This window comes from Syngnathus leptorhynchus, chromosome 18 (assembly GCF_054491065.1).
Source record: "Syngnathus leptorhynchus isolate UIUO chromosome 18, UIUO_Slep, whole genome shotgun sequence".
Lineage (NCBI taxonomy): Eukaryota > Metazoa > Chordata > Actinopteri > Syngnathiformes > Syngnathidae > Syngnathus > Syngnathus leptorhynchus.
Window position 1 is genome coordinate 6,799,547 of NC_141212.1, and position 287,711 is coordinate 7,087,257.

At 41.7% G+C, this 287,711-nt stretch overlaps 13 protein-coding genes across 34 annotated transcripts in view; 8 read left to right on the forward strand and 5 right to left on the reverse strand.

The window, feature by feature from the left end:
* Positions 1–23,255: 23,255 nt before the first annotated feature.
* thbs1b (thrombospondin 1b) lies at positions 23,256–32,433 on the forward strand. Its single transcript, XM_085937560.1, has 23 exons — positions 23,256–23,452; positions 23,555–23,637; positions 23,766–24,325; positions 24,666–24,741; positions 24,953–25,030; positions 25,109–25,218; positions 25,309–25,434; positions 25,745–25,841; positions 26,647–26,820; positions 26,895–27,071; positions 27,170–27,343; positions 27,420–27,547; positions 27,621–27,773; positions 27,850–28,068; positions 28,142–28,249; positions 28,594–28,753; positions 28,819–28,937; positions 29,410–29,644; positions 29,715–29,942; positions 30,010–30,281; positions 30,358–30,455; positions 30,523–30,662; positions 30,748–32,433. Exons 2-23 carry the CDS (start codon positions 23,574–23,576, stop codon positions 30,753–30,755), a joined length of 3,504 nt encoding a protein of 1,167 aa, XP_085793686.1. The 5' UTR covers positions 23,256–23,452; positions 23,555–23,573; the 3' UTR covers positions 30,756–32,433.
* An 18,454-nt stretch (positions 32,434–50,887) lies between these two features.
* On the reverse strand, positions 50,888–56,410 carry gpr176 (G protein-coupled receptor 176). The gene is made up of 3 exons (XM_085938207.1): positions 55,855–56,410; positions 54,242–54,494; positions 50,888–53,574 (listed from the first exon to the last, which is right to left on the reverse strand). Exons 1-3 carry the CDS (start codon positions 56,060–56,062, stop codon positions 52,359–52,361), a joined length of 1,677 nt encoding a protein of 558 aa, XP_085794333.1. The 5' UTR covers positions 56,063–56,410; the 3' UTR covers positions 50,888–52,358.
* A 383-nt stretch (positions 56,411–56,793) lies between these two features.
* acot20 (acyl-CoA thioesterase 20) lies at positions 56,794–59,379 on the reverse strand. The gene is made up of 4 exons (XM_085938209.1): positions 59,159–59,379; positions 57,940–58,451; positions 57,616–57,818; positions 56,794–57,538 (listed from the first exon to the last, which is right to left on the reverse strand). The coding sequence occupies exons 2-4, from the start codon at positions 58,388–58,390 to the stop codon at positions 56,948–56,950; spliced, it is 1,245 nt and encodes a 414-aa protein (XP_085794335.1). The 5' UTR covers positions 58,391–58,451; positions 59,159–59,379; the 3' UTR covers positions 56,794–56,947.
* A 584-nt stretch (positions 59,380–59,963) lies between these two features.
* On the forward strand, positions 59,964–77,921 carry susd6 (sushi domain containing 6). The gene is made up of 7 exons (XM_085937753.1): positions 59,964–60,221; positions 64,906–65,079; positions 73,664–73,858; positions 74,193–74,387; positions 74,469–74,607; positions 75,365–75,822; positions 75,902–77,921. The coding sequence occupies exons 2-7, from the start codon at positions 64,947–64,949 to the stop codon at positions 75,925–75,927; spliced, it is 1,146 nt and encodes a 381-aa protein (XP_085793879.1). The 5' UTR covers positions 59,964–60,221; positions 64,906–64,946; the 3' UTR covers positions 75,928–77,921.
* Positions 77,922–78,276: 355 nt separating this feature from the next.
* Positions 78,277–82,082, forward strand: srsf5b (serine and arginine rich splicing factor 5b). 2 transcript variants are annotated; one of them, XM_085937989.1, is made up of 8 exons: positions 78,277–78,408; positions 78,657–78,790; positions 79,086–79,156; positions 79,410–79,532; positions 79,608–79,680; positions 80,850–80,923; positions 81,001–81,108; positions 81,257–82,082. In XM_085937989.1, the coding sequence occupies exons 2-8, from the start codon at positions 78,665–78,667 to the stop codon at positions 81,756–81,758; spliced, it is 1,077 nt and encodes a 358-aa protein (XP_085794115.1). In that variant the 5' UTR covers positions 78,277–78,408; positions 78,657–78,664; the 3' UTR covers positions 81,759–82,082. The 2 variants fall into 2 exon arrangements, with proteins under 2 accessions (XP_085794115.1, XP_085794114.1); XM_085937988.1 differs by having other exon boundaries at positions 79,410–79,680.
* Positions 81,592–85,417, reverse strand: slc10a1 (solute carrier family 10 member 1). Its single transcript, XM_085937990.1, has 8 exons — positions 85,340–85,417; positions 84,374–84,593; positions 84,208–84,294; positions 83,968–84,080; positions 83,315–83,519; positions 83,029–83,207; positions 82,592–82,791; positions 81,592–82,378 (listed from the first exon to the last, which is right to left on the reverse strand). Exons 2-8 carry the CDS (start codon positions 84,542–84,544, stop codon positions 82,317–82,319), a joined length of 1,017 nt encoding a protein of 338 aa, XP_085794116.1. The 5' UTR covers positions 84,545–84,593; positions 85,340–85,417; the 3' UTR covers positions 81,592–82,316.
* A 2,925-nt stretch (positions 85,418–88,342) lies between these two features.
* max (myc associated factor X) lies at positions 88,343–94,039 on the forward strand. Of its 5 annotated transcripts, none has more exons than XM_085937708.1 (5): positions 88,347–88,574; positions 88,863–88,889; positions 91,121–91,261; positions 92,249–92,384; positions 92,471–94,039. In XM_085937708.1, exons 1-5 carry the CDS (start codon positions 88,539–88,541, stop codon positions 92,656–92,658), a joined length of 528 nt encoding a protein of 175 aa, XP_085793834.1. In that variant the 5' UTR covers positions 88,347–88,538; the 3' UTR covers positions 92,659–94,039. The 5 variants fall into 5 exon arrangements, with proteins under 5 accessions (XP_085793837.1, XP_085793834.1, XP_085793835.1 ...); XM_085937710.1 differs by having other exon boundaries at positions 88,348–88,574; positions 91,121–91,228; positions 92,246–92,384; XM_085937707.1 differs by having other exon boundaries at positions 88,352–88,574; positions 92,246–92,384.
* A 47-nt stretch (positions 94,040–94,086) lies between these two features.
* On the reverse strand, positions 94,087–98,234 carry fntb (farnesyltransferase, CAAX box, subunit beta). The gene is made up of 12 exons (XM_085937705.1): positions 98,006–98,234; positions 97,776–97,840; positions 96,512–96,584; positions 96,316–96,407; positions 95,942–96,088; positions 95,791–95,874; positions 95,629–95,715; positions 95,436–95,565; positions 95,226–95,358; positions 95,052–95,163; positions 94,842–94,956; positions 94,087–94,356 (listed from the first exon to the last, which is right to left on the reverse strand). Exons 1-12 carry the CDS (start codon positions 98,102–98,104, stop codon positions 94,243–94,245), a joined length of 1,251 nt encoding a protein of 416 aa, XP_085793831.1. The 5' UTR covers positions 98,105–98,234; the 3' UTR covers positions 94,087–94,242.
* Positions 98,235–98,851: 617 nt separating this feature from the next.
* Positions 98,852–103,579, forward strand: rab15 (RAB15, member RAS oncogene family). The gene is made up of 7 exons (XM_085937922.1): positions 98,852–98,975; positions 101,685–101,745; positions 102,007–102,067; positions 102,337–102,414; positions 102,575–102,664; positions 102,771–102,836; positions 102,924–103,579. The coding sequence occupies exons 1-7, from the start codon at positions 98,852–98,854 to the stop codon at positions 103,083–103,085; spliced, it is 642 nt and encodes a 213-aa protein (XP_085794048.1). The 3' UTR covers positions 103,086–103,579.
* A 4,930-nt stretch (positions 103,580–108,509) lies between these two features.
* On the forward strand, positions 108,510–136,725 carry sipa1l1 (signal-induced proliferation-associated 1 like 1). 2 transcript variants are annotated; one of them, XM_085937529.1, is made up of 24 exons: positions 108,510–108,774; positions 119,436–120,927; positions 121,008–121,230; positions 121,326–121,456; positions 122,165–122,353; positions 122,451–122,625; positions 122,881–122,984; positions 123,055–123,212; positions 125,021–125,600; positions 127,423–127,521; positions 127,612–127,787; positions 127,865–128,152; positions 128,209–128,358; positions 128,590–128,717; positions 130,156–130,253; positions 130,984–131,069; positions 131,235–131,465; positions 131,533–131,706; positions 131,961–132,129; positions 132,218–132,458; positions 132,529–132,696; positions 132,779–132,890; positions 133,077–133,155; positions 133,281–136,724. In XM_085937529.1, exons 2-24 carry the CDS (start codon positions 119,551–119,553, stop codon positions 133,422–133,424), a joined length of 5,280 nt encoding a protein of 1,759 aa, XP_085793655.1. In that variant the 5' UTR covers positions 108,510–108,774; positions 119,436–119,550; the 3' UTR covers positions 133,425–136,724. The 2 variants fall into 2 exon arrangements, with proteins under 2 accessions (XP_085793655.1, XP_085793654.1); XM_085937528.1 differs by having other exon boundaries at positions 130,984–131,465; positions 133,281–136,725.
* A 1,601-nt stretch (positions 136,726–138,326) lies between these two features.
* On the forward strand, positions 138,327–169,219 carry rgs6 (regulator of G protein signaling 6). Of its 6 annotated transcripts, XM_085937234.1 has the most exons (21): positions 138,327–138,437; positions 140,543–140,643; positions 140,740–140,870; positions 154,280–154,506; positions 155,922–156,160; positions 158,057–158,153; positions 158,927–158,977; positions 159,049–159,155; positions 160,537–160,588; positions 161,256–161,320; positions 161,466–161,542; positions 161,804–161,885; positions 162,007–162,081; positions 162,415–162,516; positions 162,592–162,653; positions 163,242–163,352; positions 164,458–164,583; positions 164,665–164,851; positions 165,001–165,090; positions 165,299–165,352; positions 165,419–167,524. In XM_085937234.1, the coding sequence occupies exons 5-21, from the start codon at positions 156,158–156,160 to the stop codon at positions 165,467–165,469; spliced, it is 1,392 nt and encodes a 463-aa protein (XP_085793360.1). In that variant the 5' UTR covers positions 138,327–138,437; positions 140,543–140,643; positions 140,740–140,870; positions 154,280–154,506; positions 155,922–156,157; the 3' UTR covers positions 165,470–167,524. The 6 variants fall into 6 exon arrangements, 5 of the variants coding, with proteins under 5 accessions (XP_085793360.1, XP_085793363.1, XP_085793359.1 ...); XM_085937237.1 differs by lacking the exon at positions 155,922–156,160 and having other exon boundaries at positions 165,419–167,523; XR_015068855.1 differs by lacking the exons at positions 154,280–154,506; positions 155,922–156,160 and adding an exon at positions 168,032–169,219 and having other exon boundaries at positions 140,543–140,870; positions 165,419–165,713.
* Positions 166,861–241,438, reverse strand: lama2 (laminin, alpha 2). Of its 3 annotated transcripts, XM_085937229.1 has the most exons (73): positions 241,178–241,438; positions 229,303–229,473; positions 228,299–228,411; positions 225,478–225,529; positions 225,102–225,292; positions 223,306–223,485; positions 223,127–223,216; positions 221,626–221,743; positions 219,539–219,717; positions 219,363–219,462; positions 218,856–218,913; positions 218,154–218,256; positions 217,792–217,932; positions 217,014–217,178; positions 211,120–211,221; positions 208,910–209,121; positions 208,711–208,822; positions 208,489–208,602; positions 206,181–206,308; positions 204,188–204,274; positions 202,117–202,328; positions 199,769–199,875; positions 198,623–198,803; positions 197,908–198,044; positions 197,629–197,760; positions 195,795–195,899; positions 195,560–195,703; positions 194,683–194,859; positions 194,418–194,603; positions 194,231–194,349; positions 194,031–194,148; positions 192,971–193,123; positions 192,097–192,221; positions 191,876–191,962; positions 191,549–191,742; positions 188,534–188,676; positions 188,350–188,448; positions 187,747–187,858; positions 186,445–186,607; positions 185,321–185,399; positions 185,108–185,239; positions 184,889–185,005; positions 184,649–184,812; positions 184,431–184,569; positions 183,982–184,084; positions 183,623–183,739; positions 183,270–183,452; positions 182,146–182,300; positions 181,930–182,073; positions 180,912–181,045; positions 179,936–180,095; positions 179,744–179,868; positions 178,957–179,119; positions 178,697–178,841; positions 178,484–178,622; positions 178,372–178,383; positions 177,602–177,722; positions 177,034–177,189; positions 176,757–176,807; positions 174,353–174,504; positions 174,103–174,279; positions 173,333–173,516; positions 172,457–172,537; positions 170,444–170,556; positions 170,220–170,313; positions 170,058–170,153; positions 168,567–168,647; positions 168,395–168,472; positions 168,234–168,312; positions 168,021–168,152; positions 167,809–167,939; positions 167,519–167,738; positions 166,861–167,435 (listed from the first exon to the last, which is right to left on the reverse strand). In XM_085937229.1, the coding sequence occupies exons 1-73, from the start codon at positions 241,245–241,247 to the stop codon at positions 167,275–167,277; spliced, it is 9,498 nt and encodes a 3,165-aa protein (XP_085793355.1). In that variant the 5' UTR covers positions 241,248–241,438; the 3' UTR covers positions 166,861–167,274. The 3 variants fall into 3 exon arrangements, with proteins under 3 accessions (XP_085793355.1, XP_085793356.1, XP_085793357.1); XM_085937230.1 differs by lacking the exon at positions 178,372–178,383; XM_085937231.1 differs by lacking the exon at positions 172,457–172,537.
* A 23,682-nt stretch (positions 241,439–265,120) lies between these two features.
* Positions 265,121–287,711, forward strand: part of ptprk (protein tyrosine phosphatase receptor type K) — a 63,860-nt gene continuing 41,269 nt past the window's right edge. For 5 of the 9 annotated variants that reach the window (XM_085937842.1, XM_085937845.1, XM_085937847.1 and 2 more), the window contains exons 1-2: positions 265,122–265,448; positions 270,172–270,195. In XM_085937842.1, the coding sequence (XP_085793968.1) occupies positions 265,367–265,448; positions 270,172–270,195 (106 nt within the window). In that variant the 5' untranslated portion in view covers positions 265,122–265,366. Of the gene's footprint in view, positions 265,449–270,171; positions 270,196–287,711 lie in introns of all 9 variants that reach the window. The other 4 variants (XM_085937839.1, XM_085937841.1, XM_085937848.1 and 1 more) reach the window with 3 other exon arrangements.

Below are 287,711 nucleotides of genomic sequence, written 5' to 3' on the forward strand. Positions count from 1 at the left end.
AAGAATCTCTTTGTGATCAAGAGCTTTCAGTGACTCTTTGATGAGCTGCTTGTGCAAGCTTTGCAAATGCCGGTTAAACCTCCGATGGAAGGTAAACAGTGAGAGCTGGCAAATAAGCAAAATTTAGAGTTGATTCATGCTGAGACAGGGAGGATTAGACCTGCAGACAGGAACAGATGAGAGGAGATGTCTTGTGAAAAGGCCTCTTCAGTGGCACACACTTCTTCATGTACTCCATATGGGGATCAACCCGTGTTTGGCCGAGAGGTAACATGCTGCCAAAGTCAAAACTCAACGACGCTCAGTTGAATGTAATATAAAAGGAAAATACCTCTGGGATTGTTTTCCTACTTCCCAACAACACAAAGTAAACATATCGTATTTGAAGAAGCACGGTGGAATAAAAAAAAAAGCAAAAGTGTTAGTGACTTCAATTTTTATTTTGTTACACAAGCTAAACACAGCTAACTGAGACCTTGGGACACCCCGGTCGATTCTTCGAAAGATCAAATATGGTTCTGCTCATTTTCATTTTTTGGCAAAGTAAGCATTGTAGAAAAAGAACAAAATGTGTTTATTTTCACGTGTGAGAGAAAATCAGCAATTTGATTTGAATTCATTGCCAGTTTCTCTTTCCAGCGAGCTACTTGCCATTGCATAATGACCTTAGGACACCCCGGCCGATTCTTTGAAAGATCAAATATGGGTTTGCTCATTTTCATTTTTTTGGCAAAGTAAGCATTGTAGAAAAAGAACAATGTGTTTATTTTCATGTGTGAGAGAAAATCAGCAATTTGATTTGAATTCATTGCCAGTTTCTCTTTCCAGCGAGTTACTCGCCATTGCATAATGATGAAAACAACTTGTCTGTCAATCACGCAGACAGAAGCAAACTTGGCAGGCGGGAAAAATGTATAATTGCAGCGGAAAGAAAGGGGAAAATATTTTAGAACACTCGGCAGCTGTGCACGCTTTCTGTTGAAATAATTTGGCTTATTAAACGTTTTGGTTTTCAACATCATATCCAGAGATCATATTGGCAGGTCTTGAATTATTTTCTCTTGGGAACCCGACAGAAATTACGGTGCAGGTGATAAGATAAATTTACACTCCATCAGAAATACACAATTGAAGTGCACAATATGTACAGTACATTTTATTTATATAATCTAAGGATTGACCATCAATCTATGTGATTGGATATTAGTTTACAGATTGATGAAAAAAAAATATATCAACTAGAAAAACAAAAGGAGTGAAAACACATTTTCCTGGTAAAATGAAGCAAACAACACAAGGAAACTATTTGTTCTGAGACTCAGGAAGTTTCCTCACCGGAACTAAACCAATGTTTACCTTATGTATGCACAGCAGACGCCTCTGAGTGGAGTTTGCACATTTTCCCCATGCTTACATTTTTGTGAATGGTTGTTTGTTTGTCGGTCCAAGGTGGATAGGGTCGACCTCTCACGTGATCCTGAACAGGACAAATGGTAGGAAATACAAAATTGGATGTTTACTTAATGTACGTATATGAGGAGGAACACCTACATCTAAAAAGTAGAGATGTAAGTAAAATCATCATGCCAGACATTGAGGTAGAGTCAGGATCGTGAGCTCGGTTTGTGTGAGTCCACTGAGTGGACCTCGTACAAAGCCCCGCTCTGTCTGGATTTTCCAGCCGGCTATGATGGGCCACTCTCACACATACCCAATTACCACCCACCTTACCACCAGATATGTTACAGAACCACACAAAAGGGAGGTGGGCAGTTGGGATTCTTGGTATTTCTTTTTATAGTCTCTAGTATGCTCATCAGAAGAAGAACAACCAGGTGACGTAGTGGACTGTTCGACAGATATGTATCAGTTGGACTTAGGAAAGCGACAGAGCTGGGCAAAAGGGACAGTCACAGAGAGCATCTGTTGGTTTCTTACGTAACTTTAATGAGGCTGTGGGTTTTTTAAGGTTTGGCATCAGACAGAGCAATGCTATGCTCAGGGAGAAAAACTTCCTCATCATATTTTCCATATATTTCATATATTATATATATATATATATATATATATCATTTCATATTTTTCATATATATATATATTCCTTTTTTTGCAGGCACAATGTGATTTATCACACATGGCAGAAATTCCAATAGCGTTTTTTTTAAAACGGCAAAAATTTAATTTGGCCCATAAAAAAGTCAAACCACTCATTTCAATATGATTTAATGCACCAATGATTTCAGGAATATAGCGTGACAGGATCCTCTCCAGTCCTCACATAATTTTGCAGATTTACTGAAGGGCCGACCGGGTCAACAAAGCACAAGTGTTCCGTGAGCGTGCTGACACTCACACACACGTGTCCGTTGTTTACGTTCACGATGAAAGATGGAGGAGGCAGCCTTACACCAGGGTGCACTAAGCCGCTGGACAACATAGTAGTAAGAAAAAGAAAGCCCAGTTGATCCTAAACACACAGACCCACCTACGCCTCACTCGCAGTGTTCCTCTAACTGACATCTCTCAATAACACACCCCATCCAGTGTGTCAGTTTATTCTACACATGTCACATGTGTGCTAAGCCTCGAGAAACTCTGAAAACAGACTTTGTGGGGAATCGAGGGGCCTCTGAGAGAAAACACAGGGCAGCTTCCTCACAATGTATGGATGACGTTGGGACTTTGCAAACAATCACAGCTGACTAAATGTTCGTACACACTCCTTAATAAGAAGTGTGAATGGTTTGTATGCCATTATTTTTCAATTGTCTTCTCTTTTACAACATTTTATTTCAACAGTAATATTTTCCAGGTGTTTGGTCAATGTTTGTGTTCTTCACTTACAGCTATCGAGAGAGACTTCCTGTGGTTTTATGCCATTTTATTTTCAATTTGATACAGTTCTAATCTGTATCATTTATGATCATTTAGAAAATCCCCATTCGAAATAACATTTTTGCTGTGCATGAGTGGTTATCTATTGTGATTTTGGATATTTTAGAAGGATATGATTAACAAGAACAAATTTCTGGTGTATGAATGAATGTTCTTCATCGTTATTATAAAGTCATGTTACAGACAATATACAATTGTAATTTCTTTGGCTCATTCTGTGTAAACACACATGCACACAAGTTTATAAGTTATTGTCTATATTTCCCAGAAGTAACAACAAAGCAAATCCAAATTCTGGGATTGAGATTTTCAGAGTGGAATTTTGGACAAGGTAAAGACTGTAGATACATTTCAACAATATTCCAGTCAGGTCAATCAAGATTTGCAGGATTGTAGTCAGACAGGAAATAAATGTTGACAAGTGGTCTAAAATGGAAAAAGCTACCGATATCCTCGTCAAATTTAACTGAAGGTTTGCTTTATAATGTGACACGCATATACACGCATATGTGTGTGTTTGTCTCGGTGCCTCCTTTTGCAGAAATCTTTGTCATCAACTTTCCATCTTTTGTTACATTTTATTATGTAACAAAGAGAAACACCCATCCAAGTGGCTGCCAAAGCAAATGTGAATGGCCCGAGCAGGTAAATTTTGCTGGAATGCTTCAGTTCCCTCCTAATTTTACACAGGAAAACACATTTTCCAAGGGTGGATTAGTGTGATTAAAACCAGTTGTGTTTAGACCAGATCCTGTATGTAAGAGATGCTGATGGTCACATGGATATTTTAGGAGGCCCAACTAAGCAGTGAACCCCTCGCCAGTTGGTTATGATGGACCGTCTGCAGGAGATTGAACTGTGAGCAGAGCGAATGAAACCATAACACCCAAGGAACGCAAGACACACACAAACCCAGCGACTAAACATTTCCAAGGGAGGTAAATTTACAATTGCACATAAGCTCCTGTGCATTCTTCGTTCCCCCCACTCTTCTTCATCCCTAATGCACAGAATCTCACGCTTAACGCAAGAGCCGTGTGTATAGATTTAGTAGCCGAGCGCTGGAATATGGTGGTTTATTTTTCATCTTTGAGAAAACATTCCAGGCATGAATGAAGGCAGATGGGAGATTGAAAATAAGGGAAGCACGAGAGATAGCATGAATGTGCAGCTAGTGATTTGTCAAGGTGTCATGAAAGCTGTTTGGTAACCTCAAAGTTCAGCCCCGCAGTGCTGATTTTCCTCTCCTGATACCTGAATGATGAAACGGGCAGAGGGCAAACATAACCCATACAGACATTTCTTTATCGTACACCTGCAGGGGAGATGGTGGTTCTTGAGCAGACTGAGGTCAACATTGCTTCACAGTGGACCCAATTATTCGCTTCACAGCTAATAAAAACTGTATGTGCCACAGGTGTGACCCTGTGAAGTTCAAAGCTCAATGGGTGAATCCATCCAACGAGGAAGTGGAAGTTTAGGTTAGATAACTGCAGCAGAACACAGCTGGTCAAACCTCACATATGCATATGAAAATTAAGATTTGCCCAGGAAGACCTCCCAATAGTTCATCAAACACTCAGCGTTCAGAGTTCCACAAAGAGCTTCTAAAAGGATTTTGAATCGGAGAAGGTCGGGCTTGAAAGGTTTTAAGGTCCGAACTGGAGGTCTCAGTCTCTAACTGTTGGAGTCTGGCGAAGTTGGCTAGAACTGTTGCCGGTCATTGGTGCCCAATTGATGTGGTCCATGCCAAGAATACCTAAATACGGACACCCGGTGTTTATTTTGGAGAGGTGAGACGAACAAGCTGCTCACTCGAAGGAAGTAGAAGGGATGTAGCATTGCAAGAGAGGGTAGGGCCGTTAAGAGTGATTTATTAGCTGTGAAGATCTGTGAAGTCAAACTGAATTTTTTTGGGAGGTAGAAGATGCAATTAAATTCTGAATCAACAGTTCGTTTGTAATATTCAAACTGCACTCTCTCTTTCCCTCTCTGTAACCGACATTTGATACGTAAAATGAACATCGTAAGAAAGGCTGGCGATGTTTAATCCAACATCTGGAGTCCACCAATCAATTGCTTATTGACGGTAATAATTTCGATGGGAAGAATCGTGAATAGCCCTCGCCATTTTGAGTCAGACTGACCATAACACCCTTTCTAAACTTCCTTCTCTCATCAGTGCGTGAGGTGAGGAGTGCTGGGCTCCCATACAATTTTGAACGCACCATCCCTGTGGCTTCTTTTTCCCCATGCCAAGTATCCCTAATGGGAAACCGGTGTTTGTTCAAAGACAAGGATCGAGAGTCCTGTCTGGGCAGATTCCTAAGGAAAGCCCAGACTTTACTATCAAAAGACAACTGTTGGGTGAGTAGAACACCATTATCCAAGTTTCCACCGAGCAATACAGTTCATTTTGCAAAAAGTATGGTTGGGAACACTAAACCCTGGTCTGGCTTATGTGATGGCTGCACTAACCCACACAATTTACCAATATGAGGCAAATGCTAGGTGGCTAAATGCTATTGCCTTGCTTCCTATTACCAGGAAAAACAAATGTATGCAATTCTATTGATAAAGGCATGGTTATAAAATAAAAGCAGGACTAGTTATCTCATCAGGATTTAACCAATGAGAGGCTTGGAAGATGAAAAGTCTTCTATGTCTCCCCTGAATATCGTACTTGCACGTTTACCAATGTGACGATGAAGCGCGCGCTGACTTGCTTTGATTTATTTTGCCAACCTTTCACCTTAACATCCAGAAAACGCCTCACCTTGTCAAAATATTGTTTCAAAGGGCAGCGAACACCGGAGGCTCTGTGGTTTTGGCAGTGAAGAAAAAGTGTCAGGTGGGGCACACCAACTGGATAGAGTATCCATTTATGACCAAAGATTGATCTTTACTACATGCAGACAGGCATAAAAATATGACATCTAGCCTGTCTTTTCTCCCCAATAAAATGTTTTATTTCACAGTCCGGAAAATTATGGTTGTTTCTCAGATAAAAATATGATTTTAATACATCATAATTTTTGCATTGCAATTGGAATCATACAAAAATAGACCAACAATGCTGCCAAAGGATTCTGTCAATATTTGTTCAATGACTGCCAGTGAGGTCATCAAAGTTCATTTAATATAGTTTAATATCTAAAGCATCACTGGGACCGAAACCTATCATGGTTAAACTCTGTGGAGGGTTTCTCATTTTTGTTAAACATTATATCGGGGTGAGATTAGTGAGTGAAAACCTTCAACCTCAGTGAGTCACCTGTATACTACAATAACAATTCATTTGAATGAATGGTAATTCCCAGAAACAACATCACAAATCTTGATGAATCTCGATCGTCTCTCACGTCAATGGTAAACTAGTGGGAAGGAAGAGGCGGAAGACAAAATGAAGCAGACACAACAGAACTTTTGTTCTGTCTGGCAGCAGTCCGAGGTGCTGCCTTCCACACTCCTCATTTAGTTTTGGAACGGAAAGAGGAATGTGAAATTGGGAGACACACACACACACACACACACACACACACACACACACACACACACACACACACACACACACACACACACACACATCCAAAGCATTGCATTGCATAAACCAACCAACCTGCAATATTGATATTAATGTATAAGTGTGGTGAAAAATTACAAGTTCCACCCCAGTAGTGTTGTTTTATATGTACCTAGTTTTTCATGAATTTAATGATATTAAATTTGTGGCTCTAACTTCTTTTCAGGTCAGTTATTCCATTGGAGTTATTACACATTCTCTTCAATCACCAACCTGAATGAGAGATTGGTATTGGAATGTAGTAATTGTGCTCAAATAGTGTGATATTTGAATTTTGGGGGAAAACAAAGCCCTGGACGACCAAGGTAAACTGGTGAAGGATTCTTGCTGCAGCTTCATAAAATCGCAATAGCATGTGATTCCACTCAACTCCTTCAAGTACATGATGCCTGTTTGACTACCTCACAAGAAGGTTCAGACCACATATTAAGTGTCTAGTCAGTGACATCATTCTGTCTTGGCAGTGAAGGACACCACGAGATCAACTAGCCATACATTCCTGGAGACAGTGAGCTACTGATTGTCTTAACCATGTGTTTATCACCGCTACTGCAAGACCTCCTACTCAGATAGTTTAAAAACGTGCTTGGAACAAAAGACAGGCCTCAATTTTTTTTTTATCCATCGAATAATAATAATAATAATAATAATAATAATAATAATGATAATAATAATAATAATAAAAGTTAAAATTAAAATGTGTTACTACTACTACTGCTGCTACTACTACTACTACTACGACTACTACGACTACTACTACTACTACTACTACTACTACTACTACTACTACTAATAATAATAATAATAATAATAATAATAATAATAATAATACATACATGCATTTCAGGTTTTTGGTAGACAAAAATGTGCAAAAAAACCGACTTCACCAACGGCCACTGAATACGATTCTAAGCAGCATTCCAGATGCGAAAACTACTCACTGAAACATGTATGTGCTCTTTGTTCTTACAATTACTTCATTTCTGGCCCCGAAATTGACATCAGTTGAAGGCAGCCAAATATTGCTTCTGTTTTGCTTCATTATTGCTTGATTGGATTGTTTTTCTTTCACTGCTAGCATTCACATGGCACAGCAGCGTTTGGATATTAACCCGAAGGTTATGAATTTCCCAACAGCGGGACAAATAAAGGATTGACCTGCAATTAATCATCATAAGAAGCTGCCATCTATATATCATGCCCTGAACATTTTTACTGAATAAAATCATACTGGGAATAAGTATTGAATAAAGTGTGTTTACATTGGTGATCTAATTCACTTTAGTTAATTCAATTTGATATTTGCTGCTCCCAGTTTTATTAGCTATTCTGTACCGTAAAAGCAATGTGAGCAACATGTGTAGTGTTAAGGATTCCACAAAGGTCAAGTTGCAGACTTGTCATGACTCAGATGAGGGAGGGGGAGGGGAAGGGTCCTGCACAGTCTTATCATTCTTCATAAAGATAGAGCCCCCTGCATTTACCCAGTAAGCAAGGAAAGTCTTGTCCCTCCCTTCCCTCGCCACTTTGATGTGTTTTAGTAGCTGCAGTCAGGCGCCCTCTAACATCCCGCGTGTGTGAAACTGCTCTCTCCCAAATTCATCATGTGAAGAGAGGAAATTCCTTGGACAGTAAGTGGAGACATTTTTGGAGCAGATACGCAGGGAGACCGTCTTTGTTTCGTCTCTGTTTGACAGTCACTGACAATTTCAAGAGCTCGTTTGTATGGACCTTTTCCATTTTTGTCAGCGAGGGGCAGCCAAGTGCAGACGACTGGAAACCACACGAAAAAGTTAAGCCAACTTTAGCCTGACCTCACTAGACGTTTTAGAGAAACGTAAACAGTCTTTCGCATTGAGACAGAGTAGAGATGTGAAGAGATGAGGCCGCAGGGTTGCAGCACAAATTGGGGAAACCCAAGGACAAACTGAGTGTAATGTTTCGTGTATGTCGTGGTGAACATGTGTTGAAGAAGATATGTTTATGCGATCAAACACAACGCTGGTGGAAAACACACACATGCACGCACACGCACACAAATATCAATATAGGAAAGTTCGGCTACACTTATTTTAAGTATTTTTTTTCTAAATACAGCAAATGTCGGAAGTTAAGTCATAGATGTGATAAGACCAACGTTTAATTTTCTTTGCGGGTTCAAAAACATTTCTTCACATTGAGCCAAAGTTGGTGAGCCAACAAACTTCGGGTATAAACGAGGATTCACACTCTCACTCCATGTGAACTTTAAATAAGTTGTTTGTTTTGCCACGGCTGCCAATGCTTGGTCAAAATGAAATACCCGGGGAAACTCCCAGACAGAAGCTCATCCAAAGCTTCGGAAATGAGGAAGCATTATACTTTTGAGTTGTTCTTATGATAAGACTACCTAATGATGACGGTACAAAGAAAGAAACTCACGGGGAAGCCATGCAAGGGGAGACCAAGTGGAGTGGAGGAACCGAAAATGTCAGTATTAGATAATTTACTTGAGTTTGTCATCATGCCATCACCATGTAAATCTTTGTCAGACTTAAATAACATTGCACTTGACAAAACACTGTGTTTTCTAAAACAGATGGTATTTAAAAAAAAAATACAAACACAGTTTTGGAAGTCTGCCAGTAAAATGAAGTATCAAAAGGTATTTAACTGTAAAGTACAGCTTAAATAAATGAATAAATAAATAAATAGACAAATAAATAAGTAAATAAATAAATAAATAAATAAATAATGCACGTTGTATTACTTTCAAATTTAGCTTTATTTTGATTTTCCCCACATATCTTTAAAATGTTTTTGGGAGCCATGTTTATCAAGGCAAAAATGTATAATCTAAATTAATTTAAAATAATAGAAACAGAAAATCAAATGCAAGTCAAAATTCCTGAAAACTTGTTTTCAGTTTATAAATGTACCAGCACAGGCAGCATCACACCTAAATCACACACTGTTGTAAATGACGAGCAATAAAAAAATGAGTCAATGATACTTTTGCATGAGCCATTCAAATAAACCAAATTACTCTCAAATAACCTGGTCTGCTCTTGTGAAAATATCTTGCTGTACAGAGAACTAATTAATATTTGCTATAATAATATTCTAATAATAACAATATAAAATACCTGTAAATAATTCACAGTCTACTATGCACCTTGCTTTGACCTTAGTGTTTCTTTGCTTTTATAATTCTACGCACATTTTCCAATGTAACAAACAACCTCTTTAGCTGCCTGAAACCTTGGAATGAAAATGAATGGATGGATGTTTATTTTTAACCATACTGGTTCACAAGTGTAACCGCAGGCCTATTATTCCTTATCTTTGCTTTTAGATATCGTCAAGCATCGCCCTTACTTGCAATAATATTGCCTCAGATTGTAATTTAGAGACCCCCCCCCCTCCTCTCTCAATCATGCTGTTTTCTTGTTGCCAGAAGTAGTGGGAAAACGCTTGAGGGCTGTTAACAGGAAGTCTAACGTGTGGGTGTACTTGCAGTGTATTTCGGTTCAGTGAATGTTGACATTCCGCATTTAGTTAAGTGACGCTTAGTTGCGTGGAGCTCGAGACAGAATTCTGGAATGTGACAGATGATGGCAAGGTCAACATTACTGCGATCATGTATATAAGTGTGTGGAAGTAATATATATATATATATACATTTGCTATTTAATTATCTTACCCATAAAGCCCATTGGTAAGCTTTCTAATAAATTCCAAAACTCCAACTATAAATCAACTTTCCACGTTTGTCTGGCATGCTTTTCAAGCTTTCCTAACTCAAATCAAGACATTGGAAATGTCTTAAGGTTGCCAAGCATATTCCTCTGATGAAAGACAACCAAGACAGAGAACAGCTTTAACTTCCCAGAATTCTCAAGTGATGTGGCATCAATAAGTCTCAGGATGACATGACGATATAACTATTAGACACACTTAAGGGGAAGACTCGTCTTGAGTTTTATTGTCTGTGGATCTGTTCCACAACCTGATCCGTGGACAAGTATGGACGTTACTGAGACATTTGAGGTTTTGCTCACAATTAATCACAGGCAAAACACATACGTTTAGTTATTCACCATTTTGTACAAGGCCCAGTCCGAGGAGTGTTTCTTAGGAGAGAGATGGGAATGCATTTGTTGATTATTTGGGGGAACGTTGACGTAACAGTCAATATTAGGACGACCTTTTTAATGGCTGGGCACACATAAATAAGATAAAACACACATTTTTATGACAAAGCCTGACAGTTATTCTCGCTAAAACACTCATGAGCATACTGAGGCAGTTTTGTACATTCTCAGAGTGTACACAGATTACAAATTGCCATTTATCGCTTGAACCTAATGACGTCAAGCTGCTTTGTCTTTTCATTCTTTGGCTCAACATTTGCGTAATCAAATAGTTTTTACGGTAAAACATTGCAAGGGACTGTCTAATGAGCTACCAAGAGACAGTGGACGGTGTTGCCCACCCGCCATCTCATTACGACAGCAAACTGAACTAATCAACAAGCCGCCTCTAAAGCGCTGATTATTGTCAAATTAGAAACAAATAGCGACACTTTGGCATACAGACACAAATATTTGGGCATGACTATCTTCTATCACCGAACTTTAGACAATACATGAAATAAATCAGAAAAAAAAACAAAATTACTATTGAAGCAAGATGAGAAGAGTTCAGTAGAAAGAAGCTGTGATGTGAATGAAGGTCAGTTTCAATTATTTACTCAGCTATTAGCTGTTGTCTAATGTCATGACTCATAAAAATACAAGACAGATATTGTCTTGACCTATTGACACAAAAGAGCTTTAAAAAAATGTGAGTAAATTTCTGCCCGAGGCTGAGCACTTCACAGATCTCGTCCTTTTCACAAGCGAAGGACGGAAGCTCAACAGACAGGTGTAACATGCACATCGATGTGAAACCGAGACATACAGCTCAGGGAACTTCAGACTCTATAACTGACAGTCGGTGTGAATGTGAGTGGGAATGGCTGTCTGGTACAATGTGTGCTGATACGTCCAAGAAAGGTCACTGATATTCTGATAAGTCATTGGAATAAGTGCGTCCATACTTACGTAAGTATAAAGCGTACTGCTGACGTACGAAGTTTGAATATAAAAAAATGAATCACAAAAAATTAAGCCAACACGTTGCTAATGGTCGGTTGATTCATATCCAATTATGGGGATGAGTTAACTTTGTTTCAATCTGCTAAAAAAAAAAATACTTTGCCATGACAAAATGCACTCAGTCGGCAAATTCAAGAAATGTCTCTAGTGCTACGCAGAACTCCAAACCGCATCAGCACACAAGCAAAGTCCCTGTGGACAGGATATGTGGGACCTCCTTAGAGCTCAATGAATCCAGTGTGTTGCCTGAATAAATGCGCTGACATCTGGTTCATCTCAAAGGTGTGTCCTCCAAATCTTGGAGTCGTTATGTAACGTCCAAACAGTATGGATTACATAACAATTACCCTCAAATCGTCTTACCTTGGCTGGCTGGACACCTAAAGGCTTTGATGGCGTACGTACGTGTGCAGTCTCTTTGTTTTAAATTAGTCCAGTCTACACGGCAAGTACTGACTTCCTACTCATAAAGTCCCTCTGTAAAAGAAGATCTGTATATATATATATATATATATATATATATATATATATATATATTTTTTTTTTTTTTTTTTTTTTTTTTTTTTACAATAATGATAAAAGTACAATGACCTTGTTTATGGGAACCTTTTACATCTAAAACATATTGAACACAATCAGCTGCGGAAAGAATTAAAATAAATTGTTTGTTTTAAATGTTATGAAGAAGTGAATGCAAGTATTTACGACGGCCTTGTGTGAAGTATTTCTTACAATGTTCTTTGCAGCTGCAGCTTAATTTGTATACTTTCTCTTCCGCACTCAAACTGATCTTGGATAATCCCTGGAACTCGTGCTTCTTCCTGCTAGCAGAATTTAAAACTGAAGGTAGATTGCAATATTTTTGTGCATGTGGAATACTGAATGAGTTGTACTCGTTTTTATTTTTACCATATACCTTGAAATACCAATAAATAAATTTCATTCAATCATCATTGTTAGTCACATTTTCTGTGAATCATTCATTATATTCATTTCTATAGTTTAAACTGAGAAAATGCCTCAGCAGCTGCCAAAATCTCATTGTACTCATAAAGCATTTCTGAAGTAGCTCATTATACTCTGACCCAAATTAACCTTCCACAGCATTCTCTTAATTATTATGCGAACTGGAGGAGGGGGAGGGGGGCCACTGCTCAGTAACAGCCGGAACGCCGGGATCTGTTTTGGTTTAGATGGAATCGCACTGGGAGTGCTGAAAAGCACACATTCCATCACATTTTGCCAACGGAAGGCCGCTGTGATTTGTTCTGTCGACTTTTATTTGCCTTATCTGGCCTGTTGCTCACACTTACCGCCTGCTCAGTGTGTCCGAGTGCTTGACACCAGATGTAATGGAAGCTAACCGAAGTGAACTCCAGCAGCGCAAATCCCATCAGCATGTTCAAAACTGACTAAAGAGTTATAAGGTTATAAGTTACCTCCATTCATAAGTGGCAGAAGCAAGAAATCAAGTGCAGAAATCTGACAGCAAAAACAGGCCATCAATGACAATCCCCAAATTATAAATTTGTTTTTTTCTCCAAATGAAATGGATTAAGTTGACCCAGGCTATGTTACATTTTCTCACTTCCAGATTGAAGTACTTATCGCCAATCAAAGCCAAATCAGCTCAACTACAAATTCAAAAATGTTCAGGTCTTTGTCTGTTTAGTCCACGATTGTTTTTTTTAACTTAGTACTCGCATGAATTTCCCTCCTGTACTCCTCAATGAGTCATTATGGGCCATTTTTTGGACACAAACGCCCTTTAGTCCACCATGGTTCCTTTCAGGAAGAATCAATCCAATTTGAGGGGGAGGGCAAAATAAATTCCTCGAAGTGTTGATGTTTCCAGTGGAGTCGGACATGGTTCAAACAAACATAGCAGATGTTTTCGAATATTATGCAATTTGGCTTCATTAAATAGAGGTGTTAAATGGGTCTGGGAAATCATCAAATTTCCATCAATGAAATTTTAGCAATTACCACTAAATGTTTTCATTTTTTGTCAAATTTGAATATTAAAAGAAACAGAGGGTGCAGATGCAAAGGGTGCAACAAAAGACTGTCACGGTATGGGAATGTAATTTAAATAGTCTTGAAATACTAACAGGATGTTACAAATTTATATTGTGCATCATTAGCTAAATGGGTTTTCTTAGCCTTCATTTGAGAAGACTGTAAGATAAAATCTCTTGATTGTGCATATGGAAGTATGTTTCGTGAAAAAATCGGATACAACCATAACAAAGGACATTACCACAAAAAAAAAATTCGAGAATCCTAAAATGATTTTCTCTCCCGGCTCATGATTTAATCTTGTAGCTGGATTATAAGGAAACAATGACCCTCTTTGGCACATTTAAACGGACACAGGCATGTTCTTTGGCTACCTCGGAGGACATCAACCATAAAAGCTGCTCTCTTATATCGTAATCTTCGTATCAAAGCAACACGGAAGCCAACAGACCTGCACTGCTTCCAGAAAGAGTGTTGTAGAGGGATTTGGAATGAGCCTGCGTGGCTTTGTTAATTGATAACGCGACCCCCCACATCGACTAATTCTGGTCTCTTACGCAACAGTGATCAGGCTGCCTCATTTTGTGAAAGTTCACTGCCTGCATGATTTCTTTTGAATCAAATCATCTGTGCAAAATTTCGATTTAAGGAAATTCCATTAGCACACTACACTGTGATACAATCAATTACGAGACATCTTTTATTTAATGTTTTTATGACAGCATTTGCCATAACAAAGTGCTTTACAAAAACATAAATTAAAATACATCAGAAAACCTCATATAAATAATTGCCAATTATACACCTTTTCTATGTCATTTTAAACATCTTAAAATGAAACCTCCAGTTTTAAGACAATCCGAAAATCTTTTGGGAGTTCTTAAAAATGTGATGTCTACAAAAAGGATCATCTCCCATGAAGATCAGAATTGTGTTATTGCAGCCACAGTGACTTCAACATAGCAATTTCTCTACCTTTACATAATGACTTCAAATTTGATGCGAAATAATCTTGAGAAAAGTGATGAAAGTGATGACCACAGCCTGTCATTGTAGTTCATATTTTCCCAACTATTACTGTCACTATCTCCTTCCTCTTGAGTAATCATGGCATCAGTCACAATGTGTGTAATTACAGCGTCTTGCTGGGCAACATGGTGGTCATCGCTATATTCACTTTCTAATCCCACTTCTCATACTTCAGTGGGATTTCTCACCGCCAATCACACGCTAATTATTTTTGCTTTCTTTTATATCGGTCTGTTCCACAACAGGCTCTTTCTCCTACTCGGTTTCCTAGGGTCGGCCACTAAGCGCTTTAATGATGCATGCAGGCGTGAATGAATTGTAAGTGAAAGAGTGTCACATTTGAGATGTGTGAAAGCAAAAGCTTTTGGCCTATTACAAATCACTCCCTTGAAGATATTCAAGTTGAATCAAAGGTAAACTGTATTCTTGCGTAAAACTCAAAGTGGGGATCAAAAGCCCTCCACCATGGGAGTAGAAATAAATGAAATTCCAAGACCTCTGTCCCTGGGAAGACAAATCCATGAAACCGTGATGGTAAATACATGAGATGTGTGCAGCAAACTAATGCTGACTTTTTACGGTTCTACACTCAAGTGATGTTTTTCTACAGGAACAATTAGATATTATTTTTAGATGTCAGGTTGATGTCATGTGGATGATATAACAGACAGCAGATTTGTGATGCTAATGCTAGCTTACCCTGTTACTAGATGCTGCGGTTATATTTTGAGATGAGCTATATTATATCATCTTTAAACTTAGGGCAAGTATAAGACGAAGCATTCATCACTCCCCACCCCCAGAATTGAGCTGAAGAGGCAGTGATTTGCTTGTCAGCAACCCTCTTTGATAATCAGGCCGACGCATGAGCCAGACGATGTGTCTCGACACACGGATGGTGCAATGTCAAGAGCTCAGTCTGCAGCTTTCACCATTAGCTCCAGATAAACGTGCACATCCAAAATTTCACAAAGCACCAAACTTTAACTCTATTATTGTCATAACAAGAATCTTAGAGAATGATTTGAAATGGAAGAACCCATTGTGGTAGTTGCAATTTATGATATATAAACTGTTGGTGGTCCCTCATAGCAAAATACTTGCTGTATATAATTACACAAGCTGCTCATTGTATTATGTAATCAGTATATAAAAGTTCAAACATGAGAGTGGGGAGGCGCAGGTATAATGGAGATCAGGCCATTGAAATCCACCAATTACATTTACTTTAGTTTTTGTTTTGTTATTGAATGGCTTTGGTACATAAATAACCCGAAAGACTGTTTATTGCTCACAGACTGTCTGTGTCTTCAAGTTGCTCTCCACTTTGTGAAATTGTAATCGCGGTTAAAAATGAAATGAATGTGGAAAATAGCTCACAGCACAGAAGAACATCTGTCTGTGTTCAAGATATAATCCTCAACTGCTTATAGTTGTCCATTTCTTGCTAAGAAAGTCAGGCTATGAGATACTAAATGACCAAACCTAAGACAACTTTTATAGTAAATATTTAATATTGTCGAGTCATGCTGTTGCTCTTGATGCTATCATGGCTCCCCAAAAGCAGATATCACTGCTTTGCTTATATTTATTTTGCTTACCCTGCAGCATTCAAATGAAATGCATAGAATCTATATAGATGGAATATTAGAAGTTTATTAAACTAGTGCCGTTTTATTGTGGAAGCCTCTTCCGATGTGAGATCAAGATTTAACATTCCGTCCTTTGATGTCAGTACGAGTTAACCCCCAAGAACATTATATGGAGAGGAAGGGAAAACAAGCATGTTGTAATTATGGGAGAACTCATTTCTCCTGACTTCCTGTTATTGAGAACACGCGGCAAATAGGCTGATGGCACGGTATCAGCCACATTAAGATTGTTTCCCTTAGACCACTTTAATGTGCTGAGAAAAAGTCACACACAATGCTGGTTTCACAATGAATCGGGGTGTGTGTGGGGGGGGAGTAATTGGTGGCAAGTAATCGGAGGGATTCAGTGAAAAGAAATTGGGATGCTGATAGTGTCTTCTGGTTTTAATGAACTGACCACAACGTTGTTTGAATCTGCTTCAGATGTTTTGAGGATAAGGCTGAATGAAACAAGAACCTGGTTCAAGTCTGGTTCAGGTTGGGAAGAATCCTCCAAAGTATGCAACCAAAAATTTCATTTTTTTGCAGCTGGAAATCTACTAGTGACCACCTAAATAGAAAATTATACATCTTGCACAACATGTAAGTAAAAAGGAAAAGACACATCCAAATATTATATTTAACCCAGAAATTGATATGTTTGCACATAATATTTCCCGAGAAGCTGTGGTTCCCCACCGTCCTCTGGATCGATGAGCCAACACTATAGCGGCACGCAAGCTGTAATTTTAACGCAAACACCGCCATAAAAGTGGGCTCATCCGCTATTATTAGTGGTGACAATTTGAAAGTCTGCAGCAGCCACAACTCTGCAAGAAGCTCGTATTAAATCACTGCAGAAGTTGTCGTTGTAGCGCTTGATCAGAGACGTCCAGACAGTTTGGGGGTAACTAAGGATTCTGGGAGCTAATAATCCCCAACATTGTGGAAATCCAAGAGGGAATGAGTAAAAGAAAAAATACAAGAAAATTGCCATACAACTTCCAATATTTCCAAATTAGTCCGACCAAATCCAGCCAGAAGTGAGCACATAAAAACATGAGGTGCAATTTAACATCAATTTTCAAATTGTTTTGCTGTTCCGTTCCCATAGTTTCCTATGATGTTTACGTTATACCGTTGCTCAGAAAAAAAAAACCATTAAATCACCAATGCTACATCTCTAAGGAACAAAATAATAATCAGTGCAACCTCAAATTATGAGTCAAATCATACTCAAAATGTGACTGTATGCAATACATACATTTTTTCTTTTGATGCAATATCCTCCCAGTTTTGTTTTGATTAAGGTGTGGGGAATAATACAAACTTTCCCATAATTGCTGAGTCAGGCATTGCTATACATCAGAGGGAATCTACTGTCTGATGGGTTTTATGAACATGTGTCAGTTTAAAACAATAAATATTCTTCTTCCACGTGATGCTCCAATGTCCTCACAGCATAAATGTGATGCCCAATTATGGGCAAAACTACAAACCCAGACGTGCCATTGAAAGAAAATTGGTGCCAAGCTGTTTCTTATTCCCGCTAAATTAACTGTGCAAAATATGCCTCAGCATGAATCAAAATGCTCACTCACAGGGCATGCAACGTGAGCACTGTGCTTACGTGGGCAACGTGCTTGGAACTTGGTTCACAAAAAGAAACAGGAAAGAAACAAAAAAAAAACAGTCAAAACAAGACAATATTTATTCAGGTGATCAAAATAATACTCAACTAAATGCTTGGTGCAGTTATTTTTTGCCCAAAAGCTCCAAGTTATTGAATCTTTAAAATTGCTTCACACTGCAGAGAAAAACAAAGTCCAAATATTAACTTTACATCAATCCACGGGTCTCTACCATGAAAGCGTTTCAAAGTCTTGCTGAGATGTCCAATCCGACATTCTTCACATTCCTGCTCCCATCCAGAAAACACCCAAGGGGTGCGTTAAGTGGCATGCCATTTCCTCTCGGACTCCCTCCGATAGCATCTGATGATTTTTTTTTCCATCCATTGTTTGTCTGCATGTTGAGCATCTTTTGAGAAGCTTTTTGTAGTTTTGCCAACAAAACAAGACGCCTGAGCTGAAAATACTTTGTGCTTCCAAATTGTCATCGTTCAATACTCATCAATCATTTCAGTCTATTTTGTCACCATAGCAACATTATGGGATTCTCACTGCATCACCTTTGTCATAGACAGAAACTATCCAGGCATAATTTAGAGGTTGATATTCCAAAGTAAATTTTCTCAAGAAATCATTATTTCATGATGATGGAATGTTTCAAAACAGAAGCAAACACCTCCATGATATGGCGTGCACAGAACAGCTGGAGCACATGTCCAACACGTGGTGCTACTTATGCAACAAAATTACCTGTAGATGGTAGTTGATGTATTTTGTTGTGTTGGCTGCAAAGCACCATAAATGCAAAGAGATGCAAAAAAAATAAAAAATCTAAATTCTATTCTTTTGAAACAAAAATACAAATCATGTATTTGTCAGTGAGAGTCTAACAGTTAACCACAAAAATAAATAAAAAATATTAAATCAATGTCTGAGTTACTGTAAAAAACGTATCGCTTTTTCTCGCCCTAAGGGCCAAACAAGCAGTTTCAGGCCATGACCGTGACAGGAAAAAACACTGCCGCACACCCAAACAAACGATTCTGTTACCTAATGTCGGAAATCCCTCATTTAGAAAGGCTGTTCTTATCACAAAAGAGGCCAAGCACCTGCAGAAAAAAATATATTTTCAATTGCCATTTGTAATGGAGTAAAACCGTCCATCTCACGATGTGAACACATGTTTTGGATTCAATTGAGGGACTTCACGCCATCCCTACAAGGACAGAACTTTTCCAGCGCCATAGTTTCTCCTTGAGGATGAAGATTGCGGTTTGTTTATTTTGACATCTCCACGGAAAAACAAAACAAAAAAACGACGCAGATTAAAGGAGCGCAAACAGCGCTCGTAGGCAACATTTCAGGCTTTGCTCTTTCCAAACACATCATCCTGTGTTCTCATGTCAGGGACACTCAACACTCTTCAGATATTCACTCAAAGCTACCACAGTCCAAATTTTTGATTAAATCTTGTTTCCTCATTCCACCTTAACCACGTTAAAAGCACGGAAAGAACGGTAGAAGATAAAAACAATTGTTCAGTCACTTTGCTGAAGGAAAATAAAAAATGAAACTCGAATGGAATTAGCAAGTCTTCAGTTGTTGTTATATCATTGTATTGGTTGTTTCATATCATCAGTCAAACCAGATAACAAATTGTATAAACCCCCCCCCCCCCACCCCCCCAATTTCCAGTAAATCCACACGATATTTTCATCAATTAACATGTGAAATATCCAACATAACAGTTCCAGAAATTGCAGTCACTGTTTGTCTCTTTTGGACAACATGGTGGCACGTGTGGTTAGCACATCTGCCAAGCAGTCAGAGGTTGTGGCTTCGAACCTCAGTTTGCAATCAATTGAGTTTGGATTTCTATTTTACATGTTGTTATCACTGAATGTGGTATTAATTATTACTAGTGGATACTTTCTCCGCTGCTGCTTCTCCTGCTGGTCGACAGGAGACTCACCTGACATGCTCCCTGTTTGTATTGCAATGAGATTTTTTTTTTCCCAGTCACTTTGGAATATTTATCAAGACTCAGAGTGTTTTCCTTTTTTAAGCGCCGGTGTCTGGCAGGGGCAGCAATCAACATCTGTTTTATCAGCAGCAAAAACATTGAAGGACATTCAGTGTTTAATCTCAGCGAGGCTCGATTTAAGATTATAGCAATAACGAGGGCAGATAAAGTTGTATGTCATATTTACATATAATATCACTAAGAAAAAGCATGTAGATGCTAATCAATACTTTTTTTGCTGTGATAGGCTCCAACAACAAAGCTAACTCTAATGAGGACAATGACACGGGAGTTACCCGACGTCGCCATGGCAACAACAGTGACGCTATTCTCCTTATTGCAAATCAGCGTTGCATTAAATTGATTTTGAAACTCTTATTATGAAATACAATTGCCACATAATGTTTTTATAACTTTGTACGTCACCTTTACATTTGTTTGATTGCGGTTTTGGCAAAGTTTATATAACGTCCTTGACACAATACAATGGCCAACTGTGTGCATATCAACATCTAAGGGCTTCTCTTTTGGCTCTAGTCTTTAGTTTGTGGTCATAACCCTGAAACAGCTCCCTGTGTTACCCTCGAGTGTCCTGCATCGCATCGTTGCTCAGCAACTCCATCAACACCACCGTTAGTGCAAACCTGCTTTTTGTCAAGTGGGACTCGAGAGGAGGTACTAAACTAGATAGCCTGGGAGATATTTATCACTCTGTTGTTGATATATTTTAAAATAACTGACTTTTTGGCCAAAATGAACAACTGTACATTCAAGACTTTCCCCTTGCTGATACTAAGGAATGCAAATGACAGAGGAGTAGCAGACTGTGATACTTGATACTCGTGGCCCTAATGAGGACAAGCGACCCAGAAAATTGATGGATGGAATATTTGGGTTGCCCTTTTTTTTGGTTTTGTTTTGTTTTTTAGGTCAGTCTGGGCAGCTAAGCAGGTTAATTTTTGTGTCTGGTTTGTTTAGCATTTTATCTTGATGCCAATTGTTAGTATTGAATCCAAAATGCTTCAAAATCAGTAAAAACATTTTTTTGTTAGTTTTGTTTGTTATGAGAACTTCAGTCCCCCTTTCTAATTTCTTTAGCCCACAAATGTGATGTTGACAGTGCCAATTGAAAGGCGCAGACAGCAAATCAAAATTATTTAATATAAAAATTTATTTGGGATGTCCTTTTGATGATGTCCTGTTAGTGTCCTGATATTCCCGTATATGAAGCTTGACAACAGGGAGCAATGTCAATGTCTGATGAGGGAGCCCCTCCCTGGTTGGAGGGTCTATTGAACCGTCAGTTGCTCACTCATGCACTAAATAGATCCTGAAAGGTCCTCTCACTCCCAACCTCCTAACCTGGTGACCATGACAGGGTCACCAGAATTTTTCTTAGACGTGTTGTTAATGCAACAAGACAACAGTGATGTTATTAGAAAATGGTTCGCGGCTCTTGCGTGATTCCAAGAATTACTTATGAGCTGTTTCATACAGAGCTAATATTTCTCCGACTGATCACGAAGGAGTCTTTGCATTGCGTGACTCAACTGGCCATATGGGTTATTAAAACCTTTTTGGCATATAAACAAGCTAAGGTATGAAGAAAAATGCTCCCTTACATTTATGAATGTTGCAAAGATATGCCAGGAATGTGTATGTGGCAGGTGACCTTTCTATATCTCCAAATAAGGTCAGCTGACAACAGTTTATTGCCGCCTGAGCCCAGGTCACCACAGTTTGTGTTGGTTTATCCAAGGAATGTATGCAGAGCTGTAAAAGGATTGCGCTGTTTGAAATTCTCAATAAGTTATATTCATGCCGAACAAAAAACAAAATTTGTGGTTCTTAAAGTGTCCGATGTGCCTGTACATTGTAATTTATTGGGTCCATAATAGTTCTCCATATTTAAAGAAGCAGTGATACATTTTATGGTTTTCATTCTCTCAAGTCAATAAATTTTAGCCTCAACTTAACCTGACCAACTGGTTGATCATTTTTCTTTTTTACATCACTTGGCCTATAGTCAAAGCTTCAAATTTTATGGCAATATTGCGTGCAAAGCCAATGAGTGTTTTTAATGTTTCTTTTCAAAACATCTCAAATTGAAACAGTGTTTTAAAGGTTTTTCAACTGTTATTGAATGCAAACTCACAACTCACAAATTAAATCAAACCAGTGGCTTAACTCTGGGCATCAATTACATCAGTTGTTTGGGAACACCATCATGCCTATTTCCTCCTCTTCCTGCTGTGCTCTGGAATGTAAATGACATTGTCCATGGAAGCCTATAAAAAGAAGCTGGTGCGCCGTGACCTGATAATAGACTGAAGATGGCTCAAGAGTACATTCCTAGACACTTTGAGATATTTAGGAGTTGCAGAGTCAGCTCGTTGCGTTTAATGTCTCTTGTAAAACGTATCGTGCCGAGTCATGAGTGTGCATTCTTTAAGTGCATGTGCAACGTTCAGGTGCTTTTATGCGCACCTTGTGCACCATAATCTTGTTTGATGAGACGCGTGGATAGATTATTCACTCGGTCGTTTACATTCCTTCAAGTTGCCAACAGGCAGTGAAAATCTCTTGCTCAGTTGTCAATGCTCGAGTCTTGAAGTATACTTAGTCGAAGACTACACTCATGCCCTGCACTTTGGTTTGTACCAAGAGACCTCAATTTAACCATTACTTCAGGTTACTGTGTTTGGTCGACTCCTGGCGGTTCAAAACGAAACTGCATGCATTTAGTGCTGTCCAGCTGAACCTGTTTGTGATCAGTTTTCTATATAAGGCCTACAAATTACAACACATTTAATTTAAAATGCATGAAACTTAATCAGGCATAATTACTATTTAATTTTGAATCGATTAACTTGCATTTAATGTTAGAACATAACCTAATACCACATACTGTGTATTAATTAAATGTGCAACTGCTAGGTTGTGGCAATGAATTGCAGGCACAATAATATAAGCACATGCATGGATAACACACTTAATTAGCCTTTTTAGTTATGGGAATTTGCAATGAATCTCAATCTCTCTCTCTCTCTCTCTCTCTCTCTCTCTCTCTCTCTCTCTCTCTCTCTCTCTCTCTCTCTCTCTCTCTCTCTCTCTCTCTCTCTCTCTCTCTCTCTCTCTCTCTCTCTCTCTCTCTCACCCGCTCTTTCGCTCACTCTCTCTCCCCAATGGATGATAAACTCGACCCTTCTCTTCTCACCAACGATTGGACGAGGCCACTTGTTGGGAATGGCATTAAACTATTTAAATAGCACTTTGTCCCCCCTCAGCTTATAAGGGGCTTTTTATTGCGACTGATCACATTCAGGACTCATTTTTCTTCATAAAATGTCTAAATGTTGCTGATGTCCAGTGGACCTTTTGTCTTATTTTCCCAAAAAATATTAGGCCTACATACCAATTCCTAAGGATTATTTCTGGATTTTTATTATATTTGTAATTTCCCCCTCTAATTTTTATCGATTCTTTGGATTTTTTCGAAACAGGTGAGTTAAAGAATAAATATTTGATTGGGTGGAACACTGTTTGCATGAACGCATGAACTTTGATAATAAGTTCATCATTTTATTTTATTATTTTTGTCCTAGGTAGTTAAGTTGTCTCATCATGATGCTGACGGGGATATTTTTATTATTGATGCTTTGGACTTGTGAAGCGGCCAGAATAGCAGGTGATCCATTTGAACTTGAACTGTATTACTTGATGACTTGATATTTGTTAAGAGTCTTTTTTCTGTTTTAAAGAAGCAAAAATAAATAATAAATATATTGAGCGCAATTTAAAATTATACAATCACAGAAAGTGGAGAGGACAACAGCGTGTACGACTTGTTCGAGTTGGTCCAAGTCCCTAAGAAGAACCACGGAGTGAATCAGGTGAAAGGAGACGACCCGTACAGCCCCGCCTACAAGATCCTCAACCCAGACCTGATCCCCCCGGTCCCCGAGCGCGCCCTCCGGGACCTGATCGACTCCATCCACGCCGAGAGGGGCTTCCTCTTGCTGCTCAACTTCAAGCAAGCCAAACGCACCCGGGGAAGTCTCCTGACCATAGAGAAGAAGGATGGTTCCGGTCCAGTCTTTGAAATCGTGTCTAATGGGAAGGCGAACACTTTGGACATTGTTTTCTCCACCGAGAAGAAGCAGCATTTGGTCTCCATCGAAGATGCGGATCTTGCCACTGGCCACTGGAAGAACATCACGCTGTTTGTGCAGGAGGACCGGGCTCAGCTTTACGCAGGATGCGAGGAGGTCAACAACGCCGAGCTGGACGCACCGATCCAGAGCATCCTGACCCAGGAGACGCCTGCAAGTGCGCAACTCAGGATCGGGAAAGGAGCCGTGAAAGATCGGTTCATGGTGAATACGGCACACTAAAAAAACGGAAAAAGAAAGTAAAGAAATTTACTTTCGTGCACCTTTGCGCTGTCTTATCCACGTGCGTAAAAGTGTTACAAGTGCGCAAAAATACGCATACAGACGACATACGTATATACACGGAATGTATCCTCGTGTGATAATGCCATGCATGAAAAGTAGGTTAATTAAAGCGTCACATAAATATACAAACGAGACAATAATAAAATGCAAATTAATCTTACAGTGCTATAAAGATACAACACGTGCTGCTGAGTTTGATAAACAAATGAATGCAGTCGCACAACATTTTATAGCTGAACTTGCACTCTCGTGTTTCCAGGGGGTCCTTCAAAACGTGCGCTTCGTTTTTGGAACAAGCTTGGACGCCATCCTCCGCAACAAGGGATGCCAGAGTTGTGAGTAATTTATCACGAGTATGTTTACCCTCCCACTCGCGTCCTGTCGGCTTTATGTCATACTCAACGCTATCATTTGCTCGAATATAATATTTAGCTGCATAAAAACGATTCCCCGGGGTGTCCTTAACTGTGTAATGAAAATAAATAATCACACTTGAGTTGTGGGATCACTTATTTCATGTGATGTGTGGTTTTGCTCTACCTCCAGCACCAGATTCAATGATCATAGAGAATCTTAATGGCTCCTCAGCCATCAGGACGGAGTACACTGGTCATAAAACCAAAGGTGAGGAATCTCTCATGTGGATACTGTACACTACAAAGGAAGGAAACATAAAATGATTTTGTTTTTTCTGTGTTGAAGATCTGCAGATGGTCTGTGGCTTCTCCTGTGAGGACCTGATCAGCATGTTTAAAGAGCTCAAGGGTCTTGGTGTGGTGGTCAAGGAGCTGTCCATTGAGCTCCGCAAACTGGTGAGCAGAAAACACATAAGACGCACACATGTTTAGCAAAGGAAGTATTTAATTGTGCTTTTATTCACTTCCAATATGTTTCTCTTGCAGACAAATGAGAACAAGCTGATTAAGACTCGCATCGGCATCCATAGCGGCGTTTGCATCCACAATGGCATCGTGCACAAAAACAAAGACGAGTGGACCGTCGACGACTGCACCGAGTGCACTTGCCAGGTATCCTGTCTTAAACCAGTCTCTTTTTATGAGGGGTTTGGCTACATTCCCACATTCTGCTGACCTAGTAAGAGGGACTGGTGCCAGCAGGGGTCTACATTTGCAGACACACACCTGGATTTTATTCTAGCATGTTAGACTTGGGGAATTATTCCAAGAGCAAGGGATTTTCTTGCACGGAAATGGATCAAAATCACTCGGTTATGCAACAAGCCATCCTACAAGACATGACTCAGTCATTGTCCCTTTAGTGACATTTCAAAAAAATCTTTGTGGGGCAAAACATAACCAACAACTGTTTTTATTGCAGAACTCCGCAACAGTCTGTCGCAAGATCTCATGTCCTCTGATTCCGTGTGCTAACGCAACTGTTCCAGATGGAGAGTGTTGCCCACGCTGTGGAACACGTAAGGATTTTACTTTTTGTGCAATATTTAGATTCAAACAGAATTTAAGGATAAAATATGCATCTGAAGTCACATTGAACAACATAATTATAATTTAAAATACCTCAGCAAACGTTAAGAAGAAAGGTTTTATAGTGCAACAATTTATTTACGATAATTATTTTTGTAAATACAAATAAACCATGTATTTGAACAGATTGGCTCCACTGTACATTTTAATTACAGCTGCACAAACATGCCTTGCAGTACTGTAAATGCTGTGTCAGCTAAAATGTGGAAGGGGTAGTCATTGAGACACAGCTCCAGTCATTCCCTAAAGAGATTCTGAGTAATTTCCCATATAAAAGCCACAAATATTTCCCCCACATGTAAAGGTTTCTGTTCAAGAGAAAGTATGTTAATTTCAGAGATGACTTACTAACTGCGCTCACGTTGGAATAAATAAAAGGGGTACTTATGTGTTTGGAACATTGGTGCTTTGTGTTCCAAAAACATCTTTGAATTCTTAAAGTTGAGATGGCTGCAATTTGACCAAATTGGTTCAAGTGGGGGAAAGAAAATTGACTGTTTGGTAAAGGCCTCATCCACATGATGACGAGTGACATGTTAGTCATACCTGTTCCGCCTTGCCGAAAACCCAGAATAAACAACATTTATGTGGATCTCGGCCACTTGTTGAAGTCAGTCTCTGATTTTCTCTGCTCATTTAAGCTTGAGGGTGTTGTGTGTATTTGGTGACGGTGTGGGGGGTGCCGCATTCTCTGCTACCTCTTTCATTGTGTCTTGCCGTCTCCCTCCTCCTCAGCGAGCGACTATGCAGAGGACGGCTGGTCGCCGTGGTCTGAATGGACCCATTGTTCCGTGTCATGTGGGCGGGGCATCCAGCAGCGTGGACGATCTTGTGATCGTATCAATAATAACTGCGAGGGGACCTCCGTGCAGACTCGGGATTGCTACCTCCAGGAGTGTGATAAGCGCTGTAAGTTGTATCCAAATGTGATACCAACAAGAGTTGCTTTGGTTTCTTAAGTCTGCTTTTTCTTGGATGCTCAGTCAAGCAGGATGGCAGCTGGAGCCATTGGTCGCCGTGGTCCTCGTGCTCGGTTACCTGCGGGGCCGGTGTCATCACTCGAATCCGTCTCTGCAATTCCCCAACCCCCCAACTTGGAGGCAAGGACTGTGTGGGAGAAGGTCGCCAAACAGAAAAGTGTCAAAAGTCTCCATGCCCAAGTGAGTTTCGAGTCTCCTCGTACTTGTGTGTTAGTAAGCTAATTTCTCAAACAACAAAAGCAAATCATCACGCAACCTTTCTTCCTCGTGTTCATCAGTTAATGGCAATTGGGGACCCTGGTCGCCGTGGGATACGTGCACTGTTACATGTGGAGGTGGTGCGCAAACTCGTAAACGCCTATGCAACGACCCCGCGCCACAATACAACGGCAAAGACTGTGTTGGTGACGGGAAAGAAACTCAGACGTGCTCCAAGCAAACATGTCCAATTGGTGAGGAACTGATTCTTTAGACAAAAACATACCCAGTTATACATATACAACCTTGAACAACAAACATTGTTTCCAGATGGGTGCCTATCCAACCCTTGTTTCGCCGGGGCCAAGTGCACCAGTTATCCTGACGGCTCCTGGAAGTGCGGAAAATGTCCCGTTGGTTATACTGGCAATGGAATCAAATGTAAAGACCTTGATGAGGTAAACATTTCACCAAATACTTCTTTGCTGGTTGCATCTGCTGTCACTTATCTTTATACAATCAACAAAACAGTGCAAGGAGGTTCCCGATGCTTGCTTTGAGTTCAACGGTGTGCATCGCTGTGAGAACACAAATCCCGGCTACAACTGTCTTCCCTGCCCACCGCGTTACTCAGGACCTCAACCATTTGGTAAAGGTGTGGAACAGGCTGCCGCTACCAAACAGGTATGTACATAAAAATCGACAGGACCGCCTGTCAAACATGGATTTTGCAATGGAACGTCCTGATTCCCTTTTACAGGTGTGCTCTCCTCGAAACCCATGCCTGGATGGAAGTCACAACTGCAATAAGCATGCACGCTGTAACTACCTCGGGCATTTCTCGGAACCGATGTTCCGATGCGAGTGCAAACCAGGGTATGCTGGCAATGGACACATATGTGGAGAGGACACCGATCTGGATGGTTGGCCCAATGCTGACTTGGTTTGTGTGGAGAATGCCACCTACCACTGCAAAAAGGTAAGTAGAAAGCCATTAGTTATCAAACAACATTTTTGCATAGGTAGCTGATCGTTGTGTTCTGTGAATTCAGGACAACTGCCCCAACCTGCCCAACTCTGGACAAGAAGATTACGATAAGGACGGCATTGGAGATGCTTGTGACATTGATGATGACAACGATGGCATTCCTGATGACAGAGTGAGTAGTGGTACATTTGCAACTGACTGAGGTTTTTATGTTCATCATTCATGTGCAATACGAAGCAAAGGTGGATAGAAGGCGGGGCTCAGAGAGGAAAGCAAATGTTTTCCCTGGCCAAAAACTCTAATTCTATCACTGAGGTACGAGTCTGAAGGGACTCGACTGTGCACAAATTCCAAGTGGGATTTGACCTAAAAATAAAGCACCTTTTAATTCCATGGACCTCCTTCCTTCTAAATAGATGCACTCAGTTAGTCTGAAGGCAGATGGCGAGTACCTGCACCTGAATACATACCCATAACCCCCCGCCCCCCTCCCACATCTCTTTATCACCCACACAGGACAACTGTCCGTTCATCTTCAACCCGAGGCAGTACGACTACGACCGCGATGACGTTGGCGATCGCTGTGACAACTGCCCTTATAATAGCAATCCCGACCAAACCGACACAGACAACAATGGAGAAGGAGATGCCTGCGCTGTGGACATAGATGGAGATGGTAAGAACGACTAATCCGAGCCGGATATTCGGAATAGCAAATAACGCTTTCTGTTCATTCTCCAGGCATACTTAATGAAAAGGACAACTGTCCCTATGTGTACAATGTGGACCAGAGAGACACAGACTTGGACGGGGTGGGAGACATGTGCGATAACTGCCCTCTGGAACATAATCCCGATCAGGTGTGTGTGCACTCCTCCCTCTTTTCCTTCCAGCTCATCCAGCAACAACAATACACATTCACCAAGAGTCTTTCGTCTTAGCTCAGCATGTCTTGCTTTGGATTGCCTGCAAAAGATTCACACGCAGACAGCCAGACAGGGACAGAGAGTTTGAAAAAGAGAGGAGAGAGGTTCAGACACTAGATCGTGTCAGTCTGGTTGACGGAAAAGGTTAACAAAAAAAGAGGCCCTCGGCGGGATATTACTACGCAGAACTGGGAAGAAGGAATGCAACGGACAAGGGTGCTTGAATATTTCCACTTTTAGGAATTTTAAAGGCAAGTCTAGACATGTAGGAAAAACGCAATTTACCCAAATGATTACCTCAAGCATAAATTTTGAAGACTGTCCAATCGCAACATACTTTTTATCCTGACAATCCTAATCTCCCATTGTCATCTTTAAATTCTGATTGGATCATTTTCAATTGCAGGTGGATTCAGACGATGACCGTGTGGGAGACAAGTGTGACAGCAACCAGGATATTGATGAAGATGGACACCAGAACAATCTGGACAACTGCCCATACATCCCCAATGCTAATCAGGCTGATCACGACAAGGACGGCAAAGGAGATGCATGTGACCACGACGACGACAATGACGGCATCCCGGATGACAAGGACAATTGCAGACTCGCACATAACCCCGACCAGGTTGACTCAGATGGTGAGGACGATGGAAGAGATTGAAATAGAATCTGCATACTCAATCATTTGTACACATTTTCTTTTTGCAGGTGATGGCCGTGGAGATGCGTGTAAAGACGACTTCGACCAAGATAATGTTCCAGATATCTACGATGTGTGTCCAGAGAACTTTGACATTAGCGAGACAGACTTCCGCAAATTCCAAATGGTTCCTCTAGATCCTAAAGGCACTTCCCAGATTGATCCCAACTGGGTGGTTCGTCACCAGGGTAAAGAACTCGTTCAAACCGTCAACTGTGACCCTGGAATTGCTGTTGGTAAGTAAAAATATTGTTATTGTTATGATTCATGAAATGTTTTCTAACTTGAGTCTTTCTTCTGTAGGATATCATGAGTTCAATGCCGCGGACTTCAGTGGGACCTTCTTCATCAACACCGAGAGGGACGATGACTATGCCGGCTTTGTGTTTGGTTACCAGTCGAGCTCCAGATTCTATGTGGTCATGTGGAAGCAGATCACTCAGACCTACTGGTCCAACAAACCCACAAAAGCCCAAGGCTACTCTGGCTTGTCAATCAAAGTGGTCAATTCCACCACTGGCCCAGGAGAACATCTCAGGAATGCCCTGTGGCATACCGGGAATACCCCAGGACAGGTACAGTGTTCATTCTTGTGACTGATGACGACTTCAAGATGATTAGGAGAGCAATATTTTTTTTTGCCTGCTCTAGGTCCGCACCCTCTGGCATGACCCTAAGAATGTCGGATGGAAAGATTTCACTGCCTACAGATGGAATCTGATCCACAGACCAAGAACGGGCCTTATCAGGTGGGCAGATGAACACATTTAAGGTCCGATGGATTTGATCATTGCTCATCAACATCTTCCCACTCAGGGTTGTCATGTACGAAGGAAAGAAGATCATGGCCGATTCTGGTAGCATCTATGACAAAACATATGCCGGTGGCAGGCTAGGTCTTTTTGTTTTCTCCCAGGAGATGGTTTACTTCTCAGACCTCAAGTATGAGTGCAGAGGTAAGAACTTTGGTCTCGATTAACTATTCAGTGGAACCTCTGAGCCATGCATAATACGCAACATAAATGTCTTTTCTTTTCACAGATGGATAAACGCACAGCGCTAGATGTTCAGAGGAATGCACCTTTTAGTAGTATGAACTATTTTTTTATTCTCTTGTTAAATCCAGGGACTGAATTATCTCCACAATGCTTTCTTGTGCAATGCGCGCACTCGTTGACGGCGAAGGGCATGTGGGCGGCCTTAGGGGTAACGTGAAGCCGCTTTGGGCCCAAAACCAAATGGCTGAGTACCGTTTGAGGATCAAAGTGCCCTTCTCCTCCATCCTTCTGCGAGAGTGGGGAAAGCTGGAGAGAAAAAGGAAAATATTTCCTCCCTCCCTCCCTCCCACCTTTGCCTGTAGGACACCGGCACCTTTCTGTCCCAGCTCTCCTTGCTTTCTTACTTTCTGAAAGACCTCATTCATTTCTGTGCGACTCGAGCTCCCCGTAGACAACTATGCACTTCCAAACTTTTTTTTTTTTTAACATCCTCTCTCAGCTTTTTCTCTTCAGCCTTCCTCACCTTCTCACCCTCCAGATGGACATCCCAAAGAAAAGACTGAGTATATATATTCCATTTGCTTTACCAAGTTGCACATTGTGAAAGATGCTTTTGGAGGACTCAAAGGATGATGGCAGCAGCAACATTTTAGGAATCTGTTGTAGTGTTAGAAATACAGTGGACATAATTTTAGGAATGTTTGCGTTCATGCTTGTCCGTACCTAAGACTCCATGAAGAGAAAACCCAAGAAAAGGAGAAATGTTATCCAAAAATCAACGTAATACAGTATGCAGAACGGAATTATGTTAGTCCTGAATTGTTTAACAACTCTCAGGTAAAATGAGTATCTTGTAAAAAAAAAAAAAAAAAAAAAAAAAAATAGTCTGCATTCCCTCCATCATGTCAATGACAAGATTATTAATTTCATCTATTGAGGTTTGAATTTGGTATGATGTAAATACATGTAATTTATTGACTCTTGCCTACAGTGTAGGCAAAAAAATACTTTGAAAAAGTACAAAATCTCTCTGATAAACAGGAACAAAATTAGGCGTAATCAGGTTTCAGAAACTTGTGTTGCTCTTATCAAGTCCAAATTCACATCACGCTAATAACTTTGTTTTGATACAACCATTTAGCATGTAGCGAAACTGATTAAATGATGTACAAATATTACCTCATTGCAGTTGATCAACACAAACACATGCATTTTATTTTTCCTTGAAAGAATTGTAAAGTGAATAACAACCAGCTCCCAAAACTACCCCAGCAAGAATGCCAGTAAAATGGGAGATTTCTTCTTCTTCTTTTTAATTAAAGAATATTTTTGCTTTATCGTATCTGTCCAGTGCTGTTTTTAGCAGATAAATTATTGTTGGTTGTTCTTAGCAGTTTGTAAGAGGTCAATGAGCGTGTGCGTGTGTAGATAAATGCTATTTAAATAATTTATCGGGATTTGTTGCCGTACAAAATGGCACAAATCCATCTGTATAAACGGTTTGCACACTGAGGTGAGGATGTTGTATTCGTTACCATTTTTATTTTGGGGGGAGGTGGGAGGGAGAGGTGTGGGTTTTGTTTATCTATATTATCATTATTTTTGTACAATTAGTTTTGCTTGTTTTTAAACATGTTCTTAGTTGTAAAAATGCTCAGATGCAGTTTTTTTTTTTTTCAATTCATGATTATTTTGTAACGTACTTCAAGATAATAAATAGTTAAAAGTCTCATGATGGTGTGTATGATTTTTGTTTAAGTCGTGTTGGTAAGACCCAGATAGAATTGCACCGTCAGGTCTCAAGAGGTGATGAAGGCCACATGAGGAATGTAACATCCACTTCTGCACTTTACCTTCAGCGACCAGGTGAGCACGTTCGACAAGACTGATCTTGTGCTTCGGGATGGCCAAGGTCAAACTATTGCAAGTTCATTGTCACAAGTGCCGTCCAAGGGAAGTCAAATACTTGCAGTACACCAATCGGGCTCTCCGTAATGGCCACTGCAGTTCTCACACAGGTGTATACAAACGTGCCTGTGTTTACTTTTGCACCATTTAAGGCTTCAATGGCCGGGAGAGAGACAGCAGACTCTTGAACTTTATCATGCCAGCGTAACCTCGAAAGTCGAACACAATCTGTTGCAGCTGGGTTTGTCATGGAAAATAACAGAAATCAGAAAGGCTTGTTTTCCAAAAAGCTTTACAGGCAATTAAGGTTGTAATAATGACAGCCTTGCCAAAAAACATGACAGAATTTGAATCAAAACTAAATCAATCTGAAAAAAGTCTGCAGAGCACAAATTATGACACATATTTTTATAAAGGTCCTTGCTTGATGGTGAAAATTTACAAAGAGAACAGAGTGTACTGTTTTGCAACCTTCCGGTCCACACACCCAAACACCTCCTTAAATAATGACAGAGCCAAGCTGCAAAAGACCCACCCAATTACCGCCAAGGTTCTTTGATATTCCTTCAAAAAGACCCCCCCCCCTCTCAGTAATAGTCAACGAACGATCAGCCTTGAAGTGTTGGACCAAAGTGCTGATGAATGGAACAGGAGAAGTACAACAGTCCTATTTAGCTCCTCTAATTCTCACAAAGAAGCAGACGGACTGCGAAGCTACCGGACTGACCTCAAACCTCAAACTGACATGAATTGGCCTCCCTGCCTGCTCCCCTCATCTGTCACATGACACTTGCGCACTGGCTGTGTATGTGTGTTGTGTTAAGAGGAGGACCCCCACCACCACGAAATACCACCGCCTTTGCACATGAAGGGCTGCAGGACAACACCTGAATATACAGAATTTGACGCTCGGATAATATGAAGTTGCTGAAAATAAACCAGGAATCTGTTTTTTTTTCTGCCTTACCTGTTCTTATTTGGGTCTATGGTAAAGGATGTGATAACAATAAAATGATGAGTGTGCACTGAAAGTGAAAATAGCTTAAGTCGTTAAATTGCATAACTGCAAAATGTTAGAAAAGGTCTTGAGCCGTCTGAGCTGGTCTAAAGTGACTTGGTTGTCAGGTTGTCAAGCCTGATCATGTTTCCTTGAGGGCTGTGGTAGCATTGTGCTTATTTGCATTTTCTGAAATTTTGATTATATGGGGGAGGAAAAAAACAATGGCGAGGCCTTTTGTGAGACCATTTTTGATCACCAAGCTCCATTTAGGGCTGAGAACACAACTTTGAGAAGCGAAGATATTCTGAGGATGTGGCCCTGCCAGAATTTTGTCCAGTATCTTATTTCTCAACAGGCTACATGTGTGTAGCTCATATAAAAACATCATAACCCTATGTCAACCTGCAAATGTCTGAGTATTGTCAACTTTATTTTTAACAGAATGTCATCATAATATTCAATTATCCTTTTGTCTAACATCAGCAAAGAATACAGAGTGACCAACTTCACAATTGCCTGAAACCAGAATCAGCTTATAAAAATCTGCTCTCTAGCCTCCATCCAATAAAAAGCAGTAACCCCCCCGACACGATCACAGTGCATGGAAACAGATGAAAGATGACGGAGAGAGTGGAGGAAGAAGAAAAGGCTTTTCATTTCCTGCTGTGAGGACGCCGTGCTACTGTTGGGTCTCCCCCGCTGATCCAGCGACTCTGCGATCCCATCTGACCTTGTCTTATATTACATCACCACTGTAGACGTCAGCACAGCACAGATGTCTTAACCAATCATCAATAATGATCACACGTAAAAATATCAATTTGATTAAAAAGTGAATGAAAGTTCATGAATGAACTACTGAAGGCCAAAAAGAGTTTGAACAGCAATAAGTGACGCCGACAACCTCGTCAGCCAAGCCAGAGGAAGTCCTCCGCGTTTTTTGACCACTAACTTGGCAACCCCCTCAGACTCAACACAAAGGTGTGAAATATTAGGGATAGCTGCTGCAGACACATTTTCACACCACTAGCAAACCCCTCCACAAGCCACATGTTGTGTATGAGGCCAAGATGTAAATAACTCAACTGCTGACATTTGTGTCGCGCGTCTGCGTGGAGTGATGTCGGATATGAGCGGGAATTGATTTGATTTGAAATGTGTTACTGTGGTGCAGTTTTTGCTAGAAACTCAATTTGGTTTGATTTGCTAAATGTTTGTGGATGCAAAATCAGGCTAAAAAAAAATCAAAACTCAATATCAAAATAATCATGACCAAAAGGAAGTTGACTTGCAACAACACTAGAAACAGAAGCAATGACTGAAGGAAACCAGGTCACTAAATACCGTAATTTTCGGACTATAAGTCGCTCCGGAGTATAAATCGCACCAGCCATAAAATGCACAATAAAGTGAAAAAAACATATATAAGTCGCACCGGAGTATAAGTCGCACTTTTGGTGCAAATTTATTTGTCAAAATCCAACACCAAAAACAGACATGAACCAGCAACAACAGGCTAAACGATACGGTATGCTAACGTGACATATACACAAACGAGGAGCTGAGAACGGGCCTGACGTAACATTCAGAGTTATTCAAGTAAGTATTACATAAATAACACGTTTATCAAACCATCTGTGTCACTCCAATTAGCAAAATCCATCGTTCGTGCTTTATGTAAACAATGCCGCGTGTCAAATTTCTCGTTCTTTATGTCAACAACGCCGCGCGTGCGCTGCAGAGATCTAGTATATAACTATATTGTAGCGTTAACAAAGTACCAGGAAAGACGTGGGTTTATATAACAACAATATTATCAAACCATCTGTGTCACTCCGAATCATTAAATCCATCGATCAAATTCCTCGTTCTTTATGTCAACAACGCCGCGCGTGCGCTGCAGAGATCTAGTATATAACGATATTGTAGCGTTAACAAAGTACCAGGAAAGACGTGGGTTTGGTAAACGGCTCTTTATTTAACAAAACAAGAGTTCAACGAGCCAACAACTACTGAACTTCCAGCCACGGAGGTGAAAGAAAGCTCCGTAAAGTATGACCGGGCGTGCGTAAAAGCCATGTCCGAGCCCCATCCACCGTCCCCGGACAACCACCCGGGCAAGCGCCGGCCCCCGACTTCCATCCACGGAGGTGAAAGAGAGCTCCCGTCGAGAAGGACCGGGCGTGCGTAAAAGCCATAATAGTTTTTCAAACCTTCTGTGTCACTCCAAATCATTAAATCCTTCAAACTCTTCGTCCTCCGTGTCACTTACAAACAAAGCCGCTAATGATGCCGGTAGTACGTGGGGCCCTTCATCATCTTCGTCATCCCGTGATCGAATCCTTTGTGTTTTATGTAAACAACCGCCGCGCGGCACGGGTGACGTCACTTGCAGTTCAAATGACAGTAATCCCTTGCTACATCGCGGTTCGTTTATCGCGGTTTTTGAATTTTGAAAATTTGTGAAAAAAATCACATATAAGTCGCTCCTGAGTATAAGTCGCCCCCCCACCCAAACTATGACAAAAACCGCAACTTATAGTCCGAAAATCATGGTAGAAGCAAACTGATTGGACAACAAGGATCCCCTAGACGACACACCAGAGGCCGAGCGAGCTAATTGGCAAATGCAAGGCTGGCAAGAAACTGAATGAATGGAAACAAATACAGAAAGAAGGTAATTAGAACAAAATCCACACGGGGAAAACATGAATATTTGATCAAAACCAAAATCATGACATCTTCATCTTAAAGATTAGTTGTAACCACCATGTCATCAGCTGCCGTTTTACATTCAGTCTTGCTACCACGAAAGATCTTGTCAGTACAAAGCGCCTTTGATTTTAATCTCTTTGAATAGTTGAGTTAAATATGCTTTTCTTGTCCGAGCCAGGAAAGAAATGACGGTGAAGAAGCAAAGTTCCAACGTCTGCATGAGCCTCACAGGAGTGACTGATGTGGGCATTCAAACGGTGACACGCCAGCTTTCCACTTCCAAGTGCCAAAGTCTTCCACAGCCTTGTGCCATGCTATGAGGGACAGTCATCATTGGAGAATGTGGATGGAGGTGGGGGATGCTCTCTGCGAATGTGCTTAACTGGCATTTAGCAGTCCATCTGATAGAAGAGCTGGATAGTAAATGCAAAAATAAGACTTTTGCTACCATTGCACCTGTGGGATTCATGAGAATGCTCATTCCTGCAACAAGTCCTGACAGGGGTGATGAGAAACGTGAAAAGTATTGGGTTCCCTCAGACCCATTTGCAATCCTCGATCGGTTGCGCAGGACAAAAGAAGCACCGAAACCAGAGCTCGGAGAGAAGAATAGAGTCCTTTCTCTGTCCAAGCCGACCGGCTGTTGTGCACCTTGGAGAAGCTCTCAACACTGAGGGCAGATGGAATAGCTTGATAATGGACACTCCTCCGCTGGGTCCCCTTCAGCCTCCCAGTGGAGGCAAAGAAGGCATTTTTGTGTTGATGTGTGAATTTTCCCTCGTGGCTGAGTCACAACAAACACTTTCAAGGCGGTGAAACACAAATTTAGAAAGTGCGAAAAGCACCGTTGTCCCGTCATTCGACGGCAGAGACATTTTTGCTGATATACTAAAATGACTGAATCCATCTTGTTAAATCTCACGGCTGTAAAACGGCATTTTGCAGGCTAACAAGATAGAGATGCTAAGAAAAGTATGTCGGGTCAGGTGAGGGAACGCACACACGCTGGAATGCGTGGAATGCTTGAGGAACACATTTGATTCACAGTATGCCAACCTGCTGAGAGAAGATATGGGAAGCAAATATCAATTCATGATCATTTGTCCTTCTTTTTCTGTTTTACTTCACTTGCTGTTTGTATTTGAATATAATCTCATTTAGAATAGAGAACACAGTTGAGTGCCGAAGACGTGCACACTGAAGACTTTCACACAGCGATAAAGTCTGCTTTCCTGAAGATTTCCTTGAGCTTATGATTACTGAACTAATTACAGACATTCCATGGATTATTTACAGACTCCGGCTCAGAACGTGTCCGTCTAAAAGAACAGTGGGCTCCTTATACGGTGCTGCAGCTGTAGCCAGGCACATGTACACAAAGAATACACAGGTTGGTCTAACAAAATTTGTGTTTGGAGACATTTATAGTAATTTGGAGTGGATGAATAAATTTCAAGGAGAATACAATATTTTTTTTTTTTTTTAAAACTTTTCAAATGACATGCAAGGATGAGAAGTGCTGTAGTGGTACAGTCCTGTTCAATGTCTTTCATTTATTTGACTACCTGTTGCACAAGACAAAGTAAGGAAAAAAAGAAAGATATGGAAGCTGAGAGTTTGATGGTCACTCAGATTCTTCCTAGTATCAACATTTATGAAAAGAATACAATCTAAGCAAGTATTGTGGGTATATAATGTTTTTGTTTCGAACTGAAAGTTTGTGCAACTTTTCGGCCCTTCCCATCAATTATCCAATTATGGGATTTAGTCTTTTTAGAGTACAAAGTGGACAACGCCATCCTTAAGATATGAGATTTTTTCTTCGATATAAATTGTTGATATTTTTATCTGTTCTCCAGCTCCTGTAATTATATTGTTGAACTTTTAAAGTGTTCCGTTCACTTAGCCAGCATGTAGTTATGTTGTTATCTACACGACTGTTTCGAAAGCATGACAACCACAAAGAGGCAGACATGCGCTGGCTTTTTCCAGTCCCTCAATGCTCCAGGTTGTATCAAATCCAATTGACTAACCAAATATTTAAAAAACTAAAGTTTACATCCTGTCACACCATCGTCAATAAATCCATTTCAAGCTGTTGTGCAATCGAGATACAATATTTCCGTAAAGACAAATTAGTCTCTCCAGTATAAAGTGTAATCTAACACAGCGATCTTGTTGCCCGTGATTGTCAGTGTGGAAATGATCTTTTCAAATCTGTAGCTATCATGTCTCGAGTTAAGTGGGACATGTTGAAAGCAGTGGGTGGTTTTCAGTGGACCACAAATAAGCTTTCGATGGGTCATAAGAGCTAAAAACAAAACAGCTGTGGGTCTGAAACGTGTGGTCCACGCCTCTTGGCATACAGCACAGACTGTGAAAAGTCAAACTAGCTATTTCCCTCGAGTTCTACTACAAAGTAAAATGGGATCGTTTCTTTCGGAAGGCAACTGTGCAATGGTTGGCGTAACATTTTATTATAATTTGTCGTTCATTGAATTGCATATATATATATATATATATATATATATATATATATATATATATATATATATATATATATATATATATATAATTGCATATATATATATATATATATATATACAATGCAAGTGCATATATATAATTGCATATATATATATATATATATATATATATATATATATATATATATATATATATATATATATATATATATATATATAATTGCAATTGCATATATATATATATATATATATATATATATATATATATATATATATATATATAATTGCATATATATATATATATATATATATATATATATATATATATATATATATATATATATATATATATATATATATATATATATATATATATATATATACACACACAGACAGAGTGACACTGATGAAGGCGGAAGTACATGCCAAAACATGTCAGGTAATGTAACCTAAAATTAAATTGTTTGTGATAAAAGAACCAAAAAAAGTGATTGACAAGGGAAACAAAATGCACTTAGTACAACCATTATAATTATTATAAATTATTATTACATGTACGTAGTGTACGTATATGTACAATGTATATATATATAAGTATATGTCTAGTGAGAGATGGCTATAAAATCGTGTTTGCAACTAATGCGAGGGAGAGCAAGACCATCTGTTTTCTTCTCTCTGCCAACTGTCTGGGAATGCCTGGGGGAACTCCGAATGTTGGGCTTCTGGATGGCCTGCATGCAGTTAAAATCCAATATGGTTGGCGCAGAGTAGCCAGACTGGGTGTGCATTGTGCAGGTGTGATCTGTTCTGAGTGACCTGGTACAAACCACTCAATTAATGTCTGTGATGCCGCGGGTTCGGGGTGTTTCAGGTGGTAAATGTGTGTAAATAGAAAACACAGACGCTGCATTTTATCTCAAGGTAATGGTTAACCCAAATCGTTACTTTTTTGTATATAAGGCATAAAAAAGCTTATATAAGTAAGCCCAAGTGAAACTTGGAGCTAAAAATATACTGTGGAAGCAGCAAATATTTAAAGCAGAGTAAAGCCACAGGTTGAACTTGCACTATTGCATGGCATAAAGTTTCAAAAACATTTTGATTTGATGTCACTACGGTTACATGTTGTTATTCTATATTTTTCCATAATAAAAGAGCGAGTTCAGTAGTGAACTTCTTTCAACCAAGCCTAAATTGAACCCCCTAATCTGCAACGGGAAAGGAAGTGTTTGGTCTCTGAAAAATAACCCTCTTAAATAAGATTAAGGCCTTTTGTTTCAAGGTACACAAAAAATATGCAAAATGTCATTCCTTTTAAATGATAGGATCAAAACAAGGAGTTTGCAAAAATTGCTCCACTTCCCCTTTGCGCTGATACAAGAGGAGTATCAGTAGTCTGACAGGCTTTAGCAAGGTGTCACAATGACGCAAAACAAAATTACACTGTGAGAGTCTAATGCAGATTAAGTGAGAGATCAGCACATTAGCTACTGTAGCACCACGACTAAGGAGATTTAGTCACTAAGGTGTACAAATGGCCATTAATCAAAACAAAGGGTCATTTAAAAGTAGACAATTTCTGTCTATAAACAAGCACTGTACTATATCTCCTAATGACTCAGAGTGACGTAACTTGGCAGTTGAGAGCTGTTATGTCACAAATGATATATCAGATGTTTGGTAACAATTGACCAGCATTGATTATGTTCTTGTTTAGTTGTTTGCAATCTAGACTGATTTGTTGTGTAGGAAAGATAAAATTGCAGTTGCAATCATGAACAAATTTTTGGTTTGACCCATGGTTTTAGTATGTGACCAAAAATGGTCATCGCACTGCTATAAAGGTAATTTTATCTTGAATGACTCATTTCTGTTTTTGTAGATTGAGAGATTTTTCAGAGGTTGCAACAATATCTTTTGTGTGTAATGTGTGGAAGACAACTTTGCCATGTCTTTGTCCGGACCAAACCGGCTTCAGTGACAAGAATTCCCATGCAAGAATGCAAACTCACAAATGTCAGTGTATGGAGAAATCAGGTCACTAATCGTCTTTTGTCGCCTGGCGACATTCCTTATGTTCCACCCTGGCAACCAGGACTTAGAGAAGCACTGGGATTTTGTTTGACAGCCATGTCACCCGTTTCAGGGAGGGTCCGGCCACCTCCCATTGGAGACCCCCTTGGGCTGTGTTTGGGTGAGGGGCCAGAGGCAGACGTGATCTCATATCAGACAAAACAATGTTGTCCAGCCAGCATCTATAATGGCTATTCTGAAGACATTCAAAACAAGGAAGCACATTTGATTAACGAGCTGGAGTTTCTCATCCACTTGAACAAGATGTTGACAACTCAAAGACTGATTGAGTCCATCAATCTAAAACACTGAAAATCTCGACTTGAACAATGGGCTCTTTCAAAATCTGTAAGTTCCAGTTTCAAAACAAGTATCAAGCACCTCAATCGCAATAATAACATTTCTGAAAAAAGAATAGAGGTCCAGAATGTAAAGTAAATCCAGGTCCAGAAAGTGAAAATCCTGCCACAGGTGTTTCGAAATAACCGGCAGGTACATGAGGGCGGAGTTTGTTTCGATTGATGAGAAGCATGTGTAGAAATGTGACTAAAGTCAAATTGTGGCAGTGTTTTTACTTTCTTTCAGTACTTGTAATTGATACTTCTGAGCAAGAATTTCTCAAGTTTTACTCAAATGACATTTGTGCCAAAATTTAAAGACTTATATTTTTTTATTTTTTTTTTTGCTCTTAAGTGGCCATGCCGTCTGGCTTTCTCTCCATTCACACATTCAAGGCAGACAACAAGTCACTCTAAGTAGTTTTGCTAGCTCAAAACTCACTTTGGCTGTTACATCAGACATTTTTTCAACTTGTGCAGGTGTACCCACCAAAGTTTTCATTGAGTGTATATGCAGCTGTTTTCAAATTGTTCATTTTTTACCATCAGCTCAGCAGAAAAAAATTAACAGGAGCCTTCATGTTCCTATGATTAGAGAGTTTGGAAAGACTCTCAAAATAGACGCTGAGGCTCCTGACTCAAAATATCCCTTAAGTCAATGTGTAGCTCCGGTTTGACCAGCAGAGGGCCGTTTCATGTTGTACTGTCACTGACTTATTCCCGTCCACAAGCTCATGATAAACACTTCCATTCCACAATCCTAAAGACATAGTAGAAGAAACCATGATTATAGCCTCCGGAGTGTTGTGTATATATATCTCCACTGGGAGGGAGGGACTTCCTGATAACCACAGCTTCTCTTTTTTGACTACATTCTCACATGACCTGTGAGGTGAACTGCGTGCGTCTACTTCAACTTCTACATCAACATTACCAGAGACGTCCTTCCTGTGTCTCCTTAGCATCATCATTTTTGAGACCCACCTATCCTGTTTCAACCCAACCATCATTACATTTGCACCAGAGAGTAAATTTATACCTTGCATAGACGATACGCATCGTGAGGTTCAATGAATATTATAATTTGCTTTGGGTAAAAATGCAATACATCACTTTCATGTCATTTTTACCACTGTGACCACACTTGAAAAGTAAATCTGAGCACAGCAATCCACCATGACATGACGCGACAGGGGACAAATTATGAGTGTGATTGCCAAAACCGCAACAGTGGTCGTCAGGGCCAAATTTGAAGCGTTGGGTTGCCATGTCCCGAGGGGAAACAAAAGGATGTAACAGAGCAGTGAGACAAGGCTCAGTCCCGCTAAATCTTGTAGAAAAACATTGTATTTGTATCTCTCATCTAAGGATTCTAATTGCTCCTTGTGTTCAGTTTGTCGCAAGTTAAAAGTTGTTGTTTTTTCTAACTGCATACCACCAGTGAACTTCTACGGTTTACAAGTTTCCATTCTTTATGGAACCACTGAGGTATTTCTTTGGGAAGATGATGTTTTCAAATCCTAAAAAACAAAAAAAGATCACATTTTTCTCAGGTTGAAAGAGTCTCGTTTACATTTTTATTTTTCATGTCTGGTCATCATTATAGCATGAAAGCGAAAATAACGTCAGAGCTCCATCCAGAAGAGTTTAATACGTTGCAGATCTACACGAGCACAAGAACGGTCTGACTTTGTTCTTACAGATATTTTGGCTACTTCTTTTGACTTTGCAAACAAGCACACCTTTTCTTTTCACATTGTTCCTCGATCAGAACAAGGTGCACCAATGCATGCTGGCCCTTTTGTTACACCGCAGACAGCAGGTGAAGTTGAACGCTTTGTAGAGTGTTGCCTGTAGTCGTCGTTACGTGCCGAGGAAAGATTCTCGATGAGTGCGACTGCCAACACACTCTGAAGTGGAAGCCACATGCAGCTGAAGCTTAAATAAACAAGACAAGTAGCCCTGCACACAGTCTGCCATGGATGTGACTTTCATTAGCACTTTGAATCAAACTATTGGCTACTTTCATTCTTACAACAACAAACAATGGGATTCATTCATGAACAGCTCCTACCACCTAAATTAAATCCTACTTTTGCTTTGTCATTCCAAAGGTATAATTTACGACAAACTCATTGCCAGGATGTTCACTCTTGTTAATTTACCTGCATTTGGCTTTACTGTAACTCTGAAAAGGTACAAACTATGTATTCTTTGACCTCATTTTAAACTGTAGAACCTCATAAAAGATATTTTTTCCGCACATCCTCAAGTTGAGCTAGAGCAGATACAGATGGTGGTGTCATCCACTTCCTATTTCTATTTCAAGTCGAACAAGTTAACCATCCATTATCGTCAAATGTCTCCATTAAATCATAACCTGCTTATACTGTGTTCCCCATGGGCCTCAAAATTGCCACATTTATGTCAAGGCACATAACCACATAGCTCAACATTTAATACACGAGCGCTTCCAAAGGCCTTGCGGGTATCCGCATGTAAATTTACAACCTAGCAGCTTTTTCAGTTCACTCATTTTCCAATAATTAGATTTGTGCTGAGTCAACAATCTGTGAAAGATGATACTAAATAGGGAAATATAATTCAGATCATTCAGGAATCCAAATACCTGATCAGGACATATCAATGCAAATTCCAAGTTGGGACTTATATGCCGGTTCACCATAACGAGGCCTTTTATTGTTGATTGAACATATAGCGGTGACTGACATTTTGATGACAGGGCGTGATGTCTAAATGTGGCCGGGAGAGTGGAGTCCTGAGGGCGGCCTCGTCTTCCATTTCATAAACCGCGATGGGATACTGGATTAAAGGCCAAGGGTTGGTATAGGGGTGAGGAACTTATTTGATGGGGAGCCAGTCAAACAGTGGCTGTATAAGTACTGACGTCACCATCAGGGCCTGCCATCGAGTACATATATTTCATGTATGTTAAAGATTAAACTTGAAATCAATGCATATGTCTCCAAACTGAGTATCTTCTGTGAAACTGCATTTGTTTTTATCGGTACTATTTTTTTTAAGCTACTCATGTGTCGTCAAGGAATGAAGGTCCTCCCTTGAGCATGTTGGGTTTTTTATTTATTTATTTTTTTACAAGTATTGTGTGTACAAGGAAACGAGAAGAAAAATCTAAATAATAGAGGTCATTATCCTCACACTTCTTGTTTGTTGTGTCTCCATGAAGATTTAAAAATCCGGAGCTATCATTATGGTTGACGGTTAATTGGCTACTTCCAGGATGCGGTCATAGTTGTACACTCATCGGATAACCATGACTTCATAGTCACGGATTCAAGTAAACATAAACAAAATCTGAATGTCAACTAATGCATCTGATGAAAAGATTTCTTGAGTTGTTCCTCTCTACCTTTTGCACCTTCGCTGCTGTCACTTGTTTTGGGGATCACGTTGTCTTCGGTTAGTCCAAAACATGCCACTCGTGGGTCACATGACAGGACACGGCTGCCGAGGTTTGACAACAAGTCCAGAGGTCACAAGCTGCTCATGCAGCTTCGACCAAACCTTTGCTGGACGTCCTGTACGTGCCAGGGAAAAAAAACACTGCCTCCAAAGTTACGCATAGTGGTTTTTACCGCAGAATGTGACTCTGACTTCCTGAAATTAGTTAAATAAATGGAACAGTGCTCAAATTGGGACATTAGGAAGTAAGCGAGTAAATCATTAAGCATTTGATGGATTTGTGCTGAGTCACCAGATTCACCAGACATTTTATTTTAATAAGGAAACACCTGTGCAAAACTGTGTCCATCCATGCAATTTTTTTTTTTTTTAAATCTCAGTGCGTCACAGATGGGAATAAATGTCATGGGAAAAAAGCCATGCATGGTGATTATTTAAATGTACACTATATTCAAGTCCCTAAAATGAATTCCGGATTGTGAATGAAATTGCTATGCTTGATATGAAAAAGGGTCATGAGAGTTTGGGAACCCACAGAGAGGCCAATGCTATTTACAGACATTTAATTTCCTTCTTGGCTCCAGTTGACCTTATTGTTCAAGAGGGTAGCTTAAATATATTTTTGGCAGCTCACATTTCAAACCAACTTGACACATCAGAAGACGCCAAAATACGGAACATTTTGTTCTAACGAGAAGATCTGAGGTTTAATGTGTCATGAAATGGAATTTGTTTAGCTATTTGAGTTTTTCTCAATGGCAGCAACTGTGGATGATGCCAATGGACAACAAGTGTCAGCAATCCAAAATCAGTCTGATTTGTTTAATGTTAGCCTGCCAAACAGAACCAAAAAAAACTATAATGGCAGTTAGCAGCAGTAAAAGATAAACAAACAAAAAGTCACTTTTGATTGTCAAAACCTAGCATTTATTTTGTCTGTAAAGACACTAACTCACAACACATCACATCCTTTTTTTTAAATAAGCCTTTTTTTTTTTTTTTAAACAACAACAACAAAAATATCCATCCATTTTCTGAACCGCTTTGTCCCCACGGGGGTCGCGGGCGTGCTGGAGCCTATCCCAGCCGTCATCGGGCAGTAGGTGCTAACCAGTGCATCACCGAGCCGCCCAATCTGGAACATTACAACACAATATCTTTAAAAACACACATACACACAGGTTCAGGTCAGGGCCAAGTGCACTGCTGATCAAGATCTTCCTCCAAATCCCTTGGTAGCCACATGGCCGGGCAATAGACCCAGGTGATGATGTAATGCCTATATAGGCAACAAAGACTTTTTTTGTGCTACTGTGCTACGCAGAAGCTAACATGCAACAAGTCCTGTTTAGGATTATGTTACGAGGAAAATCCGTTGCATGACCAAAACTGTTTCCTTATGTGTCTTAAGGTCTTAAGTTTTAGCCATTAAGGTCTTAATTAGCCATTGCATGGACATTTGTGAGTAGGTATGGTGTAGCAATGGATCGGCTTTCTAAATTTATTTGGTTAAATGTATTTTTGTTGTGTAGCGGCTCGGTGATGCACTGGTTAGCACGTCCGCCTCACAGTTAGGAGGGTGCGGGTTCGATTCCACCTCCGTCCTCCTTGTGTGGAGTTTGCATGTTCTCCCCGAGCCCGCGTGGGTTTCCTCCGGGCACTCCGGTTTCCTCCCACATCCCAAAAACATGCTTGATAGGCCGATTGAAGACTCTAAATTGTCCCTAGGTATGCGAACCTACGGTTCAGGGTGTCCCCCGCCTACTACCCGATGACGGCTGGGATAGGCTCCAGCACGCCCGCAACCCCCGTGGGGACAAAGCAGTTCAGATAATGGATCTATGGATGTTCCAGATTGGATGTGCAGGTAGCCGAGGCCTTTGAACTGGCAGGTTTTTTGGGGGTTTTTTTTTGCATGGCACCGCATGCCGTTCTCCATCATTGCCCGTTTGCCCGAGCTCACTTTTTCCATCCATAGCTCGGTGCCGCAAATTAGGACACGAGGCACTTGCCAGTTTGTGAGGGAAACAAATTCACATTGCGCCGCACGTTTGTGTGGACGCATACACACAAGCATTCACCTTTTGACTTGAGTGATTGGAAACAACTGCAATGAGTGTTCATCACTCATTCCAATAGGATGATTTTTTTTTTAATTATGATCAAACTTGACATATGGTAAAGAGAAAAAAATGGCTGTGAGAATTTTTTTTTCCTAAACCGCTTAATAATAACACTCTATTGATTAAAACCCAAACACCTCACTCACGTGTGCCGGAGAGACATTAGTGACTCATTAATTCCAAAGCAACACTCACTCCTCTGTCACTAAACGGTGAAGACGTTGCGGCAAACGTGACAAACTAAAGGTAAAAACAACATAAAGTCATCACAAATGAGTTGAGCCAAATGCATGTCCTTTCCATCCTTCCAAAATGAAAAAATAATCCATTTAGGTTTTTCCATGATTCCAAGTAGCACAACAACAATTTCTTCTATCTGAGCTCATCCCTATGCAACCTGTCTCTCTTGTTTAATGTTTCTAAATAAAGTATGAATGATGCACAAGTATTTTTTGCAGGCGCTAATGCGTTCAAATATTATGCACTACTGCCCTCTACTGGAGAAGGATATGATCAATTTTGCTTTTTTTTTTCCTAATGCATCATACGAGGTGCAGCCAACGAAACGACTATTTCTGAAAATGTAATAGGTAATTAAATATGGTAAGAGGAAAATATTTTTTTTATTGCTTTTGTTGCTCGATCTATTTGGAAACCAAAACTGAACCAGCAGACAAGACAAGGACATGGAACCCAGGAAAGCAAAACAAAAACAAAAACATCTGAACAAAAACAATGCAAAAGTTAACGTAAACATGTCAACATTTCACAGATGTTACAATTGACTGACCGCTTCTCAGCACAGAAGAGAAAGAAAATAATTTGAATTGCTCTTCTAAATTGGAGGCAAAGGTCGGCAGCTACCTACATTTGTCTGTTGACATGATAATTGATTTATTTAATCGTCGCTCTGAATCCATCACCACAAAGAGCTTGTGTAAAAGTAGGACCATGGCACGCCACATACGCTTGAGTTGTGTGTCTCTGCTCTGATACTTGAAATCACTATATCAAAACAGTTTTATTTTTATTTTATACATCCATCTAAAGTATATGCAGTTCCTGCTATGCTCTCCTGTCAATTAATAGTGAGGCCGTTACCGGCTTTCGGCACCGCTACTCTTCTCAGAAATACGCGTTGCCTAGGGGATATTCGATAGTCACCATTCACCTGAAGAGAGCCAATTTGTTCCTCTTGCCTGTCTTCTTCCTCATACGCATTCACCACTTTACTCACTGCTGAGAGTCATCACCCATAATAGCACAAAAAAAACATATTTCTTCCATAATATTGCATACAATATGAGAGCAGAGGTGTTTTATCATGATAGCTTTAAGCCTAAAGATTGAATGAAAACTGGATAGCTCGATAGCTAGAAATAAATCTGCCTCTGAAATGAAAAAATGTTTAATCTGTGTATTTGAAACTATTATTATGGTATAATGATTCAGAGCTGCATTGCATCATACTGAGAAGCGAGAAGCTACAGCTTGCAGTTTCTTGCATATTTCCTGGTTCTTAGACTCTGCGTGTGCTTATGTGATTATGGGGCAGAGCCTTCCTGAATATGGGAACATTTTCTAGGTTATAGAAAGAGCCATCAGAATTGTTTGTTCCATGAATATGTTGCCTCAGACTTGCCTCAAGTGTTTTTTGGGGGGAAGTTCACAGTGAGAGACTGTAGCTGCCACAGGATGTACTCTTCAGTAACTGGGTTACCTGTTGCTAGGCAACCATATTAATTAACTTGATCATTGCTTTAGTTATTGTGAGTAATGGTGAGGGTGGAAGGGAGATCAAGTTGAATAGAAAAGAAAAAAAGTATTTCATCATTCAATGTCCTTCGTGCAATTGTATGTGAATGAGTCCATCGAGACACGCGTGTCATGCATTTGGAGATTAATGTTCTTGAATTAAAATAAACTGTGTGATCGTCAAAAATAATTACGACTGTCCATTTGCATGGGCCAATCACGAGTAATGATGTGCTGCTGTTTTTGTTCATTCATTTGAATGCAGAGAGAATTACAATATAGTGGAATAAATTACACCACCAAAAATATGTAATATGAATATAATAAAATATAGTGTGTGTGTGTGTGTTTTATATATATATATATATATATATATATATATATATATATATATATATATATATATATATATATATATATATATATATATATATATATATATATATATATATATATATATATATATATATATATATATATATATATATATATATATATATATATATATATGTGTGTGTGTGTGTTTTAGATATTAATCAAGGTACTGATTTTTTTTAAATTATAAACTCCTTACAGTGTGGATTATCCTCAACAATGGGCACATGGCGCCAGTACATGTTACCTAAACAACATCTTCCATTGAACTTTACAGCTCAGTCAAAAATGGCTTTGTTAGGTGACAAATGGCCAGCAAACAATGTGACTCTATGGTTTTGTTTTTTGGAGCTCAAAGGGAAAACTAGGTCAGAAAAACAACCAACCTTTAACCAAGTTCTTATTCAACATTTTTGACCCATTTTTGTTTCAAAAGCGACAAACACAGGTCAGACGATGATTATTTTAGTGGATGCTGTGTTTGCACAACACATTTAGCTGCTCCAGTGCACATTTTTATTGTGGTTTTCTCAGCTCAACATCCTGTGTGGAAGATGCCAATAAGGTTGAATTATTTGAATGACAATACTCTGTTAGAACACATCAAATGTTAAAGTGGTGACTTTTTTCTGCTGCAGTCATGCCGCAAACATTCATCATGTGCTTGGTCTTTCTATAAAGCAGATTACATAAAATGAAGATACAGCGGCTCTCATTTGCATAAAGCATGGCGACTAGAATTCCTTTGGCACTTTCTCTCTCAGAAACCACTCTAGCTGCATTTCAGCAGCACGGACAAATTTAATGGAGACGTCAAATGTCTACCTTCAAGATGGCTTTACAGTTCAAGGATTACAAATGCAAATAGAGTCAGTCAGCACCCACCCTTGAATATTCAAGATTCAACGGAATATTACATCCAACGACTTCCTAGAGTGGTTGTTTCAATAGAGTAAAAAATAATAAACAATAATAAAAATAATAAGATGAATGAAATAATGTTGCAAGTATTTTACAGGTATCAGTACTGAATTTTGTCAATGATAACACCAAGTAGTAATTTTGTATGGAGTGGAGTAAAAATCTTATTTTCATTTGCTCAAACCAATTAATGGGCTCACACAAAACCTTACAAATCTTTTGCATGCATTTTAAATAATCCTTCCTAATCCAGATGACCTATTGCCCCAAATCAACAATATTGTATATTTATTTATCTTTTTATTTACTTATTTTCATACGTTTTATGTACCGTAATTTTCAGACTATAAATCGCTCCGGAGTATAAATCGCACCAGCCATAAAATGCACAATAAAGTGAAAAAAGTCGCGCTTTTGGGGCAAATTTATTTGTTAAAATCCAACACCAAAAACAGACATGAACCAGCAACAACAGGCTAAACGATACGGTATGCTAACGTGACATATACACAAACGAGGAGCTGAGAACGGGCCTGACATAACATTCAGAGTTATTCAAGTAAGTATTACATAAATAAATCGTTTATCAAACCATCTGTGTCACTCCAATTCATTAAATCCATCGTTCGTACTTTATGTAAACAATGCCGTGTATCAAATTTCTCGTTCTTTATGTCAACAACGCCGCGCGTGCGCTGCAGAGATCTGGTATATAACTATATTGTAGCGTTAACAAAGTACCAGGAAAGACGGGGGTTTATATAACAACAATATTATCAAACCATCTGTGTCACTCCGAATCATTAAATCCATCGATCAAATTCCTCGTTCTTTATGTCAACAACGCCGCGCGTGCGCTGCAGAGATCTAGTATATAACAATATTGTAGCGTTAACAAAGTACCAGGAAAGACGTGGGTTTGGTAAACGGCTCTTTATTTAACAAAACAAGAGTTCAACGAGCCAACAACTACTGAACTTCCAGCCACGGAGGTGAAAGAAAGCTCCGTAGAGTATGACCGGGCGTGCGTAAAAGCCATGTCCGAGCCCCATCCACCGTCCCCGGACAACCACCCGGCCGGGCGCCGGCCCCCGACTTCCATCCACGGAGGTGAAAGAGAGCTCCCGTCGAGAAGGACCGGGTGTGTGTAAAAGCCATAATAGTTTTTCAAACCTTCTGTGTCACTCCAAATCATTAAATCCTTCAAACTCTTCGTCCTCCGTGTCACTTACAAACAAAGCCGCTAATGATGCCGGTAGTACGTGGGGCCCTTCTTCATCTTCGTCATCCCGTGATCGAATCCTTTGCCTTTTATGTAAACAACCGCCGCGCGGCACGGGTGACGTCACTTGCAGTTCAAATGACAGTAATCCCTTGCTACATCGCGGTTCGTTTATCACGGTTTCACTACATCGCGGATTTTTGAATTTTGAAAATTTGTGAAAAAAATCACATATAAGTCGCTCCTGAGTATAAGTCGCCCCACCACCCAAACTATGACAAAAACCTCAACTTATAGTCCGAAAATGACGGTATTTACTTATTTTCATACATCAAAAGGTTATCGGTCACAATCAAGAGATCCCATTTTAGCATTTAGTCCAGCAGTTTTAATGAGCAGGGTCCCCAACCCAGTACAACACAATAAATCTATTCCTCATCTCCTTCTTTCCCTTTTTAATGGTAGCTATTGTGCAGTCAGGCGTTGTATGATTGCCCAAGTGTGATGATAACATCACAGAGCAGTTGATGCAGGTTCAGGTTATTTGTAGACACAGAAAGGTATTGTGCTAGACCCTGAGACGCTGTGTGTATGTTAGAGCTTGATAAATATTTGCTGGTCAGGTTAAGACGTGTTGTCTATATGCGTTACCACGGAGACACAGGTGATGGTACAGTAACAATGACAAATTGAGAAACAGATGTTGTGAACTAGAATTGTGGTTACGTGTGTCGACCGACATTGATTTTTTTTTAAGCCTGAGGAAAATCAATAACATCAGTTGACAGTTGAATTGCAGTATCAACCTCGACGATTTGCCTCGAGTACGCCCGCTCCAATTACAGAACAGAAGATCTGAAAACCTCAGGGTTTGTTGTTTGTATTTGCATAATGTACATCAGCAATTACTGACACAAACGTACAAACGATGACAACATCTACTACATAAGCTCTTTTAAACATGGTACATTGTTGGAATCACGTTTTAAAAAATGCTGATTTACTATCAAAATATGCTCAACGGTGCCTTGATCACAGTGACAGAACACTTGTTTGATTGTATTGATCGGCTAAGCAGACACGGCAAAACAAAATGTACTGTACAAAGAAATTTCATATAGAGTTTATTCGAGCAGTGCCACTTTTAACATATTGTGAAAAAATGTAAACAGGTTTAGGTGTGGCCCAAAGAGAGCAGGACATTCTGCATAGACCCAGTCCCGCTGTTGACGGTCAAAATGATCTCCCTGTATAGGTTGGAGTGCATTTTTGATTTTATGCAGAGTTGTGCAGTTCAAGGATCAACAGCAGAGATGGTGCTGACCTTGTTGTTCCTGCTTATTCGCCTTTCGGGCCGCGGCTTGGGCAACTTGGTCTGGATGAGCTCCTCGGGTGTGTTACCCAATGGCGGAAGCAGCCTCTTCTTGCTGTTTCTGGTCTCAGGTAACCACTGAGGGGGCAACTCAAAGGGTCCGAACCCAAACTGGGTTGGGTCTTCTGTTTCTGGAAGCGTAGCTGGCGCTACCTGCGACGAGGAGGTATAAGCGCACGTGTGAACTGGAGATGAGCGCGGCGCCGTCAATGGGGGTGTGTCGTCATTTGTGAGCCCGCCTCCGTGTCTTTGCAACACATCGTTTTTGGTCATAATGTGTGCCCGGAGGCCTCTTTGTCGAGATCCGTTCTCATGATCCTCATTTGCCACGTCTAACCCCTGAGTAGGGAGCTCATTCGCTACATTTTCCTCTTCTTCGTCGGAGGGACAGAAAATGTGCTGTTGTCCAATGTTGAACATCTCCAGAAGTTGGCTTCCAGAACGACCCGCTGTCTCCAGTCCTACCGGTTCTCCTATCACAACCTCCCCGCCCAGAGACGCCAGAGCCCCTGTGCTAACCATGTTCCGTCGGCTGTAGCGTCTCTGGATCCTGGCTAGCAGTTCCAGGCAACCGTGGCGTGCCGAGCGATTAACAGTCAGGAACAAAAGCGGGTTGGTAAGGAGGGACACCTTAGGAAGCCATAAGGCTGTGAGGTACAGAGATGCCGGCACCTCTTTGGGATCTACCAAAAGGGTGCGATAGACAACTAATGCCCCATAGGAGGCGCTGCAGGCAGTGAAAGCCAGCACAACCGCCAGGAGACTGGCGTGCAGTTCGGCCTCCCGTCGAGACACGTACGGGATGGAGATGCTGTTCTGCGGCGTCCGCAAGGCTGCGATGATCACCTTCTTTTTCTGACTGGCGCTGAGCGCTCTTCGGATGAGCAGCATGAAGAAGAAAACCAACGCCAGAGGGAGGATGACCGTAGTGATATTGTAAATGAACACATACAGCGTGTGCCCCAGGGAGCGAGCGTGGTCTTCTGAGCAGGACGAAGTCACGTACACGTCGGTGACGTTGGTCACGGCAAACACGGGAAGACTCACCACCACTGCGTGGACCCAAATGTAGATTACCAGATCCCTGGATCTTGCATCTGAGATCTTCCTTTCCAGTGGGTATAGAACTGAATAGTATCTGGAGACACAATAGACAATTAATCAGCCATCAAAAACAATACAAAACTAACTTCTTTATGTAGGTGCAGCTGTAACAAAGCACTTCCCATGTAGCCAGTTATGAGGCATATATAGTTCACATTCACACCTACGGACAATTTAGAGCAGTGGTGTCAAAGTCAACCACATGGGTCCAGCTGTGTAAACACAGGCCAATACACACGCGATAGGCAACGTTTCCTATCAACTTTGTCAAAGCACCACCATTTTTAAATAAATAATATTCCAATAACAGCCTTTTTCAAATGAGGCGATGCATTGCTCACTTTCAGCGACACAACGTGCAAATACAGATCGAAGCATTGACGTTTGTCATTTGAAAGCAGCATTGTTTGAGAGTGACGTACTTCAGAAGCAATTAAGAGCTTAACGGCATTGCTTGAATGCGCTTAAACCTTTCACGTCTCTGAAGTGCACTTTCAAACTGAGTGAAGCGAGTGGGAGATAACCACCAGCTAAATTCAAATAGCATTTAATGGTCAGTAGTTATGAGGGTTTCAAAGTGGTTATTTTTAACACAATCTCTTTTCTGGAGTGCTTTGTCCTGAATAGGATGCTAACTGCACTGTGAGCTAATCACTGCTTCTTATAGTTTTTTTAGTTTTCTAATTTTAACATAAACTGACCTGTCTAGCGCAATGGCGCTGAAATTGAGCACAGTGACCGAGCAGAAGAGTTTGTGAAAGAACTTGATGGTCTTGCAGAGCAACAGCGTGTGAAGCCACCAACAGCAATGAGGACTGGAACCTAGCGCCACGTCGAAGGGAACGCACACCAGTCCGGCGCAGATGCCCGTGCAAGCCAGGTTTTTGATGAAGCGATTGGTTACGGATTTGAAGACATTTGTGGAGCAGGTGCACCACACAACGGTGGCGTTCCCTGTGGGGAACAGAACGAAGAGCTTTTAAATCATAACATTTGATTCCAAGTGTCTAAACATGCCTGGTGGAGGAAGCACATCATAGATAGCTTGCCAGATGTCACATAAGATGTTACATGATGACACGGTTCGCAAACAGGTCACTGAAGCTGATGTGGAAAAGAAATGAAATATCTTGAATGAAAGCATATTTTTTATTATGTCCTTTAATTCTAATGCATGGAACTATAGGAGTTGCCCTTTAGTTCACACCTTTAAAGCAACATTAGTGTGAAATTGCACCCTCTGAGTTGTTTCAGTAATGGCACAATGCTTTTAATCTCACAAAGGAAATCAAATGAAATCATGGCCAGTTGCCATGCGTTAGACAACCACTGAAATGCCTTTTACGTTTTCATTCTCAAACAATAATAGTACAAAAAAAGGTTGAATTATTTCAAGAATGATACACATTTACTTCATATATCATTTATTTATGTGTATATATTTGGGAGGAAATGTTGGGAAATGGCTTAGCTCCTGCTGTGGACTTTTGTGCTAAAATACATTGCAAAATGGCAAATGTATACTAATTACAAATATCTTTGGGGGACCTCATGTTATTAACAGAGGGTTTGCTAATTAGGTAGTGTGAAGGCAAAGCGACAAATATTGTGACTACACTTAGCAGCCTGAGTCAACATTATCAAAACTGTGAAACCTCATTAAGATGTGTCACATATTTTTTAAATATATTCCTGTGAATGAGACTTTTTTTTATCATCGGTACTGTAAATATTGCACAAGTGGGTACAGTTTGTGGATCTTATTTGCATCATAGGATGCCAGTTAAAATGTTTGAGTAGGCACACATTTTGCTGTTTTATAATAATATACTTACACACATTTAAAATAAAAAGCTCAGAGTTATGAGCAGAACTAATGAGCTGTTTTCCCCTCTCCAGTTCCGTTGATATGATTTTTATTCAGTGATTTTAACTGCAACACCTTTTTACCCACCATACAGTTGTATAAATAATTGACCACTGTTCAAATATCATGCTGGTGTTTCCAAGAGATTTGTTAATCAGCACATCTGTATGGTGTCTCCCAAGCGACTTCATGGCTCAATATTAATTTAGACTTTGAAAACAAAACATTTTACGGTCAATGAAAGTTAATAAGAGACATAAATAACTCCAGCCATTTCTTTCAATGGTGCTTGTCCTCATTAAGGTCATGCGCGAGCGTTCATTGAGTGGTCACCAATCAATTGCAATACAATATAGACACACATCACACCTAACCTGCATGCTTTTGGAATGGATAGGGATCAATCACAGGGGGGGCTCATATTTTTTATCCAGCCTTTGGACTTACCGAGTAGCGACCCTATGAGGATGAGAACCTGGACGGCAGTGGTGAAGTCCCGGTAGGCTTGCTCTCGGATCAGTTGGTCCCGGTCGTCCAGCGCTGTCCCCTCGGCGGGTGGATGGCTGGAGGAATTGAGGACACTCAGCCAGATATGAGCAGCTGTCTTGTTGGCTGCGCCGTCTCCGACCATTGCAGCCCAACTCCCACTATCCATATCGTGATCCAGCTCTGTATTGTTTAGTGGTGTGTGTGTTTTTCTTTTTTTATTCTGAACGCTGGCGGTACTTCAACTGAAACATTGTAGGTCGCAGCGATTGGAGACCATGGCCAAGGATGCAGCAAAATTCGTACGCGTACATCACAAAAGACAAAAAGCAGTCATGTACGTCCATGCGCACCGGAGTGCGCGGATGGATCCGATGTGTCCATTTCGTAGATGGAGCTTGCTTCTTTTTCTCTCGTTCTCTCTGTGGTCGCCAGACTCCTGCTGCACCGTGAGAGGTTGCCCATTGGTCGACTGGCTGGTGTGGAGATCCCACGAATAATGAATATTTCACAGCGCAATCCGCGCGACTGGCAAGGAGGGTGGGGGGTGGGATGTGGGCATGAAGGAGGCGCTCCTCCTCCTCTATGATACCATAATTGCATATTGATGCATTTCAAATCTTATCAAAGTTATATTATTAAAGTTTTTCTTTGTCGTGAGTTCACATATTTCTTTGCTTTAATGTATATTATTGAACGACCTGTCTATTTTGAGTCTTATGTTGAACACAGTATTAGTTACTGTATTGATTATGGTTGGCTAAGGTTTAGCTTGACTTGTTGACTTGCTCAAAGAAATATTATTACCTTGTTCTGTTTGTTCTCTCACAGCAGCTTGTGACATTCCTCTTTGGTTTGTGCAAATGGCCGAAATACGACGCACACACAAAGATAGGGACGGTTAACATGATGATAAATATGTTTCTTTGTTGATCTTGAATTTAAAAAGCATAAACCTTTAGACCTGTATTTAAGTATTTACTCATCATAGATGCATTGACTTAATTTTGTTTAAAATATGTGAATCTTGGATGCCAGGCACACTTGGTACTTGCTAGTAAGTGCTCATGGTGTTTAAGTGTCTCTTAAGGAACTCTTGGACTCGCTCCCACAGGTCCAGCTGAGCTGCCGAGTGGGCTTTTGGCTCCCCACCAAAGACCACCGCTCTTCCCACTGCAGCATGGAAAGAAGACGGACAAAATGGCATGTGAGGAACTTCCAAAAAGTGTCCAGCCTTGGGGTAAGAAACCACTTGAAAAGATTCTTTGCCGTGGCTTTTCAAAATCGCAGCGGCTTGTTTGGCAAAAAAAGCGCTGTTCCAGTTGCGGTCATCTTCGGAAACAGCAAACAGGAAGTGGCAGTCGGCCCTCTCTATGGGAATCAAAGACGCTCGATTTTTTTTCAGGGTTGGATCTGGCGTGACATCACGGATATCAATCAGCCAAGATTTCCTAATTCTTGCTTTCCATACGACAGGTCGGAGTGGCGGCATAACAATGTCTTTGTAGTGTAGTGGAATCACAGTATTTCCATTGCAGCCATTTATACAAACAGTTGCAGTGATTCCGGAGAAATAGGACGCCATTGACAATGCCAAAGCAACACTATGGGACATTGATATCACGCCTATCCCAGGACCTTGAACCTGCAAAACAAAAGACACCGAATACTGCAATGTGTTATCAAAATCACATCCCCTCTAATATTGATTAATTTACTGACCTCTGGATGTTTCTGTACAAAGTTTGCAGCCTCTTCAAAGTATTCCAAATCCAAGTTCTTGGGATTTTTGGGTAAATCTTGGTAGCCATAATAGGCCAATGCCAGCACAACAAAACCTTTGTTTGCCAAGAGGCTGGCTCGCTGCTCATTAAGGCCTCCGCCTAAAGTATATAAATCTATAATTCCAGGAAATGGCCCCGTCCCTGAAATTATACAAGAGAATAAAGGAAGTCAGGGTGGAAACAATATTGATGTACTCCTTTTTCAGTAGTTCAGTAATTAAATGGCCCTGCAATTATTTGACAAACTACAGCAAACACATACCTGGTGGTATGAAGAGGACTCCTCGCACACGTCCTTCTCGCACAGGAATTCTCCTCACGCCCTCCATCATGTATTCTCTCTCATTGGTTTCAGAGACTAACATTTCCCCTGTGCCACTATTGTGCACTGCTATCTCCACGAGAGTTGGGGTCAGTACATTTTTCTTCACAAGTTTTTTGTGTGGGGTTTCTGGCGCCATGGACCACCATAAACCCATGGGCTCCACTCCAGTGTAACTTCCTCCTAGAGAGGGGCTGCAACTCACATCTACCAGACCCTTTTCATCTGCTTGGTAGAGGGCAGAGGCTTTGAAAATCACCCCTTTGTCGTCGACTAACCTCGACCTTAATTCCACCTGTTTGTGGGGTGCAAGACCCTCAACTTTGACTTGAACAAGTTTGTCAAACAGACAGCGGACACCGGGGAGGATTTTGAGGCGGATCTGAGCCATTAAAGTTTCAAGGCAGATTTGTGACTCACACAAATTGCTTTCGTTGTCGTTGCCACAGCGTCTGTCAAAACAATCAAGATGACACAATTGAGTATATCTTTGCCTATGTTAGGAAAAGAGAAAAGGTCAAAAGAAGGCGCAAACACACTTATCATCATGCATTTTCAAAATCGGCTTGGAAAGACAGTTGTTGAAACAACAAATAAGTAAACGAAATAGATTGAATATAGTTAATGATCTACTGAGAATTTTAAACGTTCTTTGCAATTTTAAATAAATAAGTAATCTGTAAATAATTTTATACAAATTGTTCGAACATTGTTATTTAATATGACATGCATTTAATATGCCGGACGTGCATGAATACAATATCTAAACGATTTCCCTGATATACAGTATACATAAATAATGATGTTGATCAACGTCCCCTTTGCTTACAACTGAAATTTTGATCCCGCTCAAGGACATGAACAAAGACCGCAGTGATGTAACTGGGTAAAAGTTCATGCTCACAGAGTCCACCACTGTTTTGTTGGACAACTTAGAAGAAACTCATGGAAAAGCCACATCTAATTTTGCAGTTTTGCGTTGTGCAGAACGTCTTAAGATTGATTTGAATGGAAAACATACAAGTTAAAACTTGATGATCATTGTTTTGCTTCGTTCGAGGGAAGATGGTTTAAGAAGATTTAAACAGAGACGCGCATCGAAAGCCACGCAAACACACCCCCTGAAATAACTCTCCTTGCAAAAGCAATAAAATCATACCTTTCAAAAACATAAATATTGGTGGATAAGCAAAGTGAAAGCACCGTGCAACAGAAGCTAGGAAGGAACCACTTAAGAGAAAAAAGAAGGGGTATTTTCCGAAACGCTTCTATTACTTTTTTGTTTAACTAGTTGAAAGGGTTTACTTTATTTTCACCAAAATGACTTGAAGAAATGTATTATTTTGGAATCTAAATATTTATCGGGGAATCAACGTTTGTGTCGTTTAATCAAGGTGGCAGTGGTACGCACCCGGAAATATGAAGCCAGTCAGAAATAATAATATTTTGTACACTTAATTTTTATCCGTCTCAACGTAGACTAAAATGTCGACTAATTTTTTTAAGTAATTATTGTTTAGGGTTCTTTAAAAAAAAATCCTACCTCAAAAATGAACACTCGCTACTTTTTGTTGAGTATTTTTGGTAGCCACTAGATGGCAGCATTGTCTGCAATAGCTATAATAAATGTCCAATACGTAATTGTCTTTCTTTAGTCTGGATATCTTTGGGGCACTGACACTATAGCAGTACGTTGAAATAGGACTACAATAAATCCAAAATTACACAACAAATGAGTGTAATTGCCGTAAAAAGAACAATACATACAATAATTTACAAAGACAAAAGCTTTTCATACATTAGTGCATTGGCATTATTTAAAATTGTCATCCCTTTGTGTGTTTAGCTCATTTTTCTTTGTCTCTATGTGCTCTTACGCTGAAGGGTATTGCCTTTATTTTGAAGGGGTCCTGAGGATGACTTGACAGATTAGGACACGCCCTTTTCACGGAGTAGCCATGGAAACCGCGCGAGAGCTAGGCAGCTGGTCGAGTTCTCACACTGCGAGTGTTTCCGCTCACCTAAAATAAAGAACTGGCGATCCGATCCCAGCCGAGGACAAGGAAACAACAGCTCGTCGCAGGGGAAATACAACGACAGAGACAACACAATTTGATCATTTTTCCGTCACCGTACTGCGTCGTGTGTGTTTGCTTACACCACGGTTAAATGCGTCGAATGTGAATAAAGGAGGAGCGCTTGCCGCTGGTTACCTATTGTCGGTAAGTCGCTTTTTATTTTGCCAACCAAGCGGAGAAAGGCCACTCCGAGAACTGCATTTGGTCCAATGTTTTGTTTTTTGTTTTTATAATAATGAAATAATGATGCATTCTCTAGTTTCTTATTTATAAAGTTGGTACTACAGTGCTGTTAATTAAACTAGACCAAAAACAGCGAGCACGCTATACAATGCTGTCAATCTACTGAATTAATTTTCTGCGAGCTTTTATTGTCTTCTGCTATGAGCGTGTGTTCATGTTCATACAAATGTGCACGTGCGTGTGCGTGTTTTCTCGGCAACCCATCACGTTCTTTGTTTAAATATCTCGCAGTACATTTGCACGTGTCCGAGCGTGTGACTGACTGCTGCTGCGAAGGCGGCTGGACGTCTCCTGCGACTTGGAAGTGATTTGTTCTGGTGTTGACATTGGTGGGGTTGCTCATGTGTTCCCCCAACACCACTGTCCTTTTGTTCCATGAATACAGTGTGAGTCCGTTTCCTCTTTGCTGGAAAGGACAAAAACGTCACGCACTTACCGTACACGAGGATGGAAGTGATTACTGCCTGTCTGGTTGTAATGTAATAATGACAAAGCAAAGAAAAAGGAGAAAGAAACAAACTTAAGGGCGACTTTGGGTATGATGAAATGTTTAAACCTCTAGGTTCTTCAGATTGTGCCAAAGGTTTTTTTTTTTTTCTGGCATAGTGGAACCTAAGGTCGAACAAAATGATGGTTGGTCTGCAGCTTGGTCTTGGATCAAACTGTCACCATCGACGGCCCAATTTATAAGTGGCATTTTAACATTTATCGAACCAGAAGTGGAAAGTTTATAAATATTTCAATTTCCCCCAGTTTCTCAAGTCCGCATTCTGAAATGAGTAATTAAACGCAGCACCAAGTTTATTTCCGAAAAAACTAACTAACGTAAATACCGTGTGACGTCATTTTGTCGGAATGTTTTGTGCAAATGTGCGTCACGTCACAGACACATTCCATCAGAAGTCGCATTTGTTTTCGGAATGTGAACGAGTACATAAAAAGATTGGATGTAACTCTAAATCCGAATTTGGCATCATGCCCTAGCCAAAATGTGTGTGTGTGTGTGTGTGTGTGTGTGTGTGTGTGTGTGTGTGTGTGTGTGTGTGTGTGTGTGTGTGTGTGTGTGTGTGTGTGTGTGTGTGTGTGTGTGTGTGTGTGTGTGTGTGTGTGTGTGTGTCAAAGTCCGCTTTATTGTGTATGTATATGTATGTATATGTATGTATGTCTATGTATGTGTGTGTATGTATGTGTTTATATGTATGTATGTATATGTATATATACACATCATAATGAATTTTACGTAATGTTGCACCGTGGTGTTTTGACACCTCTGCGCCCAGACTTTGAACAAAAGTTTTTTTTTTTTGTCTGGCCTCAGCCTTTTTCCATACTTGTCAGCATTGGATAATGATAGTCTATTATTTCTACTTTTCTTTTTATGCAACGTTTGGATTGGTTCACTTTATACCGATCACAAAGAGTGACTAGTGTGTGCCATGCAAAGCTTCATCTTTGCGTTCCATCCACAAGCTCCGGTGCCTCTACCAATTGCGGTAGCGTTGGGGCCTATCGTGTGGAAATATCCTCTCGGCTGTTTCTTTGGCACAATGACTGCTTTCTGTCCATGCTTGTGCTGCTGCTTTCCTTGGACCGCTCACATTCACGGAGCTGCAGGCAGCTGAAAAGCTGCGGTAACAGCCTGCTGGATGGGTGCTTGTCAGGCTGGTGTCTGAAGTGGACAGTTGCCTAGTTGAACATCTTATACAGATCCATTATTTGTTACTGTTCGACCATTAATTTAGTCATAAGAACAGTAATAGACGTCAGACGTCAACATCACATGGAAGAGACACTGGCAATATGCTGCAACACTTGGGTAAATTAGAATAAACTGTTTTATAGTTTAAACAATTTATATCATTGGTTGGAAGAACCTAAATGCACTAAACAAACGTGTATTGATATTGATTTGGTCGTTTGAGGTGTTTGTTTACACAGTTCTTTGACCTTTATTGTATACATACTAAATGGTTTATGATTGACTCGTATTGGGATTTCAAATGGTTACATTACATTTTTCTCCTTGTAATTATATTTAGTGTCTCTGTAAGTAGTCGTTGTACTTTGTAGTTGTCTTCTTGCTATCCTGCAATGCACAATGGCGCAACAACTTAAGCGATAGCATCGGTAGCTAACAGGATGAAGTGAGGTGTTATTGATATACTCCCATCATGTCCGATAATCATTACGGTGACGTAATTGCATGTGACGTGTGAACAGATTAGACCGTTGGTTTACCGGACATGTTTTTGGTTTAGCATGTTTGTGGTTAGCATCCTCCAACATGCTGAGATGGGATGTAGAGAGGATATTAAAATGCAGCTCAAGCACTTTAATCATATGCTCAAATCCTGCTTCCAAAACGACACAGCACTGCATATTTCTCATGATAACCCCCCCCCCCCCCCCCATGCTTTAGTTATAGATGCCACCCTGCGTGAACCTGCATAAAAACACAATTTAAATAAAGTGGCAAGTGGGAGTCTGTTTTTTTTTTTTGCACAGACTCATTTCTTCGTGCACTGTCAGCAAACATATGCTGGCTCAAACAAGGGCTGTCACAAGTCTTTTTAGAATCTATAATTTCTTCACTTTTGCATTCGATACCTCATTGTGTAGTTCATGACTTATCTGAAAGCTTATGTGTGAAACTAATTAACATGATTGTGCTTAACTTTTCACTTTGCAAACATAGAGGCCGCTCAATATTACTATGACCTCCCCCAAGAGCGCAAGCTTTCATTAGAAATGCCTTTCCAGCAGAATCTCGTGAACGTAAAGCTTTTTTTTTTTTTTCCTCCGTTTGACTTTAGATTGTCCTTAATATTGGAATTGCTTTTCTATATAGTTCAGCTCAACCGCAACGTCTCTGAATCAGACCCATCGGAGAAGAGTCTTAGTGTATTTGTCTTTGTGTTTTTCACAGAACATAAAAAATGGTGTAAATGTGCCAGGTGCGCATTTTCACACATAGACATTGAATAATAATTAAAAAAAAAGACAGCCCCGTAAGGGTGTTTTGAAGAGGCTGGTGACACCAGATTAATGTCAGCAACTCCTACTACTGTTATTTGGAGCCTGATGTCAGTTTGAAAGTCACGTGTTTACAGTATCACCATCAAAGCAGCTCTGGGTCATCTGTCAAGTGGCCGTACAGCAGATCTGCAATCATATCCGCTGCCCTCAAATTGTAACCTTGCCATTACAGTTGCCATTAGCTCAGCAGCCGTGTGTGTGTGTGTGTGTGTGTGTGTGTGTGTGTGTGTGTGTGTGTGTGTGTGTGTGTGTGTGTGTGTGTGTGTGTGTGTGTGTGTGTGTGTGTGTGTGTGTGTGTGTGTGTGTGTGTGTGTGTGTGTGTGTGTGTGTGTGTGTGTGTGTGTGTGTGTGTGTGTGTGTGTGTGTGTGTGTGTCCCCCCACTCTCTCAGTCAAGAGTACACTGTCTGTCTGCAAATTCCACATAGATAACAAATACTGCTCCCTCTTCACAATCTCTCAGTAGCAACCGTGGCAAGATTTAGAGTCGTCTGCAGTAGAGTCTCAACGATGTAATAAAGACCAGTTGTATCATCAGGGTGGGCAAGCTTTCTCATAATTCAATTTGATTACAATTCAGAGGGCTAAGATTTGATTTAATTAGAGTCTTGATGCGATTGGAATCGATGCATGTTTGAAACTTTATTTGTAATTACACCAATTTTCATGATTAGTTTTGAAATATAATTTTTTATCATGTTTTTTTTTAGTTATTTTAAAAGTGAGATTTGAAAATACTCGCTGAGTGTCATTAAAAGCAAAGACAATTTGCAGTTTGAGTATTTTAGCTGGAAGCACAGTCAGCACACGTCGCGGGCCACATAGAACAATGTGGTGGCCTGAGTCTGGCCCCTCGACCTTGAGTTTGACATCAATGCCTTAAAGTATTGCATGATTATGGTTCAATAGAACGGCACACCCATCATGTCATGTTTCATTCCTCGTCGCCACTTACCGTCACATGCCGCACCACCCACCTCAATAAGCAGGTGCTTGTCCCAAAATAAACACATTGGCGTCAATTAATCGTCCCGCCTACCTTTCACGTGTCTGTAATGCTGCTTGGTCATTGCCAGCTGGGATTTGTTTTCCTGTTGCATCATCGCTACCGGAGCATTAACCGTTAGTTTATTTCGATCTTGGTTGAAAGCCAAGAGTTCGGACAGAAGGTTGACTACGGGAATTTTCGTGCTGCCAATGTTTCGGACTCAAAGCCTCCGGAACTCAAATAGCAAGTCATGCAGTAATCAATTAGTGGTCTGATGGTGCACTTTTCAGTTTTGCTATAGCTTCTAATCGGAATATCGTTCGCCATCCCCCCCCAATTGTCTCTGTTGTGGTTTACATAATCTGATCCTGAATGTGGATAATAATCCCTGACTGTTTTTCTCTCTCTCTCTCTTTCTGTCTCTCTCTCTTTCTGTCTCTCTCTCTTTCTGTCTCTCTCTCTCTCTCTCTCTCTCTCTCTCTCTCTCTCTCTCTCTCTCTCTCTCTCTCTCTCTCTCTCTCTCTCTCTCTCTCTCTCTCTCTCTCTCTCTGTTCATGGAACAGGTTAAACCGTAGCGGACTCTTGCCGGTTGTTGGAGGAAAAGATGTGCAATGGAATGGTAGCGTTACATACGAGAGCCCCATCCTCCCTCTCCTCCTCCTCCTCTCTATCCTACAGGCTGGCCTTCCTCTCACTTCTCCTCCTCTTCACCGTGCTCCCCTATGGCCGCGCATCAGGTAAGCCACACACAAAAACAAAATTACAGATTTAACTGGGTTCCACTGACCTTTGACCCTTGGGTCCACTCAGCAGTCCTGGCTCCCGTTCATCATCTTAATGAATCATAACAGTCCCATCAGCCGTTTTGGTTGAAATGGAGAGATGATGTTGTCTGCGCCAGTCATATGTTTATAATCAGATGTGACAACTCATGTCCTCAGAACCTTTCTCAGAGTAAGCAAGCGTTGGATTTTAGTCTGCACCAATCCAGGTCAGGTTTCATACCTCAATAGGACAAAAAAAAAAAAAACTTTCATTCGGTTCACGTGTGAACCTAATCTAGTTTGATCAAGGACAATACACTTGTATGATAAAATACAACTACGTTGTTGACATCGCAGGCGTTCACTTCAGCTCTCTGATGTCCCTCCTACACACACAAGCACACGCCATCTGCAAGCACACTCGCACACACAAAGGCAGCTCGTGAAATGTGCCAGATGTCCTTGCTGCCGGGTTCAGGGCGACTATGGATGTGTTCATTTAAATAGGGTGGATACAGTATGTAATGTTTGGCTGCCCATTGGGCTTTGCTGGAAGTGTTAATAGGTTTACTTTCCTGAATTCCTTGAATAAATCAATGTGTTTGTGTGAATAAGTGTGTGTGCAACACAATAGGAAAAGAGGGAGGTGGCACTGTGTAGCAGCTCTCTTATGTAACACGTGATTTTTCTGACGCTCACGTTCAGGGTCCAATACACTGCCAAAGCTAGTCCGGGCTAAATGTAGCCTTAAATCTGTGGATCACGTGTGTGTGTCTGCTCAGCTGTTGGTGGTGCATCCTTTTTGCTCGCCCCTGACATATTTTTAAGCCTTTTTATTTTATGATGTGCAATTTTTCAATCGGTTTCATAACAATGTCCACCTTGACACATTCAATGTGCAATAATAACATGCAAGCTCACTGTGACATAAAAAATAAGAGCCCTCCAAATGAACATGAGCTAGCTAGAAAATGTTTTTAATGAAATCTCAGTATACATAATTCACTCAGGTAATCCCCTTGACAGATTTCAGGGATGGAGATTGCACTGGACATTTTCATGAATATAAAATCCCATTACTAAAGGAGACACTTTTGGAGTAGACCATGTAGTCTTGCTTCACGTTGCATCAGTTTATTCTCTACGCTAGGTTCTTCGTGAATTATATTTGTCAACAGCATTTTGGGGCCTGAAAATGCAAAACCAGGGTTCTGCAGCCGAAGTTGACGAGCCGTAGAACTAATGATAGTCTTTGCCATAGACAGTGAGTCAGAGCTTCAAGAATAAAGACTCAGCTGGGTTTTATTCACATGATCACATGCCTTGTTTTCTGCTGTAACAGCATTATGAATCAGGAGGCTCAGATGGTGTTTTTATGGGTCCAGTTAAGTAGATAAACTAAACACCAAAACCCACATAAGTCTCCCACAAACAGACCCTGCTGTGTTGCTAATATTTATATGTGAGAACAGGAAATGGCTGCCCTTGGGCCAGAGCTAAAAATGCTGTAAAAGGTTGAATATACATCTGGATTTATTTGGGGGGGAAAAAATCCGCTTGGGTATCAGAATGTGTCTATTTACACACTCGAGGCTTGCGGCATTTCTGAAAGCTTTTTTTTTTATTTTATTTACACACACCGAAGCCTGGGGACAATAGCTCCTGCACAATTAACTGCGGAGGATTAATCCCTGAAGTCCTGTTATCCCGGCGGTTTGTAGGCATGCAGGCCAAGGCAGTATGTTGACTACGACCCCCCACCCCGCCCCACTCTGAAATGGGAGAACAAAGAGGGCTTTGAGGGGGGTGTTGGAAGCCACAGGCCAAAGCACTGCAAGCTGTAGCTCCACTCGATCACCAGCCTGCAATTACCAGTGCTGCGAACACAGCGCTGCCCTTGCCCCCAAGATATCTCTCTGCGTTTTCATTTCAATCATTATCCAGGTGAGACCAGGGGACCATTTGGGGTTGAATCCTTCAGTCCCCCATGTGTGTCATTGAACAGCTTTCTAATCCAATCTAGCCCTAAAGGGAACATTAAAGCACCTCACCGGACAACAACATGCTCCACAGAAGCAAATTGAGCAGCAAGGCGAAACATCACGTACGCCATTTTATTCACTTTGAACAGTTGAGAGATGTTGCTGGCTGCTGCGACGATAAACAAAAGATTTTGGGGGCACAAGTTGTGATCACTGTTAAAACATAAAGTAAGCCAGTGGCGGTTATGCAGCGCTAGTTACTAAATTGTTTCCTGGTGAAAGATGTGCGGTCGAAGCACCAGGCAGTCATAATAATTTCCAATGGGCGTCATCTAAGGGATCAGCCTGCTGAGTAGAAGACATCCCTGACTAATGAGCTGCTATATATATCCCCCAGTCTCTTCTCTTGTCTTCTTGCCTGCATATAGCCTTTTTTCCCCTCCAAACTTGACTCTGACATTACATTTCTCGTTTGTCATTGTCTCCTCTATATCATTTTCTGATTCTAACTTATGAATCTTTCTTATTTTTCTATACGTATATTGAAGATGTAGTTCATCCTCCATTTTAAAAGGGTTCTTCACAGGCCTGGTAAAAAAAAAAAAAAAAAAGCAAAAAGTATGGTGTTGGATCACACTGTATGTCAACATAACTCGTTGAAACAAGTCATCAAGATTTGCAACGGCAGACCCTGACTGCTTTAGACATTTCCATTCCGCAAGGCCTTGGGCAACTCTAATGACGCATACAGCTGACTTCTTCTGCTGCCTGTAGGTGGTCTCAATCTTGATTTTTATTCTCCTCTACTTAAGTACTTAATGACCCGAAACTCACTGATGATAAAACTATGCACAATGCGTTCCAAAGTACAGTCGCTTAGAAGTGCTAGGTGTCCCAAAATTCGCCTCGCTAAGCCCTAATCGACCGCACTGCTCTTTACAACATTATGGATCGATTAATCCTTCTATTAGTTTCTGTCTAGCATCAGCATTGTTGGACGCTTTTATCATAAAAACTTGCCCACTCTTCCAGTGAAGCCGTCCATAGTGAGTGCATAAGGGAAACAAAGCGCACGCAGAGAGTGAGACGCTCTTCTGACGGATTGATTATGAGCTTAGGGGAAGGGCCGGGGCCTGTACATGCACTATCTTGCTGCATTTTTGTTGATTGCTGTCATGTGACAAGGCGCTGTGCCCTTCGGTTTTACTAAACTCACCGCTTCGCAAACATCGTCAGTATTGCTGCTGCTGCTGCTGCTTTGGTGTTTTTTGTGTAGACTGTGGAAACTTTAACACCGCCAGCTCGGTTAAAAATAGAACTTTGACGTCTGTAGCAGTCATTGGCAGCGAATGAGTTAAATGTAACTGGCCATGCATGATACGACGACTTGGTTTTCTTACACTAGTAATGGTGGCTAGTTCTTGCTCTTAATGACCTTATAAATGCTCTGAATATCCCACAAACATCACATCTATTTCCTGTCTCTATTACTTCCTGTTTAGTTTTTGAGCTGTCGGCTCCCATGCCTCATAGTGTGGCGCTTTCTCAGTTAACCTGAATTCTTTCTGTCCAGTGACAGCAGTGAAAGGCACATTTCTGGGGGGGGTTTTTCTCCAAAACAATCAGTCAGCACTTCAAACAAAAGCAAAGACAATGCAGATGTGGGGTGCAGTCATGTTTTTGTTTTAAATGGTCTCTCCCCAGTTGGAGCAGAATATTTATGTGCTGTTTATTACTCTGTAAATTGAAGGGAATTAACAGCTTCACACTGACTCCTCCGTTTAATAACACTGCTGTACTATTGATTTTGGTCACTGTATTGGACGCATTAAAAAAAAAAAAACATTCTCAAGGTTTGCAGTCTGCAGAGGTTATTTGACTTCGATGGTAAGGTGCCAGACTCGATTAATCGCGCTGCCTTTCACCTTCGGCAAATGTCCTCAACCCCTTTGCAAGCTGGCAGGGTTTGCCTTCTGAAATATGATCAGATCACAGTTGTCACAGTTCCACTGACAGTCTGGGAGGGGCAAATGGAGAGTGTGCTCAACACATGCACATGTGCAAAGGAAAGGGGGGGGGGGGTCCCCATCACTCTCTTTTGTTTTCCCCCTGTAAACTGAGAGGAAGGAATTCTGCCTCCCAGCTGTCCTCAGTGTTGAGGATGATAGAAGAGACTCACTGTTAGCCTTTATCCCATCTGTTCTTCAGGTCAGTGTGTGTGTGTGTGTGTGCGTTGGTTGGGGGTGGGGGGGTGGGGGGTCACACAATAGTGCCCCCCCCCCTTTCCCCTGCCCTCAACCGCTTTGGACTCGCATGCATATCCGACGCCTTCAAATGCAAAAAGTGTCTGTTGTTCTTTAGGGAGGAACGCTGCACCCTATCCCTCTGCAAGCAAGAACAATGGGATGCAATCACAGCAGCACACGCGGCTCGCCTCAATACATTGCAACACCAGGGGCGGATGGGTGGGGTGGGGTGAGGTGGGGGATGTCTCTGTCTGTTTAGAGACTTCCTTCTCCCTGGGTGGATGTGTAATGTGTTCACTTTAGTCCCCTACAAGGACAGATTTGTTGGTTTTTGTTTTTTTTTAAAACCACAGCTGTTTAAGAGTTTCTGATGTTTTTCTGGGGCTGGTTTTAGATCTTAGTGGTTCAGTTCAAACGGTTTTATCTTCTGTGCACTTTTCTCCACTCCCTCCTTGTGGTGCAGTTGTTGTCAGTAGTGTTTTGTCTATCCACCCATTATCAGGGTAAACATGAAGTGTCTCTTAATGCTTAGCTAAATATTAGTTGTCCAATATTACGATGTGTCCTCCCTATTTGACCAGTTCTAAGTCAAAGTGTGAGTTTCATTACGACAGCACATTGTTCAACAACAGTGAAGAAACAATAAATAACAGATAGTTATGGTGACATTGTAATTTATTATTCATGTAGAGTTACCACATAAAATGCTGCTCTTATTGTTTGTTTTTGCCTTTTTACGTAAATAGAGATTGTATTTCTGGGCTTTATTGGTATTCAATATTTTATATGACAAATTATGGCCTTTACTGTGCATTTTTTATGTATTTTTATTTTATATGTGTATTGATTACAACATTTTGGCTAAGTAGAAGAGTAGGATCCATTGGCAAACCTGGAAGTGAGGAAAAAAACAACATCTAAAACATGACATATTTCATCAAAAACAGCAGCTCTGCAGAGCAAAAACAAAAAACATATTTACAAGGCCAAAGAGAGCATCATCATCCTTTACGTTTTAATCTTAATCCAACCCACGCATAAATTCCCCTGATTCACAACACACACACACTCATTTAGGGTCTATTGTTCAGGAGAGCATCGAAACAGCTGGTTGCAAAAGTCATCAGTATCTGATCTGCTTTAGAGCGCGCACAGTTTGTAATAGAGGATAATTAGAATTTTAATTTGCCTTGAGGGAAAGACCGTTTTAACCCCCCCCCCTCCCTCCCCAATGGTGTTTTCCCCAATCTAACCCCCCTCCAGCGCTATGTAGGCTGGTGCCATTGGTAACAGATGGGGAAAGGGAGATATTCACAGCCATTTCAGAATAAGTCGGGGGATTTTAACACCACCCCCACCCTGTATGTCCCCTACAATGCTTAGGGATCGTACAAAAGTGTGCTTGGTGTGTTTACATTCGGGATGGAAATCTTCACCATCAAAGCGATACGATACACGTCTCGATACACTGCCAACGATTCGATGCATTGACGATTCATGGAATTGCCAATGAAAAGAGGCGATACGATTCTCCCATCTCCTGCGATACGGTGCCATACAGTACGATTTAATGTGATACGATGCAACTGCATCTTACAGATTGTATCGATTTTCCGATGCATATCGGTGAATCTTCCCAACCCTAGTTTACGTGTTTTCAGTTCTTGTTCAAGAGTGAGGACATGACAGCGTCGTGAGTGGATTTGTCATAAACTTGTTACGGCCACAAACAAGTAAACGGTTGTAAATTGAAACAACACGTCGACTGTCTTTATTCAGTAGTTCTGCTATTTTTTTTTGTAATCCCCTCCAATACGTTCTCTTGTTCATCAAGCTGACATCAGACTTATGAGAGAACATTTTGTGTTTAACGGTGACTCATTGGAACAAACCAGGGTGGGGTGAACTGGTATTGCTTAGTGTTTTTTTTTTTTCCTTCTATCTTTTCCATAAAAGAAAGAGACAGATACTGGAACTAGACCAAGATTGTACTCATATTGCTTCAATAGTTTGACCAATTTGCATTTTGTTGACACAGGCCAGTTCTAACCAAGCCTTGTTGTATGAATCTAAGCCTTCTCAGATGGGAGTCAAAACGTTTTTCCAAAACAAAACAGTCCAGTTTCGATTGATTCAAAACCCTGAGAAAGAAACGACCTGGATGAAAGAGAATGTCTACAAGCAAGTTTCTTAACACAAGTGGATTTCTGCGGTCACTTCCTTGTTCTCCTGGTCATAAACAGACTCCACCCCCAACTCTCTTTCTTTCTCTCTCTCTCTCTCTCTCTCTCTCTCTCTCTCTCTCTCTCTCTCTCTCTCTCTCTCTCTCTCTCTCTCTCTCTCTCTCTCTCTCTCTCTCTCTCTCTCTCTCTCTCTCTCTCGCTCTCTCTTTCAACATATCCAGCCCCCCCATGAGCCTTTGCGTTTATTATGGGCGCAACTTCCTCCGGGCAGCGCGCATGTTCAAAACAGTGCTCTTATAGCTACTGATTTAACTGCTTGTTAGTTTACAAGCTACACCAGACATGGTGTATTTAGAAAAGGAAACAAAGACAAACAAAAAATAACATCAACACTTCTGAAGTCATTTATTTTTGCACACCGAATGCAGGAAATAGCCATCTGCACTGTAGCGGTACAATTCACTTGAAGTGTACTCATTTCTATGAATTCATCTGATGTGGTCTCTTGGGCTAAATTGCCCAGCGCTATAATGACATTTGCTCCCTAGAGCCTCTGTATGAACAGCACAAGCTTTTCCTGGCATGAGAAAGGAAGCTTGGCTGACTGGGTTTCTTATATGGACCACACGTTTCAAAACGGATTCACATTTTCCTGGCTTCAGGGTTCGTTTCGACTGCACCCACTAACCTCGGCGAAATGATCTGCGTGCCTGACTTTTTAGCCCTGGGGAGTTAGCATTGTTGTCCTATAATGCAGGACTCTACAGAAGGTTTAGTAATAATCTGCTAGTTAAAAACATGTTGTTGTTTTTTTAAATGGATGGAGTTCTGTTGATAGCAATAATTAACATTCCTTTGTTTTTATCAGTGTATTTACATATAGAATGGACATTGTAGAATGTTTTGTTTGCAAGAAAAGAGAGTCTTTTGTGTCCCCTGCAGACTCACAGCTCGAGGTCATCAATTCATCACCTTCCCTCATCCCATTAGCACCCTCTCGTCTTCTCTCTCACTCTGCGTTTAAGCATTACGGCCTCCAGTTACACAAGCCATAGGAGCGAGGACTTGAATGAGAACAGTTTATGACTCACAACTCTCAACATGTTCTATAAGCTATCAAATTATGTTCGAGGCTCATAACATGTTTGCCTAAGATGATTGGTGTGTACAACACGTGTAAGCAAATGATATCCTCTTGTTTTGGTCTACTTGGCTTTGTTTTTAGTACACAAAGAACCCCCAAATGAGTCCCTAGACGGATTCAGGAAATACACACTTGGTTTAATGTGTTTGTTTGCAATTTTGCGCCGACAGTCTAGAGTCCAATTTTTCCTCAGAAATTGCAGGAAGTAGGATGAGTTGTTCTGGGAAAATAGTTTCTCGCAATGGTTGTGTTTATTCAAGAAAAGAATTCGCATTAAGGTGTTTTTATCTTTTACAAATATGTTTTCTTAGGATATTCAATCAGCAGCTTGTTTATTCCCCTCCCAGAAATCTTAGACCCTTCACAATGCATCTTGGTATGCGTGGAACTTAGTCGCACACGTCGAGCGGTTTGAGTAGAAATGAAAGTAAAACCTTTCTTGCTACTCTCATTTACACAAGTGCTTGGATATCTAGTCAGACCTGCTCAACCGAGCAGGACATTCACAGCTCCAAATGTGTTTTTTGTTTTGTTTTTGGGCTTGTCCTCACAGTCTGCAAGACTATATCTCACACTACGGTTGAGCAAATAGAATTTAATGAATAAAGTGAAACAATTCACATCCTGTTTTGAATCCACTTAAGGTGCTTGAGGTCGTGATAGTCCTAAACAGGGTCGTTCGTCTTCACCACTCCTGCCATTTTGATACAGTGCCTCGCTCTCCATTGTGGCGTTAAATGCATCCTAGATTCAATTCCCTCAAGCTGTAATTATCTGTTCAACCTGTCAGCTTGACTGACTTTCCCCGTGAAAAGTTGTTTGACCCATCAGTTCCAACCCACAGAGACCCGCAGACATTCAGAATAATGAAGTATTCCACATATTCATACTGCAGTTGAAGTTGAAGGATGACTAGCATACCAAAAAATTTTGTATTTATTTTTATTGTCTCTTTAGCAGTCATCTAATTCCAATTCTTGACATGTTTCTGTTTTCGTGTAGGTTGTGCGCAGCCACCCGCCGTACAGCACGGAGACCTGCTGAACCTGACCGAGGCTAACAGGGACTCCTTTCCAGCGGGTGCTGTTTTGACCTATGGCTGTGAGCCTGGATACATTGCAGATGGATCTACCAGCATCATTTGTGACAGTTCCGGATCGTGGTTCAGTCAACCCCCACGCTGCATTAAAAGCAATGGTGAGTGGGTCAGGACTGCTTGGGTTTCATGGAAATACTTTCTGGACGGTTTTAAAAAATCTTTTCTGAACCATGGACCGGGTTCAGGTCAAAGCGTATCTGCCTTCAGCCATGTGTAGTAAAGCCATTAATGTAGCAATGATAACAACTCAATAAAACGGAATAGAGCCCTAAGTTGGTCCTAAGAAGGGCGGAGTTTGAAAAGTGTCTTGACCTCATTAGATAGTTGCCAAAGAGCGAGATGTAGTTGTCATAACTTGACCTATAAATCAAGACCAGGCTTGAGTTAGATTTTGTTTATGATTGTGAAAATGACTCTCCGCTGTGTCTCCAGTGTGTTTACCTCCCAATGAACCGGAAAATGGCGGCTATCGTTGTCACCCACCCGGCTGCCACCGGCTCACCCACAAAACCGTCATCGAGTACTTCTGCGACGAGGGCTACGCTCTGAAAGCCGACTACAAATTTCTCACTTGCGAGAACGGAGAGTGGGATAGTCCCATGCAGATCAGCTGCCGACTCACCCAAGGTTTGTCACCCACACACAATTTTTATTTTGGCCAACCAGTATTTGTGTGACATTCCAGCTCAATCCTGCTTCATCCCACAGACAAGGAGCCGAGCTCTCCACTCGGCATACCAGCGCTGTCTATTGTGGCGTCCACTGCTAGCTCAGTGGCACTCATCTTGCTTTTAGTCGTGCTGTTTGTGCTTGTGCAACCCAAACTCAAGTCGTTCCATCACAGCAGGTAAGAAATACGTGAAATTCATTGTCATACCAATCATAAAAAAAAATTCTTTTTATTTTGAATATATTATTGTTTATTAAAAGCTATCGGCATATTACACTGTTAACTTCTTACAAAACATTGAGTCTGACTCCTTGAGCTGCTTGCCATAATGGACCCGACTGCAAATCCGTTGCCAGTAAAGCTGTCTTCATCCAACAGATTGCTACAATAAAACTGCTAAATAAAGTGTCATCGTCATTCGGGGTCACATTGCCCATCCATTTTGATACGTATCTTACTGTGGCTCTGCGACTCGCTCTTGTTTTATCTTTCAAGAGGTTAGAACTTTTTTTTTTTAATTGACATGTTCTCTCCTCGAAAGCTTTACTGCTGCTCCAACCGCACTTTGATATTGGTTCTCGTAAAGAGCCTCCATTTCACCACACGGAGACAAAGCAGATCTGTCTTTGTTGAAAAATATCTGAAAATCAGCCTACTTGTTTTGCAATCTTGAAATACTGAAGAAAGTGAGCATTTGTGACTTTAATGATTAAAAGCCACATTAGTTTGAGCCAATGCTCATCAGCATACTTGTTCGTTGCAAAAGACTGCAACATAAAGGGATTGTTCAGTCAAGGCTAATCGCCTCCACCCACTTCTGTGGTATGCAACACACGTGACTGCACAGTACCTTTCCACCTGACCCTGCTTTTGTGATGCTATGTCTGGCTTGCCTCTCCGCCTGTTTCACTCTCTGTGTCTGTCTGGCCGTCAGGAGGGAGCAAGGAATCTCAGGCCAACCTGGTTCCATCATGGTTGAGGGGGTTCAGGTGGCACTGCCCTCTTATGAAGAAGCTGTGTATGGAAATGGGTCAGGCCCTCCTCCTCCTGCTCCACCTCCTCCAGCTCCTCCAGAGTCCAGAGTCCCTATCGTTCTATCTGAGGGTCTCCCCCAAGGGGCCACGGGAGGCCAAGATCCCAGCGAAACCCTCCACCACAGAGACTTAGACTTGTGTTTCCCATCCACCTCTTCTTCCTCATTCCCCGCCCACCATCACGCAGAGACGGTGCTTGTTCATCAGGCACCCTCCTCTTCCTCTTCTTCCTCATCATCGTGGGCTCGAGAGCACCCTGGGGGTGCGTGTGCAGCCCCTCTACCTCTCCGGAGAGACTCTGAGAGCAGCGACCAGCACAGTCTGCTCTCTGTCACCTCTGCGGATGACTTTTCTGATGGTAAATACAGTCGGAATGAAAATACAATACACTTAGTACTATTTTCAAGTGATGAATCCTGCATCCTGTCTCTCTGCAGATATCCCCTTGCTGAAGGAAGCATGAAGCCTGCCAGCGTGCTAGCAGCGATCTCCTGTCTCTCTCTTTCTCTTTCTCTCTCTGCTGACCTGGACCGAGTGTGTCTGTCAACCCCCACGTCCTCAAACACCCCTCACACGCCAGCAGAGACAGGACTAAACCATGCCACGTGCAACTGCTTCTGCTACCGATGCACAACAAAGCCATCTACCAGTACATGCTGCACCACAAGCAGTGATGGAACGCCAGAGGAGCCAACTCGAGACGAGACAAAGCGGCGGCACCTCATTAAAAAATCCTTTCCAGCCTTTCTATACAATTCAAACGTACATACTCAGTCAAGGCTATGGGCTACACTCACCTCCTCCTCTATATTATAGTTGACAGAAGCTTTCCGTCTGAGGACAGTATAGCGATCAATGGATTCAAAACCAGAAACGTGAAGAAATGTGCTCCTGGCTCTATAGTATTCCGAATTGTCTTCCCGCTGTACGTACTTGAAGAGTTGCGAGTGACAGTTGGGATGTTGTGGCCCTCTTTGTGAATGCTGCATGTTGTTTTTAGTGATGGCTGTCACTGCGCTGTGGCCCACTCTGAATTAAGCATGAAGCCTCTTCTGTATGTATCTCTCTCTCTCCTCTCTTGCTAGCTGTCTCTGTATCCAGGCAACATCCAGCATATGGATGAACGGGATCAGTTGGGAGGAGTTGAAAGCAGTGTGGAGACCTGCTTCTAGAACCTGGAAGAGCTTTCTTTCCTCTTCTGAGGCATGAGGACGATTGATTGTTGTCTTGGTTCCGAGAAGCGACATTACACCGGAGATCCTGGTTTATCTAAGAGCTGATTGGTCATGATTAGACCTAAATTTACAACTAGCTCGGACAAAATGTTCCTTTAGTATTTATTGTTTGACGTGCGGCTCGGTTTGTTCTGCTTTGACGAGTCTGACTGTGTGCGTGCGTTTGCGTCTGTGTATGAAGGGCATTGCCTTTCAATAAAGTCCGCCTCGTAACAGCCATTTATTGACCGCCCGCTCCTCAGACTAGAGGCAATATTTCGTGATACTTGACCAACGTTTCATGAAAACATCAAATCGCTCAAATAGTACAGCAATGAGCCCATTATTTTATGAATCAATATTGATGCTGACTGGCTTGTCACCCGCCATCACACTGAAAAGAAAAAAACACATTTGTGCATTACTGACATAACTGCAGCTGGTTGCAGTGAAATAAAAAGTGGAATAATTATCTTTTGTATACCCTGGCCCCAGAGCATAAAATCGTAAAGCCAAGAGCATATTTAAAAGTCAAGCTTTTTGTCACCCTGTCTTAATGTCATTAGATGTTTTTTTGTGGTTGAGCTGTCCAACATGAACACAGCATGACCCCACACACCCCCACCACGCCCAAAAATATCAAACCCGATGTGAGTTATCTGATTTTTTTTGGCTTTTCATTATTATTGCAAACAGAATGTTGCCTTAGACCTGTACTTTCCCCCCCCCCCCCCCCCACCCACATGTATGATCGTAAGCATCCGCTTTGGCGATTGCTTTTTCACTATTGCAACATTTCCTGTTTTCCCAAAGGCCTTACTTTATTTTTTCTATTCTATGCATACAATTGTCTTTATTCATCACTGTTTATTTTGTCGTTAAAAACTAACGTCCATCCTTTTTGGTCCTTCCCTTGTTTTCCTGCTACTGTGCTGATGACACTGATGATTTTTATGCGCCTCTGTGTTTCATAATTGCTTCTCTTCGCTACCTTGCGTAAACAATTATGGGGTTAAAGTTTAATAAAAACAAAGCAAAAGCAATTTACATTGTGTTTAGAGGCACTGTTGTACAGTGTCTCCTACAGTACACTTTCATTCTTGGTTTGAATACTTTCAGCTTCTGATCTTCCCCTGTACATGGCAGTGGGTGTGAGAATATTAATTTAATATTTGTATAAAGTTTAATTTAATTTTACAGTGTGTATATAACTTTCTAAATAAAGCTTTCTTTTGAATGTGAATGATGTGTCATTTATTCAAGTTTATGTAAGACGTTTGGAAGCCAGCTAGAATGTTGATTAGCTGTCACTTATTGTGGTTAGTTATATTGGCCATATAGTGTCAAAATAATAAATTGAAATTATCAATGGGTCAGTCCTTTGGGGGCATAACAATGTGCAATTTAGAGTCCTCAGATGACCTGTGCAGCAGAAAGTATTCCAGTCGAAAGTCAAAGTTGACTATTGTGCTAAAATACTTATACAATGCAGTTTCCTGTCCTCATCATGGATTGTATGGGAACGACACCTGGTGGCGCGTATGTGAAATAACTCAACGATTAAAAAAATAAATCATTGCCGATCTCGGGACTTCGACTTTTTCCGGCCTTTTCCGGCATCCGCATTCGGCGTCACATGGGCGGAAAGGCGCATGCACGGGTTCCATTTTGTTTAGTCTTCACTTTAACTCCTCGCTTGACGATCTGAACATCCCCCTCTAACGCTCAAGGTATTTATTATTAATATTACTATTATTCTTATTAACCTCGAGAATTCGTGGTTAATGATTAAAATGACACGCACAATTCATCACATACATGACTCCGCTATCTGTATTCTTGGTTTGTTTTTAGATGCTAGCTAGGCCGCGCTAGCTTGCGTGCTGCATTACGAGAACTGCGAACAGCGACAGAACATTAACTTGTATGAGTCATATCTTTGCGAATTATGTTTGTTTGTTAATATTTTGGGCCGCAGCTTTCAAGATGAGTGGATCTCGCATATTCATCGGCCGACTGAACCCCTCAGCCAGGGAGAAAGATGTGGAGAGATTCTTCAAAGGGTACGGACGCATCCGAGACATCGATCTCAAAAGAGGTTTTGGCTTTGTGGTAAGATATGATAGAATTTATTCAAAGGATGCTTTATTTTAAAACTACGTTTAATTGCTTATTGGCGGATACGTCAGAAATGCTTACACTAGAACAGTACTATTGGAATTATTTGAATAAAACAAATAACCGCGATGCAAGAAGAAGTACACCTTCAACTACTTAAATAAACGTCCTTTTTAGGGGGGGGGGGGGTCTAAAATGGACGAAAGTAAAAAAAAAAAAAAAAAAAAAGTAATTATATCAGACCAGACCTGTATAGAACAGTTCTTATTCTGTATTTTATTTAATGCAGGAATTTGAGGATCCCAGAGATGCTGAAGATGCGGTGTATGATCTTGATGGCAAAGAACTGTGTAATGAAAGGTGAGTAGTAATTGTTGTTGTTTTTTTCTATCAATAATGGATGCTGTGTCTATGGAAGGGTTAGAAATTTTGGCTCATGGGCTATATATGGCCTATCTGTGGTTTTGGTTTTGTTGATTTAGTATAACCTTTCTGGACACAATTGTTTAACCCAACTTTTTAACTCCAGGTAATATAGGACCCTTGAGCCTGGAGTATGACACGTTCATTATTCTGTAAAGCTCAACAATGTTTTTATTGTCTGTGATATCAGAGTGACCATCGAGATTGCTCGTGGACGTCAACACCCCGGCAGAGGAGGTAGAGGAGGTGGCGGCGGCGGTGGAGGAGGCCGCTTCCCAGATCGTTATGACCGAGGCGAACAGAACAATCGGAGGTATCACATATTCTTACTTCTGCATAAATCTAGGAATGTTGCATGGCCATTATTCATGACGTCTCATTGTTTCAGTCGCAACCCGCCTCCGATGCGTACTGAGAATCGTCTGATTGTGGAGAACTTGTCCTCCCGTGTCAGTTGGCAGGTCAGTATTGCCACTTTTTATTTTTTTTTATTTTTAAATTCATTCGAAGCGAGTATCTTGTACACCAAAAAATGCTGTGAGAACATCTTTAGGCGTCTTTAATAATTCCTGTAAATGTAGAATTTCTAGTGAAAATATTGTAGTTTTGCAGAAATTATGCTAATACAATTGCATCAGATTTTTATGATATTTGATATCTATTTATCTTATATAATAAAAATTAAGACACAGCAAAAAACAAAACACAAGTAATCTGTTCCTTTGTTCCAATTTTAACCAATTCTTCACCCCTTTATTTGCCAGCCTGACTGTTGTGTCATGTGGAAGAACTCGCTTATGGTGGAGTTAACCCCTTCTGGGTCCTTCTGTCTGGGTTGAGCCTGTGCTGTCAGCCAGTCTGTCCTACTCCTACTAGTTGAAGCCTGCTCGCTCCTCACTCGAGGGGAAGCGCTGGTGGCCCCTTCACTCACTTTCAACGCCCACTGTCCAAGGCAGGGGGCGCCAGGCAGTGGGAGAGGAAACAGAGAGTTGACAGAGAGAAAGCAGAGGAGAATGCGCGAGTCGATGGCCGAGTTGATCGATGGTTCGTTAAATTGAGGGGGCTTCAGTCGATCGATCAATCGATCGATATCCCCACCTCCCCTCCCCACTCTGGTGGTCCCACACATCGCGAGAGAGAGAGAGCGCGTGCAAATGCCTCCCCGGTGCCTGTGGATATAATCTGCTGTTACCCCAAAGGGGTTCGCTCTCAGGTAGTAGTTTCCTCTCTTCCACCCTGTTCACTCTCTTTGCTGACGCGGGGTGCCGAGGCAGGGGCGGGTCCCGGTGTCGAGCCCTGAAAATAAACAGGGTTTGTAGCGCCAAATTCTGCCCAAGTGGCGCCACTGCATTTTAATTTATGCAGATGGTGTTCATCTCTTTGTAGTTTTAATCCGAGGACGGCCCAAGAATCTCAAAACTGCAGCGAATTGGCTGATCCTAAATTTTTCATGGTTGTGTTTGGGTCCTAAACGCGGTCGTGTTGAAGACACGACCGATTGAGAGGTTTGAGGTTCCTGGCCCCCTCGTGTAGCCTCGGTAGTTATAATCTAACTATCTCTTCTTTTGACAATTCGATTTACCGACTGTCCTTAGTCTCTTCCAGCATTAACCGCCTTTTGCTTGTGTAGGACCTGAAAGATTTCATGAGGCAAGCAGGAGAGGTCACATTTGCAGATGCACATCGACCGAAACTCAACGAAGGGTGCGTGGTAGTCATTTTCTTGTGTTTAAAGTGTATGACTGAACTGACCCAGAAAACGTCTGTCTTTATCTTTCCAGGGTGGTTGAGTTTGCCTCTTACAGCGACCTGAAAAATGCTCTTGAGAAGCTGTCTGGAAAGGAGTTCAATGGCAGAAAAATAAAGCTCATTGAGGCAGCCCAGAAGAGGTGACCTTTCCTTGAGAATTTACATTTATTAGATGGTCTTTTTTTTTTTTTAATGTACCTGCCTATCTCGATTATTGGTACGTGCGTGTCAATCTTAAATGACTACCTTCTTACTATAGTTATTCTTCACTGTTGTTGCCTTCTAAAGGTCCAAAAGCCGTTCCCGCTCCAGGAGTTCATCTCGCTCACGATCCCGGTCCCGTGATCGCTCTTCATCAGGCAGTCCCAGGCGGGCTGGCAGCCCCAGGCGGTCTGGCAGCCCCAGGCGGTCTGGCAGCCCCAGGCGCTCTGGCAGTCCCAGGCGGTCCGGCAGTCCGAGGCGCTCCGGCAGTCCCGGGCGCTCTGGCAGTCCCAGGCGCTCCGGCAGTCCCGGGCGCTCCGGCAGTCCCAGGCGCTCCGGCAGTCCCAGGCGCTCCGGCAGTCCCAGGCGCTCCGGCAGTCCCAGGCGCTCTGGCAGCCCGGCCAAACGCAGCAGTCGCTCCCGTAGCGGCTCCCCAATCAGCAATTCATCCCCCACTAACTCCAAGTCAATTGATCCAAACAAACATTCCCTCTCTGCTAACCCTCTTCCTCCTTCTTCTCCTCCTCATGATAAAGGCCATGGCTCTCGTTCACACTCTCTTTCCCCTTCCACCGAAAGCCAGCCTTAACTCACCCCATTGTCTCGGGAGACTCCGTTCAAGGTTTGTTAAAGCTCAACACTGTTTAAGAAAATATCAAGCTTGGGTAGAAAGGTATGCTTTTTTTTTTTCAAGTGATTGTTAGTTGTTTTTGATATGTAAACAAGGTCTCTTGCAATTTCTGTTCTTCCTCTTGAGTCACCCTGTTCTCCTGCCCTCTCTGGTGAGTCACTATTGGTTTTTGGATGCTTGAATTCATGATGCCTTTTGTATATGAGGGTCTTGTTTTCAATAAAAATAGGGAAAATGTATGTGGGAAATGCCGTACTTATTAAAGCAGTTTTAACAGTGTTACACACTCTCCCTTTGTCATTGTGAATATCCAGCCACTACAGTCTACCATTATCCTGTTCAGTGTCACTAACACTCCAACATCGTCACTGAACGGGAACTGAAAGTAGTAATAGTGAAAATTTATTGCGAAGCAGTCAACGCGGAAGTCCGAACATGAACATTTCAAGTACAACATAAGTCCTGTTAACCAATTCAGACATACGTTTGGCATGAAGGGGAAAGCTAGCTCGGCCGTCATACCGTACCATCTGAAAGTGCTTTCAGTCCAGCATCAGTCTTGGCAGGCTGATACGCATCTGTAGGACAAACAGCGCACAGACTCAATTATTAAAAACTTTCTACTAAATTCTGTCCTTTGCAGTCACAGTCTATTATATTAAGTTGCTATTTAGTTTTATTTAACATGCTGATAGCCACCATTGTACACACCAAAGACAAAGTCTCTATATTCCAATAAGGAATCAAGTGAGAAAATACTTTTTGTATTGAACCAAATGGCCTTTCCTTACCTTTGCCTTTTGTCTTGAGCCTCTGATGGCACCTGTAGATAACAATAAGCGCAATGGCCTCCAACAACTGGAAGGATATGTACACCATCGGGAAGAGGAAGAGCGGGCCGATCACATCCGGTGGAAAGGCTAGCTTCAGAATGGTTGAGCACAGCTGAATGTTCTGGCAGCCTGTTTCCATGGCGACAGTCCTCCGCTCCCTGGTCAGTCGTTCGGGAGAATACATTCATAAGTCATGAGCACTTAAGTGGTGCTCAGCAGAAAACCTAGAATTGTAATGTGGCGAATATATATTTGTAACTGAGGTGAATATAAGAAGTCTGCACACCCCTGTTTAAGGTTTTCACTGGTGGTAACTTGGAACAGTTCATAATTTCCTTCATCTAATCCCCCAGTCCAATTCAGTAACAACAAGCTTTTTCATTCATCTCACTCACGCTTGGCTGAGTCTGAAGATGGACGAAATGACGTAGCCGAAGGTGAACCCGATAAATGGCATGACGGCGCCAGTGGCCAAAAGGGGAGGAGACATCACCGCTAGGATGGCGCTGCGGATTGCTACGGTGGCCACGACAGCAATCGCCACAGAGGAGATGGACATGATGGTCAGACCTACCTGAGAGTAGATATAACCATCATTTGTTTTGTTTCTGCTGTTGATTGAGTCGTACATATGTTTGTACTGGCTAGTCTTTGTGATCCAACAGACTACTTTTGAGCCACCTTGGTGATGATCTTGGAGTATTGCGGCCTGTAGTGGTTGATGAAGATACCGATGCCGCAGGGCACGAGGATCATGGCCAGCGACACAGTGATGTCAACGTAGGGAACGGCGTTCTGCAAGTCGCCAAAGCCCTGACAGTAAAGGTAGAGTAGTAGCGGCATCATGCCCAGAGCCAGCAAGGTGGAACAGGACGTCATCACAATGCTGCGGAGAGGAACATGTAACTTCAAACCTTCAAAGTACACTGTAAAAAAAAAAAAACAATGACTATTTAGTCTTGTGGGAGCGCATACAACATATATTTTTGGACTGGATTCCCTCTTTAATTTATCACCTTCAGCCCCTTGTGTCACACAATAATTCCCAGTTGTGGACAAGATAAGATCCCCAACCACCCCCTTCCAGACAGATCTGATACAGCAGGAATGCACTGAAGAGCACAGGACACACCTTACTTGATAAAAGAGGATCGGGGTGAATGGCCGACAAGGCTTTGCTTTCCACGCTGTGATAAATATTACAGTATCATCATTTTATGACGATGCAGGTCAGTCAACTCTAATGACGGCAGAAAGCGTGACTATGCATCATTAAGGTCGTTGAACTGTTTAGTGAAATAGAATAATCAACTATCCATTTGTGTTCTGTATACCTTAGGTTCATGTCTCCGTTTATAGCCAACGCCAAGATGTTAGAGAGGGTTCCCCCTGGGCAGCACCCACAAATCAAGACTACCACAGCCGCCATGTTAGCTAGCTGGAAGCCCTGGAAGCAGCAATAATGGCAACTGCAGACAGTATCTTTCAAGAAAACATCTTTATCTGAGTTAATTATTATCTCATCATTAGCAACAATGCAGTGCATTCAGTTATTATGTGACCATCAAACCAACCTTGGCTAAGCAAAATGCTGTAAGTGGCATGACGCAATACTGGGCCAGGACTGCAATCACCACCCCTTTAGGTTTCACTATATGACCCTGAGATGAGAATGTAAACACAGTGATTAAATAGTCAATTGTCAGAGTCATACACAAGTAAAAGAGCTGCTGGAGTCACCTTGATCTTGGACACCTCCATGGTGCATCCCAGGGAGATCATGGTGATAAATAAGACCATCACCATGAGCACGTTAATAGTTTTGTCCACCACGGGCGACAAAAAGGGCTTAAAGAGGACAGTGCTGCTGTTTGTGGATGTCATGTTGAAGGCGTCCATGGTAGTTTGCATTGGATCGGAATCCGATAACCAGCCCACGATGTGATTTGTGCGCAATGATCTAAGACAGACAATACAAAAAATCAGGCATTATTGTTTAAAACCATTATTCTTAGAACAATCTCAAAGAGTACTTTTTAAAGTTAAGAAATGCTTTTCTGCAACGGGCAGGAAGGTCACAGTTTTATTGATAAGCGGTGCTTTGCTTGAGAGCAGTAATCAGTAGCCATCAGTTCATAGTACACATTGTATGGCGCAGCGGACCTTTATCCTAATATTCATTGTGCACAGTTCATTACTTTGAAAATATTTTGCCAAGTAGAATGAAGGCATCCTTTACACAGATGTACATATAAATTAAAGTACACATTTCGAGTAACCAATATATTGAATAATTGTGAGTGTTTCTTTGTTTATTAAAGCCAAACAATTTTAACTTACTTGTTCTTGAATCTTTACACGTAATTACAGAGTGTGAAAAAAAAACGTGTTTCCTCCTCCCAATCTTCACTTCATCACTGACAATCACATCCTCCCTACAGAAAAACCCCAGCACACACAAAGCTGACTGTCTATCTCCTTTAAAAAGACAAGAAACACTTTTGACGGCAAGAAAATCCTCAAGTGTTTCTCGCCATCACATGTTGCCATGTGGATTACTGTGAAGGTGACAATTACACACCTTCTCCAAGAGGTCAGTCTGTATAAAGTGATAGAAAAGTCCCATGTGGACCTCTCTAAAACAACCACACTCTGACAGACAGACAGACAGACAGACACAGTCTCTTACACACTTGTGTTGTTTACCTCTCAAAGCATGTGCACCTCTTCTCCTCCGCTCCCCAAGACTAATCTTCTCCCATCGACACTGACTTTTATGCCTCTCACTCTCACTGGTGCACTTTGTGGTCGTGCACAGGTGCCATCTAGTGCATGTTTCGAGCACAGTGCAAGGCCTGCAACAGAGCTCGGCATGGCTGGGGTAACAAAGACTCATTTTGGCACTATTGTTTAGCAGGCCTGTCTCACATACCAAATACAAAATGGCTTCGTGTATCTTAATTCAAGTAAATATTCCACTATAAATGTGCAGATACAACAGTTAACCACAATGTGGTGCTGTTTTCTCTTGTTTGTAGCTTTTTTTCTATTAACGGTCACGTAGAGTAGAGAGAAGCGGTTATTATATAATTACTGCGCTGTAAGTTATTTATTATTGGTGTATTTTCACCAGAGAATGTCAGTGAGCTTTTATTGAGAAACCTGGAACTTGTTTCAAATCATTGAGAGGAAAAAATATATAATTTGGGTGTCGGTCTGACCTCCTACTAGTTTTGTCATTGAAACATCCCGATCGAGCAGTTGAGCTTGAACTCCGCCTGGTAACAACAAGCTGCCACGCAAATTAGACTTGTTGATCCGCATTTACGCTTCTGCTTTATAATTTTAAAAAAATCAGTCATAAAGTTTTACAATAAATCATGAATGATTTGTAGTATTTTTAACATTAGTGTTGGAAAAGAAAGTGGAACAAAAAAACATTTAGGCAGTAAGCGTGAGTACAGTAGTTTTCTTGGTATGTAGGCGGTGACTGACCCACCCTGTTATTTCCAAACAAAAACGCTACTTTTGGGCCATAGTGCAAAAGATCTAACGTATTGGTCATCCATTTACATTAAAGTACACGATTCTTATATAATGACATGAAATGACAGCATACAATTAGCATGGAAACAAATACAAATGAGATTTTTTTTTTACAGCTTTAATTGAGTATGATGACCATGATGCTTTCTATGAGTCATTGGCTAGCAGCACACCACAGTAGCCAGTGCCAAGAACAAACGCTGCATGCGATGGCCACGCTCGACAGACTGTTAGTCCAATATTAGTGCCAAGGTTGCTGATGACTTTCATGCGCTGCCTGTAAAATCTCCTGCAGAGCAAAATGAAGCACTTATGATGCTGAAATGCATTTCTGAGGGGAGAAAGTGGACAGTAAATAGATGAATGCAATATACATGTATAGTATCTAGCTGGCTTGCTAGCTAGCTAGTTACTGAACCATCTATCCTTTCATCCATCACACATCATGGTCAAGGCATAGGTCCTCTCTGTGTTTTCTAGCTCGTGCATGGTAGGGGGCCAAAGGAGGGCATAGTGGATAAACAGGCCACAATCCTTGTAAAGACATGGGGGAGGGGTGATGAACTGATCAGCCTCTTGAGTGCTATAATTACAGTTCCCTGCATCACATGCCTGCGTTTTTTGTGACTTATTTGGTTTCCCTCTGCAACTCCAGACACGACTAATCAATGCACACTCTTGACGAGCAACCTGCAGGTCGTGACCTTGCGGAACTTGAATTGTATCCAGAAACCCGCGAAGGCCACGGGGGAGAGATTAGCGACGAGGGTGTGGTGAGGTTTGTTTGTGACCAGAGTGAAGGCTCGTGATCATATTTTATGAGAAGGGCATGTAAATGTGATTGCTGCCGACCACGGTGACTTGGCTGCAGCAAAAGCATGGCCCCATTGTGTTGTGACCCTTGAAAGTAAATAGGATCCCGAGTGACCTTGTTTGCCTCTGCTGCTGCGGGACATATCTATATTAAATAAGTGTACAGTATAGTATGAAAGGTTAACACACAGAAATGACAATGGATGAGTGGAAGCTTTTCTTCATTGATGGAGGGCAGGGTGTCGCCCACAGCTGCTGTGGCCTCGTGACCTGCTGAGGGGCATGAAGGCTTTCATTATTTATTTAGTTACACATTTACTGAGCTGAAACTAATCCACAATGTAAGCTCCTTATCTATAGTACAATTTTGACCAAAAAAAGGTAAAACCTGAGCAGATTATTTACAGTTTGTCCCACAACCCAAACCCTGTTTATCATCCCTCACAAATATAGAAGTGCCTCAGTATTATTATTTTTTTTCCCATCCATCCAATTTCAGTTCAGGGTCACAGGAAGATACACACACATTGGGCAAAAAGCAGAATATGACAAACTGGTCAGCCAGTTGATCACAGTGCACATGTGGAGAGGACAAACTGATATTCGTACTATCAAATGGGGTGAATTGAACCCTTGCAGCCTGCATAAAAGATGCATACAAGTTAATAATAATGATATTAATAATAATAATAATAAACGTTATTTGTATAGCACCTTTCATACAAAGCGCTTTACAACAAAGAAAGAAATTATAAGCATTGAATGCTTCACATAGGACAATGTATGCACACACAATTAAAAGTCTAGGTTTCTACTAAACCTTCGTTAAAAAACTTAAGACTAAAGGTTTCTACTAAACCTTAGTTAAAAAGAATGCATTTTAGAAGAATGAAACATGAAAAAACAGATGTGTGTGATATATGAGTACAAAGATGTGAAAATATAGGCAGTCATGTCATATGAGGTCACGTAACAGTATCAGTGTTTTGGATTTTTCGAGGGTTGTGCCTTTCCACGTGTCTGCTCTGGCCCTCTTTTTCCCCGTAACAAAAAACTACAACTAAAAAACTACATTTACCACAAAGCTATCGGCTAAAGGGGGCGTTGTAACGTAAGCATCTGCCCTAAATACCTTATGGGAGATGCAGTTTAACAAACATACTCACGTGACTGTCGGCATATAAATAAATGTATATTTAAGCGAGCATGAAACCTTTGAGTCCAACAAATATGTTTAGATTACCGTGAGTTTCAAAAAAAGTGTCTGTTACACTAGTTATTGCAATATCTTTCGACGTCTCATCTAGAAAAAAACCACAATTCCCAGAAGCCCCTTGGATTTGGCGCATGCGTAATAAACACGGTAGCTTGGCGTGTGGAGTTTAGTCACGTGGAGATGGTCTACCTTGATTCTGTCCAAACAGAACGTGTGAGTGAGTAGCAACTCTACAAGCAGCTCGTCTGTAGGAGCGCCGCTGGGCTGCCAAACCGATCCATGTTGTTTTTGAGCCACGCGTTCCTTTAAACTTGACCATTTGATCGAAGAATGAGTGATAACGATGATATCGAAGTCGATAGTGACGTGAGTATGACGCATTTCTACGCTTTTTAGTGATTGTATTTCGCTTTTTGTGTCGTTTTTCCCCCTCTAGCCGAAGTAGCTCATCTGCTAGCGTTAGCTACCCGATAAGCTGGGTCGCGGTGCTTCACTGATAAGTATTTGAAAAAATAAAATAAGTGCTAGTTTTCTGTGGTCAGAAGCATTTAAATTACTAGATTGTTGATTACATTCAAGCAGCTTCGGCCAAACGGTTACGCTTCTGAACAATTATGGCTACAATTGTACTTTTTGTTCTGTTTTTTTTTGCAGGAAGACTCACCGAGATATCACAATGTGGTGCGTAATGCTGTGGGGGCAATTTGTCCATTTACTATAATTATTATACTGCACATTATTTAGGTTATGTTGTATCTTTTTTTTGGGCCATTTTTGTTGTTTTCATGATAATAAAAAAAACCAGTCGATATTTAGTATTCAGGCGTAGGTGGACTTCAAAATCGAATGCGAAAGCAATGGGTCATATGATCGAGCGAGATAAGACGTATTTCTCGTGTATGGAGGGCAATATTTGCATGGCTGGAACGATGTTATGCATTGCAGGCAGGGTATTCCCTATCCTGCGTGTACACGGTAACACGACGGCTATATTTAGACCAAAAGCTTTACCGAGCTGCACAGCCTTTTGTCATTGTCCATTGGTTATTATTTTCACCAATACATACGCCGAGTGCAAATCCTGGTGCTTCTTCTTAGCACGACAGGGGGATTCCGCTTTTGCACATTAAGGTCACCTCAACAGAGAGATCTTGTTTGACATACTGCTGCATCCATGGCGTAGAACGACGCTCGAAAGATGCGTGCATGCAGGCATAGAGAGGGGAAAGCCTTCGTGTCAGGAAGGGCTGCAGCGGGATGTTTTCCTGTGTTGCAGCTTGTGATTAGAGCCAGTCGGTCTTCTCGACATCCCTCTGTGGGGCTGGCAGGCTCAAATGAATGACGTTATAGCTAACTGCACAACATAGTGGTGAAGGGGAGAAAACAACACATGCACACACACCCTGCACGACGCACCACCAGTTCAATTTGAATGCAAATGCATGATTATTTATGTTTCCAATTTAACCATCTTAATCTAATTCAGTTTGATAAGCTTTGCAAAGGTTGATGCATTGCATTGTATTGTATTACCAAGTACACGTCAATTTAGCGGGCCACATGAAGAAATATGGCTGACCAAATCCGGGCATTGAATATGACACCTATACTCTAAATTGGCAGGTGTGATTGTGAGTGTGAATGTTTGTTTGTGTATATGTACCCTATAATTGGCTGGCAACCAATCCAGCGTGTACCCAGCTTTAGACCAAAGTCAGCTGGGATGGGCAGCAGCTCACTAATGACCCAAATGAGGACATGTGCAACGGTTCATATTGTTGCACATGAGTGTTTTATTTGGGTCGGTTTTACACCAGGTTTTATTTTTCTCGCCAAGAAGCTGCACTTACCTGTCTTTCCTCCCTCTCGCCCACTTGGTGCACTTGCAATACATGCCACAATCAGGTATGAATAGAATGGAGGGAGCAGCTCACCTAGCGTGTGGTGCCAGAGGATGGAGGGGGAAAAAAGGTACCTGTTTTATGACAGACTTCTAATGGTGGCGCTGTAATTGGACACCTGTTTGTCATGGTGACGTATGTGCTGTGCTGCAACTCAGCAGTCACGTTTTCAATAGTAGCGGGACACAAAAAAAGTCATTTAATGCTCTGCATATTTTTCCACTTTACCCTTGATTTTTTTAAATCTTAATTTTTCTAAAATTGAGAGGTGCACCCATTCGTGAAGAATGCTATTGTGCATTTGAACCTGCTCAAGTCTTTAAAGCAGCTATGTTGCTCCATTGGTGTGGGATGTAGTCTTTACACAGGTTCTAGCTTGTCTTCCATCTACTTATCGTGGGAGCAGGAAAATGGCTGCCAGGACTGTAATCACATGCTATCAAGAGCACACGTGTTCAGTTTAGTTTCATTCTGAGAAGGAATTGTAATTTCTCACTCAAGGAAAACGCTGACAGTCCAAAACCCGGCACATGTGACATGCACACACATTGAGGTTTATTACGCTTTAGTTGGACGGGACCCATAATTTTCTCTTCAGGCTATATACATGCACAAGGTGTCTTACTGAACTTGGATGTTTATTTCAATTTGTTGTGTGCGCTCCATGTTTGGAGTAATTGCAGACTGCCCTTAGGTGTGAATGTGAGTGAATGGTGCAATGGTATAAAAACAACAAACTGGAGTCTTACCCCAATTTAAGTGACTTGCTATGAGAGTAGATATGTGTTTTCAAATGAAATCAATTATTGGAGAATATTGAGCTTTTTCGCATCAATAAGTCTGCCTATGCTCATTGTCCCAATCTATGTCAGTTGTTTAATATAAAAAATAAAAAAAAGGCACAATTCTTGTGTCCCAAAAGCAGAACAGCACTCGGCAGCAGGCGGGTTTTCCGTCCTGCTGTCCCCGACCCACGTTGCCGGGCTGAAGGCCTTGTGACTCTCATTGCAGGCAGACAAACGGGCACACCACAATGCGTTGGAGCGCAAGCGTAGGGACCACATCAAAGACAGCTTTCACAGCCTCCGGGACTCTGTGCCTGCCTTGCAGGGCGAAAAGGTTGGTAACAGTACTGGTGAGCAACCCAACAGTGTAAGAGACAATTTTTTTTCCTTCATTATGTTTGTTCAATGTCACTTGAATGATGAGACGAGGTAATGACTTGATGGGATAGAGTAGTGTACATTGAGAGGCAAATGTATGCGTGTGTGTGAGCAGAGAGCAGATCGTAGAAGCTGCATGTCTTAACTGCTTGGACCGGCGTCAGGAAGTTATTACGAGGAAATGTCGCTACTCTCTTCCTGTTTTGACATTGGCAACGTGGAGAACGTTACTAGCCCTCCCCTAGAAACAAGCTGGGTGGGTGGATGGCTCGGTGCTGGGAGGCGGAGTGGGAGTCGTTCGTGTTGTCCCCGAAGGCTGTCATACAGCCAGGAGTACTGAATATTAGCTTGCTTAAGCTTGGGCCGCAATTTAATGATGAAGTGATAAGATGTATTTTCGCCCGGGTTGCTTATTCTGGCTATGTATTCAATTGTGTTACATGTTATTGTTTTAGTTATTATTGTACAGGAAGCTTCTTTAGGTGTTCTGTAACTGTAAAAAAAAGAAAAAAAGTCTCGTGGAAAAAATTTTTTTTTAGATTGAATGCCTGGAGTCTAAATCCAACCTTGTCTTGAGCTAAAAGTAAAACTGGTTATAATTGTAATAGGTGCATTGTCTATACTTGTGTGCTCATTGAAGCGGAAGTCAAATCAAAACGTTGCCGTCACATGACTAAACCCAGAAAACAGGTGAACCGTGGTGGTCGTCACCTGAGCACTTTGGCACACAGCCACACACAGCAAGTGGCAGTAGAAGGCAAAAATGGCTGCCCACTGAGATCCATAAAACCAAGTCACATACCATACACGCAATATCAATCAGGATGGCAACGCCTAGAGGATATTGTAAATGCAAGTTTTGACTTGACTTTCCCCCTTACAGCAATGGTGTTTTTGTATGTTTTGTATAAATGTGTGAAATGTGAATTTCTCTGCACACACGTCACTTTTCTTTTGCATGTGTCACTAACAGCAGTCTACCAAACAGGCGTCTCGAGCTCAAATCCTAGACAAAGCCACAGAGTACATCCAGTACATGAGGCGAAAAAATCACACGCACCAGCAGGACATTGACGACCTAAAGAGGCAAAACGCACTGCTGGAGCAGCAAGGTAATGCTCCATCTTTGCGTCCTCTGTGTCTCTCTATCAGGTTCATAAGTTGAAATGGTGCTGATTGACCCTTTTCTGTCGGCCAGTGCGTGCCCTGGAGAAAGTGAAGGGCTCGGCACAGCTCCAGGCCAACTACTCGTCGTCCGACAGCAGCCTCTACACCAACCCAAAAGGCAGCACCGTGTCGGCGTTTGACGGCGGCTCCGACTCCAGCTCCGAGTCAGAACCCGAGGAGCCTCCCAACCGCAAGAAGCTGCGCGTAGAGGCCAGCTAGAACGCGCCCGGCGCTCCAAAAAGCAGGTGAAAGGGCCGGAGTTACCGCCTCGTGGGAAAAGCGAGCGAGAGGAAGCCTTTAAACGCTCTCGGGGGCTCTTTGACCTTTCCACCTGACGCCCACCACACATCCACTGTTCTTGCGCCCGACCCTGCCCCTCCAACTGGGTGGGCTCGCACTGGAGACTCATGACCCCCTTCAAAACTCCTCACAACCGCCACCACAATCACCTCCTAGAACAAGGAGGGGGGAGGCCAGCAGGACGGGAGCCTTTCAACAACCCTCTACCCCCTCCCTTAATATTTTATTCTCGCAACAATCCAAAACCCCAAAACGAGGCAGCTTGGTTACTTCAGAACTTTTTCATGTTCCCCCGCCCTGCGTTTGTGTGCATAGCAGGCATACTCCTAAGCACTGTTAGATTACTTGCGCAGTGGATCTGGCTATTGGCTGCAAATTATATTGTTAGGGACCTAGCCCGACTACAAATAGTTGACACTCCCTAGTTTATTATAATTCCTATATTATCAGTCCACCTTAAATATTAGCGTCAGGCGTTAAATTGAAAATGTCAACTCCGATTTGTAAATTTGTAGAGGGTCCTCTGTATTTTGTTTACCCTAAAGAATTGTTCGAAACAAGTTGATCTTTTTGAAGTACCACAAACATATTGTACATTTGTAGCTTTTTTTCCACATAAGAATGTGACGACCCTCCAAGGAGAAATGTTTAGTGACACCCACCTCAGGCCCACTGGATTGCAGATGTTTTCTGCTGCAACACATTTGTTTATGAGAAAGAAAGAAAAAAAAGTTCCTATTGTTGAAATTGATGTTTTGGAAGATTTTGAATATTCCTAAACTTGTATTGTATTTTGTCCTTTAGCTTGAAGTAGTGAATGACTTTAGGTGGCTGAACACATTAGGCAGCTTGTTTGATAGACAAAAAAAAAAAGACGAGTAATAATTGGATGTTTTCAGGATCAAATGTACGTTATGCATTTTGTAGTCATCTCACAGGTCACACGATATCACCTAAACCGGAATGTTCCAAATTAGCTCCTGTCGTTTGCAGTACATGGAAGCCAATGAAGCCCCCCCCACCCCACCCACGTTAATGTGTTGTGCTTTACAAAGTTGCTGAACCTTCCCCAAGTTAAAAAAAAAAACAAAAAAACCTTTGAGTGTCTAGGAAGAATGTGTCTGCACATCATTTCCATTTTCTTTTCCATTCAGGAGGATATGATTAGTGTACCGGGTCTTTGTCTGATTCCATTCCATGGAAATTACAAGTATGTTGTACATACTGCCTACAATTGTCTTGCAAAAGTTGAGGCCTACCTTTAATATGAGACTATAAAATAAACTATTTTATCCTTTAACGCTCTTCTTTGGATTTTTCAGTTGTGACGAGATGTGAAGTAAATCGCAGAGAATTTGGTGCTATGCAAAGATTTATTAACGTCAGCCATATTGAAAGAGTGTCATTCCAGAATGATAACAAAAGGCATCAAAAAAACTTTTTTTTTTTTTTTTTGCTGCTTCCAGTCTTGTCTTTCCTCACCACCAAGGGACTGTATATAAACTAGGACCGATGGTCAGCCGAGGACTTTTCCTTCGGGACGGGCAGACGGTGAAAGTGCTGCAAAGCCTGAGCCACCTTCTCTGGGCAGATGTTGTAAACTGGATGAGTTGGAGCCTACAAAGAAGAACAAAAGTGGACGTGTTTTATCACAGCGCTGTGGATGAAACCCCGTCACTCATGGCGCTTTTCGGAAATTGCAGGAAGGCACTAACAGGTAACCTGTTGTAACACCACCACAAAGAAATTTGCCACACAGTCGAAACAACACAGAAGCATGTGTAATGGACTTTGTCGCTGTCGCCAGCCGAAGGTGCCGGTGACGAAACCCAAACCGGAAAATGTCAAAGTGACACGGCAGCTGGTGCCCTTCACATTTTTTAAAGTGAAACCACATGTACACTATGTCCCCCACAATTTCAATGACTTCACTTCTCAACTCCAGCCAACGCCTCACATCTGTCAAAGCCTCTCATTCTCCATTTTCAAGAACATTAAAAGTGCAGGCACAGGCCATTTTGCTCAAAATAAAGTCACATTCTGTGTCAATGGACTACCAAAGTATGACAACTCGAAAGGCTAGTAGATGACTCCAGCCTCACCAATCTGTTCTGCTCCTTGCCGAGGATGCTCTCATGATGGCTGTCGGTGTTCCCAAAGTGCTGCGCTATGGAAAGGCCGCTCAGGCAATAGCACGTATGGTAAAAGTCTCGAGATCTGAACGGGACAAGAAACAAGGTGTCAAACCATTTCGGTCAGTATTATCTCGTGTTAATGTGATTGTGTGTTTGTTTGCTGTGTGTCTTACTGACTTGCCAGGCTTATCTAGTAGCCCCCCGGTTGGGTTCTGGCAGCAGAGTAGGATGTACTCCTGCAAGGCTTGCTGCTCAAACATCCACCTATGTCGACTCAGCTCCGACTCGCCTGCGCAAAAGCAGTGAGTCAAACTCCGTAACCGCAATGAGCGGAAAAGCGATGCTCGTTACCTTCTTTGAAGAAAGCTCTATGTAGGAGTGGAAGTAGCCCAGCCTGCCAATAGGAGTAGCAGCCATCCACCAGTTTGTTGCAACGGCCCTGGAAACCTCCTTCGAAACGCATCTGTCGGCTGACAACCCACCTCTGTACACCACAACATGAGATGAGGTAAAAGTATTTTAAAAGGGTTTAGCTCAGACTAGTAAGGTCATGTTTCTCACCAATAAAGCTTTGAGATCCAGCATGTGCTCTTTTCCCAGTATGACCAGTGCAGCGGTGCCGCAGAATGTGTACCCGCCGTGAGCCTCCAGACCCGGCACCCCACTGAGGCCGCCCTCCCAGTTCTGACAACTGCGCAAAACCCACAATTGAGTGGTCATGGATGAATAAAAATCAAAATGGCGACCCAGTTACCTAATGATCCAGTTGGTGGTGTCTTCGAAGAGTTTGGGTGTGATGATGTTGGTTAGCGATGCTACAGAGGCCGCACAATACGCACTCCTGTGAAGGTACACGCACACAGTCATTACAAATCCAATATATTGTAAAGCGCCCGAGAAGAGGTTGAAGTCTCACCTGACGTCCACCTCCCCTCCCACATGCATTACAAAGGAGCCATCAGGCTGCTTCACTGACCATAGGAAATCTAACAACTTCTCCCTGGAATCGAGCAGAAATATTACGGTAAAATCATCCCATGTCTTCAAGAAGGATAACAACCGTCTACCTATCAATAACATTGTAAGCTTCCTCTGTGCCGATGATGCAGAGGGCGTTGACGGCGGCGTAGGTGGGCGCCAGATGGGCATGTTGTGAGGGTCCGCCACCGAAACCACCCGTCGGGCTCTGACATCGAGCCAGGAATTGACACACACTGTATTGGAAGCAAACAGCAAGAGTAAATATTTTTTTCTTCACAAATGAATTCCCTTCTATCAGAATCACTACTGTAGCACTTGTTAAAAGGGAAAAAAAAAATCATAAAGGTTACTGCGGTAATGATAATGAGGAGAAAACAAGAGACTCCCTCAGTACAAAAGTGAGGCTATATTTAGATTGCTGGTGGTCGAGTGCTTGTTAAAGAGCACGAGCGCGACTCACTCCGAGGCCACGGTGGCAGGAACAGGTTCCTCGAGTAACTCCAGACTGTGAAGAATCCAGAAACAAAGCCAAGGTCTGCTTGCGTCCAGGCACTACACACAAAATAAGAAATAACGATTGATGAGAACTTTAGGTATTGCACTGAGGTAAAAATGAAGCGTCAACGATTATCAGTGACTATTGCATGACTTTGTACCTCATAAGAGTCTGATAAATGCCGTAAGCCTTTCTTGAGATACTGGTAGTGTTGCTCCCGCAGCAAAGTTGGCCTGTGGAGAAAAAAATTGAAGCATGCTTGTGTGCCAATAAGATCCGCATAAAAATCAAAACTGAGGGAAAAAGTACTGCATAATATTTAGCACAGCCGATCTAAAAAGTCCTACAGGTGGGTGACCTGCCGAAACAAAGTGTTCTTTTCTGTCTGCGGTGGCAGTTTGATGCAGTTGTCATAGAAATTATGATTCAGCCCTGTTGAGAGGCGACCACTAATAGCACGAGAAAACGTGGGATGATTGACGCGCCAACTGATCATGGATAGTGACAGCACTCTTACTAATGTATCATAATCACAGCAAAAGCAGCCAGTAAAAGCAGAGGCCCTCAATTAGTCATGAGCGTAAATAAGCATGCTAATCAACTCTATAAATGCTATTTCACAAATTGATGCCAATATTTGACAAAATGGTAATAGGAAACCACATTTAAGCCATTTTTTAAGTAGGCAACAGATAGGGACTCAATATTGTCTTAATATTTTGCAACAATGTTATTACACATAAAAAATTTAAAGTTTGTATTGACATTTATAAGATAAACACATAAATTACAGTTATAACGTTAAATTGTTATTCGTTTCACAAACTTTATTATTGTGGTTGTCTGTGCAGAGTATTGCGAGTTGTTGATGTGATGTCAAATATTCTCTTCTTGGTGGCGTCACATCCTCCAATGAGGGAAACTCGTTGGTTGTCACGGGAACACAGAAAAAGAAGCTATAGGTCTGAGATGTGAATTTTTTTTTTTTACTCATGTTCCTTATTCATTATTTTTGCTGCCTAAAGTGTTTCAAAATTTACCGTTTAATGAAGGCATATTACAAATTTGAAATGGGACAATATGTGCTAAGTTGCAAACCTACCAAAATTACTGACATTCAGTTGAATGTTGTTTTTCAAATATGACGGCTTTTCATGTAGTAATACACGCCAAGGGACACACAGGATTCAATCTTTTAGATATAGCATTTATAGTAATTATTTCCCAATACAATGACTCGAGGTGACCAGCAGGTGGCAGTGTTTTACCAAACATTGCCTGCTACCGCTCAACGAATAAGTGAGGCTGTCATTTTCAAAAATATGACAAAAGCATCGTTACTGCAAGTTAAAGAAACGATTTATTCTTGCGGTTAGGAATTATGCATTTTAGTGGGGAAGTAATGACACACACCCCGTACTTACTGTGGTATGCTGTGGATTTGCTTGTAAACGTTGATGACTTCTTCAATGCTCCGCTCGACCCTTTTCTGTTGCAAACAAGGAACAAACAGAAAATAAATCAGTTAAAAAAACGATACAGTACTCCTAAAAGGTAGCACATGCATACACGGTTAATGCTAACACAAATGACCCCCGTCATCTGAGGCAGATTTAGCATTCTGTATCATCCAGGAGGGCTAATCGCCGTTTACCTGCTCCCGTGAGGTAACGGTTCCCAACCCGTCATCTGCAAACATTTCAGCGGAGTGACACTCCCGAAAACATCGCAAAGGAGTCTGTACACCGTCCATGATGATCAAGAGAAAATCGAGACGGTGGCGTTGGTTTGTTTTGACTGGTTTCCACTCACTTTCACTCTGGTACGCTCACTTCCTGTTGGGTTTGGTGTGAGCGGAAACGACGTTTCTTAGCCAATACGGGGTTACCAAGGGTACAAAATATTTTGGCGATGATACTTACAAGTGCTTTATAACTCCATTGCACGCGTTGATTAATGCAAGTCAAGTCAGCAGTTGTAATTATATTTTAGTTGTCTCTCAGGTTTCCAATGTGAGTTTGCACAAAAGTTACAATTTTAGATTTTTTTTTTAAATCATTCGCATTTCATTGATGTGCAAGAACCGGATAACGATGGGTTGGCATTTCGAAATAAAGTATGGAAGTTAGCGGAACGGTATCACGAAAGCAAGCATCTTATCCTTCTAACACGGTTGAATTTCTTTTTAACATGACACGTGATATAGTTTAAATTTATTTGAATGGATCTATCAGGATTTATCACAAATTGTCAAAGGCAATAACCGGAAGTCACTAAGTATGTAATTCTTTCTACATGACAGTGATACACCGCACCCACTGGAGGCAGAGGAGGCTGCCTCGAGCATCCTTGTTTTGTCTCGCAGTCCACAACAAGAAACACGTTCTGACGTTGCCCGTTAAAGCAAACATGGCTCGTGAGTGGAAAGGGAGCCATTTGTCGCTGAGTTAGCCGACTGGCAGCTTCTATTTACTTCCTCCCTTTCTTTTAATTCAACATCATGGCTAAGCAGTACGATGTGCTCTTCCGACTCCTGCTTCTCGGAGACTCCGGGGTTGGAAAAACATGTTTGCTGTGCAGATTCACCGACAATGAATTTCACCCGTCTCACATTTCAACTATAGGTAAGATCCACTATGTTTGGAATATGTTGCAATATAGGACTCAACCAGAACAAACTGGCAGGTTTTTGTTTCAATATCCATTTTCTATGTAATACAGAGGGGTTATCACACGAATGAATGAATGAATGAATGAATGAATGAATGAATGAATGAATGAATGAATGAATGAATGAATGTTTCCATTACTGTTGCTGTTGTGTTGAATTGTGTTTTACAATTTTTCCTGTGATTGGCTGGCGACTAATCCAGGGATGGCTGTGAGCCATGATTCGAACCTGCAACATTTCTCCTATATAATACAGACAAAATTGTTACCTGGAAGATTTCTACCATTGCTCAACTTTCCATGTATCCGAGGTGATGCTCTTTCTCTTTAGATTCAAACTAGTTGAGGCTTAATTGCTGCAATTAAAAATCAAGTATTATTATTTATAATTAATTTTGAAAAAATAATCTCACTATGTGTATATTTTTTTTCAATGCTGAAATAAACCATTCATTCATTATCCTTTTTTAGGGTCACCACAGTGGGGATACCAGACCACTTTGGTTCTGGCTGGTGCCAGGGATTTGGCATAAGGGGGACTGGGTGTCTGTAATGTAGGGCATTCATCTCCATTGCTTTTGGCCTATATTTTCTAATGAAGAGGTGAGAAAGGACCTTGGATTACATTTTGTGAATAATGAGGCAGACATTGAGACAGAGCAATGTTAAAGTCCCACAGAGAAAACTTGGGAAAGCCAGAATACAATATACTGTACAATATCTCCTTCAAATGGAACAATGTCTGCCTAATAACAAAAAAGTCTCACTGTGTGTTGCCGTTAATATAAAAATAGTTTTGATTCTGAAAGATAACTGTGACGCACGTAGGACCTTTCAGATCTATTTTTGCAACCACATTCAATTAGCATGTGTTTCTTATTGTGATTATTTACTGTGGTGTCGAACTGCGCTACATCAGACTACTCTGCATAGTGTTGTATTGCAGCTGTCTTTTCTTTCCACTGTGGACAGGAAGCAAATATTTTGTGACATTGGTTGCCGACATTGCCTGTAATATTGTCAGTAACACAGTAAAGAGAAACCTCTGGCCCTGGGTTGACATTATTAAGTCGGGAAATGACAGCTAAGTAGCTTTTTATTGCAAAGAATGACCCCGTCTGGACAATGCAATTACTAATGTGAATTGAGAAAAATTTGCAAGCAGGCTGGTTAGACTTACTAATTTGCAAAAACAGAGACTGTTCAAGTTACGCAAGTATATTTGGACTGTGAAAAGGTTGTGAGTGCGATTCCCGACTCTTGTGTGTTGTTTTGTATTCTCTCTACCTACTGTATATAAAAAAAATGGATGCACTCTAGATCTTCCCACATCAATAATAAATGACTGCCACCCAGAATAGTCCGTCCCCGAGTTTAGTGGGAGCCTGTAATATATTAAACCGTCGCCAAGCCTTAACTGACCTCACAAAAGTCCAAGGAAAGGTGTAGTGGGATCTTGAGTGGCCATTGTCAATGTCCTTCTCTCCTCTGGATCAATAAATAATTTCTCAGCCTTCACAGTGACCGAAGTATTCCAGTAAGTCTTTCCTTCCACTAAATCATCAATCTGCTTGTCCACATTTGTGCTTTATTTATCTACAGAACAACAGCTTTGGAATAACTTTATTAGTTTATCCTGTGAAGATCAGGTGGGAGCAAAAAAAGAGGCAATTACAAGCATATAAAGAGAGACAACGTAGCATTTAGAACGCATAACATTGTGGATTTGAGTCCTCGTGAAGAATCCATTGAAATTGATCTTAAACATCCACATTCTAAATAGAAACAATTTAAAAATATTTAAGGCATTTTTACATTCATGAACCAGTCCACAACCTTGTCCACCAACACAGTGAGGAATGTCACCACCTCATCTATAGCGAATGCCGCAACACGCTTGGTTCGTTTGTCAAGTCACTTTGGGATTTGTTCCCCTCGGTTTACGCGAGGCCATCACTCTGCTGATTGCGAAGCTCTGCCATCTTCCATTAAGTGCAGTCTGCCGTATTGTTCCGTTCCCCATTGTTACAAAGCAGCGTCTAAGCCACGGAAATTCAATCTGCTGTTTTAAGATTCACTGGAAGCACGGCTACGAAAGATTGGTCTTAATTACATGCATTGTTAATGAATGTAAAGTTTTTGAGTCGTAAACTCAAGAATAAGCCCGTATGGCACGAGTTGCTATGCAGCTCTTGGGGACTCTAATGAGACCGTCACTGTACAGAGACAGTGCTAACGATGCCGCAATGTCAGTGAACTCTTGCTGCATCACTCAATTGGAGCATCATTGCACGCCACATTTACCTTCTCCCTTTAAGTATACATACACAAGTACAACTATGAACTTAGAAGTGGAAAGAAAATGACAATCGATTAAAGTCAGACGCCTCTCCTCCAGGATGCTTGACCACTCGGTGTGAGTCAGTTTAACTGAGATAAGCTGTTAATTGACTTCTCAGGGAATACAATGTGGTATGTAGAAGTGGTGCGGTTTTACTTTATACTTGTTTTAGTGGCATTAGTCAGTGGAGGCGAAAAAGTAACAAGGAAGGCATTCAATGAAGTGCCCTGCTAAAGTTGTATGCAAAATATAGCCTGTATTGACGACAAGTCTCTCAAGATGCAGCTCTGTTTATTCACACCTCGCCTATTGTCTCTTGCAGGCATTGACTTCAAAATGAAGACACTGCTAATAGATGGTATCAAAGTGCGAATCCAGATATGGTAAGCATTCACAACGTGGGTGATATTGTCTATTAGTACAATATTCTAGCTTCACTATGTAGTGCAGGAGCAGGGGTGGACCTATGTGGTTGCCAATGGGGGCCACGGCCACCCCAGTCGCAAACCTCATGTACTGAGAAGATTTTGACAAATGGGATTCTGTTCTGTAGTTTACCACCTTATTGTAACCATTGTTTATCATACTGTCCACAGTCAAGGTTTTGTGAAATAATATTTTAATTTTGTTGTTTGGTTCCCCAGGGACACTGCAGGCCAGGAACGGTACCAGACCATCACCAAGCAGTACTACAGGCGAGCACAGGTAGTGTTCTGTGTTTGTTGCAGATAGGAAAAGTGCATTGATGTTAATCTTGCTAACAAGTACTGTCACTATGGAACTGCGCCCGCAGGCAGCACAGAACATCCAATCCACTAGAATTGAATTTTCTATTCACTTGGAAAACTGATAATGAATTTGGAAGATGCTGTTCTTTTTCATGCCTCCCACAATCAGTAATACGTAATTTATAATGCTTCGCGTTCTCTGGTGTCTTGGTAATTAAAATCTTGCAATCTCTGATCTGCCCTCAGGGAATTTTCCTGGTCTACGACATCACGAGCGAGCGCTCCTTTCAGCACATCATGAAGTGGGCCAGTGATGTGGACGAAGTGAGTGGCGTTTGATTTTATTGCATCATTTTTTAATGAGGTCTTTGGTTGTATGTGTGGCTTCAATTTCATTTCTGGCTCAACTGTCTGATCTACAGTCACTATTTGTTGCCTTTGTTTTTAGTTATGGCTCTCCATTTCTCATTCCTATAATTGCTAGTACGCTCCAGAAAAGGTTCAGAAGATCCTGGTCGGGAACAAGTCGGATGAGGTGACCAAGAGGCAGGTGCCCACAGAGCAAGGGGTCAAGGTTTGTGTTGCCTATTATCTGTCATTTTATGAGTTGTGCAGTGGTTTTCCATCTAATGTGCATCGTATGTGAGAAGAAATAACAACCCTATATGTGTATCCTCCAGCTGGCCCGAGCTTATGGAATGGATTTTTTTGAGACAAGTGCCTTCACCAATCATAACATAACAGAGGTGAGAAAGTTTTCAACGACAAAAAATGATCCACCAAAAGAATCACCATCATTGATCTTTTCTCTCTCTCTCTTGTGCCCCATCAAGACTTTTACACGGCTATCCGAGCAAGTGCTGGCGGCCAACAAGAAGGACCTGGACCTTCTGCGGATGTCTCAGAACGACGAGTTGAACTTGGCTGCTCTGGAGGAAGAGGAGGGACTGTGTGACGGGGGGTCTGCCGACCAGGGGAAAGGCTGCTGGTGTTAATTGTGACAAGAATGACAGAACCCTGTTGGAAATTGTATCGCGGAAAACTGTTTGACCATTTATTGGACCGCCTTGATATCCAATTTCAGGTCAGTGTCTCAGTGCGCTCTTTGTCCTCTTTAGTACATCAGCTAGGGAGCAGTAGTTTATTGAGTGAAATCTATGATCTCTAATGCCGATCATTTGATAACCTTCCTTTTAAATTGGAAACAACAGATTTTTCCAAAATCCAGAATTTATTAATTTAATTTATACTATAAGGTAGAGGCCCATAATAATAATGTTTTTCAAAAGCCAATAGCTTTGAAAAAAATTCTCACCTATTCTGGAGACAAGTGAAAAGTTTTTGCACGGAAATTTGATTTGATTGCAACTTCAGTGAAGTTAAAAAATCAGTTGGCTGTAAATTCAATCATCATTCAACCAGAGATGCCTCTCGGAGACAGAATGAACATCCACTTTGTGTGCATCATTTTCGTATTCTTAAACGCTACTTGTGGGTTTGAAATGACTGTGTGTGTGTGTGTGTGGGGGGGTGGGGGTGGGGGGGGGGGGGTGGGGGGGGGGGGTCGGCGGTTCTGGATCGTAAACTCCGGAATCATAATGCAGATGTGTTGTTTAAAAAAAAAAATCTTCCTTCTTCTAATCTACTTTCCTGTATCTGTGAAAATATATGATATTGTACAAGCTGAATGCAGCATATTATTCTTGAAGAGAAGTTGTCACATGTTTATGAGTAAATGCTCAGAGATTTAAAACTGTGTTCAAGGGTGTTTTCTTATTTATAGAGAGACTTGTACCATCTGATAATAGATTTGCCATGCCATTAACATGCCACTATGCTTGAAAAAGATATAGATTTGCTATTTACACTCAGTCGCACTTAAAAATAGTTGAACATATTTTTCTCCCTGTTGTAGCTCTTGAAAGTATTTAGACCTTTTCTCACTCATACGCCAATAATTATTACACTCCATTTAGATTTCGCAATTTTTATATTTATTTATGTAGCTTCCTAATATGACCACTAGATGGCAGCTGCATACAATAATGTCCTGTATTATACTGCATTGACATCAATGACACTAACACTGTCCTATTTCTTCCTAAACTAGCTATTTCATCTCATTCAATGAAACTGCTAGTGATGAACATATTGACAGCGACTCTGTTCTCCGATGGAGGAAAAATAAAGCTGCAAAGCTTTTGTCCATCACCTCATCCGAGTTGTTCATGTTGACAACTCGTTAAAGCGCCCGAAGTGACATTAGCATGCATCCCTATGAATATGTATGTGGCACTGATATGACAGCTCGCTATCGAGCCAGTACCAAGACTGAGTGACACACACGCACACGCCCGCATACGCATTGCCACGCGCACGCACACACACGCACACACGTATTGTGAACGTGCACGCCGACACATTTCACCCACGCGTGTTCACATAGCCGCGTGCAGAGTAACCGAGTACATTTAGTGCACTATTTAATGCTCAACTGTCATGTAAGGAAGGAAATGTGGCACCTCCCTAATCCATTTACATTGATTTGACAGCTTTAGTACATAAGATGACAACATGTTAGCGTGATGCCCACAGCTGAAGATTTGAAGAGAGCTAAGAGTTCAGTCAGGATCATGGTTGAAGCAAGTGTGGCCTTGAAACGAAATGAACACTTGTGTCTGAATCAATTCAGAAAAATAATTATCAGATGGTACACGATTCGTTTCATGGGCCTTTTTATTTCTGCCAATAATATTCATCATTATTCATCATTTGTTTTAATTACAAGCCAAAATATATCAGGCAACACAGTATCATAGTAGTTATTTTGTCATCAAAATCCAAGCTGGACGAAGGCTTTTGATGTTTTCCTGATACATAAAGAAAATACTAATATGCTGTCAAACTAGCAAACACAGGAATCTCATTTTCATGCAGAGATCTAATTAGTGTCCGCTGCCTGTATTTCCCGGTAGATGACGACGACAGGCAGGCGCATGCTACTAATCCTCAAATACCCGACTCACAGTTTTAATAAAGTGTTGATGCACCCTGCCGACCAATCCAGACTCTCATCCAGCCCTCCATCCAAAGAGAGCTGCAGCTTGATGCCATCATGGGAGAAAATAAACACATTTTGAGACAGAGGGGTGTGGGTGGAAGTAAAGCGTGAACAACCACTGAATCCCTTTTGTCCATCTTTTCATGCCACCTGTACTTGTCTGAAACGGAACTGAGTAGGAGGAAGCACACCCTTGCCTTCCAGCAAGGTTAAAGTCGAACACTGCAAGGAAAATCCAGCAGTGTGATATCGGCACGTCTGTTTTTCTAGCCTGTCTATAGCGTTTCATATTTAGTGTTAGGACTTTTGTTTGTTTGTTTTTTTTGTTTTGTTTTGACTTTTGTTAATGGACTTTTGTCTGATTCACTTTGGATTGTGCTCTTTGATATCTTTCAAAGTGCACACCAAGGAGGAGAGAATAGTATTGCATGTGTCAGGTGAGTCAAGTCTCGGGTGTTGTAGTATCGGAACATTTTTACAAGTATAAGTACAGACTTATAGTATTGGCAGAGACACTGGTTGATGCAATTGCTGATTTATTTCACATTACCTGTCTCACATTTAAAAAATGCATCCATCCATCTTCGACCTTGCTTGTCCTCATTCAGGATATGTACCCCGCTTTAGAATCACTTTTCTTCCCCAGAGCTTGAACCACATTTTGTCACACGTCGCTTGTATCAGACAACGCTCTGCTGACGAGTGTGCTTTATAATCATCACAAGAGCTGTGAAATTAAAGATTTGCGCTCAAAAGAAAGGTCTTGCTTCTCTGTTTGGACCAAAAAAAGAAGTTCCTCTCTACTGAAAAAAAAGATCCCCAATCTGCTATTGGTTGTGAATCACTGCATCGGCAACTTGTCTTTGAGATCAAGCTCTAATCTCGCCGCCTTCTCCTCAATCGCATTACTGACTGAGCGTGAGAGTGTTCTTTCACTTGAATGCAGAATGTACTGTGATGCTGTCGTTGGGGCGGGGGTCTATGACAGTGACTGACTCTCCCTGTGTTTGAGCTGTCATTGCAGGTGCGGGCGGGTGGGGGGTGAGGGAGGGGGGTAAACCTGCTCAATGCACATCATCGGACCAACTGCTCATAAAAAAACAAAACATGACGCCTCTCAACATCTGTTGCATGCTACCGTCCTATTTTCCAAACCTCAGCCCCCCCTAAATCCTGTCAGAGCGTGTCCGTATCCTGGCCAACCACTGGCTTAGCCCCCCCCCCCCCCCCCCCCCCCCCCGCCCCTTCCTCTTCCGCACCTCATGTGAGTTTGGAAATCCACAACATAACACCTGGAGTGTCTCCTCGGGACAATATGTGCTACTTCTGGTGAGAAAATGTTCAATGTGCTCACGTGTGATGGGTGAAATGGAGGAGGAGGAGAGGAAGAGTGTCCTTATATATCTTAAGATGTGTGAGTGTAGGGGGGGGCTCTATATGCAATCTTGAACTGGGTCCAACTGCTAGGCCCTTTTTTCTCTCTGCAGGGGGTTGTGATGTCATCCTCCCACAACTGCGCTGTGCTTTCACACCAGAGTGAGTCACATTGCTCCAGCTCTCGACTGTGTGCGCGGCATATGAGAAATACTTTGAATTCTCTATATGCCGCTACCTCTTCCCCAACATGTCATGGAAAGGCGCCCCTGTGCGTTTCTGCAGAGAGGCTGAGCTTGGAAAGAGTTTGACAGCCCCTAAGATGTTTTGACACCCTCATCTGGCACTTGCACCTCAAGAGATGCACTCTGGTCCGAGTAAGTAAAAGTATTCACGGGATTCATAACTAATGCATAACCCCGGCTTTTAAATGGACTTTGCACAATGACAGTTGAACCCACACAGCACTGTCTTCCACTCGCTCCTCTTGGCCAATGAATACGTATTTTATACAGCCATTCATTTTCTGTAGTGAACTGGAACTCCAGCTGATTTTGGTGTTGGTGTGATGCCATGCACAGTGACAGTTTCAAACGCTGACATTTTGTATGACCTTTAAGGCCCATTTTTCTCCGAAAATATTGGTTGAATACTGAATACTGGTTAGCAGCACTGGGAAGGAAAACATGGAGTTACGATAAGACATCTGTTATCTGACTAAATGCATTATGTGACTTGATTCCCTGCAGCTAGCATGAAAAAAACATGCTGAATAGAAGCTGTTTTACCCTTATATTGTGATTGCCTCTGCCCAAAGGCACGTGGATGCAATTCGATATGCATAATATCTAAGATGTAATCCACTCGCTGTCTTTCAGTTAAGATTTTTGTTTCAGTTGCTCTAATTTCAACGGATTGCATTTAGATAATTGAGTTTCAATGGCGAGCAGGGTAGTGGAATCTTGTGGTTAGCACATCTGTCTCAGTGGCTACGGGTTCGAATACCAGCTCAGATGTAGCCATTCCCCCAAAATCAGCTAAGCATGCTGTGTTGTAAAATTGGAAGCAAGGAAATGTGTCAGACGTCATTCAAAATGAGATGAGCCCCAGTCGTGATTGATGCTTTGTATGAATGTGCAGCTTTTTTTTTTTTTGGGGGGGGGGGGGGGGGGGGGGGGATGAAAAATGGATTTTATTATGAACCCAAATTGTTTTGAAAAAAACCCGAGCAAAATGACATTTATTGTTCTTTCCCACTGTCTGGCATTGACGACTAAGTGATAACAATGCAACAAGATTGCAATTACACACACTCCTAATGAGACACACTTGTCTCCCCACTCCAAAACAAGTGCATCCAATTCTGTCTATTTCCAGAGCACACACACTGTCTGGAAGCGGTGAAAAGAAGCAGCGCATGTGAAAACAACTTGTCGCCTTTCTTCACGTCAATCTCCATTAGTGTTGGAGTGAATGGGCTCTATTCTTTCGGTTCCCCCCCCGCCCCGCTTTTAGGGGGAACACATACAGGAATTCCACTGCGTCGCCTCTCTGGGTTACTGCAGTCGTGTAATCTAGAGTTGGTCGCCCCGAGTCTGTGACATCTTAATAAACATGTCTCCTGAAACAATGTGATGCCAAAATAAAGACGACATAATCATTTATTGGAGTCGTGTAGTATTAGCCAACGCCGTTACTCTGTTTTATATCAGCCTACTCTTTTCTTTTGCTTTTCTTCTTTTTAAACATTCTTCATCCTTCATATAATTTAGACCGCAGTATCAACCTCACTGACAACTTGTAAATGTTTATTGAACTAAAATCGTCCCAGATGCTCAATTTGTTTCGGGAGGTTATGTTGCCACGGCAACATTGCTTCCTGTCTCTATAGCACAAATCTCGATTATCCGATATCGCGAGACTATAGGGCACACCCTAAAAACGCTCCGCTTGTTCTCGCGACATTTCACGTATAGCCGGAGAGGCTAGTGACCTCATCGATGATGAGAGGCGGAGCGAATTTCTGCAACTTTGGATGAACTTCTGATTTGAACACAGCAGAAGCGGCAGGCGTAGTGAACAGGCAGCAGACTCATCAAACGGATTTTTTTTTGACTCGACGTCCATATGTGCATTTATTTTCTTCAATGATCATAAGCGACCGATTGGGGATGGTGTGAATTTCGCTCATTTCCTCCCACACGAACGAAAGGAAAAGGCTGCAGTGCAAAGGTGCAGTGAATGAAAAGGTGAGTTCACGTTGACACTCATCTTATAAACATTAACACACTCCATGCACGTATTTTTCTCTGTCTTGAACGGTGCATTCGGTCCTTTTAGTTTGGGGGTCGCTTCCGTCTGCATTTCAATGTGTTTGCGCTTCCTCGAGACTAAACTGAGCGGAAAAAGTTTAGATGTCAATCAATAACATTTGATTGGCCCGAGCGATTGAAATCTACTAACTATCAGGTGCATTTAATTACGAACCAGTGCCCTGTTAGTATATGCAACCGCATTGCATTTATTTGTTTTTAAAATGACGTTGCGTGCGCAAAACACGCAACATCGAAACTACGATTTGAAGTTACTCTTGGATGAATTCGGAAATATTTGGAAGAGCGACGATCAAGATAGAGCCATTTGTTTGTCTGCAATGTAAATTTGGATGCCTTGCAGCAGGCACTCCTCTGCTTTTCTGTGTATGTCCAGCCTATCCCTGGAGACGATGCATCTGCCACTGGCAGATGATTTATTCACATCAGAGTCTATTCGCGTTGCATCTTGTGTATTGTGCGGTTATATTTTTTGGGGGGGAATTGTGGGTTTGATCTTTTAGTATTTGTATTTGGGTAGTCAAAGTGCTGAGCAATATGCCGTGGACGTTTGTGACTGGTCTGCTGATTCTTCATCAATCAAAATGGTCGGCTGTTGAGGCCATTTCCAGCTTTGAGTGGTGTCAGAACGCTAAATTCAATATTGGAGATAAATGTTGAAATGGGATTTTTTTTTTGGTTTTTATAGTTGCATGAATGGAAAACGTCATTGTTTGCTGTTATCCATCTGGTCCATGGTACAAGAATGCACTTTGACTTGTCTAGTAAAATACTTCAAAAAGTTCATGTGCATCCTGCATTGCCTTGCAACTATCTCTTCGGATTCCTTCCTGCTGTGTGATCGCAATTGCTTCTCCTTGCGTTACTCCACCTCCCACAATTCCCTTGAACCGTCACACAGTGACTTTCCTCATCTTGCTTCCTTCCTGTTGTGAAGGCATGCCAGGAAAATGACTTTTATCATTCCTGTCTTCTTGGCTCACCCTATCTCTACTAACACACACATTCCATCGCTGTTCTTTATTTGTTCATTTTGGTCAATGTTTAATTACCGGATTCAACTGTGAGTGCCACTTGTTGAAGGAATGTTTTGCTCACATGTGAAATACCAAGGTTAACAAATATCTTGCATTTTTTTTTGGGGGGGGGCATTTTTTTTGCCAGCATCCTGGGAAGAATGATTACAATTTTTCTATGATCAGGGATTGTTTTCATTTTTTTTTTTGGGGTGATTTCCCCCCCCCCCCCCCCCCATACCTTTGTGATTTGTTGAGGCTTTATGTGTATTTGTACTTCCAGCTATCACGGGTCATCGATTAGGTTTCCTCAGTTTTTCTGTGGTGGGTGTCAGAATGTGAACAGCAGTATAAAAAGTAGAAACAATTATAATTAAACCAGAAAATGTTTTATTGGATTCATAGATCGATCACTTGTCCTAGCTCATTGTTAAAGAATAGCAAGTTTAGCAAATTACCAAAAAATTGTACATTGTCATTAAAACATTTCTAGAAGATTAAATTAATTTAACCTTTGGATCATTGTGAAAATATCCAACAATTTGTGACACAAACATATGGCGGCCAGCTAGTCTTTGCTCGTTGCTAGATAGCGTGATAAGTGCAGTTAGAGCTCCCTCCCTCTTGTCAAACATCACACACAGATGGAGCTTAAATGCTCAACAACAGTCACAGAAGATCCACATGAAAGTGGCTTTGTTCACAAAAAGTTGATCAACACCAAGTGTGGCTAAGACCTCATCAAGATGATGAGCATGGGAACAAAAGTAGAAAAAAATACTTATTTCATTCACAGGTACTACTGATCATCTCTGACTAAGATGACGATAGCTTCTTTGTCGCCTCCTTCCATCAAATTGGTGGATCTGATAATTGAACAAGCTTGAGTCTTAAAATTGACAGATAAACAAAACTGAAAAAGAGGTGATTCCACACCTAGACTTGCTATGCAATACCAAAGTAAACCGAACAAACTCGATGCACAGATGGAGAATCCTGAGAACAGCTGAGTCACACATAATGAGAACAATTCTCCGATGCCCTGCAATTGTAAAACTACAAACAAATAACAGATAAGTCTCTAACGCGCCAATGTAAATTTGCTAACTTCAAGTCGAGTCTCCCTCTCCGAACTGTCGTCTAGTAAGTCTGTAAGTCTAACTCGCACCATCCAACATTTATGGAAGTGTTGCTGAAATTCCCACCAACTGCTTTGCCATCTGTTTCCCAAATCCAGGCAGAACTCTGAAATGTCTTTCTTGTTGTGTCACTTTGTCGTTATGTTGGCTTCCCGGCTCGGAGGCAGTGGAGGAAGAGATTCTTCTCTGATACCACTTGATGGCTACAGATGTTCTAATGTACAGATGTGATGGCTGTAGAGGTGTCAAGAATAATCGACAACAAAAAATGATTATCAAATTAATCGTCTCGTATTCTATTAATCGAATAATTGTATTTTTTAGCTCGAGATTGTCCAAGTAATACATTTCTGATTTCCCCAGTCTAGGTACGTCTTAAAAGAATCTTTTTGGAATCAATTATTCTATCGATTGTTCCATCGATTAATCTGAGAATCTCCCACTGAGTTGTGCCTGTATTGTCTGCGATGTGTTAACGATCAGACTACAAAACAGCATGAATGCTCATTCACGAGAACTTTAAATAAAGCTTCTGTAATTGGTTAACAGTCAAGCAACTCATTTATGGCACCTTTGCACCTCCAATAAAAATAAACACACGCTTAAGGGAAAAAAGCCTCATAATGAAAAACATCTTGGAGGATATTATAACCTCAGTGTGCATTTTGGTGAAATGGATTCGTATTTCACATGCAACTAGAAAAATGTGACATTTAAAACGATTCCACTGATGTTCACAAGTTCAGCAAGTCTATCAGAGAAGGGAAAAAAATGAGGTCACGATGCCAGTGTCTTCAACATCTGCCTTGCAGGTGGTGGAAGCAGAAACCCAAAACAGGAAAGTGGCGTGCCACAGTTGTCAGTGCTCACTGCAACTTGATGTTTCCCTTCGCTCACTTCAGCGGAATGGAGACGTGAGGTGGGTCATGTTGGGCAATTCTCGTGTCCTCGTCTTAAATTTAATAGATCTCAGATTCCCATCAAAAAGTTTTTTTTGTTTTTTTCTTTTTCATCCAATGATTCTAAGAGTGCTTTAAACAATTTCCACTATTGATTTCTGCAGTTTTACACAAATGCCTTGATTCCATTTTTCCAGCTGTGAGGTAGTGCTTCAATCAATGGTTTTATGGACGGGAGATGCGGGAGGTAGAGCAAACTGCGGCTTTCATTTGGATTTAGTGGGCGTCTAGAAATGGAGTAGTGGTGTGATTTTCAACTGGTGGGTCGAGAAGCAAATGTAGACGAGCACAGACTTATTACAAGTAGGTCGCGGACAGGTAATTACATAGGGGTTCTTGACTTCAGACCGTACCAATTCATGAATTACTGTTTTTAATTTGTTTATTTTATATTCATGTTTAAATCCAGTATTTATTCAATTTAGTCAGCACGGTTCAATAATACCTGAATTTTCAGTGAATAATACTGCCTTACTGTAATTGTCCTCTGTGTAGGTACAAAATGATAATTGAGCTGCAATTGTATTTTGCATGACCTGTTTTTCCAATGTCACTCAAAACATAAACTCGTGGGAAATAGAGACTTTTATTTGGTGGGCTGGGAAATGAAGCAACTCCAAAATTGCCCCAGAGAAATTTTACCACCTACTGTAAGCCGTCACTAATATTTGCACGCATTAAATTGTCAAATTAAAGCATTTAATTAGTTATTAGAGAACATCATTTGATCCACATGGGAAGCATCTAAAGGGTTAGCGCTCAAAGCACCCTCGGTTTTAGATTCAATGAACGAATGTTGCCAGGCAACAAGTGTAGTCCTACTTTGGGCAAGTATTGCTTGGTAACAAAATTTGTTTCCAAGATGTGAAACCAGCTTCACCGCAGGGGGCGAGTGGATCTAACCGTTTGAGCAAATCACACTTTTCAGAGAATACACGAGCCAAATACGGACACGTTGGCAATAAAATGTGTCCGACCTCATACTTAATCGCTATTTAGCGAGCGTATAAATTTGAACGTGCGCACTGTTCATCTTTCAAAGTTGTGTCGTTCACAGTCAGCAGTTGGAGTGCTGTCATCTCGCAAGGCACCTCTGCCTGCAAATAGCCAACGGTGCACGAGTGGGAGGCAGAGTAGTAGGAGGGGTGGTGTGAACAGTGCCTGCGGAGGTGGAGCTCTTTTATGTAACATTTCATGCACCCAGCTGTGCTCTGTTATGTGGAAACAATATCTTCACCTGTTGGTGAAGATATTGTTGGTCTTACAAGTCGGGCTTTTGACAGGAACATCCTTTATGGGGTGAGTGTAGTGAAGAAAAGATTGATTAATTGTCATCGTCTCCTGCATCGTCAGACTCTTTGCGGTTTGATGTTGGTGTTGAACAGGTTAAAATGGAAGCAGTGGATCATGTGGAGAAGTACAGATTAAATGGGCGAAACATAAAACTGCAACACCAGCCTCTCTCTTCTAGCCTTGTTGCCATGACAGCGCAGACATGTTGAAACGCCGGTGTTGCCAGTCCTTGAACTATAAGAAAAATACTTAAACCTATTAGGTTGCATTTTATCTGTAGCAGAGAATTACGGAAGGTATTGCAGCTGAGGTTTGTGAAGTTGTGTAGCAAATCAATCAATCTTAGTAATGTTTAGAAAATCCCCCCCGCCCGCATTCCCTTCGTCAAGCGATGGCATGACCCTTTCATTCATTGAGCTGCAGGTCTAAGGCCACTGCTCAGAAAGCTTAGGAGTAGACCTTTTACTGAAAGGCTTTTCTCGGTTCCCCTTTGAGACATGCAGAGCCTCACATCTGTCAGTCTCGCAGAGCTGTCTACCACCTTGGACCGCCCCCCCCCCCCAACACCCTTGCAGCAGCGATTTTTGAAGGAAACCTTGCTCACGGTTTCTCACAGCCGTTAAACCTACACTTGTCAGTTGTTGTTTAATTATTTTTATTAATTATTTTATCACAAAACAAGAATTATTCGATTAACCGATACTATGATCGTTTCTAAAAATATTCAATAGTGACGGCCTTAAAGTGTGTATACCGTGAGTATAAATGCACTTCTTGCTTAGTGTAAATAGGCGATATGTTGGCAGCGTATACTGTATGTGGGACATTTAGTGCCGAAGGAGTTTTGTCCGCTTTGAGACGAAGATGTTGTAGAGCTAATTTAGCAGCGTCATTATCAAGCTTTTGCCACACTGTTCCCACAAGGCGTCACACATTCCTATTTCTCATTTAACTCGAGTGAGATAACTGCAAAGACATGTTCAGGACTTCTTAACACTGCAAAGAAGTAGTCACACTCAAAATTAAGGCTTGTGTCCTTTGACAGAAGAATGTCTTGAAAAAAAAAAAAGGCAGCTAAGAGATCATCAACTTGGACAATAGTGATAGTGAATAGTGCTGATCGCTCCAGCAGCGGGAATTTGATATGAACTCGAGATACAAACGTTGGATGGCCAGTATTTTTCAGTAGCTGACAAGGAGAGAGAGAAAAATGTTCCCCTGCATTTTGTGTCCTGCCAAACATCTGGACACTATCTGTTTTATGACCTGCAACTTGAGCTCCAGCTTGACTCTGCCCAGGCATGATTTGTATTGTCAAGATGTCTATGGGAATCCAAGCCAAGGACCACATAGTTTTTAATCAAAGCCTTCAAAAAAAAATGTCAACCGAGGTTAAGTCGCTGGAAATAACTTGTGTTTGGTGTGAGCCGTAATACAAAAAAAAAAAAAAAAAAGTGATATTTTCCAGAAGATTTTGTTGATTCAGCACACGCGTGTGTGTGTGTTTACAGAGCAGCTGTGTGTCTGTTTTCCAAGTTTGCATAGAGTTGGAGGTTTCCCCATGACTGGCATAAATGTCCCATTAGCAAGCCTCATTAGGCTTAATGCCAGCATACAAAAACAGCCAAGGGATAGTTTCGTCTGGTCCCCCCCCAACAGCAACAAGTGGAGTCATGGTGAGTAAGAAATGTCAGAGGTTTATGTGTATTTGCTTTTAGTGACTTTCTCCTTGTTCAAAGAATCTAGACATCCCTTTGTGTGCTTTTAGATCAATTGTTATTGCTGTGATTGTGCCTGGTAAAAAGGGGGCGGTCCTTGTCCACGAGATGGGAAAATAGCATGTTTTGTTCCGACGAAAGAGGTTCTTCACCCTCAAAGTATTTATTCTCCTCTCTGCTTTCTATTCTCTTATCTCTCACCTCCTCCTCCTCCTTCTCCAGCCCAGCAATGGCGCTCTCCTCTCCTCCCACGCTCTCGTCGACAACATGGAAACAGACATTACTGTTACAAGTATGTAAGGGAAGCGTGAGAGACATGGATGATGGAGAGCGGAGAGAACGACGTAAAAAAAAAAATATATCTCCACCAAATTAGAGAAAGGTAATGCGGTGGCACGGAATGTGCCCCGCCTCCCTGTCAAATGTTATGGCCCCGAGTAAGCGAGGCATGTCCTTGCAAAGTAAGTCACTTATAGTGCAGGCTAAGATGTGCTCGCAGGGCTTTTATCATTATTACTTTGCTGCTTCTGCCGTCTGTGCTTTGGAGAGATAGCCGGTTGAAAGGGTCTGGTTGACTTGATGGACCGACGACTCGGCCCCTCGCAGCATCTATGTCCCCCATTCCCACGTGCTGTCTCACTCATCTCCTCCCACAGACTCTCATATTGAGTGAGGAATCAATCTCGCTCCCCCCCCCCCCCCCATTATGTCTCCCCATCTATAGCCGCTCGCGCTCGCTCTCTCTGCCACCTCGTTGCAGCCCATTCGTTATCAATCGAACGCTCTTCGCTGTAGGCGCAAACGAGCGTGTGCCACTCCAGTCCCGCCGCAATCATAGCACCTCCTACTCAGGATTTCAATGGCACATCTTATCTCGCTCATCCTTTTTCCGTGATAATTGGGCACAAATGCTCGGCTACCTGGCAGCTTGGCGTTCAGTTTCTGTTTATTCGCTCGTGAGTTTAGCAAACTTATTCAGAATAAATTTCAAATTTTGGTTCGTTCTAGTTGCAGGACAAAATAACTACTTTAGTTTTGCATTTATGCTCATGACGGATGCTTAAAATGTGTCTGCTCAGCGTAACTTGAGTATTGACTGTGACAGGCCTCATGCATGCATTCTGCGTGCAACCTTTCACTTCCTGAAGCACAAGCAGGAAGCAGCTGAGATGTGCTTCCTGTCGGAATGTGAGACGGCTCCCTCGGCTGCATAGCAGGAAGGAAGGAACCCCATTTACATATTTGATGACATTACCGCAGTAGCCTCTTCAAATCAAACCCACACTTTAAATGTATGAGCTTTTTTGTTAGCCATTTTGTAGAACTCACATTTGGTTCCTTATAGTCCACCTTATTTCTTCCATATCTTGCTTGTGCGCTCCTCCCCAGTCCTACACAGTCTTCTCTCCGCTGTGCTGTTCCAACTCACATTCCCACGCAGAATGTGCCAGTTTGGAAATCAGCACCTGGCTTCTCATGTGGTCACCAACTCAATTTAAATGATTCACCCGCTATTCTTTTCATTTCCAAGTGTCCCAACTAGACCTCATTAGGTCCCATCCGTCCTTGCCAGGCTGCCGTAAAAAAAAAAAAAAAAAAAAAAGTTTGGCTATTGTTGGTCTTGTTTTTCTTTGGGACCCACTGCCTAATGTAGATCATTCATAAATGCATCATTCATTTTCATCACCATTCCTCATCCCCCCCCCCCCCCCCCCCCCATCTCCCTTATCTCATGTTCTCTGCAGCATCGCCCAGTCTCAGTGTTAATTAAACCAAAGCTTCTTTTTGGTGTTATTCACCACTCAACACTGCTATTTCTGTCATCCTTCTTTGCCATGCCTGATTTAGCCGTTAGCAGTAAGGGGTCTGCATTGGCTGTTGAAATGAGGAGGAGGATGTGTGTGGGGGCCGGGTGTACTGGATCCCGGTGCAACAAAAAAAACGTCTGCTCGACGTCACCTGATTGGCACAGATTAGAGGGCTCTTGTGGAGGAGGCTCTCGCAGAGAACCAGCTCTCATCATTGCTGTTAGAGCACAGCTGACTTGAAAGTGTTTGCTTTTTTTTTGCCTTTGTCAATTTAATGACTTTGTTTTTCGCTTTGTAAATTATAAGCATATTACGTTTTAACTTCTTAGGTTATTTCAATTTAGTGGCACCCATTTTTGACACATTTCTGATGGTGACATAAGAATTGGAAACTAAATAAGATATCAAAATGTGATTTATTGTAAAAAGAAACGAAACTGGAATGTACTATTATTAGCTCTTCATACTTGAGTTCAATGACTCATCATCATTTGTGCTATTTTTTTTTACGCCCCGCCCCGTGGCCTTCAAATACTAAGTGGCACTTACCTTTGCGTTGACGCCTTCTCTAAATGCACCCCTTCCTTCTTTAGCATCATCATCTCGTTTTTATTGGTACAGACTGTTACCACGTGCTGTTGGCTGGTAACAATTGGGACATTTCAAAATGTCTTAAATTTGAGATCAATTTGACATTTTCCACAATGACAACCGATTGAAATCAAAAGAATCTCATCTTTTGTTGAATCATGTCAATTTCCAGCTGAAACAAGGGAAGCCAAGTCCAACCATGACTTTGGCAATTTCACCCATGTGAGAAAAGACAACAAAATGCGGCCTCCAGGATAGGCCCTTCTTTAGATTTCACTCAGCCATATAGAGCAGATCCCACGTCCCACATCTAAGCCCAGCAGGAAGTAGTTTTGAATTAAAAATAAATAAATAAATGCAATGCAATTTATCTTTCCACACAATTACTCTTTCACTTTGAAAAGCTCTGAGCCGAAACGCCCGCCACTTGGCTCTTCTGCTACTTTGCAGCTTTCAAAGAGAATAATGTTTGATTTATTTTCTGCCTTTTCTTATCTTCCTCCATTTCCTCACCCCCTGCATTCATACAAGTTGAGATGAAACACCGTGCAGCTTTTAAGTGGCTGGCGCTTTAAGAACACAACTTATTCTTTTTATTTGACATGAGGTCGTCGGCATATCTGCGTTGACTTTTTTGTTTGAGACATTTCCTTTGGTTGAGTGAATTTAACTAGCTCGAGTTTGCTAGAGGGAAGAAAACTATACTTGTTTTTTTTTTATGCCTGTGTATTTCTTGTTGCCTCATGTGAACTTTGATAAATTACAGACACAGTCTCTTACAATTGAAGACAATACACGTCTAGACTAAAATTGACTCACCAGTTATGTATGTAATATCTTTGATGAAACCGGTGTCTGTCAAAGGTTGCGTAGAATGAAGGAAACACACTCAACATTGTGTGTGATGCATTCTTATTCACTGTTGACTCATTCTTTATTTGCTCCCTTGTAATCCAAAAGTGGCGCTTAACCTTGTTTACTATCTGGGATTTGCATTCATTTGACTGCACACCTGTTGTGTGTACTTCTGTATTAAACCATAGTTTTGCGCTCAATCGTTTTGCTTGAAGCCTTTCAACTTTCATTTGCCTTCACGAGCGCTCATGCCTTTCATATTTCCTGTCATGGTTTCCTGTCAAGCAGTCTGTCGTGCACATGTTTTATGATCATCAGGTGTTTGTGAATCACTGCTCGGGATAGTGATGCCCATACTACTGGCATAACCTTGAATGGCAGCCAAAAAATAATATAAACAAGCGTGTAAGGGATGATGTCACTGTAATAACAGTATCAAGATGTGATCCCATGGAATCAAACTGAATGGAATCATTCCACTTTAAAATTCAAACCTCCTCCTGCACTCCTGCAAATAATTACATAACATTTCACATGTCGACTGATCCTCGCAAGAGATAATTTAAATATATTTGAAGTCTCTGGAACTCACATTATCTCCGAAAGGTTTATTTAGCATATCAAATGGTTCCACGACTCATCTCTCACGTAGGCGCCAAACATTCACAGAAACCCAGCAAAAAAAATGGAAAGTACTCACCTTTGAGGTTGTAACTACCGGCTTCAAACACTGTTTGATGCCAAACCTTTGTCTGGAAAAGCAAACATTGCTGAACAACCACCAACAGGGAAATTCTTGCACCTGATAGTTTGATACTGATATTGTTCAATTAATATACATTTGCTACTACTTCTATCTCAGGCAAATGTATTTTTTTTCATTAGATACCTGTCAAGTGTTTACCGGTGATTAGTGTGGTGTATTTGTGACTCAATTTTCACGTTTGACAATTATTGTTATGCATTTTAACGACAACTTCATGTCAACCACAAGAGGGCGCCGGTTCCTGGTATCGGTGACTGGTATCGGCGGTTTTTAATTGATCCCTTAAAGTGAGAGCTCTGGTGTTGGGACTCGCACATCCCTATTAAAAATCAGCAACATTTTCTTGCTTGCCTATTTTTAATACTTTCAAAGGACAATTGATTGTCTGAAGGGATGACCAATGAAACTAAAGTTTTTTTCTTCTCTTTCCAGGATCAAATGTGTTTTCAAGCATCATCACTTCTGTTCGTGGACATCATGTTAAACCCAAACTAAATTCAGCAAGACCCCACTCCCACCTCTACCCTCCCATCCCCTGAACGTCATCATGACCAGCCTCAAGCGTTCCCAGACAGAGCGTTCCGTCGGGGGCTCGGTGCCAGCTACTGATGAGTTTTACACTCGCCGTCTGCGTCTGCCCAATGGAGGGGCGCCACCGCCCCGCAGTGAGAGTGCGCACATTTCTTCCTCCTCCACCACTGGCACCAACCCCGGAGTCCCGAAGATGGGGGTTCGGGCTCGAGTGGCTGACTGGCCCCCGAGAAAAGATGGAGGAGGAGGAGGTGTTTGGCATATCACAGTGGAAACGGACTCACCCAGCTCCACCACCACCAGCTCCTCTGGATCAGGAAGTGGAGATCGAGAACGACTTGTGGGAAGTGGCGGTGGAGGAGGGGGCGGTGTCTCAGCCGTCACGGCCCACAGTAATTTATCAGCCAAGCTGGGACATCTCATCAGCCCTCAAGACTCGTCCATGCTCCGCAACATCCAGAACACGCTGAAGAACAAGATGCAAATGAAGGGGAAGGATAACCGCTTTTTGTCACCCGACGGTTATCTCGGGTCGCCCCGTAAGGGGATGAGGCGCATCCGTCAGCGGAGTAACAGCGATATAACAATAAGCGAACTAGACGTGGACGGTAACGAGGGCTGGTCTTTCTCTGGGTGGACTCCCATGCACCGAGAGTACGGCAGCACCTCCTCCATAGATAAACACGGCGTCTCAGGGGAGAGTTTTTTTGACATGCTCAAAGGATATCAGTCATCCGAGGCCCCCGATCAACGAAGTCCCGCACCGGAAAGGTTAACCGAGCTGCTCACCGTTGCACCTGTGAAACAGAGCGCCCTGGATTTGCCCGATGGCTCCTTGGGACCAGCCAGAGGTAGTCCCGCCAGTCGTCTTAAAGAACGAGAGAAGCACTTGAAAAGGAGGTCCAAGTCGGAGACGGGCGGCGAGTCGATATTCCGCAAATTGCGCAGTGTGAAAGTCGAGGGTGACACTTCAAGAGCTGGCTCAGATGCTGAGGATGGAGTTAAAGGGGATGAGAGTTTACCCCCTCCCAAACCTTGGTTATGCCAAAAAGGCTTTGCACATTTTGACGTCAACTCATTACTCTTTGACCTCAATGAGGTCATCCAAAGTCGGCAGTCGGGAGCCAAACGCAAGAACACCACGACGGGGGCCTCCGCCGCCGCCGCTGCTTCTGCTTCGGCTACATCATCTCTCTCTTCGAGTCAGAGCGTAGTATACGCTTCACCCTGCGGCTCACAAGAAGAACTGAGCAAGGATGGGGTAGGAGGACACGGGACCAATCCGGCCTTGGACCCGGGTGACGACAAGAGCAACGACCTTGTGCTCAGCTGCCCGTGTTTTAGGAACGAGATTGGTGGAGAGGGAGAGAGGAACATCACTCCTGCTAAACAAGTAAGTTTTGCACAAGCGTGAGAGATATTGTACGACAATCGAGTTGGAGCCGCGTCTTTCTTTGTCTTGACGCTTTATAGCAAGGCAGCATTGGCAGCGGTGGAAGCTCAAGCAATTCTGCTGGCAGTCCAGAAGAAGGACCGTTGGAAGCTGCCCTAACAAGCCATTTTACAAATGCCGGTGTTGCCGTCCTGGAAGCCATGAAAGACGGACAGAGTCAACATGCTGACCGCTCCAAAAGATATATCGTCGAACATGTCGACCTCGGAGCCTATTACTATCGAAAGTACTTCTACCTCCGAGGTAAGCAAAATGTCATAGCACCGGTTCAGGCCATATTAACAAAATGTAAAATATGGATTTTTTTCCCCCCTTTTCCTCTTACTTTTTTCTTCCAGAACACTGGAACTACTTAGGGGTGGACGAGAACTTAGGCCCGGTGGCTGTGAGTCTCAGGAGGGAGAAGCTGGAGGAACACAAGGAGCACGGACAGCAATACAATTACCGGGTCATTTTTCGAACGAGTGAGGTAATTGGAGATGAGGCTTTTGCAGTTTTTTTTTTTTTTTTTTTTTTTTTTAATACTTTGTTCTCAATATGTATGAGCATTGAGTTAGTGCTCTCCTATAGACGCATGCTCGGTGCCAGAGTTACCATTCCCTCGGGTAAACACCCACCCACCATCTTCTTCAGCCTTCATCTGCGAAGGTTTGAGCTGTGCCATTTCACAGCCGAACAAGACAAAAATAGCGCCAGAGGTATTTGTGTAGAAAGATGAAAAAAAAAGCCTTGCATTCATTTTGAAGCACGCTCTGACTAATAGCCCGACGAGTCTCCAAGGATGACGCACAATCCGTGCATGCATGTTTTCTTCCATCTTCTTCTCTCGCGGTGCCTTTCTCTTGTCTTTCTAATTGCTATTTTCAGTGCGGCGAGCCGACTAGGTATAGATATTGTCGTTGTGTTTGTGTGGGAGTGAGTGAGATGCAACGATGCTGAAGAGAGACATCCCGTGTCCATTGAGGGGAAAGTATTGTCCTCTCTGCAGAGTGCTTCTCCCCTTAAAACTTGGGGAAAGTGGATTGTCAGCTGGTCCATTTCGTGTACTCGCGAATGATTATAATATATATAAATGTAAATAATATACGTGTATATAATATATGTGCATTTAATATGCTATTCTATGCTATAATATTCGGCTCTCTAATCTTGCTTGTTCACGTTTTGCTGTGTCCAGTTAAACACCCTGCGAGGCTCCATCATCGAAGATGCGGTGCCTTCTACATCAAAACACGGCTTAGCAAGAGGTTTGCCCCTCAAAGAAGTGTTGGAGTACCTGGTGCCCGAGCTGAATGTTCACTGCCTGCGCCTGGCACTCAACACGCCCAAGGTCACCGAGCAGCTCATGAAGCTGGACGAGCAGGGGGTAAAGCGAAATATGAATAAGTCCTTTCATTTGAATTGATTTATAATCACCACTGTACGACGCAAGATGTTTATATATATATATATATGTCCGGCAGCTGAGTTTCCAGCGCAAAGTGGGGGTGATGTACTGCATGTCAGGCCAGAGCAGCGAGGAAGAAATGTACAACAATGAATCAGCCGGTCCAGCTCTGGAGGAGTTTCTACATCTTCTCGGGGAGAGGGTTCGACTCAAAGGCTTTGGAAAGTACAGGGCCCAGTTGGACGCTAAAAGTACGTACCAATAATTTTCAAACAAATTAAGAGCTTTTTTTGGATGTCTGAGACAAATTTCCATCCATTGCGGATGTTCGCTATCATTATTACATCAATAAATCACTTAAAAGGAAATGCAATGTAACAAACTTCCAAAAGTGTATTTTTAATTGAACTACCTCAGTAATAGCTTACCCTTGTCTAATTTGCTTGTCGTTTTACCGTTTAGTGGAGAAGGATATGCAATTTCACACTCAATTGTCTTTCTTTCAGCTGACTCGACTGGCACACACTCCTTGTATACGACTCACAAGGATTATGAAATCATGTTCCACGTGTCCACCATGCTTCCTTACACGCCCAACAATAAGCAGCAAGTAGGTTCTGTTATAGATTTAATGACTTTTGACTCATCATCTTGATGTCTCAAATTTTTCTTGTTTCCAGCTGCTACGGAAGCGCCACATTGGAAATGACATCGTCACCATTGTATTCCAAGAACCCGGAGCGCTCCCCTTCACCCCCAAAAACATTCGGTCGCACTTCCAACATGTCTTTGTGGTTGTCCGGGCACACAACCCTTGTTCGGACAATACCGCTTACAGGTGAGATCCTCTCAATCCATATCGAAATGTGAAATAAAACGTGCCAGCCTGGTTTCATTTTTAAGACTTCCATTTCCTGCTCAAAACTGCCACAATGGACAAACTATTCTTTGGTTCTTCTGTTTTTATGTCTTATCTATTTATTTCCATACTTCTCCTTTGACCATGTTTTAATTGCTGTCTGAGTACATTGTGTTAGCTCTTAATTGCACCCTATGGGGCTACTTGGTTACTTAGCAACACCACGTTGCCACACATGAAGGAAGAGACAAGAGCATGTCAGCAAATGCTGAGTGAATGCTGCCGCATTCTTGTCCTTCTCGCCGAGTGTCACCCATTCAGTTAACACTCAGGCTCGCTCGTCTTTGTATTTGGCAGCACGCTTTCCCTCCCCTTCGTTGTCCGATATGAGTCACGGGTTTTGGGTTGACCGACTCACAGGTGTTTGAGTACAAGTGCTTTTAGAGCTCCAGTTCAGTGTATTGAGTGAGGGTTGTAATGTTGAAGAGGAAGAACCAAAAAGGCCAAAATTGGTATGCCGTATTTGTGCATGCCACTTCAATATGCCCCCTTGTGATTCATTTATGTGTGTGTTTTATTGAACATTGTCGCTGAGTGGTTACAGAATTGTTCAATTGAAGTAACAATAAGAATGTTTTAGTTTCAGTTGAATGATGCATGCAAAAAAAAAAGTAATGCCATGGCACCTGTGACGCTGACATTTACCATGGAATTTTTAAAGAAAGTATTTCTGCATGCAGAGCAAAAGCTGTAAACAACTCTCACCTCGGTTTTGTATTTTTCATAATAGCTAGTCTTTAGTTTGTTTTTACATTTTGAAATTCCCTAATCTTGACAACTGACCTGAGAAGTATTAGCGGTAGGGAGTGGTGTAAAGCAAACACTGTCAGGAAAAGAATGTGAATTTTATACAAATAAAAGCTTCTCCCCTGATAAAAGCCAGGTCATGTTGAGGATATTCTTCGTAAACATTCTACGAATATCCAACTCCGTGTTTACTACTCTCCGATTGACTTTCTGCTATCGACTGTACTCGAGTCCTTGCAACCCGCTGCAGATGAGTGTGTGCAAGCCAGCGATTGTTTGTGTAATTGAATGCCCACGGTTCTCCGGTGAGAACGGGGTGTCTCGGGGTTTATTTAGAAACCCGTGGGCGACTTATTAGCTAGAGTTGCTTATTAGACAAAGTGATCCATGATGTCAACATGGGTGCTGAATGTCAGCGGGACGTGTGTGTGGGATGACTGCTTTGGCATCCTCCCCGTGTCACCTAGCAATTATTACCTATGTGCGACTCTGGTATCAAACAAAAGATTGAGACGGGCGATGAATGTCCCTCTGGATGTTTTGAGGTTTATGTTTAAATCACACATGTGGCTCTTTAGGTATGTTTTTTAGCACCCCAGTGTTATTTCATGCTGCATTTTTCTCCGACTCTGGATATTCTGGCTTGTAGTTATGGAAATGCGGCGTCTCCGTTCATTCTTCTCTCTTTCCTCCCAATGCCCGCTCGACCGAGTTCCTGACATACCAGACAGAAAAAAAACATCCTGAGAAGGCAATTTAAAGGGCCCCTTTAGTGAGAGTGCAGAGGGTTGATGGCAAGAAGTTATAAGAGGGCCTGAAGTGCAGCCAAACATTTGACAAATGGATTCTTCAGTTTGTTTTTTTCTTTACCTTGGAAAAAAAAATAGGTTAGATTTAAGACAATTATGATCCTATTTGATATGTATGGACATTGTATACAGATAATTCTTTACTTGTCGTCCTCTATCCCCTTCCTATAGTGTGGCTGTGACCCGTTCGAAAGACATGCCCTCATTTGGACCCCCTATCCCAGAGGGAGTGACTTTCCCCAAGTCCTCTGTGTTCCGGGACTTCCTCCTTGCCAAGGTCATCAATGCAGAAAACGCCGCCCACAAGTCTCACAAATTCCGCGCCATGGCCACACGAACCCGACAGGAGTACCTGCGTGACTTGGCCGAGCGGCACACCACCAGCACGCCCATTGACCCGTCCGGAAAGTTCCCCTTCATCTCACTAGCCCACAAAAAGAAGGAGAAAAGCCGGCCGTACACGGGAGCCGAGTTGCGCAGCCTCGGGGCAATTACCTGGCTCGTCCACGCCGAAGATCCCGGGACCGGAGGGGAGATCGATGCCCTTCTCGCCATTTCTAATGATTTCCTCATCCTGTTGGATCAAGACGCAAAAGCCGTGGTTTTCAACTGCGCCACCAAAGATGTGATCGGCTGGACGCTGAGCAGCCCGGCATCTCTCCGCATTTTCTACGAGCGGGGAGAAAGCGTGTCGCTGAGGAGCATCAGTAATAACACAGAGGATTTCAAAGAGGTGATCAAACGCCTGGAGGTGAGAAGTTACACACTTGTGAACATCACTAAGCTGCTTTTTGTTTTGCTCTGCCTGGTTAGCGAATTAGAAAGAAAAATCCTATAAGAAAAATGTTGCATGTCCTCTGGCGCCACACTATTTTTATCAGCCCTTGGTGGAAGCACAAGCCTGGTCAAGGTTGACTGCTCTGAACAGTATTGTGGTGCGCTGCACTGAACTGAACTGCACTTGTTGGAGGGCCGGAAGAGAGAAGTGGCTGTAAAATGTGCACTATATATATATATATATATATATATATATATATATATATATTAAAAAAAAAAATCTTACAAGACAAATTACATGTACTAGGGATGAACATGATACTCAAATTGATCTCTGAGTACTCCAAAGTAAAAGTAGTCTGGTTAGGAAATCAATGGCTTCCATTTGTTGCCTGCCGACTACTATTACTATATATATATCTATATATATATATATATATATATATATATATATATATATATATATATATATATATATATATATATATATATATAAAAACTATATATAGTTTTCTATATATATATATAGTTATATATATTATATATAGTTTTTTTTTTTTTTTTTTTTTTTTTTTTTTGCAACAATGTTGTGATGTTTGTCTCCCAATTGCTCTTTGGCTATCACGTGCCTCATTGGTCAATTGAAGGAATTTTCGAAACGCCTCGTGACTCGCACACAGACACATGCAGAAAAGCCACTTTCTCTCTTCAGAAGCTGTTGCCATGGAAACTTGGGGGGGAAAGTGTTGTCTTGTATAATTCCCAGTGCTTTTGAACAAATTAATTTCTCTATCGTTTTACTACCCACACACGTGCACATGTACAGTGCTGTTTGATTTTGTGTTAACAAGTGTATCACTTTAATCTCACATTTCTTTTGCATTTGGTGTTCATTTTTAATCATTTAGGCTGCCCTGGAGCAAAAGGAAGGCCAGGGATGTGGCCTTGGGCCACCCGTGTTCTTGTTTCTTTTTCTTTGTTGGTTTGGCAAAATTAGAGCAGACAATATTAACTATATTAGCGCGTTAGTTTGGAAAAAATTGATGCTGTGGTCATTTAAGTTACTATTGTGCAAGTAGTCTTACGATTCGATTAATAAGCCTTCTTAATACAGTAAAGAGAGAATAGTACAGTGAATTTTAACCTTCAACTATCACGCAACATAATCAATAATGTATTAAGGCCAAGCTGGGAAATGTGTGATGAGGCAACATGTAACTATTGATGTGTGGAACTGAATGAGCACAAAGATGGTCGCTGGGGGATGGGAAACTTTTTGTTTGGCATGCGGCTCATGTTTGCCATGTTTTGGGAGCGTCTTGCACTAGATTTGTCACTTAAATCGAGATACTCAAAAGCAAATCCACGAAAAACATTGGAAAGCATTTGTAAAAAAAAAAACAAAAACGTTTTTTCTTTTTTTTTTTTGCTTATGCGGAGTAATCGCATCACTTGACACAGTGGGAATTGAGCAGTAGCATTTTTGATTTTCACCCAGCTAGTCACAGCACTGCTTTAAGTGTTAGAAGATTTCTCGCAAGGTTAGTGGGGAACGTCGGGGGTATTTTGAAGACGCCGAGCTACTTTGCAGCTTATCGTCATGCTGCCTGAATACCAGATGTTACATAAACAGCTTTTATGGAGACAACATGGAAGAGCTGCACATGCCTGGTTCATGACTGTTGTCATTTGCGATTTGTGTGCAAGACGACACGCAAGCCTGCCTACTTTTTTTCCACTTTTAACGACTTATTTTTCTTAAAAGATCTCGCCATCTCTCACCCCCTTATGACTAGTTCCTGACAAAAGGCTGCGAGACTTCTGAAATGACACTCCGTCGAAATGGCCTTGGACAGCTCGGCTTCCATGTAAATTACGAAGGCATTGTTGCTGAGGTATTTTTAATTGTCAAAGTTTTCCTTTCTTTCATAACTTGCTTGTATCCTACGTTTGGATGATAACGACACCGTAACTCTTTGTACAAGGTGGAGCCGTACGGCTACGCGTGGCAGGCAGGCCTGCGCCAAGGAAGTCGGTTGGTGGAAATCTGTAAAGTGTCCGTGGCGACGCTGACTCACGAGCAAATGATTGACTTGCTGCGCACCTCGGTGACGGTGCGCGTTTCCATCATCCCGCCGCATGATGACGCCACACCACGCAGGTCGGTGTGAAGGGGGGTGGGGCTCTTTATTTCTTTGCATATAGCCAGTTACCTTATTCTTCTTTCCTTGCCTCCAGGGGCTGTTCAGAGCTCTACCGCATGCCAATGGCCGATTACAAGAGCAGCAGTAATGATAGCGGCTCCTTTGAATACAAGTTCCCCTTCCGCAGCAACAACAACAAGTGGCAGAGGACATCCAGTAGCCCCCAGCAGTCCCTGACTGCCTCGCCACAGCCTCACACGCCCAACAGGGCCATCAGCCTGGGTAGTTCAGTGGGGAAGACCTTGTCAGCCGAGAGACTTGAGAGGGGCGCAGTCATCCCCCGCAGTGTCAGCAGTGATGGCCGCCCACTGGACACCAAGAGGTATGATGTAACTTGTTTTTAATGTTTTCATCTAGACTGTGTGTTAAATTTCCCAGGATATCTCCCGGCGGCGAGAGCTACAGCCTGGCCTCCTCTCTGGCTCTGGGTCGCTCGCCTCATAATCGCAGCTCTCCCAGCAACTTGTCGTGTTCTAGCGACGCCTCCGGCAGCTCAGCCCACTGGAGACAGAAGTCCATGCCTGAGCAGTAAGCAAGATAGAGAGCATGCACAAGAATGCCCCCCCCAAAAAAACTGATCACTTTTCAGTTCATTAACTGGATAAGTCATTCTGTTGAGGAGGGCATTTATTTTATTTATTTTATTTATTCATGTATTTATGTATTTATTTTTTATTTATTTAGTTAGTTTTTGTTTGTTTGTGTGTTTGTTTGTTCGGTCATTCATTCATTTATTCATTTATTCTCTCCTTTCCCCAGATTCGCAGGGAGTCGCCACTCTCCAATGTCCAATGAGAGACAAGTTGTTGGAGAGGGCGGGTCAAGTGGAAAGTCCGCCCCTAATTGGTCGCGAATGGAGGATGGAGCTGGTGACCGAGGGTCAACAGGTAATCCCCCCCCCACTTATGCTCAAAGAGTAAAGTCGCAGCAAACAGAGACCAAAGTGGCAGGATAATGAGACAAGCAGGCAAGGGAAAGAATGCGGGAAATAGCAAAACTCTTGCTTACCTGTATCTTTCATAAGATTTACTAATGGAGAGAGTAAGGAGGGGAATTTCCTCCTCTTACTCTCCCCACAGTTGGCAAGCCGACCGACTGCTTGTGTGACTTTCCTTCCCTCCCTTTGTCAGGTTTTTCATCTCCGCCGCCCTTTCTCGTTGCCTCCCATTCTCTTTTTCCCTCAGCTTTCAGACATCTGCTTTCATTTTCTCTCAGACACTTTCCCATCGTATAGCTTTTGCAAAAGCTCTTTATATCCATCCGCCATGGTCAGCGGCAGTCACCGAAACGACGGCCTCGAGTCGTTCGCCACCGCTTTCTGGTTCTTCACTCACTCTTAACTCCAGCGGATTGTTCGCCAGACTACTTTTGTGTTGCCAACCCGGTTCTAACCCCCGCAATCACATAGAAAAATAGACAATCTTTCATTTTGTGGTTTGCTTCAAGCCCTTGTGTCTTTTTTGGTCAGGGTGGAACGGTTCAGGCTGCAAAAGTTCATCCTAGGTCAACCAAGAGTCCAGGTTCCAACCCTGGCTGTGGTGTCGGTTATGTTAACGTCTTCGGCTTGTCCCGAAAGTAAAAAAGCAATAAAGATGTGGCTCGGCTTTGTCCAAAAATAACACTAGTCACATAAAGGACAACAAAAGTTGAGATGACGTATCAAATGCAATGTGATTATTTAGGTGTGGCTAATAATGTGTGTGGATGTGAAGGCCGTTATCTCCTTTTCCAAAGTAGTAACATCGACTTTATTTGTACTCGAGCAAGCCGGCAGGCACACATGTGGCGGCCGTTTCTAATGAGTACAAAACGCCCCGTGGGCAGCAGTGTGCTGAAAACTGTGTGGAGTAATGCTGAGAGAGATAAGAGAGGATGTCCACATTTGTAAAATCACACCGGGTAGATGTTGCGATAACTCCCTGAGCACTTTCCGTCATGTTACTGCGATCCCAGAGGCCATATTGCATAAGATGGAGACAATTACACAACAGTCCCATGTTACACTGGAGTTTTGCTACACGCACGTTCATTCACACAGCACAGCTTGCCCAGAACGGGCCCAGCAGGCGCTGTCGAAGGACACGATTACTTGTGATGTATGTTGTGTTGGATGACAAGTGTTTTGTGTTTTTCCTGTTGGAAGCATCAGAGCCTGAATGGCGACCAGTGTCTGTGTCAAGAGCCTCCTGTAGGATGTCACTATGAAAATGCACAACAAGCCGTCTAAATAAAGAACTGGCATGAAAAGTCATCCGGTCGTACCTCGGCGTTTTATGTGTGTCCTTTCCACCAACTCAGATTTTTTTTCCTTTTTTTTTTTTGCAGAGGCACCAGTCTCTAAATCTGGTCAAGGTTACTCCGGAGGACCACGCATTCAACGACAGGAGCAGGTCATTCACCTGTCTCCAAAGAAAGGCAGTCAGGTGGGATCAGTTTAATTTAATCTAATTTAACTTAATTTAACTTGATCTTATCTAATCTTATTTGTTTGTTTATTTATTATTATTATTATTATTATTATTATTGTTATTATTTTTATTTATTTAATTTTATTATTTTATTTTGTTTTTATTATTTTTTTCTATGACTATGACACCAATAGTCATAGATTTCTACGACAGGCTACTACAAATTGTTTTAGTACCCAGTCAGCCATGATGCTATCTGGTTGCGCTGTGGTTAGGCAGTTTTGTTGTATTGCCCTGTCATTTTCCCTTTTAGAGGATACATGGTTAGAAACCACAAAATTGTTTTCACTCTCAATGCTATTGTCTCTAGTTTCTTGAGGTTTTGCTTCCTTGTGATCAGTTGTAACAGACTGGAGCGGTGTTGTTTGGTGCCTTGCTCAAGGGCATGAGTGTGATAGGGGAAAAACAAGTAAGGCAGTCACAACAGGGAATGGAAATTCACAAATATGAATATTACATATCATTTGGCTGCCCTAGACTACATTTACAGCATCTTGTCTTGTGTGTGTATGCATCACTGAATCGTGGTTTTCAGTCAGTGATTCATCAGGCTGGACTGAGTAGAGTCAATCTGCGTGTCCAATTGCCAGATATCTGATTCATGTCACATTTGTAATAATATTTTTTAGATTCCGTGCCATTTGGATGCATATTGTTAAATTGTTGTTCTTTTTTGTTTTGATAGTCGGAGGGTCCTTACTCTGGCCACTCCAGCAGTAATACACTTTCAAGCACGGCTTCCAGTGGGGGCCACAGCGACACCGATAAATGGTACGAAATGGGGGTTGGCGGAGCTTCCAGCGGGGAGCAAGGCGAGCCAGAGCCCAACGGCCTCGGAGGCGGCGGCTACCTCCAGGGCGCCTCGGCCGACAGTGGCATCGACACCAGCTCGTACGGCGCCTCGCACCACAATCACCCGCACTCTCATCACGGCAGCACCACGTCCCTGCTCGCTCCCAGCGGAGGTCGCGAGAGCCGGGATCGCTCGCCGTGGCACAGCCCCACCGAGGGTGGACGCAGAATGCTGGAGAGGTCGCAGGCAGCTGCCGAGTCGCCGGTTCCTCCGGTGGAAAGGAGCCTCGATAGCACCGGACGAACGCCTCCTACTCATCTTCTTGTTCGAGACAGCAGCACTTTCAGTCTGAGTGAAGGTGGATCTCACTCAAGGTTGGTCAAAGCAAAAACTTGTTTTGATGGTAAAATACTTTGCTTAGAAAAACTATCCACCTTTCAGACATGGCTCTCCCCGGGAAGAGACCTCCTCGACCACTCCGCCATCATCCCAGTCTTCGGTGTCTCCTGGACCAAAGAGCTTTTACCCTCGCCAGGGAGCTCAGTCCAAATACCTGATAGGCTGGAGGAAGCCTGGTTCCACCATCAATTCCGTTGACTTTGTAGACACACGCAAGTAAGAAGGATTTTAGAAATATTATTCTGTACTAGAGCGGTTCATGTGTAAATTCACACACCCGATGAATTTGACTTACACTGAGCCATCTTTTTCTTTTTGTTTTTTTTGTTGGCTGCTAATTTGGTCCTTGTCCACCCACTCAACCTTCCTTTAGTGCGTCATGATTGCCCCCTTGTGGCTGCAGAGAAAAACTCAGCCAGCATTAAAACTTGATGGCTTTTGGCTCCGAAATAACTTGAGTGCAATTTCAGGAAATCCCCAGGGGAGAGTGGGATGGAGGGTATTCCGACTCCTGCGGCCAGGCCTTCTCTGAGGGACATGCACTCTCCACAGGCCCATGCCAAGTCTACTATTGAAGATGATGTAAAGAGGCACCCTGCAAAGGATAGCCCGCTACCACCTCGCAGACATAAGGAAAAGGTATCATTGTGCTAGTAGCACTGTCTGTGGATGTAAGCTACAACCGTAATATTGATGTGGGTGAGAGTCTGAATCCTTTCCTCTCCAGCATGGCCAGAAATCGCCACCGGGCCAGGCCTCGAGCCGCCGCCGCCGCTCGCTCCATCGCACTCTTTCCGACGAGAGCATCTACCGCGGCCAGCGCCTTCCGCCGCTGACCGACACCGTGATGGACGCCGCCGCACTCGGTGCCGACGTTCTCTTCAGTTGCTCCACACTCCCGCGCTCACCCACTACCCGTGGGGTACCACTTCGAAGGCCCTCCTATAAACTGGGAGTCAAACTTCATGGTAACAGAATGGCCGGGAATTCTTATCACATAGAAAATAAAGTATGCTGAATCCAAACTTTGACTCCTAGGTGACCTTTCAGCATCCGACACGTCATTGGTGGATTTGGTGGAGCGTCATCGTGGCCCTCTGCCTCAGGAACTGATGCCCCTCCCGTCGGACAGAGACAGTCCACTTGACTGGACACACCTTGTGGATGTGGCCAACACCTTTGACAGTGAAAGAACCACACACTATGGTATCGTTTTTATCTGGCTGGACTCAAGTTAGATTCAAGATGACAACAATTCACACTTTTGCGGACGTTTGTGTCCTTTTAGTCCAAAGAAGTTACGTGTTTGGGGATTCAAACCACAGAAGCAGCGGTGCCTCCAGTCCTCAGCAGAGCCACATTGAGCTGCAACCTGCTCCCATGTCCCGCCCTGCATCAAGGTAACACATGACCTTTCCATTCCTGAATATTATAATAGAGTAGATCAGCATAAAATATGACGCTTGACTGAAGATTGATGTTCTATGAATTCAGTCCAAGTAGATGTTAGCAGAAGCAGATCTTGGTTAAAGTTTGGACTCTGATTTTGGGGGAAGGTTTCATGTGAACTAATTTTCTCTACACAGTGAGGGCCATCTAGGATTGGAGAGGAAGGTGACCAAGTTAGAGGCCATGGTGAAGATGCTCCAAGAGGACCTGAAGAAGGTGGGCAACAACACACTTTACAGTTTCTGATTTTTAACATCTTACTTATTATGAGTAGGAAAAATCAACCAATCTGCTCTTACAGTGTATAAACTTGATCTTACCGCCATTTTAAAACCTCACAGGAGCGTGACGAGAAGGTGCGGCTTCAGGCTCAGATCAAGAGGCTGTGGGAGGACAACCAGAGGCTTCAGGAAGAGTCTCAGACCTCTGCCGCGAAGCTCAAGAAGTTCACCGAATGGGTCTTCAACACCATCGACATGAACTGACACTCCTCAAGGCATATGAATGGCAGGCCCAGTTAAAAATCCCACTCTGGTTACTGATTGACCGGACACAACAGTCGCTCATCTCGCTGTGCTCCTTTTTTGACCCAAACAGTGTCAAGAAAGGGAAACCACGCCCCCTTCTGTAGACCTGAGGAACCGCCAGTTATTATGAACAAAAGCCATTTCCTCACCCGGTGTGATGTCACACTGAAGGTTAGCTGAGATACTCAGTGGACCTCCTAGAACGCACAGAGAATGTAACCATTCTCGCAGGCCCGACCACTTGCATAATGAGCTGCTTGCCCACCAAACTGTGGGAAAGGCTTTTTTTTTTTATTTTTTTTTATAAATATCCCCTCAACGGAGAATGAAAATGTCTGAGGCTGGATTTGTACCTTTCTCCCTGCACAGCGCCAGTTGTTTTGAATGCTCCCCAGGGTTTTTATTGTTTTTGTTTTTTGACCTGCACTGAAGGGAAACTTTTTATTTTTTAATGTCAATGTTATTTCCTCCGGGAAGGTGATAACAACCCAATCCGTCCTCGACAGCACAGGCCAGCCTCCCCTCCGACAATAGGAATAACGTTAAAAGCCATTGGCAATGGTGCCACGCCATAACTTCAAGACTTCTACCTGGAGCGCTTTGTGTCTTAAAAGCAATAGGAAGAAGACAGGACAGAAATCCCTGGAAAGGTTTGAAAACGATTCACATCATAACAGAACTGCTATACATGAGCCTCGATCCTCTCTTTACTTTAAAGTGGCGAATTTCCTCCTGTGACAAAGAAGACTGGAATTGTGATCATTTGAATTTTTGGAGAGGAGAGGATAACTATGAAGGGTTTATTTATTTCCTTGTATTATAATTCCAATGAATAAGTTGCTCTATTCGTACAGTACAACTGACATCAGTGTTTAGTTTGTCATGAAGAAAAAAAACAACAACCTCGGTAACTATATAATTTAATGGCTTTCTTTCTTAATCGTGGCTAGAGCCGGACTATCTGCATTCTGTGTAACGTGTTTCGTGGTGCTCGAGCCTGCTGTCGTGTTGCTTTCAGCGCCATCTAGTGATAACCAGTGCAACTACTCATGGTTATACGACGTGCTGCCAGTTCGTACACTTTGTATTTTTCTTCTTGGAACATTCATCAGAAGGGCCGCAGAACAAAAAAAAAACAAAAAACGATGGCGCATTAGAATTTGACTGACAATCAAAGGTCGATGTTTGGATAAAGGGAGCTGAGCTTTCGGCGCGCTTGTTCGATTCACTTGTATTCTTTCCCCTCAGGTGTGTGAACGTGAGAATGATCCAAGGGTATGTAATTAGAAAATTGTGGAGTGTGTGTGAATGTGATTGCTAGCATCACAGCGTGAATGTACGTCAGTCTATCCAGTGTGCCTACAGTCACTTAGGGTCATTTAAGGTCACGCCCGGGATAAACAGGGACGTACGCACGTGCCTTTGAAACAGCACCTGGGCAACCAACACATGAAAGCAAAACACTCCTCTTCATCACCCATGCGTGGAAAAGAAAATTGTTGCTTGTCACAATAGATAATTTAGTTAGCTTTCTAGAATCATTCGTGGAATAAAATAGTACTACAAACACATTTATTTTGAAACTGACCTAGAAAAAAAATTATTCTTTCGTCTTGCAACACCAAATTGCCCCAAAAAATGGCCCTCCACTTGACCACCAAAAATGAGAGCCAAATTATCTTACTGACAGTTGACACACACAAATATTGTAACAGTAGTTTGTGCATTACACTCTTTGGACATGACATTTAGTCGCTACACATTTTACGGTAATTTCCATTATTCAACAGCAATTAGGATACACAGAAACGATTACACTGCAAAAATAATGTCACTTTTCTGCTCTGTGGGAGGCTCAGGCATTTCGAGTGGAAATACGTGTCTGTGTGCCTTTTTGCATTCAGTACAGTGTGTACTTAAAGCAGCTGTAATCAATATCATTCATCTTGCAACACGACGGCTAATTTTTTCCGCTAGGTGTCGAACTGCAACAAAATGTAGTTGTTACTTGCTTACTAACGTAACATTTAAGTTCCCCAGTTTTAGAATCTCATCAACGGAATTTAGAATTGATGCATTTGCAACTAGACTGCACATGGCTCCTCGGCATGAATGTAGAAACTAAATTAACATGTTTACATAATGTACAGACTGGTGCATTGAGATGAATTAAAAATATCGTACAAAGGTTTGGTGGATTAATTAAAAAAAATCGGAAAAAAACATTCTCGCGAATCAAATAGTTTTATTTTTTAAATTGAACTACTGAAATACATTTTCTCCCAATATTCTAATTTATTAAAATGGACCCGTAAGATTGAGCTCAATCCCATTTGTAGAGATGAGCAAATTAGAAATAAAAAAATGGTTCTGTTTTAAGAATCACTTTATAGATTATAGACGTTGATTGCTTGTCAGTATTTAAGATGGCGCCACGTTATGAAGAATCTTCAGTCATCCAATACTGTGAAACATGAATGAATTAAAATGTGCTATCACTCCCATAATTAATTGGCATTGTCCAGATTGTAAGTAGGTAATAATTCACATTTCATTGTACATGCAAGGCGCTCTTGTTTTTGTTTTATGAATGAAGAAAAGATGAGTGATGTAATGTTTTGCTTGCATCAGTCCATTTGGTCTCTTTACCCCCCCCCCCCCCCCCCCACGTGAATTGCTCAGATGTTTCCATTTTGTAAAAAAAGAAAAAAAGAAAAAAAACCTTTGCACATATATTTTTGTCCAGAAAATGGAGTTTACGTATTTCGAAAAAGAATGTGGGAAGGATCCATCATCCATTCTGTGCAATCTTTGTTCTTGAGATGTGCTTTGCTGCTCTTTAGTTTAGCTGTTATTGCAATTTCTGACCAACAGAGGGAGGTGCTCGACTTTTCTTTGAATTAAAAAAAATAAGGAAAATCCAAATTTGTTTCTTTTCCAAAACTATTCAGGTTAATCGGATGAACAGGTTTGAAAATAATTCCGTCTGTATCGACGCTCTTACCAGTTTGGTCAGTGATTGCAGTTAGGAGGGTTTTCGCCCCGAGTCACGATGGGATGTGTCATGCGGGACCGTAGAACTTTACAGAATACAAAAATGCTGTTTAAATCCTGCGTCTATTGTCTTATGTAAAATGTAAAGGTATGGAAAACAGACATTTGCAGTGATCACAGTATTAAAGTTTCGCAAATTGATAAATGGCGTGGCTCTTTTCCCTACACAAACATTTTATTTATGTTAATCGAAAAAGGATAGCAATTGGATAAAATTTTTGCCAGAATGCATATCGACAAAACACTTGGATCAATAACCTAAAAAAGCCTTTATGGTAGATTTTTAAAAAAAAATAGCGTTTGATTAAATATAATATTGATGTTTTTCAACCATGATCACATCAATGAAATAATGGATCGATGTCACCTAAAGAAAATGTACAGTACACACTGTCTTCATCACATTTCCAGGATGCTGTCAGTCAACCTGTACTGGTTTAAACTCTGTCCACCTGAGGAGACATTTAAGGCCACCACGCTTCCAGAAGAGGAGATGGAGGCGGCTGCGGATTAGTCATCATCAGGTGGAAAACATGGGGGCTGAATCACTTGAAGGATTTTCAACTCAGAAGAGAGCTGGAGGATTTTTCACATTGAAAGATATTACTTGAACTTTTGAGTGATTGACTGGTTTCTGGAGGAACATTTTCAAGTCCACCTGGTCCCATTACTCTGATGGTTGAGGTGTCTGGGCCCCTAATTGATGGACGATGCTAACTCTGCTACTTCTTCGGTTAAGTTCATATTGACCTGCTGAGTCTCTAAGTGTGTTTGTGTGTAAACTAGGATCAAATGTAGAGCGACACTCACCTAACCACTTTCCAATCCTGTGGGAACTTGGCTTCCTGTTTACTCTTCCTCAATAATGCAGTTGGGCCAGAATAGAGGCTCTGGTTTCCATCCATGAGTAGACTGTTGCGTGTGTGTGTGTGTGTGCGTGTGTGTGTGTGTGTGTGTGTGTGTTTAGGCAAGAGTGGTCCATCAGTATCAAACAACAGTTAACCACAAAGTGTGCGCATCGATTTGTCTTATTTTTTTCCATTTGCACAAAAAATGAGGAAAAAACAGAATACGTGGTTAAGTGTGATTTTGGAAAGTCTGTCACAGGAATGTGGAGAATGAGGGCAGCAGGCCGTATGTTGCCGCATATAGGACCACATCTAAGGGTAGCCGGCATGAGGGCCCACTTTTCCTCTTTAGTTGATGTCGTTGCATCACACGCTTTGATGTCATTCGTTGCTCAGCCAAAAAGCTGCCACCGGCTGAGTGCTTAGCCCCTCAGCTCTCTGCTCTCCATCTGTGTGGGGAGAGGGTGAAAGGAAATGAGGGACTGGAAAGGGCGCGGGGAAGCATGTGAAAAAAAAAAAATAGACTACTACAAGGGTAAAAGAGTGGAGATACTGCTTAATCACTTGTTGGTTGGCCTATTTGATTTTTAGAGTGGACAGTTGGGTGAAATCAAACATCTTTGTGGATCAAGTAGACTATAGAGTGAAAATATTTATTTATTCACAGTGCAATAAAAACCATTTGAATGGGAAAATTAGTCTTGATTGTTTCTTGATCTTGAATTCTCTTTCTCTGCCTCTCTGCCTCTGCCTCTTTCTCTTCTCTTTCTCTCTTTCTCTTTTTCTCTCTCTCTCCCTCTCTTTTTCTCCCTCTCTCTCTCTCTCTCTCTCTCTCTCTCTCTCTCTCTCTCTCTCTCTCTCTCTCTCTCTCTCTCTCTCTCTCTCTCCCCCCCCCCATATACACACTCCGTTTCTCTCTTTCCATTGCTTGCCCATCCTCATGCTCCCTCCCTCCCTTACTCTGCCTCAGTGCACGCGTGTGTTCGGAGGGTCTGTGAAAATCGTTTATTTTAGGAGCTGCACGAGACGGAAGAGAAGAGAGATCGGAAGAAGAAAAGACACCAGTGAGGTAAGAAGGTGATGACTGACTGGAATGCGATTCTATTTTTAGTCATAATGCTAATATTAGTCTGTTAACTTGGAAGTGGCACATGCCTGTTTTTTGTGCATGTGTGTGTGCGTGTGTGTGTGTGTGTGTGTGTGTGTGTGTGTGTGTGTGTGTGTGTGTGTGTGTGTGTGTGTAGGCTGGTACCAGATGTTTAGTGTCACCAAGGATTTAAGCTCAGAAGATGCTCAGTCAAGTGTTCTGCACCAAGGTGTGACACTTGCTTGTTACCTGAATAAAATAAGTTATGTACTTATGCGTGTATGAACATGATACATTTCATCCTATAAGACCACCAACCATAAAAAATGAAAAAGCTTTTTGTGTGTGTTATTGTGACTTAACACTTGGAACAATTGAGCATAGTTTGTCACACTACAATCTGGCAACAAAAGCGAGAACACCCCTTAGAGGAAAAAGTCCACATTTTAGTTGTGACACTGATTATTCTGTTTGCATCTGTGTGTGAAAGAGGAAAAACAAAGGAAGTCTAATTTAAGATGCACCTAGTGGCTCTGCGTGTTTATGAAGTGGTCCTCGGAGACCGGAGGGGACCACCAACTGATGCTGTTGAGAGAGCAAGCGACATACTGCAGGGCATGTTTCACTAAAGGTGTGCACAAACAGATGTGAATGCTGATCTACTAACTAGGTACTTCCAGGGATGTAGTCTTTAAAAAATGTCACAGAAAACATTTATTAACTTTATTTCAAGGTGCTGGACTTACCCGACTAAGTTTATTTATTGTGACGAAACGTAACAAATATCTGGATGCACACACGCATATGGCATGGTTTGAGAGAAGTACAGCACTTTGAGTTGGCAGACGCCCCACAGTGCAATGTTCATGAATTTTTCAACAAAACCGAAATAAAACAACAGTACAGTGTGTACTTCCTATAATATTAATACAGCATATGGCAAGCGTCCTTCTCCAAGTAATATTTTATCAACTAATTGAATGTTTTGTTTTGTGGACGTAGAAATAATTCAGACAAACATCAATAATTTACTTCTTTTTCTGCCCCAGAGCTTCTTGTTATTTGTTCAAATATTGTGATTACATGATGCTCTTCCCAAAATTGATGTGAAGATTCGGATATATTCTGCACAAACATAAAATATGGCGAGGGTCAAACCTCCTGACACTCGACTGGATCAATATGTCCAACAGAGAAGCTTGTTATTTTGTTTTATTTTTTTATCATTTTTTTGTTTTTACAAAAATAAAGACTGAAGAGGAAAATAAAGTTGAATTTGCTAAAAAAAAAAAAAAAAAGACCTTCACATTCATGGGACACTTCTGGATGCCAGATTTGTGTTCTGTCAGCCATCTTGTCCAGCCCTTCCCTTCTCACCACCACCACCATTGATTTCTATTAGCCTCACCTGTGCCACTCTCTCGTCAGCCGACTCTTGTTTTGGCCAATATGTTTCTTTCCTTCTCTGTGTTTTGAGAATTGCTCTAAGTGAATATTTATTTTGATTGCCATTTTGTACTTCTCAAAGTCATAAAGTCAAAGTCGAAGTCTGCTTTATTGTCAATTTCTTCACATGTTAAGACACACAAAGAGATTGAAATTATCTATTAATCTATTATTATTAATCTAGTCCCACCATCCCACGGTGACTAGACACATTACACAATACATACAAGCAAAAGAAGAACACAACTGATTTGTCGATTGTGTATGAAGAAATATAGAAGTTGCAGGCTGTATTGTATGAATGCCACCCGGTTGATGTGGCAGTTGACAATTCCTAGTCTAATTAATAAAATAACTAATATATATTTTAGTTACGGGATTGCAGTTTAACTTTAGTGCTTCATGGAATCATTCAATTTAAGTGAATCTTTTCTTTTATTCAGTTGGACAAGTACAGAGGACCTCCATAAAAATTTCGAGTGATGTAAAAGTGTGTTCACACTTAAAGAATTAAGGTTTAGGTTGGGTAGGATGGATGAGTGGTTAAAAAATTTGCCTTAAAATTGTGGGATTGTAGGTTTGAAAGTAGTCGTTCGCTGGAGATGTTTTTGTATGTTATTCTGTTGTTTTTTTTTCTGTAGTGGCTGAACCCTGATGGAGGTACATTAAGGGCAAGGCTGAGAGTGTGACGCTGTGAAAGAAGACTGGATAACTTAACACGGGCGAGGACGACTGACAGGAGGTGAGGAGATGGCTGAGGCACCAATTCAACCTCAACAACAAACTGAAGAAGAAGAGCAGCAGAGTGAGGAACAGCTGAGCTCTTCCGGATCCACAGAGGCCGATGAAGAAGTCGAAGACCAGAAAGAAGACGCCCAGACACCCCCGACCCGACCTCTGCTCTCCATGAGGTCATTGAGCATCGTAGACCCCGATGACGACTCCCCCAACATGACTGTCTACAGAAAGGTAAGACAGGATGCTGATTTTCTTACAAGAAGTAAAAAGTTGCTATCATCAAATTTAAGATTTCACCGTCAGGCTGCAATAACTACACTCATATATACGTGTATATACACACATACATATATATCACTGTTCCATATGTGCTGTAGGTGAAAATCACCGTCAGTGATGAATGGTGAGGACAAATTGTCTTGGCTTGCTCTAAGTGTGGCTCGTGTTGAAAATTCATCTTCATGGGACTATCAGTGCTCTATTGACATATTATTGCAATAAAGTTGGATTATAGAGCGAGTCAACATGGGTATGGCTCCCTGGCTATCTGATGGATATCCATGACGCTGCTCTTATCGGACTCGTGGGGGAAATATCAGGCTCCAGCAGCTGTGATCCGCTAGCTTGGTCTGCATGTTTCGCTGAACAACTTTTTCCTCTTGATAACAGTCAACCAAAATGACTTGCCATTTTGCCATGCCAAGGCTTAAAAAAGAATATATATTGGGGGGAAAAAAGACTATACAATAAAACTTTTGTAGAAAAAGAAAAGTCTATATAGCAAGGCTTTTTTAAGTAAAATGGAAAAAAAAGGCCATATAGTAAGGCTTTTTTTTAGTAAAAAATAAAATGGCCATTTACTGTAAAAAAAAGGCCAAATAGTACGTTTTTTTTTTTCGTAAAACAATGACCATTCATTATAAACCATTTAGTAAAAAATAAGTAAAATTAAAAGGCCATATAGGAAGGCTCTTTTTAGTAAAAATATGTATAGCATAGTAAGGCTTTTGTGAGAAATAAAAGAGCATGTATAGTGTAGATGTTAGGGTTATTGGTATGTTTGTACCCTGTTTGGATATCAGTGTTTGACACTGGAACACTTTGAGAGTGTCTATTGTTCTAAGTTTTTGCAGGGGCGGGGGTCACCACTTACATCATTGTAAAAGGTGCAACCCAAATAGGCTGCCACTCCCATGGGCCTCAAGTCTCCATGTGAGCATAGCGTATGTGTTGTAGATGCTCACGAGGGAGCAACAAGATGAAATGACTCCATTCCAAAGGCAATCTTACCACGCCCTAAAATAACGCAATACGTGTGTGTGTGTGTGTGTGTGTTGTGCCAATGAATGCGGGAACATGACAGTCAGCCCCCGTCGTCACGCCAGATGAACCGCGGCGCACACCACGTTTGCATGCGGCCCTCACACCAGCCAGAAAATAACACAGCTAATGTAATGACCGTACGTCTCACTGCTTCCCCAGTAGGCAACAATTGCACGCATTTACTTATTTATTTATAGTGCAGCAACATAAAGCATTGCGAGGCGGAGGAGATTAGAAAAGTGATGGGCAGAAGGCATTTATGCTATTTGAATCATTTTTTTCATCATTGTATCCTCTAGAAAATAAAGGGAAAATGGCCTCAAACATGTCTAATCTGCATCAAACGTTTCAATCAGAATAAAGACTCACTGAGTGCATTGTTGAATAATTCACATGTTCCACTGTGCTGCTGGTATAGTGAAAGAAACCTGCAATTGAGGCATGTTGACACAAAGAAAACAAAGCAGCCAGCAGGAAAGCATATATGAAATGTTTTACAGCCTAAGCTTGACTATTTAGTAAATATTTTTTTTTCATTCTGACTTGAGTTGTCATTGATGATTCAAGTTGCTGGACTGGAGGTTATCTGACAGTATCACGCCTGTGAAATCACTTCACCAGTTATGAGAAAGTGGGGGTGTAACAAAGACCAGTAAGGCGCTGTCGGCTTTGATTAATGACTTGCTGCTGAATCAGGTTGGAGATGCGAACGCGGCAGTGGGGAACGTTCAGGGAGGAAACCAAAGCGCTGGAGAGAGGAAATGAGGCAAGGCAGAATTGTAGCATGAAAGTAAAGAAAGCCAAATTATAAGCAGGAGAAGAGTTTGTCCGTCGTGAAGGTTACTTCAGGTAAAGATGCTAAAATTATGCCGCGGGATTGTGGGGGACAATAATGTTAATGTTGATTGATTATTGCTTCCAGCAAGCCGGTTCTGCTCAGCAGAAGAATCAGCAGAAGAATCACTCACAGAATGACACAAAAACTATAAACTTTCGACAATGCTTAGTCGAGGAGGGCGCCACGGGCTAAGGGTGAAAAAGTAAACGCAAAAGAAAAAAAAAATGGTGTCATTGGCCTGGACTCGCAGCTAACACAAGACCGTTAATGTACGCCGAGCACAAAGCACTTGCACAGCGGAAACTACAAACGTGCGGTTTGTGAGGGCCAAGAAAAAGAGACGTGTTAACATTTTCCCGGCATCCTCTCAGCAGTTCCACTTTAAAAACGATAACGAACTGATTCCCAACATTGGCGCTCTTCTGTGAAAGGTTGCCCCGCTATGAAATATGCATGGCCCGGACCGCTGTCCCATTATCTCGTCGGATGAGTCATCAATCATGCCTGAATGGGAGTCGGTGAGGAATATGCAAATCGGTCTCCCGGTTTACCGCGTACAAAGCTTTGCGATGCAAACTAACAAGCTCTCTTCATAATTAACGCAAGATCCCTCCTGCCGCTCACCTAGCGTAGCACCTTCGCTGAACACGCTGACATTTTGAGGATGGTGGGTGAAGTTCTGAAGTTGAAAGGTTAAACTGAGGCCGATCATAACAGTTGATAGCGGCGAATCATTCGAATGGGAAGTGAGAGCTCTTCCCTACGGGGAGTCATTCGTCTCCTCCGACCGCTTCTTTCTTCAAGCTTGCTTTCCTCTCAATATTCCTCGTCCTATTTTTATTCGCCTCCCTCCCACCAATCCGTCCACCTGCCTGCCTCTCTTTTTAAAATGAAAGTCTGTGTGGGTGTGTCTATCTGTGCCACACTGACACAAATTTCCATCACTGCTAAAGTAAACCCGGATTTGTTTGAAATGAGAAGAATGGAAAACGAGTCTTGAGGCGATTCAAGTGTGACCGACACATATTTCCACTCTTTGGATTCAAGACTGAGTTGTCAAGAACGGTTATCTCCTTTGACCACATGCAGAATGAGTCCTAAATATGTCCCGTTTTATGATGATTGTATTGACAATCCAATGAAAACTGCAAATTGAATGCCAAAGATTGGCTTATGATTAATTGCTCCTCTCCCTCTGAACGACATAAGACCTCCAACTAGAGAAAACAGAGCAGTGATCACATGTCAATCTTTTAGCCATTATCGTTAACGTAATGGTTTTGATCAATTGAAGGAAATAATTCAATTCTAACACCCACGGATTGTGGTTCTGGGGAGTTAAATTTTCTGGATGATACTGTGAGGTGTTTGTAATAAGTTACAGTGGAGCCTCGGTTTTCGAACGTCCCGGTTCTCGAACAATTCGGTATTCGAACAAAAAATTCGAGATTTTCTTGCTTCGGATGTCGGACCAAATTCGGTTGTCGCACCTCGCGAGATGAGCCGAGAGGACCCGCATGCCAAGTGACTCCGTTATTACATTCTCGCTACTCTGAGGATTGCATCAACTCTAATCATGCCTCCAAATGAAGCAAGTGGGAGCAGTAAAGCCATCCTAAAACACAACGGCGCGCTGCGGGCGGTTGCGCGATCGAACCAAATTAAGCTCCCTGCCCACTGAGGTCCACTTAAATTTTGGAAAGTCCATTAGGACTTTCAAATTTTTAGCGACCTCTCTGTCACAATAATGCGACCAGCGCGAGGCAGTTGCGCGGTCGGCGGCGCGCTACGGTTGCGTGTTCGGCGGTGCGCTGCAGTTTCGCGATCGGACAAAATTAAGCTCCCTGCGAACTGAGGTCCACTTAAATTTTGGAAAGTACATCAGGACTTTAGAAATATTTTCTAAATTTCAGCGGCCGCTCTGTCACAATAATGCGACCAGCGCGGTGCAGTTGCGTGGTCGGCGACGTGCTACGGTTGCACGTTCGGCGGTGCGCTGCAGTTGCGCGATCCGACAAAAATGCGAAAATGAAAAAATAAGGTTTATTTATTTTATTTATTTATTTTTTGCTTGGAACGGATTAATTTTTTTTCATTCTTTGTAACGGGAAAACATGATTTGGAATTCGAATGATTCACTTCTCGAACAGCCTCCCGGAACGGATTTTGTTTGAAAACCGAGTCTCCACTGTATTTAATGACTTCACTTTTGGGATGGACATGGAAGACTGGACACTTTTTACCTTGCGATGACTTTAGGGTTCATCCCTTGAGTTGGAGTCATAAAACCCAAGTCGGGTCCGCTCGCTGCAGCACGCCGGGATATTTATTAGCCAATTTCACACTGGCAGGATATTTAGTGGTGAACAAAAACATGAATCACCTGCAGCTGAAACGCTCCTCTGCTTTTCGGGTGAAATTTCTGGAAGTAGCCACAAGCATTTACTCTCTGACCGATTTTTGAATGCACATTTTTGAATGTGTTGAAGCCACTCGCCAGAGTCGTGATGACTAAGCTCAGCCGGCAACGGATATCTGAGGAGCACTCATCACGACAGCAGGTAGAAAACAGCGGGCTAATCGAATCAAGGCAGCAGGGAGAGGTTAATTGGAGGGGTTTCAATTGCAAATTTCCAGATGAAAAGATTATTACCCACATCACGTTTCTGCTTGCGTTTAATTCACAGACCGGGTTTTTTGGATGCGCCACATCATGCAGGATCATTAAAGTAAATCGAATATTCTTATTCATATAGAACTTTATGCGCTTGACAACTTAGCTAAATAATCAAGTACACGGATCACCAAGTTAGGGATATAAATATAGCATGAGGTTATAAGTCGCACCCTTTTATAAGTTATTTGAGTTTACCATCTAGCGAGACGGTTTTATTTTAGCTTCAATTTCTCTTGTTAAAACTTTGAAGCACTTTTTTTTAGATCAAATGATGCACTTCAGAGTAAGGTGGACAAAAATGTGCTATTAATAACAGCAGCAATCAGCAGTCACATATTGCACAAAATATCTCATATTTTTGTTGTCTGTAATCTTTTCTTACTAAAATGACAATAAATAATGTAATTTAAATAAACTGTATTAACATTTACACGACAGTTGATTGTTCATGACCTTTAAAAAAAAGTCAGTATAAATAAGCTCTGATCTTGAATGTGTCAGTTTATTCAAACATCCAAGCACAGCAGCACAAGCAGTCACACTTGAATGAGTCTGATGTGAATCACTTTCCCAACGCGCTCCATTCCCTTGTTTGCTCATCTCTCTCTCTCTCTCTCTCTCTCTCTCTCTCTCTCTCTCTCTCTCTCTCTCTCTCTCTCTCTCTCTCTCTCTCTCTCTCTCTCTCTCTCTCTCTCTCTCTCTCTCTCTCTCTCTCTCTCTCTCTCTCTCTCTCTCTCTCTCTCTCTCGCTCTCAAGTTGCCTTTATTGATGCATTCAGGCTATTTTATGTTTTTTATTTTTTTATTTCTATGGTCTACACATTGACAGCAGGTGTCAAAAAAAGCCGTTTGGCCTTGATTCTCTGTCAACACTTTGACTGTTGCTTGTTCATACAGAATGAAGGTGAGGGGACTGCAAATGCAAACGCAGGTGGCCGGTCTGAAATGCTGCAGCAAACATGGGAGGACTTGACTCCAGCTAATTTTTGATTCCAAGTCACAAGCAAAATTGAAAGCTCTGTAAATATATAAAGTATACTAACATAAATATACTGAAAGGTTAGCTTAGCACCTCTTGTCCAGAGGTGTAATGTGCATTGTGTTTGTTCCCTGTGTGTGTGCGGGCACGCATGTACTGCTTTTGTGATGCAGATGGTGACTCACACGGACACGGACAGCCAGCAATAATAATCACAGCCAAAACAATGTGGGCCAGGCAAACGGTTTGTTGTTCATCGGGGTTTTGTGATGCTGTCATTCTTTGTTGTCAACACACTGGCCTTGTCCAGAGTGCAAACTGTTTAATTCCTAATTAATCCCACGGATAATCAGAGTCTGAAATGGATTAGCATAATGTTTTGTCGGATAACAATAACACAGACGTTTTCTGGCCTCGAGTGGGATGTAGTGAAAAATTTGGCCGAAATTTCAAAGGGGTTGCTAGAACACAACAAACATTGTATTGGTTTAAAAATGAAAAGGGTTTCATATTTTGTGAGAAATAAACACACCTGCAGCCATTTTGTAGCAATGACATCATGAATATATCAGACCGACTTGATTTGCTAACATGTTTTAAACCCCCCAAGGTCAAAGGTCAAAATGAATGCAGGACAAATGCGAGAGTAGTGCTTGCTAGAATGCTATGTTGGCATCAAAGTGGTGCAAAAGGGGCAAAAAAATGTTCCTGCTATAAAATGATAGTCCCCGCAGAATCATTAGAATCAAGTTGCCATTACCGGAGGGTATCGATTACTTGGTATCGGTATACTTGAGAATAGCTACTCGTACTGGTATCAATCTGGGGAGAAAAAAAAAGTGTTATAGGGAAATCACATGGAGACACAATGTGAGATGAATAACAATCGACTAAATATTGATCGAGCAAGAGCAGAGAGGACGTGATATTTCTCAGCACAGTGAGTTAATATTCATCTGCCACCGTAATCGATTCCGATTAGATGGGATGGAGTTTTCTTTGCATATTCAGAGATGTTTGATTGACATGACTATCTTGGATACACCTTTTGGAATGAATGAAAGAAAACTCCATCACTAAGCCGGTAAAAGCAATGGAGATAAGAATAGATTCCCTCGAATCTATCGTGGCGCCCATTAAGATGAAGACCTCAGGCAATCAATCAGCATAACAATGTATGTTGCTCCATCTTCATTGATCCGAGCACAACAATATTCAAGCCTGTTCCATTCATTTCTGCGCTATAAATAATTGGTTGTATTTTCCTTTGTCATCAGTCCTGTAACAACATTCCAACACAGATCACATTTTGGTTTGCATTAGGGAGCCACTTTAACATCTTAAGCAACTACATACAAGAGCTTCAAAGTTTGGAGCACTTAACTCTCATTTAATCCGCAAGTGTGCTTTGAGAGTGTTAATATTTCATAGGGATGAATGTTGTCGAACTGACGGACAAGTCTTTTATGGAAGTGAGTGATCAATATCTATCAGGGAAAAGCTGTAACAACGTTATGTGGGTTGTATGTTGATGTAACATTAAGGCTGTGGCCTGTACATTACGCTCTATTGAAAAATGTTGGCAGTCATCAATTTTGAGTCCATTGTTAGAAATTGATGTTTTGAAAGGTGAGCAAATAGTTAAGGAGGTTCTGGTCAAAGTTTGAGCCGGCACTTTAGTATAATAGTAATTGAAAAAATGCGTCTGTCAAAGTCAAAGTCAGCTTTATTGTCAATGTCTTCACATGTTAAGACACACAAAGAGATCGAAATTACGTTTCCCACCGTCCAACGGTGACTAGACACATTACACAACAGATACAAGCAAATAGCACAAAGAGTAAAAACGAATAGACAAGAGCGATGAATAAGTAATAAGCAAATAACCCAAATAAATAAACAATAAATAAATAAATAGATAAATAAGAGCAGCAAAATGGAGCAAGCGTGCAGACAGCCAGAATATAGCGCAAAAGAACAGGATGTTATGCAGTGGAGGGGGGAGAGAATTCAGGATCCTGACAGCTTGGAGTATGAAGCTGTTGGCGAGTCTGGTGGTGCGGGAGTGCAGGCATCTGTACCTCTTCCCAGAGGGCAGAAGATCAAACAAAGAGTGAGCGGGGTGACTCACATCACACACAATCGCGGGCGCCTTGCGGGTGAGATGGGAGGTGTAAATGTCCTTCAGGGAGGGGAGGGGAGCGGAGCCCCAATGATCTTACCATGTGCTGCAGAGCTTTCATGTTGTATTCAGTGCAGCCACCACCCCACACAGTGATACAACTGGAGAGGACGCTCTCAATGGTGCAGCGGTAGAATGGTTGTCATGATGGCAGGAGGAGCACTTGCTCGCCTGAGTTTCCGCAGAAAGTACAGGCGGCGCTTAGCTTTCTTCGCCAGCGACGTAGCGTTGGTGGTCCAGGAGAGGTCCTCACTGATGTGCACCCCCAGGAATCTGGTGCTGCTCACTCTCTCCACCACAGCACCGTCGTCTTAAAGTACTGTTTATGCTGCAAACTTTCATGTTTGTGTAAACAACTAACAGCACATTAATATGCACAAGGACGTCCGTCCTCATTATGTCTCTCGGCGTAATTGTCCCTCTTGAGACTCTTTCATCATGTATGTTGTTGGATTTGGTCCACAATTTGGGAAGCGCGCGATCCACGCCTCACGGCGGAAGCCATAGCCAATCACCTGTTATCCAATTTACTCACTGCGTGCTCGTTTTATTTCTTCAGTTTTAGGAAAGGTCTAAGACACCGAAACAAAATTTAGACTTACACAGGTTGGTTGAGTTCAATCACAATTCTTGTTAAGAAAGCTCTGTTTTCAGTAAAGTACATTACAGCGCCGGGCCTTGCTCAAGAGCAGAAAGTCTCCATTCAGAAAAGGCAATGTTCAAGCTTTTTTTGGTCCGCTTATATTCAGTTGGACATGCCGGTGTGGGCCGAGTTTGATGAGTGATGAGTCTTTGGGGTGGGGCAAGTTCGCAGGAGTGTTTGATTCCATGGGAGTGGGTGCTGGTTCGGTGAGAGCTGGTTTCGTGGGGTTGGGTGCTGATTATGGGAGATTCGATGTGTGTGGGGGCCTAGGCGATCATCTTTGGCCGGGTTCTTGGCTGTCTCTCTCTGGCACCTGCTGGTTTTATCTCCAAGTGACCTTCCTGAAAACGTTCTCCTCCATTCTTGCACATACACTGTCGCACCTCTTCCATTCATCATCCTTCCACTTTTGTCATTTTGTATGGACTTATCATCATCAATTCGTTAATGTTCCCTGACTATGCAAAGTTCTTACTGACCACTTACCATGCATTTGTTTGTTTGTTCTTTTGACACTCCATCTACTTGTTTGCATTGTCACATTCTTAGTTTAATTATGCTTCCGACCGTATTTTTCATTATTAGTCAAAACATTTTCTTTCTGTCCAGAACATTCAATAGTAATGCAAGGCTGGCGTCTAGCAATAGGCAAAATACGTCACATCAAGCATTAATCAAAACATAAGATATAATCAGGTACAAAACATTCTTAGACACCTTGGGCCGTGTTCGTGAATTAGAATAACATCAGGCGTGCATTAAACAGTTTCTTCAGGGTCGTTATGCTATTCAGGCAATATATCAACAAACATTTGTTATTTCAAAGTGCACAAAAATACATATCAGATCATGAAGTTATAAAAACCTATGTCATCACCATATATAAAAATGTCTAGTTATGTCTTTATTGGTTTGGTCTGCAGGTATAATAATGTGCTTAAAATGTTTCTTTTATTGATTTAATATGTGAATATACTTGTCTGCTTCTGTACTTTATTCAATGAAGTTTGAGCATATCTTGTTTTTGTAGCTAGGCAAGACTTTCTGTATTTCGACCCCATTCCTTCAATGTATTGCTTGAATTTTTAATGGAGGCAAAAGCATTCAAGACGTTGCAGAGTGAGTCAAAAAGCTGCAAGTAAATTAAGAATTCTGGGTGCAACTAATGTATGAAAATGTATTAAATAAATAGCTTGACTGGTGGCAGCAAATGTACACGTTAAGCCGTGTGGTTTGGAAAAAGAGCTACAAAGAGCTGTTGACAGAAATGCTCTCGCTCCCGCAGGGAGGTCTGAGGCTGCATGCTCACAAATGACTCGGTGTTACTCTCTGAATTACTGTGTGAAAAATGGAAGGGAAAAAAATGGTGCCTGAGTGCAAGCATGCTGAGAAGCTGACAATGTTGGGGGGGGATAAACTATATTGGTGTGCTTCACTGTGACCAGAGATGACGCAGCTTTGCAGGCTATCCAGGTAATTGGCCCCAAGCCAAAGTGGCTGCTGATTGATCTTTTTTATTTTTTGGATGGTGGGCGGCTCCGGGTTCTTGCCTAGGTTCCTGCCTAGATGCGTCCCTGGCTGGCTAAAGTGAGTCAGCTAAAGCTAAAGCTTTGTGTTCATTTGAGGAAGATGTTGGTTATTTTTACTCCGCTTAGTTGCTGTGCGGCACACGCTTCAGTTCACGCTTTATATTCGACATAACCAAGCGCTATTAAAATGAATCACTCGATCCCAAGTGATGCATCTTGGAGGTTTATTTGCAAGACAAATCCCACTTCAGCTTTAATTGGCTTGGAACCATATTTGGTAACTGGAGTGGGTGTTCAAAACCGACCCTGTACACCTACTATGAAGCAGTAAAAGAGCAGTCAGTTAAGAAATATGAAACAGTATGTAAATTAAAAGGTTGATATAGCCTTTAGAAATGGTCAAACATTGTTTTTATGTTCAAAATAACGCTGGCCATTTTACAGACATGCTTTTCATTGTTAATAACCGATGAGGAGACATTTTTAGACTGGCATGGCTTCAGTTCAAGTAGTTGGCAGGTAGGGACTTTAAAAAATTTAAAAAATAAATAGTAAACCTCTTCCTCTGCCGTCACACTTTGTCAGCCACAAAGCTGGTGGGATTCAAATGTGGTTCTTAAAAGATTTAGTTTCATGCATAAACACGCACAAAAAAATTGTGTTGGGCAGAACTCAACTAGAAAGCATATAAAGAGATAAGTCATTCTTAATTTGAACATTTTTCATTCAAGTTGTGCTGGAAGTATTTGTTTTATTTTTTTACATTTTACATTTCTCATTTATCAGCAGCAGTTTCTGTTCATTTTAATTTACAGTTAATATGTGCTACTCACCAAAATGTAATGGAACCGTGCAATGTTAACATATTAAATTTGGCAGTCAAGGGTTGCCATGGTAACGGCAGAAGTTCCACCTAACTTAACACACACGGTTTGACTGGCCATTACTTGAGCAGTTTAATTGCCTCCTGTGTGTATGCTGATGTTATGTTGCTAATCTTTTCCAACAGCCCCTTCCGCGCTCTCTCGCGTCTGTCTATATGGCAGCAGCTTTGTCTATAGGGGTCAAAGCTATCCAATTAACCTGCACGGGCTTAGCAGTAACTTGTATAGCTTGGTGACATATCACGCTTGACTGTGTTTCAAAATGCATGTGACATTTGCTTACTAATTAAACTGTCTTCGAGGTTACCAATGAGCTGGAATGTTATCATCATGTTTTTGCATTGATAGTCTTGGTTTGGTTTTCATTTAGCAAGAAGGTGTATGCGCTGTATGCTCCGATACCAAATACTGGTACCTTTGATACTTATTTATTTATTTTTTACATAAAATTTATCCTTAAAAAACAGTGATAGATAATTTTAAATAAAGATCTATATAGTATACTAATACAGCCAATATTCCTTAAAATTGCATGAAATTAATGGCAATCTTCTAATTTAAAGTTTCTAATAATAGAGCAGCGATACTAGTATCGAGTCACCACATTGTGAACTAAAACTGGTATCAGCACCGATACCTGTTATTGGCACTCGCCCATTCCTAATAAAATTTAACCTCATTCAAACGTTTTATGATAAACCCAGTTGATGGTTTTAGCAAGCAAAGCATCCAAGAGATAAAAAAATATAGTACTGACAATTCTGCCCTGTAGCAGTCATTTTAAATTAATGTCCTTCAATCCCTTTAATCCACTCAGCTTTAACAGTGTTAAGTTTAATAAGAGTTGCTAACATCAAGTCCCATTCACGATTGCCCTACAAATGACTGCTCGTGTCTTTTTATTGCTTCAGCTAGTAGAAAATGAAAAGCTGCAATAAGTCCAAAAGAGAATGTGTAAAATTGTTAAAATTAAAATAGAATAATAAATATAATGAAATAAAATAAAATAAAATTCAAATTATTTATGGTGAATCAACAAAAATCTAATTTTCCCAAGTGAGTGATATTGTCATTGGATATATGTTTGGGGTTTTCTGGTGCCTGCACAAAACATTTGTTCCATACCAGCTGTGCAACAGTCCATTAGCTTCCTGTAAGGTTTCTATTGTGACACGATCTGCATCATATTGGCCTTTTAGCAGCTTTGAGAACCGAAGGCGGGCGTTGAAACGCCTATTGCTCTACTTGATCAACTTGACATCTTTAAAGATCACTCCGCAGCCAAAATCCAAAAGACATGCATGTCACGGCAGAGCTGATCATAAGATGTGCATAGATTTTCTTTTGCTGTCATGGACATCTTTAAAACAATCATGAATCCCAATTTGTCTTCATTCGAGTTATTGGTGAGCTGGAGCACAGCCAAGCCGACAAATATTTCAACACAAAGTCTGCTGATCGATACTGAAATACTAATGACGCTGATAGCAGATTTTTATTCTCTGGAAGTGATTCTCACATTAAATTGAAAATATTTTCAAATGTCATGTCATTAGCAGGGAAAGTCACTATTGATCTTATCTCAATTATAAGCAGTTTGGAGGAACTACTTTTTCTTCCACTCGACATCGGGCAGTAGCTCAGGCCCAATCTCAATCCTTGTCCAAGACTTTTGTTTCTTGTGATTCCTCATTCTATAGCCACATGATGTATGTTTTAGTGCCATCCATTTTCCTCACACATTTTTGCACGCAAGAATAAATAATTGATGGCCGCGTGAAAGTCTTCTCTCACTCAGCTGTGTTCAATATTGCATTCTCGGACCTTCTCTCTGCTTGGTAATATTAGAGTGACATTTTGTCTTTCTATCGGCTTCATCGGCTTCCTATTTTTTCAGACCCTACATCATCCATCATTGCCCCCCCCCCCAAAAAAAGTCCTTATACAGCAATAATTGGACAATGTGTGCATGTTTAGTGGTGGAGTAACTAAAGGTGCGTTAATCTCCCATCCAGCAGCCTCGAGGGAATAAAAGTTTAGTGCTTTGCCTACTAATAGCGCGCTTGCTATCTCTCTCCACGCCACACTGAAAAGAAATGACTTTCCAAAGTGAACGTTTTCCTTGACTGCTCAAGCCAGATTCATGAATTGGACCTCTTTTTGCCCATTAGGGAATTTTGTGCCATCGCTCGACTCGTCAAAAGCGACAGTGCTTTTTGTTTGATATGCGAGGAACTGAGCGAGCTTGCCGATGTGTAATTCGGAATCGATACATCTTTGAGGATAATATAATTACTGGATGGTTTAATTGTAAAGTGGAATCATTTGGTTTGATTTGATACAGATTGTGATTCGATTCAAGATGGTATGATCCAAGAGTTTCCTGTTGTCATTTTACATTTATATAAAAGAACTTGTCAGTACTGTAACTGGTGCGTTTCCTTCAAAGATATCTCTCTCCAATAAAAAATGATTCAATTAGTATCTCGATACATTTTAAAGTGGAACAATTCTGTTTGATTCAATGCACTTTCGTTTTGCCCCCCCCCCCCCCCCCCCCCCCCCTTATTTTATTGGCTACTCAAGGTTCATCACAAATGGCTTAAAAGTACCGGAAGCTCTACGATCTCCACCATGGTTATCTTCTCGAGAAAAAACTAAGGAAATGGCTTTGAGATGGGGTTACAATGAATGGGCCTGTCCTAGAACCCGGTAGGTAAAAAGTGCTGGAGGAGTAATGTGTGGCCTCTCCATCTATCACCCGAAGGTCCCAGGGGTCCATCGGTGCAATCAATTGCGCTCCGGGATGCCAGGTAGATATATGAGCTTGCTGTTGTTCTACCTTGAATACTAACGCCAATAATTGGATTGCCTCTTAGTTCATTTGTTTCACCCCCGGAAAGATCAAGCTATTACTTTGCTTTGCTCTTTGCTGCTCTGCTTCCATCTATGAAGTTTGTATACAAGATGCAAATGCCATGAGGTATTTCTCCATGGGATCATTTTGAAGGGTTTCTCTATTTCATACTTGTTTATCCAAGCTGTTGTACAAATAGGCATCATTAGGTGACAGTATGGTTGGTCATACGAATGAAGCTGGAAAACTGCTGAGCCAGCCATTCCTCGCTTCACACTGATATTGATGTATGTGGTCTGAATGCAATTTTCAGCCCCAACCCAGAAATTATGGTACAATTCTGACCTGAGATAACATGCAATATTTAAATACAGTTGAGGTTTTGATGGACCTCCGCCTCATGGTAGGTGGAACCGAATAGATTGCATTGGACCATGGCGGTTGCGTTCTGTTTGCCTGTCTCAAAGTGAAACTTGAGGAAGTTGAAGAAGAAGCCGGGATGTCACATTAGCTGGTATAATTATTATAAATGAAGATGGAACGATCCGTCTGGGGTGTTGGTTTCATTAAGGGAGCACGCATTGAAAATGTTCATTCACGCTAATAACACTTTGCTGTAGGGAAAACGGACAAACGAGGACAGGGAGCAAATAATCAGCCCCACACCGAGATGTTTACTTACATTCTGCCAGGTATGGATGTATTTGAGAGGTCAGCACTGTTACCGTGCCCCTCGCCACCGCTGGGAGCACTGAAAACTTGTCTCAATCGATTATTGCCCAGGGAATATTTGCCCTCAATTTACATTTCCGTTCTGTTTGGCTGCTTTGCGCTGAGCCAGACAGCAAACCGCAACTTTAAATGAGCCGTCTGACCTATTTTTAATACAAATTCATACTTTCTGGTTCAAAAATATATTTACTTGGGAGATTGAGAATTATGAAGACTTGGGGGGGGGGGCTAGTGATTGGACCCCAACCTTCACCTGACAAGCCAAATAATAAGCTGCCCTGTAAGGTTGCCTGCCAAAAGCCTTCCACGGAGTTAGAATTCATTCAATGTAAAAAAAAAAGGGATTGTTTGGCAAAGATAGAATGATGGATGGGGTAGGCCATTGGGGAAAATAAGCTGCATTAGTTGTGTATTACTTTATGGATGTATTATGGAAATTATTTCAATCTTATTTCAAGTAAACACAAGTTCTATTCTAACTGTTAGTTGCCCCACCAATTCTGTAGTTCATCATTTCATCAGCTGTGGGGAAAAAAATGAAGCAATTCGTTTTCGAGAGAGGCATCAAGTTATTTGGCGGTCCTGAAGTTGTGACTGGTCTCATCTATTTTTCCGGGATCATCTCTCCTCGCTTGTCAGGCAGAGCCGCACTGGCAGTCAAGTGTGCAGAAGCCATCCTGTCGTCATTACACTTCCATTAAGCGTCACATCCCGTTGGCTGCCAGGCGCACTGGCGTGAAACCAGGAAGACTCATCGCCATCATGACTGTCAGCCAGGCCTCGCGTCTGACCTTCGCATATACATAAAACCTGCACTTGCTGTCGGAAGACCATTCTCCATCATCGCTATGAGTCATTACACCCACTCTGGATGAATGGCAAGTTCACTTTGAGATTGCGTCTCATTGTGTGTAATTTTTGTAACGTACAATTGTAGTACATTTTACAGTACTTAAAAGAAAAACCTTCTATAACTTGAAAGTTCTTGGCTACATATTGACTTTCTAATCACGGTGCAATTGCCACTTTTGCCAAAGAGGAGCATGCAATCAATGTCTCAGCACTTGAGTGTGTAGGAGCCAAAGTAGCTGAGGCAAATGACGCACGACTGTGTAGGAGGAGCTTCCAATCAGTTGCAAATCGCAGGGATTTAATGCTACACTAAGTGTCTTTGTTTTAGAACCTTGAGGTCTTCGCAGACATTTCCTATCTTACACTTGACCTGGTGGTCAATAGTTGTTTAAAGTGCGTCATCAAGTTTTGGGCAAGAAACATTTAATCTTGTTCTGAACGATTTGAAATAAGACACAATCGGTTACACTATGGAGTTACACAAACAGGTAGCCACTAGTTTGCCTTCCAATGTTTGTGATTCTTTTCTGTCAACAAATGTATGAGTAAACGTCCCCCCCAAGGGCCTCCACTGACATTTTCTCTCAGCAGGATGTCTTAATGTGTTCAAGAAAGCCACAGTGGGCTCTGATTGAGTTTTTAAATGCAAAGTAATTTTTGCTCGCTATCTTACAATGGCGATCCAGGCATCCTCGAGAATTACGTCAGAAGTATTTTCAAATCCAACAAAAATAACTTGTCCGTTTAAAGTTATTATTTTTGTGGAGTGGATAGTAACATGACAGCTGCAGTCATTCGGAGAGCTGCCTCAACATTCAGACTTGTTAGAATGGTGATGATGATCGGAATGTTCAGTAGCCAATGGCAGGCAGCCAGGATGTGTTTTTTCAAAACAGGGACGACAGCAGACTTGATAGTACCGTCTCCTCAAACAGAAGGCTTGTCAGTTGGATTTTCCGCATGGGCTGTAAACATCTGCGCTGGATGTAAATGGCTGTGAATTTTCCGTCTGTCACCACTTTTGGAGATTTACATAAGTTAGGCACCATTTTTGATTTTGAAACATGTCAAACTGCTGTTTGCTTTTTTTGTGTGCCGTGAAAGCAGCCTTAGCACCAGTCTTGGAACTGTCATGTTTGAGTAAACAAACCGATAGCTGACACAATTTTGTCTTTAATTAGAGAGCAAACTATTTCAGACTGAATCGTTTATTTGTATTATTTTCATTAGTTTTATTGTTTTTAGTATGTTTATTTTTTATTATTTGCAGTATTTTATTTATTCATTATTATCATGGGCGGCTCAGTGCAAAATCCACACAGGGAGGGCCGGAGGTGGAATCAAACTCGCACCCTCCTAACTGTAAGGCGGACGTGCTACCCAGTGTTCCACCGAGCTGCCCATGGATTATCATTCATTCATTCATTCATTCATTCATTCATTCATTCATTTTCTGAACCGCTTAGTCCCCACTGGGGTCGCGGGCGTGCTGGAGCCTATCCCAGCCGTCATCGGGCAGTAGGCGGGGGACACCCTGAACTGGTTGCCAACCAATCGCAGGGCACACAGAGACGAACAACCATTCGCACTCGCACTCACACCTAGGGACAATTTGGAGTGCTCAATCGGCCTACCAAGCATGTTTTTGGGATGTGGGAGGAAACCGGAGTGCCCGGAGAAAACCCACGCGGACACGGGGAGAACATGCAAACTCCACACAGGGAGGGCCGGAGGTGGAATCGAACCCGCACCCTCCTAACTGTGAGGCGGACGTGCTACCCACTGCGCCACCGAGCCGCCTTGGATTATTATTATTATTATCATTATTATTATTATTAATTTTTTCCCCAACTATGTTGCAACATAATAAAGAAGCCAGATACGGATTGAGAGTAAACACTCATTGACTTTCTACTTTCCAGATTGAAGACATTGTTACTCTTATCCAGGATGAGACAGAAGGCGTTCCCATCAGGACAGTCAAAAGTTTCATGACCAAAATCCCCAGTGTCGTCACCGGTAAGTTGGTTCAAACATTCTCTTTCCGGTTATATATCATCAAAACAGAAACCCAGAGGAGCTAGCACTGTGTTTCCTATGTGATGAACAGGATCGAGAGGCTTAAATAACTCAAGGGAAAGTTGGAGGAAAACATATGATTAAATGTTCACCGTAGAAAATGTGAACGCGGAAATAAAATGAGTAATGCCGTCCTCCTGCTGTCAAGGTGCCCTCAAGCAAGACAATCAACCCCTGACTGCTTCAGTGGAGCTGCTGCTGGGGAAGTGAAAAACAAAGTCATCAGTAAAACCTGGTAGATTGTCTAGACCTCGATTTAGGGTTGAGAACATTGGATGGAAACCATTAATTTCACATATTACACATACACAGTTTCGTAATGTCTGACTCTTTGCACATATGGATTGCCCTTATAAGCAGATGATATCAGTAAACTAGCTTTTACTGCTGTCGTGGGTGGAGTTTCGCCTTAGTCGGTGCCGAGGGTGATGGAAGTAATAAATGATGGAGAATAGAACGGCAGCTACTTTGGGGGAAATGGTCAGAGTGGTAGAAGAATGACGTGATGTCAAATAATAGGCAGTGTTAAGTACCCTGAAATAAACTGTTAATCTATATCGTGTTTGTCATTATCTTGACACGTTGTCAGAGGTCTTTAGAGTCATTATTGGAGTTTCAAGAACATAATTGTGTGTGTGTGTGTGTGTGTGTGTGTGTGTGTGTGTGTGTGTGTGTGTGTGTGTGTGTGTGTGTGTGTGTGTGATCTGACACAGGTACAGATATTGTTCAGTGGATGATGAAGAATCTTTCTATTGAAGACCCAGGTATGTTTTCCAGAGGCAAGGTTATTATTATTGTTTTGGTTTGAAAATATCATCACCCATTTCGTCCTTAGCTGAGGCGATGCACATTGGAAGCCTCATTGCAGCGCAGGGCTACTTCTTCCCCATCTCTGACCATGTCCTCTCCCTTAAGGATGATGGCACCTTCTATCGTTTTCAGGTAAGCACTAGCATCAGTTGAAGATTAGCATTGTTAAAATAGAGACTTCAACCCTCATCTCATGCTGGGTGATAAAACGCTTTGTCCACCATTTCCAGGATCCTCAGTTCTATGTTAGGATCCAGTGACCTTATTAAAAATGAATGGTGATCTGATCAAATATTCATCAAGCGTACAAGGAGTGCTGGTTTGGGTTAGAGGTGACTTAGTTGGTGGCGGCCAAAAGCCTGCCACAGACACGTGGCACGTGGCAGTCACGTCGGGGACAGAAAGGTAGATAAACGAGTGGCGATATTTCTTTCCTCTATCATGATCGGCAAATATGACAGCGTAATTGAAGTGGTATGTTAATTATGCCAGTGTTTTACCCTGGAAATGCTAATTAAAAAAAACAAAAAAACGAAACATTGTTCCTCAGCAGCAAAGGCAGCGCATGGAAAGATTACAACCATCTTTGTGTCAAATAGTCTTGTTTGCTTTTGATTCGTTGGAAAGGCCGAATCGCCCTACGAGAGCTGGCGCTGCAATTTTAATTAAAGCGGACAGCGTTTCTTTGACCTTGCTTCTCTGGCTTCAAAGTAAAGTGCAAGACAAAAGAGACGTCAGACGCTTGCCAGTCCAGAAGAATAATCACTGTTTATTTCACTTTACTACTGTCACAGAAAAGTCCAAAAGTACCAGTCGAGAAAATACTGTACTGTCGAAAAATAAGAGACATAGAATTTCAATATGAGCTCGTGTGCTATGTCAAAACAAAACAGTAGGATGCCAGTTTGCTCTTTGAATGCCAAAGAAGCCATTGTGTATCCTGCGCTTTTCTCTGCTTCTCATTTTATTGTGCTGCTGCAATGTTCCCTCGCCTCTGCAAATCGCCTGGATTCCTCTCATACAGGAAGATTTGGAGTCAGCTATTTTGAATCGCTTCAATTTAGATAGGGAAAATATGTATTTTGAGCATCAGAGAGTACCTCAATGCAATTTCAGCAAGCTTTTGTTTAGGCAAAAAATAAAGAAAAAAAATCCGTCACCTGAAATTTTTATTACATTTTGCAGTGTGTGTTAATTTGGAATGTTTTGCTACAGAAGCACATAATGGAGCTTGTGATGATACACAAAAATAAATAAATGATGTTTTTTTTTAAAGGATAAATGAAAAAAATATATCTTTTCCAATAATATGTTCTACACTCCCCCTTGTGTCTAAGCAATACTCTGATTAATATTGCATTTGTGGAATATGAATTAAACCGCAAAATCTACCCAATTTTATCTTTATCTTTAATATTGCATTTGTGGAATATGAATTAAACCGCAAAATCTACCCGGTTTTATCTTTAAGCCACTTGCTGTCGACCATTTTTTGCTCTGTTTCTTTCCACAGGCACCGTATTTCTGGCCGTCTAATTGTTGGGAGCCTGAAAACACAGACTATGGTAAAAATGTGTTCATTTTCAATTATTATTATTATTTTTTTAATGAATGATTTGATTGCCTGCTCTCACAAAATGCAACCACAGCAGCACACAGAATTCCAACATCATACTGAACAATATTGAGTTGTCCTTTCTGGTTAAAACAAAGCCTAAGTAAATAATTTGCTAAACTTTCAAACCGGGACACTCATATTTGGAATGAAGTGGGCAGATGTGATGCGTGAATCTGGAACAAGCGGAGGCAGGCAGAAACAGAGCGCGTCACAACAACAACACAACAAACAAACCCGTTTATGATTTGTCTCGGAAACGATCATGTTCAAACCTTCACACAAGAGTGATGGAGCGCCGGCCCTCTCTGGCAGATTGAAAATTGCAATATATCAAGATTTGGCTGAAAAAACACACACACAATAAACTGCACTGTGCCATGCCGAAGCAACATGTCAACAAGATTAGTCCATCGTCATTTCACTTGGTGTCCTTCAACTTGATGGATGAAGCGTGAGAAGCCCGCTGAGTTTTTACTTCTCGACCTGGTAATCCCCGAGCAACAGAGGGGAGAAAGTGATTAGAAGAAGAGGAGCGTATTAGATGCATGGATGAGTAGATGGATGTGCGTAGTGTGAAAATGAAAGCTCATAATGCTCCCTGTGTGCCCCCGCAGCCATCTATCTGTGCAAGCGGACCATGCAGAATAAAACCAGGCTGGAGCTGGCAGATTATGAGGCGGTAGGTGCCAAATATCCCCTCCAACCTATTATTTATTGATCCGTTTGTCCACTTTGGGCTACACTCCAGCAGATGTGACCATGATATATCTAATTAATTTTTTTCTGTATGTCTTTGAGATAACAATATAAATGTTTTTCAACAGGAGAATCTTGCTAGGCTACAGAGAGCCTTTGCCAGGAAGTGGGAGTTCATCTACATGCAGGCTGAGGCCCAGGTCAAGTAAGTGGGCTCTGTAACTATGGCAACAACTAAAACAAAAGCAATAACATCAGTATTGTTTGCTCAACTGTCCAGTCATCTAAGTGGCTAGTAGCTGGTAAATTGTCAAATCCTCCATATTACTTGTCACTATCAGTCCACATACCCTTGAGATTTAATAACAGCCACAACCCTCAAGTAGTGATTTGCTCTCCTTCATCTAGTGTTGATAACGAGACGGCTTTGAGTTGTATTTCTCAGCCCGACTCATCTCCTCTGCAGGATTGACAGGAAAAAAGATAAAACCGAGAGGAAGATCCTTGACAGCCAGGAGAGAGCCTTCTGGGATGTCCACCGGCCTGTGGTAAGCCCCTGACTGCACACGAGGGGATTGATGCTGCTGCACTCCTTATCTCACACCTCCTCCTCCCTGCATAACATACTGAAAGTTGAAAAGTAAGGTTCTATGTTGTTGATCTCCACAGCCTGGATGTGTGAACACCACGGAGATGGACATCAGGAAATGCAGACGCATGAAGAATCCCCATAGAGTTAAGAAGGTACACCATGTTTTGGTACACCACTTGTTTTCATTTCACACCTGATGACTGAGCAAGGTTTTTTTATTATTATTTTTTTATTTTTAATATAAAAATACTTAAAAGTGAATTCCCCCAAATGTCCCCTTTTGCAACACATTTCTTACACAGTTAACAAGGTTTTTATGATGGCCACAGTTTGACCTTGGAATTAATGGTTTCAATGCAGTAGTTTGAAAAACTTGAAAAAAAATTAAGTGGTGCATGCTATTTGTTGATAAAGCATGACAAACTTGAAGTGAAACCAGTTTTTACCTTTTTTATGTGCTCCTCATCATCATGCAATGGGACTAGTCAGTGTATGGTTTGGCAGAGGAGGGCACACAGTCACGGAGTCCAATCCATACTCCCTCTCACCACTCTAGAAAGGGAACCAAGGAGGATGTGGAGAAAGAGGTAACATTGCAATCTACTTTTGAAACGATGTTCTAAAAAAAACTCAAGTCTCTAATATTTATTTTCTTCATACAGATCTTATTCCTGAATGCCCAGCTCGATCGACACTGTATGAAAATGTCCAAAGTTGCTGAAAGGTACAAATATGTTTTCTGCCTCATTCAGCTGAGATACTCACAAAAATAAAATCTATGTAAAAATATTGACACTTTAGCTCCCATATTGGCTGTGTACGCTTCTCAACAAGCTCTCCCTCAAGTCAGTGAGCGCAAAACTGTCATTACTGGCCGCCAAGTGGTCCATGGCTGCCACCGCGCCTCCTTGACCATTTAACCTGCAGACATGGATCATTGGACTAAGTTAATTGGTGTTTAACTGAAGACACGCTTGGACTGTTAGCCCATGAAACAACTCGCCGTGCAGGATCAATCATGAGCAATAACGACAAAGCATCACACTGTAATTGATTTTTAACCGCATGTCTGTTACAACTGGAAAAAATACCACATACTACCTACAAATAATAATTGGCCTTCCAAGAGCCACTATAAGGGACACTAATATGATACAATAGTGTTTTGGATTCAAGCTATTGCAATTGTATGTACAGCTTGAACAATGTGCTTAAATATATGAAAATGGGGAAAAACACAAGTATGAAAATAAATATTTATAAAGGATTACATCAAACTTTTGTTTTCTCTCTTGTGTGATGTCTATGTCAGTCTGATAAGCTACACTGAGCAGTACTTGGAGTACGACCCCTTGGTGACACCACAGGAGCCGTCTAACCCTTGGACTAGCGATGACCAATCCTTCTGGGACTTGGAGGCCAGGTACTCTCAAAAAGCACCAATTTATTTTTGTGGGAAGTTTTACTTCTATTATGAGAATAAATCCTGTTCATGAGTCATTATAATTGTGGCTTCAGTGATCATTTGCTACCCCTCCCCCCTGACCATTTTTGGGGATTATTTATTTATAGAGGGCCTCTTGCAGTGCACATGCACTCACACAATACAAATACGTCTTCATTTTCTTGTCACCGAGCTGACTTAAAGCGGACGTATTCTTTAAATAAATAATTGAGCAGCTTTTTGCAGTGAATGGGTGTCAGCGAGACACAATAAAAGGAGCTCAGTGCAGTAGATTTAACAGCTCCATAAAGCTCCGTGTGGGATATTTACCGGTAATTACTTTGAGTAATGGGCTCTTTTCTGGAGCACTAAAGAAAAACTCTGAGGTCACTCATATTAATCAATCCAAATCAAATCACAGAGCGCCGCATATGTGTTGGAAACAATAAAGGACAATATCAAAGTATTGATGTTTAGTGAATGGTTGGTGGTATGATGAAAATGAAATGAATCAAATGCAAGTGAACAAGTTAGAGGGAAGTACAGTATCTGAAAGGAAAATATATTATATAATGTATCGGTGCAGATACCAGCCTTATTTGGTGGTATCAGTAAGTTTGCCATTGGCTGCCCTATTGTGGCCGTTTTACGATAAAACTGCAATTTAGAAATTTGAAGAAAAAATTCCTCTTAATTTCATGCATTTTTAAGGACAATTAGTGTATTACGCTCCCTGGCTGTTGCATATTTATGTTCTGAGTTCGATAAATAAATAAATTAATTAATCAATTAAAAAACAAACAAATAAATAAATAAATACATGTACTGTTTTTGGTAAATAAATGGTAATGGTATTTCTTTTGTAAATAAATAAATAAACAAACAAACAAACAAACAAACAAACAAACAAGCAAACAAACAAACAAACAAACAAACAAACAAACAAACAAACAAACAAACAAACAAATAAATAAATAAATAAATAAATAAATAAATAAATAAATAAATAAAATATTGCACAGTCCACGGGTTTTTGGTGGTACGAAGGTACAGTACGTCTCACTCTGCTCTTGTCGACTAAAAGCAAGGAGCCTGGTCAGCAGAGGGTGAAGAAGTGGGGTTTCTCGCTGGAGGAGGCTCTGAAGGACCCAGCGGGACGCGATCTCTTCCTCAAGTTCCTGGAGTCTGAATTTAGCTCTGAAAACCTTCGGTGAGCGCACGACCTCTCTGCTTCTTGTTTTGCTGGATGAATAGTAAAAAAATATATAATTGAAACTTTAATGTTTTACAGCTTCTGGTTGGCAGTGCAGGACCTAAAGAGAATCCCACAGCAGGAAGTAGCACAGAGAGCGGAGGAAATCTGGGCCGAGTTCCTGGCCGAAGGAGCTCCCAGTTCTATCAATCTGGACTCTCACAGCTATGAGCGCACAAGCCACAACCTCAAAGACCCTGGACGCTACAGCTATGAGGACGCACAGGTGAGGGACGTGGCCATTGGAATGCAACACTAACAATTTAGAGGCTGTCCAGACTGGTAACACATTTATTGGAAGGGAGACTTTTGGATAAGTTGTACAATTCATCTACATCTACTCCAATCTTTGTTTTCCCTACACCTTGTGTTCAGGATCACATCTACAAACTGATGAAGAGTGACAGCTACACTCGCTTTCTGCGCTCCAACGTCTATCAAGACCTGTTGAACTCAAGAAAGAAGGTGTGTGTAAATAAGTTTAGTAGAATTACTAAACTAAACAACTAAACACTAAACATTATTTATGTGAATACATGACAACACAAAACGATGTCAAGTCATGTTAAAAAAAACAACTGTGTACTTGGGCTTTTTTTTTTTTAATGTTTACTCAAACAATGTCTCATATACTGTCAGACTACTCTACATATCGATTCCTCTCTTCCCGCAGCTGGAAACAGAGCAGGGCCGACGGACCTCACTGGAGAAGTTCACACGCAGTGTGGTGAGTTTTCAAGTCATTGTTCTAAAACTTTATGCCCTCTTCTATAAGAAATACTTTTACCTCCAGGGCAAGTCGTTGACCGGCAAACGTCTGACGGGCCTCATGCAGTCATCCTGATGAGATCTGGGCTCTGAGCTGGATTCTCTGTACCCAACGGACCCTGGCATGTACGTGTGTGGTTTTGTGCGAGAGGCCATGACGGCGCCCGACTGCTGGACTGGACCGCTGGACTGGACCACCAACGTGGTCGTGACTCTCCCCAGAGGAGTTAAAGAAGGCCGACAGCATGCAATAAATCATCCAAGATGGGACAGCAGATTGACAGTGCGGAGGGCACAGACAAAAAAAAAAAAGTACAAAAGTAAGTGGTCAAAAAGTGGGACTCGTTCAATACACCTAACTGGGTTCTTTCTCCACTCTGTTTCTATGGCAGCGAGCTGCTGAAGCGATCCATTTATTTTAATTGATGTAAAGAAAATGAACATCGGCTGACAACTTAATAAGATTAATGCTGGAGTTTGAACTTCTATGGATGGATGGACAGGGAAAATATTCACCACTTTTGAGTACACCTGTTGGAAAATTGCACAAACGGTGAAGGTTACAAATTCAACTCTGTGTAGTGACTTTACAAAAACACAAGCAGTAATACTTAAAATGATACATGCGTAGATATTTTTTCCAATGTATTCCAATCTTCCAAACATTCCACCTCATGCAGACACAGCTTCAAATGTAGTGGGCAACTCTATAAGCATTATCTTATGTAAAAAAAAGAAAAAGAATGACAATAAATGAGGAATGATAATAAAAGAGGAATGCACAAGACAATGATTTGGCCTATATTTATGGACAGGAGCAAACGTGCATGATTTCACGGGTGATTTAAACAATCAAACGTATTTTTTTGTTTTATTTTTAAAATGCGTAGTACAGTTCACGTAATTGCCCAGATGAATAAATAAAAAACTTGAACACATTCACACGTTTTCTCTTTAGCCTTTATCCAAGTAATCATATTAAAACTTCTAAACATTTAAGGAACCGAAGACTGAATATTTAAGTAAAAACGTGGACCATATATCCTCTTTAAAGAGTCACGCGTGATAAAATAAACATATTTTGAATACCAACCAATTTCGCAAGTTTAAGACGCAGCAGCTGCAAAGAAACGTATTGCTGATGCAGTAGCGCCACCTACGGAAAACCAATTGAAGTACACATAGAAATGACCATGAAATGAATAAACCCGGATTATTTTTCCTGTTATATAGTTGAATGATAATCACGGTTTTGATAATTACGTGCCAATGTGTATTTCTTATTTAGTGTCAATTTACCAAAATGCCAAATGTGGTTCTTCGCTTTAATGGGTTACTTACACAACACCGTCTAAATCAATCAATATTTCTCTCCATGGAACAATAAATTAAACAGAAAATATTCCTCAAATAATTTAACAGCAGCCATAGTAGAGATATTGCAAATCAAGGACTGCCAGTCAACAATCAAGTAAATAAAGCTTTATTCATTTGTGTAGCAGCACCTTTTAAGTCAGTGGGATAGCATGAAACAAGCAGAATTATGCTTTAAGATATTTTACAGTGTGGAAAGATGCGAGTTAGGGATTTCAGACTCAAAACACATACTTCTGAAATTATATTCAGTCAACTCAAGTCAAATTTGTCAATGTGGTGGTTGGTGATTTTGACTTTGGGGTTCATAACAGCAAATAAAAAATGATACTGATTATTTTGATTGGTAGATTTAATGCCGGGGTGAAATGGCGCGAACACACAAAACAGCACTTTGTTACACTTTGGTAAGGAACCATTACACATTTATTGATCCTACCCAAATGGATCAGCTACATTTAACCAGCGTAGGGAAAATGGCAAGTAGTTTAATGGGCCGGTCAGTTGCTAAGCAGCAATGGCGGGGCAGGAAAGCGGTTGGACTCCTTTGACTTCCAGAGCCTTGTTGAAATGCACATCCATGGTCTTTGAGGCTTTGGTAATCTTCAGGTTCCTCATGCAACCTCTGAAGGATGTACGGCTGGTTAGAGCTGCCTGACGGACACCATCTGGACAAGACATGTAAAACATTGACGTAAAACTTTGTCTAGCATTCCATTGTACTGCGGTGAATGAAACTTATGCGTCATACCTGGGTAGCCTCCCACATAGATAGGGTCATTGGTGTCACAGGTGTTAGAGCGTGCGTTGGGACTCTGAGCTTGACTCTGCTTCCCATCCACCACCAGCTCCACCCTGTGGCGAATCTTGTTGGCGACGACAGAGTGCCACTGGCCGTCACAGAACCCGTCATTGTCGGACACGTGCAGCGCCGTGATGCGTCCGGCACCGTTATCCACGTGGAAGAGCAGCTAGAAGTGTATAGGTTCAAATTAGGGCAGTGTTGCATCATTTTCTATAATCTCAAATAATTCATCATACCCTGCCCTGAATGATTTCTAGACCAAGTCCATCGTTGCCTTGATTACTGATGGTCAAAAGGACTCCGTTAGTTCTGCTGGTTCGGAACTCCAATGCGATGGACACATCCAGACCCACTCGATAGTTGGACACTAGAAATAATGAGTAGTTTATAGTTAGAACGATAATGTGATTTTATTTGTCTCGCATCACATCATATGTTGTCATTTCACCTGCTTTTAAGAATCCGGTTCCGTCAAAATAAGTTCCTGGCTCGGTGGCGGAGAAACATCTCCCGACCATGTGACTGGATGTTGGCGTCACCATGTCAAGCTTAAAGTCTTCAGTAAGCGCCTCGGCACGACCTAGCACAACGATTACAATGACTGATAAACGCACACAAATAAGTAGGAATTTATTTTTGGATATTTGAAAACCATTCTTACCCGGAGCAGCAGCCTTTGTGGTGACGGGACCTCCCACCATCTTTAAGCGACGCAGGCACCCGTTGATGCTGAAAAGAATCTACAAGCAGAAGTTTGCGCTCTTAGTATTTGTTTTGTGCTTTTCTGAAATACTACTTTTCCTATTTTTTACTTTCCCTTACCGGCCCGATCCTCTTGGTGGTGTAGTTGTGTGGTAGGCCGCCAACGTACAACATTCCCACCACATCTAACAGGTCAGCCTGAAAATTACAATATTGTCACATTGTTTATGATTTTTGTGATGAAATGCATCTTTGGCACTAACACTAGTCATAAAATAACTGTCATGAATACCTTTTTGGGGCTGATCATTTGTTTACTGTATCGGCCATCCACCACCAGGAGTGCCCTCTGCTTGCTGCGAGCCACACGGACCTGAAATAATAATAATAAGAATAAATACCGTAATTTTCGGACTATAAGTCGCGTTTGGGTGGGGGCGACTTATAGTCAGGAGCGACTTATATGTGATTTTTTTTCACAAATTTTCAAAATTTACATAAAGAACAAAGGATTTGATCACGGGATGACGAAAATTATGAAGGGCCCCACATTTGAAGGATTTAATGATTTGGAGTGACACAAGGTTTGAAAAACTTATTTATGTTGTAGTTATTTGATATATTTTATTTTGTGTAGCAACTTGTATATGTTTTTATCGTTACAGTTCAGTAGTTGTTGGCTCGTTGAACTCTTGTTTTGTTAAATAAAGAGCCGTTTACCAAACCCACGTCTTTCCTGGTACTTTGTCAACGCTACAATATAGTTATATATTAGATCTGTGCGGCGTGCGCGCGCGGCGTTGTTGACATAAAGGACGAGGAATTTGATCGATGGATTTAATGATTAGGAGTGACACAGATGGTTTGATAATATTGTTGTTATTTGAAATATACTTTATATATCGTTATACGGGTCTGTGGAATAATTAGAAATACAACTTACAATGAGTGCGACTTCAGCGGCGCGGCGCATATGCGGCGCATACGCGGCATTGATCGATGGATTTCGCTAATTGGAGTGACACAGATGGTTTGATAAACGTGTTGTTTATGTAATACTTATTTGAATAACTCTGAATGTTACGTCAGGCCCGTTCTCAGCTCCTCGTTTGTGTATATGTGACGTTAGCATACCGTATCGTTTAGCCTGTTGTTGCTGGTTCATGTCTGTTATTGGTGTTGGATTTTGACAAATAAATTTGCCCCAAAAGTGCGACTTATACTCCGGTGCGATTTATATGTTTTTTTTCACTGTATTGTGCATTTTATGGCTTGGTGCGACTTATACTCCGAGTGACTTATAGTCAGAAAATTGCGGTAATAATAATAATATCCATCCATTTTCTGAACCGCTTAGTCCCCACGGGGGTTGCGGGCGTGCTGGAGCCTATCCCAGCTGTCATCGGGCGGTAGGCGGGGGACACCCTGAACCGGTTGCCAGCCAATCGCAGGGCATACAGAGACGAACAACCATTCGCACTCGCACTCACACCTAGGGACAATTTGGAGTGCTCAATCGGCCTACCAAGCATGTTTTGGGGATGTGGGAGGAAACCGGATGCCCGGAGAAAACCCACGCGGACACGGGGAGAACATGCGAAATCCACACAGGGAGGGCCGGAGGTGGAATCGAATCCACACCCTCCTAACTGTGAGGCGGACGTGCTACCCAGTGCGCCACCGAGCCGCCATAATAATAATAATTAAGAATACATTTATATTTTCAATAATATTAATAATAGTTTTTTGCACTAAATTCAATTTAAGATAGAGGTTGTCCTACCTTATGCCAGTTCCCGTCATTAATGGAGTAGGGGACACATCCAGATGTATTACCATGACCGAGGTCATAACCTAGGCACACCTGTCCATCCTTAATCTGTGGATGACAAACATTTATAGTTAATAAGTGCTACTGAATGGACACAAATGTTCTACTTGATACCTGAATGGAGACAAAGTCAGCGTGGTTGATTCTGGCCATGTAGAGAACGAGTCCCGATTCCTCCTGTGTCCTCAGCTCGAACTCCAAAATCAACCTGAAATACATGCCAATTTATTAAACTAATAAAAACTATTTATTTATTTTATTGTATTTATTTATCTAAGATAGTCGTCAACATTGTTATCGTTGGTAAATGATTTCTGATTTCCATTCTAAATACAAACCTTTCTCTCACTTTGGCGTCATCAAAGGCAAAGCTCATGTGACTGTTCCTTCCCAGTCCAAACTGGTAAGACTTCTCGAGGGCCACAGGGGCTACAGCCGAGGGGCATGAGTCCTGGAGAATGAAGATAACATGTCAGAAACAATAATTGGTAGATCAAATAACTAACTCTTTTCGGTCTTTTTAAAAGTGTGAAAGTGCGCTGTATTTAGTGGAGGGGCGTTTTCCTCGATTTTCCCGTTTTTTTTCCCATTTCTCGGTCCAATGAAAAAGTTGTAATTTATGTGGCCACAAGGTGTCAGTGTTGCAACACAAATACATCTATTACTTGAAAAATTATCTGTTGCTGTTTTCTCATCTCATCTTGATCAGTTAGGCTCGTTGTCCCCCCCCCCCCCCCCATCCTTTCATATTTTGGTACAGTCTTCACACTTTCTTGCCACCAGTTGCCCATCCCTGATCTAAATAATTTTGATAATATTTTTGCTTTCAACTGGATAGCCCAACATGATGTCTAACCTAAGCATCACCTGTTTTACCACCTGCATACTTGTGAGACAAGACTAGTGTGTACGTGTGTGTGTGTGTGTGTGTGTGTGTGTGTGTGTGTGTATCTTAATCTCCTCTTGTTCTCTTTCAAGTGGAGACATTCCCCGCACGGCGACCTTGCTTTGTTACCACCGACACTCACCTCTTATCATGCTCTGTCTTCATATCCGCTCCTGCTCAACCTCTGCCTTTCTTCTCTTTCTCCACCTCACCCAGCCTCCCTCCGACAAAAGAAGCTCTCTCGCCCTCTCTCTCTCACTCTCGTTCTCATTCTTCCCTCCGCTCCCTCTCCTGCGGCTTTCCATTAAGCCAACAAAAAAGCACAAGCCGCCGTCTTCAGAAAGAGTCCTCTCCTCCTCTTCTTCATTGGCCGGGGCCCTTGTCATCGTCTTCTTTTCCTCCTTCTAGCCTCTTTCATTCTCCTCTTCATCCCTCCCTTTCTCTCATCTCCTCTGTGGTTTTCCATCAGCCTAACAATAGCGAGATGGTCCTCCATTCAGAGCAGCTAGTCTTTTCTTGGAGGTCACACCGATTGAATGTGAAGTCATTAAGTCACGATTTTGTATGTGGATGTATGCGTGTGTGTGTGCTGCCATCAGGTTTTCTCCAAAGAAGACCAATCATAAGGTCAAAAGAAGCCACTTTTACAGTCCCTCAGAGTTATCTTTAGCCCAAATGTTTTATTACTCCAGAGAGAACCACTCAAAAGACTTTTGCCATGTTGCTCCTACTGTAAATGAGCGCTCATTACATGCTTTAATACTGTTTCAACCTCTTTGAGCTGCAACTGTGTAAAGTTTAGAACAAGCAAGATGTATTCTATTATCCCTAATTGCCCTCTCAGGATGAATATCCTATTCATAGCTTCTGGAGTGCTAGCTCTTCAAGTATTTTCAAGTTGAGATCCACCGGATTCATACAGCTCATAAAGAGCAGTGACGTGATTCACAGTGGCCAGCTAATGCATTCTTGTTTTTGTGCATATACAAAACATTAGGTACACCTGCGTCATCTGTGAATGAATGTGGATCTATATTCATTTAATTATGTACTTGTGCTCACAGGAAATTCTTCTCACTGCTCTGTGGAAAGAATTAGAACGTATGGACTTTAGCTTTTAATGTAGTTTGTGGACTGTCCAGTTCTTCTTGATTACTTCTTCTCAATTACTCTACTGCTAGAGGCCAGGCCATGGATGGACAACTTAAAAAGATGGAGGTGGCCAAAGGCCAGGCTAAAGAGTACAGAAGGGACGGTGTGCTGGCTAGCTGCTTATGTGTGGAAAATGTATTTTATTTTGTTCGTGTGGTGCATATAAAAGTGTGCTCACATTTTAATAGAGCGCTCTTTGGATTGTACAAGTGTACCCGCTGTGACGTTGCGCAAGGCTAATAGAATTCTGAAAGGTGCGAAATTGGGCTTAAATACCCATGAAAGAATCCTTTTGGTATGCTTGTGTGTATACCGTGTCAGCAGTGGGCGGGGCTTCAGCAGAAGTAGGTGTAGCAGTAGGTGTGGCAGCAGGTGCAACAATTGCAGTGGCCTCCTATCAGGCATCGGGGGCGGGAAGAAGATGAAGACGATACAGCCATGAAGCACAGTAGCCACTCCAATTGGTAGCAGCGTTAGCCATGCAATGATGCTTAGAATGTTTTTTTTAATGCATTTTGTATAGTATTGCATTGGGCATTCGTCTAACTGCTTCTTAGCATCGCAGCTCCTGCTTTGGCCCTTGCTGGCCCATAAAGCATAGCTGGCATGCACAGTTAACTTGCACATCGGTGTGACTTCACAGCGCACGGTTGACTCGAGAGAGAGGGTGTTTAGTGGCTCAAGGCTAAAGGGACAATAAAGAACAGTTAATGGGCTATACAAGTGCGGCGGAATGGAGCGCTAACGCAACACAGAAAGGCCATGGCTGCATTGTATTCCTCGGAAATCAGTGTGTGACTGAGAGTGCATGTATTCACTTGTATGACGCTCAAAATAGGGAGTGTGAAGCAAATGAATTATTATTATTATATATGTATATATTTACCATATATGTATAAACAATGATATACACACACACACACACACACACACACACACACACACACACACACACACACACACACATATATATATATATATATATATATATACGTGTACTTATACTTATGCCTATATTATAAGTATGCGTATACTTATAGTTTTATAGTTTTCAAATGCAAATATGCTTACATATTTACTTTTATAAGGTAAGGTTGCTATGATGTTAGTGGAATCCACAATATTATTCAATATTAATAATAATGATGAGAAACAAGCCTTAGTAAGTGTTCGTGTTTGGATCACTCACGGCAGGAAGTTCAGGAGCCGATGTAACAAATGCAGGAGTGGGCGCGGGTTGGTGCAGTTTGGCCGTTTCTTCTTCCTTCTCATCCTCGTCCGTCGGATAGGGAAGAGGAGGGAGCGGGGCAAGGCTGGGACACTGGCCGATTTCGGCATTTTCAAAGGAAACCGCCTGGGAGAAGTCTGATAGACTGACAGGGACAAGACGTGCGTTTCAAGAAATCCGTCAAGTAAAGAAATTGAAAAGAATCATAATAACAGAAGGTGAAAAACTAGTCGATATTTGCATTCGTACACTTGCAATTTCTCCAAACGAAATCATTCTAAATGTCAATTTTACATTTCCGTACAAAATCAATAACCCCCGCACATCAAATCTAAATGCGTTCAATGGTAATATCCATAAACTCAACAGCCAGCGAATGTGGAGGACTAGTGAGGAACGAGGAGGCATCACATGGGGAGGAGACGGGTTAATAGGGGTGAAGTGAGGTAAGAGACGAACAATCAGGCCCAATGAGAGTCATGAATATGTTTATGCACTCGGACAGATCTAATCCTGCAGACCAGGCACAAAGTGACAAAGACTGTATTGTCATTGTCACGCCAGAGGCTGCCCTGCTTGAATTTGACACGACAGGTTCAAGGTGAAAATCTCAGGTCTAATGAACTGAAGTGATGTGATCAATTGGACCACGGTGAAGATCAAGGAATTGCCAAAGTATTTCATGCAGTAAAATGTAAAATTGTGTTGGGATGGCTTTTGGGGTTACTCACACAGAGTTGACCATGAGATTCCATATACATCCTTGGAACGGAACGTTGACCCTGTTGGATGTCCTCTCCACTTCAGAAGGAATACCACCAAGGAACACACGCTGCAAGATGATTGTCTGGTCATTGGGAAGTGGAGACTCCCTCTTTGGCTCCTCATCTACTTGCACTGCAAAAGATCTGATGAAAAGGCAGGAGAAATGCTTTGCCATCTCATGGAGAACACTCAGAGATAATGGAGAAATGCGCTGACCTGCCAGGTAGTCTCTCGATGCGCAACGAGTGCTCTCTGCCGTCATTCAGGACGCCTTGCTCAGGCCGTCTGACGACTCGACGCAGACTGTGGCTGCCCGAGAACACCAACACCTCCAGTAGGCCTTTGTTCAGCATCACAGAGAGGAAAGGCTGAAGGAGAGAGGACAGAGTGAACTTCATTAAAGACCTTGAGATCACATGCATATAGTACATCGGGAACAACCAGATAGTGATTAAAATGAAATAGATCTATTTCAACAACAGCATGACGCTGAAGAGACAATTTGTTGATCATTAAAGCCATGTTGTATGAATATGAATTGTTTAGCAGAACGTTCGTTCAGGTTTACTGCCATTTGTTAGTTTGTGGATTGGTTTATACCATGTTTTCATAAAGCAGAACAGAAGAAATCATTTCTTCAGTTGTGTCTCATGAAAAGATATTTATGAAAATGTAAGGCTCCTTCTTGACACAAAAAACAAGATGTGGCGTTTAAATTTCCTTGGCGCCAAGATGCCACAAGATGGTGCCAAAGTCTTTTCAGGTAGGAAAATAAAGCTGCTTTTATATTCTGCCACAAGATGGCGCTAAAGCAAATAGAAACCCTTTAATAATGGAAATGTTGAGCATCGACATTTGAGGGCATTTTTAGAAAGAGCAACAGAAAACTAAAATGGTTTTTTTAAAAGTGAATAGGTGAACACAATCCAAAAAAAAAAGCACAACTGGATTAAATTGAAAAACACACCCGTCCATTTAATTCTCAACTTGAATTTGGCGGCATGTCAATGTGTTAAACCTTTGCGGCGAGGCAAAGAGGTGAAGAATGGCTGCAAACGTGCGTGGATAAAGTTGGCGGGGAGATGAGTGAGAGGGTCGGAGAGTGGCGAAAAGGGGAAAGTGGAGACGAGTGTGGATCTCTATGAAGAGGAATAGGGGAGGCGGCAGACAAGTTGGGGAAAGGATAACAAGAGATGAGAGGAACGCTGAGGAGAGGATAATAGGGGGACGAGATGAGAGGGCAGAGAGCAGAACAGCAAGAGAGAGAGATGAGGCAGCGAGAGAAAGACAGAAAAGGTGGGAGAGAGCAGCGGTGCAAGGTCAGGCTCATTTGAATTTTAATTCACTGTGTGCCATGGGGCGAAGTGGGAGACAATTTACCACTTGAAAATGGAATTTCAATTTGAGGTCGGGGGACAAATTGAACCGAGATGTAGCTACAACATGCCGCTCGCTGTGCTGCCTGCACACACACGGAGCGCGTCACTTGGCATACGTTCAGTTGAAAAAGACTCATGAAATCAAACACTTACGCTCGCCTCTTGCTTTTACTTTATGAAAGTATTTATTTTTATGTATCACTTTCCTCTGTGGCCACCTCCCAAATTGTTGTTTCTATTCCCGATGCATCCTCCATTCTCAAGACTGTATTTTCTTTTAAAATGGTGTCATGCCCTTCAAAAGTCCCACTTTCACCTCCAAATCCCCTCCATCTTTTGTTTCTTGTTCTCTTTCTGCCGCCACTGCCGTTCTGTCCTGCTCTTACCCGCCCATTAGTCAAGGCCAAGTTGAGTTGATGGTGTTCTTAACCTCGCTTAACCTTTCCTCACAGACACATGGGCACACGCCGTCCCTTCCAGCGTTGTTAGTAAAAATAGATTTATGCGCCCAATGACCAGTAATGATTGATAAACCAGAGGCAGTAACCCTTTGTCCTCACACACACACACACACACACACACACACACACACACACACACACACACACACACACACACACACACACACACACACACACACACACACACACACACACACACACACACACACACACACACACACACATTTTGTATTTATGTCAGCTAAATCACACCTGCAAAGCACGGGCAATGTTCATGGTGAGATTTCCCCAACCCATTTTGTGTGTACGGTTATGAAATGAGGCCGATTGTCTCCATCATTGTGTCAAACATTATATTGATGTACTGTGGATGTCATAAAACAATACGAACAATTCACAAATTATGATCGGTGTGCATTTGCGAGTGTGGATACAGTTTAACGAGCACTGTCGACGCTCGTGAAACCTCGTTAGGGAATGAGATTGCGATGACGGTAAAGTCATGCTTTGTTTAATAGTTGGTGGTGTGTGTGTGTGTGTGTGTGTGTGTGTGTGTGTGTGTGTGTGTGTGTGTGTGTGTGTGTGTGTGTGTGTGTGTGTGTGTGTGTGTGTGTGTGTGTGTGTAGGAAACTGCCTATGTGTGCATGCTTATTGGCATTTATATCCAATTCGTGTTTGACAAAACTGGTCCATTTGCCAGTAAATGCAAACCTTATTAAAATGCACTTATGCATTCACTTAGTGAAAGTGTGCATGTGTGTCTGCATGCCATTAACTCACTTCTCCCGACTGTCTTCGTTTCCTCTTCGAGATGACGTTATGGTTACGGACCTGTGGTGAACAGGATTACTTAATTTTTTAATTTTTTGCCAAATATATTCACGCTGCTTCAAGTACTATAAAATGCCAGCTTGATCTTTTAATAAAAATGATTTTGTAAAGTGGAGAAGCAAAGAAGAGGACATCAGTGTCCACTTGACTAATCTCTTCAGACCACTTCTTGAATTTCATGCTTGCAGATTCAACTACTTTCATCATGAAAATAATGACGGCTAACCTGTTGGCTAATGGGTGGAGCTCCACCCACTGCTAACAGCAGGATTCCAGTGTCCGCTTGGGTGCTGAACGACAGGCTGATCTCGGTGCCGACCGCCAGGGACAATCCGCCGAGCTCTACGAAGCCCGGCTTGGAGAAGCTGACTGTGTATAGATTCTATAAGACAATACGATACACGATAAATATTTTATTTCAAGTACAATCACAAAGATAAGTAGACAACCTTGGAAATGACCCCTGCCTCTTAATACAAACACAGAACGTATACAAACACGGGCTTTTCAACTTTGTTGTGCCTTCCCAATGGCTGCTCGAATGCATAAATAAATTCCATTAGTTAATAGAAACCTCGATGAATGCCTTGAAATTTTATTGTGGAGTCAGTGAAGTGCATTTGTGTAACTTGAGGGTAAACGAGCAAAAAGGACAAAGCTGTATTTGAGTTTATATATCAAAGTTGTACTAATTAAGTCATGTTGTGATCTGTGCTTGACTTAATACAACCAAAGCTATGACCCAAAAAAATTATCTATCATGTGATTTGAAATAAAAAGTGAAGTAGTCTTACCTCTACATTACATCCTTTTGTAACCCCGGTGTAATCTGAACTACTGAGGAGATTATATGGAGTTCGGGATACTTCAATCTCCCGAAGGCAGCCGACATAGCGCTTTAGCATGACCTCCGGCCTAGAACGATATTAGAATCATCAGACTTTCCAATCTCTTAAAAGTCGAATGTAATAGGATCATGTCTTCATTAATTTAGCCTTGAACACTTTGCAGTGTATGATTGGCATTGATTGACCTGATATCAGCGTGAGCATCATCTGAATATAACATTTGTCCTTGTTATTGAAAAAATAGGCTTCATTAGGCGTCACAATGCATTGTTTTGGATTCAAGCCAAGTTTAGACTGAATTCAACAACCTTCCACACCTTTTGTAACAATTTGGTGTTTGCTGTCCCACTGAAAATTGGTGAAGGTTGTCAGAGTGCCCTCCCCCGAAAAAAAACCCCCCAAACACAATTATTTTTATAACAATGTAAAATATTGCAAAAGTCACAAACTACACACTGTTGTGACGGGAAGGACAAATGACACATCCAGGTGTACATATAAAGGGCAGAAAGTGATTTCCAGCCGCTGTGCGGAAGAGTAACAGCCATTAGGGACTGACACACAAAAAGTGTACACGCACGCACGCACGCATACACTCACACACGCGCGCACACACACACATTGTGGGCTAAATGGAACTCCAGCTTCAGTGTGGCCAGCCTCATGCGGAGAGCAATTTACAGTTACACTTTCTAGTATGAACTTGTATTCTTTACCTGGATTTCATGCTGTTAAGAAAACACACAATAGCACATTAACACAAATGTTGTTTTCGTTCTTTCACAGGTGAGAATCTTTGAGGTTCTACTGTTGCTAATCAGGCCTTACCTGTAGTTTCCAATGGTAGGCAGACCTCCAAAATAAATACTCTGCTTCTCCTTGAGGTTCAGCCCTGTGGCCGTTCCCAAAGACGTTGCCCCGATTTTCTCCTCAGCACTGGTGTCGATGTCCACGATGGTCACTGTGGCTGTTAAAATAATTCGTGAACAGAAGTAAAAAATGTGGTTCTCTATTTTGATGAACAAGTACGTTGTTGTTTACCTTGCTTCTTGTTGCGAGACATCGTGAGGGATTTCCAGTGTCCGTCGTTTTGACGGTGAGCTGATATGGCGCTGCCAACTCCTGAGCCCAGATCAAAGTTCATCTTCACCTTGCCTCCTTCTAGCTCCAAGGACATAAAGTCTTTCTATAGGCAGTAAAGATGGCGAGAAGATCCATTCAGCGTGTAGAAAGAGATTTTGTCAATATATGGCTAAATACGAATTGTTTAATCATCTTATGATGTCATCCAGCTTTCCTACCATATCGTCAGTTGCCAAATACATGAGCAGAGCATCGGAGGCGAATGTTCGGAACTTGAATGTAACACTGGAAACATTTGGGTTCCATCTTGTGGGTCGTGCCACTGCGGCATAGCCTTCCCCGTCCAGCTGGACAGTCCCTTCACCATTTGATGCCTGGGGGCTAACAAACAGTGGGGAAAAAATTTTATGATGTATATGTCGGAATATATGGCACACTTAAAATCCTTTAGTTTTTTTTTTTTTAAATCAACTTTTTAATCCTTGTATGGAGATTTCTAAAAAAAAAAAAAAAAATCATTCAGTGAGACCACACCTAATAATCTGGTGCGCCCCATAGTCTGTAAATAAACATAAAAATAATATAATACAATATAATATTATAATATCGGTGGTGCACTGGGTAGCACGTCCGCCTCACAGTTAGGAGGGTGCGGGTTTGATTCCACCTCCGGCCCTCCCTGTGTAAAGTTTGCATGTTCTCCCCGAGCCCGCGTGGGTTTTCTCTGGGCACTCCGGTTTCCTCCCACATCCCAAAAAAAACATGCTTGGTAAGCCGATTGAGCACTCCAAATTGCCCCTAGGTGTGAGTGCGAGTGCAGATGGTTGTTCGTCTCTGTGTGCCCTGCGATTGGCTGGCCACCAGTTCAGGGTGTCCCCCGCCTGCTGCTCGATGACAGCTGGGATAGGCTCCAGCACGCCCGCGACCCCCGTGGGGACAAAGCGGTTCAGAAAATGGATGGATGGATAATATAAAAACAATCAAGAAAAATCAGTCTTTGCATACCTGACAACACATCCTTTACAGTCTCCCTGTCTGTCCCTGTAGTTCCACAGTCCAATTGGTTTTCCGTCAAGGAAGGTTTCCCCCATGCAGCCTGTAAAAGTTGTTGTCCTCACAGCATCCGCTTTCTACGAGATAAACAAATGACTGAAGATAACGATAATGTTTCAAATCACAATAATGATTTATAGTTACCTTGACCGTCCCGAGTATTCCGCCCACAAACAGGTATGCATTCTGGTCCACGTCCAGGATGGTGTAAGTTACGGGTGAGTTGGCGCTGCTTGGGGTCGGCACAACGCCAGCCCTCGGACCTTCGAGAGGGTATACTGATATGGTACCGTTCAATCCATTACTGCAGATGGACAGAAATTAGGAGATAATTATATTTATTAGTGCACATTTCCTGGAGGACATTTACGACCACGCGTGTTCTGTCACATGAAATAAGACGTTATGAACTAGAAGAGTAAAATGATGAAGGAGGTAAAGTGATTGTTGCGACAGGTTTGCGACATGGAGGGACCTCGGAGATGTACAGTGAAATTGATCTGCCACCTTGAATTTGTTGTTTGGTCATGTCCAACAGTTGGGAAATGGAACGTTAAACCCCCGTGCACAACTATCTTCGTCTTTACTGAAAAAATGTGAGAGCCAGCGGCTGGCAAAGCTACAAAGGTTTGATTTCCCGAGTGAAACAATGTAATTCCGTTAAAGGAATGATGTCCTCTGGTTGAGGTTTTATTTATGTTTCTATTTTTGGTTGTTGTCAGGTAGTAGTCAGGATTTTGTGCTGAACATGAAAAACAATATTGGAATATAAAGTCGGTTGAAGTTGTTTTAATTTTTTTTATTTATTTTGCCACTAGCTTCATGTTTCCTTTTTCTACTTTGAGTGTGGCGTGTGTGTGAAGACGTCTTATTTGTATTTCTGAACCACTGAGATCTTGTTTTTTTCTCTTATCTAAAAATTCAACTTAATGATTGCCTGTCTGTATAGATGTGACAAAAGCGTAAAATGCGAATTAATTGGGTGATGTTTGCTGTGATGTCTTCTGCATCGCTACACTGAATCCTAGTTTACGTATGAACCGTACATAAATAGTTCGGCATGCCACTTTTGGGAAAAATAATGAGCTTGTTTGTACTGATGTAAAATCACAGCTCTTACCGAGAAGCTTCTATTCTGTGCCAGTTCCCATCATTGACGGTGAGATGTGGGTATTCTACTCGTCCCACACCAGAACCAACGTCCCAAAGAAAATACACTTTGCCCTTGCGCATCTCCAGAGCCAAGAAATCAACCTGAAAATATTAGACAAACAGGTCATTACTTTTCTGAAACAAGTTTGGATTAAATAGAATCGTAACACGTGTGTAAACTTTCAGGTTACTTAAATGCAGAGACCGAATCAGTGAAGTCGCAAGAATTTTAACATCGCTGCCTCTTTAAGCCGATTTTCTCAATTATGTATTTTGATTGATTTTGTGGTAATTATGGATGAGCTGAAGGAAAAAAAAAATTTAATAAGAGGCTTTGGAGCATATGCTCTCATTTAGATGCTGCTGAAGAATAACGCTCACACTTCGCATTATTATTCACATAGCATTATGCACATTTAGAGATTATTAGGGATTATGCTCTCATTTAGATGCTTCTGAAGAATAACGCTCACACTTGGCATTATTATTCACATAGCATTATGCACATTTAGAGATTATTAGGGAGTCTAGTTTGAAGACGCAGACACAGATTCACACACGCATTTCTTATCTTTGTTCTCACCCTCGCCCCTTCAAGGAACGGCCATTCTTCATTAGCACAGATCACAGAGCCGCATCGTTGCTTTTTAGCCAGCTTTACACACTAATAGTGAAATGTTAGAAGTTCGTGTGAACACGTGCTGGCTGCCTATTCATGCGGAAGGTTTTAGTGTTAGAGAATTTTAGTCACATACACACACTGCTTGTAGCACTCAAGACTTCTTAGTCAAATGCAGCAACGCTTTGATTTCTTTGGGGAAATCAACCTAAACGCAAATAGCAACCAAAAGCTGTTAATTGTCAAGACTTACTTGAACACACAAACATGCATATATGTTTATAAATGCATTTTAGCATATTTAGTGTAGCTGGTTTTAGGATTATTTTGACTGAGAGTGGATTTTTTTTTTTTTTTTTTTACTCACATATTTGGCAGAACCAAGGTAGAATAGCAGATTATCAGGCGTGGTGGTTTTGATGTGAAGAATGATGGTGTTGTACCTGCCCTTCCTGATGTCAGGGCGGTAACTCCTCAAACAGTCACCACCTGACGACACCGACACTTTGATCTAAAAAGAGAAAGTCAAATTTGTACTGATTCCACATGTGGTTTTGACAAAATGTTCTCTAGTTTTGCTTACTGAGTTGGCTTGTTTCCTGGCTTGGTTAATCAGTTCCTTGATTTGTGAGATGTTTCGCCTCAAGTTGTCCTCTAGCTTTTTGATAGGCTTCAATTTTTCCAACAGCCTATCAGCTTCGACCTCTAAATCCTTCACTTTAGCTCCGGCCGCGTGGACTGATTGAAGAGACAACGGGGGTATGGAATCAGCGACGTCATGGCATACAGAACTTTACTGCTGAGGTGAGGCGGCGCGTGACTAAGAGAGGGCAAATACTGAAAGCGGCTGAATCACTCAGTCATTGATTTAACACAGAGAAGGAAGACAAGATAAATAAAGAGCAAGGGAGAGGTGGAGAAAAAGAAAGAGCCAATCAATTAGTGCAGCTCAGCTCAGCATTCCAAGAGAAGCTTGTCTATACTATTTATTTTGAATGGACACTGGAGAAAGGCAAACGGAATCGAGTTCCATGCTTTGCGGTGTGTGTAGAGCTCATGCTGGAGCGGAGCTGAGGCATTATTATTATTATTAGGAGGAGCTATTTTGACTCGATAGCTTGAAAAAAAAAACAGATCCAAAGAATGTATGGCGCTCCAATACCATTTGTTCAAAGGAAATAAATGCAAATTGCGACAATTATTGAACTGAGATGTTGGTGTAGGCCAGTTGGATTATTGAATACAACGTGGTATTGGGGCACCATTGAGTTTTTATATTGAGGTAAAATAGATATACATACTTATGGCTGTGGGAGTAAAGGACAAACACAGAGAAAAATATTTTAGTAAAATTATTATGGTCAGAATTTACCAGAAGGAGTCCATCATAGATTTAAAAATATTATACAGCATTGTTAATGCAATATGCAAATTTTTTGGTTTATGATCATTGATATAGCCTTGCCAAGATATAAGCAATGACGTAAAAAAATGAAAAGGGAAACAAAATAAATAGATAAGATTGATGACAAATTTTTCTTGAATTATTCAATCCGATAAATATGTAAAGGGAAACAAAATAAATAGATAAGATTGCTGACAAATTTTTCTTGAATTATTCAATCCGAGATAGTCAAAACAATCGTCAATTCTACATTTACAATTCAACCATAACGCTAGCAAATAACGACGGTACAAGATACTTACTATTTTTATCCGGGTCCTGGATCATCTGATTGGCGGCGCTGACCGTATAGGCCAATTGGCTGAAGTTCTTCTGAATGCTGTCGACCTGAAGGTTCAAGGCCGCGAGGCGCTCCAGGACGTCGATGGCCGTAGCGTTCGCCTCAGCGGCCACAGCCTTTGTCGTCGCCAACTTGGTCGTCGTGTCTGCCGAATGACAATGTTTACATATACGCTGACTGTTGATCCATCCTATTGAACGGCCAACCTCCGAACTTGTGTCAAGTCTAGTTTAGAAAAGCCACAGAGCTCCATTCATGCGCTCATTGATTTCACTGTCACTTCAGCTCGCTCGCTGGCAGCGTATTTGGTCATACCATTGGGCATTGTGTTGAGTGTTGTCATGGTTCCATTGATAGCGATGAGCAGGTCTTTGGTTTGGTCTTTTGCAGACTTTACTCTGCCCTTCAATCCGGACACGGTCGCGGCATTGTCTGCAGTACAAATATACAGTAGTTCCTTACTTAACAGTTTATTGTCATTTTTATACATTGCCTCTGTGAGTAAAAGAAGGTTGAGTAAATCACAAAAATAGTGACTAAATTGGTCACATTTATTCAACAGTATTTAAAAAAAAAAAGGATATATGTGTGTGTATATAGCGAGAGAGACAAGAGAGAGACATAATCCTATATTTCTGCTCAATACTGAGTATATGCACATATGCACACAATACCTTTGACATCATTATGAAGTTGCTTAGCCTGGTTAAGCAGCTTGAGACTCTTCTGAAGGGCACCTTGAGCTTCCTCCTTCGCTGGGATCTCTGGACCTAAAGCCTGCGCAGACACACACACAATAGCAAAATCAGTGACAAAGAACACTTCCGGATTTGGAAACCACTCGTGAATTAAATAGCTTTAAAATGGCATACAAAGGTGAAGTCATCTTCATATGACCTTTCTGCTGTCAGATTGACCACTTTGCATTGCTAAATGGATTCCCACAAAGTGGAGGAAGGACTGCTTTACACTATTTCTACACGTATATCCTCTAACTTGTCAGCTTTTTTTTTAAAATTCACATTCTTTGTCCAATACTAATTCAGCATGGAAAATAGACACAGAAGAGAAAAGGACAAATTTAGAGTGCAAAAGTAGAAATTTCTGTTTATGTGGTTCTTACCATTGTCAGTGCTTCTGATGCAGTCTGTTTGGCCGCCTTTGCCTCTTTCTCTGCTTCGTCTATGTTGGCTTTAATGTTTGTGTATGCTTTAAAGGCAGCTGTTGCGTTGAAGGAGAGATTCTTCGCTTCGGCTAAGATTCTGTGAGAAGAGCACAAAAGAGTCAATTTTCTTTTTTTTTTTTTTTTTTTTTTTTTTACAATTTTCCATTGCGATTTACCCATCCAAAATTGTTGCGGATTCATTAAGCTGTTGCGCATGATCCTCGGCAGCGCGTACACGATGAGCCAGGCCGCCGCCACTCAAACCGTCCGTCAGGTGTCGGACTTTGTCATCCAGCTGGTCGTGAAGAGGACCAAGATCTTTTCTCATCTCCTCTGCATCCTACACACGTGGCACCATAGTTAGACCGGATATGTTTTACACTCAGCAGCACAATCTTACGACAACTTTAACGTGCCTCTAACTCTTTATTGATGTTGTCTGAAAGCTGGTTGGCGTCATCCAGAAGGTTTTCTGCTTCCCCAATGACCTTCTGTGCTTCTTGTTTCACCCCAAGGACTGCAGAATGCCTCCCCTGTAAAATAAAAATAAAAACAAGCCAGGGAATTATAATCATAGCAAAAGTAAAATTTACTCAATAGTCAGAAAAAAAGAAATAAAAATTACTCAATCTCACCTCCAAGAAGGTGAGATTGGCTTGGTTTTGTCCAGCCAGCAAACCAGTCTGTCTGGTCTTCTCACGGGCAGAGTGAAGGAGCTCTTGGGCCTCCTGAAGTTTGCCCTCATGGTCTGACATCTTGCCATTAATCTAGGAATGTAAATAAATAATACATCAATGTAGTTCACGATTGTTGAATCGCAAGGTTTATAAATTGTTAGTTGTAAGTACCTCGGCTTTTAGGTCTTCTGTAGCTTGATGAGGAATGCCAAACATCCTTTTTACTTTTTGGAACAACTCTTCTGCTAGACTGGAAGGAGAGAGGGCATCACAATTGATTTGAAAAAAAAAAAACCATGCATGATGTATCTACTTGCAATTGGCACATTCAACTAAATGCAACTTTTTGCGTATTTACATCTTGTACAAAACCCTATGATCAAGTTTTGAAAACCAAACTTCTCACCTTTGAAAAGGAGTCTTTAAAACATTTTGTACATTTACCACAGAGTCACTGAACGCATGATTAGCATTAACTGAGACAAGAAGAATCTCGCTCTCCCCAGTTGATGCCACTCGAAGGATTTTGTACATTTTTTGGCGGATACATGCAAGGTTTTGTTGGACTTGGTATAACATTAATGAAGTCTATGGGGGGAACAGCAAGATGAAAACAAGAGTAAAAATAAAGATGATCACAGTGACTATTTACAACATTTGACAGTGACTTAATGATGTTCATGAAAAACATGTAGCTGAGTTTTCAGGCATTGGTTGAAATGTGTGTTTTATTGGCTGTTTTGGTTGAACTCTGTGCAGGGTTCAGTCTCAAAGACAAGAGCGTGGCAAGGGCGATTTATCTTTTGCCTTATTTTCCACCCGCACCCGATACTGTGTCCATCTTTTAGTTTCTCCTCTGTTCACCCCTCTCCTCGTATCTCTGCATCGTTATGTCTGCGTCTCCCCCCGGAGCCATAGTTTTAATTAACTTATCGACCTCGTCAACATTTAATGCGCTAAAGAGATAAAGTGAGAGAGGCGGACGGGTTGGAGGGAGAGAGTAGATTACTGATCGAAAACGGCAGAAAGACTTCATCAGCACAAAGTTGGGGGTTCTTCAGAATGTGTAGCAGTCCACACTGCTGTTCGGACGTGTTCACTTTGATAATGTGCCTTCCTTTTAGTTTATTTCATTGATTTTTATACGGATTGCAAATGAACGCAATAATAAGCATTCAGAAAGATAATGTGATTTGAATTATCAGCTGGCGGAAATGCAAGAGATGGCTGCGCCATTGTGGGTGTGGACAATCTAATTGGTTACGTATGTGTACAGTATGCACGTGTTTTCATACTCCAGCTCTTCATCAGCAATGAGCCATTTCCCTCCCAGCTGTCGTTTTCTCATCTCAGCCAGCATGGCTTGAATTTCCTCCTTTATCTCCTTCAAACTTTTTTCCGGCGTTCCGTCTTTGCGTGCCAGCATTTGGTTCAACTCGTCAGCTTTGGATTGGAGGTCTGGACACAAAGTGAAATATTGCTACAAGTACAGCTTTTATGCAGTAAACGTTATCTACAATGAACGACAAAAGAGAATAATTTGATGCCGGCAGAGCACACGAAAAGCACAATCGCACCATGTGATCAGAACTCATTGAATTAAGCACAAACAGTTTCGGCATCAGTCGAAGAAGCTTTGGCAGATGCCGTATTTGCATTTCTCTTGCGGAATGAAAGTCTATGAAATCCAAACCTAATCTGTGATAAACTGCGGTAAATCCACTAAATGAGGATTGATTGAAACCGTTAAAAAAAAAAAAATTGCAATATGATTGTGAAAAAATTGCCTCGTATCCATTACATATTGCAACAGTTGATCTGATCAAAGCAAGTTGAAACGTTTTTCTTTTTTGAGTGGGCGCAAATGGCCACAGCCATGCGGCCTTTCTTCTCTTCCGAAATGTAAACATGACGTGATTACAGAAGCAAAGCCATCACACTAATGAACAGCTGTAGTGTATGCGTGTGTCCCACTGAGTCTGTCAGGTCACAGGCGTATAATTACACGCTGGGATTTAAAAGCCAATTAAACACTTAAAACGTGAATGGAATCATATTACGCTATCCAGTAAACACACACATACAGCGAATGTGTACAGTATTTCCTTGCCTCATTATCTCTAAGTGTATGAGTAGGTTGTATTATTTGTGTACTTTTGCATCAGTGTTTATGCACATTACTTTAAAGTCTTTGTGTGTTTGATAGCCACTAATTATGTCCCTAATTGCTACTCTCAATCATCCGCCGAGAACCAACGCACACTTCACACCCAGCCATAATCACGCAGTGATCAGGCAGAAGGCCAGGGAGCTTGCAGCAGCGGTAACGAGGAGCGGAAAGTTTCATCACTTTCTTTGCACCCCAGACAACATAACCATTTTTATAATCGCAGTTATGTGAGCAGCAATCACGTTTTACAGCGTGTTATCTGTGAAAGTACCGGCGAGAAGGGTGTTGTAGAGAGAGAGCGGAAAAAAAAGGTTTGAATGTGCAAGTCAGGAAGTTAGCTCTGACGACTAAGGGTTTTCTGGAGAGTGTGTGGAATTGATCATTGATAATTATTTAATTAATTAATGGAAGCAAGGTAGTGCGCTACCTTGAGTTCCCAGCAACGTATCCCTGATGAACTTCTCCAGGACCTCAGCTCGCTTTTGAATTCTGTCGGCATCGTCTTCCACTTGTTCTCCATCGGCGGATACCTTAGTTGCCTACACACACATTCACCCACACACACAAAAGTATGTTAAATAAATAAACACGTTGTTGACTTCCCACGTCAAATGAACAATGATGTGAGAATCATCAATATTTTAGTATGTGTATTTTTTTTTTGTAGCCTGACCTTTTTGATTACTGTCTACATTCACACTGTCATACACCACATGAATTATGTACAACAAAACACAACCTCATCCACTGGGATCCATACACAATCACAAAATAAAAAAAATTCAGGAATACAAGAAATGAATCACCGATGAGTACATGTAATTATTGATAGTCAACAGGAACCATGGCTCTGTGATTTCACTCAGACAATTCGCTACCATCCCGTGTTGGAGGGAGAGGGAGAGGGAGCGGGAGAGGGAGCGACAGGGAGTGACAGGGAGCAACAGGGAGCAACAGGGAGCAACCGGGAGCAACAGGAAGGGACACTAGCGACAGAGCAGGACTCCGAAAGCAACAAAAGCACGCATACCCTGCTGTGTAACTGGTCCATCTCTACTACCAGCGATCCCAAATTGGAGTCAGCCAGCTGTAGTAATCTCTCTGGAGCTTTCTGAGGTGATAGCATGTGCTGCAGAAGGGACAGAAATCATTGATTAATGATTCATTAATATTTTATAATTAGGGATGTGAAGTATGCGGGGGTCAAAAGGCACCTTGAGTTCTTCGGTCATGTTTTCAAAGCGGTACAGGATCTTGTAAGGAGGTGGGAGGGGCGTGGTCAACGTGATGTCAGTGATGATGCGATACAGCCGGTCCATGTCGGTGATCAGCACACCCGAGCACTCGTCGTCGCACGCTGTGCATACACACTTGAAGTTAGTTTTTGAGAACACCCTGTGCTATACTGGTTTTTATTTTTTTGCTTCCAGTCGGTACTGCTGAAAGAAAGCTTCAAATTCATTTTAATGTGCCAGCATGGCTTCTCCATATTTTCAACTACCAATATGTGGAATTTTTATTGTTTTTATAGCAGACGGTGTCATAACCTTTAGGGACTTTCCATGAGAGTATCAATTGAACACCTCAGCGTGTGTGAGCACACAGCGCAGGGAGCTAAGCGCACCTGTTATGAGCGCACACTGCAAGGCTGAGAATGCACATAAATTGCGCATCAGGGGACTCATTTAGACACACGCAGAGCACGATGTGTGCGTCATGCGTGTAGTGCAGCGGCTGATTTATTGCAGAAATTAAAGTTTCTGACGGGGGGAATCTAAGATAAATTAAAAGTGAAACACCTTCTACTCTATCAATCTACGACAGAACCAGAGCGTGCGGAATTGTGCAGAGACACACATGAAAAAAATCATATGAAACAACTCAAACTGATAACTCTAACGACCAATCCATTATTTTAAAAAATTACTGGAAAATGGGAAATCCTTACGAGTATGTTTTGCAAAAACAGTGTATTTATTTATTTATTTATTTATTTATTTACAGAAAACGCCACTTTGGCATACTCCACACAATATTACAGAAAATGTATCACTATAAAAACTATGTGTAAAAACACTTGCTTAGTTGTATTTACAGACGAGTAATGATACCAGGTATCGGTATTGGTGCCAATACCAGCCATATCTTTTTTGTCAATTAGAAATTAGAAGTATGAAAAATAATTTTTTTAAGGTAAATCGCTATATTAGGATGTATTGCTTGAAATGATCAGCAAACTTTTTTTGTGGGGGATTTTACGTCTTAAAAGTACTAGTGGTATCACTACTTGGTATTGGCATCAGTGACTAGTCAAGGGTTGACTACTTGTACTGGTATTGTTCGGAATATATTTGTTTTTAAATCAAATTATCCATCCATTATCTGTACCTCTTGTCCCCACGGGGGTCGCGGGCGTGCTGGCAGTAGGCGGGGGACACCCTGAACTGGTTGCCAGCCAATTGTAGGGCACACAGACACGAACAATCATCCGCACACACACTCACACCTAAGGGCAATTTCATTCGGCCTACCAAGCATGTTTTTGGGATGTGGGAGGAAACTGGAGGACGCGGAGAAAACCCACGCAGGCACGGAGAGAACATGCAAACTTCACACAGGGAGGGCCGGAGTTGGAATCGAACCCGCAACCTTCGAACTGTGAGGCGAACGTGCTAACCAGTGCCCCACTGTGCTAACCAGTGCGCAAACGTGCCGCTGTATCAAATTTCCAAATGAATTAATAATTACAGGTTTAATTAAGAATTGCACTAGCTCAGTGTCCTAGTGGTAGAGTGTCCGCCCTGAAACTGGAAGGTTGTGGGTTCAAACCCCGGCTGGGTCATACCAAAGACTATAAAAATGGGGCCCATTGCCTCCCTGCTTGACAATCAGCATTAAGGGTTGGAATTGGGGGGTTAGATCACCAAATGATTCCTGAGCACGGCACCGCTGCTGCTCACTGCTCCCCTCTCCCCCAGGGGATGAATCAAAATCACATGGGGATGGGTTAAATGCAGAGGACAAATTTCACCACACCCAAATGTGTGTGTGACGATGATCTTTGAGACTTTAGCTTTAAATGTTTGCTAAAGACACACTGCTCACTGCAAAACACACGTAACATGCAGGTGCAGGCTAAAAAAAGGGAAATCCTTCATTACCTTAATGTGAGCTGTGTGTTGCGGATGGCAGATGCCAATATTGTCATTTATATGTCCCGCAACTAAATCTGCATTCAAATCCAATGTGGTAGGCCTATGGACATCTTTTAATTAGGAAAATTAAATATTTGTTTTATAGTAGTATAAAACGAATCTGCCCTGGAGCTTTTTGGAATTGTGGTCTAGGGTAGACCTCATTTGAAAAACATCACATTAAATGCAAATTAAAGTGAGATGCTAAAAGTATCACTGGAGGTGATTCTTTTTTAATTCTTTGCATTGATAGTTTTGTGTCTTTTTACCAGACTTTTGTTGAACGCCCAGGTTTCACTTTAGAAGTTCCATTGTAGTGAAGAAAATAAAAAATAAATCAGAACCTCCCTTCGTTTTCAATCAAACCTTGTTGAAAATAGGTGAACTGACATCTGATTGCCCATCAGGACTTCATATCATAATCTTGGGGGGGGGGGGGGGCAACAGGGCAGCTGGTTTGGTGTCGGGGTGCGCTAGCACAATTGCACAGCTAAGGCGCCGACCTGAACGCAATCACCTCCGCCACCAGCTAGTAGCAATTTTTTATCAGCATCTGTGTTGCAAACTTTTTTTCTATAGTACTCGTACTCGTACACACACATCAAGACATGCTAATGGAACTAAATTGGCCTCACCATTATGATCATATTAACTTTAAATTAGCTCCAAATGACATGGAAATTATTGCCTAAATGAGTGGAATTTCAATTCTGATGCAGACCCCTCTGTCTCCCAGGGCAACCGGGTAAAAGCTGCTCACTTGCACTTGCTCGGCAAAATAAAGCATATATGGCAATATCAGGTGAATACGCCGGGTTCTCGGCGCCGACAAAGAAACGATTGGAGAAAAAAAAAAAGAGCTGAGGGAGGACGCCCGCGGGCAGAACACACAAAAGTGTTGCAATTTGCAATTTTGTGTTGTTGGAAAGCACCCCAGAAAACGGCATCATTTTGGTTTAGGCTAGTTAGCACAAAAATAATACAAATTCATAATCACAAAAGGTGATAAAGTGTCAAATGTGTGTTAGTCCTTACAGATGATCCCAGATGGTCCACAGACATGCCTTTCCATGCACTGGTCACAAGACCTCCCAGAAGACCCAAACGTGCACCGGCATTGGCCCGTGACCGGGTCACATGGTTCGGGCAATGCCCCCCACGGAGAACACTTACACTCCTCGCATCGACCACCAGGTATCTGAGGGTTACCATAGTAACCGGTGGAACACCTGGGTGGTAAAAGAATAAGCAGCCATTAACCGACGAAATTCAAGTTTTACCACTGTGGATTTTCAATTTGAATCAAAATAATCACATAGAACAAAAAAAACATTTTACATAAAAGCTGCAAAAATATCTGACCTTTCGCAGTATTTTCCCTCATATCCCTCTGGACAAGCTGTGCAACGGTAGTCATCATAGCCTTCGCTGACGCAGAATGGGCTAAAACTGGACACGCACAAAGAGTTGAACACGTATCAAAATTTCCTTAACTAACAATTATACCTCAATAAACAAGCTTATCTAATCAGCTTCCATAGCAAGTTACAAAAAATAATAAATAAGTGCAGAATAATACATACTTGTTCCCGGGAGTAGTAAGTGGGCAGGCGCAAGGCTTACAGTCATCACGGGATCCTCGGACCACGCCGTAGAATCCGGGAGCACAGCGCTCGCAGTGATCCCCCTCCGTGTTGTCTTGGCAGTTCTTTACACCGTGCACAAAAACGTTTACGTGTGACGTAAATGTGTCACAATGGACACACAGTGAGCGGTTGGACTGCATTGCGTCATGCATAGACGTATTCCTAATATTTGGGTTCTAAGATTTGGGAGCATCATTCTCCCATGCAGGGTCATGACTTGTTGCGCTGTTTTTTGTTTCATTAAAATGAGACCTTCAATCAGCTGCAACAGGAAGTTGCATTTCCATTAACTTCCTGTGTTCCTTGTTACTGCTAATTACCCCAGAAACAAACTCGTTTAGCGTTTTCAATTTGGCTCGCTCGGTTAGAAAATTCTAATGACGCTGTTATGGAAGGCGCAATGAAAATGGGCCGAGGAGAAGAGAAATGGCTGTGAGGCAGAACGGAGGTGGAAATAAAATACGGCTGAAAGGGAATGTAAAAACAAAACAAAAGAAGTTCCATACTAGGTCCAAAAATGCTAAACTTGAGGAATTGAGATTTTTTTTTTTTTTTACATTCAAGACCTTTGCCAGTTTTCCGCCATCTTTTGATGTGGACTGTAAAATTCAAATTCCCCTGTCTTGAATTACCTTCAAGAGCGACAGAATGACGTGAAATATGAATAAACCGACACCTGTTAATTACACTGAGGCTAATTAAACTTCTTTTCTTAGCCTCACCTTAATCTCTTTTCCAGAAGCTACGTGGCATATGGTTGCCTCACCCCAAAGTATCTCCCGCCTCCCACAGGCACACAAACACAAGCTACCTGGCATACGGACGTGTCAGGGTCACAGGTGGTCGAGTGGCCGCTGCACTGGCACTGAACGCAGCTGCCCATACCCACAGCAGCGGGGACCCTGGAGGCCGGAGCAGATGCGTGCGAGCCGCTGCGAAGGCGGTAGAAACCTGCAGCACACTCCTGCGTAGAAACAGACAGAAGGCCATAAAAAGAGAGAGACCCCAAATGAGTGAAGATTTAACAAAGCAGGCGAGGTACATACTTGTCGAGCATCAGATCTTTTCCTTTATTCCCACGATCATAATCAAACGTGAACAATAATGGAAGTCGCACACAGCGGAGAAAACGCTACTCAAGGGCTCGTAATTATCCTAAATTGCGATTTCTCAAGGCGATTGTTGACCTCCGCTTTCACACATAAAGCCAATTAAGGGTTATTCCCCTTGGTGACTTTTGAACACATAATAGCGCACACATAAGCGTGTGCACGGATATGCAAGGTAACTCGCCACCCATGTGTGTTCAGCAATAATTAATGAAGTCCTTTTAAAGAGCCATCTGCTTCCTCCGCTTGCGCTAAATGCCCAATTTCAAAATACTTTAATAACGGCAGTGGCTACAAACAGGACGCCCATCTGTTGGCAAAGTTTGAAGTTGAGCTACACTTTATTATTCGCCTTCAGGTTTGTCAGAAAGTAAAAACGGATAGTTCGTTGCCTTTTTGGGTAAGCACCAGCAGCAGGATAAAACCTAGTTTTAAAACATTTCAAGTACAAATTGATGACCATCACCTAGTAGAACTGGCCAGAGCTGCAGCTTGTGTGTCTCAATAGAAAATCCTCACTCAACAAAAAATTGGCTTAGCCCTCCGTGGCTTAAGAAGAGAAGCCAGACTCAGTTGAATTGGTTTGACAAAGATCACAATTGAACAGAGGAGACTAATCCCAGCGAGGCAAAGCAAAACACTGGCAGCAATTTAAAGCGCCGACATTCAACTCAAAGTTTATTTTTGCTAAAGAAGTTGAAAAGAGACCAGCATATTATTTTTTTATTTGTTTTGTTTGTGGCTAGTCGGTTGCAGACGCACCTCACAGGACAGTCCAGAATACCCAACTGGACATTCACATTTTTCTATTTGGTAGGCTTTTTCACTCTCCCGGGTGGGTGTGCCAGCTTCCGCCACAGTGAGACTTATCTCTGAAATACTTTGATCCACAAAAAAATTATGTTTAGTTCAGATATGATAATTTGTCACATTTTCTAACCGATTGGCGATTTGCGTTTTACCGGCTGTGTCTCATCTGGTTGCCATGTGATGCCTTAATAAGAACGTAGTCCACATAGAACAAAACGTCCATGAAATCCTGGCGTGACATTGGCTGTCCATCTGCATGCCTCCACTCATGCTTTAAACAGAAACAAAAGATATAACAAATATAAAACACTTTTGGAGATCCTGAAAGACATAACATACCTCTGTCATGTCAATCTCGTGCCGTGTGAGCTGACCAATCTGGAGTCCAGCTACGTGACGTGTCATCACGATGTTGTGGTTAGCTCCGCCCTTAATGATGACCTGCGGCTCGTATGAGGAGGGCCCAGTTTCATCTCTGGCCTCGTAGTACACAGCGTATTTCAACTTCCCGCCATATGCTGTGATCTAATGTTGGGGATGGTTCAATGACCATATCAACATACAAAAAAAATAATAATAATAATTCGACAGGCACGTTTCCTACCATGGAGCCTCGGAACTGTTGTGGTAGTTTCCAGTAGTAAGGCTCCGAAAGAACCGTGGTGACCAGCTCAGAGTTTGCGAGGATCTCCGGGTGTTGGAAGCTTACGCCTGTATGCGTCTCAACAAGGCTGCTTTTGTCCACCAGGGGAAGCACAGTCTGCTCTGGCCTCAGCGTTAGCTGCAATGCAAAACGTAAAAACGCGAAAAATGAAAAATTATTAGCCTGCATTGGAAAAATATTTAAATATCTGAAGGTGTTATAAAGCTTGGATGCATTTATTCACGTTTTGTTCATAGGTAGATTTATGCCTACTTTACAATTTGTCGTGTTCAAATTAGCCTGGAATTTAAATAAGCCACTGTTGGAAAGCGTTGTTACCGTTGGACTCCTTCTTGTCTCATGTGTGAATAATATTTGAATTATTACCCACAGCCTGGAGTAGTTTTCATCGTCCCTGTCTCCCATTTTATTTTTCATTTCAGTAACGCGAATGATATCAGTGGTTCATTATTGACTCTGGGATACGGTTGAGTGGAGTGGTTTTAAAAGAAAATTCATCTGATGGTGCTCAGCAGGTTTTTTTTGTTGTTTGTGTTTTGTATCCCTGAGGTCCTAAAGTGTAGATACGAGGCTCTCAAGAAAAGTGTATTTGGTTGGAAAGACAGGATGTGAACTCTATTAAGCTTATATACTCTACCTCGGACTTCACAAGAGACATGGTCACACAGGCGAAACCTTATTTCAATTGCCATGACAACCCAACATGTATCCAATTTGAAAAATGTAAATATATTAACTGAATGGTGGCTGGTTTTACTTATAAACAAACAAATACAAGATAAATAACATTAAAATGTAAACATTTATGATAACTCACCCACATCCTAATGAGACCTTGCGACTCGATGCAGGAGTCTGTCAAACCGTAACAGTAACATTTGCTGCAGCCGAACGGATTTTGCAGGGACAATCCAAAAGTGTTGGGCTTGCAACGGTCACAGTTGTCTCCCATCACGTTTTCCTGAAAAAAAAACAGATAAAAGATTTATTATCATTTACGTATGTGTATCGTGTTTTTTTGAAAAAATTCATAATGAGAATCACAGGTAGACCTTGCAGTTGCACTTCCCGGTTCGATCCGCACAGGCGCAAATCCCTCGCTCAAGGTCACACGTCTCGCTTTCCGATCCGGAGATGTTACACTCGCACGTGGTGCACTGTTAGGAAAATACACACTTTATTTCCATTAATAATAATAATAATGATAATAATAATTATGATAATAATAATAAAAAATAATAATAATAATAAAGGCAGCATGGTAGAGACAAGCAGTACAGAAAATGACATTAATAATAATAATAATAATAATAATAATAAATATAAATATAAATAAAAATAAAAATAAAAGGGTCACTCGGTGGTGCATTGGTTAGCACGTCTGCCTCACAGTTTGGATGGTGTGGGTTTGATTCCTGTGTGGAGTTTGCATGTTCTCCCCATGCCTACGCAGGTTTTCTCCCACATCCCGAAAACATGCTTGGTAGGCCGATTGAGCACTTCACATTGACCGTAGGTGTGAGTGCGAGTGCTGATGGTTGTTTGCGTCTGTGTGCCCTGCGATTGGCGGGCAACTGGTTTCGGGTGTCCCCCGCCTACTGCCCGATGACCGCCCAATAATGACAAGCGGTACAGATAATAGATGGATAATAATATTTGGGGCACTTCCTGTTTAATTTAGGTCACTTCTGGTTTGATTTGGGGCACTTCTGGTTCACTTTGAGCTCATTTGGGGTCACTTCAGGGTCAATCCAAGATGGCCACTACATTGTGGAAGTGGGGTGAAAGGGTGAATTGGGTAAGCATAGTGGAAGTGGGGGTGAATGAGGGGAATATGGTAAGCATACGGTGAACAAAGTGAATAAAGTTGGAATGGGTTGAATCGGTATAAAAATGTAGAAATTAGAAGGGAAAAACACAATTTTGGGAAATTTGGTGTGGATTTCAAAATTGAAAATTTTGAATTTTTGGTAAGTGGGAAGGTGTGGAATAGGTAGTCAAAAGATGAACAATTGAAATTTGGAATGGGTTGAATTTGTTGAAAAATGTAGAAATTAGAAGGGGAAAACCAAGATTTGGTAAATTTGGTGTGAATTTCAAAATTGAAAATTAGGAATTTTTGATAAGTGGAAAGGTGTGGAATAGATAGGCAAAAGATGAACAGTTGATAGATGAATGAGTTGAATCGGTTGAAAAATGTAGAAATTAGAAGTGAAAAATGCAATTTTGTAAAATTTTGCGAAATGTTGCGCAGATTTTAAACGTGAAAACGTGAATTTTTTTAATTTGGCAATTTTGGGAATGTCCCCAATGTGATTTAAATGTGCTTAATGATGTGAATTTCAAACTGGATGGATGTAAATGAGTTGAATTGATCGAAAAATGTAGAAATGAGAAGTGAAAAAGGATATTTTGCGAAATTTTGCACAAATTTTAAACATAAAAATGTGAAATTTTTGAATTTGGAAATTTTGGAATGTGATTTGAATGTGCTGAATGATGTGAATTTCAAACTGGAACGAGGTAAATGTGAAATGTTGAATCTGCCATTAAGAATGAATGGGGAAAAATGTGCCTGAAATTTGTGAATTTTGTGAAAACGGAAAATTTTTGGAGTGAAAAAAAAAGTAAGCAATGGTGTCATGAATATTTGGAATAAGTTAAAAGTTAAACGGAGTGAATCGGTTGAAGTATGTGGAACTAGCGTCAAAAAAGAGGGGGGAATAAGTAGAAAAATAAAGGACAGGAATAACATGTGTGAAGGCCTTCGCCTTCACACAAGGATAATAATAATAGCTTAACACTAACTCCAGATATTATTATTATTATTAACAGCTTGACACTAACTCCAGATAATTCAAGAAACTGATAGTTCATATCATTTACCTGAGGAAAGTCTCTGTAGCCTAGCTGACATTCATTGCATTTCTCTCCTCTGAAGGAGTCATGGCAAAGGCAGCAACCTGTGTTGATGTTGCATTGCAGGCTCACTGAGCCCACCACACTACAGCCACATTCCTGCACACACACATGCAGGAATAAAAAGTCAAAGTAACAGTCTAATTTTGGAATTTTTCAGCCTGACTTGCAAGTACTTCCCAGCTGGCTTCTTTGTTCCCAAACTGTGCATGATAAATGACATTGAGCATTTGGTGGTCATGCTACCTTGCATCCCGTCATGATATCGTGGCCCCAGTGGTTTGGGGCGCAGCGGTCGCACCTCTCGCCAAGTGTGTTTGGAGGACAGATACACTGGCCCGTGTTGGCGTCACAGTTATTGCCCACATGGCTGCAGAGACATGCTGTGAAATATTAAAACCATAATGCATCATTTTTTTGAAGTAATATGTGCATTTCATATTTACATTTCCAATATATCCAATGTTTTATTTATTTTTAAATTACATCCACCTGGTTCACGAGTACCATTGAACGTCGCATTGCTAGTAAGAGATTTAACTTCCGACTTGTTTCACAGTAAATTAGCCGTAACATGAAATAAACACAAACATCTTATTCATCAAAGCAAATAAATCCAAAGCTTATCATTTGTGTTGAAGCTGTGTGACTGAGCTGGCTGTGTTTGGTGCTGCATGTTCTTGGCTCTCAATTGTGCTTGGCATCCTTGACATCTTTCATAAGGAGATATGAAGGGGGGGGGGGCGCTATTCATAGTCGCCACTCTTAATCCTCATATTAGGCAGTGTAAATAGAGTTTACCACACCTGCTCCCTGGGGTGTTGAATATTTGGAGGGTATGAGCCATACATCTGACCATATCAAATTATTTTGCATTATTTTGTCTTACCCTTAAGAATACCACTTGCTGATTTCAAAACAAACAGACAAAATATTTCTTGTCAATCTAGCTCATGCTTACGTGTACATCCCCCCTCCTGGAAGTTGAAGAATCCTCGTGAGCAGCGGTCACATTTAGGTCCGGTGACACCCGGCTGGCACCGACACTGACCGTTTTCGTCACAGTCAAACGACTTGGAGCCAAAGGAGTTACAGTGACACGGCACGCACTGTCCACCTGTGGCCAGGCCGTACGTTTGAGCCTAGAGATAAAAACGGGCAAGGTGAGAAGAGAGGGCGATACCTCCGAAGGGTTTAATGTGTAGCAAAGTTCACTGCACACTGGATTGTCTTCATGTACTGTTCGCTGCATATAAATAACATTTATACACAATGAGAGTCGCTTGTGTGTTGTATTTTAACATGCTTGGCCAATAAATATTGTTTTCTGTGCATATGACAGACATCTGATGTCCTTATTTCCTTGAATACAGAATAACAAATAAAAACAAGGCCCTTTTAGGTCATCCAACTGGGTCAGGCCACAACCAAAGGAAATCGAGTCACTCAAATGAACACAGGATTTGGACATTTGCAACCTGTGAAAACGTCACACCTAAAGCAAAAGGGCACTCAAAGATCTTTAGTAAGTGGGTCAGTTTTGTTCTGGGGGCTTCTTATAAATAAATACTAAGGTCACCCATGTTAGTCAAAACTGCAAATCTCAGTATTCACTCAGAAAATCGACAAAACCATGCTTCTTTTTGCCGCTGTCACTCCCGTGCAGTGTTACCGCTGCACTGGGCCAGTAGGCTCCACGAGGGCAACCCCCTGAGCGAGCCGGGCCGCCCCATCTTCTTTGCACGGCCTCCACGGGGACGCGCTCCACTGGGCGTCGTGTCTCCCGTCTCTCGTAACCTTGGCGGCGCTGGTCGCAGCGCGTGCCCGCAAATCCCGGGCGACACAGACAGCGGCCCTCAACGTCGCAGTGTTGAGAGACGGAGCCCAGGTGGGTGCAGCGGCAGGCCACGCATTTGTGACGCTCACCATCCCACCAATAATTCGGCTTGACCAATCGTAAGACAGATCACAAGGGCATGTGTGACATCAAAATAAATAAATAAATAAATAAATAAATACATACATACATACATACATACATACATACATACATACATACATACATACATACATACATACATACATACATACATGACAAAAGACTTACCAAGCAGTCGTCACACTGGCGTCCAACCACATTTTCCCTGCACTGGCACCGCCCGCTCTCTTTATTGCAGACTTGTGAGATGGAACCATTAATATGGCAACGACACGCTGCAACAGGAAGAGAAGAGTCATATTTTGCATCAATTATTCGAAATTTAAGAGTACACTTCACACTACTTTAATGCGCTTAAGGTTGTCTGCAGGATTAGCTGTTGACATCCACTTAATTACAGCGTTAAGCATAGTGCCCCTCTTTCTAAATCAAGTCTTAAGGCTATAAGTGTCTTTATTTTAGAAATATGACGAATCGAGCCTAGATAAGAATGACATTTGTGAATAGTTTCTTCAGTCTTAAAAGATTTCCAGGTCAGATAAGCAAATGTTTACTTAGGTCTTTGTAACGGAATCGGGGTGGGGGGGGGCGTTTTTAAATTGCTTCTATATTATAATAAACAGGCACCATTAAGTTGCTTCAGGCAAAAAATTTCTATTCAGGCTTAATATTGTTCAGTAGAGGAACAAGATTCCATTCAGAATTACTTCTGAGTTCATTCCATGTATTTTTGATAGAATATAAAAAGAATTTCTTTTATTTCAAACCAAAATCTTCACGGCCATATTTCCTCTTTGAAAAAAGAGGTTAAATTCTGTAAGATGATAGGAATGTGCTTATTTAAAAACTTTATCAACTTTAACTTCATCCAAGGGTTGTTGCGACTCCCTAGGTCAGGGGTCAGGAACCCAAAATGTTCAAAGAGCCATATTGGCCCAAATTAAATAAAAACCATACCTGTCTGGAGCCGCAAAAATATAAAAGTATTTTATAAGGCAACATAGACTGTCAATACATAAGCATAAGCACCCCTGGCCTAGGTGTAGCTGTTTTGGCGAGCAACAAAGTACAAATAGGTTAAGCATTTCACTTTTTTAATATATGGCCAGTTTGCTCCCTAACTTTATTTAAACTTGTGTGCATTTAAGTTGTACTGCAGAAACAAGACTTCACAAACCCACACGCCAGTCAGAATCTTAGAAGCGCAATTAAAAGCCGGAGCATCACAGCTTCCATCTGGCAAATGAGGTTGTCACACACGAATACACACTAACAAAAAAAAAAATCTATCTAAAGAAAAAGTAGCTCGCCTCACATTGCCATACACGTACTCGCTCGTCTCTTGCTCGATGCAAAGCAGACAGACGGACGGACGTGAGTGTGGGCTGAGAAAGTGACGGGGAAAAAAAAAGGCTCCAGCAGATGTCCACACTCACACAGAGAAAGACACATCAATCCAAACACGACATTTGGGTTTTACACACAAATGCAACGAGGCAGACAAGCACGTACATGCGACATTACATGCGCACACCTACACATCCAAACATGCAAATGATGACAGAAGCATAAAAGTGCACGGATACAAAAAAAAAAACTTCACACACACTCGCTCGCTCGGTCTCTCGCCCCTCTGGTTTCACCCTTTGGGGGGACCATCTGGACTCCATTCTGTCAGTCGCCACAATGCAAGCCTTGTTGTGGTCTGAAATGTGGGCTTTTTCTGCATTTTTTTATAGCGTTTGCATAACATTAGGAACAATCAAGTGAGTTGAGTTTAAATTGTGCGGTTTTGAAATGATCCCAAAGGATTTATTGATCTACAAAACATCATTAAGTCAAAGGGAGGAACCTTTTACGTATCCACTTTTTTCTTGCAATGGTACATTTCTACCTCACCATGTCCAGAAGACCTTTCCCGAAGTGAAAAATAGTTGGTGTTATATTGTTATTGAATTGAATCCTCAGACACATCATTCAATTGCCTGGCTCACTTTGAAAAATAATGAATGAAACCATGCGTTAATGTCCACCGGAGGGATGTGAAATCTGACCTCAAAACAAACCAAAAACTGTGGCATTTTTACAGTCTAATGGAACACAAATGGACATGCCCTCAACTCTGCGGCGCCACTCAATAAAATTCATTAAGACTTGGAGTGATAAAGAGAGCCAGAAAGACCGAAAGAGAGTTATTGTCTTTTAATAATTCCTGCTAGTCTTTTGTCATTTGCACGGGTTCAATAACAAACCTCCATCTCTAAGACATGAGCAGCCAATCAGCATTGAAGTAGTGCCATAGATCAGGCCGATCAATCAATAACCATTTAGCTCGGGTGGAGGGAAAACGGCTACACAACAAAGAACTATCAAACATTCATTAATAGTCAAAGTCGGCTCATGAAGCTGCCTTTGTGCTTTACCCGCCCATCGCTAGTAGCGGGGGGTCACTTATCACTTATCAGTGTCCAAATGTTGGACGAGTGACAAAAAGTTGGACAATTAACAAAACTTACGCTGACAGTTTTTTGCAGTCACGGCATCGCCAAAGAACCCATCATCACAACTGTTGCAAGTCACGCCGCCGTAACCATGTCGACAGTGCAGACACCGGCCTGTGATTGGATCACAGCTGCCGGGTGTAGACAGGTCCAGGTTACCGTGGCAATCGCAGGGTTGGCAGGAACCTCCCGGGACTGCGGGTTGTCCGAAATACCCGTTGGAGCAGCTGGGATGAAGCAAAATGAACAAATAAAACAAAGCTGAATTGAGTTGAAATTGAGGGTGGGTGATATTGATAGAGGAGGAGGGGGGGGGGGGGACTTGAGGAAAACAAGAGGAGGGTCTTCAGATTGGAGAGAAAATTGAGTTTAGAGAGGAGAGACTGGGAAAGGACAAAGAGTGGGAAAGAGTCAAGAGCAGACAGCCATTATTACCGCTGACCCTCAAAAGAGTTGCTTTATTAGCTTTTGTGTGCATACGTGTGTGTAAAAGTGTGTGTGTGTGTGTGTGTGTGTGTGTGTGTGTGTGTGTGTGTGTGTGTGTGTGTGTGTGTGTGTGTGTGTGTGTGTGTGTGTGTGTGTGAGTATGTGTGTGCATGCGTGCTTGCGGGCGTGCGTGTTATGGGAAAAACAAACTTTAATGGCACGGTAAAAATTAGGCGGACAATGTGTCCCATTTCTTTCTATTCCCATCTTGATGAAGTTTCATTTTAAAAGAAGCTCTAGGGAAGTGAGACTATTTATACAAGTACTTGTGGGTTCCGAAAATGAGAAGGCCACGGGGGGCACGGTGACACGGCAAGTTACACATATGTGTCCCTGGATGAACGGAGACAATTGTGAATGTTTGGCATTTTAAAATGTGTTTTTTGAAGCTACAACATTTATAAGAACAACGTCAGACATAGCACCACCACAATTGATGACCTTTTAAAGAAGCTATCACTTTTTATTTTCTCTCAACTTGTGCAATCAGGTGAGCCACCACCCAAAAAAAATTTGTATTCTGACCTTTATGGTAAATTAAATCGTAATGGCCCGTAGAAAGTTAACAAGGACATTTGGCCGATTTATCTGTCAGTGGATTCACTTGATAAAGAACACAGAGGCTACATTTGACAACATTCCTGGTAAAAAAAAAAAAAAGCTTTGTTCGAATATGTGCAATCTTTTTTTGTATTTATTAAATATCCTATTGAGTTCCAGCTTCCTCTCAGTTTGTGTCTGGCATTTTTGTTTTTTCTGTCATGTCAAGTGTGTCAGCATTTTTTGAAACACTTAAGACAGTTGACTACAACTAAATGGATCACCCGCAATTCTGGTACCAGTCCAAATTCGTCCGTCACTGGTGTGTTCTGGAACAGGGACGTGTTCCAGAACATCGACGAAGCCCATCTGCCATTAAAAGTCTGGAATGGCAGCCAGTCATTTTGCCTCACCCCTTTGGCTGATGGTGTTTATAAAAAGACTAAAAGGCCAGACTTAAAGATTCTGCTGTGGGCAGCACAGTCAGGAACGCAGACTATGCAGGCCAGCCAGCTGGGGGGGGGACACACATGGCAACTGCAACTTATTGTATTTATACTCTATTTATACATTCTGAATACAATATTTCACCTTTAAGTGTTTTGCCCAATCCATCATGCCTAAAGGGGTTCGTCTGTATTTACTCCATGTGTCATCCAGTCACATCACAGCATGCAGACTAATACCCACAGTTAGGCAGACTTCTAACAGAACTAATTCGTTCGCTATTTTATTTTTCTTTATGTGCGGTGTGAGCGCGAATCAACTTTCACTATGTGCTTTGGGATGTCGTGCAAATGAGGGTTTTACACAATACAGCTGACAACATACTGTCAGGAAGGCTTACACAAGCTGTCCATTAAGAAGAAAGTTAGCTTCAAAGGCGGTGGGTAGCTTAAGAAGAGAGACAGAGAAAAGACCTGACGGGCTATTATGGGATCAGTGTGGATTTTTTGTCATTGATTGACTGCAACTGATGAGAGGAAAAGATACTGGAGGAAAACAATAATGAAGAGCAGGTCTTGAATCAGATATTCATACTTGTGTTTGTGTGTGTTACCTGTCACATCTTGGTCCAGTGTATCCAAGCTGACATTGGTCACACAGAAGCTCTCCTCCCTCACCAAGGTGGCAGGTTGGGCTGAAACTGTTGTCAGGATGCCGGAGTTGTTTATTGTTGATTCCGTGACGTTGTCCCACAGCAGAAAGCGGGACGGCGAGGATGACGATAAGGACGAGAGGACAGAGATAGGTTAGGGCCATTGTTCGGATCCCTTGGATACACACGCCCGTGTCTCCACTTTCACTTGGATGTTCTCACGTTCACACTTGTAGCATGCTGGACACTCGGGTTTTACAAACACTCTGCTCAAACTGTGCCCCAAATGGACACTGAGTGAGTGGGTTAGACTGTGTGAGAGTGAGAGCCACCCTCCCACTTCCAGGAACTATAGATAGTTCTGCTGGATCAGGTTCCGAGCCCAGACTGGTTCATTAGCTGACGATGTGAGCGCAACTGACCCATGTACACAAAACATAATTAAATTCTCGTTCAATAGTTTAGTTTCTCATTCAATAGTTCGTTCAATAGTTTGAGAAAGTGCTGCCATTCTGCCATCATGTTATTGCCATAGAACATAAGGTAAATAATGAAATTTTGTACGTATTTGCAAAAAGATAGACAAAAACAGATGTGCAAATTGGGGCTCTAATGTAAAAGTGTGTTATTGTGAGTCATTTTTACAATTTTTAACACTCAACTGTTGCTAAATAATTTAACCAAAATATTAGGAACAGCTCGTGAAAAGCTGAACACACTTCAACACCGGTTAACAGTCTACAACAATAAATAGCAACTAATATTTCTGTGTAAATACCAATTAAAATTTAAAGTTACCCAAAGACAGAATATTGCTTTGATATGCTGTACCGTGCAGGTGTGTCTAATCTTCACTTGTATGATGCGTATAATATTTTTTCAAAGAATGTAAATTAAAAACCATATCAAACTGATCTCATTTGTGATGGATGGGAAAAGTAATTAAAAATAAACATAAACTTATCAAGAAAAAAAACATGGCATCAGAGATGACTCCGATTAGAAAGGGGAAGAAAATTGAGATTGACATATATACAGAAAATTATTGATTCATTTTCTTAAGTAAATGAGATTAGATGGCGTGCTCGGTAACTGAGAGAAATGATTTGAAGCGTGCTTACGATGTCAGTAATTGAGCCCAGTTGTAAATGAAAAGCAACCGCACGGGATAATAAACTGATTTTGGATTGATTTTCCTTAAATCACCGTACATTTTTTTATATGCATTCATAAGATCTTTGACATTCATGCGAAGTGGAACAGTCTGCTTGGTTGACTGGCTGTTTGAGTGACAAGTTTCGGTGCACATAAAGCAAGGAAATAGAGGGGCTATTTTTAAGGGGTGGGGGTGGGGGGGCGCAGGCCTGGCACCTCCAGGCTATTATTACTGCAGGGGGAGGTGAACGGGAAGATGGGAGGGGCCGGGGGCGGCAGACTGAAAGAGAGATGTGTCTCTCTTTAGCTCTGAGAGGCAGTTCGGACAAGACTAATCGCCACAGCATCATGAAAATTCTCAGCTGCTGTGTGAGTGAGGGAGGAGGGGGAGACGGTGTGTGATGTCATATGAAAAAGAATGCAAACCAGAATCCTCAAAGTTATCATTATTTATGGTAATTAAAAATAGAGTAGGGGCAACACGCCAAAAGGTTTTAACTTCCTTCCTTCCTTTCAAAGGATGGAGTCACCAGCTGTGTCAGATTTTTGGGTGGATCTTAGAGTGATTCCACCCAACATCGATGACATTTACGCCAACTGCTCTGTTGATATTTGAGCTCAACAACCAGGCAACGGCTGTTTTTCTGTGATGCTTAAAAAAAAAAAGACAAAAGAAAAAGAAGGGCAGAGAAGATGAGAAATCCAAGAAGAAATCGAGCGCCACTCAAAGGTCAGCAGGGATAGATTGAGTCATTTGATGGCAATTTTTAGAATTAGCCCCAGTGTCGAGATAACTTACTTGTTACTGGGCAAATTGAGAGGGCAGGCGCACGGTTTACAATCTGTAGCTGACCCGTGGGTGGCATCGCCGTAGTAACCGGGCTGGCAGGTGTCACAGTGGGGGCCTGCGGTGTGGTGGGAACAATCCTGGAGTAAATATAGAAGGTTACATTAGTGATTCCCAACCAGGACACTTTGAAAGATGATGATTACTTGAAATGATCCAATTTCATTTAACTTATGTTTATTTATTAACACAAAGAAAGCAATTATTTGAATATTATTTTTGTATATTTGGTATTTTGGGGGCAAAGGTCAAGGGTTAATAGAATCACAAAAAGAAACGTTAAAGAGCGACACAGAGGTTTCCATCAGATGCTTTTCACAGATCATTATGAGCCCGGCAGCCGACAGGATAAACAAACCGGAGGAACGGAGGTTAATGATGTGGTACAGGATGAGCATCAGATTGCCTTTTGTTACCATAGTAACCAAGCACTTAGGGGCTCAATGAGATGAGCCAGAACTTTGTAACCGATGTGCTTCACAATCAAGCAGCAAATCGGAGTATTAGTGAAAGTCAAACACGGTGCTAATTCAATTTCAAAAATGCTTTCATCACATGCACTGCTTAGAAATAATTGTCACACTCTGCATTTCTATTTACCGTAATTTTCGGACTATAAGTCGCTCCGGAGTATAAATCGCACCAGCCATAAAATGCAAAATAAAGTGAAAAAAAACATATATAATTCGCACTTTTGGGGCAAATTTATTTGTCAAAATCCAACACCAAAAACAGTGTTACTCCAATTCATTAAATCCATCGAGCTTGCTTTATGTAAACAATGCCGCGTATGCGCCGCATATGGTGACGTTGGACCCGTTGTAAGTTGCATTTCTAATTATTCCACAGACCCATATAACGATATATAAAGTATATTTCAAATAACTATCATATTACAACAATATTATCAAACCATCTGTGTCACTCCAAATCATTCAATCCATCGATCAAATTCCTCGTTCTTTATGTCAACAACGCCGCGCGTGCGCTGCAGAGATCTAGTACATAACTATATTGTAGCGTTAACAAAGTACCAGGAAAGAGTTTGGGTTTGGTAAACGGCTCTTTCTTTAACAAAACAAGAGTTCAACGAGCCAACAACTACTGAACCTCCGTCCACGGAGGTGAAAGAGAGCTCCATAAATAGGACCGGGCGTGCGTAAAAGCCATGTCCCCCATGGTGCCCCATCCACCGTCCCCGGACAGCCACCCGGCCGAGCGCCGGCCCCCGACTTCCATCCACGGAGGTGAAAGAGAGCTCCCGTCGAGAAGGACCGGGCGTGCGTAAAAGCCATAATCGTTTTTCAAACCTTCTGTGTCACTCCAAATCATTAAATCCTTCAAACTCTTCGTCCTCTGTGTCACTTACAAACAAAGCCGCTAATGATGCCGGTAGTACGTGGGGCCCTTCGTCATCTTCGTCATCCCGTGATCGAATCCTTTGTTCTTTATGTAAACAACCGCCGCGCGGCACGGGTGACGTCACTTGCAGTTCAAATGACAGTAATCCCTTGCTACATCGCGGTTCGTTTATCGCGGTTTCACTACATCGCGGATTTTTGAATTTTGTGAAAAAAATCACATATAAGTCACTCCTGAGTATAAGTCGCCCCCCCACCCAAATTATGACAAAAACCGCGACTTATAGTCCAAACATTACGGTATATGGGAACAATAAAATACAGTTCTCTTGTAATAATGTATAAAAAATGGAAATTAAAGTGTATGTATGTTCCAGTACATTTCCTCTTTCAATCAAATATTTCATCAGCGCTGACACAAGCACACGCTGCGTTTACCTGCAGAGTCGCAAGAATATTCAAGTCACTTTGCTTTGGGCATCCATTGCTCTGTCAATCATTGTGAAGGAATATGTAAAATGTGCGCATGTGTGTGTGATTAACTGTCAAACCATCTCACACCGGATACGAATTGTGGTTGAGCGAGTAGAAAAAAAAAAAAAACACCCACTAAGCTGCCACGATGTTTGTATAAATAGCATTTAAATGGTGTCTGTTTCTTTTTGGAAGTAGTTGGTAGTAATGTGTGGCTCATTAGGGACAGGTGAGCTATTTATTTTCTAACACTTGCTCTGTTGGTGTTTACTGCCTTGAGAGGACATATTTATATGTTATCTGGGGACTGCTATTTGATACTGTGATGTATACGCCATGTCCTCAATTCATTGGCCCTGAATTACATTATTCCTTTGGCAGTTTTCCTTTGCAGTAGCATTCAAAATGGGAAAAACATATTTTACCAGGCAGTGTCCTGTGATATGGTGGCATTGTGTGGCATGCCCGTGACATTGACAAACTTCACACACGCCATTGTATAGGTTTCCATCCACTCGTCGGAATCCAGCAACACAAGCCTAAAATCACATTCAAATTAAATGTTAGGTTGCTATAATGTGGATGATTTTTTTTCTTGCCATGACAGTTCATATTCCCTATGCAATTTGTATTTTAAATGTGTTTACCTCACATGACGTTCCAGCATATCCGGGCGGACACGAGCACATTTCGACAGCCGATGCTGTTCTTTCTCCTTTGGCAAATGGATGACCTACTTGCATCGAAAATAAGTGGAGTCTAAACAAACACAAAATATTTAGAACTTTTGAATCCATCATTTATTAAAAATTAATTGTGGTCCACTAAGTGGTGGCATTCCTGTACCTGTACACAGCACTTGGTTCTGTACTGTAAGAGGCTCTGACCATTAGTCTGGTCATGTTTGCCAAGACGATCATAAAGTCCCTGCGAGTGATTGGCTGAGCAGTATCTGAAAGCAGGAAGTTCTCAGGAAGGAGAGCGATCCTGTTGGTACTTGGTGAGGTCGGATATACGGGTTGTCCGTACCTTCTGTCCATAATCTTGATCCCACCACCCTGCCAGAGAGTAATTAGTAGATTTGTAACCATCTAACTAATCTTAGAGCTACAAGTTCATATATTAATATAAGTTCAGATATTCACAAACAGATTTGACAAAAACTGAATCTAGCTTCCTATTTGACAATCTCTTGTTGAGCAGAGATCAATGGCATGTAGAGTTTAATGCAGAGTGACGAGCCCTGCTGGAGAGAATAGGGACAACGTGAGCCCGCCGTGCCAATAAGCCATTAAATAACAACTAATTGAGAGAGGAAATGGAAGGCACAAAGGGAGACGGATAGGTGAAGTTGTGCTGAGGTGGACGCATATACTGCTTTCGGTTAATGGGCCGAGGTACGGAAGAGAGGAACTACAATTACATTCACAATCCAGAACCTTCAAACACACTAGTCTACTGGAAATAATGGACACATATGCAGCAGATAGACAAGTGTGCTTGATTTATGTATGTTTTTATTTTTATTTTGTTTCATTCAAGTAGGTAGCGTCATGTTTTTTTGGGTTTTTTTTCATGTAGATTTATTTTTTAAGCCTTGCTTCCCTTGCCCATGACTCATTTCCTTGGTTTTTGTCGCCACCTGTCCAGATGAGTGTGGTTCCCCCATGTCAACCAATCAGCTTCCTCAAGCCGCACTTGCCTAGTCAAGGTGTGTCTCATTGTCTCGTCAATTTGTTTGTATTTGGTTACCTGCTTGGTTTCAGTTCATTGTAACTCATCATAATCATGTTCTCGTTTTGTTTACTGTTGTGGAAAGTGTTTGCTACTTTGATTCTTGCTTTCTGCAAATTTTGTTAATTTAGTATTTAGAAAAAAAACACATGCCTCATTTTCCATGTTAGAAAATTAAAATTATATAAATCTCTATATAATATAATGCAGATTTTTAATTCCCTTTCATGATGGCAAACTGACTAATTTGTACATGGTAGAAAATGAATGATGGTCATGAGTTGAGGAAATATGATACTTTTGTTTGTGTCACAGTCAACATAGGTACTAAATTATGTATCATTACAGCATAACACTGAAAGGCCACAAGACAAGAATTAAAGTACTGTAATTGTCTTTTTATTTGATTTGAGGATGCACGGTGGTTAGCACATCTGCCGCAGTGTCTGAGTGCTTTTCTCCACTTGAGTGCTGTCCAACATCTCCAAAACACATTTCTAAATGACTTTAAATTGTTCATAGAGTAAATGTGAGTGTGAATGGCCATGTACCCATGAAAGAATGAACAAAAACAAAACTGAGAGATGCTTGTTCATTCATCCATCGGAGATGCTTACATGCATGCTTGTTGGTGGCTGTCAGACAAATACCGCATGTCGGGCGGGTTGACTGCCGAAAGACAGACAGCAAAGAGAGAGACAGCGAGCAGCTTGACAGCATGTAGGTGGTTCGTTATTGTCATCGTTCTGAGCAGCTTTTTGTTGACAACATGGCCGACAGTTGTATTTCTCCTCCTCCTCGCAGTCTGTCACACTCACTGACGTGTCTTCAAATAACATTAGATGATTTTACATCTTTCTTTTTCTATACCTTTGTCTTTCATTTGCGTTCAATGTTCTCGTCGTGACCCTGTTAATCCAAAAGGAGACCAATTCTAACATTACACGCCAAAACAGCCCAACCAATTGCGATCTTGTGGGTGGTAAAAGGATAAACCCTCGGCCCACTGATAACATGCGTGTGAGTGTGGAGAGGGCGCCCAGACCATCGGGCATAACCTCTGAGCGTGATCAGAACACCCTAGAATGGTTGACTGTTTGGCGTGACAAGCTATGATGATAATTTGCCTCAATTATATGGTTTCCTCTCAACCATTTTATTTTCCCTAAGACCTCAAATATTTAAATTGCAAGTAGTGTGCATGCATCCAGAGAATAAAATGTATCCAGTGGTTATAGTAACAATTGTGGGAGCAGCCATTTAAAAATACTCCATAAAGAAATAATAATTAATATAATGTTGTTGTTTTTTCAAACACTTACCTCAATGATAAGATCTGGCTCTGAAGTGACTCTAATACCCTGTTCCTGCTGATCTATGGTGTAAGACACAGTGTACACCATGGTGCCTCCATATGCAGGTAGCTGGAAAAAATCCAAAATATAAACACACAGTGACATTTTTTTTCAATTATAAGCCAAAAAGATGTCTGCAAAAAAAAAAATTTCTCCAATCTAATGCAGCATTGTGCTGGAACGTCCCTCTAAAAGACTTGGCATTGGATTCCCAATTACCGTGCATTGTGTGGATATGTCTGTTTATGAGCAGGATTTGCTGATTCAGCAGTTTTGTCGACCTGCCTACACTGATGATGCCAATAACAAGAGAAATAATGTCTTGTAAATCATAGCCATTAAGAAAACAAATATTTAATTACATGCTTTAATGCTTGATATTAAAATGCAGACACGGTGCACTGTGGCTGATATTGTTCCCTGCTGGAGCATGAATATCATGTCACTTTGAAGATAATTGGGATATGTTTGCATGTGACGCATTAGAGCTCAGAATACTACATTTTTACTCAGCATAATCAAAGTTCCAAAGTTGTAAAACCCGTGCAACACAACTAGTGATTGATATTATGTCATTCACCAATCTTTATATAACTGTATAACCGCAATAAGAGGATTTCTGTCAACGATACAGAATCCGGTTTACAGTAGATAGCACAACGCTGTGTCAGCATCATGGCGGAATTCATTCCTCTCTCTGCAACCTGAACCATCATACAAGGGGGGTGGGGGGGAGTGAAGGTGTAAGACGGCCATAAAAACAAATAGAAAGGGACAATGTTGGGGATGAGCAAAAAACTGAGCTTAGGACAGTGCGGAAAAGTTGCAGGGGGGGTATAGAAGTGGATTTAATACCTCTATAAACCTCTTCCATCTTTTGCACTCATTCTTAGACCTGGAGGAGGAATCACCCATTTCACAGCTGAATGAAAACATGCGCGCACACACACACGCGCACACACTGTACTGACCATTTTATTGACTAACACTTATTCTCTATCTAACCCATTTGCTGATTTGGACTCTGGACGGCAGTAAAATCATAGTTGAAAGGCACGGTAGAGCTAGCGTGAAGGGGTTGCATCATCTCCCTCACGATTAACCGACATGCCCTCCAGTATGGATGGTCCATCTAATCAAATGGAGCCAGAACTTAATAGCGGCACTGTGAATGTACACAACACAACACAGGACGACAAATTGGCTATTACTGTAATCGTGTGAATGCTGATACAAGCAGACACACTATAATACCGCTCACCCCCCCCCAAAATATACAAATAATGTTAATTGATAATTCTGAGATTCTTGCATCGAACAGAACCAAAAACTGACCCAAAAAAGAGGGGGAAAAAAGGAATTAAGTGATATATATATATATATATATATATATATATATATATATACACATTCCACACGCTCAGTCATAAATATTGATATACACTCCTCAACTAGGTGTCAAATTATGTATTATATTTTAGCTCATCTATGATTAATGTGTTTCCTCGCTACTGGCCTGTGGTGTTTATAAGAGTTCTAAGCATGTAGAAGGAAAAGATAATACTCTTCAATGCTCAGAACTTCCTCAATCTCAGACATTGAATGTGGAAAGTAATCAAAGACTCTGCCATGGCAACCTAATGACCGAATCTCTGCACTGGGGAGAGGAAATAAAAGAGAGCCACCGTGGGGAGCAGAAAAGAGCAAGAAAATCTGAAAGCATGGGGGCGAGTGGAATTAGAGAGGACCGAAACAAAAGAACAATAGTGGCACTGACACACTGGCAGCTACAAAAGACATCAGCGCGATCCCCCTTGAGAGCTCACTAAGCCTGTTATTAACTCTGGTGACCGAAATAGAGAGGAAGAAGGTATCCTCCTTACGGTCAGAACCCCAATCAGAAAGTTCACATTGCCGTTGATAAGAGGAAAGCACGGCTATTTGAAAAAGTATCTTTTAACATAAATGAACCCAACCGATATGGAATTGTAAAGCATAATCGTATGATTTTATCACGATGAGCTCTTAACACCTGCGCGTATAGTATCACAAGAGGAAGAACTCAGACGATGATTAAAAAAATGTGAAATAGTATTCTGACCTATATTTATTACATCCATACCTCCTCGACTTGTAAAGCAAAGAGACCTGAATGACAAACATACTTTGTGAGCCTTATAAAATTCCTAAAACTTCTAATTTTACAATTGTCATAAGCTGTGTTTTTATTGACTTTTTGTTTTGATTTTAGTTTTCTTACATCTTATATCTTATTTTCCCGTGTCCTCCTCATCCATGTCTTGTTTATTCGTTAGGTTTTTTACATCAGCCTTTCTCGTTAGCTTTACTAATTTTCTCAACCAATCAGCTCCCTCCATTCACTTGTGTCCTCTCTAGGTGTGCCTCGTTGGCTCATCAATGTGTTTGTATTTGTTGCATGGTTTCGATCTATTACTTCATAATTTTTATGGACAGAATTTCTAGGCGCAGCCGAGGCGTTGAGGGGGCCTGGTTTGTGGACTTCAGCATCGCGTCACTGCTTTTTGCAGATGACGTGGTGCTGTTTTCTTGTTCAGTCCGTGATCTCCAGCTCTCACTGGAGCGGTTCGCAGCCGAGTGTGAAGCAGTCGGGATGAGGGTCAGCACCTCCAAATCCGAGTCCATGGTCCTCGGTCGGAAAACGGTGGAATGCCCTCTCCGGATCGGGGATGAGATCCTGCCCCAAGTGGAGGAGTTCCAGTATCTTGGGGTCTTGTTCACGAGTGAGGGCAGGATGAAGCGCGAGATCGACAGGCGGATCGGTGCAGTGTCGGCAGTAATGCGGACTCTGTACTGGTCCGTCGTGGTGAAGAAAGAGCTGAGCCAAATGGCAAAGCTCTCGATTTACCGGTCGATCTACGCTCCTACCCTCACCTATGGTCACGAGCTATGGGTCGTGACCGAAAGAACGAGATCCAGGATACAAGCGGCCGAAATGAGTTTCCTCCGCAGGGTGTCCGGGCTCTCCCTTAGAGATAGGGTGAGAAGCTCGGTCATCCGGGAGAGACTCGGAGTAGAGCCGCTGCTCCTCCACGTTGAGAGGAGCCAGATGAGGTGGCTCGGGCATCTCATCAGGATGCCTCCTGGACGCCTCCCTGGGGAGGTGTTCCGGGCATGTCCCACCGGTAGGAGACCCCGGGGATGACCCAGGACGCGCTGGAGAGACTATGTCTCTCGGCTGGCCTGGGAACGCCTTGGGATCCCCGGGATGAGCTGGATGAAGTGGCTGGGGAGAGGGAGGTCTGGGAGTCCCTCCTAAAGCTGCTGCCTGCGCGACCCGACCCCGGATAAGCGGAAGAAGATGGATGGATGGATGGATGGGTTTCGATCTATGTTAGCTCATTGTTGACTTGCATCAACCAGCCTATATGTGATGGTTCCAATTAGATTGTTGTGCTTAAGTGTTTTGTTTGCTTGTTTACTCCACCGTGACTGAAGTTGACCAATTCTAATGTACAGGACTTCAATATGAAGTTGTAAAAAGTATATGATATAGACTACATCAAACCAGAGATCCCATAATTCTCCTAGACTGTATATGCTGTTGTATTATGTTTCAGTGATGAATATATTCGTGAATAGTATCGGGAGTAATGATTTATTTTTCCATGGGGAACATAGGAGTGACGTGCAGCGCCCTTTGCACACACTTCACAGAAACACAAATGCATGTGTGAGACAGCAAATTATTTGGCTGACAAAAAGCGGCACAAATCTGCAGTGATTGATGTTGATGATTGAAGGGCAGCATTTCAGCCATGTAAGTGGTGAAAAAATGAAGAAGGGATGAGAGGAGAAATGAAAGTGGAATGGGGCAAATTCATCTCATGCCATCGTGAGCAGATTGGGAGTGACGCCGCATGCCAATGTCTCACACATCCATTCTCTTAAAGCTGGCGACGGCTTGCGATCCTGGCAGATAAATATTTTCTCACATGGGGAAAAAAAGTGTTCATTTATCAAACTGATATGTCACAGGGACACGAACAGGAGCATGGTTCTGCCATGTGTTTGGCTTGTTATTGGACAAGGCACCATGCAGGGAAGATAAATCGGACAAAAACAGTCACACTAATTGAATACTCTGACACAAAAGGCAATGTCAGGTTTTTTGCAGAGTTTATATTCAGTGAGGACACTTACACATTCATCCATTTGGTTTGTCTCCCGCTATTCTCCATCTGTCACTCCTTTCCCAACAAGTGTCTGTCCTCATTCCTGCTTTTCAGCTTTTATTTGGAGTGACCGCGAATGTGTGAGTTTACAAGGTGGATGGAAGCAATTAGACTACTTGACTCCTTAAGTACTGTTTAGCCAGTGATGGTGTGATGTCATCAGCAGCCATTGTTTCTGACAGATAGGCCTTAAGAGCATTCTTGTGAATGAGCAGTTCTTGGACCCAGACAAGCAATAAAATACCCAACATGGTTTCTGGACCAATAAGTATCCACTAAGCGCGCCGACGGGCCAATGAGAATTCTCAACTGGAACGACACAGCAGGTCATGCATGAATTGAGGGAATTGTCACGCATATACTTAGACGCCACGGCTAGCTTGTCATTACACGAGTCACTTCAAATGACACGCTCGAAAGTAACAGGACTACGTCGTGTGTGTGTGTGTGTGTGTGTGTGTGTGTGTGTGTGTGTGTGTACGTGTGTGTGTGTGTGTCAAGTCAGAGTATCTCTGTAACACAATCCTTGACTGAAGCAAATAATCACTTTTTCATAGCGTGTACACACAGAGAGCAGACAGCGGCATTTGTTTCTCATGTTCAGATGCATCAGTTCTGCTTTGCTGTCCACGATGCCTCGAAAACACAATTATCTGACTGATAAGGTTTTGAGTATTTGTATTTTACATTTGTATCCCTTGAAAGTGCAGTACTGCCGCTTACAGTTGAGAAGATGTTTTATTTCCAATGATATATACACAATCCGAACACACACAGACACACACACACACGCACACACACGTACACACGCTGCTCTAAGGCAATGGAAGACAAATGACTCCGACTCCATACTAGCCCCCGGGTTGCCCCAATGGGATAGATTAAACTTCACTCGCAACTCTTCAACTCTCACAATTCTTAGTGATTGATTTGAAGTTTGAAGTTTGTGTCTGGATTCTCCTTTTCTTTATTGGGTTGTTTTTCTTTTCCTTGTTGACGATTGTTTTGGTGGCTGTATGACGTCAAGCCATTTTTGTAGCTCAGGGGTGAGGATCTTTTTTTAGGTTTCAGTATTTCTAAAGTGCGTCAAGTGTCATTGAAACTTCCCAAAGGTGTCCCTAAAATGCAGGCTGATTCTGAACAGAAGCAAGTTTAGAGTTTACTATTCGGAACTCCAAAAGAATTTCTAATCTGTGTGCAAAACGAAGAAAGCTTATTTTGAAGTTCAACAAGCAAAACAATATTTATTCTAAAAGAGACAGCGAGAGTGAGCGGGATAAAGATGAGAAAGAACTGAGGGGAGATTGGAGAGGCATGATTAGGAAACAGGAGGAGAGAAAATGGGTGTCCTGGAAAGAGACAGCGAGTTAGACGAGGGGGGCCCACAAAACGAAACAAGGATGGAGGGATGGTCGAAGGCACGAAGAAGTACAGACAACTAAATGAAATGACAAGCCGGGAGCCCGCGGGCGGCGAAGTAATGAAATGCAGTCGGCAGTCTCTTCCTCCAAGCTATGACATCACAGGCAGTCTGCTGTGGAAGAACAACTCCACACACTTCACAAGCACGGACTCCGGCTATTTGCCAGCACAAGTGTTACAAGTCTAATCGTGTCTACATTTGACAAAAGAAAAACATCCCCTCACCTTGTTTCCCAAATATGAGTCAGGTGTGTTCCAGTAGTAAGCAGAGCCAAGGCTTTCCACAACATCTGCATGGTGGACGCTTAGATATTGAGGTGTCACTCTGTGAATGGGCCACACGATTCGTCCAGAATCTCCACTCAAGTACCAGCCAGTCAGTGTGCTCTCCTGTGTTTAAAAAAAAGATGATGTAATAATATACGGAAGGCTTATTGTACCGTACTGAACTCAGATGTGTTTGTGTGTGGATGTGGGTGGGTGGGTGTGAAGAACATGTCAGCCACACATCCGTCGTGCAATTAACCTGACCTTGGCTTCCCCTTTGGAACACGCGCACACTATCAGTGTCTAAATCGAAGCTGCCATTCTGTCAACGTTCCCCTCGTCCCATCACCGGCTGTCAGTCAGACTGTTTTCTTCCTTTCGCCTCTCGTTCCATATGCCGTCTCATTGTTTTTCCTCATTTCTCTTCTCACTTAGGTGCGCTTCCTAAATTTACACTATCCAGCTTGCAACTGTTCAATTGATGGGTGAAAACGAGTTCATCCCTTTCTCCAGTTGCTCTTTATGTTCCCTTCTTCCTTTTTCTGTGTAATAATAACTTCACTTATCTTACTTAGCAGCTGTCTGTGTCTGCACTTGGATCCTACAAAGACTAAACCGCAGTTTAGCACCCGCTGCGGATTCCTCCGCCTCCTCCCACCCGGGTATAGAACAATGTTTGCTTGTGAAAGCCAGAAAGGCAGATAATCCTAATCATAGTTTGTGTGCCATTTCTTACATTCTGATAAACCCACGTGGAGGCAGAGCACTGGCTCACTACGCCCATGCAAGAACATTTCTCGCAGCCGCGGGGATTGTTGCGCTGGAGATTGTAGAAGCCGAGTTTGCAGCGGCCGCAATTTGCTCCTTCCACATTCTCCTGTTAAAAAAAAAAAAAAAAAAAAGACAATGAGGACGTAAGCAGAAAAGAAATGACATCCAATTTTTCTCCCATGGCTTCTTTATGTTTGCATTGTGCCACTGTGTCGAATAGAAACTGGCACACTGTAATGGATAGTCTTGATAGTCCTTATTTGCGTGTGTGTGTGTGTGTGTGTGTGTGTGTGTGTGTGTGTGTGTGTGTGTGTGTGTGTGTTTGACCTTGCACAAGCAGGGTGAAGTACACGGGTCACTGTTGCGGCTTCCCTCAACGCTGCAGTTACACGGCTGACAGTCAGGGTAGCCCGTATAACCAATAGCACATCTAAAGACAAATGGATTTAATAACACCAAAGATGAACATGATGAGTATTAAAAAAAAAAAAACGTAAACTATAGATCACCAGGTCTATTCTCTAGATAGTGTCCACAACACAAAGTAGAATTGTTTCTAGGCTTGTATAACAAACAGCTGACCTTGCAAAACAGGTGTCATGCATGTGTAACATGCATCTCAGAGGAGACATTACAAGTAATTAAGTGCCAACAGACAATTGGCTGTTAAAAATGAGTTGACGACGCTGCTTATTTTACAGGCCTTAATTGTTGGCTGAATGGTTTACATGAAGATTATCTGATTTAAGGTGACAGAATAAATTTGAATAATTCCGCCTGCTTGAGTAAAATAATGCTACAATAAGCAAGCTACAGTAACAGCCTGTGAAAAGATAACACAAACGAAAATCAGCTTTTATTTAGTGAGCTTAAAAGGTTGTCTCAATGGCAGCATGTTGGTAAATCATTCCAAGTTTTAATGAAAACTTTGAAGGCAATTTCCAAAGACTAATTGGAACAGACAACAGCTGAAAGGTTCAGCTCACCTGTCACAATCTGTGTGTGTCTGTGTGTGTGTGTGTGTGTTACCTGTCACATCGCAGGCCGCCAAAGCCTTCCTTGCAACGGCATGACCCCGGTGGCTGGGCTGTCAGTCAGACACACAGACGCAAACACAAGCACACACACATTTTTAAAAACAAGCATGTGAAGGTGAAGTTGTTCTTTCTCTGAAGTGTCTGCGGCTTAAATCTTGTTTATGTAAAAAAAATTAAAAACCTGAAAAATCACAGTTTAGCCCAAAATGTATATCTTTTTTTTCCAATATGCATTTTTTGTGAAAGAAAGTTATGAAAATTTACATTTCTTAAATATTTGACCAATTTGATTAGATTTGGATTTTGCTATATAAAAAAATTTGGACTTCATGTAATTTTTCATGAAACTGTTCCCAATGGAAATCTTTTCACTTACTTAACTTGTCATGTCTTTTTTTTTAAATCACAAACTGCACATTCACATCATGATCAAGAATAAAATATTATAATTAAACCAAAAGATTTTTTTGTCAAGGGAAAAAAGTTTTCTTTTGCTTACAAGGCGTCGCCTTGCTTGCATCCTCAACACACGTTTGACCAATAGAACCATGCGAGTCACATGAGCAAGGGATGCAAGGGTTGTCATCCTCGGCGTTCACCTCGACAGAACAAAAACAACAATAAATATGAAGTCATTGACTAATGTTGAAATTCTACTTGAAGCAATTTACTTACTCCTGCAGGTCTGTAATAGCCGGTGACACAGGTCTGGCAATTGATGCCATCTGTGTTGTCACGGCATGAAATACACACACCACCGCCTCGGTACTGACCGTGGACATCCAGGCTGAGCGAAAGGTCAGCTACAGTCTGATTAAAGTAGCATTCGTCAGCCTTCCCATGGCAGTTACACTCTAAAAGCAAGAGTAGAAGTTATTATTAACACTGCTTGTTTTTGTTTTAGGCATTATAAACAATACGGAATGATGATTTGTGAATTTTATCCCTTAAACATATCAAAAGTTGGGTCTCAGGAAAGCCTGCTCGCAAGCGGAACAATTTTGCTTGTCGTCTATTTCTGGAAATGTGTCTTGATTGGGTTTATTGATTTTGTTTATGCTTAGTCACTATTAATCCACATAAACTCTCATCATTGATTTGTTGTTAGTGCATTCAAAGATTTAATGATCCAAAAAGAGGAACATTTTTGTTCATAAAATCTTTGTGTGTGCAAGACTAAACGGGATCACCATGGTAGTTTTTACGGTTCTGTTCTGTTCATCGCCTGGAACGTCATTATCGGGTTGAACTTTTAAGCAATGCGCTGCGAATGGTTAGCAATCCCTTCCAAGGATGTCCCCACTTCTAAATTAGCTGTGATAGGGTCCAGCTCACCCATGACCCTAATCAGGACAAGCACTGTAGAACATTGTTGAATGGATGTAAAGTCTACCACTGATTTCCATGCATATGTGTTTATTCATTAGCTTCCAACCAGCAGTCCCTCTGGAACTGTAATGTGGTCGATAAAGCGCAAGTGTTCAAGAGAAAAAAAAAGCAAAGCAAGCAAAAAAAAAAAGTTCATGTTTCAAATACTTGACAAGTACTAAACGTGTCTTATAAAGGCTGCCAATATGCAGCATGTAATTTGTCCTTTGACCTACTCTCCTCACCCATGCACTTCTGTTAGGATTGACAAATTATTTTGATCATATGGTTATGTTGGAACGTTGACTAGAATCATTTGTTAAAACCTTCCACCTTCCCTCGACTCATTGAAACTTTCCACATTCCCTGTAGTTGTTGAACCTTTCCAAATAATGTGGAAACATTCTTGCTTAGTTATCTAAAAATGCTCCACTGGTATCAGTTTTCCACAACCTTGTAAAACAAAGAGCCATGACCCTCTGCACTGATTAACCAGTTTGCAGAGGTGACCCGAGAAACCTGTTCACTCTCACCCTGCTTTCTCTAAATAGTCTCTTGCAAGAGGCGAAAGTCAGACTGTTTTCAAGCACCTCTGTATCATACAGGGTGATCATGGCTTTCTCCGCTTGCAAGCGTAAAATGAACAACGTGTGGTTCTTGCATAAAAGGTAGAGTGAGGAAAACCTCTGTGTGTAGTTGGCTTCTACATGAATGCAGACATCAGAAATGATTAGCAGGCTCGCACCCTCCTCCCACTGTTTCCGCATATTCAATAAGGCACTGATAGAATAGTAGCAAAGGGGAAGAGAACAGCCAGTTTGATCTCTAGATCGATGAAGGGCCACGCTCTGAGTTTGATCTCGCGTTTGGCACCGATGCGGTGTTAAGATGCCGCCAGGCTTCGCGGAGTATTACATCTGGCAATAGCATCTCTTGTACGGCGGCATCCTCGTGGGCTGCCATTCAACGGCTTGCCCCCCCACCCCTCAGCTTTTGATCACTTCTAAAAAGGGTTGGAAAGGTGGTGACACAATGCACTTGATTCATGCCATGTTGTTTCCTTTCATATTGTGATCAGTCAGTGTTTAACTGATCAGTGGTGCTGTCAGAAGGAGTTGGGAGTACGGGTGAAAAGTCATATTTATATATTTAATTGGTTTCATTCTTTTTTGTTAAATGAGGTCACTAATATTCACGTTGAATCGAGAATCATTTCCATGGCGGTAGTTAGATACATAATTGCTGCTGGAATTATGATGAGGTTCGTGGAAAAATGTATGATAAATTAAAAAAAAATGTTGCCTGCCATGATCAACTGACCAAATGTGTAAAAAATGCATGCTAGAGATACCCTTAAAAAAAAGTTTTTTTGTTTTTTTTTTATTTCAACTTACTCTCGCAAACATGTCGAGTGACGAAGGTGCCAGCCATCCAGGCTTGTTGGTGGTAACCAGGGCAACAACGATCGCAGCTCTCGCCGCATGTGTTGTGTTCACATTCACAGCTAAATTTCTGCATAAGAAATCAAATATTAATATATAGCAAAAAAGATTTTATGTTGATTGAATATGTGATATTTAGTTGTGAAGATCTCAGCATCAGGTATCTTCATCCAGAGGTAAACAGCAAATAAAAATGCGGCTTCATGTGGCTCAACAACAATCAACTAAATGTTCAAATAGACAGCTGCAAAATGTAATTACAGGAATCTGTAAGTGGCCTATCAAATAATAATGTATTCACAAGGGAGAGCAATAAAAAGGTCTTGTTTCCCTTTCCACATTATCAGCTGGTAACAAATGGGTTCACTAGCACCTTCCTGAGAGGAAAGAAATCATAACACAGTTGGGGGACGATACTCGAATGGACGACATCTGCCAATCTGGAGGCTTACTAATTCAATTTAGTACTTGGTGTAAATTGGTTGATGAGGAGAGGCTGCCAGATTGAAACGAGTACAATAGCACAACATGGGCCAAGTTTGGTTATTTTGGCATGAGTGGGCATCCCCCTCACTTTTATCTGAGGCAAAACGCTGTGGCTTCTGGCATTCTTTTTATGCCGAGCGCGCTTCCTAACAGATGTTCCGCGGACAATCAGTGACAAATCAGCTCGCAGGTCTCAATCGTATCTGCCCTCTCAACATCTGCCCGGGGCTTAACTGCAAGGATGGGTGACCGTGTAGAAGAATTAAATATATCGCCAAAAAATCATTCAAGCTGTATTGGAAAAGAAAATAGGAATAGAAAATAATTGCTCGATTATAATGAATAATGAATACAGGCCAGCAGTTCATGGAGCTGTTGTTAGCGGGAGACGTGGGACTAAGTCTAACGCAAAAAAAAACTACGGCATGATAAAACATAAAATATAGGCTATTAAAATATAACTGTCTTTAGTGATGATTAAATCATTTTAAAAGTATTGAAATATTCCCCAATAATTAACTATAATGCTAGTTATGCATTCTGTGATGGGAATTAAATCAGTACATTTTATGTATAAATGAATCATAATTAATTATGGCCCAATGCATAATAATTTGAATATATGCATTGATCCCCCCTCCCCTTAGGGATATATTTTTCTATGATGAAGCTGTGGTGAAAAATTCTTAAATAAACTGGAACTGCATAAGCAATAGACATCAGATGAATTCAATGACATCATCATCTTGCGAGCGAGAGAGTGTAACATAACTGTCCATGAGGCTAAGACTCGTTTCAGCCTGAGGAGACACACGCAGGGCAAGAGGCCACAACTCGCGAAAGATCAGGTGTCTACTTTCAAACACTCGACTCTTTGAAATGACGTGCCAGACAACACCTGAGTCCCCTGTGGGAAAAAAAAAGTTTGACATCTTTTTTTTTCTTCACATGTGAAGGAGAGGTTTACCTTGGTAATGCTGTTGAGCGGACAGGCCTTGGCGTGACCGTAACAGATGCACATCCCGCCGACTGAAATATCCTTAATGGAATAGTAGTACTGAGGAAGAACAACGTTAGAACATTCACAAATGTGAGGACATTCAATTGATATAACAAACTAAGCATGATCTGTCTTCAGTCTCTCACCCGTCTTGTTACAATAGGGTCGATATCTTTGGGGTCGCGCAGTGTCAGCGTCATGAGGTCCGCGTTGAGCGTTCTGATCCGCTGAAGCACCAGTCTGATATAGCGGGCTGAGGTGAAGTTAAGCAGGGTCGAGGACGGGTCATCTGCGCTGGGACGGCCATTGATTAAAGAAGTGTGGATCTATGCAAGGCAAAGATAGTTTATTTATTTATGGGTTAGCATTGTGCAATAACATCCTGCTCTCGACACTTTATTTTGAATTGTCTGTATTATGTGTACTATGTGTCCTCTCTGCATCCATTGCAGTCTGGTCGTCCGAGAAGAGGGATCCTCCCATCTGTGGTCTTTTCTCAAGGTTTCTCATTTTCTCTAGTAGGAGTTTTGAGTTTTTCTTGCCCTCCTGGAAGTTTAAGCTCAGGTGATGTTTGAGAATATTTGTCAATTTTTGCACATGTCCTGAGTGTTGTTAGTCACCTAAATGTTGAACAGAGGCTGAGATGTACCGAAGTCAAATTCCTTGTTTGGCATGCTCAAAGATGGCCAATCAAAATTCTTGAATCTTGAATCTTTACATAATTGAAAATTCAGAATATACATTTTTTAGTCATGTCCATTAAGAGCATTGTCAACAAGCCACACTTCTGTCAGCCCATCTTACTAATGTGGCTGAAAACAACATTTGGCAACTGCCAAAAAATCGTCAATTGTGCCAAAAGTGTGCGTGTGGCAATGAGGGGAGTGGGGCTGGTGGGGGGGTTATACTTGATGGGTGCAAGCTGTACACTTGGAAGATGGCTGTGTAGGTGTGAACGTGTTATGAGTGACACTGTGTGTGTGTGTGTGTGTGTGTGTGTGTGTGTGTGTGTGTGTGTGTGTGTGTGTGTGTGTGTGTGTGTGTGTGTGTGTGTGTGTGTGTGTGTGTGTGTGACTCATTATAGTTGCACTGTGATCAGACGGCTCGGGAGCTGTCAACCACAAGCATGCATGCACACATTCGGCACATTCAGACTCCTCCGTTACTTGCGGCTCTTGACATCTCCTTGCTCACACACACCCTCCCCTCCAATGTTCTCTTACAGGACACACACACAAACACACATGTACAGGATAAACACTCACACCCATGGGGAAATGTGCACACGTATCCAGACGGGCAAATACAATTAGAGGCCTGTGTTGCAAATGTGTGTGCGTGTGTGTGTGTGTGTGTGTGTGTGTGTGTGTGTGTGTGTGTGTGTGTGTGTGTGTGTGTGTGTGTGTGTGTGTGTGTGCATCCTGAAGCCTTCAGTTCATTAGTGTCAGTTATCATTCCACTTATAGCATCGCACATAATTGCAGCAAGACAATTATAAACATTGTTTTTATATACATATAAATTAGCAACCACTGTCATCAGAAGTATTTTACTTATGTACACAAAAATCTAACGTCTGAAATAACAACGGTTTTAATTATCACACTGTTGTTTTTTTTAATGTCCTCTGCCTGACCTACTCGGAAAAACAAAAACAATTATTTCATTTAGTAATCTATTTGTGAATATGCTAATGTTTTTGCAAAAATAATCTATACATACATGGTTCAGCAAAACAGAACAATAACTGACTTAATGAGTAGAGTTCATGAAATCTGCTTTGAAAGCAGCACAGCAGCCTTGTCGCACTAATAATGTAATTTGACACCCGTTTACCTCCACAAGCCTTTCATCGGTAACCTTGGTGAGTTAAGTTGGATGGCAAAATGTCCTCCCCTTAAGATGATCACTTTATTGCACAATGTCATCCAAATAACATTACCTCGCCGTTCTCCAAAGGGTGAATCTTAGAATAAAAAGATGTGCAGATAACTTCATCGTCTCTGGTGTATGACGGCGGTCCCGTCCTCGGATTCATGTTGAACCTGGTTAGACACTCTGTATCTGTGAGGGCGAAGAACTGCCACGGTTCAAAGGTCTCGCCATCTATTGAACGCTCCAAGATCCAGTTACCTGCAGAGGGAAATATTTTCAAGGTATTATGTAACTTCATTGTATTCCCAAGGCAATGACGGTATATGCTGAATATTAACCAGTCTGATTTTTAATGTGCTTCCCATAAAGCATTTTGTGGACTGTATGTGGTCCAAAATAGTGCTGCTGACTGTTTAAATAATGATGAAGCAAGCAACGCTTACCCGGGCGGGGTGAGTTGGCAGCCTTAATGATCACATAGGCTATCTGAAAAACCTGAAAATATAAAGAAGATTGATGATGTTTTAAGCATACTTGTGTTTACATATGGATGATGATGATGATGATTACAGATATGTCTCACTTAAGAAAATGGGGGAAGCCGAATGACCATTAGTGACATTTCTACACCACATAAATGCTTTCAATTAAGGCAATAATATTTTCTCAAAGGTGCACTGGTGTTGGAAAAATGTAGCCATAAAATGCTCATTCAATGTTGTCAACACCATAAGTACGTAGGTTAATACACAACAGTCTAAACTCAATTCAATGAGAGTCATCTTTTGATGTGGGCAGCAGTGTCACATTGCAGTGGTGCAAGCAGCCATTGTGTGTGTGTGTGTGTGTGTGTGCGTGCGCATGTGTGTGTGTGTCTGGAAGTGAGAACAAAAAATTTTTAGAGTAACCTGATAGCAGTTACTCATACACCGTACAAAAGAGTGACTTTCACATGTGCTGTATTCATATCAAAGTAAGCTTTGATCAGGCAAGGATTCATTTCTAAGTCCATGAATTAACATGGCGTCAACATGTTAATGATGTATTTCTCAAAATATTAAAATGAGAAATAAATTATCATTAAAAGTGCTACTGTGGACGGATTGAATTGTACAGGGATCGGTTCTTCGATTCCATTTTTAATCTACCAAAAACATTAAGATATATTTATTTACAAAATCAAGACAAGTTAAAAATTTAAGACCTGACCCTCCACCTCATCAAACATGTTTGGGCCAAACTAAAACAAAAAAAATTGTCTGGCTCTCTCCTCCAATATCAGTGACATGGGACCTTAAAAATGTTCTCTTGGAAGAATGGACATAAAAAAATTGCATACTCGAACTCCTTGTACAAAGTATTCCCTAAATACAGATAACTGCATTGAAAAAAACTCTTACAAAAACACATCTGAATGCTCCAAAAACAAAAACAACACATTTGCTCATATTCAGATGACAATCCAGCAATAGTTTCATTGTCACAAAGCACTCAAAAAACCTGACCACACTCCTTATATAAAAGCTAAAAGTGGTGGCAAATGAGCTCTTTGCTTTGGCCTGAACATCCACTTTTTGATTTCCATATTATGTATTTTATGTGCCCTCTTTGCATCCATTGCAGCCTGGTGATCCTGAAAGGGGGATCCTTCCATCTGTGGTCCCTTCTCAAGGTTTCTCATTTTTCCCCTGGTAGGGGTTTTTAAGTTTTTCCTTGCCCTTTTGGGAGCCCAAGATCAGGGGATGCTTTGAGAATAATTGTCAATTGATTGTCTATGTGAAGCCCTTTGAGACTGCTTGTGATTTAGGGCTATACAAATAAACTTGACTTGACTAGCTCTTTCAAGGATTTGTTTTATTCCTCCAGCTGACCATTTAAGGCCTTCATCCAGTGTTTTAGGGTAGCTTGCCATTAAACGGACTGTAAGGAATTCATGTTATGTCTCTAAGCTTCGGACAAACAATTTTGGACAAGGAACAGCTGTTGTTTACATACCACTGATAGACCCACGATACTAAAAATCCGACTTGGAAATTAATCGTTAAAAGGTGTTAGAGTTAATTATGAGACTGAGAACGGTTATGCAAGTAAAGTCATTTCTGGGATGCTAACATAAAAAACAAGAGACAAGCTGACAGGTGCATCTGCCACAAGACAGGGCCTCAAAATTTAAAGTCACTGGAAATGTGTTAACATCTCACTGGACTAATAAAGACGTTTCTGGCCCGCTTCTTGATCGTGTCACACAGCCAATTTTATTCCTTGGCAAAGTTGCAGGCAGGGAAGGAGCAGATATTCACCATGGAGTCGTCTTATTGCGCCGTTTCTGCATAACGACATTTCGAATGTTCCAGTACTGTGTGGAAAGATTAAAATAGGGTTCGGAAACTGTTTTTATTAGTTTTTTCCACATCTGCTTTAGTAATGAAGAGATTGTAGAAGAGCAAGACAGAGAGCGAAGGTGCGTGTTGTGTGGATATTAAAAGTGCTTTGATTGACAGCTGCGTTCACAATCCCGATCGCTCTGAAAGCTTCAGCTCCCGCCTTCCGCCAATCAGTGTGGCCAGCGTATCATTAAAGCACATTCATCATACTGTCCAGGAATAATTTCCATAATAACTGCAATTTACCTGAATTGTGAAGTGGTTCAAAATTTCACAAAATGTTAATAATGATGTTATAATGGCCATAAAGGAAAGTAATGACCTGCTTTAAGCAGTCTTAGAAAAGCAGAGTTGCAGCTGTTATTATAGACAGAAACCCCATTTTGTCCAAATTTCATCATATCCTTATTTTATCTAACATCCATGTAAATTAATATCCGGCACATATTTGCACCCAGGAGCATGATCTAAAATATGACTTTGAAAAATGTGGCCTTTTAAAAATAGTAAGAGTGTTGGGCGTTGATGTTGACTCAGAAGGTGGTCGCCAAGAGAAAGAACGTCTCTAGCGTTAAAAAGCTTTTAAAGAACCCGCACTGTAAATGGAGCAAGATGATGATTGTCGTCAACTGCCAAGCCCGCACTCAACTGTTATAATCAATTGTCAATCTGTGGCGCTCTACAGATGCTTGACTAGGACAAAATAGGTGATGGAGGGTCACTGTACATGACCTGGTTTTAAAACTGGTGTCAGCTGTTTTGGAAATAACCCCAACTTCCAAAGAGCTAAATGGGTATTGTCAGCGATACAATTGATACCTGATTTCCATCCACAGATGATAGAATCCATGCTGACATTGCAGTTTTGCTTCTTTTGTACCTGTTTCAAGTCCAATGTGATAGTCACATGGTGGTACTCCCTTCCATTCTTGATGGACGGACTTTGCCACCAACGGTTGGTCCCATCGATAGCATATTCAATCGGGTGGCGCTCTGTTGACACACATAGCAGTAGTCCTCCAGAAATTTGTTTTAAAAAATACAAGACGCATCTACAGCGATAGATTAGATCAGTGCTTCTCAATTATTTTCTGTGATGCCCCCGCTAGGGAGAAGAAAACATTTTGCACCCCCCCATGTTATTAACATTAAAGAAAAATAAAGAAAGAAAGATTTACTTACGATAAAGAATAACTTTATTAATAACATTGGGGGTTTTTTCGTCTGTAACAGAACAGATTCAAAGTGCATCACTTTTCCATCCATCCATTTTCTGTACCGCTTTGTACAGATGGTGGTTTTTTTTTTGGTTTTTTTTTGCCCTTAGCAATATGGTACGGTGCTTTATATGATGCTTACACTGCTTGCTGATTGACTGAAGTAGCATTCACAAAATGGGATGATTGTTGGCAATATTCAGCCCGTTTTTGCTGAAAAACCTCAAGCATATTATCAGCGTGATTGGGGTGCAATGACGTCATAAGTGCCGGCCTAATTTATTTGGCTTTGTACTGTCCTCTGCCAACATTGGCACAGTAAACACACCGGTCAATTCTCGTATCTCCGTCTCTCTCCGCTGTTCTTTTCAACCCTGTTCAATATTTTTCCATGGTGTCCCACTCCACTTTTTATCGCCTGCTCTGCGCTGTGTTTGCGTATGTTCCAGGCGCTCTACACTGTAGAGCGACTGACTACTCCTTGCGCACACTCTTCCAGTGATACCGCCACTCCCACCTACTACAATTATATCTAATTACCCTTTAATCTAGTACAGCCAAAAGAAAAGCATGTTCCTGGTGTCACACGCGCCCCCTTTGCACCCTAACCCCTAGCCCTAACCCCACTATTTGAGAAGCACTGGATTAGATGGAGAGTCTCTCTTACCAAATGGTTTTGCGCTGTTCTGATTGCAGACTCGACATTGTGGGTTTCTTATAGGCTGACCTGGTACATGTTCTACTAGTTTACAGAACATCTCCGGCCCAGATAGACCACATGTAGCGTTGGCTGTAATATTCGCCATGGACGCCAAGTTCAAAACAGCCGGGAATAAACCTGGAATGAAAAAATGACAATTACATGTACAGCAAATATTTATATATTTAATGTATAATTTCAATTCTCAACATGTGACGGTCTGGCAAATAACAGACACACATACTGAACATGAGAAGCATGAAATGTCAAATATCCGAGTCTGGTCCGAGCGGGCCAAGTCATTTTTCAACAGGTGCACTACCACAAAAAGATAAACACAGATACATAGAAATGTAAAAAAAGAAAAACGTGTGAACCAGAAGTGGGGTGCGTGTGAGTCCAGATGAGAGCAGCTGTTGGAGCAGATGTCAAATACTGTTGAACTGTGAAGAACATTGGAGACATCCAAATAATCTTTTCGAAATGTGCACGTTCTTACGCACATCATCTTTGATATTATGTCCAATAAAAACTCAGTGCTACTGTTAATGGAAAATATTTAACAACAAAATAGATGATGACTAGATGCTAAAATTACAAAAGTAATGTTCTTTCTTTGTTGAGGCATCAAATTGACTGCAACTGGGCCATTCAGATTTTCTTAGAAGACATTTTATCATCAATTACTTTAATTGCCTGGAAAATTGGTAGACCAGCCAGAACATCCTCAGGGAATTTTAGTGAATTCTGAATACTTAATGGGTTGGTGATGACTCATCTCGATTTGGTTGTGGGTTACATGGGTGATAAAAAGATAGCAAAACAATGGACGCAGGGTTCGGATTTCAAATCCTTCTGCCTTCAGGGTCCTCATTTTTGTCTCGCTGCCCTAAAAACCAAAGAAACTTGCCCGTGTGTTACTCCGTGTAGCAACCTTTGTCTGTGGGGTGTAAAATATGCGCCTTGGCTCAATAAAAGTTGGGAAACACTGGACTAGAGAATAGTGAGCCAGGCAACTTGATCAATATCGTCACTAAAACAAGACAGTAGTAATGGAGATCAATCCACATTAAAGCAGAAAACGTCCCCAAGGTTTCTTTATTACAATGTGCAGGGAAACGATGTTTGCTGCTTCTGTCATGAGAGAAGATGAGTCTTCATATTGTGTGTTTGAGCCCCCCCCCCCCCCCCCACTGCGTGTGTGTGTGTGTGTGTGTGTGTGTGTGTGTGTGTGTGCGCGCGCGTGTGTGTGTGTGATGGATGTGTTATTGTTGAGTATTGGGGGCTAGATGTAAGCATGATGGAATAAAAAGGAGGTTGGGAAAGACGGGATCATCTCTCTGTGCACCTCCCTCCTCCAGAACTTGAGCGTTCCGGGCTGGGTGGGGAGGGGGGATATGGAAAGATTGATGAAGATGCCGAGATGGATGGAAGGATTCTCAGAGAACGATAGTGTTGTTTAAAAGGGTCAAGGCTGGGGGAGAGATGAGGGATGAGACTACTATAATCCGCTCTATTCGCACGTATGTGGAGGATGTGAATGCATCTACATAGAAAAAGTTGCGTCCAAATATAAACACCAAAAATGAAAAATGTTAGCGAGGAAATAGAGTTTGGAAAACTGACGGGCACACTTAGCCGCTCCATTTAAAAGAATAAAAAAATAATCTAGTTTTTTTGTGGCATTAGTCACCCCTCCACGTAAACAAACAGTTGTGATAAATGTTCAGACAGGCATAACTAGGAGAGCAAATAAAAGAGGAAAGGGATAAATAGTACACGCAAACCGCTATATGGTAAAGCCGATTTTTCTCTTTTCAATAATATTTACACACTCAGAGTGAGAAGATATTCAATTTCACTTAAAGCAACCAACAAACCAGACGCTATCTGGAAAACAGCAGCAGAACAAAACAAATTTCCTGTTTGGAAAGGACATTGCAATCACCTCAAGATACTCGGATTGATAACATGGGTCTTCAAGACCACAATATATCGGAATTACTTTTTATTTAAGAACTGAAGTTTTAAATCTATTTGGTAAAGTACTCCATGTTATACTTTTCCTGTAAGTGTTCATAAAATGGCCAAAATATGGATAAAATATAGAAATTGTTTTACATGCACAAGACAAACAGCTGATGTTAATGACCCACACAGAGATCTGCACAAACATACAACCTAACCTCTCTGATCTCTGCATATCATAAGAAAATCTCTCGTGTACACTTCAAACCCTCGACATTATTCAGAGGAGCAATGCCAGAATGCAAATGTCCAAATCATTTGGACGAGATCTTAACCAGATGGGAGAGGTTCCAGATGAATGCAAACATCTGAAGGTGTGTGTGGGGGGGGTGTTGTAGGTCAATTTACATGAGATTGAGGAACTTCTCTCAGTGAGAGCTGAAATGGAAAGAATTTGAAAAGCAACAACAACTTTCATACCTCAGCAATTATGTGTATTCTCAAGGGAATGTCCCGGATGAGAATTTTAATATGTCAGAATTTCAAATCACTTTGGGCTTAATATGTATATTGACATAGATTCACAAAGGAAAAAGAAATCAGTGATGACATATATTTGTGTTTCTATATCCTTACAAGTCATTGGTAATCGAACTGTACTGTTGGCTGAAAGGTGATGAAAAATATTAACCACAAAATATCATTTCAAAAGAACCTGACAATTGCGCATACCAAAAACCTCAAATTGGATTTATGAAATATAGGACAAAAAAGGATGTCAAACATAAATACATTAATTATTGGAATGAAATTAGGCCCCAGCCAGCAGATGTACATAACTTATCACAAAGAGACAAAAACGCGACAAAAACCATGAAATCAGATTTTGTCTGAGGCACACAAGCTGCTTTCGTAGTACAAAACCATCCAGTCGCTTCATTAAATCCCTCCATCCAACTGAAAACAGCAGGACTCATTAATACTCTGCATCATAGCTGCTTTTATTTTTTTTATTTTTTTTCATAACTAGATTTTCATGTTTTATTCACAAGGTCTAATAAGGGACAAATACAGTGGTAACATAACGGGTGCAATAAGATTAGACTCATGATCTAAGGCTCTGGAAAAAAATAAATAAAGACTTCCATTAAAAAAAAAAAAATATTCCACTCACTATTTTTAATTATGCTTGTGGAATTCTATTACGGAAAACAAATATAAAAATGCAATATATGCAAAAGGCTGCCGACTGCGCCGCCGGACAATCACGTGACCATTTGTGTCTTCATTTTGCTGAACTATTGTTGTCATATTTCACAGTGGCAGGCAGCAGTTATCTCACAGCAACAAGACCCTTCGCTGCTCTGAGTTTATTTATTACATCACATTGCAGAAAAGAAAGATTTGGATACAAATCTGGGATACAGTGGAATGGGGGGTTGAACGTTGCAGTTAATAAAAATAGCTTTTTAACTTCTATGCAATAAGAATGTCTTTCCTTCTACATCTGGTGGTCACTTCTCGCTCCACCTCCAGGGGGTTTTAGGAGAAATAAAAAACTAAGTCAACATCCTCCTCTCACTCGGACTTCCTGCCTCGGCCTGTGGTCCGAGTCTGAAATGAAGCTCCAAAATGAAAACCTCGAGCAAACAGTCACCCTTTGTAGAAATACTGTCTTGAATTATTCATTAAACAAACAAAATAAAAAACAGAGAGCACATGTGGGCGGATCAGAAAAGGTCAGAATATACCCCCCCACCCACCCACTTCTCTGCTTTTTTCCAATTAGACTCACATTGGTACCGTATCTCCAACAGCAAAGCCCTTGTGACTATTATAAATCTGATTGCCACAGTAACAACATTATATTTATTCAAGTATCAAATGATATGATATTACTTAATACACCGACGTTAAATGCCTCGGAGGTTCCATCCATTTTTTTCTCAAATGTTAAACTTGAGCCTCTCCCACACAGAGAAAAACAATCACACATTCACAATTTAGTGTCATGGAAGTGTGTTTGGATATTTGTGGTGGGGTTGATCTTTGCAAATAATGTCCTCTCCCAGACAGTCATAAAGTCAGACTAAACAGGAAAACCACAGAGTTATAGACGGTTAATCCACCCCCCACCCCCACTACTCCCCCTCCCTCGCTCAAGAGGGGATTGATGCCCTGTGGTTCTCTCAGCAATTAAATCCACGCTGCAGACAAGAAGAGACAACATTGTCAGGCGCATACATCAAAACTGGAAAAATATATTTTGGACAGGCAGTCAATCAAACACCTAAATTTGTTCAGCATTGAAACGATATTGTGTGAACTCTTAATGACTCTTAATGAAAAATATCAACTCAAATCTTAAGAAAAAAGTCGAGCCAGAATCTTTGTACGCAATTACTCCTGGATAAGTGGTTGGAGTGATTTAAGCCTGTTTAGGACAGCTAGTAGTAAATCTATCAAGCCGTGTTACGAGGAGTCCCTCTACACACACACACACAGACACACACACTCATACCTGATGAGGCAGTGATGCGGACATTGTTAAATCATCCCCAAGCACCTCTGAAATGCACATGTATGATTTAAGTAGGAACTCATCTGGGTTAGCCTTGTGTTGCACTCACCCCATCATCAGCCAAGGCTACAACATATACACACACACACACGCAGACAAACAAATACACACTTTTACACTGTCTGGGGGGGATATGTGGAATATGTTGGGCTTGGTAATGAAAACATGCCATTGAGCAGATTTACAGGAGAGCAACTTGATCTCTGGACTAGTCAAGATTTATCACCGTGGAAGAATCTAATCTTCTCATAGCTACAACTGCTATAACCCAACACATACATGGGCATAGGCGAGAATGACAATATCATTTTTGGAATTTCTCTTTAGCTCAGCAGTCAAAAACCCCCTTGCCCCCTCCCACCCACCCAGACTGACGATTGCTCCAACTTTGACTGAAAAGTCTCGCTTAGTGATCCAGTCGTAGAAGACACATTCTGACCTTGTAGTCACTGAGGCACTGTGAGAGTACTCCAAGCTCATAATACTTTTGTGATCACAACAAAATAGAGACGGCAACGGGGTTTGCATACGTTAATGATGTGACAAAAATTTTGAAGATCTCAAGGTCTTACACAGAGCAACCTCAAAAGACTTTGGGAGAGTCATTGGAATTTAAAATGTTTTGACAGTAATGTTTTCTGGAATGTGAGCTGAGAACATTGGTACCCCAACAAATTTACAATGCATGAAAAAAAGACAGCAAGTACGGGATGACTTGTGGCTTAACAATGTTAGTATTCCATTTCCGTTTTGTTTTTTTGTTTTTTTGTAGATGAGTGTGCACATGCTCATACGGACTTAGTATTTAGTCTTGACAGGCCAGGAAATAACATCATTTTCTGGATGAGGCCAGTGGGGTACACAAGGGATTCTGGGTAATTGGAAATCCAGATGGATGTGCATGAGTTTTGCAAAGGAAGGAATTACAGAGGAGATTGAACAGAACAAACAGGCAACAAACCTTAATAGCATTCATTTAAATCTTTTCAGCGCTCATCTCCCTTTTATTTTTTGGAGTCCTTTCTCATTTTCTTTTTTTTTTTACTAATCCGGGTCTTACATTTTTGTACTGTACTCCCCACTCTATTCACTCTAACTGAAGCACTTCACAGCCTGTTAACAGATGTCAGCCAACGATGTGAGCATGAGATACAATCATTGCAAGCCAGAATGAATAAAAAGACAGATGTTAATCAAAAACAGGGTATGGACATCCGGCTGCAGTGAAACGTTCACACGCTTGTGGCCGCGTCTGCTCAAAAGTATGTAAATTTTGATCATTTGCGATTCAGATGATCACAACCCAGATGAATGCTAATGCTAACGAAACAGGAGATGTGTTCTACCTGGTCCACCAGAATTACTATAGAACCCAAAAGTAGGTCAACTGAGGTCAAACAAGAATTGTGGCTATAACAGAAATAATATCCTCCTTATCCCAAATGACTTTAAAGTGAAAACTATTAAAACAATCAGTTCAAGTGATGTCTGTGCTCAATGCTTTTATTTCTGGGCTCTCACGCAGTATTAAAAGATGACTATTGATCAGGGCAGAGCTGAACTGCAGGATGCTGACTCACTGATTTTGGGCCTCACTGATAATTTGACTTTTGCTAATAGCTGGTCTGAAGCGTGCAGACACTGCCCTGGGAAGGCGAACTCAAGCCATTGACCGTAGTAGAGATGTGTGTTTGGCCCTATGGAATTTATTACATTTTTAATGTGGTTGAGTTTTCTTTGCAATTTTTTTTTTGTCAACTGACAAATTCATATGAAGTTAAGACAAGACGGGAACAAGGCAGTTCCGACTGAGTGTACTCGCGCGTGTGTGTGTGAAAGAAAAGTGTGTTTCCACGCTCGTGTAGCGGAGCCCATAGCATTCATTACAGTGGCACTACGGACAAACTGCTCCCTGGATAGACATTGATTTTCACGCAATGGATATCACTGTTAGCAAAACCTAATAGCTTGGTGGGTAATGGGTACAGGTTATGAATGAGCCCCTATGGGCAGGAGTGAGAGGAAGAGAAAAAAAAGGGGGAGAGCAGATAGAAGGTCAAAAGAAAAAGACACAGGTGAATCAATCAAAAGTGCAAGATAGAAGAAATGGGTCAATCGTGAAATGGGATAATTTGCATTAGATGATGGAATTGAGAAAATGACTGAAAGAAGAAGTTGAACGCAAATAAACAGGAGAGACTATTTGGGGTGAGCACCACCCAAGCAAGTGAAATCAGGATCCCTGATTACAACACTTTGTGTTGTGAAGTCATTCAGCCTCAAGGTATTTCCAATATGAGAAATACTTTACGCATGGACATGTGCCCAGCAGCACAAAAAAATAGTCGTACAGAAAAGCACAGAATACAACATGGTTTTATTGCTGTGGAGATTCGATGATGACACACTGTAAAGACACATTTGTTGTGAAATAGTGATGAAATGTTTGCATTTTACAAAATAAACTGCCCAGCTAACACAATATTTTCTTGATCCGCCTTCAGTCGTGATTACCGCGCACTTTCCCCGTGACATTATTTTCATTAGCTTACGCAAGACCCTGATATGTGTTTCTATTCAAATCTGCATTCATCTTTGGCCAAAGTCTACTGTGGGAAAATGTTCAGTGGGTCATTTTGCCAGAGGTTAACAAACTTCTCAACCATAATGACAAAAAGTTATCGAACAGGGGATAATGCAGACATTAAGGTCGCAGCAGCACTGTTTTAATACCTGGGTGTGTGGAACTTAATTTGAAGATCAGAGTATACCCCCAAAGATATTTCCCAGAGGGTCAGGTGTTATTTGCTCAGCAAGCTCACTAACGCATCCATAAGTCAGAGCTTTTTGGAGATCTGTTGTTGGATCATTAATGTCTGCTGGTTTGTGCATATAACATTGGCAGGTAAGATGCAAGATCCCCCCTTGCGGAACTGGCTAGAATGTGTTTCTTGGGGCTTTAGTTCTCAACAGAATGAGCTCAGCTAATACAAACAAGAATCTGCCAACAAAAAGGGCCTTTATTCAAGGCGTCCCCACAAACAATGAGCGTCTTGATTTGCTTTAACCGAGCAGTGGGTTTCTCTGAGAATAAATGTGCTGACGGACCACCCACCGTCTGAACGCTTAGGTCGGCTATCCTCGGCACGTCCAAACAAGGTCAGCAAGAAGAGAAACATCCAAATAACTCATTGATATTAAAGCCTGTCTTAGCGTACTCTCGCTAGCCTTTTAGCCATACAAGTCTCATAAGTTATTGTTCACCGCTGACTCTGAACATTTTCTCCTTAAGGTCGTGCAGATAATAATTAATAAAACAACACATTACTACCAAGCCAAATATACTTATTGTGTCTTTAACAGCAAAGTGACATTGTGGGCTAGTAACTCATAACCTTGCACAATCGCAGACTCACACACCCTTATTCCCAGGTGCAGCCAGTCTATTAGTGTTCCTGCACCGCAAAATCCCCCCCCCCCTCACACACACACATACACATTTCCCATTTTTCATCTTTTTGTCAAACGCGAACATTTGCTCTGCATTAGCCTCTCTGTGGGTTTACCTTGGACCACAAAAATGGAAATAGAAAAAGCTAATGGAAATGTGAAATTCTGAATACAGAGCTCTCCCTCTCTCTGTGTACACACAGCATCGGTGAGAAAAGCCACAGGAATAATAGAAAATAAAAATGTATGCAGAAACGTTGTTTTTTTTGCCACCTTAGCTCCACTTCTCGCAGTATTTCCTTTTAGCTGTGCGGGTGCACACAAACACACACATAGGGACCCAGTTTATAAATGCCTTATAGGCCAGGCCATTCTGATAGACTCTTATTCTATCTGATGCTTTATCAGCGGAATCACACAAACATTCAGCAAGAAAATAATGGCTTTTCTGTTTGCTTTCTCTTTTGCTGTGTGCGTATGTGCGTTTGTATGTGTGTGTGTTGGGGGGGGGGGCGTGCGTGTGTGTGTGCTTGAATTCAATGCTACCTTGAAGGGTAGTTGCAAAGTGTCGATGTCCACTGCATACATATGTGCCAGCAAATACAGATATTAGGAGTCTTTGATTCAGTGATTCACTTTTCAAACAACTTAAGTGATTTTTTTTTTTATTATTTAAAGTAACCAATTAAAAAAATTATGTATGGAAATAAAATTAAAACCAACCCTCAGTTCTATTACTGCGAGCATTCCAATGACTGGGTGAGTGTAATGGACAGATGAGGTCACGAGTGACAGATTTTCTAAGAGGTCAATTCATTTTCTATTTCATGAAATGATGCCTTTGGAAACATACTACTAAGCCATTTAAATACAAACTCAAGTCATTGCATTGCCTGAGTGTTGCAACACGCTTGTACAACAGATCGATCAAGTCAAACTTCGTTTTTACCTCTGGAAGAGAACGGGGCTTTAGAGCTAGGACCACACAGCAGGGTAAGGTTATTATAACATGAGGCAATTCAAAAAGGTCAAAGATCAGGAGTGTGAGAGGTTAGAGTTAAACTTAATGCTGAAGGTCGGGACCAAAAAAAAAATAAAAAATCAACACAGCATGACACACACCAAATCAACAGATGCAACAACAAACCTTCTGCTGGGAATTGCTTCCCATGATACCAATACACCGAAAACCATGCTGTGAGCATGTGTTGAGCATAACCAGCGGCCTACTAAAACCAGATGCTATGAATCCATAGTTCAAACATAAAATAGCCACCTTTGAAAGTGACAGAGGTGAGAAAAAAAGTCAAAGAGCAATTGTCTATCTGAAGTGAATCTGGTCATTTTTTGTTATTTTTTACTTGACTATCAGTGAATGGCTTAGCCAACTGCTGTGTTGAACCAACCAGCAGCACCCACCATAAACTACGAGTGAAAGAGCAGGGGAGACAAATAAAGTGAGGCCAAACATAGATCTAGGCTATGGCTGCAGAGGTTGTGAGCCACACTCTAACTCCAAGATGAAAGGGAGGCTGCTGAGGAGGTGGAGAAAGAGATGAGTAGTGTCGTGGAGGGAATGGGAAGGGGAGGGGGTGAGCGAGCAGTAAAGACGGGTGAAATGATGAAATGGTACAACACAAAAGTGCAGAAAGCTTTTGATGGGTGGAAATGTGAAAATGGTACCTGAATTCATCAAGGAAACATGTTTGATGTTTCCTTTTTCTTTTTTTAAAATATAAAGTTATAGTCCATCTGGATTTCATAAAGCATGTACAAATGTTAAATGTAAGTAAAAGGATACACCAACGAGGATGATTCCAGGGTGGCTGAGGAACGGCTGGAGAAAGTAGTAGGCAAGAGAGGATGCAGCAGAGGAGGGGATGCATGTAGGGGGGGGGGGTCATTATTGACACCATGTGTTACCCCAGGAAGCTTCTTGGCAAAATATAAGCATGTGGACAGATCAGAGAGGGGAAAACAACATCTAGAGATAAAGCAAGGGGGGGAGGGGGGTAAACTCTTTGCAGCTGCAGGCCTGTAAGGGTCAGTGGGCGTACATCTGTGTCAGGCCTTCTGTGTTGCTAACCACAAGGTCAAACCAGAAAATCACAAAAGTTTTAGGAGCACATATCCATTTTTTTTTTCAATGAGTGACCTCAGGTGAAATTGGAGATGCCTGAAAATGAATCAAATAAACTAAAAAACCTCGCTGATTCGCAAACAAGAGTCATCAGAGAGTGCTCGTATTTAAATAGCCCTCAAGTGTTTGGAAGATGAGTGCTATAGGTTGAGCTACCCACACACTCCACATTCAAACAGGTGAAGAGGAACAAGACAACAAGATGCTTCTTTTTTCCATGAGTGCACCGAAAGCCTTACGCTCATGAGCACATCAAGGCCAATATTTGGATGTATTTTTGGAATGATGTATAAAATACGGGTGCCGGGTTTGCTGTTATGTTTAAAAAGTCTGGCCTTAACTTGTACATGTAGATATGTTGTGTTGGTAAAGAGAAAAGATGCAAGCGCCTCTGTCAACACACACACACACGCATGCACACACACACACTTACTAATTCATCAACTCACGCCCGCCTTCTATCTTTCCTTTCACGAAGGCAAAGCCGAGGTGGGCAGAGCAGCTATTGTGTCCCTGGAAGAATTAACTATTGATTTTCTCCTTAGCATTATCAGTGTGGCTCTGACAACAAAGCAGCTACACAGGGAGTGTGCATGCGCCCACAAAAAAAAAGAAAAGATTTTGTTCCGCAGAGCATGTGCATTTATTTATTTTTTTTTGTGGGCACAGGCCCAAAAGGAAAATGCTAAATTAAATATACACACAAACAATGATACATCCAAAAATGCATGCGAGCTGCTTCTTCGAATTTCAAATGCTTAAGTGGGTCCTTCCACTAATCACATTTTTCCCCCTTCACTTATTTTTGGGAAACCATCAATTACTTGCAGTAAGTTTGGCTTTCCGAGTTGAGAAGGTTTGACAGATTTCCCGGTGGAGGCTTCTTCTATCAAACCCATCCAACTAAGCGGGGCAGCTTTTACATTAACAAAGCAAGACTGCGATCAACATGTTTCAGCAACACAACATTGAGATGGATCCATCTCATGAAAATATTGATTTCTCTAATGGCCTGGAGAGTAAAAAAAGAGAGAGAGAAACACTGGATTCACATCACACTCTCAGCGATGCCTTGGGGAGCTCACAAATCGTTCAGCACACCTTGGTTGAATTTGCATTAACATAATCTGATAAACACATCTGTAATTGCTTTGAAGATAACTTCTAATTGGTATTTTCATTGCTAATAGTATTAAAAGGAACACGCATTCAATTACACTAGCATGGATGATCAAAGTAAATTTCAAACCTCCTTCAATGTAACCATCCTGAAGTATAAAATTGTGAGCTCAGTTCGTACTTTTACATATAATACGTGCAGTTTATTATATAATTGTCATATATAAACAATGTATACCTGTTTGATTGATCTGTTAATTAGCTTTACCATGTTGAATATTTCAAAGCAAAAACAAAATGGCCGTGTATTTCTATTAAATTCCTAGTGATTGGCTCTGTTGGTTTTAAGTAGCGTGTATAGAATTAAGAGAAACATGCTGAGTGGCTAATTGTATGTGATTCTCCATTCAAATTGAAAAAAAAAGTTATCTTAATTGGATGCGCCGAGATGCCTGTTTTTCTTGAGAGGGTTGCTACTGACTAATTAGCTCATTAAACCAAATTAACCTCGAGAAAGTCTCACGTGACGTCATCATTAAAGTGCTCTTGCATAGCAACGTATATACAGACAAGTCGACGCTCACCTCTTTGCTGCGCGTGGCCACATTGCCATAGCAAAGCGGCGTGGAGCACCAGCAGCCCGAGCCGCGTCATGTTTGTCCCGCGTGAGGTTTTTTGGAGGAGCCGGCGTGGTGCGCCACTGTGAGCAAGAGTTGAAGTAAACTTTACACTCCTCCTTCTCTTCTTCCTCTCTCTCCTCCTTCTTCTCTAGGTCTGAATGGAACATGTGGGGATGTTGTCCTATGAAGAAACCAGAAGTTTGGGTCCAACTTGACAACTGTTTTAGGGCTCCTCCTGCTGCCCTGCAACACTCAACACACGCTGACTCAAGTGGTAAAAAAAAAAAAAAAAAAATGGTTCTCCAATTTGTATTTGCATGACAATAAACATTTAGACCATGAACTAGAATACTGACAGTTCGATCTTTATGTAAGTCATTATATCAAACATCAGGTTTTTGCAGACCGTGCTTGATTAATAACAATGATGAAAATTTAAAAATAAATTTATCATGCCAGCAACAAAGGGATATTCTCCTGGCAAGTATGCAAATACAAAACACAAATGACTTCTATTTCAGCGGCAAGCACTTTGCAGCATTGAAAAGGCATTTGGCGTGCGGCGCATTTCATCTGCTCCAATTGTGTTTAAATATGAGCGAACAATACGGCGGCGTGTACGCTGGGCCGTACTTCTAATCAAATAAAGCACGGACTGGATTGCATCCTTGTGCTCGTGTAATGCAAATAGCTTATTATGCTGTGAATTTTTAGGCGTGCTCAATTGCTGCACTCATGTTGAAGTGTTCTTCCGCTGAATGACTGCGGTGATGGAACTGTGACCCTCAGACTCGGAAACAAACACACGCAAGCAAACCGAGGCTGAACTGATGTACGTCTATTGTTTTTTTTTATCAGTGTCCTGAAATTGGCTGGCAACCATTCTTTTCTTTTCTCCTCATCCATCCATCCATCCATCCATCCATCCATCCATCCATCTTCTTCCGCTTATCCGGGGTTGCGTCGCGGGGGCAGCAGCTTTAGGAGGGACTCCCAGATTTCCCTCTCCCCAGCCACTTCATCCAGCTCATCCCGGGATCCCAAGGCATTCCCAGGCCAGCCGAGAGACATAGTCTCTCCAGCGTGTCCTGGGTCGTCCACGGGGACATGCCCGGAACACCTCCCCAGGGAGGCGTCCAGGAGGCATCCTGATGAGATGCTCGAGCCACCTCATCTGGCTTGTCTCAACGTGGAGGCACAGCGGCTCTACTCCGAGTCTCTCCCCGATGACCGAGCTTCTCACCCTATCTCTAAGGGAGAGCCCAGACACCCTGCGGAGGAAACTCATTTCGGCCGCTTGTATCAGGATCTCGTTCTTTCGGTCACGGCCCATAGCTCGTGACCATAGGTGAGGGTTCCTACCCTGGATCGACCGGTAATTTGAGAACGTTGCCTTTTGGCTCAGCTCTCTTTTTACCACGACGGACCGGTCACAATACTGCCAACGCTGCACCGATCCGCCTGTCGATCTCGCGCTCCATCCTGCCCTCACTCGTGAACAAGACCCCAAAATACTTTAACTCCTCCACTTGGGGGAGGATCTCATCCCTGATCCAGAGAGGGCATTCCACCCTTTTCCGACCGAGGACAATGGACTCGGATTTGGAGGTGCTGACCCTCATCCCCACCGCTTCACACTCGGCTGCGAACCGCTCCAGTGAGAGCTGGAGATCACGGCCTGAAGAAGCCAACAGGCCCACGTCATCTGCAAAAAGCAGAGACGCGATGCTGAGGTCCCCAAACTGGACCCCCTCAATGCCTCGGCTGCGCATACATGTGGACTTGTTGGGCGAACTCCCATGCACCCTCGAGGATTCTGCCGAGGGTGTAGAGCTGGTCCACTGTTCCACGGCCACGACGAAAGCCACACTGCTGCTCCTCCTGAATCCGAGGTTTGACCACCCGACGGACCCTCCTCTCCAGCACCCCTGAATAGACCTTACCAAGGAGCCTGAAGAGTGTGAGTCCCGTGTAATTGGAACACACCCTCCAGTCCTCCTTCTTAAAGAAGGGAACCATCACCCCACTCTGCCAATCCAGAGGCGTGTCAGCCATGACAGCCCCACAACATCCAGAGCCTTTAAGAACTCCGGGCGGATCTCATCCACCCAGATTGGAGAGTCTGCCTCAGAGTCTCCAGGCCCTGCTTCCACAATGGAAGGCGTGTCGGTGGAATTGAGGAGGTCTTCAAAGTATTCTCCCACCGACTCACGACGTCCCCAGTCGAGGTCAGCAGCACGCCATCTCCACTGTAAACAGTGTCGACTGTGCACTGCTTCCTCCTCCTGAGACGCGATGCTGAGGTCCCCAAACTGGACCCCCTCAATGCCTCGGCTGCGCATACATGTGGACTTGTTGGGCGAACTCCCATGCACCCTCGAGGATCCTGCCGAGGGTGTAGAGCTGGTCCACTGTTCCACGGCCAGGACGAAAGCCACACTGCTGCTCCTCCTGAATCCGAGGTTTGACCTCCCGACGGACCCTCCTCTCCAGCACCCCTGAATAGACCTTACCAAGGAGCCAATCCAGAGGCGTGTCAGCCATGACAGCCCCACAACATCCAGAGCCTTTAAGAACTCCGGGCGGATCTCATCCACGCCCGGGGCCCTGCCACCGAGGAGTTTTTTAACTACCTCAGTGACTTTGACCCCAGAGATTGGAGAGTCTGCCTCAGAGTCTCCAGGCCCTGCTTCCACAATGGAAGGCGTGTCGGTGGAATTGAGGAGGTCTTCGAAGTATTCTCCCACCGACTCACGACGTCCCCAGTCGAGGTCAGCAGCACGCCATCTCCACTGTAAACAGTGTCGACTGTGCACTGCTTCCTCCTCCTGAGACGCCGGATGGTGGACCAGAATTTCCTCGAAGCCATCCGCCATGGCCTCGTCAAACTCCTCCCACGCCCGGGTTTTTGCCTCAGCAACCACCAAAGCCGCATTCAGCTTGGCCATCCGGTATCTGTCAGCTGCCTCCGGAGTCCCGCAGGCCAAAACGGCCCGATAAGACTCCTTCTTTAGCTTGACAGCATCCCTTACCGCCGGTGTCCACCAGCGGGTTCGGGGATTGCCGCCACAACAGGCACTAGCGACCTTACGGCCACAGCTCTGGTCGGCTGCCTCAACAATGGAGGCGCGGAACATGGTCCACTCGGACTCAATGTCCCCCGCCTCCCCCGGGACGTGGGAAAAGCTCTGCCGGAGGTGGGAGTTGAAGCTCTTCCTGACAGGGGATTCTGCCAAACGTTCCCAGCAGACCCTCACAGAGCGTTTGGGTCTGCTAGGTCGGACCGGCATCTACCCCCACCATCGGAGCCAACCCACCACCAGGTGGTGATCAGTTGACAGCTCCGCCCCTCTCTTCACCCGAGTGTCCAAAACATGCGGCCACAAATCCGATGACACAACTACAAAGTCGATCATCGAACTGCGACCTAGGGTGTCCTGGTACCAAGTGCACACATGGACACCCTTATGTTTGAACATGGTGTTCATGATAGAAAATCCGTGTCAAGCACAGAAGTCCAACAATAAAACAAGCTCGGGTTCAGATCAAGGGGGCCGTTTCTCCCAATCACTCCCTTCCAGGTCTTACTGTCATTGCCCACGTGAGCATTGAAGTCACCCAGTAGAACGATGGAGTCCCCAGAAGGAGCGCTCTCCAGCACATCCTCCAGGGACTCCAAGCCGTTTGGTGCATAGACACAAACAACAGTCAGGACCCGTCCCTCCCACCCGAAGGCGGACAGAGGCTGCCCTCTCGTACAAGCGCCCAGCCAGGGGGCAATACGTATGCCCACACCTGCTCGATGCCTCTCACCGTGGGCAACTCCAGAGTGGAAGAGAGTCTAGCCCCTCTCGAGAGGGCTTGTACCAGAGTCTGAACTATGTGTGGAGGCAACTCCGACTATGTCTAGCCGGAACTTTTCTGCCTCACAGACCAGCTCGGGCTCCTTTCCAGCCACAGAGGTGACATTCCATGTCCCTAGAGCCAGCCTCTGCAGCCAGGGGATCGGACCGCCAAGGCCTTTGGCCGCCCGCCGCCCAGCTCCCTTTGCACCCAACCCCTTTGGCCCCTCCTACAGGAGATCAGCCCATGGGAAGGGGGACCCACGTTTTCTTTTCGGGCTATGCCTGGCCGGGCCCCATGGGCGAAGGCCCGGCCACCAGACGCTCGCCTTCGAGCCCCGCCTCCAGGCCTGGCTCCAGAGGGGGGCCCCAGTGACCCGCGTCCGGCCGAGGGAAAACGAAGTCCATTTGTGTTTTTCGTCATAAGAGGTTTGGGTGAGCTGTGCTTTGTCTGGCCCCTCACCTAGGACCCTTTTGCCATGGGTGACCCTACCAGGGGCATGAACCCCCAGACATAGCTCCTAGGATCATAGGGGCACGCAAACCCCTCCACCACAATAAAGTGACAACTCACGGAGGGGTTCAATTCAAACCCTGAATGGAGTTTTTTATTTATTCTTCTCGACATTGACTATACATGAATTTAAAAATCCATTTTAGATTGGTTATTCATTAGCTCTGGGTCAAAGGTCACAATAAAGAGTAAGGTTAAGTAAAACACACTAAAACACCAACCCATATTAAAATGCTGTAATTGAGGATTTAGTGAGTCCCATAAATGGAGCGCATTAAAAGTATGACTCTATTCGTTGAAGGGCTGACGGATGACCTAAAATGGAAAAAAGAACAACAATTTTATCTGCCATTAAACAGAAAATATGAATTTTCCTGTGCTGCTTTATCGCTGCCAATATAACTCACTGTATGCCAGCTTCATAAAGTTTTTATTGAGGAGGAAAATCGTTGCCAAAAAAATTCATAATCATTCTCAAGCTCTTAAGGCAGCCATTTTGGGAATAGGCTAAAAGTCGGTTTGAATTCCAACTGCTTGTTAATGACGACGCAACCGTTTGTCCAGCGCAGATAAGACACACAGACCAGCGGTATTTAAATAAACTCACTTTGCTTGTGGGGCATTTCACTGGAGTGCTGCTTCATGCTGAATTGGGTTGATCAAATCTGGATTCAATCCACACTAGATATATAAACAAAACGTTGTACACAAAAATCCATATAAGTGAATACAATCCATCCATTCATCCATCCATCCATCCATCCATCTGGAATGTCATATCAGGTGAAAAAATGTGTTTACATAAATGTGCACACCCTCTCATAACTGAAGTGTTGATAATAAACCGATCAGATTCCAAGTCATGTTTAGTCAGTGGGCACCTGCAACATTATAAAGTGATTCTAATGAACCCTAAATACATTATAGATGGAATTATTGTTATAAAGTTAAAATTTGTTTTCCTCTGAGCATAACAAAATACTGCTATTTTTTCTGTTTAGTGTTCAAGGATGCAACCTGAAAAAGTTGCCTCCAGTTAATTAAAAGTAAAACCGGTCTGTTCTTGCTTGTGCCTACTAATTCCCATATGGCATGGGAATCATTTTTTCGGGGTTGCATGGAGCATATGCTGAAATTATCGTTCAGGTGCTGATAGGGCGATATTTGAATTCATCCCCTAGGGAAGTTTGGAATGTATAACAGATGATATTTTGTTAAAAATGTAAAGCATTGGAAAGGAGTGCTCAACATTACAAGGTTCCACTCAAGGCCTCACTGGCTGGAGTTGAAAAGACCGCTTCGGATCGGCGGGTTTTCATTGCCTGGTCCCAGAGGCTTGCTGTGATTGAGATTGTCAGAGTAGTCAATTAGGAATTAACTGGCAGGACCACAGAGAGAAAGTAGAAGTGACAGAGGGAGGGTGGGACGTCGGATGGCGGTTGGCGCTGGCTAAGGCAGGGGGTCATCGCGTACTTGAGCGCCACATTCCTCCCGAGCCGCTTTCATCCCGAGCATCCCGTTTTTCCACATCAAAGTGCGACGTGAGTGTGTGCATGTCTGCCTTGTGATGTGCTTCCGCCGCTCTCACGGCGAGGCTACACGTCGCCATGTTCCAACATCCAAAACACTGACGCTCCATCAAAGCAGCTCGGCGTCTCCTCTGATCTTTCCCTCATCCTTCTTCGGCCTCCCGCAGCCAAAAAGGTCGGGCCTGTCCTTCTTTCGCTTTCTCTCCTTTTTGCCTCCTAACTCACACCTCCATGGCAGCTCACTTGATGATGTGCCAAGGCGCTTCTTTTTCTTCCTGGGGCTCCCTGGGCCTGACGCCAAATATATCTTCATCTATTCGTCCTCTTAATAAATTCAGTCGGTCTTCATTCAAACAAACTGCTGATATTTAATCATTTCTCCACTTTCCCACCTGGATTTTTGTTCACCACAGTATTTCTCACGGTTTATGTTGTATTTTCCTGTGTCTTCCCTAATCGTTAGGGTCACATCCCAACTGACCAATCAGCTCCTTCCAGCCACTCGTGTCTTGTCCAAATGAGTCATGTTGGCTTGTCAATTTTCTTTCCTGGTTTCCTGGTTTGTTGTTTTTGTCATCATCGCTGCATCACCAAGCTTTCATGTTTTCTATTGGGATAAGTGTTTTGGTTCCTTCTGCTGCTTTGGTTTTTAATTTTGTGAATTTAGGCGTTCCACGCATTCCAGTCAAACAGTTTAGTGATGTTCATTGGCTCCGAAGCTAATTTTGAATCCAACTCAAAATGTTTGCCATGAAACTTTTATTGTTAAAGTTCTTTAACCACCGTGGTACTATAGAGACGAGCTATCTATTTATCAAATATGAAATGAAGAGACACAAATCATCAATAACACAAAGTAAAAGCACAGCACATGCTTTTGATATGCTTTTGGATTCATCTGTCACCATTGTGGAATTTTCATTAAGATCGCTGTCACAATGTTCCAATCTAATTTTGAGAGGAAGATGTATGTGTGTATGTATTTGTGGTCTTTTCCTTGTGAAGAGTGGTTATTTCCTTTGCATATTAACCCTAACCCTAAATCCACACAGCTTAATGCAAATGCATCTTTCTGAGGCTTTTTCAGTTCACAAAATGTTGTGTTTATAATTGAACTACAATTTTAATTGCTCTAGGCGCTAATTAGAAGATGGTTGTTGCACTCGCCAATTGTGTAATTTATCCCTTCCCTTTGAAAAGTGCTGTATGGCTGAAATGTCCTTTTTTGTTAAACAAATTTATGTAATACACAGTTTGCCGTAAAGCCATATAAATTTATTTCAATCTGATTTCTATACCATTTATTCCATTCAGGTTCGGGAGGAACATTATAATATTGTGTGTTTGAAAGAAGCACTTTGTGGATCTATTTAGTGAGAAAGTGTCATGACTTGGCTCAGCTTCAACATGGTTTTTTTTCCGTGCATGTAACCCACCCACTGTGGGAGTGAAATGAACCAAGAAACAACAAGAAAGAAAAAAATCAATGTGTCTGTGAACAAGTCTTTTAAATGTATTTATTTATTTATTTATTTATTTATTTATTTATTTATTTATTTATTTGTTCAATTCGTTCGTTCTTTCGTTTGTTTGTTTTATTTCATTTTTGATTTTATTTTTTTAAAGTATTTATTTATTTATTTATTTATGGTCAAAACTTGAGATTGGCAACATCGCTTGGAAGCTAGGCTGGGTGAAGAACAAAAAATTTCAAGCGACGATTGAACAACAGTGAAGCATTCAAGCCAAAAGGTAAGCTGAGCCTCAATTCTGAATGTCATCGGCAAACTTGATTATTTCATGGGGCCAGCTGCGAGCCAACCCCAAAATACACCCAAAAAGTTGTTTTCAGAATCGCTGGCTAGCTGTCTTTTTTTTTTTCTATGTCAAACTTGGGAAAACTTGTCTACCAATTTTTGTCACCACAACGATGTGAATGAAAAGACCTTCTCTTTTGTGCGCAGATACTCCTTTAATAGATAAAAAAAATCTTTTTCTACCAGACTTTGCTATGGAAACAATGAAAAGCCTTGCGGCGTAATCAAAGTCTTTTGCTTTCTAAAGAGGTGTTAGGTGAGCATTGCAGTGATTTTTGAAAAGTGCATAAGTAATTAGGAAAAAAAATACAAAAAACAAGTTTCAAACATGGATTGAATGCTGCAGTCCGCATACAAATTCACCTCACGTGGTGTAATATCTGACTTCATCTGCTTCTTTATCATAAACAGCTTCATTTATTACAAGTGTCTTTGACTCCTATGTCCCTGGAGGTTTACGGCATTGCTCGTGTAATTACAGCATCCCACACAGTGAGAACACATGGAATATGGAAAGCATAATAGCATAATAACTGAAAAACAAAATAGTGATCATGAAGTGGTGCATTTTGTGGTACCTTCATTTAGTGGCTGTACAACTAAAATAAATGGGTCAAAAATATCTATAATTATGTTGTTGGGCAACTTGTTTATTTCCCTTTTCAAAGATATCCTATTTGTATCCAACTGTTGTTATTTACAGAAGATGACTTGAGTACCATTTGTGTAAAAATATCCTATAGCACAGCAACATAATTGATAATATATATATATATATTTTTTGCGTAAAGGTAAATCAAGAGGCTACTTTGCTCAAGAGAAAATGTTCACTGAAGGAATTGAACCTTTGTATATCATTAACCGCTTAACCACAATTAGCTGAAAGGTGGTACTGAATTGTGAAAAAAAAAATGTTGAAACATTTCAAAAAAAATAAAAATAAAGCCCCAGTCACATTGAGTCACCTTTCGTCAACTTTCAAAGCTGAAAGAAGCCTCATTAGTAATGTCCCCGTTCATCAGCACAGGGCTTTTACAGCCACAGGCATGGGACATTTTCCAACACCAATTCAGCTGACGGAGGCAGAAAATAAAAAAAAGAATTAAAAAAAAAATTAGCTTGCAAATGAAAGAAACAGAGAAAAGAGGAGTGCGGTGATGAGAAGGTGGCAAGGAAAAGCAACAGTTGGAAAGGTGAAGAGTGAGACAAAGATAGTAGAGGGAGACACAGCGTGCTAAGTGAATTAACTCCAGCGGATAAGAAGCTTTGTGCTGACTGCCAACTTTGCTAATCCAACACACACACACACACGCACATACACACATACACACATCTGGCCCACAGAGACTCGGCACTCGTGTATGAATTTGGAGTGCCATAGGCTCATTATTTGTGATGCCTGCCGCCCTGCTTGTGTGGGCGTGTTTGTGCAACCATACGCTTGCCTTACACTTTACATAATATATGCAAGACGCCAACAGTGAAGGGCCACATGACCCAATGGTCATGAGAATAACCTTAAGTGTGTTATACTAACTGGACACAGCATTAGGTACACCTGCAAAACCATCCATTTTGTTTTGCACTTGTACTCATCAGAGTCAAGCTAAAAGACACACAAAAGAAACACACAGCTTGTTAAGAGAGACTTGAGATTTAAGTCCATGCAATATGTCGCAAGGCGAGGTCAGGAGGAGGCTAATGTGGCCATTTTTTATTTCGACACTAAGTTGGTCCACATTTTCACATCCGCCGCACTCAGTGAGGTTACATTACCATAAAGACGAGAGCGGCGGGTTCAAATCTCATAAGGACTTAGAAAGATTGATCCAAAGGTGGTTCCAGATTACCTGCTATAGTGGTATTTTTTACATTAAGGCCTCTAGGTATTTAAATTTCATATATTTTTTAAATAAACTTTCTCAAAACTCAAAGATGTTTAAAGTCAAAGTCTGCTTTATTGTCAATTTATTCACATGTTAAGACACACAAAGAGATCGAAATTAAGTGTCCCACCATCCCACGGTGACTAGACACATTACACAATACATACAAGCAAACAGCACAAAGAGTAAAAATGAATAGAAAAGAGCGATGAATAAGTAATAAGCAAAAACCTAAAAAAATAAATAAATAAAATAAATAAATAAATAAATAAATAAATAAATAAATAAACAAATAAATAAATAAATAAATAAATAAATAAATAAGAGGAGCAAAATGGAGCAAGCGTGCATACAGCCGACAGCCAGAATATAGTGCAAAAGTACAGGACGTTATGCACATGGGTGGAGTGGGGAGAGAGTTCAGGATCCTGACAGCCTGGAAGATGAAGCTGTTGGTGAGTCTGGTGGTGCGGGAGCACAGGCTTCTGTACCTCTTCCCAGAGGGCAAAAGATCAAACAAAGAGTGAGCGGGGTGACTCACATCACACACAATCGCGGTCGCCTTGCGGGTGAGATGGGAGGTGTAAATGTCCTTCAGGGAGTGGAGTGAAGCACCAATGATCTTACTAGCTGTGTTCACTATGCGCTGCAGGGCCTTCATGTTGTATTCATTGCAGCTACCACCCCACACAACTTGCTACTCGGCTGGTACATGAGTAGAACCACTTTGGTGAGATGTCAAATACAAATATTAAGCTCAGTGTCCTAGTGGTAGAGTGTCCACCCTGAGACTGGAAGGTTGTGGGTTCAAACCCTGGCTGGGTCATACCAAAGACTATAAAAATGGGACCTATTGCCCCCTGCTTGGCACTCAGCATTAAGGGTTGGAAAGGGGGGTTAGATCACCAAATGATTCCCGAGCGCGGCACCGCTGCTGCTCACTGCTCCCCTCTCCCCCAGGGGATAGATCAAAATCACATGGGGGTGGGTTAAATGAAGAGGACAAATTTCAGCACACCCAGAGTGTGTGTGACGATGATCATTGGGACATCCTCCTCGTCTGCGCTTACTCATTTGTCAAGTTAACTCATCCTTGGCTAGACTTAGCTTTATCTAAGCACACCTGTCCACAGCACCGGCAATTTCCAACTCGCTGCCTCCCCACATAACTCGTCAAGCTATAACTCACTTCGTGGTGACGCTGCCAGAATTTGCCATCAGCTCCCAAAAAAACCCCAAATTGATTCTTCATCCCTACCATATCCTTTTAAAGCAGGCAGATCAAAACACTTAACCAGTTCCTTGCATTTCTTCAAAATGTTGATATTTGGTTTCTATTTATTTCCATATTTTACCAGACAGGTTTGCCCCTTTTAATCTGAGCCGTGTTGGCAAGTGCTCACAGCAAATATGAATGTGTGGCCAGGCAACCCACAGGATTAAACAAATATAAACAAGAAAATAACAATATTGCGTGGCATCATAATGAGAGCATTATGATAATTAAACACTCAAAAATAGGCTTGGCTTATAATGATTTAAGAAACAATATATTTACATATTTGTGTTACTATTCAACCCAACTATACTACTGTAAATATATTTTCTTTAACATATAAAATAATAATAATAATATAAAACTAGTGCTATGCTTCAGCAGCTGTGGTGTGGACAGACAGATGCTGATTAAAATTAATAGCATCAAACCCAGATCATCTGACACACATACCATAAATGTAGGCTACTCACACACACGCACGCACGACGATGTGTGTATTTGTGCACTATGGTTGAGTCATTAGTGATATTGCTTCTCTGCATCTGTTAGCTTAATCCGGTTCACTAGCATGAGCCGGGATGATCCTTTTGTGTGCGTGTGTTTTCAGGTATTTCAAACTGTCACTGAGTGGCGATTAGAGCTGGTTGCTCAATCGATCAACACTGAGGGAATTGTTGTCCCACGTGTATCACATTATAAATTCCATAAGATTAGAGAAAATTATGCAGTCCTAGTTTGAAAACCATCATCTCAGCTTCAAGACATTCAGGAGTGAATGTCTCCCATGAAGTCTTAACACCTCCAATGGAGACCTTAAATCATCTCACTAATGATTCAAACTATTTTATGAACAATTAAAAAGGCTAGAGTGGAAATAGCAGTGCACAAAGGCTAATGTGATCATTTGGTAGGAAAGTAAAGGCTCTATGGTAATTTCCTGCAAAAATAGCAGCTTCCACGGGCGGTGGCGGCGGTTACTGAGATAGATGGTCCGGTTTAGAGGCGGGAAAAGTACAGCTCAGCACTTTTGGACTTTATCTATTAAAGAGGTAATATTGCATGATCAAGTGAAGAGACGGTGGGGGCGGGGGTACTCACTCACATCCCCCCCCCCCCCACACACACACACACACACACACTTTGTTCCTCACTGAGCGTACAGTTTCCACAATGGTCACTGTCCTCCTGACTTGTTGCCAAAGACAAAACAGCAACATGACAAATAACCATGTGTGTTATTTGTAAGATTAAAAAAGGCTGTTTACATGACATTAACTGTCAACATGTCAACTGTAAGCTACCTCCAGATGTTTAAGGCAGCCTATATCGCCAGTTAAATCCGTATATGGCACACTAAGAAGTGTTGTTGTATTATTGTTGTAACTCCTCTTAAATACATGGCACATTTGTTACATCTGTTTTCAATTGTTTTCCTGTTGTTTTCTTCTTGGACTGGATAAAACCCAGACTGAGAACATGCTAATTAAACCTGCACATTTTCTTGTGAAGTGAAGCCGAACAATTAATGTCTTTTTTTGTCTTTATTGTTTTTCCCTTTCATTTGCCCGAAACCGCGGTCGCATGTGTGAACACAACAACGCAGTGATGAAACGACGACAGTGTTGAACATGAATCGAAAGAAGATTAATTGAAGCTATTCAAACGACACACAATGCGACAATGATTCAAAACCACAATGAATATTGGTGTTGTGCGAGCATTCCGCTAAAATGCCTTAAGTGAATGCATATGACATTTTCGTGGCGAGATGGTTCCCTTATTGTGGGCAACATCAACCTTTGTATCATTAAAATCATTATATTTCTCAAAAAAAGGAATTTTAAAAGTTTGCTGCATAGAAAGTCTTAATAGATAATAAATGTCATACAAAATAATAGCAACACAACAACAGTGTGTGAGTGCTACCCCGCTGTGCCTAAGTGGATTAGTAACAATGAGTGCTCTGTGGTGGACAAGACAATAGGCACAATCCCCGGGCGTCCTTCCATCACTATCAATTTTTAGTTCTCTTTCTCTGTAATATCTCTTCAATATAGTTTCTCATTAATAGAGTAATGGTGAATCTTCTGCATGTAATAAAGCAGCCACATGCTGAAAATAAAGATCATCAAATGTTTGATGTCTTTTTTTTTTATTATTAGCTGTCACATTTTTGGGGTTTGGATGTGTCATGCAGGAATGATTCTTAATATAACCTAGACATAATGAAATGTGATCTTTTGTTTTATTGCTATAATGTCAAAAAGGAACTCTTGACTTTTGGGCTAATTCATCCTGGGCTGTGTTATCTCCTCTTGACACAAGTGTGCTTTTTTTCTGTAATGAGAGCAGAGGAGAGGATAATAAAACTTGTCTGGAACAATATAGTGGCTTTTGATACAAAAGAGTGTATGATTAGCATAATAAGTGACATTTCAATTGGTGGAGAGCCGACTTATCAAAAGCTACTGCTTTGATAACAAGCTAGAATTAATGTTGTGGATAATGGAGTCTGGATGGGTGGAAAATCAGCAGTAGAAGGGGGTCGATGAGGGCAGTGTGTTTATTAGAGGCGGGGAGGGGGGGCAACAAAGGCAGCCAGGTGTCAGGGGGGCAGGAAAGGAAAGGAGGTGGAAAGATGTTACAAGAAGTACGGCGTTGTTTCGACATGTCGTCCGCACTTATTTCCCTTATTAGCCAAGCACAGGACGGAGCAGGAAGGGGGGGGGGGAGTGCAGGGAGGACTGGTTGACACTTTCATTTGTACTTTTAAGGTCTACTTATTATCACCTTTCAAGAGAAAGCCACTTTTTCCTCCACAGCTCTTTCCCACAGCACACAAGGTTTTTTTTATTATTATTCTCCCACTCTTTCTTTTCTCTGGTATAATTGCATGCTTGATTAATTATAAGGGGATCAGAGAGTGAAAAGAAGAGATTGAATTTTAGCTCATAGACCCGGCACCTAACGTGCATGTTCACACACAAGTTTGCCTTACTGTGTTTATGTGATCAACTATTAAAATAGTATGGTGAACACCAAACCTCAAAGCTAATCTTGTTTTGTTACGTTTGTTTGTATTGTTTGAGCAAACCGGCATTAAATGTAGCTCACCACCAATCGATGGTGTCCAGTTTGTTTTGATGTTGTATTCCCTTTCATTGTATTTACTGGAGGCTGCACTCACTATTTTCCATTATAAACCCAAATTGTGCCATTCAGAAGCACAGAAATGTAAATTATTTGAACCATGCAATATAAAACCAGACTCAGTCATTCCTTTATTAATTTTTACAACCCTATAAGAGCCACAATGTGCAATCTTTCATTACATTCAATATTCCATTAATTGCATTTTCAGGCGCTACAACAATGATGGCTTGTTAACCCAACAACTGAAATACGATTTAATTGGAAAGAAACTATTAAAACAGTGTGCATGTAATTGTGACAACAAAACAAGCTTGTCAAGAGGAATGACAATTACATCCCGCTGAAATTAAGGTTGTTAATTTTCGGACGTGGCAGATGAAAAGATGTTGACGTTTGCCATGTTTGCTTCGAACTGACAAAGATGTTGTTTTTTCCACTTTTGTATTTCAGTCATTCAAATAATGCATCTCAAATAATCGTTCCCCATTTAAATGACAGGGGATACCATTAATCCATTCCAGCCCCCCTAAAACATCAATTAAATGGAATTAAGATCAATTAAACAATTGAAGCGCTCCCTGCATTAGCCACTTGGGGGCAGTAGAAAACTGACGGATACTGCACTGTATAGATAGCTCCTCATAGAGGATAAAGAATATATGAATATGAGTATTGTTATACGAAATGTCAAAATGTATGTGTTTAGTTGTGGGGGGCTCTATGCATGTGTTTTTGTTAGCACTAGCCAATATGCTAGCAGAGTAAAGGCCCAAGTGGTTTGTGCACTTTTGTGACCTTACATAGGATAGACAGCATAAGAAAACCAATGGAACACTTTTTTAAAGTGTTGATCAGAAGTGAAAAGTCTGACCTACATGGATGTGATGGGAATAAATGAGCGCTCTGCTGGGATGGATGTTGTTTTGTCTCTTCGTTTCCACATGATTGACCACAAAAAATATTACAAAGCAACAAATCTCCACTCCTTGGGCCCCAAATCCTCGATCACGATCTAATATGAATTTTTTTGCTTTCATTCCCCTTTTTGCTGACCAGGTCCGAGTGTCTTTTATTGCACCGCAATGCTTGAGTATAATTCAATATATTCACGTTCACCTCTTTACTTAAGTGTACGCATGTGTGTATTTATGTGAGCACCCATGCATAAATGATGTGATATGATGTGATCAGACACCAATAAGAGCAAATCTCATTAACATCAAACTACTTCAGCGCTAATCAGGTTACGACGCAAGCAGCAAGCCAATGGCGGCTCCTAATGCCATTAAGGCGAGCCGTGATTGGATTGGGATCTTATTTCGACTTCCTGAAGGCTGCCAGCATTTTAATCAAGTAAGCACGGCAGCGGTGATGTCACAGGACGTTAGAACAGCGAGAGAGTGATGTCACAGCTCATTAAGATCGGAACGACGTTGGTGGGAATGAGTGGAGCGGACTGATGTGTTTTAGTCGATGCACAGCTAAATAGACTTACTATGGCTTCATGCAAAGACAATATAAGATTTTACAAAGGTTTTGAGAGTGGCTAAAACTGTAAATGGAGAAATTGCAGGGGACCATGAAGAAGACAATGCCACTGGAAACTGAACAATTTTAAGTGAATTAGGCCGCCTTTCTCTCATCTTTGCACCCAGTTAGAATACTTCTCTGTTCAATTCTCAGCGAGAACATTGCAATAGAATTAATTAGAATCACATTCAGGCTTCTTCTTCCTTGGAGTTGTTAATTGAGATCAGTATTTGAGCAAAGGAAGAGCGAACTAATCCTCTGTTGTGGTTTTATGGATTTGCAAGAGAAACTGACTTTACTAGGCGGATTCAATTAAAAGTTAAAGAGGTCCACTTAAAGGCGAAGTTAGCAATTAAAGAAAATAAAACACTTTGGGTCATTTTTGGATCATCTGTTAAAAAATAGTAATAATAATGATAATATTAAATACAAATACAATACCTGGCATCTCTGTCCTTGCTTGTGTCTCTAATTTGAAATCTATAAAATAATTGTAATAGACAATAATCTTTGTCCGTTTCCGCCTATTGAAAACCTCTGGACGATGTCATCCGCAAGATGGCCGCCCTATCAAGCACACTTACCGGGCCCCCGTGACATTAAGTTAAAATAAAGCATTCTGGACAGTTTAATCAATTTAACCTGGCCAACCCTGTTGGAGCCACTCCATTCGTTCGTTGATTCTCCCCTCGATCGTCTCAATTTGAAACGGCGCAACGGTGTCGATCGGCGCTCGCTCTCTCGCTCTCCCGCTGCAGATCGATGGTTGAGGCCGAAAAGCTAATGACCCATCTCAGCAACCAATTCACTCAGCGCTGCTGCGCTCAGTACCTGTCCAAACCTGTGAGCGGCAAAGAAAGGGGAGAGTCCTGCTCTAACTCGCAAAGTGAAAGCTTATTGAGGAGAATAAAGACATTTAACAGAAGCCAAATATAAAGACTCATTTTGAGGGCATTGTGCACCATATTCCAAAAAACATTTATATTAGACCCTGCGAAGCTCCAAGTACCAATGCTAAGGTTCAGACTTGCTTTTGCGTATGCTAACATTTCTGCAATCGTTAGGAAAATGAGTAAATTTACAAAAGCCATGTTTTAACACTGATTCCTTTGAAAATAATAATGCGTGCCAGTTTACAACCACAACTGTAAGGGGAGCCCTTGAGCTAAAATAACCAACGGCTATTTAATAAGCTCAATAGTGTCACTCGGTTTGAGATGCAATGTTTAAAACAAGCTAACAAGGTTTGAATGTAGCTTCAGTTCACCACCTCCGATTTTTGTGTTTAAGTGTGAAGTTACTCACTCAATAAAAACAGCCCTCCATTGGAGGAATTGAAAATATTCCCAGAACACATTGATGAGAACTGATCTATGCAGCACTGCTTGTAACGCAAGACTGATTATTTTGCGTCAAACTTTTCTCGCCTTTCAATCCCTTGAACTTCCCGCCTCCTTATCAACCATCCATCTATCCAGCCATCCATCCATCTCCCTGCTTCCCTTTTAGTTAAGCTCCAGTGCCTATCACATCAGAATTCATTTGCGCCTCAAGAGATGAGCACGCGTGTTGTTCTCCAATGTGTGTGTGTGTGTGTGTGCGTGTGTGTGTGTATGCGTGTGTGTATGTGTGTGTGTGTGTGTGTGTGTGTGTGTGTGTGTGTGTGTGTGTGTGTGTGTGTGCGTGTGTGTTTGTGTGTGCATGTGTATGTGTTCATGCAACATCAGCACTAAATGATTATAAAGCACAGTTATTAAAAAGTGCCATAATTACCACCCCTTTGGCAAAAACAGACTGATATGAATTTACCTTGCTTGCTCTCTGTGGGAAAACACACTCCAAAATTTATGGTGACACACACACATCCCCTGGCAAGAGGAAACAGAAGCCTAATGTCATTTATCACGTCTTTTCTGGCACACCGTCAATGACGATTATAAACCTCCTAACCCCTAAATTCGGGTCTTAATCCATCATTTGATCTTTGAAGAAGAAAGCATCCAACTGTGAAATGTGCCCCCTTCAATTAATCTACAGGAGGGCAAGTATGATTTAAAAAAAATTGTTAAAAAAAAAGAATGATTTCTCGGAAAGGAATTTGACACAAGATAGCTGAATTCACAAAAGGTATGTTTTTGTCAGCACTGCTGTCAGCCAATATTTTTCAAACCTTCCAGGATTCTACTGTAGTCCGTCCAATAGCAAATATTGATTTTGAATTATGTCTGACCGGGTGGATGAGGTTTCTGAGGTCAAAAGGTAAACTCAGTTCATATTTATCACAGCTTTAGCAGATCCAACTTCGTAAGACTCGGAATGAAATCTGATAAAAGAGCTCAATAACTGAGTTGCGAGAATTAGGAAAAGTTGATTTAAAGCTCAAATCTCCCACTTAAGATATTTTCTAATTACAAAATAAGGTAACATAAGGAAAAATGAATTGGAAGTTGTTCATTTAGGTTGCAAAAAGTTTTGTGTGGCTTTAGAGTTGCATTTTTGGATTGTGATGTTTTCCCTATTTGTTTTCGTGATCAAAATGCGCTGCTGAAAAAGTTCTCCACTCAGTGTGAATTTCTGAATTATTCATCCATTTTCACACGATTGGGCTAATTCATGTAGCAAATCAAGTGCATCTTTTTCATATTACGCGCTAGCCGCTCGCCTCCCTGCGTGCTTCAACCAACACTTGATGAGGCCGCAGTGTGACGCGTGTTACTTCTAACACCCTCACTTATAAAAAACATCATTGCATTCATTGATCCATCTTTGGCATCCGCGCCCTCAGATTCGGCAGAAGACGGGATGGATTAGAAAGCATGATGTAGCTCATCAAAGCAATCAAGGCTGCAACATATTTAGCTGTTGAGGACTGCTTCTTCAAACGGAGTCAAAAGACAGACCTGATTGATATGTGATGTGCGTCCACTGTGGAAAACCATTTGAGCATTTATTCGCTAGCTTTGCTTTCCAGCTTAAGCACCAGGACCATATTATAGGATGGGCAAAAAGTGCCCGCCCTCTTAAATAGATACAAATGAAATGATTTCACTGTGTAAAAAGGAAACCATGTCAAACATTTTCGATAAGGGCTTCATGGATGTAACCCTGGAAATGTAGCTAAGTATGTATTGTACTATCTCCAAAGACATAAAAAAAAGTGGTCAAGGCTAGAGTTATTATTACAAATTAGTATCAACCGGACAAACTGGCACTAACGTTTCTGCAACACAAGAAAATCTATTTGTCCTTGTTTATGACAACTGATGGGAAAAAAAAATCACAATTATCTAATCCTTGCACTAAGTTTACCCCTTTGGCCATGTGATGTTGTTGTACAAGGGCGACTGTGTGGGCGGGCAATGTCCACGCACAACTATGATGATAGAGCTGGTTGAGTGTTCATTTTGTTACAGATGAGGCACTGTGGCAAGACACAAGATGATGTTGACATTATTGTAAAAAATAGATTTTTATTCTTTTTTAATATGCAGCAATCCATGTCACTTTGTCAAAGAAAACAAGTCAACACAATAAAATTGCTTGAACACCTCTTAAAAGGGTAATTATTAAAGTAATTATTTAGACTGCTCTTATGTTTTGGCAAGCAGACCAATCCGTAGTAAATAATAAATAATCTAAGATTCACTGACAGTTGGTTGGTCATCCGTCACAGACATGTGAGAGAGTTTCACGTCAAAAGCACCAAAAGTCCAGTTGTTGGCGGCGTGCATCGGCATCCTTCCTCAGCAAAGAGCTGCGAATCTGTGAAGGCACACTTCAGGATAATACATGAACGCTTCTAAATGTCATCGCTTAAGAGTGAGTAAAAAAACACAGCAGTGGTTCTACTCTGTCTGTGGTAGACCCATAAACCGTGTTTCATTCCAACCTGGCTTATTTTGTCTCCTGGAGACTCGCTGTTTGTGATTATCAGCTCCAAAACAGACACAACACACGCTCACTCACTCCCACCATCCACCTGTCATTACCAGCTGGCACACACACCTGGCTCACCGGAATTGGCACTAAAAAAGTTACCATAGCAACCATACGGTGTTGGCCTGGCATTGGTGGGCACTGTCGTGGTAACGGCAGCACAGTGAAGTGGGCATTGCCCCAAACATGCAGGCTGGGTTGGACCTGGAACACAATTATCGAACAAAATTATAAAATATATTTTTAAAGGTTTAAATTTTGACTCAAATAAATTTATGTTTTTTTTTTCTCAGTGCTCCAGTTTCCTCCTATAATCCAAAATATGAATGTCATGTTAATTGGACACTCCAAAGTGTCCACAGGTGTGGTTTTTTTAAAATATTTTTTTGATGTGACATTGCAACTTTTTAGTTTATTCTTTTCAGTGTTGAACAAAAAACAAACACTGTCACATGGATACATTCTCCACATTTCTAGCATTGTTTGAGTTGACCTTGTGTCCTAATTCCACTGTTGGTTCACCCAGTTCCTGTTTTACACCGTTTGCATTTTATGTCTGTTTAAAACAAAACACAAGTCTGCAACAAATTCACTTCATATCAAGGTTTGCAGCTTCCTGTGAAGTCTTTCACATGACTAAAACACAACCAACCGTGCGCCTGGCAAAGCACTGCAGGCAAAAGATGGCTGTGGTCGTCTGGACTAATCCCTCGTCCTAGTGGTTGACTTGCCGCTTTGGGAATAGCTTGCATAAAGTGGCCAGGGTGAATAAATATGCATATGAAAAGCTGGGAGACAACGCAATTCTTGTTTTGTAGCTTTTGTAGCATCCTATTGGATGCGGCGATGTTTTAATTTGTAGGAATGTTTCTCAGTTGATAGTTGTCGGGCGAGTTTAGAATAATTGTCTGCACGGGCAAATTACAAAAGCTACTTCAATGAAGAGCTGAAAAACTGGCTTGTTGGTTAGAGTGTATGCTATGCACAAGTGCATATTTGTGGGCAAGTGTGTTTACACACTCCCACACCAGGTTGCATACCTGAGATCTGAACCGGTGTCAAAATAACTTGGCATAGACGAACAAAAGTCTCCTCATATTTCTTTCTAATGTAAACACACTTTTGTGTAGCTGTACTGTTAAGGTTTCAGAACTGGACGCAAATACTACACATCATTCACATGACAGCGTAAACTGTTTGACTTTTGGGCTTAAACATACTGTCTACTAACGTCTTGTCTAAATTTGACAAATCCTAAAAAATAAGAGCAAAGTAAAAGCCTGTCAATTAGTTGTTGCACTAATTTAGACTAGATTTGAGTTATAACATTAGGAACCAGAGTTGTCAAAGACCAAGAGACAACTTCATGCCTCCGTGCACAATCATCCAGTATCTCAGGTTATTTAAATTATTTTATTTATATTTTGGTTTCGTATTTATTTATTTATTTATTTATTTATTTATTTATTTATTTATTTATTTATTTATTTATGTAGTATATGTATGTATGTATTTTTTATTGTGATGACTTTCTGACTTTCTGTCAAGCAGTATGTTGCTAGTTCACAGCACCCTGTTGTAATGCTGTCGAAAATTCTGGCATGTCTTGTGTGTTTCTATATAAAGTTCATGTTTTGGAAAAAAGAGAGGGACATGGCGACAGGAACCTGGCTAATTTGCTGGATGATTCCAGGGCAGAAATCTACATAGAGAGAAGACAAACTTGCCAGTGCGCAATCTAGCTGCTGTAATAACCATATTAGAGGTATTGCTCCTCTAGATCCAGATGAAGATTGTCTATGCAAATATTCCTGTCTCCGAGACCAAGAAAAGGTTGCTCGCATCTTCTATACGCAAGAGGGCCACTGCCTGAAGATAAGAACTCTCAGACTATATTTATTGTTGTCTCCCTACATTTCCACAAGCTGTATTTATAGCTCCAGTGTGCAAGAATTCATAACTTTTTTTTTTTATTTGTCATGATGTTTATTCAACCTGGCTTTGACATGCTGTCGCCGCTATTGGTGGCATCTGGTTGAGTTATTTACCTTGCATGTGTTGAGCATTGACAAGTTAATAATATAATTGTGAGGAATGCACAGAGGAGTAGTTAAGAAGACTTAAGTGCAATGAGTGCATTTGAAGATATTAGCATCAAGGTCATGCTTGGACTGAAGCACCACAGCGGAGCGAGATCTTGAGAGCGATGATTTGGTTTTAAGAAAATCTCAAAATGGCTTCCTGTATTTCATCTTTTATTTTTCTATTTCCTTCCTCTGAATTGTGTGTAAATGCCCATTTAGGTTTTTTCAACTCATAAAACCATCACAGCTAGAAATTTGTGGCATTATAAAGCTCCTACACGGGTTGGAGGCTGAATGAATGAATGAAATAATTTTTTGATCAAGCTCGCTCTGCCTTTGTGATGCCACGTAGAGTCGCCACTCTAGTTCTCAATGCCACAAAGTGTTCTTTTGTTTTGAGCAACCGCGTTCTGCCTTTGTGACATCGCGCTGAGAATTCACTTTCTGGCATTGTGACTTTTGTGTGTTTCTAAGCAAAGTGATTTAATGTTTTTGTCTTAGTGATGTCACGCCAAGGATTCGGCCAAGCTTTCAACTCTTAAGTGTTTTTGGTATTGTTTAATGCCTTTTGGTATTGTGATGTCAAGGTGAGTATTCACCCTGGGCTCTTTTGAACACAGTTTGTTTTTTGAACTGGCTTTATGACATCACACCAAAGAGTCACTATTCTTTTCAATTTCCACATTTTTTTTCCTTTTTCTTATGTCAATAGTTCCGGTTTTTGATGTCACACTTATAATTTGGCCATGGATGTTCTCCACTTTGTTTTGTGACTTTAAAAAAACTAAACCAGTGGTTCTTAACCTGGGTTCTATCAAACCCTAGGGGTTTGGTGAGTCTGTCTCAGGGGTTCGACAGAGCCTCCACTGAGGAGGTCCGAACAAACCTGATTTATTGTGTAAATTCTGATTTGCCAGTTTGTAATTTGTTGTGAGTTCATGCATTGTGTTGGTTTTGTTCTTTGAGCAAGGTGATGTTCATGCATGGCTCATTTTGTGCACTAGTAAATAACATCTATGGCGGCTTGGTGGCGAACTCGTTAGTACGTTCGCCTCATTGTTAGGAAGGTGCGGGTTCGATTCCACCTCTGACCCTAGTGAAGTTTGCATGTTCTCTCCGGACACTCCGGTTTCCTCCCACATCCCCAAAACATGTTTGGGTGGCCAATTGAGCATCCCAATTTGTCCCTAGGTGTGAGCGCGGATGGTTGTTCGTCTCTGCGTGCGCTGCGATCAGCTGGCAACTGGTTCAGGGTGTCCCCCGCCTACTGCCCGATGACGGCTGGGATATGATCTACCACGCCCGCGACCCCCATGAGGACAAACGGTATAGAACACAGGTGTCAAACACAAGGCCCAGGGGCCAGATATGACCCGCCATATCATTTTATGTGGCCCGCGAAGATAACTTGTGCATCAAATTCGTGTGTCATTACTAGAATTGCAAATTGTCTTCACTTTTAATATCTTTTCTTTTTAAATATTTGACCAGTTTTTATTCATCTGATTTGAAAACGAGTTATTTGTCAGTTTGTTTTGTAGCTTTTACTGTATACAATATGAGGTGCTCATACGTTTACTTCACTGGTTCTTTTATCTCAAACAAGGTATTTTAGGTTGCATTACCTGACATGTTTCGGCTTCATGAAGGCGGAATTACAAGCCGAAACATGTCAGGTAATGCAACCTAAAATACCTTGTTTGAGATAAAAGAACCAGTGAAGTGATTGACAAGTGAAAACAAAATGAACTGAGTACAACTGCTCATACATTTATTTGGGTTGACAGTCATAATGGCCATCCGAAAGAAGCCATGACTACAATGCGGCCCATGAAAAAAAAACGGGTTTGACACCCCTGGAATAGAAGATGGATGGATAAACATCTATGTCTAGAACTAAAAAAAGAAATAAAAAATTTCACTAACAAGGGGTTCGGTGGATGCGCATATGAAACTGGTGGGGTTCGGTTCCACTGAACAAAACAAAGTTTTGCTTTTTGATCAACTACGCTTTGTGATGTCTGGTTGATTCATCCCTTCAACTGTTTTCTGGCATTGTGACGTAATTTTGAAAATTAATCCATGAGTTCAACAAAATGAAATTAAATTTTGCAAAAAAATAAAATAAAATGATTTGTATTGTCTTTGTCCAATTGTTTTAGTTTTGTGATGCTAAACAGAAATCCACACCTGATTTCAACTCCACACAAATCTTTCAGGCGTCATCCTGATGGTTCTTCACTTTTTTTTTGTTTTTTGGTGCGCAACCGTTTTTTTCTCAGTATTGTGACGTCACGCCATCACGCGCATGCACGCCGGCCCTCGCTTGTCTCCTCTCCGTCGCGCACGCGCATCCTCACTCAAAGTGTGGCGTCCTAGTGAGCGAGCGCGTTGGGAAGCCGAAAGCCAGAAAAGCGAAAGGGCAGAATGGAGCATTCGACTCGGCTGCGGATGCAGGAATTATAAACAAAAATAGTCGTAATAACGTCCACAGAGACACTCGCAGACGAAGAAACTCGCAAAAGAAGCAAAACTTTTGGGGGAAAACTGTTCCAGACGCTCGCCCGGACTCCGCTTTAAAACATGGATACACTTTTCTCTCTTTTGCTGGGACTCGTGCTCCTTTTGTCGGCTGTTGCGGGCATCTCCGGCCAGATACCACCAGGTAAGGCAGAAAAAGAACATTAAAGTGTTTGCCTGTAGTCGTGCAAAATGGTTCGTTCATTCAGGGAAAGTGTTGTTTGTTAATTTAAGCGAGTTCCTGCCAGGTACGTGTTTTTAGGCGGAGCCGAAAAAGTTGGCAACAACCTGCGCGCTTGCTGTATCGTCTTCGAAATGCTTGAAAATGCATCTACATGCCGCAACGCGTAAACATTAAGTCTTATTTCTGCAACACTGTCGTTATCGGTGTCGAAAATAATGTTAATTTAAGGCACGGGACGCGCTAAACGTAAAGAGACGGTGAGGTGACGTTCATTGGTACTTGGCAGTTGGCCAAGCTGTGCGTTGTCAGTTAATTTTCAGTATTTGATACTGCAAAAATAGTTTACTGATCAATGCCACTTTTAACATCTCGCGTCATAAAGCTCCGGCGAGACGAGGCTCACTAAAAAGGACAAAAAGAAACGGGCAAAAAGTTCTTTTGACAAATGACGTATGTTTAGTTGATTATTTACTCGCTATTTATTCTTTTTTGCTGTTCAGGTTTAAAGTCAATAATATAAATTAATTTATCCAGATAGTGCGATTACTTACTGTGCATGTTGCAACCGACTGATTGCATTTATTAAAATGTTAAAGGTTATTTGCACAGGAATATCTACAAATTTAGATGTCTTTCGTCACGATGCATCAACTTTCAAGTCCATACAGCACTATTTTTTTTAAACGTGTTTTCAATACAGTTTTTGATTAAACTGCTCAATGCCATTTTCGTACAAGACTTAATCTTTTGTGCAATAACGGTCTTAAAATGATGACCACACGTTACCTATATAGTGATACCATGGCTATTGTTTGGAAAATATGGAAATATTGTAACATGGAGTTATAGTTGTGGAATATTTCAGTATACTCTGCGATTCCTAGATCCAGAGTGTGTATATTGTGTACTGTATTTGTATGAACTGACCTCCAATCTGACCTCACTAAAGCTTTATTAAAGGTGACTTGCGCACACCACGCTTCATTTATGTGCTGGGCATGATCAGAAACTGTACAAGGGGGAGGAAAAAGTCGGCTCCAGCAAGCCTAGGCTCGTTGATGATTTGCATAAAAATTACACATTAATTACCACTTCTTCGAGCTTTATTGCCCAGCCCCTCCTTCCTCTAGCCCAGCCTTCCATCCCCTAACTACTCCCCTGGTGCCCCTCCCTGGGGGCCATTTGGTCTGCAGGGCAACAAATGTGTGGAATTTCTTTGAGGCCTCCCTGGGAATGCGAACATGGTTAATTTGCAAGTAAATAAGAGGTGCTGCTTTACATAGCCTAGAGGTGGGTCGTTGTAAATGTGGTGCGAGAAAAAAAGTGTTGTTTCTAAACTGGGGAATACAGTGGAACCCCCAGAATTGAGTGGTCTGTCCAGTTATGCTGGTTGACTTTCATGTTGTTTTAATTTCAAGACAATTTCCCATAGTCAATTATTTAATGTTGCAGGGTCAAAGGTCACAATTATTCATTTAACAGCTACACAGACAATGCTTTAAAATGTTTCCAAGTCCAAAAAGTGAACTTGTGAAGTCCATAAATCGCTCACCTTTTGAAGATGAAAATTTCGAGTGCCAACATGGTGTCACCAAGTCGAGTATTAGGTATTGCTCGATTTAAGTTTTCTTCAGTAAAACGTGAAATTGTGTTGCTACTCTTCTGACAGAATTGCTCGGATCATTGGTTTTCAAAATGTGGTATAATAAATGCCACTAGTAGTATGCAGGCTCCCTCTGGTGGTAAGTGAAAGATTTGCTGAATTAAATGTATTTGTATTCAGTATGTTTTAAGAAGTCATACATTTTTCTCTACATTGAAGCGCAGTGATAGTTTTCAAACTAATAATAGTGTTTTCAATAATGGTAGGCCATAGTAATTTTTGTGGTGGTACTTGATGTAAAACATTTGCTGTGATATTTTTTTCCAGTATTGGTTAGACTAAGAATTGCATTTAAGACCACTGTCATTTTTGGCACATAGCATAGCCTGGTTAGATCTATCTTTTGTCACTTAGAATTTGTGGTCATTACATTGAAAACCAAGGCTATGATTGGTCAAATTGAGCTTTGACAGCAAGAGATGTCGCACGTCTCCTTGAAATGCACAAGGACGAACTGCAAATCAGTTGAGAAAGAATTAAAGCTGTCAGATTGCTGTGGGATTGTTTCTCTAAATCACATTTACTATTTCTACTTCTCCCCATTTTATAATGTCTCTATGAAATTAGGCCATATTAAACAATGACGTTTAATGTGAACGTGGTCTCTCTCTGGCATCCGCGCTTATCATGGCTGCTCTGCGGCAACTTCGTTTCGGCTTATCACCTTCTACGCTCCGAGTAATAACTGTGGCCCGGCTTGTCTGCTGCGCTGCCTTGACAATGTCAATAAGCGACTGCGTGTCGATGTGACAACTTCTCAAAATTCACTGACCCACGTTGACAGTCTTTAATCTTAATGAAGTGCGATAATTGTGTTCCATTAGTTTCCCTGGTCGAATCACGTAGCTGGTTTAATTATAATTGTAAATTGTGGTTTTGCATTTGGAGTCTAAGTACAAAATTGGTTTTAATTATAATGACTTCACGGAGCCTTTTGGAAGATGAAACAGAAATGTGTTTTTCCTCTGCAAAAAAGACATGAGGGAAGAGAGAGAAAGTGAGGAGGAGGAGAAGAAAAAAAAACAACATGCAACCATTGGTTTTTGGCCGTGGGCATCTCGTCCACTCAAGAGACTGTGAAAACGGCAGGAGGGGTGCATCTGTGTGTTTTTCTGTCATATCCGCTCCGTGTGTGCGTGCGCGTGCGTGTGTGTGTGTGTGTGTGTGTGTGTGTGTGTGTGTGTGTGTGTGTGTGTGTGAGAAGAGGCAGTGTGGTTCTTCTTCTGTAGTAAAGTGACACAGAGAAGCATGTGAAATACTTGCTTTTCATTTTGATTCCCATGAAAATCCCTTCCACGTTCAACTGTGGCCGAATCAAAGAAGGTTTTATTTATTTTCTTGTTAAAAGTAATGCCTCCAGTCTGCCGCCATGCCGATCTTCCTTAATGTCTTGTGCTCAAATCAAACGCCTCTCTGCTCAAAGCACATCTCTTTCTATGGATTTCAATTTGGTTGCAGATTAAAAGAAAACATCTCTTGAAAGTACCGGCTCGTTTCTTCACTGGTTTGGGGAGGGGGGAGTCTGTAGGCACCCACACGCGCGTGTGGAAAATGTAATTAATCTGCTCAGAGAATTCATTAGCTAATCCCTCATTAGACTTGGTATGCTTGAATGAATCGGAGGGTTTTTTGCACCGAAAGACGTACCAGCCGCAAATAGTGTGACCTTCCAGTCTCTTAACGCTGAATCTTACTCTCATTTTCCAAAGTGAGCGTGATAGCCAATAGCTTAATCTTCCAGTGTGGGAGAGGGAGGGAGGAGTGAAATCTTTCAAATGTACTCTAGTGACAAGTACTTCCCACGACTGTCAGTCCAGTGCAAGTGTCACATGAAGGGTGCCAAGCAATTAGTCAGGAAATCAACATGGAAGGTGCTGATGGAAATGGAGGGGAGAGTGTTTGCAACCGATCCAGAATCCAGGAAAGCTCATATCCCTGATGAAGGATGGTGTTGGTATAGTGTCATCCATTTCATTGGTGCCCTGTTGGGTTCAGGTCACAGCTGTCTGTACCAGTGACGTGCGGTGAGGTTCATGACTGGGGAGGAACTGAAAAAACCAAAACGAATGTAAAACAAAACAAATGGATGATTGCTCCTCAGTTGTTCATTGTAAATTTGAACTGGAGATCTCTTATTCTAAAGGTGGTAGGCGCATGAAGCATCGCGGGATCACTAGCACCCCTTGCCATAAGGCTGGAGAACCTTTTTTCGTAGCCTCCGTAAGGTCTCTTTTCAAAGCCGTTTTGTTCATCGAAAGAAACACGACGTTACAGACAGATGACAAAAAACACAAGATATTATATACACCAGTTTAACTACGGAAATTAGTTAATATAGCCACAGTGTTTGAACACTTAAACAGCGACATAAAGACAGAGAAAAGTTCTTACTGCATAGCCTATAAAAATTCAGCGATTTTGGTTCAAAATGATACAAAATTATTGAAATGAAAATGACTTTATAATAAAAACAATTGAATTTGTTTTTCCTCTTTTCATGATGGCAGGGGAGGCGCACGTCCCTGGTCTGTACAGAGAGGCCTAAAAAAATTGCTCATGTGCTTCCACACATGCCTGCGAAATGACCGATTAAGTAATCAGCGCTCAGATGATTAATTACATTTTAGGGTGTAAATGTTCACACAACAAAGGTGTGTTTTTTTTTTTTTTTTTTTTACTTTTGTGCAGATTTGGAAATAAATATTTTCAAGGTTAGCACAAGTGTTAGCACAAGCGTAAGTGAAGGGAGGTTAAAGGTCAGGTGTGGGGGGTTAACCATGTGTTGGTTTAATTTGGTGTAAGGGAACATGTGCAAAGCTCACTTCACTTCCGTTAAATATTTACAGCTTGGTGTCAGATTAAGTTTCAAATTGTGTTTTTTGAAATTCAGGTTTGGTCTCTTATTGTTAACTTGTACTGGTTAATGTTGTTAATATAGTGAATGAAATACGTTATGTGCATGCTATTTATCTAATTCTGTCTTAATGTTTTTTTCCCCCTCTGTTGCTTTCTTGGACCCAGCTCACATGGGGCGCTCAGAAAAAGGTGAGTTTCAATTAGCCAGCTAAGTGCTGAGCTCCGTGTCACCTTCATCAAATTGTCTCATCTCCAGCTTTTATTTTGGGATTCTTTTACACGTTGTTTCAATGGTGTTGGTTCTTTGTCATCCATCTTCAAGCTGTGATGTCAATACTGCCCATACTAAAACATGAACAATTTAATTTTGTCTTCATCATTTCAAAAATACTTCCAAATGAGAGAATTGCTGTTGGTTTTTGTAGGTGTGCTGCGGATTGTGTAGTTCCCCCTGTAAAACATTATTTAATACAAAAATAACAGATTTAATGGAAGTGCAGCCGTGCAGAAATACTGTCAGTTCACATTATGCAGGACAGGCTCTTTGGCAGCTTTTACATGTGTTCCAACTAATCTCTGTAGATTTCAACTCGACAGTCCCTGAAACAATGATTTTGTGACCACTTTAACCGCTTGCTTTGCTTTTCACGCGTTTGGTTCCTTTTGGCAGGTTATTCCTCTTTTCGTTCACTCTGTTCCCGTAAGCAATTCATATTTACACCACAATAATCCAAATTGAAAGATTAAAATAAGAAGTGTAAGAAGTTAGCCTCCGCTATGATGTTCCTGTTGTCACAGCTAACCAACTCTGGCGATATCACGCATCTGATTCTGAGGTCAAGCCAACCCAAGAAAAGGGATTGGAAAACCTGATGACACACTTGGTTCAAGTGTAGCCAAGCTAAGATTTTAAGCAAGCAATGACTCGGCCACCGACTATCATTATATAAAGAGCGTTTATAAATAGCATGTCAATAGGAATTTTTCCAAAGAGTGTCTTTAAGAGCATATGCTTTTTAATGTTTATTTTTAGGCCATCAGCTCGAGAGAGAAATTAGACACGGCAAGTTAAGAAACTGACTTTAAAGTTGCATCTGTTCAAGTGGGTGATAAATCATCCTTGAAAATTCCATTTTATTTGGCTTGACTTTTTTTTTCCTGTATAAGAGCCTTCAGGTAGCTCGCCGCCAAAGGGCTCTCTAGCGCGTATGTAGCTGTGGGCATTGGTTGAAGTGCTTTCCATTAGTCCAGTTAGGACGACATCTGTCATGAAAGCAGCTTCACACACACGTCCGCACCAAAGTAACCCTAAGCAGCCTACGGGGCACTTGTGCCGGTCTTGTTCCCAATGGCAGTCATGAGAAAATCCCAGGGGGATGTTTGTTCTTCAGACCCGCTCAACCACCCCATTTCGACTGTCTTTACATTCATGTCCAGTAAGTCTCCTCTTTAAGCTGATTTGCTTTTGAGATAGCTTGGAGAGCTTTTGAGATATTTAAACCCTCCTCTCTCTCGGAGAATCTGGGGCTTACAAACGGATGACCGCTTCCATTAAGATTATCATATCCAACTCAACTTTATATCTTCATGTTGGGAGCACTCTGTCAGATGCGACAATGATTTCAGTTGTGGAGCTCAAAATGGCTGACAAGTCCCACTTTGAATACTGCAGTGAGTTCTTTTAAAATACTCCAGTGAGTTCTTTTAGTTAAATACAAGGCGGCGTGGTTGAATTCTTACGCTACTGTGATATTTCAACTAAGCTGACTCCACTGTGTCTGCCGGTCCCGTCTCACCTCTTCATATCACCTTCTCTTGGAATTTATTACTCACTAACAAAAAACAACACAACCCTCCCCCAGTGTTCTTCACCCCCCCCCCCCCCCCCCTTGTTCTTTTTATCCTTGACTCTCCTCTCAATTTTCCAGTCTTTCCCCTCCCAACAAGAGCTAGGGTGGGATTTTTTGCAGCCAAATCCCAATGGAATGGTGTTGTATTACACGGATAAAGTACACATTATTTTAAAGGTGGAATAGTAAATAGCAAAGTAGGTCATATTAACAGGAGAGCGACACGGAGATTCAGAAATCCCGGTTAATCCTCCTGGAAATAAATAAGGCAAAGCGCGCCATAACTTTTGGGGGCACAAGAAACTAAATATATCCTCTTTGTTTTGTTTCAGAAAATATTAATTTGCCCTCATGTAAGAGAACCGGTGTGTTGCACATAAAATGTTCCTGCTGTGTGATTTTCAAACTGAAAACCCGAATAACAGTTTCTTGGTACTTTTTCATTTTCCCTTCGTTCAAATCTTGCCAAGGTCTCTCAGTATTGCCTTTCTTTATCTTTGTTGTCGTCTCTCGACCTTCTTCTGGAATGCTTTGGTTGGTCTTCCTCCCTGCTTCGTTTCTACTTTCACACTCGCTTTTGTCTTTATTCACTGTTTTATTGTATTAAGTGACTCGGTTAACCGTCACTTACTGGGCCAAAGGTAAATAAAGTTTCTATGAGGAAGAATTGGTGTGTGTGTGCGCGTGTGTGCGCGTGTGTGTGCGTGTGTGTGTGTGTGCGTGCGTGCGTGCGTGCGTGCTTGCGTGCGTGCTTGCATGCATGCAAAGGGAGCTGTCTTATCGGCGTAACAGTTAGCAGATACAACGATGCCTCACCATGACATAAGATGTCCCTTGGATTTAGACTCATAAACACACACATACACACAGATGACTACCTTAAGTTCGAATCACTTAGTTTAGTTGGATTAATGGCACTGTTGAATTTGGTTAACTCCACCTTTGAAGCAGTAGTGGAAGCTTTTCTCATGTTTTCACTCTTCACACATGGATTGCTAAACAGTGGGAGCCACATGTGGTTTAGGTTAGCCGCACTTTCCCCTTTCACTGGCCCCAAACTTACCACTTATACTTTACCGTGGTCAAGTATGACTCTCATTTAGCGTGCACTTCTCTGTGTGTGTCCTTGCCTGTGCGTACGGTTTTATGTGGCGCACAAAGCCATGGCCATGTTTCGGCCTGTCACCATCTCGTACTGTAAACGACAACAGAATTCATGATTGGATAGTTTTCAATCATTCTGCATGAACTTCACACAATTTTGAATTGCATAATAATGACTTAGCACTTATGAAGAAATGAAACATACAAACTCTGGAAAAAAAAAACCCAGACCCTTTTGTGGCACTTTTATGAAATATGAGGTGAAACGGGAGTATATGATTTAGAAGATAGGTGGGCAGAGAAGTGCGTGTGTGGGAGAGGAAGCAATCGTGGCTTCGGGTGTGATAAGGAACTCTGAAAGAACACAGCAAAGCGACACAAACTTGCAGCTGCACTCTTTCATTCCTGAGCTGCTTCATATCTGCTGATAACAGGGGGAGGGAATGTTTGCGTGATTGATAGCGCTCACGCAGTTCCCCCCCCTCCGTCATACTTCTTGACGAAATACTTAGTCACACGTGGGAACCAGACCAGGTTCGAGTTGGGGGGTATGACTTTAATCTAGAATCATTAGCCTACTTTCATTCTGAGTGCAGAGAAATGGACTTTGACCTACAATCCCGTAGGTGTGTTTGCTTACTCTGCTAACTGGCTGCAAACCTTCACGAAGAGTTCACCAATTTCTACTCTGAGGTCACTTTGTTTGTGTTTCAGGGGTCTGTTTCTCTTTCGCATTCTTTAGCTTTTGGCAGACAGGCCCAGTAAGATGAAGTGGAGGGTAAAATGACTACTTAAGTTCCGTAATGCCATGACTAACTTCTCGTGTAATGGCCGTGTTGGGCTGACGGCAAATGAGTCACAAATTGTTCATTTGAAGCAGGTCCTTTTTTTTTTTTTTTTTTTTTTTAAAGTAGATTTAGCAACAAATATTTCTATTGCACCAGCGACAGTTTATCTTAAAATGTGTTCAAAAATATTTTAATCACTTTTTGATGAAGCTGGGAAGAGTTTGATTAGGTGGCTTTGTGCGCTTGTGTCTGGAATGTGAGGTTATTTATTTGATATTTTTTTCATTTATCCTCTGCTTTTTTTGGTATTTGAGGTATTTTGTCAAGGCTTAGTTTTTTTTTTTTTTTTTTTACATCAAATCCAGGGAACAATTGTTTTGTGGAGTCCTCCCAAGGATGATGTTAACATAAAGTACTCAATTTTATTTCTTCACTGTTTGTCCTCCTTATTGAAAATCCAGTTTTTGGTTCATGAGATGTGGCAGGTGGACAGTCTGACAAAAACTGTAAATTAAAAAAAAAAAAAAAAACAGAATGACATGCTTGTTTGTGTGATACTTGCTCCCTGTTGACTTTGTGCTCGAGGTTGTTCATTCATTATGCATGCAGGGATTTCAGTTAGCCTAAACCAGTGTTTGTCAACCTTTCTTCATTCATGGCACACCTTTTCATTGGAAAAAATCCCGAGGCACACCAACAAAAATCTGTTAAGACGTAGCCACCTATATTAACAATATACCGTAATTTTCGGACTATATACTCGCTCCGGAGTATAAATCGCACTAGCCATAAAATGGACAATAAAGTGAAAAAAACATATATAAGTCGCACCGGAGTATAAGTCGCACTTTTGGGGCAAATTTATTTGTCAAAATCCAACACCAAAAACAGACATGAACCAGCAAACACAGGCTAAACAATACGGTATGCTAACGTGACATTTACACAAACGAGGGGCTGAGAACGGGCCTGACGTAGCATTCAGAGTTATTCAAGTAAGTATTACATAAATCACACATTTATCAAACCATCTGTGTCACTCCAGTTCATTAAATCCATCGATCGTGCTTTATGTAAACAATGCCGCGTATGCACCGCATATGCACGTCGGACTCGTTGTAAGTTGCATTTCTAATTATTCCACAGACCCATATAACGGTATATAAAGTATATTTCAAATAACTATCATATTACAACAATATTATCAAACCATCTGTGTCACTCAAAATCATAAAATCCATCGAACAAATTACTCGTTCTTTATGTCAACAACGCCGCGCGTGCGCTGCAGAGATCTCATATATAACTATATTGTAGCGTTAACAAAGTACCAGGAAAGACGTAGGTTTGGTAAACGGCTCTTTTTAACAAAACAAGATTTCAACGAGCCAACAACTACTGAACTTCCAGCCACGAAGGTGAAAGAAAGCTCCGTAGAGTATGACCGGGCGTGCGTAAAAGCCATGTCCGAGCCCCATCCACCCTCCCCGGACAGCCACCCGGCCGAGCGCCGGCCCCCGACTTCCATCCACGGAAGTGAAAGAGAGCTCCCGTCGAGAAGGACCGGGCGTGCGTAAAAGCCATAATACTTTTTCAAACCTTCTGTGTCACTCCAAATCATTAAATCCTTCAAACTCTTCGTCCTCCTGGTCACTTACAAACAAAGCCGCTAATGATGCCGGTAGTACGTGGGGCCCTTCGTCATCTTCATCATCCCGTGATCGAATCCTTTGCCCTTTATGTAAACAACCGCCGCGCGGCACTGGTGACGTCACTTGCAGTTCAAATGACAGTAATCCCTTTCTACATCGCGGTTTGTTTGTCGCGGTTTCAGTACATCGCGGATTTTTGAATTTTGAAAATTTGTGAAAAAAATCAGATATAAGTCCTCCTGAGTACAAGTCGCCCCCCCCACCCAAACTATGACAAAAACCGCGACTTATAGTCCAAAAATTACGGTAGTCGTTCCTATCAAAGTGTCTTGAATAGGAATCAACTCAAAAACGTATTTTTATCATCTTTTATATTTCTTCTTTCAAATAAAAAGTGCACTTAAAGCGCAATAATATTTGGGAAATATTTCACTGTTAAAATATGAAAAGTTGCATGTACAAAATGTAAATCTCAGTATATTTTACTCAGTGTGAAACCTGTGCATGTTTGGATGAACACATAGCTGATATCCTGGATATATTCTTTTCAAAAACTTCTCCATCACCGTCAGCACAATCTTGCTAGCCACAATGCTCTCACTGGTACCTGTGACATTCATGCATCACTAACTCTCTTGTCTTAACGTGCAATGCAATTCGCTCCCTGCTGCCATCTAGTGATAAGGAATCATTGATTACGCTGCCAGTCACTACTACAGCACAGACACTCGACAATGGCATATTATCTGCAGATAATAATTGGTTTTCAAAAAATATTTTTGAGGCAGCCGACCGGAGCTGTGGCCGTAAGGTTGTTGGTGCCTGTCGTGGCGGCAATCCCCGAACCCGCTGGTGGACACCGGCGGTAAGGGATGCCGTCAAGCTGAAGGAGTCCTATCGGGCCCCGGGGACAACCAGGGACGCGCTGGAGAGACTATGTCTCTCGGCTGGCCTGGGAACCCCTTGGGATCCCCTGGGATGAGCTGGATGAAGTGGCTGGGGAGAGGGAAGTCTGGGAGTCCCTCCTAAAGCTGCTGCCCCTGCGACCCGACCCCGGATAAGCGGAAGCAGATGGATGGATGAAAAAATATTTTTAGACCAATTAGGTGAAATTTGATAATTTTCCACGGCACACCTGACGATCACTCACGGCACACTAGTGTGCCGCGGCACAGTGGTTGACAAACACTGGCCTAAACGACAGACCAGAGTTCGATGCTCCACTTTGACAGACAGACGGACGGACAGATATATATGTGTGTGTGTGTGTGTGTGTGTGTGTGTGTGTGTGTGTGTGCTTGCATTTGCAGTAGGGTTGAATCTTAATGGCCACCATTAACCCTTTCACCTGCCTCATGTACACGCGCATATACAGAGAGCCTGTTTACCTGCACATAGTGCTTTGTAGTGCGTACGTGTGTCGAGTTGCGGGTTGATGTGGGGGAACATTTGACACAATTGCTCTTTGAGGGATCCACTCTGACGAAAAAGTGGAACGGAAAAGCATTGTTAGTGATGCGCCAAAGATCAACCAGCCTCTCTGTGACAATAGCTTTCAGTCTTTTAAGTGACTACATCTTTTTTTAATATTAACAACTGTTGTGCAGAGCTTTTTAAGGTGAAGATTGCCGAACACAATCCTTACCAGAAAGCGTTGGATTCAAAATGATTCAGTCTCTGCCAAGTTTAGGTGGCAGAGCCTAAGTTGAGAACTGCTGAATTGTGGTTATGTGACGCTGATGGCTGGACTCTTGTCATTTGTTTAAGTATGTTTGTCTCTATAATCCCATCTGTTACAACCCCCTGGTAAACTCCTGCAGCACTAGTGCAGATATGGAACACACACACACACACACACACACACACACACACACACACACACACACACACACACACACACACACACACACACACACACACACACACACAAGGAGGCACACACACACACACAAGGAGGCACACAAACAGGTTACAGCTGGGAGAGTCTCGTCACCGTGCAACCCATCCTCCTTCCTTCTACCTCCCCGCAGGGCCTCAGGACTCGTCCAGGTGTCCATTCCTTCCCCCACCCCCACCCCGACCCCCCTTGCTCTTTTTCCACACTTGTCTGCTTCCTCTCCATCTGTCCTGTCTTATGTTTGACATAGTTTTCGAGCAGCGACAGATTCCTCACATGCGGCGTGAGGAATGAATGTGATACAGAAAAGAACATGCAGACACGACACCAAAGTGTGACATAGGTTGGACCGAGTTCACATTTGGGTTTCAAGTAAGCAAAAGTATGGGAACATGTGAAACACATCAGATAGCACTTTTGTTCTATGTTCTATGGTTATTGTTACTCTATTCCTTCAAGTGCTCACAATATCTGCCATCATTACATTAAATAAAAGCACAATAGCAAAATTACAAAAAAGTAGGATGGCGAGTCTAAAGAGCAAGCATCAAAGAAAAGAAAAGAAAATCCTCGTTTTGTGCCGTTTCAGCTTCTATAAACCCAGGAGCTCTGAATACAGCTTATTAAGCAGCAACCAAACGCGTGTGTGCGCACGTGTGCGCGCGCAAGCGACAGCAGCGTGATTTATTGAAACACACCTCGGTGGAAGAACTGCAATGATGGGTCTGAGAGTTGGGAGTAGAAGTTGCCCCCCCCCCCCCCACACACACACACACACTCACGCACACAGAGCTAAGCCAAGTTTTTTATTGTATTACAGAGACCGGCTTGTATCAGAGGGAAGGCAAGTGCGCAAAAAACGAGTGTAGAGAGTGAGAGGTGAATTCATTGTGATTTCTTTGGGAGACTATTGTTTTCAAAGACACAGGGGCTCCCCCCTTCCCTATTTTTCCTCCCCGGCATCTCTTCTATTCCACTCCAGTGTCATTGCTGCTCTTCATATATATACTTACCAATTGCATTCAACAGATGACACGGATTGTGTAGATAGAGCGACATAAATGGAGGAGAAAGATAAAGAGCCAAGAGAAGTATACCAAAAAAAAAATAGGGAGAGTGGGGAGCTTGAAAGTGGGGAAATGACACACATCGGCAGAAATAAAGGGGGAGAAATAGAATGTGACAGACAGATAGGAGCGAGAGATTGAATTGATAAATGAGATTTATCTATAATGAAATCAGCTCTAGTCGGCATGGTGGAATGTGCACCATTCAGCCTTTCTGCTGTTACAGACAGATTTAGCCTTTTAATATTCTAAACATCAAGTGTGTGTTTGTTATACAAGCTGCGAGGACGCTTCCTCAATGCTAACTGCAAAGTTAACTTTTATTCCGGGAGAGATGAGCTTCTGTTGATCATTATGAGAGAGTTAATGCGCTATATAGTTAGTCCATCATATATAGTCGTTTCATTTCCTCAAAATAGTTTCACTGTATTGGCTTACATGCGTTTAATGTTACAGGTCTCTTATACAACTACACCAAATGTGCCACTTAGATGAGACTGATATGCAAACCTCAATAAGTACATAATCTATTAGTAAATACAGATTATTAAGGTTAAGGAAGCCGATAACTGATATTTTAAGCCAATATTCATTTGCAGTAAATAAGGAAAAAATTGGCAGCCTTTTTTTTTAAAATAACACAAACCCAACATTTGAATATATATAAATCCCAAAAGAACGCATGTCCATTAAACAGCAGATTTTGAGACGTAATAACATCCTTTTTTTTAATTTATTTTTTTTAAACACATGACAACTTTATTTTAAAATTCGTCCATAAGATGTAAAAGAATACTACTTCAAGCATGTTTGTATGGACATTTACTCTTCCCAAGTCCACTCCTTACACACAGTCACATCGCCCCAGGCCAACACTCACACACATGCACATTCGCATCCACACTCAGATTGCCCACGGCTGTGCATTCAGTCCAAGGAAGCTGCTTTTTGCTCTTCAACTTGTTTGAGTGCCCCCCCCCCCCCCTTTCGCCTTTTATTTCGACACCCTTGGCATACCATCACACACTCAGAGATATGTGCAGGCATACATGCACATTTTAAATCTTGCCTGTACAGACTTCAACTCCTACGGGCATGGCACCATAACACACACACACGCAGGGCACCTTGTACAGTACATATTTTTCCAACAAAATTTTCTGATTTTCTATAACATTTTGCATCGTGTGTACCTTCTTCCATTAAAATGGCATTGATTTGACTTCCACTCCATCTCATGGGCTTAAAGACTATTAGTGTTTCCTTGTCAACATTTCCCAAGAGGAAGAGAGGCGTGGACATTTAAAGCAGGTGAACCATCTCTCTGTCTCATTGCCGTTCTAACTGGCTCTCTCAGTATAGAACAAAGCATCCTGTCCACATGGATTACTTACATTAACATGGGCAAGAAGAAGACTATGCTCCCCATTTGCCTGGCTGTGCTCTTCAAAGAAAGAATGGCCTTTTTTGTTGTTGTTGTTATTCTGTAACTATGCCACAATTCAAAAAGGAGCAAGCATTTTCTACTTGATAGTTTAATTTAAAAAAAAAACCCGTAATGTTATCTTGATAGCTTAAAATCTTTTTTTTTTAATCATTTTCAAATTCTAAGCGAGGTAGTGTAGTGTAGCGATGAAAATGTATTAATAGATTTGATTTTGACAATGCAGCTAGTCTTCACATGTTTTCCATTATCAAGGTCCACTAACAGTTCACGGAACAAACACAAACAGTTTTAATTACTTGCCACGTAATTTGGTACGTATGTGCCACAGTGGATTGAGAGCTTTGTCAGAATGTTGAGGGAACAAAGGAAGATGAAGACAATGGTGTGGGAAAGTTTGAAAGCATGACTGCTTCCAAAATTTCAGCCATATTTCATATCAGGATATAGTAAAAAGATTAAAACCTTTTATCTTCTTGTTGCACCATTGGAGTGTAGTGTACCGTAATTTTCGGACTATAAGTCGTGTTTTTTTTCTTAGTTTGGGGGGGGGGGATTGACTGATACTGAGGAGCGACTTATATGTGAATTTTTTCAAAAATGTAAAAAAAAAAAAAAAAAAGGAAACCACGATAAACAAACCGCGATGTAGCAAGGTATTGCTGTAATTTGAATTTCAAGTGACGTCAGCAGTGCGGCGGTTGTTTACATAAAGGACAAATATTCGATCACGGGATAACGAAGATGACGAAGGGCCCCACGTACTACCGGCATCATTAGCGGCTTTGTTTGTAAGTGACACGGAGGACGAAGAGTTTGAAGGATTTAATGATTTGGAGTGACACAGAAGGTTTGAAAAACTATTATGGCTTTTACGCACGCCTGGTCCGACTCGACGGAGCTTTCTTTCACCTCCGTGGATGGAAGTCGGGGGCCGACGCTCGGCCGGGTGGCTGTCCGGGGACGGTGGATGGGGCTAGGACATGGCTTTTACGCATGCCCGGTCATACTCTACGGAGCTTTCTTTCACCTCCGTGGATGAAAGTCGGGGGCCAGTGCTCGGCAGGGTGGCTGTCCGGGGACGGTAGATGGGGCTCGGACATGGCTTTTTGGTCCTATTCTATGGAGCTCTCTTCCACCTCCGTGGCTGGAAGTTCAGTAGTTGTTGCCTCGTTGAACTCTTGTTTTGTTAAATAAAGAGTCGTTTACCAAACCCAGGTCTTTGCTTGTACTTTGTTAACGCTACAATATGGTTATATATTAGATCTGTGGAATAACGACGAGGCTGACGTCAGGGCCCACGGGCGGCGTTGTTGACAAAGGACGAGGAATTTGATTGATGGATTTAATGATTTGGAGTGACACAGATGGTTTGATAGTATTGTTATAATATGATAGTTATTTGAAATATACTTTATATATTTTTATATGGGCCTGTGGAATAATTTGAAATGCAAATCACGACGAGTCCGACGGCGCGCGTACGCGGCATTGTTCACATAAAGAACAATTAATTGATTTAATGAATTGGAGTGACACAGATGGTTTTATAAACGTGTTATTTATGTAATAGTTATTAGAATAACTCTGAATGTTACGTCAGGCCCGTTCTTAGCTCTTCGTTTGTGTTTGTCACGTTAGCATACCTATCGTTTAGCTTGTTTTTGCCCGTTCATGTCTGTTCTTGGTGTTGGATTTTGACAAATAAATTTGCCCCAAAAGTGCGACTTATACTCCGGTGCGACTTATATATGTTTTATGTTAAAGTGAAACTTTATTGTGCATTTTATGGCTGGTGCCACTTATACTCCGAGCGACTTATAGTCAGAAAATTACGGTACTTTGGCAATCATGTTCAGTGTCTGTCTCAAGGTCTTGCGGACCTGGAAAAGGATGCGTGTATGCTTCGGTGGTGCCCTCTTCTAGTTGTCCTTCCCTAATGGTAAAATGTAAAAAGGCCCTTTGGCAGAATCCATGGCTGAGAAGGAACCAGGACACGAGTCTGGTGTCCCGGGGCAACAGGGCAAAAAAATCATCACGCCCCATGAAACTGACACATCAGGATTATACCTCCCCCCCCTCCCCGCTTGTCCCCCATCACCCAGAAAGGAATTTTCAGTCTCTTGGGTTTGTATTGAACTCCACACGCAGCGTACATCTATTCATTATCAGTTCGTTCTGTACCGAGTGAATAATGAGCCCATTTAGTTCTGATCAGCATTCACTCGCTGCAAATAGTGCGAGTTGTTTTCAAGGCCATGCAGGATTCTTGTATGACAAAAGTGTTTTCTTGTTCATATATATATATATTTTCTGACACTTTACGCTACCATTTATATGGGGGTGCCGCAGAGCAATTCATGAATTACTGTCCTCAAATCAATGGTTGGGTTTCTCTGACAAGGTCGGGGGGTAAAAAACAGTTTCTGCTTACAGGAGACAGTTTTGGCTGTCAGCTAGAATACAAGTGATAGCCAAATTTGTGCAAGCCATACTTGTGCAGCACGGAAAAACGAGACGAGTACGTGTGTTTAACCAAGGGACTCGCGTCTTTGTTAATCATGTGTTTGGGTCGTTTTTGTATTTGAATTCTATGGCGTGTTCTTTTATTACAACACCGCCATTTAGAACATTCAGTGCCATTAACTCCCTTGTCAAAATGGCTGACAAAGAGTCTATCGAGTGTTAATCGATTTAGGAAAATGAACACCAACATCAGCTTGAATAATCGTGTAATAAATGGAAGTGCATTGGAAGTTGGGTCATGCATCTCAAACTAGCCCGTATATTTGTATGTTGTCCTCATTGGGAGCATAAACTGAGACAGTGGAACAAAGCCAAAATGGCCACATTGAACAATACTGTCTGGGTTTTCGTGTATGTGTGAGCCCGAGGCAGTGCACTGTAACCTGAGTTAGAAACCGGTTGAACTCACTCTAAGAACGTTCAAATTTCACAATGGGCTACCACAAAAAGCCACTCCCCTCTTTAGTCACCACGCACCTACGTCACACGTTTGCTGAATTCAAATCATTTATACACCTGTATAAGTAACATTGAATTCTAAACCGGTTTGTGCTGTACACCATTTTAAGAAACAGGGTCAAGCCACTTGGGATATCCAAACGGATTTTTTTCTTCAACCCTTCTACCACCATACCTGACATCCGAACAAAAATTATTATGTTTAACTCAGTAGACCCCTGGTGAGATGGTTCTTGTCTGGCCTGGCTTCTATCTGTTCTATCCCCTGATGTATTTGTTTTGTTTTGAAGCATCTGAGGTTTCCACCACTGTGTTGCCTGCTTTTTGTCTGTGCTAGGAATGAGAAGTTACATTTCCACCAGGACTGTAAATGCTATCGTTAGCTATCTTTGGTTGTGAGACAGAACTGTGTCACAAACACAGATAAAAGAGCTCATCTGACAATATATCTTTCATGTTTGGCTTATATAATTAATTTTTTATCGGTCTCACAGGTCCAACAAACATTTTTCCAATTGTTATTTTTGGTGCAGTTTCCTCATTTAAGTCTATGATTGTATTTATTATTTCCAGTGTTTACAATTTGTTCCTCCCCCCCCTGCTCCACCGCCGTCCCGCTCTGCTGTTTCAGGTTATTCTTTGTATGATGGTGCACGGAACCGCTTTTGGCTGGGCCAGGCTGAACAACAGAAATGCTTCTGCTGCACAAGCACAGGATAGACTTAATCCCACCCGCTGTTCGCCAAGTAAATTGGTCAGGTTTTGGACCAACTCGCTGGTCAATTGGAGAGGTCAGCCTGGCAATTTAGTCTACCTGACAACTGATAGCGATATTTTTTTCCTGATAGTAGAAATCTTCCTCATCTCACGTTTCTCATAATTTACCCCCTACATTCCATCATTTCTTACTTCCAGTTATCCTGACATACACTGTATTTCAATCTGAGTGTGTGGGTTGGCATTTAACGTGGGTTTGTTCTCTGCTTATCTCATCCACTCCAGACCTGCTTTCCAGTCCAAAACCTTAGCTCTGGTCCAATTGGCTTAAAAGACTCACTGCATCTTGTCCACCCAGTGATCAGCCCATTCAAATCTTCTGCAATGGCGAAAGCATTATGTTGTCGTAGTACAGTCACAATTAAAACACATCGACGGATGTTAGGGAGATAAGTCATGAAAAGTGATTCATGCTTGAAACGGAAAAAAAAAAAAAAAAAAGCTTACGTCGCTCCTGAGTCAGTCAGTCAGCATTTTGAGGTCAAGGGTGCGGTAAAAAGGGAGGAGGGAAGTAGCTGGTTCAGACATGTCGTTTGGGGATTTCGGTACTAAATTACCAGCTGTGCTCTCAGTTCTGAGAGTGGAGCTAAGGGCTGCCAAAGAGCTTAATCGTCCCCCCCCCCCCTCCTTCTCATTCAGAATCATACACATTGACATAGCTTCTGATCGTGGAGTTTCATGATGCCGTCATCCGCTCTCCACTTTGCTGCGGTGGCAAATGTTTACCTTGCCATGCTTGACAGAACACTCCATCATGCCAAATTTCACAATGCCTTCCCATATTTTATGGTGAGCTGTTGAGTGAGCACTTCTAGTCGCAACACGTATACCACACCGATTAGAGACATCATGTGGGCAACCGGGCTAAGTGTCAACTTTCCTGAGAAGGGACTGAAATCTGAACCCCCCTGCCCCCCCACCTCTCCTGGACTTTTTGGGTAAACTTGCTCACGGGTAGCAAAGACACAAAATGGGGGATGGGTAGTGGGGTCTTTTTCAATCCTGTCTGGCCTCCTCGGCACCAAGAATCGTCAGAGACATAACATTCCAAGCCAGGTGAAACAGTTAGTTTGGAGTTGCTAAATTGTTAGCATAAAAAAGGAAGAATTGTCGAGCTGTGACTATCTGCAAGAATGTTCCTAGTAAAATGAATGTCTCTTAGATTTGTTTTAAAGCCTCATTGAGTAACACAATTCAATGTCCAAGCGTTCAAACCTTCAGAATGAGGCCAAGTTTTGTCGCTGAAACGGCAACATGCAGTGAACGAGGTCATAAATGTTCCAAATAACGGCATCAGCCCCTTGGAAGCTTTTCATCAGTATATTACAAATAATGATTAAAATTGCTGCAAGTTGTGTCGGGGAAAAAATGGCTTTAAACCCCAAGAGAGGAGCCAGACGAGGTTGAGGGAGGATAGTCGGGGGTGGAAAGGGCCAGAAATGAAAAACACACATTTGCTCTTTTACTTTCAATGGAAACTCCTGAATCAGCAGAACACACACGCACACACACACTTGTGAGCACACACATCATAGATTCAATTACAGCATTGTGAGATGAAGTAGAAATTCTTCTGCCTTCAGCATTACCAATTAAAGTACAGCTCTAAGTGTGTTCATGTGTGTTTTTCAGCGCCAGTCATGTGTATTTGGTTGTATGACTGCACATGCTAGCATGTGTGTGTGTTGGTTCCCTGGCTTTGATGGCACTGTGCTGCAAGGGCCACTGAAGCGTGACAGGAGAAAGAGCGAGGAGCGCGTGTGTGTTTGTAGGAGTGTGTCTGCCTCTGATGTCACCTTGTATCGTTTCAGGTTAATTTCACCTATTGTCAGACAAGGGGTGCAGAACACAAAAGCAAAGATGACATTGAGCAAATGATAAGACGGAACTTTGCGGTCAATATCTATTGTGGGTTTTTGTCAGGGAAGTCTTACGTTTCCGAAGCGGAATTTTTGCATGACATCAAGTTTTCTGCAATTTGCAAATTAGTGCAATCTGCTTTCTGAAGAACAAAAACATTACAGAAACAGCTAAACTTAATTATATGATCATTTGGTTAAAGAAAAAAAGCAAGGCTTGAAACTGAGACTGTATTAAACTAGATGAAGTACTCTGGTGTCATATATACCAAAGTGATTTGAAGTGTATTAACTATAATAATGTTTTTCATCCTAGTTCGTAAATAGTCTTTACGAGAAATCTGTTTTCGAAGTCTTCATCTAAAATGCATTGTTTTAATTTCAAACCACTCCAGCATTAGTAGAGTGGATGTTATTAAACTATGATGACATCATCCTTCAGTAAATACATTTCACATGAGTGATGCAGATGATATTTATTGTTTTGACTGTGAGTAACAATGGAGGAGAGGAAATGAATACCAAAAGCATACAATAAGCCCCTTTTGAGTTTCAATTTAACAAGTTGCTGTTTTGATGGACTCTTGAAGTTTCTCTAATTTCAGAATAAGTGTAACTCGAATATTCAACAGCTTCCATAATGCTTCAATATGTTTAAATTATAGTAGCAGAAACCAAGATATTCAACAGCTTCCATAATGCTTCAATATGTTTAAGTTATAGTAGCAGAAACCAAGATTTAGCAAATGAACGAAGTAAAACCAATTACATCTTCTAAACCTGTCTCCATAAAGGTGATCCAAGTTAATTATGAGCTATTAACATGGTTAACACGCTCAGTTGGAGGCTCCCGTGGGGTAACCTAGATAGAACCGTGTTTCACTTGTGCTTGGCCGTTTGGCCTTTTGGAGGTCGGTGTCATTTACAAATAACTGCAAAATCATTTTGAGTGACAGGGACAAATGTCTGCCGCCGTTGAAAATTGCGCCCGTCCGTCCTTTGTCACTGCACGGATATTGCCCCCTCTGCCCTTGAGCGGTTATCAAATTTCTCTAATTATTTTATTATGCAAATGAGTCGCCATTATTTCATTAGCTAGGCAGCCAATCCCAGAAGCTGATTAGGAAGTGATTAGCATGCAGTCGTTTTCTCTCGCTCAGTGTCCTTGTGAATGGAGTAATGGGCAAGGGGCATAATGACCCCATCTGGATACAAGCTCGTGCTTATACTTTGAAATTTGTTCAAACCTGTACGGTATTAAACCATACACACATGCTGTTTAAATGTACTTAAAAAGAACGCCATATACTTGTTTTGCATTCCAAGATTTTTTAAATGTTGCTTTTGTTCAGTTTTGCTAAATGTGTGTGTGAGCTCATGTCCCTCCCACTTGTAAAGTTTAACATGGTGGGAACTTACCTCATCAATCTCCTGCCATCTGGTATTTCATTCCCCTCTTGTGTTCCAATCTGAAGTGTAGAAAGCACACGATTGATATACAAACCTTCGATTAAGTCGATAACATGAGCCCACCATTAACCCTCATTGTAGTGCAGTGGTGTAGAATTATACGCTGGTGAGATTTTGTCCAATTTATGTCGTTACATGAGACAGATTTGTTTTGTATTGTTCTGCATTGCTGCAATTTGTAATATTTTTTGCCAGACGCTCGATGATTGTGATGAGGAATTAATCGTTGGCATGAATGCAAGTCATCACGTTTTGGAGGAAACAGGCAACACTCATTACATGACCATATCATCCCTGCAGTTGATGTGTTTTTTGAAAAACCTACTCCAAAGCGCCCTTGACCTTAGACTGGGCCAATGTGTTTTCCCAGTATAGTAATGACAAGATACAAAAGACTAGTGGCTTCAGGACTGAATGTTCTTGAGCCCACAGTTGAATCCGATTGAACATCTTTGGAGAGATCTAAAAACGGCTGTGCGCACATGCTCTCCATCAAGTCTGATGGATTATAAGCGGAATGAGGAATGAGCAAATCTGTGAATATTGCTGTGAATACTTTCCAGGTGCACCGTGAATACCTTTCTAACAGTGCTGTGTTTGATTCCAATAGATTGCATGGCTATACCTTATAAAGTGAAGCTATGTGGTCGTGTCTTGTAAGTCCCGAGAGTCAAATCTATACAAGGTTACTGTGGACTCAAAGCAGGCCATGCACACTTTGCTGTTTCCACTCATGCAGAGAACTACCAGACAGCAACATGTAAACTGACGCACAAGCAGCGGGGGTCACAGAGTCATCACGTTTCAAGATC

What these genes read in the sequence shown, in the direction of transcription:
- fntb (XM_085937705.1), bottom strand. Translation starts at nt 98,104, where the DNA reads ATGGACGGTGTACAGACTCCTTTGCGATGTTTTCGGGAGTGTCACTCC. An exon ending in TAGAGCTTTCTTCAAAGAAG is followed by an intron (nt 95,164 to 95,225) that starts GTAACGAGCATC and finishes GCTTTTGCGCAG; the next exon opens with GCGAGTCGGAGCTGAGTCGA. An exon ending in GCAAGGAGCAGAACAGATTG is followed by an intron (nt 94,357 to 94,841) that starts GTGAGGCTGGAG and finishes TCTTCTTTGTAG; the next exon opens with GCTCCAACTCATCCAGTTTA.
- rgs6 (XM_085937232.1), top strand. Translation starts at nt 140,652, where the DNA reads ATGGCTGAGGCACCAATTCAACCTCAACAACAAACTGAAGAAGAAGAG. An exon ending in ATGTCCAAAGTTGCTGAAAG is followed by an intron (nt 162,654 to 163,241) that starts GTACAAATATGT and finishes TGTCTATGTCAG; the next exon opens with TCTGATAAGCTACACTGAGC. An exon ending in ACAGCTATGAGGACGCACAG is followed by an intron (nt 164,852 to 165,000) that starts GTGAGGGACGTG and finishes CCTTGTGTTCAG; the next exon opens with GATCACATCTACAAACTGAT.
- max (XM_085937707.1), top strand. Translation starts at nt 88,539, where the DNA reads ATGAGTGATAACGATGATATCGAAGTCGATAGTGAC. An exon ending in CTGGTGAGCAACCCAACAGT is followed by an intron (nt 91,262 to 92,245) that starts GTAAGAGACAAT and finishes TGTCACTAACAG; the next exon opens with CAGTCTACCAAACAGGCGTC. An exon ending in CGCACTGCTGGAGCAGCAAG is followed by an intron (nt 92,385 to 92,470) that starts GTAATGCTCCAT and finishes TCTGTCGGCCAG; the next exon opens with TGCGTGCCCTGGAGAAAGTG.
- thbs1b (XM_085937560.1), top strand. Translation starts at nt 23,574, where the DNA reads ATGATGCTGACGGGGATATTTTTATTATTGATGCTTTGGACTTGTGAA. An exon ending in CCACCTACCACTGCAAAAAG is followed by an intron (nt 28,069 to 28,141) that starts GTAAGTAGAAAG and finishes CTGTGAATTCAG; the next exon opens with GACAACTGCCCCAACCTGCC. An exon ending in CCAAGAACGGGCCTTATCAG is followed by an intron (nt 30,456 to 30,522) that starts GTGGGCAGATGA and finishes CTTCCCACTCAG; the next exon opens with GGTTGTCATGTACGAAGGAA.
- srsf5b (XM_085937988.1), top strand. Translation starts at nt 78,665, where the DNA reads ATGAGTGGATCTCGCATATTCATCGGCCGACTGAACCCCTCAGCCAGG. An exon ending in AAAGAGGTTTTGGCTTTGTG is followed by an intron (nt 78,791 to 79,085) that starts GTAAGATATGAT and finishes TATTTAATGCAG; the next exon opens with GAATTTGAGGATCCCAGAGA. An exon ending in AAAGAACTGTGTAATGAAAG is followed by an intron (nt 79,157 to 79,409) that starts GTGAGTAGTAAT and finishes CTGTGATATCAG; the next exon opens with AGTGACCATCGAGATTGCTC.
- slc10a1 (XM_085937990.1), bottom strand. Translation starts at nt 84,544, where the DNA reads ATGCAAACTACCATGGACGCCTTCAACATGACATCCACAAACAGCAGC. An exon ending in TGGAGGTGTCCAAGATCAAG is followed by an intron (nt 84,295 to 84,373) that starts GTGACTCCAGCA and finishes TTCTCATCTCAG; the next exon opens with GGTCATATAGTGAAACCTAA. An exon ending in CAGCATTTTGCTTAGCCAAG is followed by an intron (nt 84,081 to 84,207) that starts GTTGGTTTGATG and finishes TGCTGCTTCCAG; the next exon opens with GGCTTCCAGCTAGCTAACAT.
- gpr176 (XM_085938207.1), bottom strand. Translation starts at nt 56,062, where the DNA reads ATGGATAGTGGGAGTTGGGCTGCAATGGTCGGAGACGGCGCAGCCAAC. An exon ending in CCTCATAGGGTCGCTACTCG is followed by an intron (nt 54,495 to 55,854) that starts GTAAGTCCAAAG and finishes TGTTCCCCACAG; the next exon opens with GGAACGCCACCGTTGTGTGG. An exon ending in AGCGCCATTGCGCTAGACAG is followed by an intron (nt 53,575 to 54,241) that starts GTCAGTTTATGT and finishes TTGTGTCTCCAG; the next exon opens with ATACTATTCAGTTCTATACC.
- lama2 (XM_085937229.1), bottom strand. Translation starts at nt 241,247, where the DNA reads ATGACGCGGCTCGGGCTGCTGGTGCTCCACGCCGCTTTGCTATGGCAA. An exon ending in ATGCTGGAACGTCATGTGAG is followed by an intron (nt 208,603 to 208,710) that starts GTAAACACATTT and finishes ATGTGATTTTAG; the next exon opens with GCTTGTGTTGCTGGATTCCG. An exon ending in ACTGGACCAAGATGTGACAG is followed by an intron (nt 202,329 to 204,187) that starts GTAACACACACA and finishes GCTTCATCCCAG; the next exon opens with CTGCTCCAACGGGTATTTCG.
- susd6 (XM_085937753.1), top strand. Translation starts at nt 64,947, where the DNA reads ATGTGCAATGGAATGGTAGCGTTACATACGAGAGCCCCATCCTCCCTC. An exon ending in CCCCTATGGCCGCGCATCAG is followed by an intron (nt 65,080 to 73,663) that starts GTAAGCCACACA and finishes GTTTTCGTGTAG; the next exon opens with GTTGTGCGCAGCCACCCGCC. An exon ending in AAGTCGTTCCATCACAGCAG is followed by an intron (nt 74,608 to 75,364) that starts GTAAGAAATACG and finishes TCTGGCCGTCAG; the next exon opens with GAGGGAGCAAGGAATCTCAG.
- acot20 (XM_085938209.1), bottom strand. Translation starts at nt 58,390, where the DNA reads ATGGCTCAGATCCGCCTCAAAATCCTCCCCGGTGTCCGCTGTCTGTTT. An exon ending in AGTCCTCTTCATACCACCAG is followed by an intron (nt 57,819 to 57,939) that starts GTATGTGTTTGC and finishes GTATAATTTCAG; the next exon opens with GGACGGGGCCATTTCCTGGA. An exon ending in TTGTACAGAAACATCCAGAG is followed by an intron (nt 57,539 to 57,615) that starts GTCAGTAAATTA and finishes TTTGTTTTGCAG; the next exon opens with GTTCAAGGTCCTGGGATAGG.
- rab15 (XM_085937922.1), top strand. Translation starts at nt 98,852, where the DNA reads ATGGCTAAGCAGTACGATGTGCTCTTCCGACTCCTGCTTCTCGGAGAC. An exon ending in GTCTCACATTTCAACTATAG is followed by an intron (nt 98,976 to 101,684) that starts GTAAGATCCACT and finishes TGTCTCTTGCAG; the next exon opens with GCATTGACTTCAAAATGAAG. An exon ending in AAAGTGCGAATCCAGATATG is followed by an intron (nt 101,746 to 102,006) that starts GTAAGCATTCAC and finishes TTGGTTCCCCAG; the next exon opens with GGACACTGCAGGCCAGGAAC.
- sipa1l1 (XM_085937528.1), top strand. Translation starts at nt 119,551, where the DNA reads ATGACCAGCCTCAAGCGTTCCCAGACAGAGCGTTCCGTCGGGGGCTCG. An exon ending in CGCCCACTGGACACCAAGAG is followed by an intron (nt 128,153 to 128,208) that starts GTATGATGTAAC and finishes TAAATTTCCCAG; the next exon opens with GATATCTCCCGGCGGCGAGA. An exon ending in TGAAAGAACCACACACTATG is followed by an intron (nt 132,697 to 132,778) that starts GTATCGTTTTTA and finishes GTGTCCTTTTAG; the next exon opens with TCCAAAGAAGTTACGTGTTT.